Raw genomic sequence first — 285,126 nt, 5'->3', positions numbered from 1 at the left:
AATTTCCTTTTTCGTGTGTCATACTTCAAATATGTAGTCTTTGGTTTAATGATTATAATGGTTAAGTTTTTAAGAAATGGATGAAATGATAAATCTAGGATTTGCTTTGAAATATTTGAGGTGGGGTTGGGGTAGGCACTGGATGGGATTTAGGTGAAATAAGTTATTTTGAAGTTAATAATTTGTTGAAGCTGAATGAGGGTTCAGTTTTTCAGAATTCTAGAAGTGAAACAAAAATCCTTGTATATTTTGCCTGGATTAGTGTAACAGCCTTTTACGTGGTCACTTGTGCTCTTCCCTTCCCCATGTTTTCACCAGCAGCCAGAGAATGCTTTTTTTAAACCCTGAACTCCCTCTTAACTTTTTTGACTACACTAACTGAACTGACCTTTCTGTTCACCAGTATTGCTGCCCCCATGCCTTCAAGTTGTCCTTCCCTTTGGAAGTTGTCTTTGGACTGACCAGTGACCTTCAAGTTTTAGTAAAGCTCACCTTGAACCACCCTATTGTGCTCACTTCTCACCCACCTTACCCTGTTTCACTTATTACTGTTCACAGCATTTATGATGCAATATTTATAGTTTACTTTGTCATGTAATAATTGTATGTTTTCTTGCTGCTAGAATTTAACTTTCATAGGGGGTGAGCTTACTGGTAACTGTTTGGCACATAGCTGTTTGCCAAGTGAATGGTACCCAAATTGCTGGGGTGGTTCAGCTAGGTGGTTCAAGGCAGTAATAGCACTGGGGACTGTAAAGGAGATGTTTTGGAAGGTTTTAACAGGATTTCAAAACTGACTGTGAGGAAAAAATTTTCAAGTTGCAATATTACAGATGGATAGAGATGTTAATATTGAGGGTGTGGGTATATAGACAGTAGTAGCAGCTCTGGGAGTACATGTGATTTCTCCAACAGTGAAGTAGGTTGATATACTGGGTGAGACCTTCACAGGAGATAACTGTTGGAGGTTGGTTGTGGCTAAGGAGTGATTTCCATTTAGTAACTTTGGTGTGGTAAATGAAAATCTAGTTCTCCCCAAGGGAGTCTTCCATGTCGTCTTTGTCTACTATGGATAAGCACTTGCGTGTTATCCCAACTTTGAGGTATAGGAGTACATGTTTTATAATGAGAATATACTCAGAAATAAGTTAATCTGGTTGGCACACAGTTTGGGAGGATGGGGAGAGGCAGTGTTGGTGCAGTACCCAGTTAACCCCAAACCCATTCACATTCCACAGTTCTTACAATTGACAAGATTGTTAACAGTTTATTTGATAATCACACTGAAAATTAAAGTCAATATACTGACCTCACCTTCCAGAAGCTCTTTAAATACCATAGTTATGTTGTGATATTTCCATATACATAAGCAAAGACTTGTTAGTGAGACTATATTGAATACACAAATGTAACAAGTTAGATTTTAAGATGATTTTTTCCCAACAAGTCTCAGAAAACTGGATTCTGAAGATCTTACCCTGTCAAAAGCCATTAACCGTTTCTAATTTGACCCTTTATTATTTTTAAACGAGTTTAAGGTAAACCTGAATAGTAAGTATAATTGATAATGAGCCAGATTAAGTACCTAAGGATTCTTAAATGGTGTTGAAGTAATTCCCAAGTGGCAGAAAGGGAGAACTATAAGCATTGGTTTGGAGCTTGAATAGTTGAGAGAGTTCATGGCAAGGCAACAAGTATGAAAAAGAATATCAAGTTTTTAAGCTCCAAATGTAAAGACATTTTAAAAATTAGTTAATGGACTTGTAAACCATGAATACAGGATAACAAAGCACAAAGAAGAGACCAAAAAAACAAAACCTAAATTTAGTTCCAAATCTTTGTTATTTCTGCGGCTGAGTATGTATTTCTTTTTCAAAACCTCGGATGTTACAGGTTGAAAAGTTGATAGTGTTTCTTAACTGGTACTTCCTATAAGAATATTCACTGGAGCTCTGGGGTCAGAATGAATCTGTGTGGCACAACGGGGAAAAACTAAGCCAAGTGATTGATTCATTAAATGCCTCTTTCCACATGGTTAATATATTACAAAACAATTGGCCAGTTATTGTAATTGTGTATCGCCTCAGGCCCACTTAGTTCTCAGGAAAATATCAAAAATTCCTTGCATAATGTAAAACAGTAAAGGTTGGAAGAGGGGGTGCATTGGGGGCAAAGAGAATAGACAAAACAATAACCAAAATTTATTCGAATTAGGCCAGCTGGATACCAAATTGGTTTCTCACTCCTTTTGCATTTACTTGAACTGACCAGTTGTGTCACCTGTTTACAGTATTTTTGAAACTTACTGTTACTATCAATTAGAATCTCAGGTATGTAATTTGGCTTCTGTTAGAGGTTGATCTGTAAAACAATCATACTTTCCTTAATTTAGGTTATTTTCCTACCAGGCCTTTTTGAACTGAAGAGCTTTCCTTTAACTTTTAAGAAAGTCTAAATTCTTGGAGAGGGCAGCTAGTGACTAGCTGCTGTGGTTGTTTAAATGTTGACTAACCTAAAGAAAGAAACTGGGCATACGTACATTTACATGCAATATTTGTTCCAACAATTAGAATACACTGAACAAATCTTAAGCATAGAGTTCAAGAAAGTTAAAACTCCAAGTTCAGATTTAGGAATTTACTAAATGCCAGCTGCAAGGTAAAGTTTTAACTTACTCAGACTAATAATTCTTAGTTACATCCAAAGATCACAGTTGCTAGGTCCAGATGTAGCTGCATTCTACACCTGGAGAGGCCCGTGTATGCCTGTAGTGTCAGAACGGTGAAGCGTCTCAGGAGAGAGTCTTGGAATAATGTGGTCCTTGATGACTTGATAATAAGTAAAACTACGTATTTTTTAAAAGAATATTTAGGATTCCTAAGTATGCTAGATACAGTTTTGTTACCTCTCAAAAATCAAATGAGGAAGAATGATGTCAGTTTGTCTATTATAGAGTTGCTGTACTGTGAGGTTGAGTGACCCCTGTCTTCATAGGCATTTGAGTCTTGGCTGTCCTTAATCTTAGGACTCTGATGTTTCCATGAGATGAGTTAATGGAGTTACTTTTTTTTTTAAATGATTTTACTGGTTTTAGAGAGGAATGGAGAGGGATAGAAAGAAACATCAATGAGAGGGAAACATCGATTGGCTGCCTCCTGCATGCCCCCTACTGGGGCTTGAGCCTGCAACCTGGGCATGTGCCCTGACCAGGAATGGAACAGGTAAACTCTGTTCATGGGTTGATGCTCAACCACTGAGCCACACCAGCTGGGCAACATGTTATTTTTAAAAAATCATTTAATAAAAGAGACCTCACAAAATTAGATGATAATTTTTATTTCTGTTGAGAAAAACTAAGGGGTAGATGTGCTTAAGAGTCTGCTTTAACTGGCTACAGACGAGCACTACCCTATTACGTTTTTTCTTTCTATCTAAGAACCACCCTGCCGTAAAGGGGAAAAGCACCTTGTTAGAAGTGACAGAATATATCATTTGACTGTCATCCAGTGTTGAGTTTTAAATTTCTGCTATGGAGTCTAACAAAGTTGTACTTTTTGAAAATAATTTTTTATGATAAGCAACATCAGATAATCCTCATAGCTTATTGTCCAGGCCAGTCATTTTCAACTGGTGTGCCACCGGAGTTTTTAAAACATGCAATACCTGACTAGTTAGGCACTGACCTCCTTTCCCTTAGGTTTTTTTGACAACAGCCAGCACAACAATAGCTGTCTGGTGTGAATAAATCAAAATTATACCAATTTTTTTTTTATCAGATCAGCAAAAATAAATTTTTTGGTGTGCTGCAGAATATTAGTAATTTATGTGTGGCATGAGATGAAAAAGGTTGAAAATTGCTGGTCTAGGCAAGGCCTTTATCTTCAGATCCAAGAACTGAATTCACTGACATTGACATACCTCAGGGAAAATTCATTTGAAACACAGTGGAGACATGGGTGGTTGTCTTGGCTACCACCAGTGTCACATTTTCCCCTTTTTTACAATATAGGTGTATCTTCTGTAAGTTACCAGTACATGGAACTGGAGTGAATTTTTATCATGCAGACAGAAGTAGGATCAGTTTAGCTAAGAACTCTCCTGTGGCCTTTCTTTAATGGTATGTTTTGTAAGTTCTTTGCTCTCCAAAATTTTCTTCTCTTTCGCTTATGAATAAAGGTGATTGCTACAAGTAGGACCAGGGTGGAAAGGAAGCAGCAACCAAAGAATATCAGCGGTTTCTTCTGCACTAGAAATAAACAGATGGTGCACTCTGTGTTTCGTTGAGTCTGACTACATCTAGGATTGCTGTTCTCAGACGGGAAGCCACTGTTGCTGATCAGTTGGTTATAAAACTGAATTGAGGATTTAGCTTTGAAGTCGGATGTGAAGAATCCAAATCTGGGTTTAGATTTTTCTTCAGTCAGTTTGAATGCATAGTAGCCTTTGATTTTGACTTTATCAACCAGGTATGCTGAAAAATATCAGAAATGAATGTTAATCACAAATGGACCATAAGATACTTCTGAATAAGAATTCAGTTTTCATTGAAACAAGGTAAACTCATGCCCATTAAAAAAGGTGATTTGGAGCCCTGGCCAGTGACTCAGTGGTTAGAGCACTGGCCTGCGCACTGAAGGGCTGCAAGTGCGATCCCTGGTCCCTGTCGGGGCACATGGGGGAGGCCACCAATTGATGTCTCTCTCTCATCAATGTTTCTCCTCCCCCAACCCTTTCCTTCCACTCTAAAAAAAAAAAAATCAATGGAAGAAATATCCTTGGGTGAGGATTAAAAAAAAATGATTCCCCCCCATTAAATGGCTTTTTGACACAAAGAAGGTGACTATATAATAATAAAAGTTTAAAAAGAAATTTGAAGTAAAACTTTAGTCTGTAAATGATACAAACACACGTGGGTGGGGAGCAAATTTGAGAGTTGAAGCCATGAAGAACTTACTGTAACTTGTTCATGGGATCACAAGCCGAAAAATCTTGCTTGTTTAGCATGATTCCGAACCTCAGATGTGCCCTTGGTGCTGCACTTGAACAACTACACTTGGTTTTCCCTAATTACTCACTCTCACTCTTCCTCTCAATCCTCACCCGAGGATGTGTTTTTAGAGAGGTGGGAGAAACATTGATCCATTGCCCCCACTGGGAATCCAACCTGAAACTGTTCGTGTACAGGATGACACTCCAGTCAACTGAACCACCTGGCCAGGGCTCTCTCTGCCGTTCTTTTTTTAAATTAAAAAATATGTATTGGTTACAGAGGAAGGGAGAGAGTGTTACTGATCAGCTGCCACCTGCATGCCCCCCCCCCTCGGGGATCTAGCCTGCAACCTGGGCATGTGCCCTGACCAGGAACTCAACTTTGATCTCCTGGATCATAGGTCAGTGCTCAACCTCTGAGCCATGCTGGCCGGGCTCCTCTAACATTCTTGAAGTAATGATTCACTGAAAAACTAAAGCACTCGGGGGAACTTCTATAGTCACATCTACCCACCTACTAGGATCTGCACTCATATATCCTGCTCCTCTCCTGTTACTGTGGTTGCCCTGTCCGTGCTCCTGGAAGAGGCTGACTATTCCACTTACTAAGTTTAGTTTCTCTTGCCTACTCAAGGACATTGCTCTATCTGTTCTTGCCTCCTCATGTGTTTTCCCTCACTACTGGGTCATTCCATATAAACATGCTGGTTATCTTTTATAGTAGTGGCTTTTATAGTAGTGGCTCCTCTTCAGTCATTTTTACTGATTTCTCATCTCTGACCTCTGAATACTGAAGTGTTCTGGGGCTCAGGCACCCCCTTCTCTATTCATTGAGCCTGTTTTTAAAAATGCCATCCGTTTGCTCTTGACACCCAAATTTGTATCTCAGCCCCAGTCCTCTCCTCTGAACCCGAGACCCTTGTACCTATTAGCCTATTTAGACATCTCTAAATGGATGTCTAATAGACATCTCAAACAACCTGTGCAACACCAAACCACTAATCTCCAAAAACCTGTGCAACACCAAACCACTCTCCTCCAACCTGGTATATGGCCACTTCACTCCTTTAGTTACTCAAACCAAAACCTTGGGAATCACTTTTCAGTCTTTTTCTCTCATCCCACATCTGATCCTGTTGACTCTACCTTCAAAATATATCCAGACTCTAGCCTCACCACCTCCACTCTTATTTTTGAGGTTCACATTGTTCATTGGCTAGTGTCTTGGGGATTTGACAGTAACACTAATATCCTCATGTATGCCCCAGGAAAATAAGGCACCTTTTTCCTTAAAAAAAAAAAATATCAAAATACCCAGCATTATAAATGAAGTTATCATATTCTCTTACTCTGGGTCTCCCGACTTTCTGCTTGCAAGTGCAGTAACAGTGCTAGTGTTGCTTGAGGTGAGGGGGTGAGCGCCTGCTTCCACAGTTTGCACCAAATTAGGTCTAAAATTGGGAATGGGGGTGGAGGCACATTCCTTCCTGAGCCAAGACCTAAGGCCTCAGGCCTGGGTGCCCGTACAAGGAACACGAAGAAAAAGTTGGATACAAGATTGTATTATAGTATGAACTCAATTGTAAGTATTAAAAATGTCTAGCAAGCACAAGTCAAGGTGCTTGTTTTGGGGAATGGGATTTCAGGTGATTCTTTTTAAAAACTATTTTTCTATACTTGCCGAATTTTCCATAATGAGCTGACACTGTCACTAAGGAGCCTACTCCCCTCCTTGTGTTCACGTTAGCTGGGAATGTCACACGGCACACTCCGAAATGGCCCCAAGCCTCACCTTTCACGGCCTCCTGAATGTATTTCTCTAAGTAGTACTTTCGGAGTTCATCCTTTTCCAGAGAGGGGTCGTCGATGCCGTTGGCCGTGATGTAAACATCCAGGTCCCCATAGTTCCTCCGGATCCAGCGGAGCACCTTCCGCTGTCCCCAGGGCAGGACCGCCAGGCGGGTGGGGGAGCTCAGGCAGGTGATGTCCTGGAGGAACTGCACGTCCCTGTCCGCCTCGTAGTGGCTGCCGTCCTGGTGCGCTGGCATCACGAAGCGCGTGGTGAAGTGGTTCAGGGCGTGGAAGTCGGCGGCGCCCTTCACCAGCCGCCTCTCCTCCCCCGTGAACTGCGGCAGCGCGGAGCGCGAGAGCCCCTGCCTGTTCTTGAGGGCCAGGTGCTCCCTCATGGCCAGCGGGTAGTCGCCGGTCTTGAGGGGCTCTGCGAACCAGGCGATCTCAAACTGGAGGAAGCGCTCGGCCGCCTGCCAGTGCGAGGCCGCGTAGGGGTTGGCAGCCTCGGCCCAGTCCGCGTGCAGCGCCAGCGACACTGCCCCGCGCTGCGCGCGCCTGTACCGCCGGTCGTAGCGGCGCCAGGCCAGGGCGTGCGCGATCAGCAGGGTGTGCGCGGCCCTGTAGGTGTCGTTACTAGAGCGGTTGTAGATGTCACTCAGTCGGTTGGGCTCGTTGATGGTGATCCAGAGCTTCACCAGGTCCCCCAGCTCCTGGAAGCACAGTCCTGCATAATCCTGGAAGGCCTGGGCCGTGGATGCGTTCAGCCACCCTCCGCTCTGCTGCAGCGGCTTGGGCAGGCCCAGGTGGGCGTGGGTCGGGTAGTACAAGGTCACCATTGAGGAGATGTTGAGCTTCAGGCCCTCGCTGACCACACACCTGTAGTACCTCAGAGCTTGTTGGTTAACTGTGGACAGGTCGCCAGTGGGAAGGACTGAGGGCCAGTCCAGAGCAAACCGGTAGTGGGTGACTTTCATCTTGGCCAACATCTCAAGCTGTCTTTTGATGCTGACAAAATCTGTGCATTGACCTGGCCGTGTTTTCAGCTTCACTCCTTCCACTTGGTGCAACAGTCTGTTGCCTGTCACATTCCACACATACAGGTGAGGATCAGTGAACTGTGGGGAGGAAGCCACCAGTTCTGGCTGTGTAAAACAAGCACATTCAGGTAAAGCACACCTGGGTGGACAGGCTGCTAGCATACATCATCTGAGAGGGAGAAGGGCCTAATCTTATTTTACCTCTTACTGACAACAGAGAAAATGCACGATGCATATGTCTTTTATAATGACCTGTGTGTTCTAACTGTTCTGGTGATGTCATGGAAAAGGCCTGATGGATGATCCTTCCTTCCAGCCCTTGAAATTTCCCAAGGAGACCAGAAAGGAATCATGAAAGATGGACCCTTCAAACACTGCCATAAATTGAAAGCCAAGTTAAGATTCCAGTTCTAGAGGACTTCACTGAGATCAGCACTTGGGGTTAGAGGAGGCTAGTTGATCCCAGCCACAGTTCTTAAAAGAAGCCTGCAGGATGGGGTAGAGAATGACCCCTTGCATTTCCTGGATGCAGATCTCTAACACCCCCTCCTATTTGAAAATTCCAAGTGATATCATCACACATGCATCATTATCTCCCCCACCCATGTGCCTATGAGAACATAGCATTTATTCATCCAACAAGAGAATACTGAACACCCTCTTTATGCAAGGTACTTGGGATTATGAGCAGAAAGGACAGTAAAATACCCCCCAGAAACTCCCAAGTTTACTCTGATCTGGCAGTGTCTTATTCCCTGCGCCTCTACCAAGGAGACAGCCCTGAACTCCCTTTGAAACTCAGGCTCAGCACCTCTGTATAGTGACAGAGCAATCTCACTCACCTCACAGGTGTGCTGTGAGGAGTCAGTGACTCTGGGAAAGTGCTCTGTCAACTCTAAAGCACTGTACAAACAAAGTAGACATGATTTGGGTTTAGTTTTCCCTGGTTGCAATAATTGCCCGCTAGGCCTTTTAGTCTAAATTAAAACAGAAAAGGGCTTAAGACAAAACATTTCCAAATTCAAGATTAACAAGAAAAAGTAAAAGTGTTGTTTTTAATTACTTGTTTTAAAGTAGTTTTCTCCCCATGGCTGAATTTAATGTACCTGGAAAAAATGATAATTAACCTTTGGTAAATATTTTCCCTCTAATTGTTTTCTCATGTGTCATTTTTCATAGTCTAATTACAAAACCATATCACTGCTCACTTGCCATCTGTCAACCAGTTATTTAGAACATTAAACTGAGAGAACATTGATCAGGTGAGCATGAAGTTAAATCTGTATATAATTATTTGAGTAAAATCCTCCTAGCCTAGATGGCCAGTTTCAGTGTTTTGAAACGTCAGAGCATCATGGTAATGATAGGGTGTTTTACAAAGGGCAATCTTGCATAAGGTAAGGCAATATTAACTGAAAATGCCTTACTTTTAAAAACCTCCAGAAAGCATTAGTCTTAGCAAGTGGTGTGAATAACCTGCTAAGAGATCTAGTTTAAAATGATGCACCCTGATCTCAACCCTAACTTCAGAGCTTGGTTCTAAAATTCTATTCCCCACTGAAAGGATCCTGAGCTCCTTGGAGAAATATGGCTTTTTCCAGGCCTGGGGCAGGAAAAGAATGAGGTGATGCTGGTACATCTTGTGCCAGAAAAATAAGGATGTGCTTAAAAACAGAAAGGGAATGTCAAAAAGACACAGGAGCAGCTTGAAGGAGTCCCATTGGCCAAATATGAGATAATTTGAGTATCAAAAGGTCTAATGAAACAATGACAAGAATGTGTTAAAACACACTGGATTTTTAAAGACCACCTAATAAATGTAGAAGGAATAACCTAATTAGAAATTGACTATTTTGCGTGGCCGGGCATGGCTTAGCAGTTGAGCATCGACCTAGGATCCAGGCGATCAGGGTTCGATTCCCGGTCAGGGCACATGCCCGGGTTGTGGGCTTGATCCCTGGTCGGGGGAGTGCAGGAGGCAGCTGATCAATGACTCTGTCATCATTGATGTTTCTATCTCTCTATCCTTCTCCTTTCCTCTCTCTGAAATCAATAAAGATATATTTAAAAAAAGAAATTCACTATTTTGACCCTGGCCAGGTAGCTCAGTTGGTTAGAGCATAATCCTGATACACCAAGGTTGCAGGTTCAACCCCTGGTCAGGGCACATACAAGAATCAACCAATGAATACGTGAATAAGTGAACAAGTTAATGTGTCTCTCTGGCTCTCTCTCTTTCTCTCAAGTCAATAAAGAAAAAACAAAAACAAGAAGTTTACCGTTTTGCAATTTATAAAGTAATAATTCAGGCAAGATTCCTGAATCAATATTAAGACCACTGGGTGAAATGCTGCTGGGTAACAGGATATTTATACGGTCTCAATATGTCACCATTGGATTACTTTTTAATTACATATGGGAAAGGTACCTTTCAATGAAGAGATCTGGAAAATGCCACCTTAACCAAGCAAGCTTGTGACTACTACTTCAACTATCATCTTTAGTAATGAAACAAACTGACATCATGTACCTTCTGGTGTGATGTATTAGGAAATACACCTCATCTATGTACTATTACTTCCAGAAATGATTAACTGAATCTAATAAAAAAAAATCAGAAATCCATGAGATTATTCTTTAAGTAACTGGCCTGGACTCTTCAAAAAAGTAAATACTGTGAGATTGGAAGGATTGCTCTGAATTAAAGGAAGCTAAAGATACATGGAAGTCAATGTGTTATTTTTGTTCGTGATCAAGTTTTTAAAATCTATAAAGGACATTTTTGGAACATTTAGGAAAGTTTGAAAATGGATTGTATGTTTGATGATTTTGAATCAATACTAAATTTCCTGGGTTTGACAGTATTATAATGAGATAGGAGAATGTCCTTGTTCTTAGGATACACATGCTGAAATATTTTGGGGTGAAGTATCTGCCAGTTTTCAACAGTTCATGAGAGAGACAGAGACAGAGAGAGACAGAGATAAAGTAAATGTAGCCACATATTAATTGGTTAGTCTTGATGAGGGGAATATGGGTGTTTATTATAATAGTTTGAAATTTCTCAAAACAAAATGTTGGAAGAGGAAAGAATGCTAAGAGGCTGGTAGGGGAGGGAAGGTGTAAGACAGGGATGTGTGTGGGTAGGCATAGTAATATTTTTATTTTTTTAAATTTGCATTTTGGAATATAAAGCTCTTTTTAATTTAGTTGATACACAATATTATGTTAGTTTCAGGTGTACAGCACAGTGATTTGACATTTTATATACCTTAAGAAGTGATCACCACTGGAAGTCTAGTAACTGCATATCACTATACAAAGTTGCTGTGACATTGTTGACTGTATTCACTATGCTGTACATTGTAGCCATGTGACTTATTTATTACTAAATTCGTACCTCTTAATCTCCTTTACCTTTTTGTCCATTCCTCCATTCCCCAACCCTCTGACAACTATTAGTTTGTATGCTGTATGAGTTTGTTTCATTTTGTTTGTTCATTTGTTTAGTTGTTTAGATTGCACAAATAAGTGAAATGATACAGTATTTGTCTTTCTCTGCCTTACTTCATTTAGCATAATACCCTCTAGGTACATACATGTTGTCATGGATGAAATGGTAATATTTTTATTTTATTTTATTATTATTATTTTTTAAAATATATCTTTATTGATTTCAGAGAGAGGAAAGGAGAGGGAGAGAGAGATAGAACCATCAATGATGAGAGAGTCACCAATCGGCTGCCTCCTGCACGCCCCCAACCGGGGATCGAGCCCGCAACCCGGGCATGTGCCCTGACCAGGAATCGAACCCTGATCGCCTGGATCCCAGGTCGACTCTCAACCGCTGAGCCACGCCCTGCCGGGCAAAATGGTAATATATATATATATATATATATATTTTACTTTTAAAATTTATCTTTATTGTTGAGAGTATTACAGGTATACCATTTTCCCCCGCAACTGACCCCCTCCACTGAGCTCCCACCCCCTCCCCAGGCCTTCACCCTGTTATTGACTGTGTCCATGGGTTATGCATATATGCATATAACTTCTTGGGTTAATCTCTTCCCCTCCTCCACCCCCCGTTTCCTCTTTCCTCTGAAATATGATCATCTGTTGCCTGTGTCAATGTCTTGGATCTATTTAATCCATCAGTGTCTTTTGTTCATTAGCTTCTTCTTAAAAAAGACCCTTCAACATTTCCTGTAGTGCTGGTCTGGTGGTGATGAACTCCTTTAGCTTTTTCTTATCTGTGAAGCTCTTTATCTGACTTTCAGTTCTAAATGATAGCTTTGCTGGGTAGAGCAATCCTGGTTGTAGTTCCTTGTTTTTCATCACTTTGAATATTTCTTGCCCCTCCCTTCTGGCCTGCAAAGTTTCTGTTGAGGAATCAGCTGACAGCCGTATGGGTGCTCCCTTGTAGGTAACTAACTGCTTTTCTCTTGCTGCTTTTAAGATTCTCTCTTTGTCTTTAACCTTTGGCATTTTAATGATGATGTGTCTTGCTGTGGGCCTCTTTGGGTTCCTCTTGTTTGGGACCCTCTGTGCTTCCTGGACTTGAGAGTCGATTTCTTTCCCCAGGTAGGGGAAGTAATTATTTTTTCAAATAGGTTTTCAATTCCTTGGTCTCTTTCCTCTCCTTCTGGCACCCCAATAATACGAATGTTGGGCCTCTTGAAGTTGTCCCAGAGGCTCCCTAGACTATCTTCATATTTCTGGATTCTTTTTTCTTTTTGCTCTTCTGGTTGGATGTTTTTTGTTTCCTCATGTTCCAAATTGCTGATTTGATTCTCAGCGTCCTCTACTTTACTGTTGATTCCCTGTAAATTATTCTTCATTTCAGTTCCTGTAGCCTTCATTTCAAATTGGTACTTTATTATGTCATCGATTTTCTCAGTTATTTCCCTAACCATCTGCTTAAACATCCTTATAACAAAATCCTGAACTCTCTATCTATTAGCTTTCTTGGATCTATTTCATTTAGTTCCTCTTCTAGAGTTTTCTTCTGTTCTTTCCTTTGTGACATGTTTCTTTGCCTCCCCATTTTGGCTGCTTCCAGGTGTTTGTTTCTATGTATTAGGTAAAGCTGTTATATCTCCTGGAATATGTAGAGTGGCTTTGTGGAGTAGGTGTCTTGTAGGGTCCAGTGGCTCAGCCTCCCCAGTCACCTGAGCTGGGCCTTCTAGGTGCTCCCCTGTGTGGGCTGTGTGCACTGTCCTGTTATAGTTGAGCCTTGGTTGCTGTTGGCGTCCCTGGGAGGAACTGACCCGCAGACCAGTCGGCCTTGAGGACCAGCTGCAACTACAGCCAAAGAGCTGCTGTGCTGGAGACACCCCTATGGAGCAGGATTTACTTCAGTGGAGCTTTGGTGTTCACCAAGTGTGCCCCTTGAGTGTGTCACTCGTGGATGTGGTAGGGTTGTAATCCAGCGTGGTCGAGTCTGATCACCAGGTGCACTGTCTCGGGCCTCCCGGGAGGTGCAAAGTCAGCCTCCGCCAGTGCCTTGCCCAGGGCCACCCAGCATGAGCTACACAGCAAACCGTAGTTGGCTGCTATTTGTGCTGGGCTTGGAGGTGCCCAGGAGAGGCCTAGCTATGAGCCAGTGCAGCTGCCGCTAGTGCCAGGCCTGGGGTCACTTATCAAGCTGTATGGGGCCCGCTGCTGCTTGTTTGAGAGATTTTAGTAAAGTCCTAAGGGTAAGTCTCAAGGGGCCACTTATACAGAAAAGCCTCTGGAAATGGCCTGGATGAGCTGCAGGTGGGGAGGGGCGGGGCCAAAGGTGCGAGTCAGGTGCTGGCGATTCAAATATGGTGCCTCCCTGCCAGCTGTGTGCGGGGAGGACTCGCCACAGGAGCCATGTCCTCCGCCAGCCCTTCTGCCTGGGAGGAAGCCGCCCTCCACCTCTCGCCCGGATCTCAGGCAGGTTAGTTCCCCCCCGAGTGTCCCGGGTCCTTTCAGGCTGCTGCCCGGCGCTGGGCCCAGAGGGAGCGTCCGAGTGAGTCCCTGCCGGGCCCTTTGAGAGGAGCTGCTGGGGCTCCCGCAGCCTCTGAGACCCTCAGGGACAGTCCCCGCTGGTTTCACAGCTGAAGGTGTGGGGACGTCTCTTCCCGGCCCTGGAGCCCTGGGCTGGGGCCTGCTGTGGGGCTGGGACCCCTCCCTCCTCCGGGAAAACTCCGCCGCGGAGATTCCCTTCCGGGTTTCAACTGCAGCACCGGGTGTGAGGCAGTGGCCGTGTCTCTGCGATTTAGCCCCGACCCGCCCGTGTCTCCGCCCCTCCTCCGGTCTCGGTGCTGCTTCAGGTCCCTGGCTGTGGGGCTTCTGTGCAGCCAGATCTCAGGAGGCTCTGAGTGACGGTGGTTCTGTATTTTAGTTGTAATTTTGATGTGGTTGCGGGAGGTGGCGGGTGCAGCTGTGACCTACGCCACCATCTTGTTTTTCCTCCGAAATGGTAATATTTTTAAAGTGTTACTTTCATTTTGTCAGTCTTCCTATATAGATACCTAATTTTCGCCTACACATCGTGCATCCTCTGGCTGAAATTTCTAAAAGCATTCTAATTTCCCCCCCGCAAACTATTAATTTTCACTCTTAGTCCAAATTCAAGGGAAGCTCACTTCTTGCTGGGCTGGAGATGTGAGCATGAAACCTAGACCTAGTTGATTACAGAATTACTTCTCCCTGACCCAAGTGATTAGCTCTTGGTTCTAGGACTAGGAACAGGGTCTTTGGAATGGGGCAGGCATTCACATCACCAGTGTGGAAGCGATGGAGGCCTTCCGACGAAGGAGGAAATTGCAGGTTGGGTCATGTATGGGCAGGAACTGCTGTCTCTCTTGGATCTCTCTTTGCTGGGTGTGGAAATTTTTTTTTTTTTAATATATCTTTATTGACGTCAGAGAGAGGAAAGGAGAGGGAGAGAGAGAGAGAGATAGAAACATCAGTGATGAGAGAGGCATTGATCGGCTGCCTCCTGCACACCCCTCACGGGATCGAGCCCGCAACCCGGGCATGTGCCCTGACCGGGAATCGAACCCAGATCGCCTGGATCCTAGGTCGATGTTCAACCGCCGAGCCACGCCCGGCTGGGCGGGTGTGGAATTTTGAAAAATATGAACCCACTTGAAGTGGTAGGGAAAAGACGGCTGCCTGCCTGTGCCATGTGTGAGATAGGAACTGGGTAAGTAGGCGACCCCATAGGGGATGTGAGCCGAAGGTGAGTCACTGTTTGTATGACCCTCTGTATCCTTCCCCCTCACGTCACCTCTGAACCTGTACTAAAGTCTTGTTTAAATATCGACGGGTTTGAGATTCATAACCATGAACTTTGCCCACTCACGGTTTGAGCCCTTTCATCTGGTCGCATCCCTTGTACACTTGGTTGCCTTTCCATGTGCTTCTAGCGCACAGGCAATGGTGTGGCGCTGTGAGGTCTTACAGTGGTCAGGAGACAGATCTGGGTCACTGGACGAGGCACGCAACCTCCCTAACCTTCAGCTTCCTTGCTTATAAAATGAGGCTTTTAAGATTAGGTAAAGAGAATGTGCATACACCCAGGTAGATACTTGGCACATAATAAGGGCTTAAAAATAGTTATTATTATTTTGGAAAGAGCACTGTGCATCTGGGGGCTTGAGGGTAGCCTGTTACTGTTCTGCTGCTATTTGTGTTACCTTGGGAAGGTCACTTAGGTATTAATTATTAATTGATGTATCTCTCTTTCCTCACCCATAAAATAAAGGATTTGGAATAGGGGGTCCCTAAGGCCTCACCTGGCTCTAAAAGTCAACCTTGTTCGTTCACTCTTCATTGAGCCCAGTGCTGCTCTAGTAAGGCATACAGCAGGCAGCAAAGCCTCAGACATCTCCACCCTCATGCGGAGAAAGTTTGCTTTCTAGTGGGGAAGACAGGTGATAAATAAGAATGTGTGAAGTGATTGCCAGGGGCCAGGAGGTGGGGGAAGTGGGAGGGTATTGGTAAAAGGGTACAAACTTCCAGTTACAAGATTAACAAGTTCTGGGGATCTAATGTACAGCATGGTGACTATAGCTCATAATACTGTATATGCTTGAAAATTGCTAAGAGAGTAGATCGTAAGTGTTCTTATCATGAAAAGAAATAAGAATTGTGTGATGATATGGAGGTGGTAGCTCCTGCTATGGTGGTAATCATTTTGTGATGTATAAATGTATCAAATAAACAAAAACTGCATGTTTTACACTTACACAATGTTGTTATGTCAGTTACATCTCAATAATTACAACCTGGAGAAGAAAATGTGTGAAGTAAATAGTATGTTAGTAATGAGTGCTATGTGGAAAAGTCAGGACCGTGGGATGAGGCGATGGTGATGAGGCTGTTATTTTTTGGAGTGGGGGGAAGCCTTTTTAAGAAATGATGTTTGAGTAAATGTTTGAAGAAGGTAAAGAAGGAGGCACCCCCGGATATAGAGACCTCATAAGGAAATTTACCCAAGTCTATCAATAGCAGGAATCACTAAATAAAGGGCCACTAGTAATTTGCTTTTGGGAAAACAAAAACCAGTAAGAAAATTTTCCCCTGTAATTTGGACACTGCTAACAAGTGCCTCTCACAAAAATAACTAAGTTATCTCTAGACCGTGTGCTTCCTGATGGCAGCTCTTCGCTCCAGTGCCAAGCTCTCCATCCCGAGTCCTGGCTCGGGGCAGGTCTCAGTAAGCATCACCCCCCTTCCCCTTCCTTCCTCTTCCCCCAGGGTCCCGTCGCAGCCTCCCAGTGATCATGCTGTTTGATACTGTCTGACAGCCATCTCTTAGCTGTCACTGAGTAAATGAAGTAAAATATTGTATACTATTTGCCCCACCTTATAGTTAATTTGTAAGTAGTCACTTACCTTAAGGACAGACTCAGTGACACCCCAGGAGAAGTCACAGGGGAACTGACCCCGCACATCTGGTGTGGACTCTTTTAAAGTGAAACCATTTTCTTGTATGATATCTTTATAGTAATGTGCTGAAGACTTGGGCTTTCTTTCTTTTTGTTTACTATTAAAATCCACATAAAATAATCCTCGGCGAGTGGTGTAACCATCCTGCCATTCAAAGCCATCCAGGAGGGACCAGGCAGTGTAACCAAACACTTGTATTTCATCAAACCTTATTGCTGCACAGAGAGAGAGAAAAAAAAAAAAGCAGAGATGTTTTGAGGCCTAAACAGACCGGCTCATGTTTCCAACTTCACTAACGTGCCAAGGGGACAGTATGTTGTGAAACCAACCTTCTGCCTAATTTGTAGGCCCATTACATCATATAGAGAATTCATGTTTATCCTTGAAAAGTGGCAGTTATTTTCACCCAGAGTGGTCCTCTCCCAACAAGTGAACGACACAGTCAAAGGATCAAACTGAACATATTCCCCAGACTTAGTGTGCAGATCTGTATCACAGGGCTTGGTAATTCCCAGAACTCTTAGGGACAAATGTCTGCTCATGACCATGAGTTTCGCATTTCAAGCTTTGGTTGGTTCCCGCTTGTGCACAAACTGTCTTCTGTGAAACTATCCTTCAGGGACTGAAAAATCAGCCTTGAGAATGAACATGAGTGGATGTACATATAAGGAGGAGAAGGTCATAGAGTGATGTAAAAACAGGAGCTTACTGGGCCAAGGGGCAGGGGCGGGAGGGTACTGTTGGGCAAGTTTCTTGACTTTAGTTTCCTCATTTGTAAACAGAAAAGACTGGAAAAGACCTCTCAGGGCCTTTCTTACTTTAAAACTCTGATTCAATAACTTTTAAGAATTAGGGAAAAATGAAATCTGAAAATCAACAGCAACTATAAAAGCAACAAAGACCCAAAATCAACCAGGAACTTTTTTTTTTTTTACTAACAGCTTTCATAAATGCCTCACTTCTGCATTTTTTGTTTTTTTTTTTTTTTTTTTTTTGGTCATGGACACCCTTTTCCTATAAGTTAGAAAATCCTGGCCAAGAGATTTCTGGTGGTGTAGGGTGCTGAGGAGAGGCCGAATGATAACGCCTGGGAAATGACACCCCTTCTGCCCAGGGTGTGGCATTTGGCACAGGCCCTCTCCTCTAGAGGCCCCCATATGCATATGCCTGTGGCTGGGAATTGCTGTTCCATGCTGCTCCTGCCTGCAGGTTGGGCCAGGTCTTGCTCTCCCTGAGGACCCTCCCTGAACACTCTCCCGCAGAATCTGGGATTTTTATCCAGGCTTGTGGCTTTTAAAGAGAGCTACAGAGTTTTAGAAGGATCTACTGAGAATTCCTTTATATTTGCATGAAATGGAGCCCAACTATGTAGGGCAGAGCCATCATGATTTGAGCTTGTGTTCTCCATTATTTCAACCAGCCACCTGTAGATGTCACTACTTGAGTAATGGAAAAGGAATGAGGGGATAAGAAAGGGTCAGAGAAATACCCAGGATCAATAGAAATGACTCAGCTTTGACACTGATAGCTCATTCTTTGTCTTCAGAGTTTTCATCATTTAGACACGTAATAGAGTGAAAGGAGCACAGTTCCAAGAAAGCTGTCAGCATCTTAGACTAAAACTCTACTGTTAAACTTTGGATACATCTTCCTCAGCACTGTTTCCTTTTTGAAAGAATGAAACAGCATCTTGTTGCCAATTAAGGATGTATCTCCAGTCTAAAATTATTTTGCTCTCAAGCTTTCACTAAAAAAGGACATGAAAGTAACATTAAAAAATTCTGTCAAGCCCAGCAGGTGTGGCTCAGTGGCTGAGCATTGACCCAGGTCATGGTTTGATTCCAGGTCAGGGCACATGCTCATGTTTCAGGCTCTATCCCCAGTGTGGGGCATGCAGGAGGCAGCCGATCGACGGTGTTTCTCCCATCGGTGTTTCTATCTATTATTCTCCCTTTCTCTCTCTCTAAAAATCAATTTAAAAAAAATTCTGTCAACATTGGACAATAAAAGAAGCCCAGAAGCAACAACAATAATCATATATTCAAAGGCAAATTTAAATATATAGCATAAATATTAAAAAATTTTTTTTAATTGAGCGCAACCAACCTTGAAGAACCTGGTTGAGGAAGTTCTTCATCATGTAGATGGCTGTGGTATCTTCTGTTTTCACATGACTGTCCGTGAACCAGCCATTCTCGGTAATCAAGATTCGGGGGTGGCCATATTCCAGCTTGATCCAGTTCAGTACTCCTCTTAAATTGAGTGACACATTTTGTCCCATTTTAGCCATGGTGTTCTGGGGCTTGAAATTGTTGGGCCCAAAGGAGAAGGCAAAGAAGTCAGCTGTGCCCCTCACTTCATTCTTCTCTGCTTCCGAGAAAAGGGGTAGAATGGAGAGCCACTGCTTCCTCATCAGTTCTGGATAGTCACCATCCCCGTGGATAGGATTGGCAAACCACCCGAGCACAGAAACCATGGACTGTTGGCACTTGAGTATATCCATCGTGTTTTCTGGTCTGTTTGGTTCAATCCAATGGGATCCCAATGTGATCGATAGCCAACCCTTCTGATGTGGGCGGAAATTTATGTTGTAGTTATGCCAGACTTTCGAATGAGCCTAAGAAGAAGAAAATATTATTACCCCGTATTGTACTTACAAGGGTTCTGACTTGGCTGGTAGAAAGTCTTTTTGTGGATAGATGAATGAAGCATAGAGTGATGCAGGGGAGAGCTGCCAGGGAATCCTGATGACCTCAAAGTCAGCTCTCTGTCCATTTCCCCTTGCTTCCAACCTAAAGCCTCTCCTATAGGATTGCCGAGAGGCAGGCAGAGAGCCCTAGTCCAAACTCCATCTTACTTCTCCTTGATCCCCTTCCCGGGCCCTCTTGGGGATGGGTGCAGGGGAAATACTGTGTGGATTACAGGATTTCTTCTTTAGATAAAAAGACGCTGAGCAGTGATCTCTCATTGTTCCACAGAATCTCCTTTTGAACCTAACGTAGAAGTTCAGGATAATGCAGGATCTAGATTCTGTAAATGAATAATAATAGAGCCCACCTTCTAGGCTTGTTGTGAGGACTGAATGAATTAATGTATGTATGTACAGGGCCTCAGAACAGTGCCTGGAATAGAGTAACCTCTATAGAAGCCTTAGCTTTTATTATTATTATTATTATTATTATTATTATTATTATTATTATTATTATTAAAGTGTGGCAGGCACTGCATAAAGCAGAAAACCAGTGGCAAGTGTGGTCACTTGAGGTCAGCACAGTTGAGCTTGAAATTCAGGTATTTAATGTGTGGCCTTAGATAAGTCACTTAACTATCTGAAATCTGTTAGTATCCTCATCTGTAAAATGAAGTTAGAAATAATAGTTGTTGTTAGATGTAGAGCTAATATATGTATTAAATACATAGCATAGAATAGAGCATCTAGGAGCTACTGCCTAAAGATAGATGATATTGTATTGCCTTGGCTGGGTAGCTCACTTGGCTAGAGTGTCTTCCCAATATGCCAAGGTTTTAAGTTCACGCCCCGGGCACATACAAGAATCAACCAATGAATGCATACGTGAAACAACAAATCGATGCTTCTCTCTCTCTCTAAAAAAGATGGATGTTGTTATTAGTCCTCCTGCAGTTTACGCTTCTGGTTGAGCTCTTATAACAGAGCCTCATGATCGGTTTCCAGTCTATTTAATAGGTACAAGTGATTACTCAATGCCTGCCTTGCCTGCCCTGAGAGGCTGAAATAAATGCAACAGGAATTTGCCCTTAGGAGCCAATCATCTTATTGGGAAAATAAGACTGAACTGTGTGAAAGAGAAACATAAAGTAAGACATTAAATGAAAAAATATTTAAAGCAAAAAGGCATGACTCTGTAAAAAGCCATGAGCTCTACCAGAAGGAGATGCGAACATTCAAGACTCCAATTAAGGACTCCTGGCCAGTCATAAAACCATCCTTTATCTGAGTCCATGTCTCTTTCCCTCAGCATTGGACTTGCTTTCCTCTTCCCAGGTCTCCCAATTTCTACTCGATTTGGCTGTTTCTAAAACAAGTGTGCACACCCTTCCCTTTAACCCACAGAGTCTGCTTTCAGTTTTGTTCCTTAGCTTTTCTTTTGCTCATTAGAGACGTTTTATGTTGGGTTGAATTGTCTGAAAGGGCCTTCTGTAGGTCAAGAACAATCAGACATGCACAATGGTTCAAACCTAATAGGCCCCGTGGACACCAAATGTGTTGCATAAATCCTGCTGGGGTGAGGAAAGGTAGGCAATATGTCAGGGTGAGGATTCCGAAGCTGGTGTCTCCTTGCTTTATGCAAGAAGAGCTAATTGAAATCATTCCTGGGAAGATTTCCTTAAGTAGATGTCTCGAGGTATTACCTCTGTCTACCTGATCTTACTTGGTTTTCACTGGAAGATCCTGGAACCATTTAGCACCCAAAAGTCCCCAAGGATCTTTAAGAATGCTCTCCTGTCAGAGAAATGATCAGGCTGTAGCCTCCTCCCCTGCCTCCAACCTGAGATTCCAGCTTCCGGAAAGAAACACAGGGGAGTTGGGGATAGACTCCACCATAAGTGATCTCATCTGCTCTTTCTGGATTTTTCTGGGCCTGGAATCACAATGTAAAGTCTTGAAAACTGCATTTTTTTTTTTTTTTCTGATTTGAAACAAAAGCAGTCATGCATTGCTAGAATTATTTGGTTTCTTCTAATCAGTCACTTCATCCCTTGGCTCAGTGATCAGTATGTCTCTTTAGGGCTGACGTGCACCTCTGATGTGTAAACTATAAAGCTCTGAACATGTGTAAGATCCTGAGCCAGAAACTAGATGCCTTGCAAATATGATGCCATTAGACACTGAAGGGAAAGTGAGATGGAATTGGTATAAATTTATTAAACCAATCCTAATAGCAATGGACCAGTCCTAATAGGAAAAAGAAAGGGGGTGGGAGGAGGAGTTTCTTTAAAATAGATGTTCTATTGCATATTTTAGTGATTATATGAAAGATGACCTAAGCTGTGATAAAATCTTGGTTGCATCAGCATTTTAATGAGAAATAGAACCGCTTAGAAGACAACAGATATGTGCCTTTGCAATACCTTTTCAAACAAGTTTTCTGGATATATATATATCTATATACATGTGTTGTCATGCCCCAAGGTGACCTTCGTGTTCCACAGTGTCTCTTTCACCTTTGCTGCTATTTGCATAGGCTATCAAGGTATCTAGGGTTATCTTTGCTCTGGACTGAAGACAGCCTCTCCATTCTTGTGTAGAGAATGTGGGGGAGGTTCTTTGTACAGCGCTTATAGTTATAACTTGATCCTGTTTGCCGAGTAACAAGGTAAAAAGTATTGCTTAGAGATAATGTTTGACATAAATCTTGATGGAACAGAGATATCTCCATGTGTCCCCTGGTCTGATGCTCATAAAGGAGGTCTGTTGGGAAAACTAAAATGGGGCTGGGAGGGGAGTGCAACCTGGACCCTGCAACCTTGCACAACAGTCTTTCTGCGATTTTCCAAGGTTACCCTCTATCGGTACAAGGCCATCTACCTTTGGAATGATTGATTTAAGGGAGCTTCAACCTTTGTTCTTTAAATTCAGTAGCTTAAAGGGGAAGTCAGCAGCTTTTTCTTTTTGAGCCAGCTATCAGGGCCTCATGTCATTGAGAGGCAGCTGCCAGTCTATCGTGGCGGTTCTCTTGGATGCCCCTGGAAATGCAGACTCAGATCAGTTCTGTGGAAGATAGGCAGCACATAAGCCAGCTGGTACAACTCTAGAAGCAAAGATGAAGAAGGGGCTCGAGGTCGGGAGACATGGCAGGACACTGGTGGAAGGGAGTGCTGTGGAGGGCATGGGCTGAAGACGGATGAGCAAACCTAGCACATTATACATGTCCTGTATTTAAGGAACCTCCAGTCATTTGTCAAAAGTTAAATTTCCAAATCTGTGCCCAATTCTAGTCACATTTTGGCTGAAATATCTTCATGTGAGCTATAAACTTGTTTATTGTGAATGCTATTTAACAAAGTATTAAGTAAAAACTATTAAAGAAAACTTACTTTAAACTCCACATTTATATTTCAAATTATTTTAATGAATCATTGATTGTTCTCAGTTTGTATAGTTTCAGGTTTTCCCCATAGGAATCATGAAAAAACTAAGCTCTAATATATTTGTTACTTAAAAAAAAAAGATCCTTTAGGTAATTTCAAAGAGAGCTTATGGTACCAAAACCAGGAGCTCTTAACACTATGATCTAAGATTGAAGTTCTCCATAGGATGTAATAGACACTCAATAGTGCTCTGTTTTCCTGAGAAGATATAAGATTTTTTTTTAAAAAAGGTCCTATTATTGTTATATAATTCTGATTTCCATTATAACATCACTAAATCAAATTAATGCCTGAGCCAGAATCTAAACCTGGCAACGCAAGGGGAAAAAGGTCTAGAATAAAGTTCCTAACTAATTAAACGAAGCATCTGTGGCTTCACCAGATATAAGAAGGGAGTTTAGAAGAAATCAATATTAGTAAATTGGAGCGTTCCTGAAATTCAGGTTCCTTGCCCAGAGATATAACATTTGCTTGCCAATTTTTCAGAGGGCAGATAACATTTTCAACTTTCTGTTATTGCTAAATTAACAATAGTAATCCTGTTAGCAATTTTTTCATGCAAAAGGACCATATCGCAGGGTATAATTGAAGCTAAAATAGTCTGGGCTGGGAACTTGAAGACTTTCCTCAGGATTTAGGAATGAAGAGTTAAAGATAGTCAATAAAAAGCCATTCTGGAAATCACAAATGATACAATTCTTACAATAACAAAAATAAGGCCCCAGGTTGGGGCATGTGAGAAAAGCAGATTCACCACAAACCTAGGGAACTGAAGCTTCAGGCCCCCAACTTGCTCACATCCTCGTAAAAAGTTCTATGTGGGTTGGGAGTCAGATTGCGATTGGAAGCATCGTTAGGTAAGTATTTCTGATAAGTTCCCTAAAGAGACCTCAGCAAAAAAGGAATCTGAATCTCTGAGACTACAGTAATTTGTTGTAAGATTTTTCTCATTATAAACACTTTTGTACCAGCTTTTGTGTTTATAATTTACACACACACACACACACACACACACACACACACACACACACACACACATTTAACCAAGGGCCTCCAGATTGTGTAAGTCTCAGGCCCATAGCTGGCTGTGAACTTCTTGAGTGTATGTATTTTGTCCACACTTGTGTATACAGATGCCCCCAAAACATTTTCAGGAAGCACTACTAGATCATCCAGGAACCACTTTGATTACTTCTGTGATACACTCATTATTGGTTAGTAGGTGAAATGGTTCTGATCAATTCTCAGCATCCCTCCTGCCTTTCAGCAACACAATCATTGTTAATGTTCCATAGTTTCAATTATACCTTTTTCTTTTAACAAAGACTATTTTCTAATGTTGAGTTTTCTCAGTAAGCCTTTTTATATATAATTAAATGACTTATTTTATACTATAATGTAAAGTTTCCCTCATTCATAGGTTCATCATATTTAGTACTGTTTCCATTGCTTAATAATATTTTCTGATCTCCAGTTGGGCCTAATTTTCCATGTATGAGAGTGTTCATATCAAATCAAGCTGTTTAAACATGATCACAATGTTATTCTCTGAGCATTTATAATTACATTTATTTAAACTCTTGTTAATCATTCACTGAAGTATAACTTTTTCTACTTAATGATTAGAAAAAGTAAATATTGCTCTCTTGAAGGTTTTAGATACCAATTGTCATCTACAAATAGTTTCTTTTTACATGATTCTTATATCTAACAGTGGTATACTGGTAATAGAAACTGTCTTTGGTGATTCTTATCTGTAAGCGGTTTTCATCTTTTATTCAAATTTGATCAGAAACGTCTATGAGAATGCTAGTTTTAACTTGTTTGATCATTACTTTCTATATTTTGTTAAAGATGTCTTAGGTCCCAATGGAGATGAGTTGGGATTATCATATAGATACTATGCATTAGCTAATTAAATGAATACTTGTGTTAACATGTACTTAAAGTTTATATAGTATTGCCAAGGGCACACATATGTGATTTAACATCACTTTAATGGAACACTAAAGTTTTGAGCAAATAAAAATTAAAATCATGGGGACAAATGAAAAGCTTCATGGTTAATGTATGAATCAGGGATAAATTGTTCATAGATTTTTTTGGACAAATAAAACATGTAGATAGATTGTTTTGGCCTTTAAATAGGCAAAATGTAGTCAAATATCTGTTGAGTCAGTATCAACACAAGTGGCTGCCATGGGTTTAAAGCTATAAATTATTCTCTTTGAAGGTAGGTAGCTGATTCATGTCATTAAACCTTGCTAGCTTGGATTTAGATGGATAAGATTTGAGTTTTGGCTCTGACTCTTACTATGGAGTAAAAAAAATCACTTATACAAAAAACAAACAAAAAGCTCTACTTATAAAGCTGTGCAACCTCAGGCAAATTTATTTGGGCTTCAGTTTCATCAACTGTAAAATGGCTGTAAGAAAATTTACCTGGTAGGGTTGATGTGAGAATTAAATGAGATAATATATGAAAAATACCTAGGACAGTTTCTGATACTACAGTAGGTATGCAATAGAGTATTCTTACTGTAAAAATAATTATGAGGAATAGTATTATAGGATGTCAAAAGTTACCTGTAATAATTGTTTCATCCCTCCACTTTTAAGAATTAAGACCAATCTCTGTCCTTTCTTCTTCCCATTTCTGTGTTCTTTTTGGGGGAGTGGGATGGAAGAGAGTGTGGAAGGTAGCAAATAAAACTTTTTTTTTTTTTTAACCTTTTTTTTGTCCTTCATTGACAGAAAAGCTTGGGCTAGATTTTTAGCTACAAGATTTAGCAAAAATTAATTTTTGTATGTTATTGTCTTGGGAGTTTAAAAAATTTTTTAAATTTAAAGTTTTAAAACTTTAACCTGGGAGTTTTAAAAAATTTCTTTATTTTATGGGCGAGGAGGAAAGTCGTTTGGAGTGATCTTTGAAGATTTTGCTTCTATTTAACCAAGACAAGCTAAAAAAAGGATTCTTCTAGTGTTCCCTTTCCATTTCAAAATATTATACTTAGTCTTCAAGACATTGGTGGGGGATGGGCAGGAGAGGTTTAACCATGACATTTAATCTATTTAAATGTGCCTATGAAACATGCTGTCTTCTTGTTCAAGAAAGCAGTTGCAGCAGCACTGGCAAAGAAGGCTTAGCTATTAATCATGTGAATGGTGGCCTTTTCACAGCTCTTTTGGCAGTTTTCACACTAAATTTTGGTTAAGAATTTTGATGGAGCCTTCAAGAAATGTATTATATGGAGGGGATTGTTTTATTTTAAAATATAAAATATTCTTTTTACGGTCTATTTTATTTTTACTTTTAATTGTGGAAATTGTTACAATACACAATAACTGAAAGAATAATCTAGTAAACCCTCATGAACACATCACTCAGCTTTGAGAGTTTTCAACATTCTGCAACTTGTTTCAAGATGGGCTTTTAATGTAAAATTTTTCATAGACACAGGCATACCTAATTGATTTGTATGATCTGAAAAGACTGTATGTTTATGCCAGAGTATGTGTTGAAGTGCGTGTGCATCTGAGATCAACTTCTAGTCAATTGTAATTTTAAATCCCTTCCGGGATAAGGTGGATCTTCTTTAATTAGAAAATAATCAGTTGAATTATTTATTGACTGTCTAACCCATACTCAGCCTTATGCGAGCTTCTCTGAGGGAATGATGCCAAGAAATGCTAAGACAAAGTTTCCCAAAGAGGTGGAAAAATAGAGAGAAATAAATATCCCAGGCTGAGGAACACGTTGGTGAGGCCTTGACCTAGATTAGTGTTTCCCAACATTTCTTGTTCTGAAAGCCTCCTTCACTGCCTCTTAAACAATCTTTTAAACCCCTAAGGAATTTAAAACATTATTTCATCACTTGTGTGTAGTATACACAAAAGTGTTGACATATATTTACTTATATAGCCTATTTTATTATTAAAAATTATAGTTTATTTTAAATATTCAGAAAATAAATTATGAATATTTAAAATACTTATAATATACAAACATAAATATTGGCATTTCCCCATCTAATAAAACAGTTACATTATGTAAATTATTTTAATTACATAAGAAAAATTATTTTATGACACATTTTAAAATGACACCCTGTGTTTGGTTTTAGGACAAAATGTATACTAAAATGCAGAGTAAAAGTTACCCATTCTGTGATGTTTTTCAGGTCTGGTACACCTACCCCTTTTTGTATGGGAGATGACATTAGGTGTAACAAAAATGAACATTTTTTATTTTAAATGTTACATATTTATTTTAAGGGTATTAGAAAGTACTGGTCTCTCGTGAATTGTAGGATATATAGTTTCCTTTCAAAACAAACATTTTAATTAAAATGTTTTAATAAATAATTGTACATGTGGTACTTGGATATGCAAGGAAACAAAAAAGCCAACTGTGGGGTGATGCACAGAAAACAAAACTTTGTGCAATACAATGTTATGGCATCAAAAATGGATAAAAATTGTTTCTGCAACATTCTGCTTGAATTCTTAAGTTTTGCTTTTTACAAAAGTACAAGCTTTCAAAAAGTAAGTTTAGTGTTTTGCTCATAAATAACTATGTATGTAAGAAATGGTTTGGGCCAGCTCTTTCAAGTATTTCACAAATAACACAAAGCCAATAGGATCAATCTTTATTTCTAGTATGTGAAAAGTCAAACTAGATATAATCATCAACATAATTTTCTCATTTAGTATTTCTTAAAACATTGTTTCTTCTCTCAAAACATCCTGATAATCCTATAAATTAATTTTGAGTTTGTGTGCAACTTACAGATCTGGCAAAATCCTCCTTGAGGCAATTTTGTAAATTATCATTTTTTATGTCCCTCATATTGGTTATATTTCAATGTCTTTGCTCTTTATGCTTCATGCCTTTAACCACTTAGTCAATGTTTTTCAAGGGAGGGAAGGGAGAGGAATTTTGCCCTTCCCCCCAGGGGACATTTGGCAATGTCTGGAGACATTTCAATTGTCACAACTCTGGGGACAGGGGAACTACTGGAATCTGGTGGGTAGAGGCTGCTAAATATCCTACAATGCACAAGACATCCCACCACAGCAAAGAATTACTTGGTTCAAAATGTCAATAGTGCTGAAGTTGAGACATCCTGGTACTATATAAACAGTATATGTCTATGAGAGATAATAATTTAGATGAAATGATCAAGACTGTCATGGAAGCTGGCAGTATTTAGTGGAGTAATTAAATGAATGAGCTACCATCTCATGAGCAAACTCTTCTTCCCCAACCTCTATGCATGCTTTTACTCAGAGGCTCTCAAATATTCCATTTTTAGTGGGAAAGAAATCTACAAATTTAAATTATGCATATTTATTGATTTAAAAATAAAAACAGATACAATTACTGCCTTTCCTAATATGAAACCTTGGGGCTTTACTGATCTGAGGAATGACAGAATAAACCAAACGGTTTGAGATTTTAAAAACTGAACTTGGGAGAGAGAAATCTTTCCTCTACAAAGAAGAATAATGCCAACCTATAAGAGGAAATGGACATGAAAGACTGAGATAAAGGGCTTTGAGAGTGTCCTGGTTATTGGACCCATTCATTTCTGTGATTTGGTTACCAAGCCAGGAAATTGCTTATTTTTCCTTCAACCAACTTGAATTAGGCATCTGTCACTTGCAACCAAAAGAGTCCAAACTGATACACCACTGGATTAATATAGGCAATTTCAGGAATTAGCAATAATGAAATGAAATATGAATTTTAAACTTGAGATAGGGTCTTTGATTACAGGTTTAAGATAGAAATCCTAAACCATTCATTCAACAAACATTTATACCTAGCATGCATCTAATAGTCTGTGCAAGGTACTGGAAGTAAAAAGACAGATAAAAAATAGCCTCTCCTTTCAAAGAATTCTCATTCTAGTTGGTGAGATAGAAAAGTGCCATATGGTAGGAGTGCTATGCACCTCTTATTATGTGAACCTTCAGGAGGGGCACTAACCCTGAAGGATCAAGAATAGCCTAGAAGTGGTGACTGCCTACGTTGAGTCTTGAAGGACCTTGTATCAGCACAGCAGGGAGTAAGTGGCATGTCAGCTGGATAGAGCGCTGGTGAAGGCTGAGTGGAGGGGAATAGTAAGGTAAAATCCAGACTCTGCTAGTAGTGCATTATAGCAGAATGTGGGGTGCAAGGGTTTGGCATTAGTGATGGGGGTGGGAGAGTGACCAGTAAGGAGCCTGGCATGGAGGCCAGTTTGTGTCTTGAAGATCTTGATGAAAAATTGGGACTTTATCCCCAAAGCCTTGGGGAATCACTGATGGATTTTATGCAGGGGAGTGACATGATGCGTGTTGGAAGTATCACTCTGTAAAATGGAGATAATGATAGATACCTGGCAATGTTGTTGCAAAAATTATAATCATTAAAGCTATGATAGCTATGCTTAAAGGTGGTCAAGCCAATCAATGCATGCTCTTTCTGTTCTGAATATTGTTAAGAACTCAGAGTGAAGCATCCATTAGTTGGTTTGATTATGACAAGTTTTTATCTGAGGCTTAGACTCGCTTTAAGGTAATCACCACATCTGAAATAAAGTGGAATCTAAATTCCAGGTCAGTCTCAGGACTGGTCAGACAATTTGGGTTTCCTTCAAACCAGAATATTTTAGACTGAGATGGAGTTTTCAAGATCATCTTGGAACTTGAAAGACCCCATAGCCACTATGCAAGCTTTTCAGTAGCTGAGGATTAGGACTAAAGTGGTCTATAACCATCCATGAATTTAGCTTTATATTAGGCTTTAAAAAACTCAATCAGTGTTCTTGGACTAAAAACTAATCCTAAAGAATGCTTTTTCAGGGTCACAAGGTAGCGTAATAAGGAAGAAACACTCGTTGCAACATAAAATATCTAATTAATCTTTTCTCTGTTAAAGGAAGAGCAGAAAGGGAACAAGTGGGAAAAACAAGTTCACCTCAGGCTACCAAACCATTGCCAGATTTCCCTCTGGTGCTATAAGTCACTGGTGCTAAAAGTATATCTCACTTTAAAAAAAATTAAATTTATTGTGGTGACACTGGTCGAAAGGACCATATAGGTTTCAAGTGTACATCTCTATGGCACATGATCTGCACATTGCATTATGTGCCCACCACCCAAGGAACCCCTTACACTCCTTATTTAGGTTAGTGATTTAGAAATTTAAAGAGAGAGAAGAAATTACTTAGAAAACAAAATAATTGAAAAATGTCTTTCAGTTTAAAACAATAAAATTTATCAGAGTGCTAATTTTGTGTTAAAGGCAGAACTTATCTCAAATTAGAGGAAAATGAAAAAGTATCTGAAAATATAGCATTTGCTATGCTAAGTTTGGAAGCAATACCTATTTGTTAATTACAACTTTTTCTTGTGTATTTTTAACAGATAGCCAGTTTTTAAGGCTTAAATTAACCACTTAAACATATTTTTCATGAAAATTGTAATTGTTAACATTTTCCCAGGTAACTGAAAACTTTTCAACAATTTAGAATTTTTAAAATAAAAGTTAAGTAAATGTACATGTACATGTATTTGTATAGAAAACTTTAAACAGATTATATCAGAAATGAGCAGCAGTTTTCTCGAGGTTGGGATTGTCAGGTGGAGAGGGAGAGAGGAATTTAACTTTTTCACTTTATATCTTTTGGTACAATCTGATGTTTCTCAATTTACATGAGCATGTATTGTTTTAATAATTAAAAGAATTAGATAAAAGAAATATTTTTCTGACTTTTGTATGCATAATCTTCATAGTTGACAGCTGTAAATTTTCTACCTTTAAGGTCTTTTTCCCAAATCACAGAATACCCACATATTCATCTGTCTATATACAACTCTATTTAAAGATATGTAAATGACCTTGAATTTATAATGCAATCTGTTTACTGCAAGAGCAGATATGACTAAATCATAGTACAATGCACATGTATAATAATCCAGAAAGTTCACAGGGAAAAGAAGGGTTAGCAGATATTTTTGTATGTGCAAATTTGGACATGGGAGTAACTTTATATTCCTATACATTTTTTTTCTATTTCAATATACTTAACATTTGCTTATTAAAAATCAGATTACTTCTCCTACCACATGATGAAACCCCACTAACAGAATTTTTTCATTTTCAAAATGTAACAGTTATCCAGAGTAATTTCTTTTTTCCCAAGTAGAGTAGTTGACTCAAGAAGTTAAAGCTGATTCTAGATATTGTGTCAATGTGAGGCAAAATCTCTTGAAAATTTCCCAAAGATTGGTCCTTTAAAAACATTCTTAATATATAAAGACATTTAGTGTTTAATTATGCTGTCATTTATAAACCCCATGTTCACAACAGCTGCATTTTACTCTGTAACCTTGAGGTTATGTAATCTCATTAAGCTTCAGTTTTCTCATCTTTAAAATGGGGATAATAATTAGACCTAGTTTGAAGTTATTATGAGGATTAAATGCTTATAATGCATGTAATATCACAGATTGTCAGAAACAACAGCAGTTTTCTTGAGGTTGGGATTGTCAGGTGGAGAGGGAGAGAGGAATTTAACTCTTTCACTTTATATCTTTTGGTACAATCTGATGTTTGTACCACATGATATAAAATGTGATAATGCATGTAAAATGCTTAGTCTGTGGCACATAGTAAACATTCAATGACTATTAACTTATTTTGCTTACAGTGTCATTATTATTTAAGATTTTAACATTTCCCAGGATAAACTCTAGCTTTTGAACTATACTGCTTTAAAACACAAGGTAGAGCATATTCTTCCCAGTTTTGATATTACTAGCTTAATTTTAACTCCTAGAACAACTAATCATTTTTGCTATGTAACACAAATAAAAGCAACTGTGAATTACATTTATTTCAATTCCTGCATTTAATATGTATCTGTTAGCTAACATTTATTTAGCTTACTATAACTAAGTATCACTAAGAATAGCAGTAGTAACAACAAATACACATTTGAAATGGTCATACCTTAACCTAATTCTGAAATGGTTGCATGTTGTCAGAAAAGGATTGCCAACAACTAAATTTGTAAAGTGCTGTTTTCCCACAGAATGAAAGGAAAGTCACATTCTCATGCTCTAATGTATAAGTGTAGATTTCAAAATAGTTAATTTTAAAAAGTGCACTTTTAAGGAAAATGATTATATTACTACATTAATAATAGCTGAGAAAAATAAAATATACACTACTTTAAATATGAAATTTGAGGATAGAACTTGTGGGTTAGACTAAAATTAGTTGAGCTGATTTCAGTAAAGAGAATTCTTTAAACAGAAGATACATTTCTTAGGTTTCTTTTTAACTCCTGCTCCTTATATTCTGAAGCTATACTATGAAGCCAGCTGTACAGTACCTTGATCAGGTTGTGTCCCACAGCGTAGACAGCTGTTAAATTTCCTTTCTCTCCAGGGGCATGCAGACCTGTCCCATACCCGTGCCAAGCAACTAGATATGGGTTGTGAATTGTAATCCAATATTTGACACGGTCCCCAAACGTCTGGAAACAGTATGTGGCATAGTCATTGAAGATGTCTATTATAACTTCATTTTTCCACCCCCCGTATTTTTCTTGTAGTGCTAAAGGCAAGTCCCAATGGTATAAAGTAACTATAGGTTCAATGTTTCTAAGTACTAGAGCGTCCAGAAGATTATTATAGTACTGGAGACCTTTTGCGTTGGCAACTGCTGCTATTCCATCGGGGAAGAGCCTTGGCCAGGAAATTGAAAACTGATAAAAGGAAACTCCTATAAAATCCAGAGCCGATAAGTCTTTTTCCAGAAAAATGTAACTGTCACTGGAACTATTCATGCTGTTGATATTTTTGAGGTGTGTATGGGTGAAGTCATCCCATATAGAGGCACCTCTTCCATCTGTCTTCCAATTCCCTTCCACTTGAAATGCTCCAGTCCCAACGCCCCAGAAAAAGTTTTTAGGAAAAGTGTCATAGAGAAACAGCTGACTCTCATTTACCGGGCTAAAATTAGGATTTTTAGACCATATAGCTCTTCCGTCTCCGGAGAATCCAGTAACAGCTCGTAGGAGAATCAATGTTGACAGGATGACAGATCTTTGCAGTCCCCCGTTGGACATTGTTTTCCTATAGCGTATGTTTCTTTCATCAGTACTGAAGAAAATCCATTCATTCCCTGGAGATCCCGCCGCACAGCCTGGCTTCATTTGCCACTAACTGCTCGACTGTCTTATCAACGCTTCAGTAAAAGCTTGTGATTGTAAAGCTCTGTCAATGATTAGCTTGAAGTGTGAGACTTAGGATGGGTCATGGAAAGCAATGTAATTTGAGGGAGGTGGCTCTATTACAGCCACCAACACATTTCATCTTCTTATTATAGGAAAAATTAGATGAAAATGCATCAGTGGCAGTGCTTCCAGTGTGTAACTCATATATAAGCAGTGAATAAAAATGCCTTATTTTCTCTGTACCTTTTCATATTGACCCAAATCTTTTCTGAATGTTTTAAACATTATTGCCTACAGTGTATGCCTTTTTAATTTTTATAATAGTTGGTCATTTTATTATTTTGCATTTCAGGAAAAACAATCTTATGTGCAAATAAATAGCATTCCTAAATGCCAATAATAAGGAGTTAGAAAAAATAAGATATTACACTTCCACAAAAATTACAATACACCTAAGAATAATCTTATTAAATGTTACCTAATTTAAAGAAAATTATAAAAATGTATTGATAAACTTGAAAGAAGACAAAGAAATATATAGCAATTTTGGGGTGGAAACACTGAATACTTTCCAATTTAATTTATAAATTTAATGCACTTTTAACTCAAATTCTCTAATCCCAAATTTTAGTTAAACAAAATTATTGTGGAAGTTCACTTGAAGAATAAACAGACAATAATTACAAAAAATCTGAAAAAAAAAAATAGTGAAAGCATAGGCTGCCTTCAGATATGAAAGCATAAAAAAGCACAATTTAAACAGCGTGATTCTGGAATAAGAGTAAATAGAAATATTGTACAGAATCTGTAGCCTCCAAATAACCTTGAAAAAATTTAATGTTTTAAATACTTGAAATATCACATATTAATGAGAGAAAGAGTGGTTAATAGTTTGGCTTCTAGAGTTAGAGTGCCTAAGTTTAAATATAGCTGTGTGACTAGAAAAAAGTTATTTAACTTTTCTGCACCTCAGTTTCTCTTATGTAAGAAAAGGTGTAATGATAGTATCTATTGCATGGAATATTGTGAGGATTAAATACATGTAAAGCACTTAAAACAGAGATTGACCCATACTAAATACTCAATAAATGTTACTATTATAATTTTTATGTGAAAACAGGGGATCGAACCTTCAGCCTAGGTATGTGCCCTGACAAGGAATCAAACTCGCCACCTTTTGGTGTACAGGACGACACTCCAACCAACTGAGCCACACCAGCCAGGGCACAAACACCTTTTAATAAAGAGTGCACATCTTAACCACTCACATCCCTGTGCCTTGGTACGTGTGCTCTCTGCACAGGATGTGTTCCCCCACTTCACTAGCTCATGCCTACCTGTTTTTCAAAACTTCAGTACTTCCTCTGGAAAGCCATTCTGACTCCCGGTTTGATTTTATTTATTTATTTTAATTTTTAAGAGGTGTTTACAGTTTATTAATCCTCTCATGAAAAATCTGCACAATTACTGCAGATAAGGTCACTGCAGAATCTTTTCTCTTCTGTTGTCCAATCTCCAGCTCACTTTTTGCACCATCAACATTGGCCTTAGCAGCCCCCCTGCTTTCTTCGTTCTGCTCTTGTGACCCTTTCACTGTTTTCTTGAGGTCTGTTTCTTCTCGTACAGGCCATGTCTTGCAAGTCTATGTGTGGGTTCATTTGTGTGTGTGTGTGTGTGTGTGTGTGTGTGTGTGTGTGTGTGTAATCCAAGGAATCGTAAAGCATGCTAAAGCCAGTTGTCTTGCCAACACCAAAATGGGTTCTGAATCCAAATACAGAGATGATATCTGGTGTGGTCTTGTACATTTTGGCTAGTTTTTTCCAAATTTCTGTCTAAGGTCCTGTTGCTTTCTCGATTGAAGGATGTCAATGACCATTTGTTTCTGTTGAAGTAGTAGATTGATCAGAAACTTCCTGGACCAGACAGTCACTGTGTTGTTCATGATGGTGGTTGATCCACAGGCAGTGAGGGAGGAAAAAAGCCAGTTTGATTTGATTTAGCTGGATCTCCTCTGTGTTCCCATGGCAGCCCATGCTTTCTCTACTATGACGGTCATCACACAATGAATCATTAAATCACTCAGTAAATTTATCTGTATCCTCTGTTCCACTGTTCTCTCTTTCTTTAAAAAACAGGGACCATGACTGGTTAACTATTGAATATAGGGGGTGTAGTAGTCACTAAAATATGTGTTAAATGAATGAATGTACCTGTAGTATACTATGTATACCCCTATCACTGCATTTGTCACCTAATCCTAGAATTGTTTGTCTCCTCCACTAGACTGTAAGACTATATCTTATCTAATTTTTTTAATCATTGCTTATCATAGTAAATGCTTAATCATTGTCTTTGGAATGAATGGAGTTAATACAACTAACTCACTATAAAATAACATTTTTCCAGGTTTATTGAGATATAATTGACATATAACATTGTATTAATTTACGTACAACCTAATGATTTGATATATGTATATACTGCAAAATTATTACTAAAAATAAAACTTTAAATGTAATAATTTACATTCTCACAAATTTATCTAATTAAAAAATATATAGCCACAGAAATGTTAAGATGGTAAATTATGTTATGTGTATTATTAAAAAATATAGCCACAGAAAACTGGAAGAAAATAAAAGTAAATATTAAATTATATAAATATATAGTTTACATAATCATATATAAATAATTTAACTATGATTAAAATATATGAAAAATAAAAATTTGAGAGGTAATGAGCAAACTTGGAAAATGTTTGAGCAAATCTAGAAGGCAAATGGCCAACTTTTTAGTATATATATAATTCATGGATACCAACAAGAAAAACACTGTAAATCTTTAAGAGATAAATGGTCAAATAACATGAATCAAAAATGTATAAAAGAGGAAATACAACTGTATAGTAAAGAAAAAATTTTTATTCACCAGTAATTAAAAACACATATAAATATAACTGTAAAATTATAAAAACTAAAATAAATGATGAAAACCAATGTGGATGATACTGTAAGACATTCTTTTTTTTTTTTGAGTGGACATTCTTGATTGGAATATAAATTTGTACAATTCTTGATATGTAAACTCAATGCAATAAAAACTCCAGCCAGTTATTTTGTGAATATTGACAAGTCAATCCTAAGCTTTATATGGAAAGAGAAAAGACCCAGAATAGCCAGCAAAATACTGAAGGGCTGACAATCCAAGAACTGATGCTACCTGCCCGGCCTGTGTGGTTCAGTGGTTGAGCATCGACCTATGATCTAAAAGATTGAGATTCGAGTCCCAGTCAGGGCACATGCCTGGGTTGCAGGCTCAATTCCTAGTAGGGGGCGTGCAGGAGGCAGCCGAGCAATGACTCTCATCATTGACTTTTCTCTTTCTCTCTCCCTCTCCCTTCCTCTCTCTGAAATCAATAAAGATATATATATATATATATATATATATAAAAGAACTGATGCTACCTGACTTTAAGACTTACTCTAAAGCTATGGCAATCAAAATTGTGTGGCATTGGTGAAAGAACAATGGAATAGAATAGAAAGCCCAGAAATACACCCACACAATTATAGTCACTTACCTTTGACAAAGGAGCAAAGGCAATTCAGTTGAGAAATTACAGACTTTTCAACAAATGGTGCTGGAACAATTGGACAGCCACATACAATACAGTGGACTTAGGCCTTACACACCTCACAAAAATTAACTCAAAGTGGGTCATAGACCTAAATATCCAAGGAAAATCTATACAACTTCTAGAAGTTAACATAGAAGAAAATCTAGAAGACTTTGGGTTTGAAGATGACTTTGTACATATAACCAAAGCACACAACCCACTTAAAAAGTGAAAAGTTGGTTGTGGCCAGGTAGTTCATTTGGTTGGAGTGTTGTCCTGTACACCAAAAGGTTGCGGGTTTGATTCCCAGTCAGGGCACATACATAGGTTGCCGGCTCAATCCCTGGTGGGGAGCATATGGGAGGAAACCAATCAATGTTTCTCACATTGATGCTTCTGTGTCTGTCTGTCTGTCTGTCTGTCTGTCTGCCTGTCTCTCTCTTTCCCCCCTCCCTTTTCCCCTTCCTCCCTCTCTGAAGTCAATTTTTTAAAATGCCTATTAATTAAAAAAAGGTTATTGACAAACACTACTTAGTTTTTATTTACTAGTGACCAGTAATTTATCATTAAGCTTTTTCAGTTTTCACATAAAAGAACAAAAGAAATAGATAATTGTCAAGTTCATCAGAACATTTGTAGATAAAAATAACATAAATTTATGCCCACTATGTTGGCTATTATGAAAAACCAAACAGAACCAAACAAAACCCCAACACCAGGAAATAACAAGTATGTGGATAAATTGGAACCTTTGTGCATTGCTGGTGGGAATGTAAAATGATGCAGCTACTGTGGATGACAGTATGGTGGGCCCTTTTATGAGTAAAATGTTTAATCTTTAATAATTGTTTAGAAAAGATGAAGCCCTATCCTGATTCACTTAATCACGATAAATATATCATAAATTCATAATCTAGCTTTATAAATATTTGAGAATTTTAAAAGTCTCACTATTAAATCATTGTTATAAAGGTTTCTTCATATATGTTTTTTCTCATTCATTCTTTCAAAAAGAATGTTTCAATGTGGTAAAAGTATATAACATAAAAAGTTACCATTTAACCATTTTTAGATGTACAGTTTGGTAGCATCAAGCATTTTCAGATTGTTCTGCAACCATCATCAACATCCGTCTTTAGTACTTTTTCATCTTGTCAAACTGAAACTCTGTACCCAATAAACAATAACTCCCCATATTTCTCTCCTCCAGCCCCTGGAATCCACCATTCTACTTTATGTCTCTATAAATTTGACTTCTCTAAGTACATCATATGAGTAGAATCATTCCATATTTTTCCTTTTTTGTCTGGTGTGTTTCACTAAGCTTTATGTCTTCTAGGTTCATCCATGTTGTAGCATGTGTCAGAATACAATTCCTTTTTAAGGCTGAGTAATATTCCATTGTTTCTATGTAACACATTTTGTTTCTCCACTCACCTGTTGATGAACATTTGGGTTGTTTCTACCTTTTGACTGTCGTAAATAGTGCTACTGTGAACGTGGGTGTAAATATTTGTTGGAGTCCCTGCTTTCAATTCTTTGGATTATATACCCAGAAGTGGAATTGCTGGGTCATATGGTAATTCTATGTTTAATTTTTTGAGGAACTGCCATACTATTTTCCAGTCTCAATTCTTCCTGTGCAACAGAATCACCTTTTGAGGTTTAAAAAGTACAAATGCTCAGTCTTCACCCCTGGAGACTGTAATTCAGTAGACCGGAGTAGACCGACACCTGACTTCCGTATTTTCTTAGAATTCATATTTTTAAAAATACTAGTAATAAATTAGTAAGAGGTGGTGTTAAAAGAGAGAAGATAAAAGAATATGGAGCAGAAAGTTAAAGTACCCCCCACTGTTAACCTTTGGAGTGTATCTTTACACATACAAACATACACATTTTTGTAGTTTTGAAAACACAAATGTGATCACACACCATACACTGTACTCTGCAACATGCTTTATTCTCTTAATAATTTATTTTGTAGATCTTTCCATGTCAGTATACATAAGTCTAGCTCAATATTTTTCAACAGATGCATAATATTCTCTGTGTTGTCTTTCATGACCTTGACTCTGCTGATGAATTCTGGTCAGTTATTTTGTAGAATGTCTCTCAGTTTTGGTTTGTCTAATGTTGTCTCATGATCAAATTTAGACTATGGTGGAAGGAAGGAAAAGAGGTGGAATTCAACTACAGTAGTGAGTTTCAACATGTAGTAATGTTAAGGGCTATAAACCACACTCTTAAACCGAAACATTTTCTAAAAAATATCTAGGGAATTCAAGGTATTAGTAATAATGCTGTACTTACTTCACCGATTACAGTATCTTCCATCATCCCAGAGCTAATGATAATATTTCTATAAAGGCACTAAATTGGGTATAATAGTTTAAAATGTAGAGTCTAAAGCACTTGACCTTGTCTTAAAGCAAGATTAGGTTTCTCTATAGCAGGTAGCAGTTTAAATGCATATGTTAAAAAGTATTTTTATATCCTTTTTGTGGCAATAAATCAGGCTTTATCTAATAAGATTCTTGCTGTGTATTTTATGGAAGATGTGAATTTACTGGAGTTCAAGATTTTTTTTACTTCCATTATAAACTACTCTGTATAAGCAGTGATTATATCCAATTTTATTTGAACTGTATATTGAGAAATATGATCTGTGAAATTACCATGGAAGTTCAAAAGTTTTTTATTGCCAACATTGTTAAAATATAAATGAGGATTCTGGGCATACCTTATCATAGAATCTCAGATTCTCAAGGGTCTTAAAGATCTGTTATATCCACGTATGTGGTCATTTTTACTATAACATGGTTCTCAAATAATAACTGAGGGCAGTTTCCTTTTTTCACCATGCCTCACATAATTTCTATGAAAACAAGAACAAAAATTATGGAATTACTTTGATTTGTGGGACTTGGAGAATAAAAGATTATCCTAATCATATCATAAAACCTATCACAAAATGCTGTTGGTATCCCTGTTGCTCTGTTTATACATGCCTTTAAAAATTGCCAATGAATACTTTAGGAGATTAATTTACAATTTGAAATACATTATATATAATTAAATGTGTATGTCAACAGTAAAGTTATATGTTTTTTGATAAATTTACTATTTTAAATGTAAATGTTTCTTCTAACCTAAGTGAAGATACTGATTTACTTGGGAGGAACTTTCTATTATTTGTAGGATATAAAAATCTTCAGGCAAGTTTATATAAATTTAGATTACTCAAGCCTAATCATATTAAGAAGGTTAGCTGGATATCATCCAAGAATTAAGACAGATGACATAGCTAGTGCCTAATATCCTAAATTAGAATATGTGCACTTTAATGGTAACAGATTATGACTTAATGATTATGTTCATAAATGGATTACAAGGTCAACATCACCAGTCTGGGTCTGCAGTCATTGCAAACACAGAAGAGGACAAGCTGCCTAACGGACTGTTTTCTATAAGGAAAATGTTCCAATAAACTCTGACAAAGCAGGACATGCTAATATTTATCCAGAGGGCAGAAAGTCACATTTGTTGTTGCACAGTGAAAATTCGATTGATTTCTATTGACTTATAAAAGTCTATGTGAAAGACAATGCAACAACTGTGCTCCTGAGGAGTTCAAAGTGACTCCAAGTGAAGAGGTATCCCTATCACACAGATAAGTTAGATAACTTAGATAACCAAGGCAGAGGCATTAACCCCAGGAATTTGTATTGACCTTTCCAGTTGTTTTGCACTTACACACAGTAGTTCAGATAGGTTATAAAGGATGACCAAATACAAATCATGCGCTTTTTAAATACACGGCTTCTAGTCAATTCGGGAGGGCAATGATGAAACTCTCTGTATATGTTATTGCCAGAGAGCCAATTATTATAAGCATAATCCCAACTATTCACAAATTTAGAAACATACTAATAGAGATGTTAATGTCTATATTTTAACTTTGGGAGTAAAGTATTCTTCATGGAATGGAAACAATTCTTCCACCAGTGATCTATCCCTAAGAGGGGGAGGGAAAGAGATCCCCAACTTTTACAAAATTGGCTTTGTTGACAAAATTTTCCCTGAAGCCCTTTCTTTAAAGGAGTAAGACAAGGCCAGTGAGCATCAGGTAGTCCAGGTAGTCAGAACCAGTAAATAATATAGCCCTTAAAAATTGTCTTCTCTGTGTTAGGTTTCAAATTATTATTAAAGGGAAACACAAAATACATTTTAGCATTTCAATAGTGTCCTTAATTCTGGAAATGGCAGTGCTGTATTATCTGTTACCAACTACACCCTACATATGAATTATTAGTTTTATGTATTCACCCACTGTTTTGATACATACAGGGTAGGCAAAAGTAGGTTTACAGTTGTTTGTATGGAGAAAAGATGCAGGTTATGATTATTACAATAGTTTACTAACTCAAAAGAATGTCATTCACAACTGTAAACCTAGTTTTGCCCACCCCTGTATTTATAGTAAGAAGGACTGAACTAATTACTAAGGAGAGCATGAGGAAAACTTTAAAAAAAAAATAAAAAAATCTTTATTTATTTCAGAGAGAGGAAAGGAGGGGGAGAGAGAGAGACAGAAACATCAATGATGAAAAAGTCATTGATCGAGCCCGCAACCCGGGCATGTGCCCTGACCGGGAATCGAACCCTGATCGCCTGGATCCCAGGTCGACGCTCAACCACTGAGCCACGCCCGGCCGGGCTGAGGAAAACTTTTGATCAAAATACTTTTAATAAAAAATGCAAGGAATCTTTGTTAGCTAATGTTTTATGAAAAACTATCTATAAATCTGCAGCCCTGCCCTGGCCTGTGTGGTTCAGTTGGTTGGAGCATTGTCTCATATACCAAAGGGTTTCGGGTTTGATTCCCAGTCAGGGCACATACCCAGGTTTTGGGTTCAATCCCCGGTCAGGAGATTGAACACTGGAGGCAACGGATTGATGTTTCTCTCTTACATCGATGAATCTCTCTCCCCCTCTCCCTCCCTCCTTCTCTAAAATCAATAAAAGTATTTAAAAAATAAAATAAAACATGAAAGTAGTCATGACTATTCCATTTTACTCTCATCAAAGAAGGGCTATATAGAAATGGAAGGCTGGTCTTTTGCCTGGAACAAATTCAAACTAGACACTATTATGGAATAGTGACAAGTAAGGGTTAAAATCCAGATGCAGTTATTATGTAGAAACAAACTTAATACGGGACTCAGCCATGAGTTCTATGCACCAGTCATATAGCTGGCTTTCTTGCTATTCTCTGAATATATTTAATTCATCCCAAATGAGGGTCTTTACACTTGCTGTCCCCTTCCCAACATCCATGTCACGGTTACTGTCCCCTTCTTATTTACTGTCCCCTTGTTCACTTATTTACAATATTCCCATATTCTTCTCCCCAGTTTTTCTCTAACTCACTATGCTGCTTTATTTCCTTTACAGCACTTACCTTATCTGAAAGCATAGAATTTATTTTTGTTTACTTATTTGTTTTTCTTTTTTCCTCAAAAATACAAACTGCAAGGAACCTGGGACTGCCTGCCTTGTTTACTGTGGGTTCCCAGCATGCACACAGAAAAAGGGCCAACACAGCAGATGCTTAATAAATATTTGTTGAATGGTGCATCAGTAAAAATCACCACAGTACAGAACATAAGCATCGGTATTCTGTTCAGGCTTATTGTTTGAGTCCTTTAAAACATTTCTCTTCTGGTTGTCTATTCACACCAACTACACCCAAACTCAGTACGTTAAAAGAACAATCATTTTATTATGCTCACACTACTGTGGGTCAGAGTATTTAGGTAGACACTGATGAGGTGAGTTTTCTGTTCTACCTGTTGGCTGGAGCCCCTTAGTGGGATTCCGCCAGTGCCTGGTAAGGTGGGTCTGCGATGGCTTCACTTTGAATTCTGGCACCTCGTGGAGATGGCAAAACCTGGGCTCAACCGGCCCCTTCTCTTGCTTTATGTGGCAGCTCAGGGCTCTAAGACAGCAAGGCGGGAGTTGCTGGTCTTCTTAAAGCATGTGTCTGGAGATGGCATAGTATTGTGTCCACCATTTCTTTGGTAAAATCAGTCACAGGCCAGTCCAGGTTCAGCCGAGAAGGGTCAAAGCATATGCAGCTATTTTTAATATCTCTGAGACACAGTAATTCCAAGCCCAGGTTCCTAAAGAAAACAATCCAATAAATTAAATTCAGCATATTTCTGGAAGTTACAGGCTTCTGATTTAAGTCTCACCTAAATTCAAGGAAGGCTTCAAAATGTTAATAAAGAAATACAAAAGTTAAAAGCGATATAATGTAAAAGATATGTAAACTTTTAATACTATGCTCTATACCTGAAATTAATACAAAATAATATTGAATGTAAACTGTAATTAAAAATGGAATAAAAGACTTTTAATATGCATCTTATTTTACTTACTTAAACACAATAAACATTGTTAATTGGTTTAGGTCCTCTGAACTTATAGGCAAAGATTCATTCATATATAGATTCCAGGTAAGGGAACCAGCAAATGCAAAGTGGATAAATATTATTATTGAGATTATGGTAGTGATGAAGGCATATGAAATTATAGTTTTTATGTAATGTGGATAAGTCTTGCTTTTGTAAATATTATATGTAATTGCTATGATTGGCAGAATTAGTATATAGTGACATTACTATTGAGGAGAATAGGTTTATTACTTTTATTTGGAGGAGTCCCACCAGTATTTTAGTTGCTAACACAAATAGATAATTCCTATCCTTTAAAAGTTTGAAAAACCATACTCCTATACATGAAGGCATGAATTGTCAGTTTTTGCATACTTTTTTGGTAAATAACAATTTTTACTTTCTGTTATTAGACTCTCAATCTAATGATTTTACTAAGTTATATTTATAGTATACAGTTCCAAAATAATTTTGGGTTTGCTTAGTGGAGTAGGAGGGGCAGAAAATATATTGGTATGAAGGTATTCTATTATGTAATTGATGGCTTAATGGTTTAACATGGTTGTTGCAATGTGTGTGCTTTCCTCCCTGTGTTATAATTAGCATGTAGAGGGAATACAGGGCAGTGAAAACAATGTTAGCTCCGTCAGGGGGAGAACTGTTTGTAGGCCATGAGCTAAAATTATACTTCAGAAATGAATTTGTTAACAATTTGAATTTTTGTCTTTTCTGTGTCTTGGTAAAGATGGCTTTGACTTCATCCTAGCTGGAATTTGCTAAGCTTCTTGAATGCTAATATTCACGTCTTTCTTCAAATCTGGGGGTTTTTCCAGCCATGATCTTCAAATATTGTCTGCTAACCCGTGTGGCCTGGGCAGGGTGTAGTCCCTCCCTTGGGGAAGGTGTTGTGAGGAGCTTTCATTGTGCCTCTGCTTCCTGGCTCCCCTTTTATTTCAAGAGTGGGAAGTGCAACTTCCTCTCAGCCACATTTACTTAATTGGTATGAGGCTGTTTCCATATATGGATTAATATTATATGTGGATTCATATGCGGATTCATGTATGGATTTATATAGACAGAGATTTATGTGATGTGTCTGCTATGCACATTTTTCTGGGGAGTAGGTTCATGGTTTTTATTAATCTCTCAAAAGATCTAATGACTCCTCTCCTCCCCAATCAAGTATTTCTAAGCAAAATTATGAAGAAGCTAAGTTCATTTTTGTAATTAAATCCCTTGATAATACTTAGCCTTGTATAATTAATAATGATAATAATAGTGGACTTAAAAAATTATTATCTGCTTATGTGCCAGGAAGAGTTCCAAGTAGTCCTATTATCCATATTGCACAGATAAGGAAACTGAGGCACAGTAAGTGCCCTAGTGGGGCTGGGAACCCTAAGCATATTGGCTTCAAAGGGACCCATGCAATGAGGCCCTGTTCGTGGGTAATAGTTTACTCCTTTGTAAACTGGGGATAATAGTAGCCACTGACATTGTGGGGATTAAATGAGCCCGACTAGGATAGTCCATAGTTGTAAACCAAACACAGCTTACAGTGGGTGCTTAATAAATACCAGCTCTCCACGCTTAGCCATTGTTGTATTCCAGAGACTTTGCTCCCTGGCATTGTAGAGATACTGGTGCGATACAAAGTGCAAACCCTAACAGGGTGGGAGGGTTAGGATTTAAAAGTCTAGGACTGAAGCTGGAGATACTGCTCTTCCCACTAAGCTCCTTGGGGTCTCATGTTTTCTCTTAAACTCGTATGCAAAGGTCGCGTTCTGTTCCACAATCCGGTTGCTTACCTATCAGTATAAAACTTGTTTACTCCAAAAGCTTTTGGGATCATTGTTTTTCTATGAAGATGCACTTTGCTAATGACTGGACTTCACCCCCCCGCCCCCCGCCCGTGCTCTTTGGGGGACTTGGCAGCGCAGGTTCGGGAACGCGGAGGCTTCGACTCCTAGTCTGCTTAGTTTGGAGTAAAGCCGGACTCCTCAGCCTGCTTATTTTTCACTTAAAAATGGAGTGCTGGGTGATCTCACTGGTCTGTTTTGCTCTGGAAGTATACAACCTAAAGATTATCCTTTAGCCTGGTGGTTTTCAAACTACGGGGCTCCACTTACTAGGTGGAAAAAACAATCGGTGGGTCAAACATTAAAAAAAAATTAACATCCGAGTAAACACGGCTTGGTGAAGAGATATTTCAGTATAATATGTGAAATGTTCCTCTAAAACACTGCTTCCTGTGGGTAGCGCGCCCCCGAGACGTGACACCGGGCGGCGCCAGTTCGCCCGCCCGCCCGCGGACACCAGCCCCGGAACGTCTCCTTGGCGCCCCCGCCAGAGCCCGTGGGCGCGACTCCGAGCGCCCGCCGTCCCGTCGCTCCTCGCGAGGGCTGCGGCCCGGGGAGATCCGCGCCGCCCCGCAGGCCACGTCGCACTTCCCGCCTCGCGCCCCCCCCCCCGCCTCGCGGAAGCGCGCGCCTCCTGACGTCATCGCCAGGCGCCGCCGCCGCCGCCGCCGCCTTCCCCTTCCCGGGAGAAGTTGTTGGCGCGAATGGGTGCCGAGCCTCGATAACGGATTCCCCAGCCCGCCGGCCTGCCCGCCGCGCTTTAGTGCTTGGGCTGCGATGGTGAGCCCCAGGGGGAGACCGTGCGGCTCCGGGGCTCGGGAGAGGCTGCGGGCTGGGCGTGGACGGGCGCTCGTGGCGTGGAGGGGTGGGGGAGGACGGGGTGCGTGGCTCCGGACGGGAGTGAGGCACAAACGGGGCATTGGTCGCACGGCTTTCCTTGGCAGCCAGCACGCTGGATTTTTGGTGCCGTGCGGCAGTTTCACTGTTTTTCACTCTTAGGGGGGAAGGGAGGAAGGAAGAGAGTCTTGAAGGAGATTTTGGGGCGCAGCGGGAAAGTTCTTTTCCTGCTCAGCATTGCCCGGGACCTCGGTGTAGGTCCTACCAAAGCGTTGGAGTCCTGTTCAAACTTTAGGTCACAGGAGAAAAGAATGTAACAAACTTACCTTTCTTATGAATAAGTTACCTCAGGCCTTTAACTTTTGTAGTTAACAACTTCTAGAGCTCCTCACGTAGGCGTATTGAGCCCGAGGGTGTGAGGGGGGAGATGTTTTGTTTTATACGTTCACAGAAGTCGTAGGGTTAACACGGTTTACCCTGGGCAAGAGTGGATGGGGATGACACAGGGAGTAAAACAGGTGTAGTACATTTGACAGCTGTCATCGCTTATCACCTGATGCTAAAATCTTAAAACAACAACGCAGAAATCTCTGTGCATCATTGTGCATAAAGCACTTATATTGAGTGAAATAATTACGCAGCCGTCGAAACAGACATTTACGCTGGTAGGGTAATAGACACAGGTCTGCGTTTGAAATATTTTAATTTAAAGGTCAGTTCGTGATGTTGCATTGCGCCAGAATCTATAATTAGACATAATTTTTTCCAATCATTCAGTTTGTCACAATGCCAGCATTCAAGGAGGGAAATTTTTATGCCAAATTGGGAAACCTTGCAGCTCTTTTGTGTTTCTTCTCAAAACAGGATAAAATGATTATAGCTACCTTGTAGTAACTCTTCTTCAGGTCAGTATGTGACCTGTTTGTTTTGTTACCTTTTCTAATTTAAACCTCACAGCAATTTACTTTTACAGATGGAAAAGGAGGCTTTCAGAGTTTCAACAGTTTGTCATACAACTAATAAATTGTTTAATTAGAATTAGAACCAAGTTTTCTGACCAGTAGTTTATACCACCTCCCTAAAATGATCATAATTACACTTCGAACTTCAGGCACTATGGTGTTATGGAAAGTTGATGAGATTTGGCGTCTTGAAGGTGAGAGTGAGGGGATGTTTTAGTCTTGCTCTGCCGTTCAATAGTTTTGTGGTTTGGGGCTTCGCTTTACACTCTTTAAGCCTCCATTTTCTTACCTGTGAAAGTGGAGGAAATAAAGCTGCCTTAAATAATTGTCTTGAGGATTAAACAAGATAATATATGCAGAGCTTCCATTTTGGTGCCTAACGTGGTAGGCATTATACAAATACATGCTAGTAATCTAATTTCCCAGGAAGGACTCTTTATGGGGCATTGCATAGAGTTTAAGGGGCATCATAGAGGCCTCTGTTGTTGTGAGTTAATGTGAACAACAGCTTGTATAGTCCACTTTCATTTGATCATTTTCACCTGTTCGAGGTACTTTAAATTGTGGTTATTTTTTTTCTTTAGGATTCATTTTCTTGGTGCAGATGAAAAACATAAAGCCCTTCTAACAAAAGGAGTCAAATTGGTCAGTTTTGCTCTTTGTTAATGGAAAACAGTTAATGTTCAATAAAGTAGATAAGAATTTTGGATTATATTGGTATTTAATTTAGTCTTTCTGGTTGCCAGTTTGATTCCTGGTCAGGGCACATGCCCAGGTTTTGGGCTCAATCCCTGGTAGGGGTCATGCAGGAGGCAGCCAATTTATGTCTCCCTCTCACACCAGTGATTCTCTCTGTTCTTTCCTCTCTTTAAAAATTAATTAAAAAATATTTAGTCTTTCTGTCTCTAGTAAGAAAATTAGCAAAATTTTAGATTAATATTCTATTCAACAAGTGTTTATTGAACATTTGTATACAAGTTCTAGTAGGTAGTCCCTAACTTCTGTTTGGATCATAGGTCCCTTTGATATCGTGAATGGTATGCAAATTTTCTGCCCACAGAAATGCATATGGGCACATATATATCATTTTAGGGGATTTACATATTTTCTGAAGCCTTTCCACATACACAAGGTTAACATCTCTTTTCCTGGGAGCTGCATTTTTTTCTCAAGTATTTTTCAGTTAGAAATTATCAATAAGAGAATAAAATACTATATCCACAAAATGGAATACTGTGTAGCCATTAAAAAATGAAAAAACTTCTCCCAGCTGGTGTCACTCTGGTTAAGCGTGGACCCATGAACCAAGAGGTCACCGGTTCTATTCCCAGTCAGGGCACGTGCGGGAGTTGCAGGTGGATCCTCAGTAGGGGGCGTGCAGGAGGCAGCCAGTTAGTGTTGCTAACTGGTGTTTCTATCTCTCTCCCTTCCTCTCTCTCTCTCTAATCAATAAAAAAATTAAAAAAAAGAAAAAAAACACCTTTATGCCTTGATATGAAACAATTGCTAAGCTAATTCAGAGAAAAAAGTAAGGTTCAGGAAGTATGTGAAGTATGCTATCACTTTATACAGTAAAAGAAAAGAAGATATACATATTTGCTTGAAGATAAAATCAGGAAGAATACACAACTAATAGGTAATACTTGTTGCCTGCAAAGATAGGAAGTATGTGTCTGAGAGGCAGGCTGGGAGGGAGACTTTACCTTTTGAATTTTGAATCATGTGAATATAATTTCTATTAAAGGAAATAAACAAATTTGAAAATAAAGAGAATATAGGCATAGCTCGTTCTTTGTGCTTTGCTTTATTGTGCTTCACCAATGTTGTGTTTTTTACAAACTGAAGACAACACCCTCCACCAGCAAAAAGATTATGACTTGCTTTGTTGTGATAATTTATTGTGGTCTGGAACTGAACCCACAATATTTCTGAGGTACAACTGTAAAATAAGCCATGTAAACAATTTGGATTGCTATGAGGGTTTAATTAATTGTTCAAAATGTAAATAAAACTTGAGAGATGCATTTTTAAGAAGTCAGTATATATATAATTCAGCGAGTGGTTTAAGTATTTATTGAAAATATAAAAATAAGGATTAATTAAATACACAAGAGACTTATAGGATAGCCTTTTTGTAGAGCTGTCAGGTAAGTGAAAATACATTGTAATTTGAGCTGTTTCATTGCCTCACTGTAGGGGACACCTTTCACATCTTAGTTTACTATGTGAATGCTTCCCCCTGGAGAAGTGCTGTGATTCTATCATAACGTAGCTTTTTTCATATATACTGGCACTTGGCCTATAAGGCCTCTACCTACCTCTCTGGTCTCACCGCTCTGTCTTTTGAGTGTATTAAGCTGGTTCTGTCTTGGTTTTTGTTCTTGCTGTTTTCTCTCCTTGAAGTATTCTTCCCCCAGATCCTTGTGTATCTCTGCCTTTTTCATTCAAGTCTAAATCATCACTTCCTCAGAACTTTGGTGTCATAGCTAATCCAAGGTCATGAATATTTATGCCTATGTTTTCTCCTAAGAATTTTATAGCTTTAGCTCTTGTATTTAGGATTTTAATTCATTTAGAGTTCACTTTTGTATATGGTATGAAGTAGCGGTCCAGGTTTATTCTTTTGCATATCTGCTTGCACCAGCACCATTTGCATTTTTTCCATTGATTTTTTTTTTTTTAGAGACAGTGGAAGGGGAGGGGGGAGAGAGAGAAACATCAATGTGAGAGACACACATCGATTGGTTGCCGCCCACACATGTCCCAACTGGGGCTGGGGATCAAGCCTGCAACTGAGGTATGTGCCCTTGACCAGGAATTGAACCCAGGACCCTTCAGTCTGTGGGCCCAAAGCCAGCCAGGGCTATATTTTTTTCTTTTTGATGATACTGTATATGGAATTGTTTTTATAATTTCACTTTTGAATTGTTCTTTGCCAGAGTTTAGAAATACAGTTGCCTTTTGTATATTGCTCTTGTATCCTGCAACCTTGCTGAACTCATTTAGTAATTCTCATAGTTTTTTAGGTGGATTTCTTAGGATTTTTTGTATATAAGATTATTTCACCTGCAAATAGAGATAATTTTACTTCCCGTCCAGTCTAAGTGCTTTTTATTTTATTTATTTATTTGTCTAATTGCTTTTGCTAGAACTTCTACAATGTTGGATGGAAGTGGCAGAAGACTAGAGCAGGTCTTTCTTATTACTGATGTGATGGGAAAGCATTCCAACAGCTCTTTGCTTTCAAAGTATAAGGCCTTAACATAATTTTAAATACTGTAAAATTATTTCATATTTTGTTGCTGCTTTGATGCTATCAGTGATATCATTGTATGTTTTAGTCATATAATTTTGCATTTTGGTGGTTTTCAGGATAAAAAGTTTTTACATTTGGATAGATTTTATGAAATGTGTTGTTGATAATAAGTTTCTCCTTGTGGATTTGGTGTACCATGTAAAAATACCAAACATTTATAATTCTTTTTACTCTCAAAATAGAGAAGTAAAGCTGAAATATAATATTTTGGTAACTAATTTGTAGAGCACTGCAGTACTTATTTTGCATAAAGTCCTGTATTCTTCAAAGGTAAATGAAGACAGTGACATAATTTGCTTTCTGTTTTCATTTTTATAGGTAAATATAACTTATTTATTGATTGAGGATATCAGCAGTGGAAAAAATAATTAGACCTGTTTTGTTATATGTCAAAGTAAATATATATCAGCGTTTGTATTTGACCTTCTAAAACTAAAGATGTTATGATAGCTTACCTCTGTGTGAATTTAGGAGTACTTATTGCAAAAATTTTTATCTCTTACTACTGATAGATTTGTAACCATTCAAGTTGGAAATGTCTTGGTATGGATAACAGACTTTTGAAAATTTGTGTTTTTTGAGTACTTTGCAAAGTCTGGTACTTTGTCTTGGCATATGTATATTAAAATCGCATTTGGGCCGCCTGATGGGCATTGCTTTTCTCTGACAGTGTTGTAGAATTGTTAGTTATGCCTTAGGGTAGGAAAATGCAAGATGTCTTTTTGCTTACATTAAGGAGCATCTTAAATTGTTGGCATTCTTAATTTTCTCGTCTGTGAATTGAGGTTAAAAAACTTCATAGGGTTGTTTTGTGAATTAAGTTAATATTTTTAAGGTGCTTAAATCATTGCCTGGCCCAGAGTAAGTCTTATGTAAGAGTTTGCTAAATAAGTAAATAAATGAAGCCCTAAATCAGGGCAGTGGTAATGGAAACAGGGAAGAGGACAGCAGTATTTGGGAAATGGGTTAGGTGGGATGATTAGATGGAGGGTCAGAGCAAGGAGGAAAAACTGCCCATTTTTCTGTTTTGGGTAAATGCATTGAGGTTGGGAATAAAGGGGGAGAAACATGTCTGAGAGGAACATGAGCTTAATTTTGAGTGTTATGAATTGAAGGGACCTTTGGGACATTTGGACAGAGATATATCTAGTAGACACTACATGGATATGGAGCTCAGAGGAGGTCCGAGTACAGACCAGTGTTAAAAATGACTGGTATGGTTAGTGAAAAGACCACCTACTTTGTTTTCTTAGCATACATTTTGGCATATTTTAATAGATAGGCAACCTGTTATTGACAGATTCCTAAACTAGTATATAAGCTCTGCAAAGATAGGGGCCACAAGGAAAGGGAACTCCTGTGTAGTGCCTGGCACTTGGCAAATTTTCAATAAATATTTGAATAAGTACAAATAAACTTTTGTAATTCCAAAAAAAGAGAAATCAACTAGAATGTAAAACTTAATATGAAAACGCCTTCTCTAGCCCTTTCTGCATGACTTTATGCTTGAGCTATTGAACATTTAATGACAGTGAGTAATGTAGCCTAGAGAAATACAGTATTTATTAGCATGTAGGTCTATTTTTGATGTGAGCTGAATTTCAGTGTTCAGCCCTGGCCATTGTCGCTCAGTTGGTCAGAGCATCATCCTGTGCACCGAAGGGTCAAGGGCTTGATTCTTGGTCAGGGTACATACCTAGGTTGCGGTTTAGATCCCCAGTTGGGGCATATATGGGAGGCAACTGAATGATGTTTCTCTCTCCCTCTCCCTTCTTCTCTCTCTCAAAATCAATAAAAAAATATTCTCGGGTGAGGATTAAAAAATAATAAAATAATAATTTTAGTGTTCATTTAAGTAGTTTAAATATGATTTTTTAAGATCAGAAGTCAGTTGTAAAATTTGATTTCTTGATGAATAAAAACTATAATCACAGTACATTTGCCCTGGTGATAATGTCAAAATGTTGAAATAAACCATTAGATAAGGCATAAACAGTTTCAGATGCTTCAGTTGTCCCAAGTAGCTATGAAGAATTTATTTTAAACCTAAATTAAATAACTATTTTCTATTTTCTGTTTAATTTTGCCAACGACTTATATTTTTGGATCAGGTACCTGAAAACTTTCTGTGATACAGTATTTCATTGGGAGAGTAATTTAAGGCTTATATGATATAAATATTATAACTTCAGAATCTTGCACACCTATCTTGACGCAACTAAGAATGAAAATGAGTCTTTCATTATCTTGGGAGCAGCCTCTGAGGTATACTGAATAGATTGTAGAGCGAGTAGGGGAAGCAGTTTCTATTCACTGTGTTCCCTGTAGTCATTCAGCCCCCATTCCTGTTCCCCTGCTGTGCTTTATTTAGTCTGTTCTTTATTTCCTATGCTCTGCATCATTCTCTAAAGGCAGAAAGACCAAAGGCAGAAAATAGAATGAAAGCTCTATGAGAACAGAGATTTTTGCCTATTTTATTTATCCTAAGTACAAAGAATTGTCTTGCCTGTAGAAGATTCTCACTAAATATTTGTTGAATGAATAAATGAATGACTGAATGAAGGGAAATTGATGCAGGCTCTTAAAATTATTTCTAGCTAGAAACTGTTATTTGTTCAAAGGTCTTTCAGACCACACTTCTTTTTTTTACTTGCTGGTATCTTAGAGAAGTTCATGAGGCCTGCTAGACTTTGCTGTATCATTAATATTGATTATATATATATAGACATTTCTGATTTCTTAAAAAAAGTAACTTCTTTGGCTAAAAACAAATTTGAAGAAGAGGAAATATCCTACTAAAAGTGAAAGTATTTTGGTTTTTGTAGCCACAATATAGTAATATGACAAGAGTCTATATTATAAGGATCAGTTATAGAAGGTCAACTTTAACAATTTACCTCAGAAATAATACACAAGAGTTAAATACTCACTTGAAATTTCTTGAAACAAAAAGCGAAGTCGTAGCAAAAAATTAATCCCAATGAAAGATTCTTTTAATATACAATCTTTAAAAGCAAATCTACCGTGAATCTTATTTTACATAATTACGAACCTCTCTGAGCCCAGGTGTGAAGGTCAGTGACCTAGAAGTAACTGCTCATGTGTTCAACGAATATTAATTAAGCGTTTACTTATCTGAGATGTTGGCCCGGTATTTGAGATACAGTGGTAAGGTAGACAAGCCTGCTTTATGGAACTTACAGCAGTATATTTAAATTTAGATTTCTGTGACTGTCAAAAGTATCTTAGATCATTTTAGGACACAGAGCAAGTTCCTTTTTTTTAAAAAATTAAAATTTTTTTTCAATTACAGTTGGCATTCAATATTATATTAGTTTCAGGTATACAGCATAGTGGTTAGGCATTTATATAACTTAAGAAATGGTTCCCCCAATAAGCCTAGTACCCACCTGAAACCATACATAGTTATTACAATATTATTGACTGTATTCCTATTCCCTGTGCTGTACTTTACATCCCTGTGACTGTTTTGTAACTGCCAATTTGTAGTTCTTAATCCCCTCACCTTTTCACCCAGCTCCACAGCCCCCACCCCCCTGCGTTCCAATTGGCAAGCATCAGTTTGTTCTCTGTATCTATGAGTTTTTGTTTTGTTTGTTCATTTTTGTTCTTTAGATTCCACATATAAGTGAAATTATATAGTATTTGTCTCTGTCTGGATTTATTTCATTTAGCATAATCTCCTCTAGATCCATCCATGCTGTTGTAATAAAATTTCATTCTTTTTTTTATGGCTGAGAAATATTCCATTTTATATATGTACCACATCTTCTTTATCCAGTTATCTTATCTATCTATGGACACTTTCCTGGCTTCCATATCTTGGCTATTGTAAATACAGCTGCAGTGAACATAGAGGTACATATATGTTTTTGAATTAGTGTTTTGGATTTCTTTAGGTAAATACCCAGAAGTGGGATTGCTGGGTCATATTGTCTTCCAGGTAGGTATTGGTTTGTTTGAGAAGCCGTCCCTGAGGTGTCAGGTGCTCCTGGTGTTCTTACAGTCTTGTGATTAGCACTTAGGACTGTTTTGTATTTAATTCTTTATATACTAACTTGCCTCCCAGGTAGCTTCATGAGGATTATTTCCTCTTCGTGTCTCAAGTCCCTTGCATAGTGCCTCTCTGTAAGCATGTAGGATCAAACGTATCAGGAATAACCAGAAGGGAAAGGCAGCGTTCCTAATTGTGGGGGAATGATAGATCCCTAGTTACAGGAAAACTGTGAAGGGGCAGTCATGGTCAAGTGGAAAACTATAAAGATTTGAAATAGGAGGACCAGGCTTCATTATGGAGGTTTTTGGTGTGCCACCTCTAATCCCCATAGGAATCCTATGAGGCAAGTGGCAACACGAGGAAACGGGCAGAGAAGTTAAGTAAATTCATCAGTAGTAAGTGGCAAAACTGACAAAATGCCTGTGTGTTTGACTTACAATTCCATTTACTCATCTATAAAATGGAGATGTATCATTATATTTGCTCTTTTTACATCATATGATCATTAAAAGAGGTAAATCTATGTCCAATAGCTGTAAGTAAAATCATGAAAAACTTAGTATTAGCTATCCCTGCTAAAATTTGCTTTCACTTTTATGTGATATTTGCCTACATTTTTTGCATCTTTGAACTGACCTGTTTGTTCAATTAATAAGTAAGATGAAAGAAGTAGGAAGAGTTAATTATTAACTCTCTTTTGATTTCACCAAATAAAAGTATCTTTATATCTTTTACCATTTCTTTTAGAAATGGAATATTGAAACAAAGGGTATGCAAATTTTGATAATATTGCTGGATTGTCCTCTGGAAAGGCTATACCAGTTTTTACGTTATCAGCATTGTAGTGTGTGAGCATCTGTTTTCCCACATTCTTGATGTAGTCGAATTTGTATTTATCTAGCCTTGATGTTTTGCTTAGAAGGCCTTCCTTTTGCTAAGATTACAAAAGTAAATTTAAAAATGTATCCCTTTTTTCTGCTCATATACTCAGCAAGTATATTTTTCTGCTCAGATAAGGCTGGTGTTTAGAGCCATTATTTGGGAATATGATTAGCTACTGGAGTACTAGACCTGTAATACTAGACAGGGAATGTTAGTTGAAAACTAAGGTGAAGTCACATTCTTTAAAGTAAGGCCAAATTGGTGACCTTTTCCTTTTAGATGTTTATTCACTAGATGGCTACTCACATTGGAGATAATACTAAAAAGCTATGAGTAAAATTGCCATCATTCTGATGAAAATGCTTTTCCAAAAACTTAGATTTTTAGTGTATGTTGAGTTAGATCAGGATGTGATTTTTTTTTAAGTCTTTTGCCTCCAGGTATAAGGCACAGGGAGTATGAGAGAGTAGGGTAGACTAAAGTGAAAGGGAAAGAAAGGATATGTGAATGGAATTACTGAGGAAGGAAAGGGAACAATGTGGAGGAGCAGCAATAAAAATCAAAGAGCTTGGCACTTGCTCAACCTTACCAACAATTTCATTTCCTGAGTTGTTTTCTTTCTCTTTGCGGTTTTAAGCATTTGTGGTTCTAAAACATTGAAAAACACCACTGTCTTAACCTGATTATTAACCTTCAGTTTTGGTATTTCCATGGTGCATGAGCACCCTGTGTGTGCCTGTGCTGTAAACAATTACCACTGTTTGAAATGAAGAATCACCTAGTAATTTCAAAAATGAGACTAATGTGAAATTCACATTTACTCCAGAAGCAATAAAGCAAGTAGTTGTCAGCCTCAGTTCTTTGCAACTCAATTCTTTGCAAGTTAAATGGAAGACGGTGGCTTGCTTAATCATCCATCTCTTCTTTAGCACCTGACACAGACGTCCCAGTTTCGTAGCTGAGGTATCCATTCCATAAACAGTATTTTTTAGACTTGGGTTTTATTAGGATGGATTTGTGACTTTTCTATACTGGGAAATTTACATAAGAGGGTTTAAAACCAGGAAGTCTTCAATCTTTTTGGGCAGAGTTTAACATGTCTGTGTATCTTGTTTATCTGTTTTGTTTATTGGCTTAGCCACAAAGCTCTGTGTGTGTGTGTGTGTGTGTGTGTGTGTGTGTATACATAAAACACTTGTTTGGGGTTTTTGACATTTTAAGAGTATGACAATTATTGCCAGACCTAGGAAATAATTGTTAAATTTTTTATACTTCACAAACTACTTTTATAGGCATTTTTCTTACTACAATAAAGAGATAGGTTGGAACAGGTGAAAGGATTTGTAAATCAGAATTATAATCATCAAGGGTAAGAAGAAGGAAGAAGGTACAACTGGTTTTGAACCCAGTTATTTGGAATTCAGATCCTAAGTTCTCATTGTTTTGTGTTCTCTGTACCCTTGAGTGTGAGCAGAGATGATTGTAAATGGAGATGTTTCAGTGATACGAAGAGATAATAGTTCATAAAGGAAAGGAAGGAAAGCTTTTTACTGAGCCAAAATTGTGATAGATGCATAATTAATTCTCATAAAGTAGGTATTATTCTATTTTACTGATGTGAAAACAGACTCGTAAAGTAACTTTCCCAGGGTCACAGAGATAGAAGACAGTAAAGCAGAGATTTGAACTAACACTTTCTGATTCAAAGGTTCTGTTCCCTTTTCTCTATACCATAGTTTCTTTAAAATCTAAAAGGCTAGGGAAGACTATGTATGGAAAAGATAAGAAAACTAAGTGATTGTAATTATAAATTGCATTATACATATTTCAGTATAATTCTACAGTTTAACACTGGTAGGTAGAGTAATTAAAGAGAATGTTGTAATAAACGGCAAGGTTTTTTCTTCAGAATTTGGAAAACTCATATAAAGGAAAATAATGTCAAGGTTCTTAGTTGTTAGTCTTAAATGATCAGGGTTGTAATAGTTACTTTTCTTTCAAACTGGATTCTAAATCCCATGGGTGAGGATTATATTTTTCAACTCTTTGCTTCTCTGCTACCTTTGTCTTCTCTTCTGTGCCTGGGATGACGGGCATGAGTATGATTAATAAATACCTATTGTTTGCTACTTTAGTAATTGTGCTATTGTTAACACAAATTTAACATGCTTATTTTTGGCCAGGTTCTTAGAATTACTATTGCCTTTTTTTTTTTTTTTAAATATACCTTTATTGATTTCAGAGAGAGGAAAGGACAGGGAGAGAGAGAGAGATAGAAACATCAGTGATGAGAGAGTCATTGATCAGCTGCAACCCGAAACCTGGGCATGTGCCCTGACCGGGAATCTAACCCCGATCGCCTGGATCCTAGGTCGATGCTCAACCGCTGAGCCACGCCCAGCTGGGCTAATATTGCTTTTCATTAGGCAAATCATTCTTAATTCAGTTAACTTTATAAGTTCATTTTTGCATATGAAGAGAATGCTGTTACACGTGGAACTACGCCACCATGATGAAATTACTTAGGGTAAACCAGTGTGTGTATAGAGCTGTCTGTTTTTATAATTGAAATTAGAATTTTGTGCAGTTAATGTTTATTTATGAACCTCCTTTTTTGCTTTTAGGATATTCGTAAATTCTTTGGAAAGAAATCTGCAAGTGAAACAGTAAAGAAGAATGAGAAAACAAAATCTGCTGAAGAGACTTTAAAAACAAAGAAAGGAATAAAGGAAATCAAGGTCAGTTTTCCAAATACAATTTAGAATTGTATGAAAGCTTAAATCACCTCAGTTCTTGGACTTGATAGGACTTGAGGGAGCCTTGAGCAAATGTAGGTTTCAGCTCATTTAGCAAAGGAAGAAGAAAAGTAATAAGCCATTACTTATTTCTAATTAATATGGCTTACTGAATTCATAGCTTGGTGCTTTTCTGAAGTAGAGATGGAGCACTTTTCAGTTGTCAAAACTTTGTTTACACCAAAGTTTGCTCATAGAGACATGAGTCCCTATACCCAGAAGAATGGTGTTGGACTTCTGGTGAGGGAAGGTGTTAGAGGAAAGCTTTATTTTTTTGCCTGTCCTCCTTGGGCGAGAGGAGGACAAGGATTGACTTTCCTACAGTTTCCAGTAACCTCATTGTCATCTAAGACTTTACCAGAATGACCTTTAATGTTTATATTTCTACCAACATGTTTATGATGATACATATATTCTCTAAGATGATAGAGGCTTTCTCTAAAGCTCTCACCTTTTATCCCTGAGACCTTGCCAGAATCACTTTTAACGTCCATATTTGTACCAACAGCCCCTTCTCAGCAGTCTAAGCTTTTTCTAGCATTCACCTCAAAACTCCTCCGGCTTCTACCATTACTGAGTTCCAAAGTCACTTCCATATTTTAGGTATTTGTTACAGCAGTATTCTACTTCTCAGTAGCAAATTCTGTATTAGGGTTCTTCAGAGAATCAGAACCAGTAAGGTGTGTGTGTGGGGGGGGTGTATAAAGAGATTTGTTATAAAGAATTTACTCATGTGATTATGCATGCTGATAGGTCCCAAGATCTACAGCTGACAAGTGGAGACTGAATAACTGATAGTGTAGTTCAGGTCTGAGTCCAAAGGCCTGTGAACTAGGATTGCCAATGGTGTTATTCCAATCTTAAGGCTGGCAGACTTGAGACCCAGGAAGAGCCTATGTTTCAGTTCAGTACTGAAGGCAGGAAAAACTGATGTTTCAGCTTGAAGACAGTCGAGAAAGAAGAATTCTTTTATATTTGGGAGAGGGTCAGCCTTTTATTCTCTTCAGACCTTCAGCTGATTGGGTGAGGCTTACCCACATTAGGAAGAGCAATCTGCCTTACTCATTCTATCCAATTAAATGTAAACATCCCAAAATACCCTCATAAAAACACTCAGAATATCTGGGCATCTTGTGGCCCAGTCAAGTTGATACATAAAATTAACCACCATAGGTTATATTTCCTGTTTCTTCATGGTTTTTACCTTGGACAGTGTCAGTGATACAATGTAGGTTTTGGATTCTGTTATAGTCTTCTAAAGAGTGTTAAGTCTTTGGATTTAGCAGGCAGTTAACTTTGCTGAACTCCAACTCCAAATTCTTGTATTCCTCGTGATGGACAGCAGCTGAAATCTTTGTTCAATTCTTTTAACGTTAGCTGGGCACTTGGAGTTGTTCCATGCATACATATTTCAAGCGATAACTCCAGGCTTGGGCTAAGTTTATTGACAGGATTTGGGACTCCCTTTCTGTGGCTCTCTCCCTTCTTGGATACTCTCTTCTCTTACTGTTGAGTTATAGTAATTGCTTCTGATTCTGTCTTCTAGTCCAGTGGTGTATTCGAATTATAATGACATCTCATTTCCTTGCAAGTTAGTTGATTATTTTTATATTTTTGATATTTAATTATAAGGGCTAGAAACAGAATCCTACCTTATAATTGATTATAATCAGTTTTTTCCTGTCTGCTTTCTTGATGCTTTTTGGGAAGATTTGAATATGTTAGAAATGTGATATATAAGTAAAAAATACAAACAATACCTTTTGCCCTGGTTTTATTTAATTTTCCAGTAGGCCTTGGGTTGTGGTAGGCTCATAACTCCTTAGCTTTTATTTCTGTCTCTAGCTGTCATTTTCTGGAAGCACTTGCCTTGTAATATCTGACATCCTTTTATTCTTTGTTATATACAGGTTAGTGTTGAAAGTGGAGCTGAATAGTAATACAGCTTTTTCTATAATTCTTTCCCATCTGATGCAGTTATTGTCTGGCTGATTCTTTAGTCTAATCAGGGCATTATTTAACATTTTGAGCTGGATAATTCTTTTGGTGGATGACTGTCCTGTGCATTATAGGATGTTTAGTAGCATACCTAGTCTACCCATTAGATGCCACTAAACCTAGCCCTCCTCCCCTGCTGCTGCCACTTGTGACAGGGAAAAATGTCTCCTGGGGACAAAATTTCCTCTAGTTGAGAATCACTGAGCCTAAGTCTAATGAGGAAAAACTACTAAGTTACATAGGCTTCTTTGTGTTCTAATTATACTGTGATGTTTATAGGTAAATAGTTCTTGTAAAGATGATGACTTTAAACAGAAGCAACCAAACAGGAAAAAGAGGATCATCTATGATTCAGGTAATACTTCTTTTGAGGAGCTTTAAAGTTTTAAAATTATTTTCTAACCCTTAGAAAAGTTTTTCAAACTGATGTTCCCGAGACACATAGCTGTCTATGATGGTAATAGGTGCTGTGAGAAGGGTCTTTGCTCAAATACAATAAAAAACAATTTTATTATACTGAAGAATTTATCAGAACCTATGTATATTAATGTATTAAAGATTTTTCTCAGAGAGGGATATAGTATATATAGCATGAGTCAAACTTACTTTGACTATATTATTTTAAAAAATATTACCTTCTTGTCCAGCTAAGGTTCTTTGAAACTGAACTTGAAAAATAGTGCCTTAGAACATTGCTTTAGAAACAAGAGATCTGAAATTTAATTTTTGTGCTTTTGAGCTTGTCCTTTTCTGTGCATTTAAAATAGTACAAACACAATTGAAAAGCTCTTCTTTGAATATAGTTTTAAATAGGGAACGGGAATTTTTATGCATGCCTTTTATATCTTTAAATAATGGTAGAACTCAGAAAGTTTTAGGTTTTGCTTTTGTGGAGAAGATCCATCTGGTGTGAAGCCTTAAAAATGAAACTTGAAGCATTTATAGATTGTTAGGATTTTGAAAGTGGTAGCAAAGAATTCTGACTCAATTCTAAAAGTACGTGAGTGTTTATTAGGAGTCTTACTGCTGTATATTGTAAGAATTTCTTTTTTCTAAATCCTCACCTGAGGATATTTTTTATTGATTTTAGAGAGAGAGGAAGGGGAGAGAGAGAAACATTGATGTGAGAGAGAAACATCTATCCGTTGCCTCCTGTACAAGCCCCAACCAGGGATCGAACCTGCAATCTAGGTGTATGCCCTGACCGGGAATTGAACCCGAAACCTTTTTGGTGTACAGGACTATGCTCCAACCAACTGAGCCACCCGGCCAGGGAATAAGAAATTTGAAAGAAGTACATAGTGCCATTTCCCATGACTTTCCATCTTTTTGGAAACTGGAAGTTTAATTGTTTGATACAATTTAGAGTCGTATGCAACAGAATTTCTAAATGCATGGTGAAGAGGAAGGACACTAAAGTTTATGAAATACCTATTTTGTGCCAGGCACTATACTGGGTACTTACATTTTGTCCTGATTTGTATTTAACTGCTCTGGGCAATTAGGTGGTGGTAGACAGAATAATGGCCCCCAAAGAGGTCTGCCCTGTTTCTGAAACCTGTGAATATGTTAGTTTACACGGCAGAGGGAAATTAAAGTTGTAGGTAGTGTTAATGTTGCTAATCAAATGACCTTAAAGTAGAGAGATTGTCTTGGATTATCTGGGTGGGCCCAATGTAGTCATAAAGAAGATGGAAGCAGGAGAGAGTTACAGAGAGGTTGACTGTGGAAGGTCAGAGAAGCAGAGAGATGGCAGCATGAGAAGCACTTTGCCTGATGTTGCTGTTTTTGAAGATGGAGTAAGAGGGCCATGAGCCAAGGAATGCTAGCAGTTACTGGAAACTGGAAAAGGCAAGGAAGTAGATTCTTCCCTAGAGTATTCCGAAAGGAACTCAGTCCTGTTACACCTTGATTTTAGCCCAGTGAGACTCAGATTTCTAATCTATAGAACGTTAAGATGATAAATTTGTGTTGCTTTAAGCCACTAAGTTTGTGATAATTTGTTACAACCCAATAGAAAACTAATAAAAGGCTTAACACTAGGTGGAAGTAACCTGTGAAAATTAAAAGAAGTAGAGATGTGCTTCAAATGGGAGGGCCTTGAGGAATTGGTTAACAGCAATCACTTTAAAAACACACTTTATTGCATTTCTTTCAAAATTTTGTTTTATTTTCCTCTCATGTACAGATTCAGAATCAGAGGAGACAGTGCAGGTAAAAAATGCCAAAAAGCAAGCAGAAAAATTGCCATTGTCTAAACCTGGTAAAATTCTACGGCAGGATCCTATTACATACATTTCAGAAACAGGTAAGGATACTGAATATGTTTAATGTTTTAGAGAGAAGCAGTGTGTGCTATGTTCTTGTGCTTCTCATTGGTGTCTAAATGTATCTCCTTCACTTTGAATTGAATTTCTATTTCTCTTTTCACTTTGTTGAATTATATTTATCAGGAGGAGGCTGTAATTCTTTGGCATTTTCTGTGGGAAATGGAATTTTTTTTTTAATTCTTACCCAAGCACATGCTTCCATTGATTTTAGAGAAAAAGGAAGGGAGAGGGAGAGAGAAACATTGATGTGAGAGTGAAACGTTGATCGATTGCCTCCTACATGTGCCCCTACTGGGGATAGAACCTTCAACCCAGGTATGTGACCTGACTGGAAATTGAAACGTTGACCCTTTGATGCATGGGATGATGCTCCAGCCAACTGAGCCACATCGGCCAGGGCAAAGTAATGAGAGCCTTCAAAAGTTAGCAGTAGTAAAGGACTGATCTGTAAACATTTTGACAGATGAGTTACAGATTAGGTTTTTGAATTACCTGTGGGCTTTATTCAGCTATGCTATCTGTGGTTTCTATTATTTAGGATAATTGAAAAGTTGATGTTATTAGCATGCTTAAGGTTCTTTCTTTTTTAAATAATAGCTTTTCCGAGATATAATTCACATACCATACAATTCACCTAAAGGTTTTTTTGTTTTAATATATTTTTATTGATTTTAGAGGGAGGAAGGGAGAGGGAGAGAGAGAGAATGATGACAGTCATTGATTGGCTGCCCCCTGCACACCCCCTGCTGGAGATCAAGCCAGCAACCTGGACATGTGCCCTGACCAGGAATCAAACCTCCATCTCCTGGATCATAGGTTGATGCTCAACTGCAGAGCCATGCCAGCCGGGCTCACCTGAAGTTTTAATGTTTTGGAATTTGCAAATAAAGATCAAGGTTTTCAGAGATATGAGTAACATTAAAACTTTGCTTAAATGTATGGGCCATTATTTGAGAGAATGAAGGTACACATGGTAAATGAAATGGTCAGTGAGTAGGGAATGAAACTATGTGTTGTAGAAGGAACCTGAGACTGGAAGGTCAGAAGCCCTGCCTGGAGAGTACATCCTTAGTTCCCTGTTAACAGCTGTGTGACCTTGAGCTAAAGCTCAGTGGGTCCATCTCCCTTTCTGTAAAGCAGAAACACTATGATTGCATAGACTTGTTGGGAAAACTTAATGGGGTGATATATGTGAAAGGGCCAGACCCAGTACCTGACACGTATGATAATAGGCAGTTAAAAGGAAAAAAAGATAAAACAAAAGGCATCCACAGATGAGCTTTATAGACAGTTTATTTGATAAAGTTGTTTATGATCAAAGACAAAAAAGTGATGGGAATATATTACTTGTAAAATTTTTGGTAAGCTGAGTTATTTCTTCATTATGGCAGGTGGCAGATTAACTCTTTAACCTTTTTGTTCTATTGCTAAATATATGCTTGGGCACATTGTGCAAATGAACTCTTGCATTAAGAGGTCTCCCCTCTGGCTACCTTGGTGAAGTTTTGAATATGTGGGAGGGATACTAAAAACAGTATGTTGATAGATTTATTAAGTAACTGATGGTGGTGTGATCAAGCTCTCCAGAGACACCATGGTTAGTGAGCAGACAGCCATGGCCTTCAACTGTGGGTCAAGGCTGTCTCTATCGTGTGAGTTTAGGTACACAGAAGGGTCAGACAATTTAAGCTCTGATCACAGATTTTCTTTAACACGGGATTGTTTATTTTAGAATAGGTATTTTTGAATATTGTTTTCTGAAGACATGTCCAGCATTTTATCTGAAATTTTTATAAACGTTAGGCAGTGTTTATGTCATTCTGCTGATGACATGGACATGTGGAAGTGAACGTTGGCCCTTGCTTTAGCTAAAATCTTGGGTTACCTTGTACCCATCTAATATGATATTTGGTTTTACATAGTATTCTGCTTTTTCTTAGAATTGAGAAATAGGAAAGAAGTTAGCTCTTTTCTTGCCTGTTTTATCTTCTCATACTTCTTTGTTCCTTGATACGCTAGGTGGATAAGAGGAAGATAAGCTCTTTTTCTTTCCTCCATAAAAGAGATTGAAACTGTTGAAAAAAAACAAAATAAATCCGGTGACGTAGAAGCATGAAACAGACTGACAAATCTCAGAGGGAAGGTGGGGGTGGGTAGGTGGGAGGGGAGAGATTAATCAAGAATTTATATGCATATATGCATAACCCACGGGCACAGACAATAGTGTGGTGAAGGCCTGGGGCGGTGGTTGGGTGTGGGGTAGAAAGGGTCAGTGGGGGAAAAAAAGGGAACATCTGTAATACTTTCAACAATAAAGATAAGTTAAAGGAAAAAGAAGTCTACAGTATAACTAGAATAAAATCAGAAATATAATGAGTTTCAATAAAAGAGTGCAACTTCTTGAAATTAATACACAAACTTGAAAGTTCTTGATCTTAAATTAAAATAATTCTTTTATTATTATTCACTTTTTGTTAAACTAAAACTATAATTTTTCAATACTGGGTCATGAGTAAATATTTGTATTGCCAGTTTAAGGTTAAACAAAATATTTGTGGTAATAATAGTTTAAAAAATAGAAATTTTAACCTAAGATTGTATTAGTTGGAGGTTGGATCTTATGGAAAAAAGGGTTACTTGATGTGATTCAGCTTTAAAACCTGTTAATTCCCAAACAAATGATTTTTGCTTTATTATTTTATATTTTATGTTTTATACACTAACCTTTATTATTTTGGGTATTTTTTTTTCAGTTTAGCAGGTGTAGTGTTTAGCAGGTGTAGCATGAGCTCTTGAGTCAGACTGCCCAGGTTAAATCTTTCCTGTGTCTTAATTTTCTCATTTGTAAAGTTGATTACTAGTACCCACATCAAAGGCTTTTGTGATATCAAATAAGATAATGCTTAAAAAGCCTTAAAATAGGGTTGGGCACATAGTAAATGCTCAGTAAGTATTAACTGTTATTCTTATGTTTTGATTTTATTATATACTTACATCTGCCCTTAAAGACTATGCTGAAGACATTTTGCTTTTGCTTAAGTACTTTGGGCTCTCTTGATTATATAACAGTGCTTTAGAAATTTAGAAATTGTATTTAACTCACTTATGTCATTTATGTTATATGCGCTGTCCAGTATAGGGTCTGCTAGTTACATGTGGCTATTGAGCACTTGAAATGTGATTAAACCCAGTTGGGAGTGTTTTTAGTGTAAAATACAGATTTCAAAGATGTACAGTAAAAGGTAAATTATCTTATTTTTTTTGGTATTGATTAGATGTTGAAATGATAATAATTTGGATATATTGTGTTCAAGTATATTGTTAAAATTAATTTTACCTTTTTTTACTTTATTGTGAAAATTTATGAGAAAATTTAAAATAACATGGCTTGCATTTATTCCTATTGCACAGTGTTTTTTGTTTTTGTTTTTTTAAAATATATCTTTATTGATTTCAGACAGAGGAAAGGAGAGGGAGAGAGAGAGATAGAAACATCAATGATGAGAGAGTCATTGATCGAGCCCACAACCCGGGCATGCGCCCTGACCGGGAATCGAACCCCGATCGCCTGGATCTCAGGTCGACGCTCAACCGCTGAGCCATGCCCGGCCAGGCTGCACAGTGTTTTATAAACAATGAGAAACATATTTAGGAAATAACCTTAATTTAAAAAATAACCTAGTTCAAGTGCTTTTGTTTATGCCATTATACAGTTCTTTAGACACTATTATTATACAGATTTTTAGGCTTACTGTTTAGCTCCATGACATTTTTCATCACTTTAATTAAATCGACCTTATACTACTTATTGATTTTTAAAGTACCTTAACTATACATTAATCTCCCAAATTACAGGAAAAGGAAAAAACTGCTGATAAATATCTTCATAGCTAACCATTGACTTTAGTAAAATGTTCTTGTAGGTTGGTAAAAACCGAATACTTGTTGTACTGGGTAAATATGTTTACTTTTAGCTGTTTAATGAAGTGAGAGACCTTGAGTTTTGTTTGACAAAGATGACCTTTTACTATCCAGTTTCATCAGGGGCTGGCATTTGGTTGAAAATGGTGGGGGTTTTCTCTGTGTTGAGAATTGTTTATGACTGGTAATCTTAATTGAGCACATAATTCCAGAGGCAGTTAGTGCTCTTGATGTTAAGTGGGAGAAAATTTGAATTGTGTTCCCCATGTAATATCAGTGATCTGTGATTTGGGGAAAATAGTAGCAGAAAATATTATTGGGGATGTGTGTGTAGCTTTCCTTTTGCTAACTTTTAGAGACATATAGTTTTGTGTAGGAATAGATTCTGTGTAGGACAGAGAGTTTTTCTTAGATGTTTTCAGGGAAACCTGGAGTGATTGAGAGAAAAAAATTTCCTTGAAGTGAGAGGGAAATAAGCACTGTGTATTATATTTCTTTGTATGTATTCAAAAATTAATATTGATTTGTGAGCTAAAACTCTGTAGAAAAGAAACTAGTTTAGCATTTTGGAGAATGAGTAAAGTCTTTAGATTAATATTATTTTAAATTACCTAAGTAACAGATTACTAGAGCCAGAAAAGCAGTTTTCCGTCTAAGGTTGCATAAAGCTTCCCTGTGGAAGAACCCAGTAGTTCTTTGGATGTCCCTCATCCATTTCTTTTTCATATCACCTGACTTCATATCTTACACAAATTTGATAAACCTGTCTTTGTGTTTCTTTCTGAATCATTAGTAAAATTGTTTAATATTAAGGTACAAATAAACTTTTTACATAGTTGACAAAATTGACACCATCCATTATTAGTACCCAGTTCAATTTTTTATGAATAGCTGTTCAATTACTATTTATAAGTCTTGGTAACCACTGTTGTTTATCTTGTATCTCTCCATCTTGCTATAAATCAGTGCCTCTCAATCAAGGGTGATTTTGCCTCCCAGGGGACCTTTAACGGTATCTGGAAACATTTTTGGTCATCACAACTGTTGGGTACTGTGGCATCTAGTAGGTGAGATGAATATTAGAACAAGGGATGTCTGGACATCCACCAAATTCTCTTCTGATAGGCTTTGACAGGGTTCCTAACCCCTGCATTATTGACATTTTTTTTCCATGTTCCGTTTTTTTGTTTTTAAATTTATCTTGACTGTTGAAAGCATTACAAATGTCCCCCCTTTTCAAACCCCATTGATCCCCTCCACCCTGTACCCCTCCCCCAGGCCTTCACCCCATTATTGTCGGTGTCCATGGGTTATGCATATGTGCATATTAGTTCTTATGTTAATCTCTGGTCACCCTCCCATCCCTGCCTTCCCACTGAGGTTCCTCAGTCTGTTCCATGCATCTGTGTCTCTGGATCTGTTTTGTTCATCTGTTTATTTTGTTTGTTAGATTCCACATATGAGTTAGATCATGTGACACTTGTCTTTCTCTGACTGGCTTATTTCACTCAGCATAATACTCTCCAGATCCCACCATGCTTTCTCAAAGGGTAAGGGATCCTTCATTTTTACAGCTGCATAGTATTCCGTTGTGTAAATGTCCAAGAAGATGCTTGATATGATTTCAATCTTCTTGAATTTGCAGAGACTTGTTTTGTGTCCTAACATGTGGTCTGTCTTTGAGAATGTCCCATGTGCACTTGATGAGAATGTCTGTTCTACAGCTTTGGAGTGAAATGTTCTGTAAATGTCAATTAAATTCATCTGGTCTAGTGTGGCATTTAGAGTCACTGTTTCTTTGTTGATTTTTTTGTCTGGAAGATTTATCCAGTAAAGTCAGTGGGGTGTTAAAGTCCCCTACTATGACTTTATTGCTATCAATCTCTCCTTTAAAGTCCTCCAGAAGTTGTTTTTTGTTTTTTTTTGTTTTTTAGCCCGTGTGAGTCTTTTGTTCTGAGGTGGGTCTCTTGTAGACAGCATATATTTGGGTCTTGTTTTCTTAAGTATTCAGCTACCCTATGTCTTTTGATTGGGACATTTAATCCATTTATACTTAAGGCTATTATTTATAGGTACTTATCTATTGCCATTTTATTTCTTTATGCCTATGTTTCTCATTCTGTCTATTTCAACTTCTTATTACAGCAGTCTCTTTAACATTTTTTGCAGTGCTGGCTTGGTGGTGATAAATTCCTTTAGCCTTTTTTTGTCTGGAAAGCTATTTCATCATCTATTTTGAATGATAGCCTTGCTGGATAGAATAGTCTTGGTTTCAGATCCTTGCTTTTCATTTCCTTGAATACTTCATGCCATTCCCTTCTGGCCTGTAGAGTTTCTGATGAGAAATTAGCTGACAGCCTTATGGGAGCTCCTTTGTAGGTAACAGCTTACTTTTCTCTTGCTGTCTTTAAGATTCTCTCTTTGTCTTGAAGTTTTGGCATTTTAATTATGATGTGTCTGGGTGTGGGCCTCTTTGGATTCTTCTTGCTTGGGACTCTCTGTGCCCCCTGAACTTGTATGACTTTTTCCTTGACCAGGTTAGGGAAGTTTTCTGCCATTTTTTCCTCAAACAGTTTCTCTAACCCTTGCTTACTTTCTACCTCTTCTGGCACTTCTGTGATGCCAAAATTGTTACGTTTCATGTTGTCCCACAGTTCCCTTAAACCGTCCTCCTGTTTTTTAATTGTTTTTTCTGTTTGGTTCTCCAGTTGAGTGATTTTTTTCTACCCTGTCTTCTAATTTGCTGATCCAATCCTAAGCTTCCCTTAATCTGCTGTTCATTACTTCCAGTGTTTTTTTTTTTTTAATTTCTACTACGTCATTCTTAATTTCCTTCATAGTTTCTTGCATTATTGACATTTTGAGCTACATAATTATTTCTTATGGGGAACTCTCCCGCATCTTGAAATATAGGATATCTGATTCATCACAAAAATAGTGCAGAAATGGTATATTTTGTTTCACTTCCGTCCATTTAATTAACAGATATTTATTGAAGACTTGGCACATGCATAAATCTTTCTTTTCTTCCACAACCAGAATGACAATTTAGGTTTCTTTTGACTCAAGGGGTATTGAAAAGGAACTTTATAGAAAAAGGCTTAGATTCCCTTTTTAGGTTTTGACTTATTGCTAAATAAATTATTTTTAATCTCTGTAACCAGATCTTTCTAGCATGGTCTCTATTAATTTGTTTTTTGTGTGTTCCAGACTGAAGAAAATCAGAATGCTAAACTCTCAGCAGTATGAACTCCAAAATTAGATTGTTTATTCCTTGGCTTGTAAATAGATTTTTTTTATGGACCTGCACAGTATTTTCTCTTTTATTTGTTATCCTTTTAAATAAATAAACATATCTAACTCAGAGTGGCAAAGCAATCTTCTCTCCCAGGCAGTTCCTCTGCTGTATGTTGGATAATGTCAGTTTTACTTGGTGATTGTTACCACATTTGCAGTTATGCTGTATATAAATAAAAATAAATGGTGTGTTTATAAGGAGACAGATAGCCTAGAGGGAGATTCTGACTGTTCAATTGCCCGTGATTTTCAACTAGATGTCAGAAATTGGACTTAGATTTATTTTTCATTGTTTTATTGCACGTTTCTGGGAAGAAGAGAACACATTTTGCCTTTGGCTTCTGACAAGGCAGGAACAAATTTAGGCTCATTAGAAAATAAGAACAAATGTTGAAAAAGAAAGACAACCATAACTTTATTTGGAACATTAATCTCTACACATTGTGTAGGGTTGTAAAATATTTAACATGAGGATGGTCACAGAAACACCTGCTAAATTACTGCCTTTTGCAGGCAGCTAATTGCATTGTTCTAATCCTTGGCTGCTTTTGCCTTCTTTCTCTATAATGTATTGGTGTAGCCTTTTCAATATGAAGGGCTAAAGTAGTTTTAAGACAGCTAGTTCAGAAGTCATACTATAGTAACAGAACTGCTGCTTTTTTCGGGTTTTCTAGTTTTATCAAGGCAAGGTGACAGAATGCTTTCAGATATACCTGTGGTTTTAGAGAGCACTGTATTTCTGTTTCTATATTCACCTTAATGAAATCTTCTATATTTATAAGAAATATCTATGCTTAGGATTATGAATTTACTTTTCTCGTTAGTCCTATCACTGTAAGGAGTATGGGGAATGCACAAATCACGGGACACTAAAGTAAGTGTCACATCAAGCAAATCAGTCTTCTTTTTTTCTCTTCATAACTGTATTTCATTAGAATTGCTCCTACTTTCCAAGGGGCTGGAGGGCTATTTATTTTGTGGTTTGCAGATAAAAGGGGGCCATGTATACAATTTTTGCTTAGTACAATGAAAGCACATGCTTGAAATTTCATGCAGAACACTTTCATAGTTTTTCCTTGAAGATCCACATGTAATTATATTTTCACTCAGAAATCAAGAAAATGTTTGTAAAATTATGTCTGTGTTTAGGTATCATATGTTTTCTGGATCTATAGCTTGAAAACATCATTAAGTTTAACATGTATTCTAAACCAAAAATTTAGAGAGTGGCTCTGTTAACCTCCACTATTGTAAAAAGATCTCTAGTAGAGAAGGCTCATGAAAAGAGACTCCCCTTTTAGGGGTAACATTTATAGTTATAGTGTTAAGACTATCCTAACAGAACAAAGTGATGAGTTTTTAGTTTTTTTGCCAACTTAGTTTTGCTGTTTTCATAAGGTTTTATTTGAGCTTTGAAATTTGGGCTTAATTTTTAATGACTGCATGAATCCATTATATGGCTAGACCACAATTTATGTAGCATTTCCCAGGTTTTGATTATTTCAGTTGCTTACATTTTTCATGTTCTTAATAGTGTGATGAATATATTTGTTTATAAATATTTGTTATCTCCAAGAATTACTATGATTATCTCCAAGAATTACTATGCTAAAGAATTACTATGAACTTAAGGAAAGTGAAAAACGTGGGTCCATGTATTGAATATGAGGTAGAACTAGTTGACTAAAGATATGCATTATAAAGAATGTGGCATGTAGCTCAATGATAACTATTATTGATAGTAATTAGATAAAAAGGTACTGTGCAGTCTCTGATTCTAGTGACAGAGGAAGCAGAGATGCTGATAAAGAAGTAAGCAAAGAAAAGAGGAGGGAGATACCAAAGCCAGGTCTTTACTGTCTCAGAAAGCTAAGGAGTCAGGGAGTTTCTAGAAGGTAGCCATTTTGTTGTAAAATATTAGATGGAAGTGAAAAAGAAAAGTGTAATATACAGATAAAGATTGGAAGAAAAAAATGAAAAATCACTCATAATCCCCTATCTAGAGATAAAAATTAACATTTTACTTTTTCAGATCTTTGAATGTGAATTTAAAAGTATATCTAAATGGATAGATAGATATAAATGTATAACTTAATATCCTTTATGTTACCTGCCTTTGTCACTTAAACATAGAATATCTTTATGTCAGTAAATATGAATATGCATTATAATTTTCTATTGCTGCATAGAATTCCATTACTTGATTGAACAGATTACTAGATATTTGGGTTGTTTGTTTTCCCATTTTATAAACAATATAAACTTACCTCTGCCTCCAGTGCCCCTGTTGTATTTGAGGCTCTCTTTTTTTGTCTAAATTGCTAAGTCCCTTAGTTTTCCCTTCACCTTTTCTTGCCCTATTGTACTCTGTTTTCCATACTTTTGAATGAACCAATGCTGTGATAAGCATTTTGTACCTATATCTTTGTGTACTTGTTTGTTTATTTATTTTTACTAAATCTTAGAAGTGGAATCACTATATCTAGTTGATACGTATGCATATGTAAGGTTTTGGTACATACAAGGTGGGGAAAAAGTAGGTTTACAGTTATTTGTATGGAAAATAATACAGTAATTAATAAGTAATAATAGAAGAATAAACTCTGTTTCGCTTACTCACAACTTATACCTTCTTTTTCTACACCCTGTATTGCAAGATTGTCCTCATAAAGATTTTTACAGATTTACCACTGTCACTGTCACATATGTGTCGGTCCTATATCCCTACACCTTTGCCAACAATCTTTTAAATCTGATGTTCTTAGAAACTCCTGATCTCACTAAATTTCGTGCTAGTCTATTACCTGCAAATATTTACAAGATTGCTGGAGAAAGGGTTATGCTACGGATTGCAAATATCTACACTACTATTGTTTCACTTTCTGAGGCTGTACCACATAGCAGTGATTGATAATGTCTGAATTAGTTCTTAAGGACAGATATAATATTTTAGATTGCAAGGAAGTTCTTGAGTGATTAAGGAAGAACTATAACAGGAAAACACAGTAGTTGACTGGGTCCACTCAGTTCTGGAGTTTTCTGTCATTGCTTATGGCTGGGTGTAGTGGAAGTAGAATGTTAGTGATTTTTGCAGGAATTCTGGATTTTTTTTGAGATTTCCAGCTTTATAAAAAAATTTCCATCTCCTTATCACCCTTCCCTTTGACAACCATCAACCTGCTCTCTATATCTAGGGGTATGAATGATTTTTAATTAAGCTTGAAGGTAGACTGACTATAATTGAAGATGAGTAAAACAATGCTTTAATTAAATCTTTTGGTTGCAGGTTAAGAATGTTTGTTGGAGGCCTTTGGAGGGTGGGGTGGGGTGGGGTGAGGTTTAAGTTTTAGGAAAGTGAACTTGTAGGGAACTGTATGGGCATCTTTAAGAGATGTCTAGTATGCTCTTTTTAAATGGTGAATTCCTTTTCTACATGTAGTAATCAGAAACCTGTAAGACTTTTACTTTTGTAAAAATTACTTTCTAATTTTTATATTTATATTAAAATATAAATATAAAAATTAGAAAATAAGGCTAAATCCTTTTTGATTTTTACATTATCCTAGGTACTTTCATGTTTGAGATGGCTGCTACCTAGAAATAGCACACCAGGTACATAGGCCCTTAGCAGATGCTTGTGGTTGAGTGAGGGAGTACTTGAGAGAAAGTAAGACCCACTCATATGTCGCCTACACACCAACTTATGAAGTGACCTGGTCTTCATGATTACCTTTTAGATTTTTATTTTATTGGATTTGTTATTAGGCCAAAGCAAAAGGTGTTTTCTCTTGTGAATCACTAAACCAAAGAAACAAAGCTAGTCTAAGTGATTCCTTGATATAATTGGAATTGATGTTTTATCAAACAATATTTGGTCATATTCCATTTAAGATGAAGAAGATGACTTTATGTGTAAGAAAGCAGCCTCTAAATCAAAAGAGAATGGAGGATCCACAAATAGTCATCTTGGAGCATCAAACATGAAAAAGAATGAAGAAAACACTAAGACCAAGAATAAGCCTTTATCGCCAATAAAACTTACCCCTACATCAGTGCTTGATTATTTTGGAACAGGAAGTGTCCAAAGATCAGATAAGAAGATGGTGGCAAGCAAAAGAGAAGAGGTAAGTGCTCTACATGCAAGCAAGAATGTTCAGGAATGTTCAAGAGTGTTCATTTGCTGTTAATAAGAGGAGAAATTTGGATGTTATAATAGGTCTACATATTTTATTGATGAAAATAATTTTCCTATGCTTATGGACAAAATGTATTGCCACCATTTAGAGGATGAGAAAGTTAGACTATTTAATTTTTTATAGTTGAAAGTGGGAAAGATCATTTAAATTGTAGGAAAAAATTATAATTCTTAGAACTTAAATACTTAGAATGCAAACTCATTTTACTATTGACCTCAGCTAGACAAAATTGGACAATAAATTTGTTCCCAAATGAGGTTATAAATACATAACTTATAAATATGCTACACTTTTGACATTCTCTACTTTGGCTGATGTTGGATTCACATTTTCTGGAAATTTAGGAAGCAGAAATACAGATAAATTATTATGAAAGTAGTCCCCTGAGTTAAAGCCTACCAAATGGTGTGTGTGTGTTGATTTCATTAGTGCCTCCATAGGACCATGTAATCCTTCTCACATACTGGTTTGACTACTACTCAAACCAAGACATTAGTTTACAAGTAGTTTTTTGTTTTTTTGGGTTTTTTTGGTGGGGGGTTACTTTTCTTGAACATTTCAGTAGAATTAAGCAGGAACCATCTCTGTAGAATGTTTGCTCATTAGGAAATTGGATGTAGTCACTAAGTAGTCATGAACATGACTTTCTGGCTGGTGTGCACTGAGACTATTTCATTACTGAAGCACTTAACTCTCTCTGATGTATTTAATCAGCTACAGTTGAGAAAAAGCACCTCATTTTAAACTTAAATTTTATGCTGATGTTGCTTGATTTTCTTTGAAACACAGCCTTCAAAAAATGCAGATGATTCCAGATTAAATGATGAAGCCATTGCCAAGCAATTGCAGCTTGATGAAGATGCAGAGGTATTGCCATTCTGTTTAGCTGTCATTAACAACTTGATGTTCTGACTTGTTGTTTAGTCCACTCAGTCGAACAGTCAAGGTTATTTTAGGCTAATTTTGGATTCTCACTGTAAGAGTTATGTGTAAAGTAAGTTAAAACCTAATACATAAAAATAAACTGATGAACAGAATAGATTCAATGACATGGAAGCATAGATCAGACTGACGAATGTCAGAGGGATGGAGGAGGGCGGGTGGGTGGAGGGGGAGAGAGTAACCAAAGAATTTGTATGTGTATATATGCACAACCCAAGGACACGGACCATGGTGGGGAGAGGGACTGGGGAGGGGGATAGAACAGGGTGGAATGGGTCATTGGGGAGAAAAAGGGACATCTGTAATATTTTAAACAAAAATAAATTAAAAAAAAACAAAAACACAAATTTATATAAAATAAATGATAAGAGCAGAGGATAATTATTTAGAGATTTATTATTAAATTTCATTGAATGGAAGCCTCCTTTAGTAGAGTTAAATTAATTTAATGTGGTCATATCTCTTTTCACTGTGGGTGATCTTATCCTCTCCTGTGGCTTTAATGAGTATGGATATGCTGATGATCCCTAAATCTGTTTCGAATTCAGAGTGCTCTCTTGAGCTGTAAACTACGTATTCATTCAGTAAGTATTTGTTGAGCACTTACTGAGTGCATGGCACAGTTCCAGGTGTTAACGGATAATGCAATTAAAATTTTTGTCATGCTATGAAGAAAAAGGGAGAGTTTCTTGTTTTTTTTTTTTAGAATAAGCACTTTTTTTTTTTTAAATCTTTATTGATTTCAGAGAGAGGAAAGGAGAGGGAGAAATAGAAACATCAATGATGAGAGAGTCATTGATCAAGCCCACAACCCGGGCATGTGCCCTGACCGGGAATCGAACATTGATTGCCTGGGATCCTAGGTCGATGCTCAACCGCTGAGCCACGCCCGGCCAGGCTAGAATAAGCACCTTTTATCACATGAGCTAAGATAGTAGGAAAGAGCATTTATTTGCCTTTCTGGGCCTTGATTTTCCTCAGCTAGAACTCCTTGCCCTCCAGCACATAACCATCTGCTCGGCCATGTTGGCCTGATCTTGAAGGATGGACACAAGAAGCTTGCCCTGCTGTAACTGCTCCTCTAGAAGATTGCTGATTGTGGCATTATTTTTCCTTTCATCATTTTTATCTGCATTTTCTTTGATTATTTTTGTTTAAAATCTCTTCCTCCTCAGGAGTCACCTTGGCCCTTTTCTTGCAGCCTAGGGACAGTGCATAGTGGGACTCATGCCACTGTTGGTATGGTGTGCTGTCGGTGAGCACGATGCAGTTCTTTACTAGTTCTTGGTGTGGGCCAGTTTGTTGTTGGTGCATTGTAGACAGTGGCAATAATCCTTTGTTTGCATGCACAACACTCAGGGCCCCAGGAGAAGTTGCCCAAGTCCAGCTTCAAAGTTCAGTATTTATTGCTGCCTTCCTGCACATGGTCTGTATATATGTGGTGGGCGGCAATCTTAGTGTTGGGAGCAAGTGTCCCAGCTCATATATGTGTGTGTGTGTGTGTGTGTATTTTAAAATATGTTTTTATTGATTTTTAGAGAGAGAGGAAGGGAGAGGGATAGAGAGAGAAACATCGATGAGAGAGAAACATCGATCGGCTGCTTCTTGCACATCCCCTACTGGGTATTGAGCCCACAACCTGGGCATCTGCCTTGACTGGGAATCAGACTTTGATCTCCTGGTTTATAGGTCGATGCTCAACCATACATTCTTGCAGGGCCACTGGAGGTTTAGAGTTTGAAGGACCTTTTTATGGTGAAGATTTTCATATTCTTTTTAGCAATTAGATGTGTAGTTCAGTTGAGGTAAGGAAATACTAGACAACAGAATATATTGCATTTCTCTGGCTTGTAGTTCTGTGTAGCTTGAGTTAGTTCATTTATTGGCAATAGAAGGCTTGGTTACTGTGTTCTCATCAGACTTACGCCAGTTTCCAAGCCTTTTTCGGATTGGGTGGATTTTGATTTTTTTTTTTCATTTGTTTGACTAATATAGGAATGCCTTTGTTCAATATTAGACCATTTTATCGGGGGGCATAAAACCATTTAGTTTCTAATGAGAAATGTATTCCACTGCTACACCTTCTTTTCTGGAAGAGCTCCATTTTGCTGAAAGTAAGAATGTGTGCTAACATTAGCATGTTAGGAAAACTTCTGATATGAATACTTAAATTTTCAAAAGTCAGAACAGATACATTTGAATTAGTATTTGAAAATAGGAGTTTGATGATATAAGTGATAGTTATATTTGTGTATATGTTTGCAAAGAAAATATATAATTCTCTTGACTTCTTAATTCACTCTTTTTTGTGCCCTCCAGACTATTGTTTTCCTATTAGGATGAGATTCTTTTCAGAGCTTTTTCTAGAGTTCATAGTAAATTGAAATAAGAGGTCTGTCAGTGTTGCATTAGGACCATTAAGAAAAAACTGTAGATCTCAAACTCTTTAAGTGAGAAATATGGCTTTAAAAATATACTCAGTTTATCATACCTGCAAAACTAGATATATTTGTTCTGAAATCTAATATGACTTAGTGAAACAAACCTGTGACACTAAACTATTAATATTAAATGGAAAAATGTCATAGTTACTTTTTGGAAAATGTTTTCCAGTTTCTTCTATGTATCATGAATCAAACATTTAAAAACTTTAATTTACAAAAAGAAAAAAAGCTCACTCTGTTGACACTTTTTACAGCTGGAGAGACAACTGCATGAAGATGAAGAGTTTGCCAGAACGTTAGCCATGCTGGATGAAGAACCTAAGAACAAAAAGGTGGTGTTTTTACAGGGCTGTTCGCACTTCGAGTGTGCAATACAGATCAGTGTTCTCTTTTATGCCTGTGTATTCTAAGCTCTGGAGATACAGCCATGAGCATCTCTTCTAGAAAGAAGCTAAATTGTTTTAATTTATAAAAATTTTTTGGGGGAGCTCATTGAGAAACTTATGCTTCCCAAAGGAAGGTTGATAGAGCCAAAACCAACCAGAACCCTGCTTCACAAAACAACGAATTGCAACTTTTGCTTACAAAGGGGTCTGTCACAAAGGGGTTCTTATGTACTTACCCAGAGAATAATGCTTACAAAGATTCCTGTGGAGCCTAACATTTAGTAACTGTCATATTTACTGTCATTTTGGGAAGCACAATTTTGCCATTTCTAATTAACTTTAAGATCTGTATTAGGATAGTCTCAAATGATGAGTGTAATTTTGGACATCTTTAAAAGCATCAAGATTTTTTTTTTTTAAGTACTTAATCATTAGAAAATTAGACTTATTTATTTTGAATCCCATTCTGTTAATATTGTCAGTATCAATATCTGACATTTAAAAAGATTTTACAGCAGTCAGATATGAGACACTAGTGGGGAGTGAGGACTTCTTCATTTGAAAAGCCTTACTCAGTACATCTAAAGGTGTTCAAATTCTGTTTATTAAAAAAACAAAAACGTGTCACACACTCCAATTTGTGACTTCTTTGTAAAGGGGATTCTGAGGGAGCAGTGGAGAGAGAATGGATATTTTTGTTCTCTTTTGAGAAAGTATTCCGTTATTTTTCTTTTGAGCTTTAGATTGTTTTTAATTTATTCTTTTGGGTTTGTATTTTAGTTTTTAACCTCATAATGCTAACAATTTGAGAATTGAGGTGAAAGAAGCAGAAATAAGGCTTTCATTTCCAGACTCGCAACTTGGGAAGAACTGGGATAATTTTTTATAGACTGTATTTTTTATATCCTTTTCATCTGTTTTCTCACATCTGTAAAATTAAAAGTAATAAAACATGCTTCATTTGCCCCAGAAATTTGGGATGAATGAATGAAAATTTATTTCATTGTCCTGCTGCTTTGGAAAATGGCCCTTAATCTTAAGATTAAAACTTAAAAACTTCTGTCAGTTTTAACAACATATTTTGTGGTAATAGTTTTCCTGTTTTTTGTCATATTTGACGCTCTTAAAATTTTCATAGGCTCTAAAGGACCCAGAAGAGAGAAAAATGTTTTCATCTATTCAAGCCAATTTAAGTAAAGCAGAAAAACATAAATATCCTTATAAAGGTAATACTTGCAGAAAAAACATAAGTTGGAACATTTATCTTTATTGAAGAAAATTTATGGTAACCTTGTAATAACTGCTTTATATTGTTAAGTAGACATTATTTCACAGCAATATTGGAACATGTTCTACTTAGATACTTTGAAAGCTATTTAGGTATTAGCTGGTGCAGAATGCCTGTCTGCCCTATGATCGTTGTGAGAAAGGTTTTATAGCTCTTGACTGCATGTTAATTTCCAAGTGTAGTGCAATACATGGACTTCAATATATGAAGATAAAGAACCAGATGTTTCAAGCTCAGAGTTGACTGACTGTTGTTCAGGTCATCTGAAGCTCCCCTGCTGATTGTTCAAAGATTTTATTTTTTAGTGGTCCTGATATCTAACCTTCTGCTACTATAGGTGGTCTTAATCCTATAAGTAAATCTGTTCATATAGTAACTTTTAGTCTTGAAATGCCAGGATTTGCAGCTTTCAGACTATATTACAGAGTTTTTATGTGACATATTCTAGCCCATAAGTTTTCTTAAGGTAAATTTCAGATCATTGAAGGATATCTGTGGAATAAAGTCCATGTTCTTAGGTGTCGTTTACCATATTATTTTTATTAATGAGTAATTTGTATTTAAAAACAGATCCCTTAATTTGAACTTGTTATACAAAGAAGTAATATTCAAATGTTTAATTTTTAAAAGTTTGCTGTTTAACTAAAATCTTAATGTAAACATTATGAAATCACTGATGACATTATGTGCTACTAAGATTACTCAGTAGAAAAATGAAAAAATAACCTTGTTATTGGGTATCATTTTCCAAAAATAACAGTCATAATCTTTTCTGTTTTCCTAGTAAAAACAGACCAATTTCTGGATGAAAGAAAGAACTTCAGTCCTAGGAAACAAACTAAATGTGGAAGTTCAAAAGAATCTCAGCAACATTCCAAGTCATCAACTCACAAAATAGGAGTAACATCATCTCCTAAAGCTAGTTCTAAGCTGACACTTTTGAAAAAAAAAGAAGAGAGTTCTTCTAAAGAAACAGAGCCTTTGTTCTTGAAAAGAAAAGAAAATGCCATTGAATTGCAAGGAGAGACAAAAAGTCCTAAGAAAACCAAAAGTTCTCCTGCTAAAAAAGAGGTAGAATTTTCTAAAAGAGTATCATGTTGGGGCTATGTGTTGATCTGGGTTTGATTATTTTTAAGTTTTCTAACTTTATAAGTCGTTACAGGACTTTTAAGGTACCATCTTATTTAGATGCTGTTGCAGGTCATAGGTTACTAATAAAGTTAAATTGGCCAGTATTTATTGAGTGTTATTGTGTATAAGATATTGCACTAAAACATATGGCATCTCATGTAATCTTCTTAACAACTCTGTGAGATACTTGTTTTTATTCAACTTTTAAATTGATTTTTAGAGGAAGGGAGAGACATTGATGTGAGAGATATACATCAATTGGTTTCCTCCCGTATGTTCCCCATCTGGGGATTGAACCCACAACCTAGGTATATGCCCTGGGAATCGAACCTCCAACCAACTGAGCTACAGCAGTCAGGGCTTTATTATTCAACTTTTAAAGACGAGTAAATAGGCTGAAAGCATTTAAGTAACTTTTACAGATTATTCAACTGGTAGGTGACAGAGCCAGCTTTGAACTTAGGACTTCTGAGGCCAAAAAAAAGCAGTATAACATGGTGGCTCTGATATGGAGTCTGGAGCCAGTTCAGATTGTAGCACTGCTTCTGAGCAGATGTGTGACCTTGGTCTGGCTACTTGCCCTCTCTCTGCTTTGGTTTCCTCATTCGTAAAATAGGGATAGTAATTAGTTAATATGTAAAACCACTTAGAACAATGCCTGGAATATAAGTGCTATTTAAATTTTTGCTATTATTAAAATAATAATTATTTATATTTGCCCTGAATGTACTCTTTTTTGCTCTTGTATAACGATGTTGAGATACTGAAATCATTTTCAAAGGAAGAAACAGTGAAATGGTGCAAAATGATTTTCAAGAGTTTCTGTGTTTTCATCTCCAATTTGGAACTACCTTAGATTCATAATGAGAAACCACAGTTCCTCAAGCTTTCTAAGCACTTAGAATTAAAAGTAGAATATTGTCTGTTTTAACTGCTCATTGTCATCATTGTTTAATGCAGAACAGTGAAATGGTGATGATTTCAAGATGCTTTTGTTTGTGGTCAGTGCTCATAAATACACTTAAGGGAACAATGAACTTTTGCTATCAGATTTTTCTTTACTGAATGCTTATCTGGTGGGCGAATGTTTTCTTCAGGCATTCTAAACATGTTCAGTTACAGAGGCTTGTCTATTTTTATTAAAGGAGAGGAAATCTTTGAGTGATATTGTTCCTCTTCACTTTATTTTTCAAAGTTGGAAAGAAATGACTCAGAGAATTTTTACCTAAGCAGTTTTGGGAATGTCTGTTTAATAAATTCAGTCCGTCTTGGTCAAATAATTTTGACTTTTAAATTGGGTGTATTTCAGAGTTATTTTATAAGGTGTTTTAATTCACTGTTATCTTTTTCGTAGAATTACTGTTATAAAGAAAAAATTTTCCCATTGTTGGGATGCATTAGGCTCTCCTATGAAGCTTGTTAAAAATATGATTTCCCAGGGCCTGTGGTCTGGGCAGGTGTATTTTAATAAGCTTCTCAGATGATACGTATGCACACCAACAGTTGAGAACGACTGTTAAAACATAGAGTTAGGGTCTATAACCAACCTGTAGTGGCTTATTTAACTTAGAACCAAAGCAGCTTACTTATTTTGTTGATTAAATCAATTATTTGTACTGAAGTAATACTTTGTCTACTCTCGGGTATTTGAGGTGGGTTACAAGTTAAAAATAATGTGTAAAATAGGAAGTAGAAAAAACAACAGCGACCTTTTGTAGTGGTTTTTGAATCAGAATTATCTAGGTTGTTTTTCCTACAGATACACACGCCCTAGCTGTATGCCATATATCTGAATTAGAAACTTGGAGTGGGTCTAGGGATATATAGTTTGAAAAATTTCCCCAGGATTTTCTAAGACATACCCAATGTAAGATCCCCTGAAACAATAGGAGAGATTAAGCCTAGAAGGGAGAGCGGTGGCGTGTAGAATGTGTCTGCTTTTTGGAGTAAAGCTTGCACCTTGTTTGAGCCAACTGTTTCTGTGAAGCTATTAATTCTCAGACTGTAGTGTTTACATCCCCAGGGTAATAGAGTCATTTAGGTGGTTTTAGGGGAGGGCAAAGCCATAGGATAAATGTAGGGTATCTTCTTGTATGATCAAGTTTACGTGGATATATTGTGAAGTAGAAGTTTAAAGTTCCCTTGTTATATCTTTACAATAAAATACTTTTTGATTTTTTGCTTGGGGCTGGCAGCTTGACTGAGGTACCTCATCTGCCCTGAGATATTTGCATTTAGAGAGAGTGGAAAGGTTTGACAAGGACTAGCACAGGGATGTTTATTAGCCAGGCATGTGTAAATTGGGGAGTACTTATGTAGCTAAAAGTGTTAATATCAGGACCAAATACACAAGTGACTTGAAGTTTATTTATTAATATGTATTTTTAATTTTACATTAATTTTGCATGACTTTGTTCAATTTTCTTTCTTTATCCTTAAAGTCTGTAAGTCCTGAAGATTCTGAAAAGAGACGCAGTAATTATCAAGCTTATCGAAGTTACTTAAATCGAGAAGGTCCCAAAGCTCTGGGCTCCAAAGAAATACCAAAGGTAAGAGAGCTGCGAAGGCATGGCGCCCTGTCAGGGCCCCTGGCCGGTAGGTCATTGTATGTATTCACTATGTTTACAGCAGCAGAGAATTGATAATTAAAATTAACAGAAAAACCATAGTCACCATAGTTACTAATTAGAGGTGTTTATTCCCATTATGAGTCACTGCTTGTTACTTAGAAACATTTTCCTTGAACTATAAGTAGCCCCAGTAGGGCTGGGCTTTGAGGCACTCAGCAGTTACAGGACTCTTTGCCTTCATGAGACTTATGGTCTAACTCAGGAAAGAGACCTTAACTAAATTACTATTTACTTATAATTGTGGTATATGTGCCAGTCTTTCCTCTTGTACAAAATGTATGAAAGCCTCTGCATGAGAGAACTTTAGGCAAAGTGGTGTCCTTAGGGGATAGTCAGGTTTCAGTGAAGACCAGGGCAAAGTTGGAGAAGAGGTTGAAGATATTGGGTGGTTTGCTGGTCCTGCAGTCAGAGCCCTGGAGTGGAAGAGTTTGGTAGGGAGGCTGGAAGTGCTGAGATTGGATAGGTAAAAAGATACTCAGGACCACAATGGGTAATAGATAGGTGATTGGGGTGTGGGATAGGGGCTTGCATGTCAAGTTTCATAAGGTTGTTTTGAATTTGTTGAGAAGTATTTAAGTACTTGTGCTCACAAGATAATTTTAATCATAGAATCATAGGGCTTGAAGGGACCTTGAGATATTGTTAGTCAAACCTTTTCTTTCCCGATCGATTCAGATATATTCCCCGCCGCCCCCCTGCAAAAGATTCTTCACCTGGATGGTAAAGGATTGAACTTGTATTGTGCTAGTCTTTTGATTTTGTTTGGCTTCTTTTCAAACTTGTTTTAAGTCTGTGTTCAATTCTTTATTCAAAGAGTAATAAGTAACTTGGGATACATAATTTTCATTTTGCTTGGTTAGATCTTTTTATTGAACCAATGCAAAAATAAATAAAAAATTTCTATAACTATACACAGTTCCAATTAAGATTAAATGTTTCCTTCGTCCAGCTCGCTTTGGCCAGTGTCTTTTATATTATCAAGTGATCTTTCCAACCAAGAGATAATACGATCTTGCCTTAAGTTATGTATAGGGTGTTAGATTTACTATCATAGGATAAACAGCCAGAGAGACGTGCACAAGCTCAAACTTGTTTAGCTTTTCAAAATTGAAGCTTTTCTTTCTTAATAGCAAGGGTTTCTGTAGGTGGATTGCATCTAGTTGTTTACTTAAAGTTATACAACTTCACTAGTAGTTTAAATATTAAACATAATAATGAAAATAGTATGACTGGCTAATGTTAATAAGTTTTGCTAACTGTATTGAATGTATTTCTTCATTGCTGGTTTTATAAGTTTGTTAAATGTTAGCCTACATAAGAATTTCTCAGAATTTAATTTCAAGTTCTGCTTATTTGCTGTAAATTTCCAGCAAATTTTTCCATGCTGAGATTATTTATGATGTCAAATGAGAAAAATCAACTTCTTGCAGTTTTGATGCCAAATATTTCTTTGGAAAGCTACCATGTAATTTCCTCTCTGCTTGAACATTTTGGTTTTTAGGGAGCTGACAATTGCTTGGAAGGCCTTATATTTGTAATCACAGGAGTGCTGGAGTCCATTGAAAGAGATGAAGCCAAGTCTCTAATTGAACGTTATGGAGGAAAAGTAACCGGAAATGTCAGCAAGAAAACAAACTACCTTGTCATGGGTCGTGATAGTGGGCAGTCTAAGAGTGATAAGGTGGGTGCTGTTGTGTTCTCAGCACAGTGAAACAGCTGCTTGTTTTGGCAGGCTCTTGATACGACCATTTGTAGTAATGCCCTTTTCACAGAGTTAAGAGAAGGAAAAAATGGAAAAGTAATTTCTTCCCTCTTTTATTTTTCCTCCGTGAAGCGTTGGCTTTGATCCCAGGATTTTGGTGTTCCAATTGAAGCACAGTTCCTGTTTACTTGACTTTTTTAGTGTAGTATTCTAATTTAAATCTTTTTTTGAAGATAGAAACAAATGCAGTTTTTTTCTTTTCTTTTTAGTCCTAAGTATTCTTATATATGCCACTTCATTTTTTTATTGGAATTCTGGAAGTAGGATTATGTTTATCTCCAAGTAACAGAATACTCTACTAATCTTGGTTAAAACAAATAGCTGCTTATTTCCTTACATAACAAGAATTCCAGAGGTAGGCAGTTGCTGGGCATGGTTCAGTAGCTCAGTAATGTAGTCAGGCTAGTTCCATTTTTTAACTCTTTCGTCCTTATTTTGTTAACTTTAGACATCGTGTGCATGTTACCTTGTGTTATAAGATAGCTATAGCTCTAGGCAGTCAAGTCCACATTCAAGGCAGAAAAGAGGGAGCAAGATGTTGTACTAGCTGTGACTGGCCTTACAAGAGTTTTCTCAGAAACTCCTCTTGTAAATTCTACTTAGATTTTATTGACCAGAGCTGTCACATGGTCATTAAGTACTATAAACAAGGTTGGGAAGATGAGGACTTTTCTGATTGCCTTAGACCAATCATAATTTATCATTTGGAGATGGACACACTGGAGCTCTGTTAGTAAGGAAGAAAGGGGAGGAAAATGTCTGCCAGACGAGCAGATCCTGGGGGAGGGGATTAAAGAGCTGGACTTAGGCCCTAGTGACTTCGCCTTTTTAGGGTAAAGCAATACAGAAAAATGGTCATGTGACACCTCAGGTACCAACTTATTCATAGGGCGGTATCTGCCATTTTCTTTCTTTTTAATGGTACTTTTTCATGAATATGGTTAAAAAAAATAATTCCAGTATGATCTAATTTACAAATGTGGCTTTTCACCTATTAAGAGGCCCTAGAATCTCTCTCTTATTTAATTTTTAAACAGAAAGTAATGGTTAGAATAAAGGTTTTTAATGGTTTGCATTTTTAATCACTAGGCAGCAGCCCTGGGGACAAAAATTATTGATGAAGATGGCCTATTGGATCTGATTCGAACTATGCCAGGCAAGAAGTCCAAATATGAAATAGCAATTGAAGCTGAGGTTTGTATAAAACGAACATGATTTAAGTTGGTTTGTAGCAGCTTTCCTGTTTCATAGACATTTCTTGGGTGACTACAGGCCTGTTGGCTAAAAGATTTAACTTCTACTGCAAATGAACCTACCATATTTCTTTTTGAGAAGGTAGACTCTGCTTCAGGATGTCTTCTTTGATGCATTTTCTTACCTTTTTTAAAGGAATATGAAGAGGGAGAGAGCACAGTGTATTGCACTTACCATATCTACTTACTAAACTTTCCGTATTTTCCATATTCTTATAGTGACTTTGTGCAGAGGTTATTGCTTTAGAGTTCTTTAAAAGATATAGTATTGGTACCAGTACGATACATTTAATTTTTTTTAATCCTCACTTAAGGATATATTTTTTTCTATTGCTTTTCAGAGAGAGTGGAAGGGAGAGAGAGGTAGAAACATTGATGTGAGAGAGACACATCGATTGGTTGCCTCCCGCACGCTCCCCAACCAGGGCCGGGGATCAAGCCTGCAACCAAGGTACATGCCCTTGGCTGGAGTTGAACCCAGGACCCTTCAGTTTGCGGCTGACACTCTAACCACGGAGCCTATCTGGCTAGGGCCGATACATTCATTTTTAATTAAAACTCTTATTAGGACTTTTTCAGTTGCGATAGGAACCCAGCCTGTATTAGCTTTAGCAAAAGAGGGAAAAGTGTTGGCTCACATAACTAAACTGTGGGTAGGGTGGGTCTGGTGTAGGGTTCCTGGATCTGGAGACTATAGTGCTTTCAGGGCCCTTTCAGTTTCTGTCTCTGCTTCTAGTGTTAGCCTTGTTCGTTCCCATATATACAGGTCTTTTCCAAGTGCAGGAACAGGGGTACCAGTAGCCTAAGTTTAATGTCCCCAGTTCTGTTACCCAAGTGGCAAGGTGGTCTGCCATTTTTTCCAGTTAGAAAATCTTGGGAAATGATTTGTATTGGCCCTTCACCTAATGTTCCCTAATATTAACTTACATAACCATAGCACAGTTAATCAAAACCAGGAAATTAACATTGGCACTGTACTGCTAACTAAGCTACACATGTTATTCAAACTTCACTTTCCCCTCTGTTGTCTTTTTTCTGTTCCAGGATCCCACAGTTCGTTTAGTAGTTGTGTCTTAGTCTCCTCCTGTCTATGACAGTTCTTTTGTCATTCCTGGAGGAGCCATTCTACAAAAAATTTGGATTTCTTTGATGTTTTCTTATGATTAACTTGAGGTTATACATTTTGAGCAAGAATACTCAGAAGTGATACTGTGTCCTTCACAGTGCATTTTATCAGACATACATGAGGTGTGATATCTATTATTGATGATAATCTTGATTTTGGTTAAGTCAATGACTTCTGGGTTTCTCTACTAGCAAAGTGACTATTTCCCCTTTGTAATTGATAAGTGTATTGGGGAAATACTTTAGGACTATGCTGATACCTTGTTTTTCCTCAAACATTCACCCACTAATTTTAACATCCACTAAAGAGTCACTACATTTTTTCTTTTTTATTATTCACTCCACAAAATTTATTATTTGGATATTATTCACAGACCACACCCTTTTAAAGTACATAAATCAGTGGTTTTAGTATATTCACAAAAGTGTGCAGCTGTCACCACAATCTTAATTCTAGAACATTTTCATCACTTCCTAAAGAAACCCTGTATCCATTTGCAGTCATCCTCATATCCACCCCCTGGCAACCACCATGCTACTTTCTGTGTCTGGATTTGCCTATTCTAGCCATTTCATTTAAAAGAATCATGCAGTATGTGGTCCTTTGTGTCTGGTTTCTTTCACGTAACATCATGTTTTCAAGGTTCACCTACACTGAACCATTACTGCACTCCTTTTCATTGGTGATTAATATTCCATTGTGTGGATATACCACATTTTGTTTATATGTTCATCAGTTGGTGGACATTTGGGTTATTTTTATTTTTCAGGTATAATATAAAATAATATATGTATGTATATAATATAGTAATGCTGTGAACGTTTGTATAGTTATTAACTTTAAAATTTTTTATTCTAATATTAATTTCTGGGGTATGGTATAGTGTGGTTAGACATTTATATAACTTACAAAGCGATTCCCCAAGTAAGTCTTGCACACACCTGACACCAGATATAGTTATTTGGAGGCATTAACTTTTAAAATTTTTATTTTATTTATTTATCCTCACCTGAGGACATGTTTTCATTGATTTCCAGAGAGAGAAGGAGGAGGAGGAGAGAGAGAACCATCCATTGGTTGCCTCCTGTATGTGCCCTGATCAAGGATCGAACCCGAAATCTAGGTATGTGCCCTGATCGGGAATTGAACCTGCAACCTTTTGGTTAATGGGATGATGCTCCAAACAGCTGAGCCACCTGACTAGAGCTTTTTATTTTGTTACCGAATTTATTGAGGTGACATTGGTTAATAAAATTATATACATTTCAGTTATACAATTCTGTAATACATCATCTGTACATTGCATTGTGTGTTCACTACCCCAAGTCGTCTCCTTCCATCACCATTTATCTCCCTTATACTCTCTTCACCTCCCTCACCCTGTTTCCCTCTGGTAATCACTATGCTGTTGTCTGTGTCTTTTTTTTTTCCTTAATTCCTTCACCTTTTTCATTTAGCCCCGCAACCCCCATCCCCTCTGACAGCTTTCAGTCTGTTCTCTATCTATGGTTCTGTTTCTATTTTGTTTGTTATTTTGTTCATTAGATTCCACATATAACTGAGATCATACAGCACTTGTCTTTCTCTGACTTATTTCACTTAGCAAACTGCTTGGAGGCATTAACTTTTAACTGGTTAGGAAACAAACAAAAATCTCTTAAACCTTTATCCTGTTTTTTCAAACTGATACTGGATTATTTAAAAAAAAGTGTTCTCAATTTTAAAAATTGCATTTGGGTGCCTTTCACTGTGTTTGTTGTTAATTTTTATAAAGTTTGGAAGGTGGTGATTTCCACAAACAGCAGGGTCCACTGTGAAAAGCCAAATCCAGCTTAGGTAGCTTATTTGAATACCTCAGATTGTATTCTGGAGTATATTTAGTGGGATAGAAATTCTTTATCTCACCAGGTTTCTTTTTTCCACTTTCCCAATTTTTAAGATGAATAAAGAAAAGTCCAAATTGCAGAGAACACCCCAAAAAAATCACCAAGGAAAAAGAAAAATTAGTCCAACCAGGAAAGAATCAGAATCCAAAAAGTACCAACGGACTCCCAGAAAGGACGGCTCTTTGACGTCAATAAAAAAGGAAACAAGTGTGTTTCAGAGAGGCCTGGACTTCAAGGAGCAGGTGGCCGAGGAGACAAATGGTGACAGCCGGGCTAGGAATTTGGCTGATGACAGCAGTGAAAACAAAGTGGCAAATTTACTCTGGGTAGATAAATATAAGCCAACCTCGCTCAAGACCATAATTGGACAGCAAGGTGACCAGAGCTGTGCCAACAAACTCCTACGCTGGCTCCAAAACTGGCACAAGAGTCCATCTGAAGATAGGAAACACGGTGATTTTACAGCTTCATTCATTTGTGTGTGTGTCTGTCACCATGTAATTGCTCAGTTGCACATATGTGAGGAAGTCTAATAGTTGGTTCATTCACCTCTCAGCAAGCATTTATTGAGAGCCTGCTCTGAGCCCAGGTGCTGTCCTAGACTCCAGAGGTGCTGTTGTGAACAAAACACAGTCCCTCTCAAGGAGCTCACAGTCAGTAGGGGAGACATATATGAACCAGCAATTAAAATGTAATGTGCTAAATACTGTTATAAGGGTAAGTATAGGATGTTAAGGGGAAGGAAGTGTTTGGTCAGGGATGGGGATGTGTGTGCTCCTATTCCTGGAGAAAGGGGTATATATCTAAGCTAAGACTTGGAAACCAAGTAGGAGTTAGCTAGGTGAAGGGGTGAGGGGAGGGTGTTGGGTGGGAAAGAGTACATGTACCAAGATCTGAAGGTATATGAGAGCGAGACTCCTTGGAGTGCTAAGGAGACTTGGGGGAAGGGTGCGAATAGAAACCTGAGGCACAGTTATAGATTAGGCAGCCTAAAAACCCGGTAGTGTGCTTGCTTTTGATAGTCCTGATAGTCCTGAGCTGCTCTAGTTTCTGTGCTTGTTCACCATGTGTTTGTATGTAATATGAACACCCACAATATACATTTAATGTCCAAAATGTTGTTGGAGCTGACGTTTCAGATCACAAATGTTAGTAGTGTATGGAGCTTCAGCTGCAGCCCTGGAGGATATTATGTAAGAAATAAGAAGGCAAAGTTTCGTGAGCATCACAGTAAAGTCATCATCAAAGTGGTGAATGGGTTTTTAACGTGTGTGGTCAGTAGACATTCGCCGAGGATGCCAGTTTATTTTATTTAGAACAGATAATATAATTGTAATGATACATGGTTAAATTTGACTCTCTCTTTCCAAAACCACATAAAATCTACCCTAAAAGGGGGATAAGTGCTTTGTGTGCCTGAAGAAGACTTGAAGGCTTCAGGTGAACTATAGTCCCTTTTTCCATGCCTGCAGTAGATTTAAGTCTCTTGGTCATTGTGTATGTATGTGTGAGCACCCTGTATGTGCCAGGCACCCATGTCCTAAGGGGAGGAAGAACACTGTAGAGCTGTTCAAGGTAGTGGAAGACACAACATCTTCAATTTTTTTTTTTTTTTTTGTGAACACATAAACCGATTATGCTTGTTAACATTTATTGAGACATGCCAGGCTCTGTGCTTGGGCACATTCATCCCTTCAATATCCTGACCAGACACGTTACTATCATTACCCTAATTTTATAAAGGAGGCAACAGGCCAGAGGGGATAAGTCACTTCTGAAGTTCTCCCAGCTGGTGAGTGGTAGAGTTAAGGATAGGTGGAGTTAGGCTTGGAGCCCAGGTAGTTTGCTTCATGACCCGTGCTTTTGTACAAAGGAGATTGTAAAAGTACTGTTTCAAATCAGAGTTTTAAAGTTAATGAGTTTTAGTTTTTTATTTTGGGTGGAGGTGATCTGGGGAGTAGAATTTTACTAAGTGCTATGGAAACTATTGTTTATACTTTGTAGAAAATATCCTGCAAATTTAGAACTAAACTGGAGGACTGCTCTCTATGCTAAGTTCATGCACAATTAATCGTGAATTTCTATTAGTTAACATAGGTAACACTTTGGAACTTCTTTCTTCCTAGTAGCAAAGTTTGGTAAATTTGCTGGCAAGGACGATGGCTCTAGTTTTAAAGCAGCATTGCTCTCAGGCCCTCCAGGTGTTGGCAAAACAACCACGGCCTCTCTGGTTTGTCAGGTGGGTGTTCTCTTGTAGTGCAGTTGGAGAGGTAACGTAGAAGTGGGCATGTGCAGGGGATGTGTGTGCATGTGTGAGTATGTCTTTGGTATATATATATTTTAACCTGTTGTGTATATACTTTCCTAAAATTAAACCTTTAGAATTTGCTTTGGTTTTTGGGATATTTGTCATCATAATTATAGGTGATACAGCATTATTTTATAGGTAATATAAATACCCTTCTAAGAATTTGTGTACTGTTAACATCTTAATGTGAAAAATGAAATGAGTTTAGAGAGGAGGGTGGTAGTGCAGTGTGAACCCAGGTTTGTGGGACCCTGCCTTTGCTCTTGTCTCTCTGGCTGCTATATCTAGACAATGAGAAGACAAGGCAGTAGAGCAAGCCACAGTTTATGTTTATCAGAATGCTATGAAATGGTACATGACATGGTATCAGAATGATAACATGAAGGACTTTAAACTTATTTTAAATTTATGCTGGATTTCCAAACCCTCTCCCATAAGCTGGTGGTTTCATTTGATCTTTGTTGTAGGGACCAGAGCATAAATTTTTAGCAGGTGTAATAACTGTATTTTCTACTCTATAAACATTAAAAATATATATATATTTATATATATAAAATACATATATATTTTTCCCTTTAGTCTCTCCAATAGTGAACATGACTCTTTTCTCCCTTTATTATTGTCATTACTTTTTTTAGGAATTCAATTAAGGCATTTTTTTAATGTCTTATGATCGAGATAATGATCAGTTTTGGGAAATGAGTCACAAAACTTGATTTTTCATGATTTGAGAGGATGATTGTACATAGGGATAATTTGACAAAGAATGATTTAACTTTATCTTGAAGTCAAGAATTACTTTTTTGCATCTTTGTAATAGATTTATTCTATATCTAATGTTGAAATCTTGGAATGGTTTCATTTAATTCTTTTTAAGACTTTAAGAAGCAAACAGTAAGATTGCTTATTTGAATATATTCTCCTAGGTTAGTGATTTGTTAGCTGAGGTTTTTAAACCAAATGTGTGTGTGTGGGGGGGGTATGTATGAACATGATATTTTAAACTCATTATTGTGAGGTATATTATAGTTAACCTCACTGTCTGTTACTATCATACTTTATGTTTTTATCCCTGGTGGGGGGGGAAGTGATTAATAATTTGCCTTGTGATAGTAATGGTTTCCAATATTCTAATTAGGAATTGGGATATAGCTACGTGGAACTGAATGCAAGTGATACTCGGAGTAAGAACAGTTTGAAGGAGATTGTTGCTGAGTCACTGAATAATACCAGCATCAAAGGCTTTTATTCAAGTATGTGGCTTTTTGAACTGTTTTCTTTGGTTATGTAAGAGAAACAAGTTCATTTCAATGTTTGGTAACCACTCCTATGCACTAGGCACCCTGCTAATTCCTGGGACTAATGAGAGAATATGAAAAGCCTCTGTTGTAACTCTTATAGGACAATAGTTACCTTTTTTTGTAGGTCTTAGAAATTTCTAAGAATGTGATAAAAATGCATACATGGACATGTTTATGTATTTTGTATATGGTTTTAGCAGTTTCACAGGTAGGTCCTCTGAAGAGGGCAAGAAAATAAATAATATAGTTTGATGAGTCCTGAGGTGATAGAGACCAGTAAATGAAGAAGTGATTCTATTTGGTTCATTGGGGAAAACTACCGGTAAAAGGGTGACATTCGTTTGAAGGGCCTTGAAGAATGAGAGACACTCTTTTGTGGGCGGAAGGGGGTTATTTCAGACAAGAGTAGTAGGGGAGGAGAAGACTGTGGAGATACTGCTGTGTTCAAGGTTGTAGCTAGGGGTCTGGTATGGCCAGAGCTCACGAGGACAACTGGATGTCCAACTACATACTGAACAGTGCATGTTTAGAACCTGTTGCATAGTCACCCGAAATCTTGGTGCTTTCAACGGTAAAAAGTCATTGTTAAAAAGAAGTTGCTTGGGAAACGTCACTCTTTTACGTGGTTGTTGGGAGTGGAATCTGGCAGTATTTCTCAGTTAAATTACACATGTCCTTTAACCCAGAAATTCTCATTCCTGGGTTCACTGTTAATATTTGTATATTTGCAAAATGACATACACATGGATATTCATTAAGTGTGATTTATAATAGCAAAAGATTGAAAGCATCTTCACTTTTTATTACTAGAGATTAAGTTATGATACATGTGTAAAATGGAACATTATTGAACAGCCTTGAAAAATGTGGTGGTTATCTACAGATAAGGAACAGATCACGAAAATATATTAAATGACCAAGGTGCATATTTTTCTGCACACACATTTTTAACATGAACCAAATACCTCCGAAAGGATATACAAGAGTCCATTCGCACTGTTTCCCTCTGAGAGGGAAACTGGGTGCCCTAGGTGGCCAGGGTGGATGGGAGGATCTCTTCTCATGCATACTCTGGTACTGTTTGAATTTTGTTCCATGTGTTATCAGTTTCAGTTGTGTGATATAATTGTTTATAAAGCAGCAGTGTTTGAACAACTGTTGTTTTGTTTCTGACCCATCCCACTGCTTCTCAATGTGGGTTAGGTGGAGCAGCCCCTTTAGCAAGCATGAAACACGCCCTTATCATGGATGAAGTAGATGGCATGGCAGGCAGTGAGGACAGGGGAGGAATTCAGGTAATGAAAGCATTGTACTTCTGCAATTTTACTCTTGGTTTTTAGTGTTTTTCCCCACAAAATATATAAAGAACTAATTATTATGCTGTGCTATCTATGACAATTAAAGCATGTTGCTGAGGATGTTCTTAAAAAAGTGCATACATTGTGTGGTATTTTGTTTTTTTAAATAATTATTTTTGTGTTGCACATTTGCCTTTTAGGAACTAATTGGCCTGATAAAACATACAAAAATTCCCATTATTTGTATGTGCAATGATAGAAATCATCCCAAGATTCGCTCTTTGGTTCATTATTGTTTTGATCTTCGTTTTCAAAGACCTCGGGTTGAACAGATTAAGGTATGATATTTGAAATGTTTTTTTCCATCACACTATCCTATTTATTTAAAGATCAATTTCAAAAGTACCTCATAAATATTTTAAAAATATCTAATTATATAAGTTTTTAAAAAAATTATTGACAATTCCCCTTTGTCACTTTTAGGGTGCTATGATGTCTATTGCATTTAAAGAGGGTTTGAAGATTCCTCCTCCAGCTATGAATGAAATAATTTTGGGAGCCAATCAAGATATCAGACAGGTAAATTAAATATATATATATTATATGACAATTGATAATTCTTTTGAATTAATGCCTTCAGCCTTTTGAGGAAGAGGAGTGGCAGTTTTGTCCCATCTTGACAGTGTCTTATTTGCGATTCTCTTAGGTTTTACACAACTTGAGTATGTGGTGTGCACAAAGCAAGGCACTAACCTATGACCAGGCCAGGGCTGACTCCCAGAGAGCCAAAAAGGACATCAGACTGGTAAAATGAGTTTCCATTTCTTAGTTAATTCTGGTTGGGCTGTAGTTCCTTGACACACTTATAGAACCTAAGGATGTTTATAAGAGAGACAGGCAACTGCTAAAAGTGTTTCTAATTCAAATGAAACTTTTTTCAAGGACTGTCAGTGTATATTGTAAATTTTGAGAAGGGGAAGTTTTAAATTATACAAGCTTCAGTACTTATAAAGTGGCTTTTTCAAAGTCCTTGCTGTATGAATTTCATTTGTAATTTTAATGGTTTTGGAACTGTTCAGAATCTGTTTTTAATAGTTTATAGTTTATAGAAGTCTTATCAATTAGCTCTGTGTTCTATTTCACCTAGTCACTACTCAGAATTTATTAGAGCACTAATTTAGAAGTGTTTTTCCCCCCTCTTTTTAAAAAAATTAAAACGGCAAAATTGAACAGAAGGTAGAGAGATTTTCCATATACCTTCTGTGCCTCCGTACTCACAACCTCCTCCGCTGTCAACATCCCCCACCAGAGTGGTTCATTTGTTACAGCTGATGAACCAACACTGACACATTATTACCCAAAGCCCATAGTTCACATTTAGGGCTGACTCTTGGTGGTATACATTTTGTTGGTTTTGACAAATGTTTAATGACATGTACCTGGCATTGCACATACTAAAATCTTCTGTGCTCTGCCTGTTCACCCCTCCCCTTCCCCTGACCCCTGGGAATCACCAGTCTTTTTACTGTCTTCATAGTTTCACCCTCTTGGAAATGTGGTATAGTTGGAATCATACTATGTAGCCTTTTCAGATTGGCTTCTTTCACTCAGTAACATGCATTTAAGGTTCCTGAATATCTTTTCATTGCTTGATAGCTCATTTACTTTTAGTTCTAAATAATATTCCATTGTCTGGATGTACCACGGTTTATTCGCCTACTGAAGGGCAACTTCTAAGCTTTGGCAGTTATGAGTAAAACTGCTATCAACATCCATGAGCTGGCTTTTGTGTGATAAAACTTTTTAATTGTTTGGGTAAATACCAAGGAGCACAACTACTTACTGGATAGTATGGTTAAGAGTATGTTTAATTTTGTAATAAACCACCAAACTGTCTTCCAAAGTGAAGCAATGCATGAGACTTGCTGCTGCTCCACATCTTTGCCAGCATTTTGTCTTTTGGATGTTGGCCCGTCTACTAGGTGTGCCCCTCGTTCTTTTTAGGGCCCATTTGATGTTGCCCGGAAGGTGTTTGCAGCTGGAGAAGAGACTTCTCATATGTCGCTTGTGGACAAATCAGATCTCTTTTTTCATGATTATTCAATAGCACCCCTCTTTGTCCAGGAGAACTACATACACGTGAAGCCTGTAGCTGCGGGGTGAGTGTTCAGAGCTAGTGAGGGTTAGGATTGGTGTCCTCCCCAACACCTCGAAGGCCAGATAACAGAGGGAGGGTGTGGAATGTGGACAGTGGTGTCATCCAGACTGGTTTTTATCCTTCAGGGGTGACATAAAAAAGCACTTGATGCTTTTAAGCAGAGCAGCAGATAGCATATGTGATGGCGACCTAGTGGACCGGCAGGTCCGGAGTAAGCAAAACTGGAGTCTTCTGCCCACACAGGTAAGCACAGTGCTTTTCTTAGAGTGCGGGCTCTGCTTTAGTTAAAGAGAACAAAATAGCTTTTAGCTCCTGTAATTATTTGAAATGCCAGATGAACATTATGGCTCTTATGGCAAAAATACCATCTGGTACAGATTAAAACACTCTATGGTCACTGTTGTCTATTTCTTAATCTGGCCTTATTTTTCAGTGGTTCAAAATGACTTTATGTAAGTGGACACACGGAAATAACATTAGATTTTGGTCGTAACTAAGATGTGAGTCAGTAGATTCATTTGCTCTGTTTAACCTTAAGAACCTATTTCCCTTTTGTCACTCTCAGCTCGCCCAGATGGTTACTAGTGGCTTCTCCTTAAGGAAGTGCAGCCAGGGCAGGGCAGCCACCACTTTCTGACACATGAATTCTGATTTTCCTCTTGCTAGAGAAGCAGCTTTGTATTGGGTACTTTATTTTGGTTGATATCGTTTACTCAAAATATTTGAGTTTTGTCAACATTCATAATTATAAGTACTTGTTCTTGTCTGAGTTTTGCATATTTATACAGTATTATTGGTCTAAGTAATAAACAAGGGACTTTAGCAGCCTGCTCTTCTCTTAATCCTACCCACACATTGTTTGAAAACATAAAAACAAAGACTCATTCTGGATACAAAGAATTCTTTCTCTTATGTTTTAAAAGTATTCATTTTTTTAACCTAATGTGCATTTGAGAATTCATCTTAAAGAAATAATTTTAAACACAAAAAAGCTTAATGTACAAAAATATTCCCTAAAACATTAGTTCTGATGGCAAAAATTGGACAGACTCTCCATGTCTAACAACAGGAGAATAATGAATTATGGTAAATTCTCTTGACTGGAAAATTATGCCACTTTTAGAATTATTTGTAAAGTTGAACTGATATGAAAAAATTAGTTAATTATTACAGTGAAGCAGGATACAAAATTTATGTGTAATTCCAGCCTTTAAACAAGTGAAACCCTAGATATAGAAGATATCCAAGGACACCCTGTTTCACTTTCCTCAAGTGTCAGGTTGCTCGATTCCCTAATTGTTAGACTTTCCACGCTTTGATCCACCTGTGCTTTCAGTACCTTATGTTAGAGACAATTATGCTCCTCTTAACAAAGTCTTTTCTGTGACATTGGCATCCATGATGTAACTGGCATGTGAGATCAGTTGGTTGAGGAGGCTGAGTTGGCAAGATGATCTGCCTTGGGGCCATACGTGTTTTGGACCAAGGCGTTTACCACAATCAGTTGTTTTCTCTGGGACAAGTTTCTCATACCCACAGGTCAGAGACAAGGAAAGGGCCTGACTGCCCTGGAATTAGGTATGTGGGACATTGTTGCTTCATTTTCCAGAGACTGCTTGGAAGCCAACTTTGTGCTGAATTTAAATTGTGGCTGCACTTGATTTTTTTCCAGGCCATTTATGCCAGTGTTCTTCCTGGAGAGTTAATGAGGGGGTACATGACCCAGTTTCCCACCTTCCCGAGCTGGTTGGGTAAGCACTCGTCTACAGCCAAACACGACCGTCTTGTGCAGGACCTAGCATTGCACATGAGTCTCAGGTAAGTGGTATTTCTCCATTTCTGGTATTTTATCAGTGTGATGTATTTAGCCTTTATCCAGTGAGGATAGCATTGGTCAAAAGATTTATATTTTAGTTTTGATTTTATTGCTAACTAGATAAATAATCCTGAATAAGTTCTTTTTATTTTGTGAGCCTGAGTTTTATTACCCATAATCATTATAACACTTGTTTTATCACTTAAAAGGATACTTTGGAAGAATAAAGCCAGGTGGTAGATGTGTCATAACTTTGAGATAAATTTTAAAAGTTTATGACTCTGAGATAGTGCTATTATTGTTCTTGTGACCATTCCTAATACTAATGGGCATATAAAGTATCTCTGCTTCAGAATAATGTAATTGGAAAAAGGGAACCATTTAAATAAATGAACTAGTTTGTACCTGTCCTAGTAGTAAACTGACCTAGTTGTTTGGGATAGAGGATACAGTTTAGCTTATAATAGGAAGTGGATACTCAGATGATTGAACCAATGGGCTTGGAGGAGTTTAAGGATGTTCAAAATTCTTGTTATTTGGTACAATTTTGTTAAAGTTTAGAAACTTAGAAAATACGCATGCATATAAATATTAAGTGAACTTACGGATTTATTTTTAACCGTGAAAAACTACTTGAGCAATCTTATTTCTCTTTCTGGTCTGTGGAGGGAATGTTGCGATTTGGTTCACGCTTGACTTTTGGTTAAAGCTGAACTGAGTTCCTTTCTTCTGTTCCTATGAAATTCTACTTCCTGCTCCATTCCCTCTTCCAAGCCAGTGGCATGTGTCTTTTATTACCATCCTCGAGTTAGTATTCTGTTGCTGCTATAACATAAAACCAAAATTTAATGGCTTAAAATATATTTATTCCCATCTTGAGAGGCAAGATTCTCCTGGGTTTTTACTTTTTTTAAAAAGAGAGTGCCAGAGAGAGATTTGAAGATGCTGCACTGCTACTTTGAAGGTGGGAAAAGAGACCATGAGCGAAGGGATGCTGGCAGCCTGTGGAGGCTGGAAAAGGCTCCTTTCCCCTGCTGTCCTCACTGGTCAGGTTGCAGCCTCTCAGCTTTTTTCCTGTTCCCTGCCTACCGCTTATTAATATCATGCACCCCTCTGCCCTAGGGTGTTCCTCTTTGGTGCTCTTACTATGCTTATGGTTTGTGGGCATGGGACTTCATGTATTTCATGGCTGTCCTTTTGGATGTCTGTTTCCTCCTCCGGTTCGACTTTAATAATTGAGAAGCTCACTACAGATGTGCTTGACGATGATTGTATCCTATGTATGATTTCTTAAGAAACACTTGTTTAGCAATTCTATGTGCTAAATGAGTGAGTCTCAGTTTCTACCCCCAGAAATAAACCCTGATTAAGTCATTGAACTTTTGTAGGTCATGTTTCTCTTTATCTTTAAAGATGGAAAAGTGTGATTTTATTACTCAACCTTTTTTGGTTCATAGATGCCTTTGAGAATCTGAAAGCTTTGGCCTTTATTTCCCCCCAAATGCACTAATGTATACATATAATTTCAGAGAAAGTAATAGATTTTTAGGATAAGAACCCTTGATGTAGGTGGTACCTTTAGACTTCCCTAGATTCAATGTTATGTGATCCTACTAGAAGGTAACAATGATGTAACAAATTATGAGAATAATTTTGGAAGAGTGTTCATGATTGTCTGGGTACTGAGGCTTATGGGCTCATAGACTCATACTTGTCTTCAAGTACTAGTATAGTTGATTATAGGAGACAGACTGTAGAGGAAGTGGGCGAATTTAAAATAGGAGCATTGTTAAAAAAAATAGCATTATTTGCACTCTTTGCCTAGTTAATAAAACAATTGTGGGGCAAAGTTCTGGATTTCTGATAGGAGAGCTGTGTGGTTTCTTGAGATTCAGACATTCAGTCACCTGAAGTCAGGAGCCAGACTCAGGTAATTTTTAAAAGGACTTTTCCTTTCTTTTCTGATTTTAATATGGGTTTTGAAATCAACATCTTCGAGGTTGCTTGTTTGAAGTACACATATGTATGTAATTTCCTGGTTGGAAGATGGAGGCAGCTGGGTTGGAAAGATGTAGGGTGGTGACATTGGAAATACTGTTTTGTTCAGCTGTTTTGTCTTTAAGCAACAGCGTTTAAGGAGAAAGGAAAAATAGTTGTTTCGTGATACCGTTCTAGTTCTCAGCCTATTAAGAGACTGTTTCCCTGTCTTTCCCTGGCCAGTGTGGACCACCTTGTGACTCTTCAGGAACATTCTTGGCAGTTTTGTTTTTAGATTTGAGGAAACCCTGCTCTAGAACTAAACATTTCAGAGTAACAGCATTAGGAAATGTGAAGGAAGCATTCATATATAATTTTGTATGTTACAATCCAGAGACCAAAAGGTGTTTCAGACCCTTGTTAGGAAGGGCAGTGGCACTTTAGGTAGGAAACCTCACTGCCTTTTACGGATGTGTTTAATATTTGGGACTGGGAATGAGTAACCTTTGGCTGTAAGAAGTATGAACACATAGAAACACTGTTGTTGCCTGGGCCTTAGGAGTAGGATGGGAGCAGAACCTACATTTGTGTTTTGCATTCTTTGATCCAGGTAAGTAGAAAATTCCCTTTGAGCACATTAGTATCTATACGTGTCCCTGCTGGGGTAGCACTAGGTTTTTCCTACAACAGCTACTAAATAGTAGGCATTCCAATGTGCATTATTAAAAGTGGATTGAACTCCAACTCATTAACTGTTGATGTGCACAGGGAGTTGAATTGGTGGTAGTATGCTATTGACGAGTGTTTCTCTCTTCTTTTGTTTTAAGAACTTACTCCAGCAAAAGGACTATAAATATGGATTATCTATCACATATAAGGGATGCACTTGTACAGCCCTTGACCTCACAAGGGGTAGAAGGAGTGCAGGATGTTGTTGCCCTTATGGATGCATATTATTTGATGAAAGAAGACTTTGAGAATATCATGGAAATTAGCAGCTGGGGAGGCAAGCCTAGTCCCTTCTCCAAGCTGGATCCCAAGGTAAGTTGTGTAACCCACTGGCTCTCCCATCAGTTTGTAGTTGCCAGGTTTGTACTGGGAGTAGTTCAGAGGTGTTTTACATGCTTTAGAAAGGTTTAGTTTTTTCAGTGCTTTTTGCTTCTTATGGCCTATGCTTTGCAAATATACTACTTGAGTACAATATTAAGAAAAGACTTCTGGATTCGATTTTACAATTTGTATGTTTATCTTTGCTTTATGCTGAGTGGAAAAGCAAGATGTGAAAGCTGAGGAACAAATAGAAATGTATTCCTTGTAAGTAAGGGTGGGCAGATGAGCTGGGTGAAGTAACAGAAGTGGTAGGGGTGCATTAGGAAAGAAGCGTTTAACGGCTGGGGATTTTTACACTTAGTCTGCCTAGTTTGTGGATTCAGTGTTCCAGTTGGACAATCTGTTGTGTAATAATGTATTCCCTACTTTCTTTATATAACGAGCATGAAAAAACTAAAGTGACGTAACGTGAATACCTCACTCTTGTGCCTGTTTATTTGGTGCTGTTTTAGAAGACATCCTCTTTGTGGCTGCCTTCTCTAGAATTTCAGCCTGATTCAGTGGTTATGGGTAATTTCTCACAGGAGACATCTCCAGTTAGAATTCATGGACTAATTCTTCAATTATTAGAAGCTTGATGTTAAAAGGCTTTTCAAGTTACATAGCATATTGAACTAACCACTATTAGTAAAGGTATTTTGTGGTAATTAAAGGCCAGCTTTAACTTATACCTTATTGTGAATCTTTTTTGATTGGTTGATTACTAACTTACCACTTGTAGAACTGCAGAGAGCACTGAATAGGTAAAAATGACTTAAAGTGACTTTTTTTTGGTCTGCCTTAAAGTTTCCAAATACTGATTCTTTTTTTTTTAATCTTTTTATTTTATTTTTAAATTTTATTAGTTTAAAATATTAGATGTCCCTTTTTCTCCCCAATGACCCATTCTACCCCATTCCTTCCCCTTCCCCAGTCCCTCTCCCCACCATTGTCCATGTCCTTGGGTTGTGTATATATGCACATAAATTCTTTGGTTACTCTCTCCCCCTCCACCCCTCTGACATTCATCAGTCTCATCTATGCTTCCATGTCATTGAATCTATTCTGTTCACCAGTTTATTAAGTTCTTTAGATTCCACGTATAAGCGAGATCATGTGATGTTTGTCTTTCGCTGCCTGGCTTATTTCACTTAGCATAATATTCTCCAGGTCCATCTATACTGTCCCAAAGGGTACGAGATTCTTCTTCTTCACAGCTGCGTAGTATTCCATGGTGTGAATGTCCCACAGCTTTTTTATCCGCTCATCTACTGAGGGGCACTTGGGCTGTTTCCAGATCTTAGCTATTGTAAACTGTGCTGCTATGAACATCGGGGTACATCTATCCTTTCTGATGAATGTTTCAGGATTCTTAGGATACATTCCTAGGAGTGGGATCACTGGGTCAAACGGCAGCTCCATTTTTAATTTTTTGAGGAATCTCCATACTGTTTTCCATAGTGGCTGCACCAGTCTGCATTCCCACCAGCAGTGTACTAGGGCTCCCCTTTCTCCACACCCTCACCAGCACATGTTGTTTGTTGATTTGTTGATGGCAGCCATTCTGACAGGTGTGAAGTGATCCCTCATTGTGGTTTTAATTTGTATCTCTCTGATGATTAGCGACGTCGAGCATTTTCTCCTGTGTCTCTTGGCCATCTGTATGTCCTCTTTGGAGAAGTGTCTATTTAAGTCCTTTGCCCATTTCTTGATTGGGTTGTTTGTCTTCCTCTTGCTGAGTGCTATGCGTTCTTTGTACACTTTGGAAATTAGCCCCTTATCAGATTCATCCTTGGCAAATATGTTTTCCCAGACCGTGGGGTTCCTTTGCAAATACTGATTCTTTTTGAGTGATGGGCTCTATTAAGAATATCATGAAAGCCCTGGCTGGTGCTGCTCAGTGGTCAGAGCATCAGCCTGCGCAATGAAGGGTCATGGGTTCGATTCCCGGTCAAGGGCATGTAGCTGGGCACGTGTGGGAGGCAGCCAATTGATATGTCTCTCTCATATCGAGGTTTCTCTCTCTTTTCTCCTCCTCTCCCTCCCCTTCTACTCTGAAAATCAGTGGAAAAAATATTCTTGGTGGGGATTAAAAAAAAATCATGAAAAATATGGAACATCTTCATAGAAAAATGCAAACACACACACACATACACAAGCATACTTACATGTATATGCATAAATATTTTGCTAATAATTGCAAGGGGCTTCCAGGGTCTTTCAAAGCCTTTAGGCCTACAGAGTTCAAAAGAATTATTTGGCACTTAGGTTAAAAAAAACCACCTCCATTTCTTTTCTTAGGTGAAGGCAGCCTTTACGAGAGCTTACAACAAGGAAGTCCACCTTACTCCGTACTCACTCCAGGCAGTGAAGACGCCCAGATACAGCACAGGCCCAGTGCTGGATTCTGAGCACAGCGAAGAGTTCCATGAAGACGACCTTCAGTCTGATGAGAAAGAGCAAGATGGTTTGGAAGCCGATGCTATGATCAAGGTAGTATTTTAAGCTACAGAGAGAAGCTCTGATACTCCTTCAAAATAGTTTAGCTTTTTTTGTGTATAATTTGCCTTCAGAAATTATCCAGAGCCTGTTTAGCAAGTAGCAGATAAACTGTGAAAATACTTTTAAGTCTTTTTGTTCATCACGGTTAAGGATGGAGAAGGTATAGATTTTTTTTTTTTTTTTAAATCCCTGAGGGTACTTTTTCCATTGATTTCTAGAGAGAGTGGAAGGGAGGTAGGGGGTGGGGGAGAGACATCCATGTGAGAGAGACACATCGATTGGTTGCCTCCTGCATGCGCCCCTACCAGGGCAGGGATCAAACCTACAACCCAGGTAACGTGCCCTTGACTGGAATTAAATCCATGACTCTGGTCGGAGGGCCAGTGCTCTAACCACTGAGCCAAAGTGTCCAGGGCTTTATTGATTTTTTAGAGAGGGGGGAGGGGGGGGAGAGAGAGACACACACACACACACACAAAAAGAGAAACATCGATGTGAGAGAAATATTGATTGGCTGCCTCCTGTATGTGCCCCAGGGATTGAACCCGCAACCCTTTTGGTGTATGGCATGACATTTCAACCAACTGAGCTATCCGCCCAGAGCTAGATTTCATTTTTATAAACAGCTTCTTATAATAGTAGAAGAGCCAAATAGCAAGAAAATAGGCCATCATATTAATAGTCGTATGCTCTATTAGAAAAAGTATGATTTTTATTTATTTGATCATTGATTTGTGCTTTACCCACAGACACACATTCTCATAGCACAACCAAGAAAAGCATTTTCTTTTTTTTATTGATTTCAGAGAGAGAGAGGGAGAGAAACATTAGTGATGAGAGAGTCATTGATTGGCTGCCTCCTGCACACCCCTGACGGGATGGAGCCCACAACCCGGGCATGTGCTGTGACTGGAAATCAAACTGTAACCCCCTGGTTCATAGTCGATGCTCAACCGCTGAGCCACACCAGCCAGGCAAAAAGCATTTTCAATGAAGCCATTTCTCCCTTCTGTTTTTTGTGTTTTGCTATAGCCATTGAACTGCCTGTAGAAGTTTTTCAGAGCAAAACATCCTTGTTTTTTGCTAGAACAGATTAAAATCACTTTTGGTATCAGCCCACTGTTTGCCATTGGCTGAGGGAAAGGAATGTAGTCTGTATCCTCTGTTATAAGCATAGCATTCTGTCCTCACTTTTGTTTTGTATATTCAGGGGTGGGAATAGTGGCCTTCACCCATGTAGCTCTCCCTGTCTAGCCTTGTGTAGACATGAGATTGTCTCCCTCTCCTCAAACTGAGTGGGTTTAGACTCTAATCTGAAACTGAAAGTGTTTTTACCCTGTTTGTAAATTATATCTTGCTTATTTGGTCTTTCCTAAATATATCTATGTTCTAAATCCAAGAAGTTGCAGCCCTGGTTGGTGTGGCTCAGTTGGTCGAGCGTCTTTCCATACACGAAAGGTTGCCAGTTTGAGTCTGGTCAGGGCACATACTCAGGTTTCAGGTTTGATCCCTGGTCAGGGTGCGAATGGGAGGCAGCTGATTGATGTTTCTCTCACATCAATGTCTGTCTCAAAATCAATAAAAACATTAAAAAAAAATAAATCCAAGAAACTGCATACATAGCGAACATATGTCAGTTCCAGAATCTAAATAACTTTTCAGTTTTATGGCTATCTTTTAAAGGCTACAACTAGCCCAGTTGTTTTTTGAAAGTAAGCTCATCAGGGGTAACAGTAAAGATACAGATATTTGCAACATTTCTTCTTTATTAATTAAATTGCAGGTAAAGATTTATTGTAGAGATGAACTTACTTCATTTACTCTCAAACACAGCTATTAACTATTTTGTGCATATTTCACTCCCAACAGAAAAAGACAAAATCTTCAAAGTCTTCAAAATCAGAAAAAGATAAGGAGTCCAGAAAAGGAAAAAGTTCAAGGAAATGAGACTGCTGATAGTCGCGTCTTACTCACCGGGTGACCAGTCTCGCTGGTCTAGAGGATGCCTTGTCTTCTCCAAAGGAACCATAATAGGGTGACCAAGCGATCCCACTGTAAATAAATGGTGGTACAGCTAGAAGGATGTAACTGGTAGGCTGATGTACACCTCTCATAGAGGTTGATAGGACTGCTTGGGTCCTGTGTCCCCTGTCAATCTAATTCGATTGTGCTTCAAAGTGACTATAATCAGAATTAGAAACTACACGTGGGCTTTGGAATTAGGTTTTATTTAACAGTAATATGCCTGAGAACAGTGGTACTAAGACAGCTTTTATAAGCTTAACAGTTTATCCTAATGGCCTTTATAGGACCAATGCCGATTTTTTTTTTTTTAAAGATAGTTACTATTATGTGGTGAAATTTTGTAAATAAATCATAATACAAAACAATCACCACCTAGACCTGGGTATTCTTTGTACATTGTCAACTATCTTGCAAAATATAAATTAGGAATAAAGATGTTCCATATGCTACACGTACAAATTCTTAAGATTGTCATCCTGTACAGTAAAATATTATGTTGGTATATGACTTTCCTTATTAATTTGCAAATGATTGGATGAAAATAAGTTTTAATTTTACTTCTAACCGGTTGTGTGAAACAACTTTGGCAGTTGAAGAGTTAGAACTCTTAATTTCCATACCTCTGCTGTGAACAGAGTTTCCTGATGAGGCCTCTTTGCTATTACTAGAAGGTGTGGGGGCCTGCAGAGGGGTTGCTAGTCATTCTTACACTTCCAGAGTCTCAACCCAAAAAAGCAGTGGGGCCTGTCTTGTGCCGGATTCCACAAACCCTGCTGGAACTTTCCATTGTAACTAGTAGTTGAGTGGCCCTGAGGTATGTGGAACTAGCCTGGAATTTAGGGGTCTAAGCTGTTTTTTAATATTGTCAGTAAATGGTATGTGCTGAAAGGAATGTAATATCAAGATACTGATTCCTTCCTCTAGGGAATTGAGAGTCTTGTTTGGAAGGTGAGACATATATTGAAAGTGTATTTACCGTGTGGAAAATGTCTTTCATGTAGATTGTTCATTATAGGAACAAAATGTTGCCTCCAGCCTTTCCTATTGAGCCTTGCCCCCCCCCCCCCCCAAATCCTGGCTCGAATCTTCTGCTTCAGTGAAGATTTCCTTGATTGATGACTGCCTCACCTACCCAGTGGGAGTGAGCATGAGTTTCTTAGGCATTTGTTCTGCTGCTTTTGAATATGCAAGTCCTGTGTGCCTACTTGCTCTGTGCTCCCCAGGAAAGGGACTATGACATCCTTGCAGTCAGAACAATGAATAGGGTCCTTTACTTGTTCATTATGATTTTAATTATAAATGCTCTGCACACGATTGGCATAACTTGTGGATAAGTAACCTTTCTTTTAGAATTAAGAGGTTGTAAATATGCTCTTTAAAATGTGAGGATGACAAGGTGGGTCTGGCCTGTTTGGTTCCTTGTTGAAGCCCTCATGACTGGGAGGTGTGTGGCTGAGGTTACTGCTCGGTAGGAGGTGGCAGTTCCAAAGCAGTTTGGATGTGAATCTAAGGGGTCTGTATTGGGATTGTATCTTTATTGGAGCCACTAGGTGCCACATAATGTTTTCAGCATAAAGCTGTGCACTTGCGTTTTGGGGGATGCAGTGGATGTTGGCCATTTTGTAATCTACAGTGAACTGTATCCTCCGTCATGTTAAATTTTGGCAGTTCACGAACAAGGAGTGCATTGTATGTATGTACTAGGAGGAGTATCTTCCTAAGTAAGTGCTGGGACAGTTATGTACACAGATGAATGTGTAAAGCCTATAACGTACTTTCCCTCACAGATCCCAAGTGCCGATGGCTCTTATTCCTATATCCTTATAACATCCCTACAGTGATAACAGGAAAACCGGACTATGGGTGGGTTTATTGATAATGACTTGTGTTGTATCACTTAGAGGGCCAAGGCCTCTGGCCTATTCTCTAGCTGCCTTTGGGCAGGAAGAAGAGATCATAAAGCTGGAGGCATCTTGCATGTGGATACTTGGATGCTATGAGACAGTATCAGCACTTGGATTGTCCCCTAGGCTTGCAGGTACCTGTGCCGTTCTAAGGATGCTGGTAGTCATATTGTAAAGTCATATTGTCTGATACATTCAAACTTAGGCCATATTACTCATTTGTTAGCTGCTTAGACTTTGGTTACACTGGCCTTGGAGGGCAAGGAAGCATGAGGGAAAAAGTGTGTTGCATGCGGTGTGTGTGATGGGGAAGGAACGCTCTAACCATCTTGGGGAAGATTCTGAATAATGTCTGTCTTCAGGGGAAATCAAATGATTTAATTTTGTGACAGGAATTCCATAGTATATAGTGTAATGACTCAGGATTGTATACAGTTATAAAGCTTATAGTTTCATTCTTTTAAATATTTGATTTTAGCAATTTTGGGTGTTTTTAAGGACTGATTCCACTGAATAGTCTTGATTTGTGTAAACTTCTTATTTCAAACTTTACAGTACTAATATCTGTACTGTGCAATGTGCTTCAAAGCTGCCTTCCTTCCTGTCTCCAAATCCAGAGAAACAGACAAGTATCCAGAGAAACATACAAATACCTAGTTAACAATTTTATTTTAAAGGACATACTTCAAAATATAAAAGTTATCAAAAGAGTGAATATTTACAGTTATGTCAGAGGTTACTATTAACAGTGCAGAGCATATAATATGTAAGACTTTGAAGAGGAAATATACAAAGTGTAATAAACAGCAGTGTTACACATTAGCGTTGTCACTCTACAGAAGTGGAAAGGGGCGACCTGGAAACGACACCTTTGTTTTTTTCTTCTGTGTCCAGGAAGGACCATGTCTGATTCACCAGGGGTACAAACACAGCCTCCTATGGAAAAGTGCTATCTTCTCAGGAACATATCTAGAAAACACAAAAAACCCCCAAAACACCCCACATGCCTTTAGAAGGGTCTCAAGTAACAGGTTGCTTTTAGTGATAAAGCCAAGTACAGTGAAGAGACTTTGCTCCTTTATGGAATGTGGAGCAGGATAATTATATTCCCCAGCTGGATGTCTTCAGTCTGACCAGCATTGTGTTTCAGTCTTGGCCTTACAACTGACGAAAGCTGTGTGGGCAAAGCTGAAGGCTTCCTTGTCTAAAAGGAGTCCATGAATAGACAATAGCTTCAACCGATACTCACTGTATAATAAATATTCACAGTGACTTCTGCAGAAAGTTGTGCATAATTGTGCACTGAGCATATCTGCAAGCAGCTCTTATACCACGGTCTACAACTCAACTTTCATGAAGTGCAGCCTCCAGAGTCTATGTAGGATTATTAAAAACACAAGCAAGGTTCTACTTTTGGAAGTGGCAGAGTTACAAATTAATCCTCCTACAGGTAATATATTTTGTCCTTAGTTTATAAGTAACTGGAGGCACCAAGAGTATGTAGGTGTCCTGAGGCCAAATCCATTCTCCATGGAATCGCTAAACTTAAAACAGTGACGTCATAGTCTTATGAGCTCGAGAGTCAGAGAGCAGTTTGGGGTGGCAGAACTACTGAATGTGAAGGAGTCTGCCCCCAAATCTGCATGTAAACTTCACAGGCTTGGAAGAGACTCTTATGTGGAACTTGAATAAGCACAGTTCCACGTTGTAGGGAGCACCATTTATCAGAAACTGAGGGCTGCCTCTGGGAGCTTAGGCCTCAAGTCCTCTGACCATAAAGAATAGAATTCTACCAACAAATGGGTTGGATGAAGACAGAGTCTCAGGTGAGAGTGCAGCTCCAACGAACTGCAGCCTTGTAAGACCCTGAACAGAAGACTCAGCTAAACCATGCTTCCACTTTTGACCCACAAAAATTATATAGATTGTGGTTCCAGATGGCAGCTAGAAGGCTTCTGAACTACTTTCTTCCACAGACACAGCAAACCCACAGCGATATATGGAACAATTCCCTCTGAGAGAAATCCAGGATCTAGCCAAGTGACACCTACACATCAGGTGAATGAGAAAAGCCCACATTGAAATGGGCAGGAGAGGCTGAGACAGAATCTGGCCTTAAACCCTACACCTGGCAAATAGTCCCACAATTCCCAGCTTCGCCTCGAGGAATGAAGGGTTTGGACCCCACAGCTGAAACCCTGAGTTTTAAGACTTCCACCTAAGAGAGAGGACGACATCCACGAGACCTACAACGAAGAAATAGTCCTACATGGGACTGCATGAACCCACTGTGGCTACAACCCTAGGGCCACCACAGAGGCAGCAGACTGAAATGCAGCCTATTTGCTTATCTTAAAAGTGCAGCCTAAGAAGCAGGCTTGTAATTTAACATACATCTAGGGCCAACTGCAATACTCCCGAGACTGGAGGCTGGCAGGTCCTATCTTCATAATCTCCCTCTGCCCTGAGCACGGTCTCCGGTATCTCCCAGAAAGGAGCTTGTGTACAAATTTGGTGCCCTGGTTTTTGCTGCTGCTTTCCAGGGGACACCCTTTAACTGCAGGGCTTACTTTCACAGGGCCCCCTGGACTGTTAGAGAAAGTGTTCTTGACCTGCCATCCCCCTAGGGTTCCACACAGGCAGCAGACAGAAATGCCTAATCTTTCCAGAAGGAGGCCTATGTGCTTATAATAGCTGTGGCCTGAGGACCCAGCTTTCACTCAGCCTGAATCTAGGTGCTGAGTCTTGGCATACCCTCAACTACTGGGAGCCACAAGAACAAAGAAAGCTACTTGGATAATCACAAAGGTCTGAGAGAACCGGGAGCTAGGGCTGAATAAGGTTCACTGCCTACACCAGAGCACTCTGAGACTGGGAAAGGTGGCTTTTTTATCTAATGCACAGACAGCAATACAGAGTGAAGGAAAATTAAAAATACAGGGATATGTTAAGTGGTTTACCTGGAAAAAAGTTCAAATTAATGGTAATAAGATGCTAACCAAGGTCAAGAGAACAGTACATGAGCAAAGTGAGAACTTCAACAAAGAGACAGAAAATATAAGAAAGTACCAAACAAATCAGAGCTAAATAATACAATAACTGAACTGAAAAATACAATAGAGGGGTTCAATAGCAGATTTGAAGATGCAGGAGAAATGATTAGAAAACTAAGGGCAGTGGAACTCATCCAATCAGAGCAGCAAAAGAATGATTATAGCTTAAAGGGCTTTGGGGATAACACCAAACAGACGAATATTTGCATTATAGAGGTCCTAAAGGAGAATGAAGAGAAAGGGGCTGAAAACTTGCCTAACCTGGGGAAGGGAACAGACAATCCAGATCCAGGAAGAGGCCTACACCAAGACAAACTGCCAAATGTTAAAGACAAGGAAAGAGTCTTAAAAGCAGCAAAAAACCCAACTTGTTAAATATAAGAGATTACACACAAGACTTACTAGCTGACTTTTCAGCAGAAACTTTGCAGGCCAGAAGAGTAGCATGATATATTCAAAGTGCCAAAAGAAAAAGAAAACTGTCAACAAAGAATACCTGGAAAAGCTGTCCTTTGGAATTGAAGGGGAAGAGAGTCTTCCATACAAGGAAAAGCTAAAGGAGTTCACCACCACTAGACCAGCCTTACAAGAAATGTTAAGAGGACTTCTTTAAGTTGAAACGAAAGGGCACTAATTAATAACAGGAAAACATGAGTAAATCTCAGTGGTAAAGGTAAATACATAAATTCATAATAACCTGTTGTAATGGTGGTGGGTTAATCACATAAACCTATGAAGGTTAAAAGATGAAAGTAGTAAAAATAACTATAACTGCAATAATTTATTAAAAGATACACCACAAGATGAAAAGATACAAATTGTAAAAGAGAAATAACTCATGTACACGGACAACACTGTGGTGATTGCAGGGGGTGGGGGTGGAGGTGGGAGAGGGTGTAGGGAAGATAAATGATGGGGGAAAAAAGAAAAGATGCAAATTGTGACAACCAAAAAAACAATGTGTGTGGGTGGAGAGTGTAAAAATGTAGAGCTTTAGAATGCATTTGAACTTAAGTTCTTACTAACTTAAAATAGACTTATACGATGTTTCATGTAAGCCTTATGGTATCTACAAAGCAAAAACCTACAGTAGATGACACAAAAGAGAAAGAGAAAGGTATTTAAGGCTGCCACTACAGAAAATCAGATCACAAAAGGAGAGAGCAAGAGAAGAAAGGTACAAAGGAATTACAAAACAGCCAGAAAACAATTAGCAAAAATACCTTGAGACAAATGAAAATGGAACTACAATATACCAAAACTTAGGGTACGCAGCAAAAGCAGTTCTAAAGGGAGAAAAGCCTACATTTAGAAACAAGATCTCCAACAACCCAACTTTACCCCTCAAGGAACTAGAAAAAAGCTAAGTCCAAAGGTAGTGGAAGGAAATAATGATCAGAGCAGAAATAAATGAGAGAGACTAAAAAAAAAAATCAATGAAACCAAGAGCTGCTTTTTTTCAAAACAAAATAGACAAACCTTTGGCCAGACTCACCAAGAAAAAGAGGGCTCAAAATGAGAAGTGAAAAAAGAGATATTACAACTGATACCACAGAAATGCAAAAGACCATGAGATTACTGTGAACTATTACAACAAACTGGACAACCTGGAAGAAATGAATTCTTAGAAACATACAACCTACCAAGCCTGAATCATGAAGAAATAAAAAATCTGAATAGATCAGTTAGTAGTAAAGAGATTGAATGAGTAATCAAAACCTCCCGACAAACAAAGTCCAGGACCAGATGGCTTCACTGGTGAATTTTACCAAATATTTAGTGATACAACATGGTCCAGCTGGAATCCACGATGCTGCTTAGCCAAACAATCTTTGTCATTGTGGACACTGTAGAGCCTGCACTTTAGTATTAAGAAAAGTAATCAAAGGTTTTGTTGTATTGCTCAAATCTGACAAATGACATGAGTCACAAAAAGGAGCCAATGCAAATACAAACTGTAAAGCTGTGCACTGTGGACTTGGGTGTCCTGGGAAGGCGAGTGGATGTCTGGCACTTACCTGCATGATCCACTCACTGCTCCACCTCTGTTCGCAGGTACTGGATGCAGTCTGAGAATTTCTTCAGCTGAGCAACATTTAACCTTTCTGAACACATAGGACATGTGCTTTCAGTGTTTAACATGCTGTTTGGGGACGGAAAGGCAGAATAAATATATTTCTTTTCCTTTGGGTTTTCCTTCTAATGTGAAAAACAACTATTCCTATCTACATCTCTTAGTACATGTTCATCATGTAATTTAAGAATTAGGAATATTAAAAAAAATTTAGGAATATTCAGTCTCAGGCAAGATCCCCTTTAAGGATAATGTTTCAAAAGTTCTTCTAAGAAGACAATTTGCATCTTTAGGAACACGAAGAAATGCGATTTCAGATCCAGAGTGACTGGATGACAGGCCTATTCTGGATAAACCCGTGACCTAGTGAAACGAGTCACACTTACATCTTAAGTTCTGAGTACAGCGCAGGGAAGTTGCAATGTGGACACACTGTCCAATCGTCTTTCAGCATATGTCGACCCTGGAAACAATACATTTAAGAGTAACATTCACCTTTAATTTTGAAATTCCCACTGTAATTCAATTATAATAATTGGATTGCAGTTAAAAGCTAGCCCTCTAAATTAGGAAATTATTAATAGTACACATAGGTGGTAATTGACTAGAAAGAGATAGCATCCAAAGGACTAAAGCCAGACTTTGTCAGATTCATGTAAAAAAGAATAGTCTTCAATTCTGAGAAGTCATTATCTAAATTGCAAGGCAAAGCAAATTGCAGCAGGTTACATAGCCAGTAAGTGGCAGAAAAAGGAGTTAAGCTCAGGACCTCTGATCCCCTAGCGCTGCTACACTGCCCCACAGTGCCTTCTAGATATTCACTTAAACTATTAACTTTCAGCTTCATTGACCATAAAATTATATGCTAAAAGTTGCAAGAAATTTGAGGGGTTGAAATTTCAGAAGTGAAAAAAATCCTGACACACATCACATATTCAAATGGGTTATAAAATAGATATACAAAGAAAGGGAAATTATTAGAAAGCAGCTTACTGTTGCAATGCAGTATGGGATATTGTTTTTACACCCAGGACAGAGGAGTTCCCATTCCGGGAGGAGAAATTTACAGAATGGACACGGGGTTGTGGCCTCTTCTGTCTCGGATGTATCGGGTCTCCTGTGAGGAAGAGTCACATGTCATTTAAAAACATTTCATTTTCCATGTAACATGGATAGCAGAGAAAAGGCGTATTTGGAAAACTAGAAACGTGAAACACACCTACTTCATAAACTCTGAGACTAGAGAAGCTCGCCATTGGCCCACTCTCCAGCCCAGGGAGGAGGAGAGGAATTGGGAGTGGTTGGGCTATAGCATTACATGGGCCATGTGGGGGAGTTGGAGATCAGGGAACATTAAATGGCAGCGAGCATGGGTGGGTCTTGCTGTCCTCTCTTCCTGTGTCACGGGGGTGGTGAGCTTGCTGTCTCCTCTGTCTCTCCCTTCTGTCCAATGGAACTGTGACAATGGCAATGTTCTACTTCTGTGGTGTCCAACATGGTTGCCAAGCTGTGAGCCACATGACACATCTGAGCTCTTGAAATATGGGTAGTGTGAGGAACTAAATTTTAAATTAAATTTGAATTTAAATAGTGACATGTGACTACCAGGCACCGTATTAGACCTCCTAGCTACAGAGCCCTCTTGTGTGAGGGAGGAATAATGAGCATCTCCTCCAAGCTAGCGCCTAGGACAGAGGGTGCCAGGCTGTTGGGGTAGATGTGCTCTAGCGTGATCTCCCACCTTGCTCCGTGCCGGCAGGTATGTTGGATCAGTCTGATTTGGTCTGAAGACACTTAGTGCTTATTAGCCTTTTAAAGGGGAGGGTTCGTGTAGCCCTGTGCAGCTTAGAGTTCTCTGCCATGAGGGTCAGCCCCAAGCCCAACAACAAAGTGGGGTTACTTCCATTTGCCGTTTCTGGTGCAGCCGTCTCCCTTGGCTGAGGTACACTTGGGTCCCTGGTCATAAGGGATCTAACAGGAACCCCAAATGTCATCACTACTTTCAACAAGTGGTAGTATGGAATCACTGTACGATTGCAATTAATTTTTCCTTCTTTAAACGTTAGTGCTTTTTCCTAGTTTTCCTTTGGGAAACCAGGCCACTCACTGCTTTGTGAAGTGAGGACATGCCTTCTGTGCCTTGGGACCTACACAGGGTGTGGAAATGAACTCTCTCTGGCAATAGACTGTGTAATGATCAAGTTTCTTACACCGAGAAATACTCACTGTTTGTCCCTCTGTGGCAGACACTGTTTGCTGTCTCCGTAACAGCCAGTCTTCATTGCCAGCCAGACTTCGTTTTCACTCAGCAGTACGCTTTGCAACTAGAGGCAGCCCAGTGGCAGTGCTGGCCAGTGAGATGTAAATGGTTCCTGGGGGGTGGGTCCTTTCTAAAAGGCAAAGCCTTTCCATCTTGTAATTTCCCTTTTTTCCTGCCTTGAGTGGGAATGTGATGTTCAGTTGTGGCGGACAGCCAGACTATGCAACCACAAGGATGTGTTCTGTGCTCCGGATGGCAGAGCTGGGAGACAGCGCTCTGTCAGTGGCATCGGACCCAACGGCACCAGCCCTGGACTACACCACCTTGTCTGTGAGTCAAATAAATCCTGACTTATTCAAGCCATGTTGGGTTTTCTGCTGCTGGTAGCTGCACACAGTCCTAACTGCCACCCCATCCACTTTCTACTGAGCCTGCACATGAGCAGCTACATCCTGAAAAATGTTTGTGACGTGATTAGACAGCGGAAACAGCTGTTACTGCGTACCTGACCATGGCCTCAATCTTCTTCTTGTACTTGGCATCTATTTTGTTGCGGTATTCAGGTCTCATCAACATAGCTGCGAAGCTGAAAGCCGAGTTCTTTAGGCCTGCTCGGTGACACTCAATGACAGTAGATGTCAGGATGGGCACAATATCTGCAATACAAACGGGAGAAGAAAGCACAGTGCCTCTACTGGCCTGCCTCCGTCCCTGCGGGAGGAAGACAGGGTCACCTCTCTAAATTTGCTTTTCTGTTTAATGAGGAGCATTTAAGGCTCATCAGAATGTCTTTCCCCTGACTTTGCCATGTTTTGCCTTGTAATGCCAGGGCCTGCACTCCCCTGCGTATCTTTCCACACCTCTGACATACACTTTTGCATTTGACAGGACTGCTGATAGATGTAAGAGAGGTCAATCATTTTATATACTAACCTCTCTGCATGTATTTGTTTCTTCAGGATAGACACCCATGTGCTGAATTACTGGCTCAAAGAACATGACCTTTTAAAAAATACTCTTAGCACTAATTGCCAAACTGCTTTCTAGAAAGGCCATACCAGTATCCATCCTGCCAGCAGTTGCAAGTGCCTGTCCTACTGCACCCTTTGCCAGCGTGCTACACAACTATGTTTAAGTCTTTTTCATGAAACAAAAAAGGATACATTTAGAGAACAGGTGTTGGTGAATTATGACCTGTGGGCCAAATGTGGCCCTCTATTTTTGTATTGCCCATGAGCTAAGAATGGCTTTCCCATTTTTAAGTGGTTGAAAAAAAATATTTTGTGAAAATCAAAACATTTTGTGTAAAACATTTTATGAAAAATATGAGGTTCAAATTTCAGTGTCCCCCCAAAATAAAGTTCTGTTGGAACACATACTCATTTGTTTACATATGTTTGAAGCCAAAACAGCAGAGTTGGATAGTTGTGACACATCATATGACCCACAAAGCCCCAAACATTTGACATCTGACCCTATACAGAAAGTTAGGTGACCCTTGTCATAGAATGTGGCAGGATCTCTTTGCTGAAGAGCATTGTAATGACACGTTTTTAGAATGGGCCTTTCCTCAGAGGTGAAGGCCTACAGACTCATTTGACTGACAGTGATTTGGGGCACGTGTTACTTCACTTCTGTTGCCCCGGCTTGCTTATCTGCAAAATGGGGAAAATAAAACAGCACCCTTGTGTGCAGTCTTGAGATTGCTGTTCTGGGAAAGACCTGCTTGAAAAGCTGGTCCCTGGCTGGCCTCTGGGAACTTGGATTTTGGAGGAGTTCCTGCCGTTTCCATAACTGGTAAGCATGGCTCACTGTGCCTGAGTTCGTAGTGCAAACGGTGTATTTATGCTCAACACCCACATTCTGGGAGTCTGGGAATTTGGTACGTGCTAAGCAGGGTCACCTGTGTGACCAGCCCCAGTACAGCCCCGGGGACTGCGTCATGAGCACTGCTGGTAGACACCTGTCACACAGCTCACTCCCGGAGGAGTTAAGTGGCCTGTGGGACTCCACCTGGAGGGGCTCCTGGAAGCTGGCACCTGTTCGCCAACTGCAGCCATGCACCTTTTCCCTTTGCCAGTTTCCTTTGTATCTTTCACTGTGATAAATCTCAGCCTTTGGCACTACTGTATGCTGAGCTGTGTGAGTCTTAGTGAATTATCAACCTGTTACATTGCTTCGTGGGGTGGTCGTGAGGATTAATGGGTTACTATGTGTAGAGAGCAGTGGCTGGCAGGTAGTGAGTAGAGGTTGTACAGCTCTACACTAATGCAGGAATGTGGAAAACGGGTTCTTCTCAGTACTTACGTGATGGAAATTTGCTAATGTTGTTGGCGACCCGAATAAGCAAACGTGCCCCTTTCATATGATCTCCATTTTTAACATGAATCTGAAATAAATGACATAATTGTACTCCTCTTAGAGATGTTGATTAGCCCTAATCCCTGCTTTATTCCTCCAAATAAACAGCTGCTTGATTGTGACCCTGAATAGGGCCATGAGATCCTTGCAGACTTGGCTGATGCCACTGGGACTTCTGCTCTTTCCAGCAGTGGCTGCCGGCACCACGGTCTCACCAGCCTCACCCCTACTTTACACTTTGTGCTAGGCCACTTGACATGAGTTCAAACCCGATTGTCTCTTATGGCCAGTATTCAGGGACTGATAATACCAGCTTTCTCATGTTGTTGTGAAGCCTGGAAGCTATGTTAGTGATGCAGAAAGAGAGAGGATGAGCTGTCAAAGGAGGAGGGCACTGCCCGTTGTAAGGCAAAAGGCAACGATGGCCGGAGGGGCCCGAGACTAAGGTAAGTACAAGCAGGGTCTGTGATGCAAGGTACACGGGTACACTTAGGATGAGATGAAGCTGGAGAATTGACAGGGCCAGGCCCTGACGTCACTGCAGTCATCGGATGAGAGGTTACCCACAAAGATGGCAGTGGGGATGGAGATGGAGAGCAGTGGACAGACTGGAAGGCAGAACTGATGATGTTTGGTCAGTTGTGCAGGGTGAGTATAGAGTGACTCGGGCATCAGTATGAGCGAACGGTGTATAATTTACTGAGCATTGCAATGTCATTATAAACATTCACTGGATCTAAAGCAGGGAAGGGAACCCTGGCTGCCCTCCCCCCGCTAACTCTGTGGGCCTCCGACTGACGAGTTCAGCTGTCCACACCCAAAGGTCCCAGGCTGTCCTTCAGCCAAACTCCCTGACCCCACTCTGGGAGGAAGCATCTGCCAAAGCTGAGTCTCGATTTTCCCTGAAATGTGGACGACTCTTCAGTCCCTTGGGTCAAAGGTGCCAGTGACATTTTTGCATCAATTTGTTCTTTCTTAATAGGGTCTGTTAGTTTCGCTTTTAATACCACAAGCAGTTAAAAATCCTAGCTAACCGTGAAAGTGTTTGGTGCTTGCATAGAGATTAAAGCAGAGGGAAAAATCACAAGGGTGCCCTTTACTGGGAAGGTGACTGGCCTGATGGAAGTGACAGGCCAGCTCTTGGGGCCAGAGGAAAAGAAAAAGACTTGAGAACCATCCCCATGGTTGTGGTAGAGCCCTGGTCTTGGAGGGTTCCTATAGGAATCCCTGTTTTTGTGCTTCTTATCTTCTACTAACTTGTTTCTACCCTTCCCCCTCGACCTCTAAAGACTCCCATTTCGCTGGATTCTGTGCCCCTAGGATATTGGCACCACCACGCCTATCTGGAGCTGACAAAGACCTCCCTCCCCTTTCTACTCTTTTCTGTATGACAGACGGGTCCTCCTATTGCTCTGAAGGGAAATGTACTCCTGGGGGTTGCCAGTTGGAATTCAGATTTTCCCCTTATAATCGGTGTTATAGATCTTTGATGTCTAATATTAGCCACATGTGGCTATTTCAATTTAAATACTAAAATTATATAAAGTAAAAAAATTTATCAGTTACACTAGCTGTGGTCCAAGTGCTCCGTAGCAAGGCTAGTGGCCGCAACACTGGGCAGCACGGAGCCGGAACACTTCAGCACTGCAGGAAGGTCTACTGATGGTGCTCTAAGAGATGATAATTAGGATCCAAATCATTTGTTATATGACTACTCTATGCTGGGGCCCTTCAAAGTTAAATAAGCTCATATGTACTGGCCTGAAAACCAATTTAGCATTAATATGGGAAGATGTACTTTGACATAAGTGAAAATTTGGAAAAATAGGTAAGTTGGAGTCTGTATAGCATGATGACTATAGGTAATAATGTAAAGCATACTTGAAAGTTGCCAAGAAAGTAAATCCTAAAAGTTAACTTTGTATGGTGATGGATGGTAACTAGACCTACTGTGGTGATCATTTCACAATGTGTGCAAATAATGAATCATTATGGCGTACACCCGAAACAATATAATGTTACGTCAATTATACCTTAATAAATTTTTTTTTTACAAAAAAATTGGTGGAATTGTATAAAATCCATTAGCTTAGAATTAATAAACTAGCAAGCTCTGGTTAAACAAAAAATGTTTTCAGTAAATCTTTTTTTTTTTTTTTTTTTTGACCACATAACATATTTATATGCTTCAAAATCAAAATGACATAAGAAGATATACACAGAGAAACCTGCTCTCCCTCTTATCCCCTCCACCTTGATTGGGGTTTGTTGGCCCACCTCCTCTGCACCTTGCCTTGCTTCCTTTAGGAAACTACTTTTGTTAGTTTTGTTTGTTTTTAAATTTATTTCTAATTTCATTCTTATTTTTTGCATTTTTGTACACAAAAGGCAGGATACTGTATAATTATTCTGTATCTTGCCTTTTTCACTTAAAATATAGAGATTGAGGAAATTAATCCAATGAAGAGGTGCCCAGAGGAAATCCCTGTAGGTGATAAATGCACCTGGCAGGTTATATCCCAAGTCACTCAAAGAGCCTCACCTTGACTAGTATATAACTGTGCAGAATCATGAGGTTGGTGGCCATCTCTGAGGGGATTTTGATTTTCTGGGATTTAAGTTCTGCGTACATACTGAAGAGAACATCATGTGCATTCCGATAGTTTCCTTGAAAAAAAAGGTGGTAAAATGACATTATTGCAAAGGATGAATTCTGAGGACTTCCTATGGGCCTTCATTTTACAAATGGCTTAATTGTGTTGTTAGCGATATCCCAATAATTTCTTATATAAAGTAACTTAGTAGTTTTTCCTATTGTAACTGATGATACTAACATCCAGCCAGTCCCTCAGGAAGAAAATGGTGGCGTCATCACAGATGTCTCACTTTTCCTCAGGGCACCCACCTGGCCCCAAAGTCCAGTGGGGCATCAAGTTCTGAGTGTACCTTCTAAGTCTCCCAAATTCAGCCTTTCTTCTTGGGCCCCTGGCAATGCTTCCTGTCATCTCTCTGAGTGCCATCTGCCTCCATTCCGATGTCAGCGTTCTTGTAAAAGTCTCAAGCCTCACCCCATGCCCCAAAACCTCAAGGTCACACCCCTACATAAAGCCCTCCCCCAGGCCTTAGGGATCAAATGCAAATTCCTCAGCAGGGGACTGAAGCCCTTCAGGACTGGCCTCTGCCTGCCTTTCTGACCTTGTCTCTGCCCTCCCCTCCCGTGCAGTCCCGGTCAATGCTGCAGTGCCCCTCACTCCTTCAGCATGTGTGTTTGCACGTGGTTACTCTCCCCACACACCCCTTTCCCCTCATCTCCTGCCATCTCGGTCTTTCAAAATTCAGCTGAAGTTTTTGTTGCTTTCTTTCATCTCCATCCTCAAACTTTCCCCACCCCCAACCTTTCAAGGTTTCTTTCTATTCTGGCACCATCGCTCTGTGTAACAACTTTCTGTCCTATGAAATCATGAATCCTTGAGGGTGGGACTGTGGTACATTTCTTTGAATCCGGAGCTCCTAGCAATGTGTCTGACAGAAGTAGGTGTTAAACATAAGCTGATTTATCACTTATTTAATTCCAGACTTTCCAACACTGTGTCCACATTTATGAACTCTAAAAGAAGCAGCTCACAAACATTAGTAAAGATTATCAGACTAATTCTCTGACTTATTTTGATAAGTATTTACAGAGCATATAAGTGGGAGATTCTATCAATAGTCCCTGCGTATTATAGAGAACCTGGTCAACGAGAATACCGCATCTTACATCTTCTAACATCTTTTATGTTGTTAAGGTCAAATACATGGGGTGGAAAGACAGTGTTGGGCGAGTGCAGGGGGCTGCTGTGGGCTGGAAGTTTAGAGAAGTTGTCCAGGGACAGCAACTGTGAGGCCTCAAAGGAGCAGAGGAACAGCACGTGACAAGAGAAAGCCAAGTGGAGTTATTCAATATCCCGTGAGGGTGAATTATTTTACTTCTCTGACAACTAAAAATGGTGTCACCCCCCCCTAGTCTTCTTGTTCAAAGCAAGCCTTGATTAGAATGGGGCTCCTCATCCCTGGGTGGAGGACGGTTTGGGGAACTACTTGTTTGGGGAGAAAAACATGAATGTTTGGGACCTACCTGCAGACTGCTCTTCCCTGGCGATGATAATGGCAGTGTGGGCAGCTTCTCGGTATTGTTTCAGGGCCATATACAAGCGGAACAGGTACTTGGCATCCTGACATACAAACCATTAGAGAAACATTACTTTCATCATCAGCTAAGGGGAGAAACACCTAAAATCCTGCATTTCAGTTACAATCACATTCACTTCCCAGCAACTGAGGGTTGATACTGTTTTAAAAACCTAATGAATAAAGAATTAGTTGATCAAATATTTATTTAGAGTTTAATATGTGCCAGGTAATATTCTAGGTACTTGAGAGAGAGTAGCTCATTTAAACCTACATACCCTGCCTGGGAGGAAGGCACAGTTAGGATTTCATTGATGAAAAAGTGAAACACAACAGGACCTCTCCGGAGCTAGGATTCAGCCACAGTGATCTGGCTTCAGTCTGTGTGCCTAACCTGCTCCATTGAACTCTCTCTCACATGCCGAAAATGAAATGTATTCCTATATAATGTACCAATTTAGCAAAACTGCAAAAAAATTTACACCTATATCAATTTCTCTGGCCTATAAAATTTTCTTTGGCCTTTGAGCATTTTCTATTCCTGTTCTCCTTAACTATAGACAATTTCACATACTTGGTGTTCTCCTGATTATTGTAATAAGTGGTTGTAAGGTGAGGAAGTTTAGAACAGTTTAAGGGCCTGTGCCCTTTGGCAAGTTAACTTGGCTTCCCTGGGTCTCAGGGTCTTTGTCTGTTAGAAACAGATAATGGATTTGGAGATTAGGACTGTTACAATCCTCTCCACGTATGACATTCTAGTGCCTTCTCTCCAAATCTGTGACTTGAGTTCTTTCACAAGCTGATACCCTTGGACACCAAAGTGAAAGGAAGAAAAGGTCGGGGCATTCTCAGAGACACATGAATCTGTCCTCATCAGGACTGAGAGAAGCCCGATTTCTGCACAAACTCCAAGACAGTCACACATTTTGAAAATAGGTTCTTTTTTTTTTTAAAATATATCTTTATTGATTTCAGAGAGAGGAAAGGAGAGGGAGAGAGAAATAGAAACATCAATGAGGAGAGAGTCATTGATCAAGCCCGCAACCGGGCATGTGCCCTGACCGGGAATTGAACCCCGATCGCCTGGATCCCAGGTCGATGCTTAACCGCTGAGCCACGCCCGGCCAGGCGAAAATAGGTTCTTAATGGTTTATTTCTACTTTATATTTCTAGTGAGTTACTTTTATGCTAAATATGATTTTTATTTCTATAATTTTAAAAATATGAATAAAGCACACTAATTTTGAGTTAGTGCTAACTCATAGTTCTAATAATCATTTTTCATAGGTCTAGAATAAATAAAACTCTATAACATTTGAGAAAAATAGTGGGTGGTAAGGGTTGTGATCTAGAGGGCTGTGGTTGTTTCATAGGTAGCAATGCTAATTTCAAAGACAGAATGTACACAGTATCCTCCCTCCAAAGTGCAAGGTCTGTCTAGATGACCTGAGACTTCATCCAGAGAGAAAATTTTGTAAGTCTATGATGCAAAAGCCGTAACAGCTAAAAACAAGGCAGATGAAGTAAAATCGAGCTAAGATACTTAAGATCAAGTGAAGAAAGCACTCTCAGTACCTTGGGCATGCCATCGCTCTCCCCCATAAGGTGATCTATCAGTTGGCTCGTTAGTAGTTCATCTTTGGCCTGACCAACCTGTTTAGGAAGAGAAAGAAACAGTGAATTCATAAACCCAAAATCTGAAACCTAAAAGGAGGTGGGGGGAAAGGACAAATCTAAAAAAATGGGTTTTAAAAATATGTAAAAAGTCCTATTGTCAAGTGCCTGAAACAGAAGCTTAGAGTCTTTCTTCATTCATTTGTAGAGTTGCCAGTAATAAAAATCTATCCTTAAAAACTACAGCTTTTTAAAGTTGTTATATCAAAACACTACTTTTTTTACACAAAGAGAGAATATGCTTCTTGGATATTTCAATAAAAACTTTCTTAAACTGACTATGAACATCTAGAGAATAGCATCTGTGATTTACTTTAAAATAACATAGGGAAAGAGTTTGGGGGTAGGAATAAATAAGACCAGGCATGTGTTGATAGCTGTTGAAATTAGATAATGGGTCTATGAGATGAAAGTTTGTTATACTGTTTGGTCTACTTTTATATATGTTTGGAAATTTCTTCAAAAAGTTTAAAAACTTGAAAGTTTCATTATAGAGCTTACTTACAGTTTCAATGGCCATTTCTATTGCTGCATTATCTTCCGAGCCTGGACATTTTAGGAAGTGTTTAAGTGCCTGAAATGAGAATTGTACAGCAATTAAAAATCTTTGGACTACTCATGGACACAGACAATAGACAGGTGAAGACCTGGGGTGGGGTGGGAGATGGGTGGATGGAGGTAAATGGGAGAAAATGGGGGACATCTGTAATACTCTCAACAATAAATTTAAAAAAATCTTTGGACTGCTTTCACATTGAGGAAAACAAAGCTTTCATGTACACAAATTACAGTTTGTGAAAGTATCTTCAGCTCAACTAGGGGCTTGTACAGTGCTGGATCTTAAATACTTAACAGATGAGTTTAGATTAAAAAATGGAAGGATCCAGTGAACCCTCTGAAGAATCTAGTTCTGGTTTCTGATGAAATGACAATAAAAATGTCCCGTCTTTCAGTAGGAAGATTTATTTTCATTCATTTACTCATTCAACACACATTTACAGACAACCTGCTACCATGTATATGAGACTGTGCTAGACCCTATGGAGAAGACCAGGAGGGATATGATATGGTATCTTTTTGTACTATGTACAATCTAATGGGGCGATCTGTGTATGTGATGATAATATAAGGAACCATTTAGACCATAATTGTCTAATTCCTGAGCATCATACCACCACATCTATGAAGAAATTTAAGGTTATAATAGCTTAAAATTCTGTGGTAAGTGGGAAGAGGGCAGAGAAATATCTCATTAGAAAACAAGGATGGGAAAAGGTGAGTGGGAATGTAGGATTCTTTAATGGAAATAGCTGGATGCCAGACTGAGAAGCTCAGGCTGGTTGGTCAAAATGTGGAAGGAGTTTGTATTTAGTATCTAAGAGGGAGAAATGGCAAATTGATGGCCTGCAGGCAAATTCACACATGGAAATGTTTCTCTGACCAGCAAGGTATTCTACAAATATCTGCCCATATTTTAAAACTGGGAGACTCAGACTTCTGTTTTTTGTTAAAAATCATATGATCAGGGCCCAAACTCCTGACTGGCAACAATCTTGTGGAGGTGAGCAGCAGCTGTTCCTTCAGACAAAATAGGCGTCACCCAGTAGTCCCTGTCCTGTCACACATGAGCACAGCTTTACCCCACAGCTTCCCTTATTTGTGTCCCTTCCTTGAATACTATAACCCTACTTTAGGGGCTCTTTAGCACTGAAAGTACCATTGGGGAACAACATGAAGGATAAGTGATAGGGGGAGAAACTAAAAACAGGGAAAATAGGAGGAAACTACTGCAATAATCTAAAGGGAGGTGACCTGGGTTTGGATTAAGTTGATGGTAGCAAGAATGAAAAGAAGACGTGAGAGACGTTATGAAGGAAGAATGGGATCTGCTGTGACAGATTCTAGAGCTGAATCTGAGCTTTCAAATCTGGGTGTCTGCAGGAACATAATATATTTTAAATTATTTCCTGTAATCATTCCTGTGGAGTCCAATGTATGTTTTCTTGGCAAATACTAACTCGTGAATATTGGCCACACAGCAAGAAGAATTTTCCAGCTTGAAAATGCCTTTTTTCTCCTTCAAAATATAAGGCAATGCTTTGATAGTCTTCATTAGTAGTGTTTTCAGAACCTACAACAGAAGTTCACTGAGTAAAACATCGGAGCAACACTTGTTTACTTTTATTGTTAACTAAACAAAACACATTCATTATGATTATCCCACATACCAAACGTGTTCCATTTTTTCACTAAACAGGAATCAGGAGAGGAAATGATGGGGCTCTGTGAGAACCTGGGTTACAGTCTGACATTGCCCCAAGCAACTTATCATTCCTTAAGAGTCTCAATCTCATTTCCTGAAACAGGAGCAATGACCATAATCTCAACCATGATTTGCCTAGAGCTTCAGAACAATCAGAAGCAAAGTATACCATCATGCAAACGTAACCTGTCTCCCTTTCTCAGCAATGCTTGGTTTAAACAAGAGTCTGTGTGCATTTGTCAGCTAAGTAAGGAAGATGATATTCAAGATGCTATTTAAAGAAAATTACCATTATTCTTTTTGTTTGAGGCTTAAATATATTAAGCACAGAGGAAGAGAGCTGCTGGAGTTTTAATTCATTGTTTACATTTACCTATAGGAGTTGGAGACCCAGCAGGATGCTTGTGCCTCCAGCACAAGGCACATCTGGAGCTTATAAGACAAGGGGATAAAGAAAGGTGGAGAAAAGTGTGTATGTTGAAGGGGATAAAGAAAGGTGGAGAAAAGTGTGTATGTTGCTTTGGGGAGTAGGAGGCGTGTGTGTGTGTGTGTGTGTGTGTGTCACATGAGATACAGCATAAGTGACATCCTTATGAAATTAGAAAAACTTAAGTAATTTAGTGCAATGGTGATTTTTAATGTTAGAACAGAAATGTCACCTGCCAAGTTAAGCAATAATTCTAATGTTGCTTTTACCTGTATTTTCTTCTTTTCAATAACTCTTATTTTCTCCAATTATCTGAACGACTTCCTAAGATATCAGAAGATGCTTTTACCTATTTCTTCCTTGAAGATTTAAACATTTTCTCATGAATCCTATCATCAATTTGTATGGTCATTTTGTAAATTTTAAAAAACAAAGTAATACAAAAGGACAAATATTTTATGATTCCACTTACATGAGGTGCACGAACAGTCTAATTTTATAGATTAGAGAAAGTAGAACAGTGGTTACCAGGGGCTCGTGGGAGAAGGGAGTGGGGAGTTACTGTTTAATGGATACAGAGTTTTAGTTTAGGAGGAGAAAGTTCTGGAGATGGACAGTGGCAATGGTTGCACAACAATGTGAATGTACTTAATGCAATACTTAAAAATGGTTAAAATGGTAAATTTATGTTACGTACATTTTTACCACCAAAAAAAAAAACACCCAACAAAAAAAGCCCAAAGCCAAACAACATAATGTTATATATGGTCCATAAAATGAAATGTGAAAATTATTTCAGTAGTTTCTAAGAATAATTGCAAACATTGGAAGAAAAACCTATAAGCAGGTCTTCTCAGAATATAAAATTCTCTTTTGAACTTTCAAAATCTTTAGAAACTACATCTTTTGTATATCACTCTTCATCAAAGTAATCATATTTTTTAAATTTATAACTCAATTTTTAAAACTTATGAAACCATTTACTTTTTCAAAACTCATTCTACATTTATATTGCCTTCATTTGGGAACCTTGCTTTACCACTGGCTGATCCATAGCAGGATTTGGGAAATCTGGCTTCTCTCCTTTTAGAAGTTACCCCCAAATCCTTAAGTTTTAAAAATGGTCTTATAACTCCATATCACTTTTTAAGGTGATAGCAGGGATCTGGAAGTCTAAGAAGTAACATAGATATTTGTGTGTATCTATGTAAAAATGGTGGATGTGCATGTGCATGTGCTTGTGGGTACACCAACCTGATATTAGATTATAAGAATCAAAGTGTATCCATGCTAAAAATCTTTATGAGAAATTAGGGTAAACTATGATATTTACCAATAATGTCTGCATATATTTCCATTTTGTTGTGTTGCTGAGCCAGTGTGAAAGCTTCATTATTACACTTGGACATAACAAGAAACTGGATGGCAGACCCGTAGTCACCTAATTGTAGGAAAAACCTAAAACAAAGGACTAAATTAGCTTGACTCATGTCAAATAAGTTTGTCATTTACAAAATAAAATATATTTCAACCACGAGAAGCCATTTAACAGTAAAAATGGACGAGGTGAGCTGTAGTTCTATTCTATATGCTTATATTTGAAACATATCCTCTCATACACTGACCACAACAAACAGACTTTGAATTTAAACTTAGACCTAAAAAAATAGAAAAGAATAAATATTCTATCTGAATTTGTTTGCTAAAGGGAAGCAGGGGCTTTCTTTTAAGGCTAGTTTTTGGAAATCCAAAAATATTCATGCCTTATGTTACCTGGCTACCATTTTGGCTCCATCCAGAGACTGGGTCTCTCTGACGATACTGACAGCCTTTTCAGGATTGTTGAGGTGATCCAGATAGATTCGGATGACACTGTTCCATTGTTTCGCATTCTCATAAGCCACCACAGCTTCTTTGTATCTATAAGAAATACTTAGTTCAGACAAACTTTCCTCACACTGTCACATTTAGGGAAAAGCTGTCAATAAATGTTTGGGACATTTTTCTCTTTTACTGAAGTTGAAATATTACAATATTAATATAGGCTTATTTTAGAAAAAAATAATTTTTCAGTTACAAAGCTTATCAGCGACATAGAAAAATCTCTGTGTTGACCTCTAGATGGCGCTCAACTTCTCTTCAGTACATTAGCTCTCCAGCTCTCTCATTTTAAGACATTTGTTTAGTGTATATCTCTATTTCCTAAGGTTACTTTTCTAAAGGCAGAGTGTACTAACCTTTAAATGTCTCAATATATATTGCCGCATAACTTTCTAAAGGCTTTAGAAGTTCACACTCCCATTAGTCAGGTATAAAAAGTGCATTTGGATAGTATGGTTATTGATTTAATATATAATCTTTCCCAATATGATAGGTTAAAATGATACACTGTTGCTTTAACTTAATTACTATTAATAAGGTAGAGATTTTTCATATTTTCATGAAATTCAATTTCATAATTATATTTCCTCCTCTGCGTCTCCTTATCTTTTTTCTCCTAGCATCTTTCAGTTTCTTGTATTAAGCTGCAGGAGAAATTTGTGTACTTAGGATATTAACTTTCAATTGCTATATTTTAATACTGTTTTGAAGCTTAAAAGTGCAACCACAGGTGTGGACTTCATGTTTCTTCACTTTCCCCCTCTGCATCAGTAAGTTATCCTCCTTAAAAAAATGACTATTACTAACTTCATTTTCATGCCATATTATATCAAAATTTCAACTTCTAGTATTTAACACTCAAATAAAAAGAGATAATACTCTGTATCTGAATACATGAAGAATCAATTGAGGAACATAAAATATGAGAAAAATTTAACAGTCTAGCACTTCAGGCCAGGCTGTTTCTCTGCTTTGCCTTTCTTAGAGGGTTGCAAATATCAATGTTAATTTATAAAACGTTACCTTAAATTCATGTAAATTTGAGAAATTGTACAAACCTTCCATCTGCTTCTTTCGCTTTGGCATATTGCAAGTAAATCTTTGGGGAAGAAACATGAGGCAGAAGCTCACCGACTTTTGTCCTAGAAAGGTTTAGGAGAAAAGTATCATCACTATATTCATTCTAAAAGTAGTTTCTTACAATCAAATGCTAGTTTTCGGATTCAAAAAAGTTATCATTATCTTTTAAAAATCTTGACTCCTATAGGTAAAAGATTTAATTGCTTTTTCTCTCGACCACCTCTTTCTTTCATAGGCCATCCTGGTGGGAAAACGGCATTGGGGCAATAGGGCTTTTCTTTTTTATAGTAACTTATCTGATCAGAGATTTCCCCATACCTAATCAATAGAATGTTCTGTTCTTTGAAAAATGAATTGTTAATATGAACTCATATAGAAACAAAGAAAAAGAAGATGGAGGGAAGACCCAGGTAGGATGAACAGGATGTATAGGTAGGAGCAGCAGCAAGGAAACAGGTGGGGAGGCCACTGGGACACATTCCTTTCCATATCTGCTCAGAACAAATTTCAGCAAATTCTTACCAGTTCTTACAGCGTATGTAAACAGATGCTGCTTTGTCATAGTAGAGACCTTTCTCATATAGTTGGGCTGCTTCTGAAAATTGCTGAAAGGATATGAGATTATTAAAATACTAAATTTATTATCTATAAGACCACATGAATATTTAAGCATAGAAAAGCATACCTTCATATTCTCTAAAATGGCCCCACAGTCTCTTTTAAGGACCCTGCTGGGATGCTTGAGGGCTTGGTTAACCCCTCGACGTATATCTCCCATTCTTATGGACATCTGGGCGACTCCAGCCAAACACAATTCATCATGTTCCTGTAAGTATAAGGCAGATAACAAACTAATCAGACCCTAACTTAAAATGCTGTATTTTAGTCAAACAATTAATTTAAATCTAAAATGAGACCCACAGTTATGGTTAACTTTAATTAATTCTTTCAGGCAACTCTCAAGATTTTGAAAAACAACATTGACTTTATTTGTTATTATTTTTTAATCCTCACCTGAGGGTATTTTTTCCATTGCTTTTTAGAGAGTGAAGGAAGAGAGCGTGAAAGCGAGAGCAAGAAGAGCGAGAGAGTGAGAGAGAGAAAGAGAGGGAGAAATAAATAGTGATGTGAGAGAGACACATCAATTGGTTGCCTCCTGCACATACCTCGACCAGGGCCGGGGATCAAGCCTGCAACCTTGGTGGGAATTGAACCCCGGATCTTTCAGTCTGAGGGCCGATGCTCTAACCACTGAATAAGCCGGCTTTTTTTAAAAAAAATCATTTGTTGCAAAGTTATTTTTTTTCTTTAGAAGTCTAGATCTTTTGTGCTTAAGACCAAATTTTTAGTACCCTTTATCCTAATACCCTTGCATATCTTTGTATGTCTTTTTGCTATAAAATTTTACGTAAGAAGAAATATACTAGTTACACAGTATAAATGCTATGAATAAAATTAAGAAAAAAACCATTTATCAAATTGAAGATTTCTCTACTAGGCACGATTAAACATAAAAACTTTATTTAAAATAGTTTAATTCATTACAGATAATTAAAGAACTTTTCAAATAACTAATGTGAACTAGTAAAATGTAATGTCAGATTACATTTAATGTCAAGTAGAGTGTGTGGTAGCGTTCTGTGATGATGGAAATGTTCTATGTCTGCCCTGTAACAGCCACAAGTGGCTACTGAGCACTTATAAATGGCTAGTGTGACAGAGAAACCGAATTTTAAATTTTAATTCTATTTTTTCAAATATATTTGTATTGATTTGAGAGAGGGAGAGGGAGAGAAAGAGAGAAACATCGATGCAAGAGAGAAATATTGACTGGTTGCCTCCCACATGCACCCCGACCAAGGATGAACCAGCTACCTAAGTATATACCCTGACTGGGAATTGAACCCATGACCTTTTGGTGCACAGACGACACACAACCTACTGGGCCACACCAGCCAGGGCAAATTTTATTTAATTTTAAATAACTTAAATAGCCACATGTGGCTAGTGGTGACTGTATTTGATAACACAAATAAAGGCTGAACTAAAACAGATGTAGCCAAACAAAGAAAATGTCAAAAAGCCAAGAGACAGCCCAGCCAGGTTGGTTGGAGCATCATCCTGTGAACCTAAGGGTCAAGGGTTCTATTTCTGGTTAGGGCACATACCCAGGTTTTGGGTTCGATCGCCAGTTGGGGTGCGTACGGGAAGCAACTGATCTATGTTTCTCTCTCACATTGATGTTTCTCTCTCTTCCCTCCTCTCTCTCTAAAAAAAGCCAAGAGACAAATGAGCAAAGGATATGATCAGACAATTCATAAAAAATACAATTAGCCAATAAATAAAAAATGCTCAACTTCACTAATAAACACATATAAAATGAAACACCAGATAACAACTGATAGCATTCAGTGTTGTTGAGAATGTGGGGGAAATCAACACTTTCATACATGACTGATAGCTATATGAATTATTACCCTTTCTTTTAGAGAGCAATTTCTCAGTATAAAAATGAAAAGCACACATTTTATGACCTAGAAATCTCACCTGTAAGAATATATCCTTCAGAAATACTATCTTAGGTAGCTAAAGATACATGTACTAGGAAGAATATTCATTATAGTGTTTTTGATAGAAACAAAAACAACTATAATTCAATAAGGGCACAGATGAAAAAAATCATGGTACATCTTACCCACAGTTTTACTTTCTGTTGTCAACTGTGGTCTGAAAATGTAAAATGGAAAATTCCAGAAATAAACATAAGTTTTAAACTGTGGGCTACTTTGAGTAGCATGATGAAATCTCATGCTGTCCGCCTAGGACATGAATCATCCCTTTATCCAACGTATCCACACTATGTGCTCCCTGCCTGTTAGTCACTCAGTAGCTGTCTTGGATATCAGATCCACTGTCATGGTACTGAAGTGCTTATGTTCAAGTAACCTTTATTTTAGTTAACAATGTCCCCAAAGTGCAAGAGTAGTTATGCTGGCAGTTTGTATGTGCCAGAGAGGTGGTGTAGGTACTTCCTTTAAGTGCAAAGGTTAGTAAAGTACAATAAGATATTTGGAGAAAGCAAGAGACCACATTCACATAACCTTTATTACAGTATACTGTTATGATTGTTCTATTTTATTATTAGTTATTGTTGTTAATCTCTTACTATGCCTAAGTTATAAACTTTATCATAGTATATATAGGGTTTGGTACAACCCATGGTTTTAGGCTTCCACTGGGGGTCTTGGAACGTATCCCCTGCAGATAACGGGGGACTACTGTACTTCCAAACAATGGAATTAAAGAAGCTCTAAAATTAAAACAAAGTCATATACACTGACTTGGAAAGACCATGAAGAAAGCAAAATGCTGCTTTTCACAGAATGAATTCTCAGTTGATCTTTGCTAAATGAATGGAAATGATTTAATTTTTAGTAAAAATACATATTTGTATGCTCAGAAGAGAGTCTGCTTGGAAATATATAAAATCATTAATAGTGGTTACCATTAAGGGGAGTGGATGGAGGAGAGAGTATTGGAATCTCACTTTTCATGTTCACATACTTTGGTGATTTTTAAAAAATTGACTATAATAAAATTGTATTAATTTTGTAATAAAAATGCTAGATATAAAACAGAAAATTAAAAAATTTTCAAGCTTTACAAGACATTACCTAACTTAAAAACAGCCATTTTTATTGCAAAATTTAGCTTTTTGAGCTAAAATTCTGGGGTGGGAGAATGGACTGGAGTGGTGGGTAAAGTGCCTGCTTGCCAGGTTCATCATAAGAGACACAGCATGAGAGATGGAATGGCAGAACTTATATGGCCTGAGAATTCACTTTTAAAATGGTTATTGAAACTTTTCAAGACTAAAAGGAAAAGCCTTATGAAAATCAGCCTGTAAGTGAGAAGGGATACAAATCTTACTCCCAACCTTAATAAGGAGCTCATGTTTAGGATGCAGTGGAAAACATCTTTTTCAAACGGATAAAAATACTGTCATCTTCAGTTTTCAAGAGTAAAACTATTGTCATCTTCAGTTTACAAGAGTTTAAAATAATATAACTATATCCTTGCAAAACTGTTAATAAACTGAAAAAAGCTTACCTACTAAATATTGAATAAATACAAAGCAAATAAGATCATGATATTTTTAAATGAAATTAATAACAAGCCCAAAGATAATCATGCATTTCTTATCTTTATTCAGGGTTACCTTATTATCACCTGTTATTCCTTTCTCATAATGAGCCAAAGCATTTACATAATCACCCCTGAAAGGAAAATCAGAGTGAATTTTAATACATATTTAAATATCTTATTTACATGTATGAGATTTAGAAGATAATCTTTGTCACTGAGTTGCTTAAACTCACAATAGATGTGATGCACAACATATACACTAGCATTCTTCAAGTGCAGTGCATTGCATTTTTAAAATAATTGTTAAACTGGATTATGCTACACTGTAAGGCACTAACTTTGTAGTACGCTAGGCATCTTTGGGAGCTATGTAAAACTTTATGGGCTGCTTTTGGTTAATTATCTCCTTTGGGGCACTAATTGGCAATCATGTGACCACAAAAACCAATGTTCTTTTTTCCCAAGCACCCAATATTTTTAAGTAGAATATGTATTGAGGAAATCTGGGTAGAATTAGAACAAAGCACTGGGATTACAGTATTGAGGACACTGGTTCTTTCTGATAAAAAGTATTATACAAAATATAAATAATATACCCTAATCCCATGACTGATGCTAATAAGGACGTGCAGATCCAGAAGACATATAAATCACCTCCATTCATTTTTATTATTTGGGACAGAATGGATAGTGATTTGTCCAAGATCCATTTGGAGATCCATCTTCTTCTGAGAAAACATCTCCTCCAGAATAAATAATCAGCTCTAACAGTGGCATTATTTGAGATCCACCTGAGTTCCACCTCATCAGCTCAGGCAGGTTACAACCTCTCTAAGCCTCACTCAGTTTCCTCATTTGTTGGTGTACAATTTTTTTTTTTTTTGAAGATGAGCAGTTCTGCTGATTGAGAACTTCATTTTGGACACAAAGCCAGAAATGTTACTAAACGGAAATTTCTAATATTTGGACCCAATTATGTCACAGCACAGCTAGGGATGTCTGCCGACAATAAGAATGACAGTTCCTCCTTCAGGAACCTGAGGCTTTCCCTGGGCAAGCCCAATTAGGAGATGCTCAATGAAGAATTTGGAACTCTTGCTTTACTTTTAAGTTATTTTAGCTCATTCACTTTATTTTGGAACTCTCATATGGATCTAACTCATTAGTCTAATCCTAGAGAGCTAAACCCCTCCCACAGTTGACAGACTGGCCCTACTTTGACCTAATCAAGGTCTTGGATGCATAATGAAACAGATTGTTGGACCTGAGCACAGATCTAGGGTGTCACAATCAGTAGCTGGAGGCTACTCGGATATTTGACGATAATGAGATATACCTAGTTTGCTATTATTGTCATAAAGGAAACACTCTTGATCGTTGGGGAATAGGTGTATGTTTAGATTGGAGTCCAGGGGTCAGCATACAAATAGCAGTGAAGGTTTTGGGAATTGGTAGCTTCATGGTGAAATGTTGAGCAGAAAGGGTTAAAATATATCAATAACAAAGTACAGGCTTTCAGTTGACCTCAGCTCATCTGACTATAATGAGATAATGTGAGAGTTTGCTACAAAAGCTTCAATTCCCCTGAAGGAAGAGAAAATCAAAGTCTTCGGGATGGTGTGAGGGCTTACTGGGGTGTTTGTGCTCTGATAGGACATGGTGAGTCATCCCCAAATGTAGTGACCCCTTTCTCTTCAGCATAGAAACTTTGTACTCTAAGACTCAGTCACCCTCAGGATAGAGATGGAGGGCCAGGGCCCTGGGGCCTGTCCCTGTGTTATGCACTAAAATTCCAACTTTAATAAATGGATTTACTTTGTAAGGGGCAGGAAGGAATATGACCAATTTAAATCAAGGTTGATTAAAAAGAAATATGGTGTCCAAAGAGTTTTTTATTTGCAAAATTTAAAATAAGGTATCCTGGTTAGAAATGAAAGAGTACTTTTTGATAAGAATAATTTCTACAACTATAGCCTGTGTGTCAATATTCTCAATGAATCCAAAGTCTATATGAAAATAAAATGAAATTATATAAAAATGTTTTTGTTTAAATCAAGTATTAGAACCATATATTCTTTGTTCAAAGAAAAATATTTTCCCACATTTACTATTTTTGAAATTGGAATGTATCTTATAAAAAAAGTCAAAAGAAATTGTTGAGTTGTGATGTAGTTATCATTGCATGTATGTGAAAACTTATATTTGCAAATAAATGATTCATTAATTGTCTTTGCAGGTATTTGCATTAGTAGCATTAACCATGGTTGAATGTGAATTAAAAGTAAATCTTGAACGCTTCTAAAATTACACTTTTATGCAGCACTGAAATAAAAATGTATAGTCTGTCAACTAAGACTACTGATAATTAAGACTATCTAGCAACTAAGTGCACTGGAAAATCCTAAATCTCTCGGAAAAGATGATGGCATTTCCAAAGGAAGGAAATATTTGTGAAGCCTATTCATGCATCATGAATGGTCATTACTCCGGCACTGAATATTAGCCTGTGAAAGCTTCTGGCTTCATTTTCAACATCAACCACTGGATTTTTATCCATATGCAATTCAATTTAAGAGAGAAAAACTACAAATTTAGGCAAAAAGAAGTGGTAGACCAAAACCTGGTATTTTTTACTCTGCCCTGAAATTACACTATAAATCCTCAAAGTGTACAAAGAGGTCAAGATCATGAGAATGGGTTATGAAAAGCAATATGTCACCCTGATGGCCAAATGTGATTCAAAACAATATTTAGACTCTTAAATCCAAACTTATCTAACACCCAAACTTGATGCTAAAAATGAAAGTAGATATAAATGAATGGATAAGACATTAGTCAGAAAAAACATTTTTTGTTCGTATAATTAACTCCCCTTTAAAAAGCAATTATTAATTAAATCAATGGAGGGCCTTATAACACATAAGTTTAGAAGTGAAGATATTCAGTAATTATTTCAGTAATCAGTAATTCAGCAATTAGATTTCAATTGAAACATATAAAGACGAGGACTTACGTGAATTCAAGCTGAACAGCATATTCTTTGGATATAAGTGGTATTTGGTCTGGGGCTAAACGCTTAGCCAGTTGTAGAGCACTGTCCCAGTGCTGTAAATCCCTTCTCATCTATTAGGAAGGGAAAGAAATAAGCAAATTATTATGCACCATATAGTGCTAGTTTTAATAAAAGTGATTACAAAACTTTGTTTAAAAGATGAAACTTGATCTCTGCAAAGGTAATCCATTACTACAGCATACTTTCTCAGTGGGGATGACAGAGCCTCCAAGGGGGTAAAAATTCATTTTGGGGGAGCAAAGACACCTTAGCTATTATTATAATGGTTTGTAGCCCTCCAAAACTCAATCCTACCCAACAAAATCTTATTTTTCAGTATTTTTCTCAACAGGAAAAATTAATTTGAACTAAAATTAAAATTAATTGAATCAACCAATTGAGTTACTCGTTTTCCTTCTTGGGGGGAAATAATTAAAAAGCTAAGAAATACTTCACCTAGGAAATTGAGGTTATTTTCTGAGAAAATCTGAGCTGTATCACAACATGAGTAACAGCAAACAAATACAACGTGAATGTGTCTTTCTTCCTGGCTCCTGAGGCCTTCTACTGGCGTCTGGTACCCAATCCCAAACATAAACTAACTGAGAAGCTTCTCGAGTCCCTCCCTTGCTTTATTCGCATTTTGTAAGGGATTAATAATAGCTAACATTTTTCAAGTGCTATTTTCTGGCAGGTACCGTGCTAGGGCAGTAACTTATTTGCTTTTTACAACTAGGCCTTTTGCAATGAACCATTCTTGAGCCCTCTTTAGAGACCCAGAAACTGAGGAAAAGGGGCTCCCGTTTTGCACACACTATGACATTGTCGGTATGTGGCAGAGCTGGGAGTAGGGCTTTGCCTCTAACTTCTTTACCTAGCCAAGCTGTCAGCCTTCAAAGTGAGGTTAAGCCAATGAAGGGGTGCAATTCCCCCTCTCCACTGCGAAGCCATCACCTCAAACGCTTTACAAATCTTGTAGCCCATGACAAGTGTCCATAGCTAAATGCAGAAGAGCTAAGGTGATGTCTATGCCCTCACTCCTAGCAGCCATATTCCCACTTCAGCGTGTACCAATTCAAGTTCTGAAAATTTCTCAGGGTGTCCCCAATGATCTCAAATAATACTGTAAAATTATCTAAATATTTTCTTAAAACAAAATTTAGTTCACTTAAAATTTAAAAATGAAAATTTGCTGTAGAATAATCTGAAAAAGGTAAGTTGTGAAATCAGTAGCAAATATGTTTCCAAAACACCTCCTCTATGCAGCTGTGGAAATGCTAGTCTGAGGTGAACAACATTAATGACAGTAGTAACCACTCTGTCTTTCCTATAGATCACTTCCAAAAGATCTAATCTCATTTTAAAATCTTCGAAATAACCCTGTGGGCTAGATACTGTTATCCCTACTTTAAAGAAATAACTTATCCAAGGTTACACAGAGCTGAGCTTTGAACCCAGACATGCCTGACTCTAAAGTCCACGTTCTTAATCGTTGTGGCCACTTCTCTCTTTTCCTTGCATTAAACTCAGTTGTTCACTCTGTTCTAGTCCTTCCACTACAATGCTCACCTCTGGGAAACTAGTGATGGTACACTAGTCCTTGGCTCACTTTTTTTTTTTTTTTAATATATCTTTATTGATTTCAGAGAAAGGAAAGGAGAGAGAGATAGAAACATCAATGATGAGTCATTGATCGGCTGCCTCCTGCAAGCCCCCTACTGGGGATGGAGTCCACAACCCTGGCATATGCCCTGACTGGGAATCCAACCACAATCTTCTGGATCATAGGTCTGCTGAGACACGCCGGCTGGGCCTTAGCCCACTTTTCAACACACAGGAGAATTCCATACAATAAATAAAAGATAAATGCGTCTCAGTTTTCCCATTTGGACAATAGAGGAAATAACAGTACTAGTCCACAGGATTGCCGTGAGGGTTAAATGAGTAACAATATGTTAAGTGCTTAGGAAAGTACCTGGCACATGTGAGCACTCAATAAATGACGGTTGTTTTTATTTGGATGTGTCTTTGGAAGTTATAAAATCTGTTCTCTTTGGACACATTTAGACTTGAAATTATTTGGTAATGTTACAGTATCATGGCTTTTATGGCTCCACACAATGCAGAATGAAAATATTTTTGAAGTTAATGAGTACTCGGGGGTTCTTAAAGCTGAAGTCTAAATTTTAGGAGGGGCAAGGCATGTGGTGTCTGGTGCCTAGAAATTTTAACTCTGTGCAAGGTGAGGTCCTCCTATACACGTCCTTCCCCACCTCATCTGCTGCCATACCTCCAGGGCAGCAGCCGGACAGCTGGATGCAAGGTACAGGTCCTGGGCCAGGTTGAAGTCATTAGTAAACATGGCAAGATGTCCTGCTAAAAGATTGTTGTCCTCTATTCCCTAAAAATAAAAGCAGTTTTAATGAGAATACAAGTTTTGTGTTTTTGTTTTGTTTTTATTGATTTGAGAGAGAGGAAGGGGGGGAGAAGGAGAAAGGGAGAGGAAAAAAAGACCCCATACACATCGATTTGCTGTTCCACTTATTTCTGCATTCATTGGTTGATTCCTGTATGTGCCCTGACTGGGGATGGAACCTGCAACCTTGGCGTATTGGGATGACACTAACCCATTGAGCTACCCAATTAGGAACACAAGTATTTAATTTTTTAAAAAAGACTTTGCTTAGTAAGAAGTGGTAATGTTCTAGCAATTAACTTGTTTATGAGTTAGGTAGGCTTAACTACAGAAATTTAAAAGGTATGTATAAATAGCATTTAAATCCTAACCTGATAATTCTCATAAGGCACAACTTACCTGTATTTGTTCTAAGGACATCACCATGCCAACATTTCCAATTGTCCGATAAATGCGGATTGCGAACTCCACTTCCATGTGATGTAGACAAACTCTGGCCAACTCATTCCAGGCAGCATGATCATTCAGAATCCTGCATATTTCCCAAGCATCAGAAAACCTAGAATTTGAATATATAAGCTTAGTCAGGGGGCTCTATATGCCCCCTAAATAGGCAATTTTCAGGTTATACATAACTTAATGCCATGCCCTAATAAAGTCTGTAAGACATTTCTTAGTCTGTAATTATTTACAAGTTATGAAAACTTACATAAACTTTTCTTCCTTTTTTGTACAGATGACCTTTCTTGAATTTCTTTCATTAATCTAAATCTACTCTGGGTAACCACCTTCCCCTATTAACAACTAATTCTATGCATTTTTGGTTTACTTCATACACAGGTGAAAATTAGTTTTGTTCTCACATAAGTCTAATAAAATTAGTGCTCTATTCCTATAAATTTGGAAGTTTAAAACAGAGCTAGCAAACTATGGCTCACAGGCCAAATCCAGTCAGCTACCTGTTTTTGAAAATAAAGTGTGAGTGGAACCCAGCTACTCACAGTCCATTTGTTATGGATTGTCTCAGCTGCTCTCACGTTTCAACAGCCCACTTGAGTAGTGACAGAGACCCTATGGCCCTTAATGCATGAAATACATACCATCTGGCCCATAACAGAAAAAGTTTAAAACGACCATAAATGCCAATTACACTTTTTGTGGAACCTTTACATTAATGAATATATTACCCCTATCCATCTATTCACCCCTGCATTTTCCCGTTGAATACACATTTACTGAGCACCTATTATAAACCAGGAACTGTGCCTGGAACCAAGATACAAAGATCAAACACAGTCATTGTCCTTCAGGTGTCATAATTGGGGAAAATGGAAGACACAGATAAGTAAACAGATGACTGCAACATGGTATAATAGAAGTAATCGAGTATTTACAATATGTAGGTCTTTGAGCTATGCACTTTGTAAGAATTCTCTCAATGGATTACCCTGACTACCTTATCTACTATATATTAGTATTATTTCTCCTTTATAGATGAGGAAAGTGAGGGTTTGAGGCCTTAAAAGACTAACCCAAGTCACACAATGGTAAATGGTAAAGTTCTCTAAACCACTATGTATATTGTATTCTGGCTCTGAGGCAACACACCAGGAAGACAGCCAGTGGTTGGGGCGCTTCAGGGAAGGCTTCCTGGAGTAGGGGAGGGCCCCACTGAATAGTGAAGGATGAGGAGTTTCTACATACAGAGAGAAGGGAAGGGCATCCAGGAAGAGAGAGCAGCATGTGCCAAGGCAAAGAATCACGAAAAATACTGAATTCAAGCAGCCAGTGGAAGAGAGGAAGTAGAAGAGTGGGGACAGCTGAGGCTCGTATTAAATCATCAAGTGCCTAGTATGTCATGCTGAAGTCCCCAAAGAGTAGAGGTTTCTTCCTAAAGGCAGTGGAAGTCACTGGAAGACTTTCAGCAGGGGAATAAGAGGGCCAGACTCACATTTTTCAAAATGTGTGGAGAACAGATGAGATTGTTATGAGGCTATCAGCAAGGAGAGCCGTCAGGAAGTAGTTACATTACAGTATATTATTCCAAGTGAGGGACTGAGTGAAGATTGGGAAATACAGGAGAAAAGGATCTGGGGGGAGTGTAGGCACCTGTGTTAGGACATGTGCATGTATGATTAGAACGGGGGAGCAAGAGGACTGGGGAAGACTCTGTTGTTTCAAACAGTGCACGTATGAGGAGCTCATGGAATCCCAATTACATGTGACTAGTAGGCAGTACTAAATACAGATTTAAGTTGAAGATGCACATTTTAGAGCCAGCCTCGTGTAGATGCTATTGAAGCCATGTAAGTAGAGGAGATTCATGCAAGAAAAATAATTAGGTGAGAAGAGAAGGAGGAAGCTCATGGAACCCTCCTTCAGGAACAGCAACATTTAAGAGATGGAACATTTAGAATCACAAAGGAATTCACAGTGGCCCTAAGGCATAAGAGGAAAAAGCAGGAAGAGGAAATCTCAAGCAAGGCAAAATCAAACCTCACTGTGATGAAATTAAGATATTGTTGAAATAACTGCGCTTATTAGAATTTCACAATAACTGTGCTATTTGGGTGATTAGAAACCTTTTTGTTTTGAAGGGCTTTTCTTGGAATAAAGCACTGATGTTACACTATGACTTTCTTTAGAACTCATACACATTCTCATATCCATGATCTTATCTGAGCCTCACAATAATAATCCTGTGAAGTCAAGGAGGTAAATACTATGATCTCATTTTAACAGGAATTGATCTTTAAAATCACAAAAGCAAACAAGCTCCATGAGCAGTGTTTAAAACCCTACCTTTTTAGCATTAAGGTCTGTGTCAGCATTTGCCTCAGTTCGTTAGGCCCCACATCTTTTAAACTGTTGAGAAAGCTGTGAGTGCCAAGGTAGATATTGTTTATTTTTCCACTCTGTGTCTGGCAGGTCAGCTCTCCATTATGTAACAGCAAAGGTTTATGAGAGAAGGGAACTTTGGTGCCACCAGCCAAAATGACCTTGGATCCTACATTATAAAACAGACATCTGAATGCTCAGCACAAACATCAGAAAGGAATGTTTTAATTTCATTGCAGTGGAAATTGACATCAACAAATGTACAAAAAGTGATTAAGTACCTTGTATAGTGTCCTTGTGAAAGACATAAGTGTACACCTTATCATCATCATAAGCAATAAATACACCTTTATCCAATGGCCAGTTTTCCCAAAGAACACCTTTAATGGTTGGTGAAAAATCTGGAATCTCATACGTAGCATCATTAACCTACAAAATAGGATTTAAAGATTTGCCCCAAGTCTATACATAAATCATCATTTGCTGTGGTGGGAGCCTGTTTGTAGCCTTAGCAGAATAGCTTACCAATCCGTATTCAATCCAGCAACCCTCCAACTCTTTCTATACTAGGTCTGGCTTGAAAAAAACCATAGTTATATGGAAAATCAAGGGTTTTATCTAAAATTTGATGAATTTGCAAGCAAAATTACAAGCCTGGACACAAAGCTTCAGTTAAGAAAAAAAAGCTGAAGCTGCTCAAAAACTTCTCAACAATGCACTCTAGCAAACATAAAATGTACCTGCTACAGTAATATAAGCTATTAAAAAATTAATTCACCTAATCCTGTGAACTCAGTCAGGTAAGCTAATGCATACACTGGATGTGGAGCTGAGAAATACCTGCTTCCTCCCTCATCTACCCTCCTCTAAAAATAAGAATGAAATATAAAATTCTTGCAAGTAGTAACTAATAACTACTATCCAGTACAGTGGCCACTACTTCAATCCACATGTGGCTACTGAGCATTGAAATGTGTCTCATCTGAATTAAGATGTGTGCAAGTGTGAATTACACATGGGATCTCAAGTAGTATAAAAAAAAAGTGTGAAGCATCTCATCGATAATTTATATTGATTATACACTGAAGTGATATTATCAATATTAAATTAAATGTTACTGAAATTAATTTCACCTGTTTCTTTTTACCATTTAAAAAAAATGGTTAGTAGAAAATTAAAAATATAGTTGAAATTATATTTCCATTGGATAGTGCTGCTTACCAGATATTGTACAATTTACTTATGTATGTAACCACATTTAATTCTAACCTCATAGTCTACAAGACAGATACTATTGTTATGCCAATTTACTGATGAAGAAACTGAGGCACAGAGAAATTTGCACTAAGTCACACAGCTAATAAGTGGAAGAGCCAGGATTTGAGCCTAGGCAGCGTGGCTCCAGTCTATGCTTCTAACCACTATGTTACACTGACTTCCAGTTTGTAAGTATGAGCACATCAGTGCCAATGAACTGGTGGCAGAATTTTTTTTAAAAGGTAACCATTTGTTCAGTGATTATTATGTGGCAGACACTGGACTAAAAGCTTTACGTGCATCATCCATTTAATTTTTATACAACAACCTACAAAATAGGTACCAGAACATGAATTCATGTTGTAGATGGGGAAACTCAGACTCCAATCAAAGGGAAAGCTTTGGAGGGAGCAGCTCTGGGCTCACACCAATGATGCCATTTGCTGGCTGTGTGACTTTAGACAAGTTACTTATCTTTCCTATGCCTTATTTTCTTCACCTGTAAAATGACAATAATATGAGTATTTCTCTCTAGGGCTGCAATAAGGGTAGAAAGAGATCCCTGAAATATGTAAAGAGTGCTCAGCACAGAAATATTGGTTGCCATTATTACTAATCTTAAATTCAGGTCTGTCTGTCTTTAAAGTCCATGCACTTAACTACTACACTTGACTGCCTCTCTAAAGGGCAACATGTTTATAGACTTTCTAGAAGATCACAAGTCATCCTTCATGGGCATATAGAAAGTGTGTGGGGGGAGGGTATACAGGTTGTTTTATTAAGACATGTGTAAGAAAGTCATCTCTCCCAATTCTAATGTACAACCTGAGTCACTTCCTTACTATCCACACAGTGAGGAAAAATAGGTTGAATAAATATAAATATGAAGGAAAATTGCAAGTAAGTTTAAGAACTTTAAAGAATTGTTGTAGTCTAAATAGTTATATATTTGCATATATGTACACCATAGGAGCAATGTTTCTCTCAAATCATTTGAAGTTGAGTGGAAAATTAAGCTGCAATAAGAGCACATGATGACAGGGTGGGTGTTAAAATCAAATGAAGTGCACAGCACTCTAGTCCAGAGCCCAAGGGCCTCAGTGACGCCTCCTGCTGTGTTGGAGACCAGGAAGGCTCTGCATCACAAGCCTCCTACTCCTTCCCTTCCAAGCTGGCCTTACTCATAGAAAACACTGGGTATTATTTAAAAGGGAACTTACTCCGGTGGGAACAACACTCCCCTCTGGTATCCTGCCCAACCACTTAAAATTCTAAGCTACCAAAGAAATCTTAATTTGAATAAAAGCAAATACCCATCCACATGTTGGGTGAGGGAGAGCCTATGCTCTCATGGAGTTGTTCTTTGTGTGGATTTTGTTTTATAAGGTTGTTTTTTCTTAATACCTGAGTTGTAGGTTAGAGCTGGAAAAGGGAGTGGGACAGCAACAAGAGAGATAATTCTGGACTTGAGGGGTTTAAGGGTGGTAAAGAGGGCAGGGCTTTAACTAACACCCGCTAACTAGCTGGCCTGTGCCTGATAACATGTTTAGAAAAATTAACTTCACTGATACCTCAGTCCAACTCTATGAGGGAGGTCATACTAGCCTCTTTAACAGAAATGATCAAGGAAAGGAGAACTGTAGAAAGAGAAAGATGGATCAACTTGTTTAGGTAGGTCTTCCTTTTTGCCCTTTCCCTAGCAGTCAGACCCCAGTTCTAACTCCTGCCAGACACCTGATTACCTCTGACCCTTTGTGTGTCCTAAGTAGTAGTTTCCACCTTCACAAACTCACATGGGAAAGGTGGCTATACTTCCTTATACCTGTTACAGAAAGGAAATCTGTACAAGACTAAATTTCCTTATCGCATAGAGGGAACTCAAAGTTATCTTTATCTTTACATTTATGTCATTTTTCCTCATTGGTCTTGTGATTGGGAGAGGAATGGGTTGAGTAAGAACTAGCACATTAGAAAATTTGCATAAATAATCCAGCCACTCCTGTGGTACCTCTTATATCTGTCAAATAAAAAAATGAAGGGAAGAGAAAGGAAGAAAGAGAGGAAGAGAGAGAAAAGTGTACAGAGAGGGGAAAGCTGTCTTCAGTGGAATGTGTCTTCTCGAAGGTGAAGCAGACAACTGGGGACAGTTACTAAGGATGAGCCAAGAGCAGCTGTGGACTATGAAACTGTGACCAAGAACATACTAAATCATTAACTGGATATCAAAAATAAATAAAGATTCTAAGTATAGTAAATAATGTAAAAACACATTTCCTTTTTTCTAAATCTATTTTCAAAAAAGTTAAGGATGTGTAAAAATATGAGTAACTGAAAATGGGCCTGTTTTTAATCATCTAATACAAAAATAGGCTTTCTTTGTATCCAGGACCTTTAAGGGAAGAGGAAAATCAACTGAGGTAGAGGGGAAGGTCAGGGTGTAGTCCCAGCCCTCGGAAGCTTACTGCATGTCAGGACAGAAAAGTCATGTACGTGATGATATACTATAATACTGTACAGTAAATAGGGTTAAAAGTGGTACAGAATATAAGAACTGTTTTTTCTCTAAAAAATCTCTCTGGGGCTGATATTATAAAAAATTGCAGAATGGAAAAAGTTTTCTTTTTTTTAAAAAATATATCTTTATTGATTTCAGAGAGAGGAAAGGAGAGGGAGAGAGAGAGCTAGAAACATCAATAATGAGAGAGTCATTGATCGGCTGCAGCCCGAAACCCAGGCATGTGCCTTGACCAGGAATTGAACCCTGATCGCCTGGATCCTAGGTCGACGCTTAACCGCTGAGCCACACCCGGCCGGGCTGAAAAAGTTTTCTTGATGTAAATAGTCTTGAAATGGATCACAAACATGATATCACAAACATGATGACAAAGTACTATAATCCTTGGTTCTGTTTATGAGAAAATGATCTTATATATAAAATATATTTTAAAAACACTTTTCTTCATGTGTTGCATGACTTTAAAAAAACAAGCATTCAAAACTTTTCTAGACTTACTGGACAGTAGACAAATCCGTCACTTTTCTCATCAATGAAAACTAATCTTGTTCCATTTGGGTCAGGAAAAATCTTTTTCACACTGACAGGATGTCGATAATCATTAACAAATTGCCAGTCTTCAATGTAGAAATACTGAATGATGCCAGTCTAAAAAAAAAAAAATCCAGTGAAGAAAATACTGACTTTCAGCATTTATGTTAAACATATTTCCTAATGTGAAGAGAAAAAATAGATTTTTGATGAGGGAAGAGTCTAAGAATAACATTTACAATATTTGCAAGGTACAGGCAGGAGAAAATAAAGTGAGTTGTCTTTTTCATTCTCTTAACAGTGTCTTTCAAAGAGAAGATTTTTTTTTTTATTTTGACAAAGTCTAATTTATCAACTTATTCTTTTATAGATTGTGCTTTTGGTATCATGTCTAAGAAATCTTTGCCTAACCCAAGGTCACAAAGTTTTTCTCCTATGTTTTCTTCTAGAAATTTTAAAGTTTTATGTTTTACACTTAGGTCTGTAACCCACTTTATAGAATATATAAAGAACTCTCAAAACGCAGTAATAAGAAAATAAACAAGCCAATTAAGGGAAAAAAAAAATCCAAACGGATACTTCAAGCATGCAACAGACTGTTGTATCTCACAGGGAAGGGGGAAGAGGGTAGGGAGTGGGAAGAGATAAACCAAAGAAGTTATATGCATATATGCATAACCCATGGACACAGACAATAATGGTGTGAAGGCCCGGGGAGGGGGTGGGAGCAAGGTAAAGGGGGTCAATGGGGGTTAAATATGGCACACTTGTAATACTTTCAACAATAAATATAAATTTAAAAAAAGAGAGAAATAGATAGCAAAATAAGCATATGAAAATATGCCTCTATGTCATTATTAGTCCATTAGTGAAATGCAAATTAAAATCACAAAGAGGTATCAATGCACATTCACTAGAGTGGCTAAAATTAAGAGTGACCATATCAAGTGTTTGTGAGGATGTAGAGGAACTGGAATGCTTATATGCTGTTGATGGGAATGTAAATGGTACAACCAAGTTAGAGAACTGTGCGTCAATTTCTCAAAAGGTTAAACATACACATGCCATATGATGTAGCCATTCCACTTCTAGGTATTTTTATTTAAGAGAAAATAAAGCATATGTCCATACAAAAGCTTGAACACAAGTAATTACAGCAGTTTTATTTATAAATACCCCAAACTGGAAACAACATCAATATCCATCCATAAGTTCATGGATAAGCGAATTATAATATATCCTGACCATGGACTACTACTCAACAAGAAAAAGGATTGAGCTATTGGCACACAGAACAACATGGATGAATCTCAAAATAATTATACTAAAGCCAGACAAAAAGAAGTACTTACTATATGATTCCATTTACATAAAGCTCTAGAAAATACAAACTAATTTATAGTGATACAGAGCACTCAGTGGGGAGGGATGGGAAGGAGGAATCATAAAGGGGCATGAGAAAACTTATAAAGGTGAGAAATATGTCCATTATTTTGATTGAGTTGATGATGTTTCACGGATATATACATATGTCAAAAGTTCACTTTAACTTGTGTAGTTTATTGTATATCAATTATACTTCAATAAAGCTGCTAAAAAGCCCTGATATTTTCAGAATCACTTAAGAATGAGATATATCACAAGAAACAAAATTTGTTTCTTGATGGATATTAACTAGACTTACTGTGATTATTTTGTAATAAATACGAATATCAAATCATTATGCTGTGTACCTGAAACTAATATAATGTTATTATGTCAATTATACTTTAATTAAAAAAAAAAAGAAGAATGAGACAGATAAATACTGCTCTATTGACAGGCTACTGAATTTGAGTTCTTCAAAATGTCATGTGGCATAGTGGAAAGAGCAGATTTTCCATCAGGGAATCTTGCTTAAGTTCCATCTCTGCCACAAACTTACTGACCTCCTCAATCCTCAGTGTCCTCATCTCTAAAACTTTCCTGCTTATTTTATAGTGTTAATAAGATAAGTGAGATGAGGCTTTATAATGTTAGGTGTCATGCAAACGTATTGTATTTAATATTATTTAGCACATCACTCACTACTTTACCTGGTACGTGAGACCTACCCTACTGGTGTAAATTAGCACAAAGACTGATTATTTTAGGTCAAACTTCAACTTATAAAGTCTCTCTTATGGCAATAAGCATGTTTTAAAACATGCTCTTTTTAAAAAATGATTTAATCTGAGAAAATGGAATGTTTGAAACAGGAATAACTGTTCTCATGTGGAAAACAACACTTTTCTACCAACTTAATTTAGAGACTAAACAAAATAACAGGTATTATATGCTTTGAAAAACCTTTGATAACTTTTTACAAATATTAGATGCTATTACTGTAACTGTGCTTTATGTCACTGTGGCTAACATAATATTTAGAGGTATAGGGTACTGGCGGTTCAAAGGGCCAAAAGACTGAAGTGGGATTCTGAATATCCTATTAATTTAATATTTATTAAATGCCTACTAAATGTAGGCACTGAAGATCTAAAGTTGAATGAGGTGTCTTATATTCATCATCAAATTAAGTCCTTAAAGCATCTAGATACGGAAAATGAGACTTGGAGGGGTTAAGTGGCAACAAGCAAGTAAAAGAACTGATATTTAAACCCAGATTTTCTAGACTCCAAAGTCTGCCCTTTTAACTATGTTCTCAAAATTGCTTATAATCACAAATGCACTCAGTACTGGCAAATCATGCCACCTACATGCTTTACATATATTTATGTTTAGATTATAGCAGTTATATATTTTTATAATGTATACAGGGTGTCCCAAAAATATGTATATACACTTTAACAGCTGATAGCTCACTTTTGAAAATGAAATGTATTTTACTAAACACTGCCTTTATAATTATTCAAAGGCGTGTATACATTTTTTGGGATACCCTATATTTATATACATATATAAGAAACATATTATATTAGAGTAAAAATTAGAAACTGCCCTATGTTCTATATTAAAGAAGACAATACGTACATCTGTGCCATAGATGAGGAAATCACCGGTTAAGGCGTGACATAAAATACGGCACTTATCATCCACTGCTGGGAAAAGTCGTGTCTCACGTTCTTCTTGAGCATCCAAGAGTTCACTTTCTATCTAAAACAAAGAATAATAGTGGCTCATAGATTTATTTGAATAAACCTGGTCTGCAATGTCTAGGACATAGGGGAGGCTCTTTTTCTTAAGTTCAATTCAACATTCAGACTCAGCACACTACCAAAGACCAGCTGACTGAGAAAATTATCAGACAGGAACCAGGGCTTGTGAGCAGGGCAGCATTAGACATCCCTCTTTAGCAGGAACAGTCTTCACGTGCTCTGAAGTTGTCCAGTGGCTAATCTCTTTGGCTTCCCAGAAGCAAAGCGCCAGGAAATAGACGTGAAAGATGCCTTGTTAAGAAGGCCCGTATTCCAGGGCCATTGTCTCTTGACCAGCTCAACAGGCATATTTCCAAGGATCCTCACAAGCGACGTGCCTAAATATATGAGTCACCGCATTCCAGAAGGCCTAGCTTTAAGGCATTCCCATCAGTTTCTACAGTTCATTTATAGTTTCTAGATATAGTTACCAACAGTGTCATTTTTACCATAAGCAATGTTGTAAGTGGCACAGTTGATAAATTGCCAGGTTTCTTGGGAACAGAGTTAGAAAGTTAATTGAACATCTCATGCACAAGGATAAAGATTTTTGTTAATCCTTTATCCACACCTGGCTTTCTAGCTAGTCTGCACATGGTTGCTTTTTGACCAAAGTTCTTAAGACATTAGGTTGTTCGTGGTCATCATTAAGTTAAATGAGCAGGCTTCCAGGACATCAAAATTATACTTACCAAATGTAACTGGACTTTGCCTTCAAAAAGTGCAGCAGCATAGTCTGAATGAAGGCAAACACTGGCTACTGTCCCCAGATATTCCACATCTTTCAATTTTTTAACACCTGTAGCAATTAAAACAAATAACACATTAGTATATGAAAAAAATTATATAAAGATTTGCAAATAATTTTAACCTTTGCAAGGATATTCTGAACCTAAAATTTTTATTTTAGCCATGCTAAAGAAAATTAGTTGCCATATAAATTTGCCTTCTGGAATTCTATAATGGTTCCCATGAAACAAAGTAATAGGAAATAAAATCACATGCAAAACAACCAGATAGTAAACCTTAGTGACAATAAGCTTAATGGTGTACTCTATCTGAGAGTAATTCTCAGGCTTGCTCTGTTGCCCAGGGAAGGGACAGCGTGGGGAGGCGGAAGGAGGGGAAGAAAAAAGCAAGGCTCCTTTCAGATGCTAATGGTCATTATCCAAACAATAAAATCACAGAGGAAACCAGCTTTTATTCAATACCTACCAGACCAAGGAGTACCTAAGAAAGTCATGTGTAAAGGTAGATCACACTTTTTATTTAATTTTCCACATGACCCCTAACAAGAAGAGGAATCCATTTTCCAAACAGTAACCCAAGGCTCAGAGGGGTAAAGAATTTTGGCTACAGTCATCTAGCTAAGAGGCAGAAGGGGAATTTAAATCCAGGGCCTAATTCTAAAGGTCATACTCTGCCCCCTGAACCATGCTGTTTTCACTATAAAGGTAAGGTATAAAATCTTTCCAAAAATTATGCAAAGTGTTTAGAGAACTCACAAAACCTTTTAAACTAAGAAAGAGATGTCTGAAGGAAAAAGAGTGAAAGACTTGGTTTTTAAAGAAACTTTTGGTGTGTAATTGTACCCCACATGCCAGGCCCTCTGCTCTTCTCCACAAGTTAGATCCTCTGCTTTTTCCTTAACAAAGCTGTATTAACCTACCCGTTCCCCTGTAGTCATAGGTTGCTTTAGGTTTAGACCGTGGGACTCAGGGAGACTGCCATGGTTCCTGGGTCAATAACTTTTGACCTACTGGTCAAACTACAGTTTCAGGAAAACTATAGATAACATCTCAATTCAATGTATATGATTCTTCATAGAAAGGAATGGTCAAAGGACAATAATTTACAAGCTTACTTTGCAAAAAACAATGGAGACTCAAGACCACCCTGATGTGATCTACTGATAAGTGCCTTAGAATCTACTCCTTTGAGACCTTGTCAAGAGACGAAGACCTAAGAAATTTACCCTAACTCCCCCTCCCACTCCTCTTCTCCAGCTTAAAAATCCTTAACCTAGTCCAGCAGGTAAGATACAGTTGAGGCATCGATGTCTCCCATTTTCTTGGTTGGTGTCTTCTTGATCAATAAACCTTTCCTTACACCATACTGACACTTGGACTTTTGGCCTTACAAAGTGTAGGGCACATGACCCACAGTTTGATAACAAATGCTTCTCAAATAAGATCAGAAATTATAAGCTAGATAAGAAAACAACTGAATTTAGACTTGCCATTCTCTCCAAGGACATAAAACCAAGCTCGATTATTCATTCCCACAGCCAGATGATCAAGTCCTACTGCTACAAAGTTGGGTTCCACATCAACAGAAACTGTCATTGGTAGCTCCTATAATATAGAAAAGTAACTAGTAAATCAACTGCTAAAACTTCTTTGATTTTATTAATAAATAAAATAAAATAACACCATTTTCATACTCCTTCAACAGGGTTGGCTACAGTGACTTCAAGGAGGGAGGTGAGATATGCAATCCTTGTGCAGCATGCATCCCCAAGTATGGGAAGCTTGGTCAGGAAAACATGTAGTGAGCCCCTTTGGGTAGACAATGCCAGCAACTGGCCATCATCTGTCCAGGACAAGGTACTCAACCCTGAAATAATTGACAAAACAAAGGATTATTCTAAAACAAATACACTGTTGCAGGCAAATAAGCAAACATTTTCACTTATGCTACCAGAGGCGTAGAAATATCCAAATGTTTTCTTTAAAAGTTTAAAGAGTCTTTATTTAGACTAGGAAATTCATAAAGGGTTGACATATGAACATGACCACTAACTCATTCAATACTGGCTTAAAGGGAAAGTATGTAAGAATTTAGATTTTATAATTGGAATTGGGATAAAATTCACTATAAATCTTTGGATCAAACTGGACTTATATCCTTCTAGTCAAGGAGTATGACTCCACATAATTACTAAAATATGGAGGTTATTTTAGGGAACTCTAGTGAAGGGTGCTAATTGTATTCCTCCTACAATAACAAACACACTACTCTAACTGGAATGATAAAATGTCAATCTGATTCAGAAAAATCAATACCTTTAATTTCATCATCCAGACTGATTATAGCATACATATCTTTTAATTCTGCCAAGTCACGGATTTTAATGCTGAAAAATAAAAAAATTTAAACATGAGCTCTAAGTTAAATTGTTTTTGTTCATGAACAATTATAAGCTATACATATTTAATTTCTCATAATTTATTTATAATCAACATTTAGACCACTTCAAGCAGAATGTAGAAATCTTATCACACATAAGAACTTTACCCTCTCCCCTTTATATTGTAGATGTCTTATGTATCTTCTTGCGGTGAACATACTATCAGACAATATTATAATACTGCTTTCAGTAGCCACATATACATTAAAGATCTCAAAATTTAAACATAGCCTATTATATTTACTAGCTATTTACTATTTCTATTGCTCTTCCTTTATTCTTGATGTCCCAAATTTCCTTCTGTCATCTGTTCTCTCCTATCTGAAGAACTTTCTTCAGCAATTCTTTTAGAGCCTACTGGCTAGCAATAAATTCTCTACATTTTTCTTTATTTAAGAATGTTTTTATTTCCCCTTTACTACTGATGGATATTATCACTGGGTACAGAATTTCAGTTGATAGTTCTTTTCTTTCGGCACTTTAAGAATATTGTCATTCTTCCTTTCGGTTTCTGTGGTTTATGATGAGAAATCCACAGTTATTCAAAATGTTTTTCACTGGCTACTTTCACGATTTTTTTGTTTGTCTTGGTTTTTAGCAGTTTATGATGTACCTGGGACTAGATTTCTTTGGATTTATCCTTTGGGGCTTTTGCTGAGGTTGTATAATACATAGGTTTATATCTTTTGCCAAATGTGAGAAGTTTCCAGCCATTATATCTAAGACTTTTATGACCCAAGTGTTAGACCTTCTGGTTTTATTTCACAGGTCCCTGAGGCTCTGTTCATTTTTTCCAATCTGTTTTTCCTTTATGTTGAGATTACATATTTCTATTGGTCTATCCTCGAGCTCACTGACTCTTTACTCTGTAATCTCCATTCTGCTATTAAGTACACTGCATTAATTATATTTTTCAGTTCTGAACTTTCCATTTGGTTCTTTTTTATAGGCTCTATTTCTTTTCTGAAACTGCTTCCATTTGTTTGGAGAATGCTAGCCCTTACCTCTTAAAACATTTTTACAGTAGCCATTATCTTTATCCTCTTGGCCTTGGCTTCCTTTGATTGCCTTTTCACAAGTGAGTTGAAATTTTCCTGATTCTTCATATGTCAAGTAATTTTGGTTATATTCTAGGCATTTTGAATATTATGCTATGAGACTCTGTATCTTGTTTAAATCCCATGGAGAGGGTTAATTTTTTTTTTTAAGTAGGCAATCAACCTAGTTGGGTTAAGGCCACAAGTTTAAACCAGCCTTCTGGGTTATGGTTTCAATGTCAGTTCTATTTTCAAAGCTTTTGCAGCGGTATTTGGATATGTCCCTTGTATGGCCCACTCAGTCGCTAGTATAGGACTTGGACTATGACCTATCCCTTAGTTAAGTTCTCAAAGTCTTTGCTATGTGTTTAGGGTGAGATGCATATACACAGTTCAGGGGTAAATCTGGGAGTTCATAAATATCTTTATAGGGTTATTTGCTAGAGCTCCTCCCTCTCCAGGATCTACCTGGTATTTTTCAGCTTCCTGAGGCTCCCCTTTTTGGTCCTCCAGCTGGAAGCTGGGGCTCTAGTTACCATGTTCTGCCTTGTACTTCCCACAACTGCACCTGTACCTGTGCCCAAGCAGAGGGAGGTCAGAGAGAAAAATAAGGAACAGGGGTTTGCCCCACCTTCTTGGCACTATAGCTCTCCCAATTGGTGAGGAAGGTTACCCTCTGTCAGAGTTTTAGGTGCTTGTGGGTCCTTGCAGCCATTGCTGTTGCTGTCACTACCATAGCAAGATTGCTTGATTACTGGGGCATGAGAGAACAAAGAATAAGAAAGAAACCTGGGGGATTTCTCCACTTCTCTCTGAGTGTTAGCAGTTCTCTTTCCTGTAACTTGAGCCAGAACTACAGAGCTTCTCTTAGAGCTCCTCTGTCTATACTCTGCCTACTTCTGGATTTCGGGCTGCCTTGAATCCTGAGAGTGGGAGACAAATGGGCGACTTATCACTGGCTCAGTCATACTTCAAATTCTGGTATCCTATGTCAATCTGCCTGCTACTATTTAGTTTTCAGAGTCCTTAAATAACTGTTCTATGCGGTCTGTCCAGGTTTTATCACTGTATTCAGTGAGAGAGATGGGGTGGAGCTTACTCCATATTACCCAGAATTCCTATTTTATTTTTAAGATTGATTTTCAAGCATACTCCATTTTAGGTTTTATATGTAATATATACTTAGTATACATTTAGTATTTTAGGTTTTGCTGTGGGTATTAAAGACAGAAGTAAAGGAGTATTAAGAAATTTCTATTGCAAAGATGTTCTAAGAGTGCAAGGAAGTATGGTTGACAGATTCATTTTGGCTACCAAAGTCTTGATGAATCTCTTGAATGTTCCTTATATAAGCTTTTCTGGGAATTTGTGAATATAACTTACCAGTTATCACCACATGTAGCAACTTTGTTAAGGGTCTGTGATACTGCAATACTGGTTAGACTATCTTTATGATCATGAACTTGAAATACCTCTAGACCAACCTCTCGATTATGAGTGGAAATGACCAAAAAAATTCCACGTGAAAAACCAATCATGACGTAGCGATCGCCATACCTATAGCAACAAAGGCAATAATACAATAAAAAGGGAGATTAAATATCATTGGAAATACAGTACATAAGCAAGTACCTTAAAATAAAGGAATTAGAGAATATAATTTACCAAGGGCCTATGTGCCAGATAATATATGTTAGGTAGTTTCACATACTAAATCATAGTCTGTAATTCAGAAAATGTTATATATAGAAGTGAAAATTATATAGGCAAAAATTAAATATAATTAGTAAGGAAAAACATATAGGTATCTTTCTATAATGAGCTTTTTGTACATACCAACTATAGCAGGCAATGTTGCCATAGTTCTGATTAAATTCCAGATCAATGGAGTTATCTGGATCATTCAGATTAAAAAAAAACAAAGTTTTCTTGCCAACCACCACACTTATCTGCCAGAAAAGATCAAGAGATTGTGAAATGAATTACTCAGTACTACATATAAAGACCAATAAGCAAATTCAAACAGCTTAACAAAATTTATGAAAACAAGCCAAATTTAGATGTGTTCAATATTATAATAAGTAAACAATGTAACTAAAAAAAAAGTTTACTAATATATAGTCTAGGAAGAATCCTTGGCTTTATACATATCTAATATACCCTTGGAAGTATACTAAAATAGCTAGGTGGAATAATTTTTTAAAATTCTCTATACCTCTCTTTTAGGATACTGTGCATATAACACTGTAAGTCTCATATAGTTCCACTGAAATTGAATTCATATTCAGGGTATAGAGTCTTCCATCATAAAAGGTCATTCTCATTTTGAGCCACCTGGAATGACATGTCCACACCCATGTGGACAGACTAAATTGGCTTTTTCTATCATCACTCTTTCCATCACCTGTAGGTCATTGGTCAATATGGCTACACCAGTGTCCCTCTGTTACTCACACAAGCGCATACTTAACTGTAATTCTCAGTGAAGGGTGTAATTGTGTTGGGCAGATGAAAGAGTGTATTACTTAATTGGGCTCATTAGGGTGATTAATATATATAAAAAGAGACATGTTTATATATATCCCTGATTCTAAGATGCAATCAATTATAAGTCAGTACCAATTTAATAACAGCTTTTAAAGAAACAGAAACATTACTTCATTTAAATATAGGCATATTGACTGTAAAAACTGTCTGGGATTTCAGAATATTAAAATGTAGCAGGGAAATAAATCTAAGATATTAAAAAAAAAGCAACTACAACTTCCAGAGCTCTGGTCACATCTGATAGTGAAAATAAAAAATCATATAGAAATCATTACGTCTATTTAAAAAGGTACCCCAACTCTTTTTGCTACCACAAGAATGAGAAGAGCAACACCAACTGTAACAGGAAGATGTCTTCATTTGCTGTAAAACAAGGTACCAGCAGCAGAAAAACTTTTAGGCCTGGGAGACAGGGGCTTATTATTAGTTTAATAAGTGACAGACCATAATTGATTTATCAATATAGATTATGGACCACCCTAAAAAAGGAGAGTATATTCTACAAATTAAAATAATTTGGGCATGAATTTCATTTAGAATTCTTACTGTGCTTTCAGCAAAAGAGGCTCGGTCATCGATCTTCATCATGGAAAACTGCATGTTGCCAGGATCTGCTTTCAATAGTGACTGCAGGGATGAAAATATTATCACTATGAATAAACCCAACACTCAAAGTCACTCTGAATAATAATAATAAAACAGGCACTTTGCTTTAATTTCTGTTATATGTTGGATTAATAACCTGAAATGCCCACTGCTACAAACATCTAGAAATCCTGGATGAAACAGCTATCTCATTAAATGTACAGAGAAGCCTGAAAGAAGGTAAAAAAATTTCCAAGGATGATAAGTAAAAATCAAACTGAAAATCAAAGTGTGTGTAGAAACCGATGCTGAAGCTATTCAGAGCAGCTGGCAAAAGGTGACAATAAGGGAGCGTATGTGACTTGGGCTGCGCTTAGGGTCAGAAAAAAGTTGAAAAAGCTCTTTTTCAATCAAAGACTTTACCTCCTATCCTCATTATAATTTGAGATTCAAACTTATACTTGGGTGGTCTAGAAACTCCCTGCAGTGTTTGGCAAAACAAAATCCAAAGCCTCTTCCAATGCTGCAAAAAATTTCCAGAGATAATCCCTGTTGAATATGAGCTCACAATTCAAAATAAGAAAACTCATAAAGAAATAATTGCATCAAGAGCAAGAGTTAGTAGATCTAATAATAACAGAACTATCAGAGAGAGAGAAAGAGAGAGATAATAAAATACTTTAAAAATAACTAAAGACATGAAAGGACTTATAAGAAAAGACTTAAAAAAAATCCAGACAGATTTTTTATAAGAACCACAAAGTACTTTCCAAAAATAAGAAGGACAGAGTCATTAAAATAAAAACTCATTGGGATAGACAGAAGATCAGACGAATATGAAGAAAAAATAAGTGAACTGATTTGAGGTAATTATCCAGGTTACACAGAATGACAAAAAGAAACTATAAAAGAGAAATTAAAAGATTGAGAAGGTCCAACATATGTCTAACAGACACTCAGAAGGACAGAATAGAAAGGGCAAGAGGTAATATTCAAAGAGATAATGACTAAGAATCTTGCAGAGTTGATGAAAGACAGCAATCTTCCGATTCAGGAAGCAAGACAGTCCTCAGCAGGATAAGTAAAAATAAACCCACACAGGTAACACTGGAGTGATTTGCAGAATAGTCTACAGTCAAAGCCATTCAAAGACCATACCACATAAAGCAATGACTTTAATGTATGCTTTGCTTACCACCGGACAACTTAAATAGTATTCTAATACTGGAAACATACTTCTTAGCAATCAGAAATGGGTAATATCCCAGCCGGTGTGACTCAGTGGTTGAGCGTTGACCCATGAACCAGGAGCTCATGGTTTGATTCCCAGTCAGGGCACATGCTCGATCCCCAATAAGGGGGGTGCAGGAAGCAGTTCATCAATGACTCTCTGTCATCGTTGATGTTTCTCTCTCTCTCCCTCTCCCTTCCTCTCTCTGAAATCAATAAAAAAACCACATATTTTTTAAAAAAGAACTCTTCCTTAAAAAAAGAAAAAGAAATGGGAAATAGTTATATGTAAATAACAGCTAAATGGTAGTGGGTGGCTTCCTGGGATATTATATGGAAAAATATTGTAAGACCATGTCTTGATTCAGTGGGGGGGGAAAAAAAGCCAGTGTCTACTGATGATGTCTAACCTGAATAGCAGGATGGAGAGCTCAAGCATTCGTACTATATATCGACTATTCTGTTTAGCAGCAAAAGAGAATAACCAAAATTACAAGGTCTTTTCGCAAATAGTTTTTTAAACTAATGACAGATTAATCTTCTTTAAGAACCACTTGAATCATTCTATGGTTCTGCCCAACATGGTTGAGTTACTTTCTTCAGCCTAACTTTTAAAACTTTCCAGACATGAGAATCAACTTTCTCCTTCAGCCTTATTTTCTGTAAATTTTCAATCAAAGCCCCTATCTTCAGCCAAGCCAATTTTTAACAAGCCACAAGCTATAAGTTTTTCCTCTTATTTTTGTTCTCGCTGTTTTTCTTGGGTTGAAAGACACACGTTGCTAAATGTCTTATGGTATCCACTAAAACAAGGTATAGCAGGATCCATAGTCACATAGGTAGACTAAAGTTGCAGTTTCCCTGGCAGCAGTTAGGTGTGACAGTATGACTAAGTTCCAGTCATCTGATATGAATGGAAATAACAAATGCATCTTCCAGATCAGGTCCTTTACAAATTTCTTGCTCTCCACTTCTCTTTCTTCCTTCCCTTGGCTGAAATGCAGATGTGGTGCTGGTATGCTAGTTTTAACCATGCAGATGAGAGCAAAACACCCTAGACAATGGCAGAGCAATAGATGGGAGGAATTTGGGACTCTGTACAACCTTGTGAATCAGAGATACATAGATAGCCTGCCTACATCCCTTTGTTACATGAGAAAAAGAGGGGGGAAAACAACCCAAACTACCATATTCTTAGAGCCCTTGTAATTTTGGATCACTCTGTCACAACAGTTTAGCCTATATCCTGATTCAGATCACCTTTTCTCTTTTAAATATTCACAAATACCATTTTTATTGATCTCCTCTATCTCACAAATGCTTGTAAGCTATACCAAAAAATTTGGTGATCATATAAGGCCATGTATTTCATCATGATTAGTTTTATCTTCTCAAGAGTAGGAGCCTATAGTCAGGAGCTTCTAAGATGGCCCACAATGATCATTACCTCATGGTTTTTATGCCTTTGTTTAATCCCCATCACTGTCCCCTTGGGTGTGGGGCTGGATCTAGTGATTCAGTCTGTTCTAGAGAACAGACTATGATTTTGAAATCAGGTTATTATGAAGAGATTGTGGAGTAAGCTTTTAATGCCTGCTAGCACTGTCTCTCCAGCAGCTATGTTGTGAGGTACTCTATGGAGACATCCATGTGGCAAGAAAATGAGGCAGATTTCTAGTCAGTAAAGAGTCAGAGAAGAGCTGAGGCCCTGAGCTTAACAATTTGTAAGGAACTGAACTCTGTCAACAACCACATGAGAGAGCCTAGAAACAGATTTTCCTCCAGTCAAGCCTTCAGATGAGATTGCAGCCTTGACCAATTAAAACATGAGAGACCTTGAGGCAGAAGCATCCAGCTTAGCTGCATCTACATTCCTCATCTACAAAAACTGTGCAACAATAAATGTTTATTGCTTTAAACTGCTAAGTTTTGAGGGTAACTTCTTATGCAGCAATAACTAATACAAGGTCATACTTCATATTTCTTCTAAAGTACACAGCACAGTGCCATGTACCTAGAAGTTATTAAAAAAATGTTAGTTAATATTGCTTTAGCAATATTAAATCATAAGTCAAGTAGTTTAAAGTAAAATGTTCCCATTGGTGAGATTATGTAGCTAGTGGTAATACAAATTCCCTTAAGGAGGAGCTATTGAAGATCTAATCAACTAGGAAATTTGAACAGTAGTAAAATTTAATCCTGAAATTAAATTTAACTAGGATTAGTTTGAAAGCAACTTAACATATCCGTTAAAGGTATGGGCTGCAGAATTAGGCAGACATGGCTCTGAGTCTAGCCATAAACATTTATATTATAAATATACATTTATAAAAATTATTTCACAAATATACTGTCTGACTAATCAAAAAGCTGACAACCCATGCTAATACTAAACAATGGGAATATACAAAGGAGGATATTTGGATAAAGTAATCACGTTAAGGAAAAATGTCCTACTACATAAAAAGAAAAGTTTTTGATGTTTAGAATATGAAGTTATTGTATTCAAATCTCATATAGAGATTTAAAAATTTTATAGATTAGTTCCATAGACAAACATTATTTTAGGTAAAAATGTGAATATATCAGACCAAAGAGATGTTACAGTATTACCTGTCTTATTGTGTCACCTTCCTGATTACTAACTGTGATCATTTTATCTTCGCCACCTAAAGCAAGCAGATTTTCTGAATTCCAAGATCCACATGTGATTCTCTTAGTATGTTTTCCTGAAAAAGAGATGATTTTTGTACAAACACATGATTTCTCAAAAAAATATTAAAATATCTGTAATGTCAATCTGAAAGCTCAGGTAATATACCATGGAAATTAAACAGACAAGGGATTTAAAATCTCATCAAATCAGTTGTGTCTAAGATATCTTATTTAAAACAGCTTATTACCAAGTTGTAAATCAAGATAACAGTATATAAGGGCAATACTGTTCTCCAATTTTTTAATATAGATATGAGCATAGGCCATAAAATAAAAAGATATTCTATTCTTTGACAAATTTACCTCATCACCAAACCTAAACGATAACGCCTTAAGGTAAGTAAATCCCAAAGCACTGAAGTTATCATTACGATATTCAGCTTCGTGGTGTGGTAGACCCTTGGCATTCAACGTTCACCGCTTGGACTTTTCATATATAACCAAAGGACACATAGTGATTTGTGATAATACTGAGGTGCAACTATGAATGCACCTTAGGAAGACTTGTGTTAAGAGTTGAGTCACTTAGCTAGAGAGTGATATTAGATAACCATTAATAGCAGGGCGCTTTTTTATTGAGCTTTCTAGCCAGTGCAAAAATCACATGTTTGACAATGTGGGCATTTATTGAAGGTCCTGGAATAGACAAGTACTCAAGAGCACCAAGGTTAATTAAGTATATAGATTCTGGAGGCAGACAGCCTATATTTGAATAAGTGGCTCACCACTTACTGCAAAAACTTGGGTAAGTTACTTAACCTTTCTCTATTCCTTAGTCATACCATCCACAGATTGAGCCAAGGATCAAATGAGTTAAAGCACTCAGAGGGTGTCAGGTGTGTAAGAAGCGCTATAGAAGTGTTAGCTATTTTAGCTGTTATTAAGAAGAGACCACGTTCCTTTTATTCTTTGTACGCCTTAGAGAACTTAATAAAGAATCTATACAGAAAGTGGATTCTAAATAAATAGTCACTGAGTAGACCCCGAGCAGGAGGGTGCCTGGTGGGTTAGAGGGCCGTGTGGCTGGAGTACAGGGAGGGAGGAGAGAAAAGTAAGAAATGAAGTCAGACAGTCTGCAGAAACCAGGTCACACAGGGTTTGGCTGGTCACTGTGAGGACTTTGGCTTTGACTCTTGGGGAGACAGAGAACCACTGGAGAGTTCTGAGCAGAAGGCTCACTCTGGACCCTTGATTGAGAATATTCTGTAGGGGGCAAGAGATGAAGCAGGGAGACCAATTAAGAGATTGCAGAAATTCAGGCAGATGTTTCAGGCCCACACCATGATGTGGTAAGAACAGGCTTGCTTCTGGTGATATTTGAAGGTAGGTAGTACAAGATTTTGGGGCGGATAAGGTATGGAGGGTATGAAAAGGAGAAGTCAAGGATGAGGCTAAGGTTTGGCTTGAAGATCTAAAAGGAGGAAATATCCTCAATGATGAGAGGAAAAGTTGGGGTCCAAATGGTTTTGGAGATATGAAATGTGAAGTGTTTATTAGACCTCCCATCAAAGATGTTGAGTAAGCAGTTGGATATATGAGTCTAGAGTGTGGAAGAGATAAATAGGGGAGTTGTCAGGATATAGACAGTATTTCAGATCAGGAGATCAGAGCACAAAAGTAAAAGGAACATTCAGAAGGAGACTGAGATACAGGATATTTTGCTGATCATAGCTTAAGGGACTTGGGTAATACATGGGAGCCAGATAGCCAAAGAGATGGGCATAAGGAAGGGAAAAGGGAGTCTGTGAAGAGAGGTGGAAATATGCCAAATACAAACTTCTTTCTATACCCAAGAAAGGAAGAAAATCTCTTCTTCTCCTTCCTATATACCTCAAGACCATTTCGCTTCCAGTGCTCAGAATTCAGGTTAGTCTTAACATCTATAATAATACTTAACACATTATGTGTGCTTCCTTATAGTGTTCCGGGTACTTGACATGTATTAAACTCATTTAATTAACTAACTCAGAGTTAATATACTATGGTAACTGAAGTTTGAACCACGTTATTGGCAGACTGGTAATATTTAATTAAATTGTAGTAAATGAAATTTATGTATATGAGAACTATGCAAAGTGAGAACTGCCTGTATCTAGTCTAGTTCAAGGAAATAAATCAGTACAAGATAAAACAAGGTAACAGATATTTAGTTACGGTAACACGCTGACCGATCATGCTACCATGTAGTAGCTATCTAAAATGGAATGACTTGGTTTTAGGAAAATAAGGTTTTTAAAAGGGAAAAAAGAGCCACAAATCACAACCAACCCTGAAAGAGGCAGCTATATATTTAACCTAAGATATGCAATTAACCTGAACCTTTTCAGGCCCATTTTACAGTTAATAAATAAGACTGAGAGCAGAATCGATATTCATGTTAAATACAAAGTTCACATATAAAATCATATGGATATGACAAATACCTGGTACAAAATAGTCATGCTTTGATAAATTATTTTAACTTCAAGTGTCAAAATAACTAGTAGGACATACCTGCAGATGAAGTGGGGTACAGAAAATGCCTAACTAAAGTCAAATTCACTAATTTATATGGTGGAAGTTGATTTTTATAACCCCAGATTTTTTAGTTCAATTTTCAAATGGGATCAATGGCATTACTGCTTAGCTGCAGCACTAAAAATATTAATATTACAGATATACATTTATGTGAATAAATACTTTAAAATAATTTAAAATGATTGAGTGTCCTTAATTGAAAGGGACTTTCTCAAGTGGTCTGTGGGCACTCTTATCTCCAGAGTTTAATTCCTTCATTAGCAGTAAGATATACTTTTTCTGGTTATTTGGATGTAATTAAGCCCACTAGTTTCACCATTCACCAGCATGATGTTACAATAATTGAAAAGAATCTCTAATGTTTCCTCTTGTATACAGAGGGCAGATGCTAAGTGACCAGAGGTTCAGAGAATCAGAAAGACTGAATCAAGGCCAAATAAGAAACACACACACACAAACACCCTATAGTCATACACCCTGAGGCAAATATAACTCATAGTCCACACCTAGATTAAACTGGTGTTTGGAGAGAATAAGGGGTCAGAATTAGGAATCTGGATATACCCTGTCCAAGTAGTCAGCAAATGTTTTAGTCCATCTACTGATGTGTTGATACACATATGAGCTCTTCCATGTCCAGAGGTACAAACTGGGTGAGAAAGGGACAGATGGAAGCCATGTCATTAATGTACTGGTGTTCAAAGACACAGGCTGACCTTGACCTTAGAGCAGCCTATTTGATGTAGCCTGGGAAATTTTTAGCAGGCAGTGAAGAAGGATCTTCTAGTTTAGCTATATGTGAGGCTTGACCAGGGGAATCTTAATACTACAAAATTTCCCTTGCAATATCAGGAAAACCAGAGGCAGTAAAATTTACATTTATGTAAAGCATCTCAAATATTTAACAGTGTTTCCAACTATAACCTACCAAGGACAGGAATCTTTCGAGATGTCTGACGATTATAAATAAGCAAATTTCCTTTAACAGTTCCAACAGCCAGGAAACTTCCAATTCTTGACCAAAGAAGGAAAGACATTTGATCCCTGTAACATTAAGATATAAATTACTAAACAATTCGCAATCATAACCTCTAAATAGTCCTTTTATAAAGGACTTCATGAATAATTTTAACATCTATTTAGAAGCTAAAGTACAAAATTAGAACTTAATGCTTTAGGGGAAAGACTAAGTACTGAAGACATTTTGGAGACATTACAACATACTCTTACAGTCAGTTAGACTTAAAATACAAATGTATAATGAATACGGACTTCAATTCAGTCATAATGGACCCTCAAATTTCATGAGATGACATGATGAAATACTTACTCATTTGTCTCCTCATGACAGTTGTAATTCTAAATGTGGTAAAAACCTTAAAAGATGACGACACTCTCTGCTTTAAAAAAAAGTAGGGTCCAATAACATGATATATTAAATTGGAAAAATCATTGGGAATTCATGAAAGACATATTTTTTTCCAGCTCTGTTACTATTACTAGTAGCTCAAAAGGAAGTCAAAAGCATGTTTGCCTACCACCAGTTCTTATGTGCATTCTAGGACTCACAGAACATAATTCCCTACAAAGGAAATCAAGACTCCTTGGAGAATAGACCATTCCAGATGTTGAGCAAAGAAATCACAATGGATCTAGAAAAGTGGTTCTGAAAATGCAATCCAAGGACCAGCAGCATCACCTGGGAGTTTTAGAAATGCCAGTTCTCAGATCCCACCCCAGTCCCACTGAATGAAAAACTCTGGGGGTGGAGCCCAGCTATCTGTGTTTTAATAAGCTCTCTAGGTGATTCTGATGCAGCTAAACTCTGAGAACCACTGAGAAATCATGCCACTGCTTTCAAGAATGTTGGGGGCAGTAATAAAAGGGCAAAAGTGTAAGCTTAAAGGGGCTCCCTCTGGCTAGCTTCGGAGAATATGACTATTAAAAATTACATATTTAATTGAAACAAGTTGAGTTTGTGATGATACCTGGAAGTGATGATACTTGTGATATATGAGTTGATGATACTTAGACGACAAAAATTCACTGAAAGTATATGAGAAGTTAGTTGTATTAATAGGTAAATGAATAAAATGTTTAGTTTAAAATTTTTTATAAGTAAAAAAGTACTTGATATTTATAAACATTCTCTTGAATGGAAGCACAGTGTGTGTAAACTCTTTCTGAAAAGGGATGTATATCCAAAGTATAAAAGGATAGAGCCAGGAATGAAGGTTTTTAGACCTAGCAAGACTTTACATTGGGCAGACAATATCACCTGTGGATACATGCCTGTGTATCACTTTGGTGGGTCAAGGGGAACTGTGCTAAGGTTATGTTTGGTCCTGTTCTGCATGGCCACCTTGCTTCTTCTGGGTTGTTATTCCTTGGAAAATAAACTGGGAATGTATAGACTAGTATTATGATATGTGTGTGATCTCTTTCTGCTCACCTGTGGGCGACATGATGCCACGAGGTAGATCTTACTTTTATACCCATTACATACAGATGAAGAAACTGAGGCTTAGAGAGAGGTTACGAAACTTGTCCAAGGTCAAAACTGTAAAGTTTAAGTTGTAAATACTGACAAATTTTTCTTTTCCAATGGGAAAATGTTTTCTATTTTAGTAGAGATCTGTAATTTATCCTGTCTGCCGAGAATTTTCCTACTTGAGAATTGCCCACCCTAACCCTACTCTTCACTTGGTGGAATTACCAATCCCATGGCCCAGCCTAATCCTTTCAGGGACCTTTTGAAGAACTGATTGAACACTGGTGATGTGATGGGAGCATGCTCTTGTCTCTGGCATAACTTGCTGTAAAGAATGATATAAGCCAATAGCTGCCAGTAGCTGTGGAGAGTGTCTGACTTAGAATGAACAAAATACAGAGAAAGTCTTGTGCTCCAGCCAGGTGGCTCAGTTGGCTGAAGCATCGTCCCAAGCACCAAAAAGTTTGTGGATTTGATTCCCGGTCAGGGTACATACCTAGGTTGTGGGTTCGATCCCCAGTACTGGAGGCAACCGTTGATGTTTCTCTCTCTCCCTTCCTCTCTCTCTAGAAACCAATAAAGACATATCCTTGGGTGAGGGATTAAAAAAAAGTCTTGATTGCATCGTCAGAACTCCTAGATCCAGCCATGCATGCAGCCAATCCCACCTCCAGATTTTCCCAAATATGTTTTGTCTCATCTTTGGACTTTTTAGACTGTTTCATCAAAAACAACTTTTTAAGAAGGTATTTATACTTTACAATGTAAGAATTATATTCTAATTAGTGGACAAAATAATAGGACTATATATAACAAAAAAAGAAATGAACTTTTTCTAAGAAAGTAACTCATCAATGCATTTTTATAATGAAAGCAGTAAGCAGTTTTAGCATCAAACCTACAAGTAATCATATTTCTAAGTGAAGATTTAAAATATAAAAAAGTTATTCTTACCTCATGCCACTGTCTAACTGGCTGGTTTTATTTGTGTTAGCGTCCCACAGATAAATGGAACTAGATTTCTCAGCAACCACTGCTAGGATATCTCCGTCTTTATCCCAATCCATAGCAACACAGTTACTTTCAAAAAAGAGAGCAAAATGTCACAATACATATTTAAAGTAGAGGAAAGAAATTTAAATACTTACCTATTTGTGATTTTTGTCTACAACAAGACCATTCAAGCTATTTTAAATAGGTCATAACATTTCTAAAGTGAGAAATACAAGGCACTATTCACTGTTTGGATAATACTTAACATTTTTGTTGTTGAGAGGATGGAAAAATTTTTAATTCTATTTTAAATATCATTTTCATATTCTTATTAAATATAATTATACCTAATAAGTTAGCAGATTTCTAAAGAACCTGGCCTTTGGTAAAACACACTCATCAAGCACCTCTACAAATGAATTCCATCTGGAATCAACAGGTCATTTGATCAAGTTTTGAAAGATTACTTTAAACTTACAGAGAGAAAAGGAAGGTAATGATATATAATGAAGTCATATTTAGGTAAATTGTGTATAAAAGAGTTCAAGGCTGGGTAGATGTAGTATTGCAAACAGTGGAAAGGCTGAATTCTGAAGTAGGGGGTAAGAAATATTATTTTCATTTTATATCTTAATGGAATGAGAAGAGTGATTCAACTGAGATGACAAAATAGTTCTAAATAGGAAATGCTCTGTTTAACATGTTTTTTACTATTCAAAATTATTCCAAAATGTTTATTATAATTTAAAAACTTCCTTGAGGATGAACCTTTCTTCTCTGATGCAATTTTTCATTTTGACACTCTTTGTTCTTGCATAGATTTACACTTAAGATAGCTGGGAATTACTTCAGTTATTCTTCAAACTGTTAAAATATGTTTGGGGCCTAAATTTTCTGTAATAGTTTTAGAAAGTTGGGAAATATGAAAGAGGAAAGCTTTCAAATTGCTATTAAAATCATCTGCCAATTAAAGGCAATATACAATGGCATTTTATTTACCTGGAGATCCTTTGTCAGTCAAACTCAACTACCATGAATACAGCAAAATAATTCAGAAGTAAAAAAATAAGGTCATTGTGTAGCCAAAACAGATGTTGCAGAGCTTATGTAATAAAGACCATAGAATTTATTCAAAAGTTTTTTACTAAGTGTCTCCTTACTTTATTTTAGACATAATTATAACTACCTTGACCTGTTTTCCAGAATACAGAAACCAGGGGCAACAATTAAGAGCAATGGGAAATGCCAAAATGGTGGCTTCAAGTGGGTGGTGGCAGAGCAGGAACTGGAAAAGGCTGTTAGAGATTTGCAAAGGTGATGGCAATCAACTACACAAAGCAGATGTGAATCTTAAAAGCATGGCAGCATAAGACCATTTAGGTGAGAGCATCTGCACATCTTAACAACCAGAGACCATCAGTAAAAATAACTAACACAGGTAGTGATTATAGTGAATCATTAAAAATGCTTAAATTATGCTTAGTGTAATCTAGAATTATTTCCTGAATATAGATAAAATAAAGTCTTTGTCCTTTAAGAAGTATGTGAAAGTAACTATTTTTCAACAATTTATTAGATAGGAGATACTATAGTGATACAGGCTTATCTTGTCTGCCTATACACATCTAAGGCATGTTTATAATTAAATAAGAATTCTTTCATATGAACTCATTTATAATCATGCCTTTAGGCTCCTTGTGAATGTATGGGTGTTTCTAAGCTCTAACTCATATGCTATTTACCTACATATTTCATGAACTACTTATGGTATAAAAAACAAATCCCTTTGCAAATGAAAAAAGCAAAAGAGGAGATACAGGTTATATGTGTTATAAAATTCTATTTGATTATGGTTTTAAGACAGTACAGTTTTATCTTTTAGGCAACAATGCTTGAAAAAGTTTTTGATTTACCTCTTTACTTACCCGGATAAGTTAATTTCACTTTTCTTTTGACCATGGCGATCAAAGATTTTCACAGTATGATCAGCTCTAAAAGCAATTAAAACACAAAAATATGACTTGAATGTTTCGTTTTCTTTCTATCTCTATGCATATAAAAATTTTAGCTGCCATACAGGTACTTTCTATGTTCTCTCATCATTGTTTCATAATTTGTATCTGAAAAGTTATTACTGGGGAAAAGGTTCCATGAACTCTGATGTTAATGGAGATGAAGATATTACTTTTCCCGCCATATAAACGTCTCACAACAACTTCTACTGAATAGATGGGTGGTTATGTAGGCATACAACCATTTGGAGTAGGGGGATGATTTATATAAAATATTCACTGGTTTCTTACCCTGTTACTGCAAGGTAGTTTCCTGATGTTTTTTGCCAGGTAAACTGTATTGATGTGCCAAGCCAATTCTTTTCTAGCAGTGAGAAAACACGCTAAAAAAAAATAAAAATAAAAACATATAATTAAGGGTTAGTCAGAAGAGATGTCAAAATACGATCATGAAAACAGTAGAATTCAGGATGGTGAAGGCTAGTTAAGAGCTTACCCAAAAGAAGTCAACAATATAAAAAACAAAACAACCAATCAACAACAAAATGAAAAAACTCACAATCTGATTGGTAAAGTACGGACCTCAATATATAGGGGAGAGTTTATTATAAATGTCTGCTTTTGAAAGTTTTTAAATATTAATTTTATAAAACTGCATAAGTTTCATGTTTTATAGATGCTTCAGATTAAAATAATTTAAACGAATTTAGCTAATTATCAGTGGCATGGATTTTTTGGGATTAAACTTAACAAAACTGCTATACAAAAAATCTCAACCATGATTAAAATACAAAATGGATATACTTCACTCAAAATTATTTTCTTCCTTTACCCATCAGTTATACTTACTCCATCATTAAGTGTGTTTAATTTGGCTATTGGATGGACAATGTATTAGTCAAAAAATCATTTTCTTTTCACTTAAACAATCTAGAACTGTGGTTATGGAAGCCACAAATCACATGTGGACCTGAAATTTTATTGAAGACTTGAAATGTGGGTAGACCAAATTTAAATGTGCTGTAAATGTAAAATGCATATTGGATTTCAAAGACCATGAAAAAGAGAATGCAAGCTATCTCATTGATAATTTTCATATTGATTACATGTTGAAATGATTAATATTTTGGACCTGCTGGATAAAATATATTATTAAAATAAATGTTATGTTTTTAAAAAATATTTTAATGTGGCTATTAAAAATTTTAAATTATACTGGCTCACATATTTATATGAAACAGTGCTGACCTAGACCATCTAGGAACAGAGCATGAATGAAAAATTTCAGATTTTAATACTAGGTTAAATTACAGATTAAACAATGATGCCCATATCTAGGCATATGAAGTTTACATACTACTACAGGTGGCTTAACAGTCACGGTGACAATTCTTCCAATGCTCAAAATTACTCACCAATCAATAGGTATTTTGTATGTTAAAGAAATGAAATCCACCTGTATTTTGTGGAGCATTAAGACAGCCTTAAAGAAAAAGTATAAAAGCATCTCACTTTTGTAATTTTATGACTACATTGGCCTGGAACCCCTTCATGCAAGTTAGGAATCCTTACTGAATTTCATTAGCTTCACAGTAGACTTCCACGGGATCTTACATATTATTTTGCATATATATACATATACGTATATATAGATGCTCCACAAACAGTGGTGGAAATGGTGCTCACTTCACAACCAGAAAACCAAGATTTAAGTTTTGCTTTTTAAATTTTAAAAGTCTCTTAAATTGCTTCAAGCACAAAATTCTCAATTTTAAACCAGGAATAGTAATAATATCTCCTCACTTCAGATACTTCATGAATTGTGAAGAGCTTTAGAAATGTAACTTGTGATGACTTGTGACTCTGTCAATTCCAATTTCCACAGTAAAAGTCTCGAGGAAGCATAAGGACGTCTAAAATAATTTTTAAATCGAGCTTTCCATTTCTTTGCTGTGGGAAAGGGGAAAGGTGAAGGAGCTGTAAAGCCAGGGACCCGCGGGTGGGGTTCACGCGAAGCCCAAGCCTGGAAACCGTGCGTGCAGAGGACGCTCTTGAGCGTCTAAACCTGCGTGCGGAGATTTCTCCGTGAATACTGGACACTCGCCACCAAGTGATCTATAAACAGGACCACATCACAGGCAATACAATCAGAGATTATGCCTTCGGAGGCTTTTCACTCTGTTTAAGCGCTGGTCAGACGCACAGCTTGCCAGGGCCTTCGCTCCAAGAAAGAGCAGCTCGTGACACCAGAACGAGTCCAGTTCACCGCGACCCTGCAAATGTAGTCACACGACCCGTTCCTTCCGCGCAGCGAAGTTCGGGGTAGCTTCAGAGGCAGTCTGCTCATTTCCGGCCGTGCCGGGGTTCCCTCTTCTCGCACCGCTTCAGCTCCGGTAGCGGCCCCAGAAAGGAGAGGCCTCCCTCTCTGTTTTCTCATCTCTTTTCCTTCCTTTCCCCGCGCTCCTTCAACTGCGCCCCCAGTCTCTCCCTCCCTGGTCGCCTCGTTCCCCCCTCCACGCACTCGGAAGCGGGGGTGTGTGTGTGTGTCGCACCTCTCTATCCTCAAAGCGACGCTCCGCGGGCTGAGGCCTAAGAGCCAGTGGTCCGGTCTTCGCGCCCCCCGGGGTTTCTAAGTTACTTACCTTCATCTCCAGGCTAGAGCGGTCGCGCGACCTAGCAAGTGCGCAGGCGCACCCGGTCTCCTCCAAGGAGGCTGCCGCGTTCTCGTCACCCAGGAGACCGCGAGAGCAGTGGCCAATCGGCGAGCACTAGCTGAAGGGAGGTGCTCCCGGGAGACGCGGATGTGATCACGTGACTCCAGGGTTGCGGGGCCGGGAGTGGTGGAGCGGCTCGAGGCCGTGCGGCGGCCGCGTCTCAGCTTCCTGGCTGGGCACTGATTGGATAAGACCTGGAGACCCGGGGCGAGCTCCGCGGGCCCGGAGTAAATTCCGGCCTCTCGGTGGCTAAAGGGACGCAGAGAAGCGTAATGAAAGCCGGCTGGGAGGGGGCGGGAGTTGCCTCTTGGGGCAAATACTCGTACGCAGTCCTGCGAGGACGGCTTGGCTGAGCCCAGGTGCTATCCATCTCTCTTTTTCCCCTCCAGGTGTCTGGCCTAGAAAGGATAAGATGTGAGAGCTACTTTATTCCAAGGCCTTAAGAGGCCAACTAAATGAGCCAGCTAAACTGGGCGGGCAGAAGGAGCTCTTAAAAACCAGCTCGAGTGGCATAAAATAACGGATTTTAAAAAATGCACGATCACATTAATAGACAGAAAAAAAAGCACTTAACAAAATTCCATACCCTTAAAAATTCAGCACACATTCATGATAAAAAACTAAGAATGGAAAGTAACCTCTTCAAAGTGAAGATCATCTACAAAAAACCATATAGCTAACATCTAAGCTTGGGGGGAAAGTTCCCTGATCCATGAATGTGGTGCATCTTCACATTTCTTTTCTAATTTCTTTAAACAAATTTTGTAATTTCGGCGTACAGATCTTTTCCTTATTTTGTTAAATTTATTCTTATGTATTTTGTTTCATTTTTGATTCTATGATACATGGACTTTAAAAAATTTTTCTTTTGGATTGTTTATTTCTAGTGTAGAGAATGGAATTGATTTTTGTATATTGATCTTATATTCTGCAAACTTGCTCAACTCATTGATTTGTAACAATAGTTTTTAGTGGATTCCTTGGAATTTTCTATATTCAATTTTATGACATCTGCTTGCAAATAGAGCTAGTTTTACTTATTTCTCTCCAATCTGGATGGTCTTTATTTCCTTTTCTTGGCTAGTGTGGACATCCTTTTAGGAATGCTATAACCTATTGATATGTTTTACCCATTGTTATCTTTTTTATTGTATTATAAAATCGTGTGGTTATCTTTTCATTTTTTAAAAATATGTTTTTATTGCTTTCAGAGAAAGGAAGGGGGAGAAACATCAATGATGTGTCATTGACCTGCTGCTTCTAGCACGCCCCCTACTGGGGGTCCAACGGAAACCTGGCCTGTGCCCTGGCCTCCAACCTCACCGTCACCTCCTGATTCATGGGTCCTCACTCAACCCCTGAGCCATGCCGGCTGGACTTTCTTTTCATTTTTAACATTTACTTTTACCTCAAGTGTGATGAAACTTACATAATATGGTCAATTTAATGTGTTTTGAAGAAATTGGCTGAGAAACTTTTCAGACTTGGGAATATAATTTTTCTCAATAACCTAGTAACTAAACAAAGCTGGCAGGTAATGACCATTGCACATTTAACATTTAAATATGAGCATTAAGCACCCCATTTGGCTTTTTCAAATGATTTTTTGTGCATTGCCTCATAATGTGTGTTTATATATTTAAATGTTTTCTATTGTAAAATATTACTCTCTTAAGGACTGCATAGTGTAATAGTGAATTGAACTTTGTCATAAACTCCCAGTTTAAACCCACTTCATGGTATTCACTAGTTCTTTGACCTTGAGCCAATTCTCTCCTCTGAATCTGTGCTCCCAGGTCTAAAATAGGAATACCAATACATACCTAATTTGATTTGCCGGAAATTATTAAAACAAACAAACAAAAAAAGGCTGGGGAGGAAGAAAACAAAATCCCATTATCAGCATGTATAGATTTTTTTGCATATTTCTTTTCGGTTTTGCCCCTATGTATGCCAATTTTACAATGTATTTATAACTATGGCATGTGTGTGTATTTAATACATTTATTTAGGTCAAGTAATAAATATAACACATTTATTAGGCTGCTCAGTCCTGAGCAATAGAAAAGCAACAATGCTAATAAAATGGTTTTTAGTTTTCCCATACCAAATAAGTCCACTCTTCTTCAACTCCCTTCTGCTACTTTTGGGCTGAATCATTTGGATCATTTGTTCTCTAACTTTAGTATCTGATATGGTTAGTGTATATTAAAATTACCTGGAAGGCCTGGTGAAACACAAACTGCCATCCCCATCCCCAGAGTCTCTGATTTAGTAGTTCTGGAGTGGATCTGGAAAACTTGCATTTCTAACACATTCCCAAGCAATGCTGATTGTGCCCATCTATGGATTACACTGGGAGGCCACTGATCTCTAGACAATTGTTTCCTGAATCCCCTTTGCTTTTTGCCATATGTGTTATACTAAAAAAAAGTCTGTATTCTTTATGTTAAGTTGTAAGCGACAAATCTTTTCCTAGATATTCCTTCTGAAATTCACTTTCCAATTTATTACATGTTAATTTGATACATATATATATATATATTTTTTTCCAATCCTCACCTGAGGATATTTTTTCCATTGCTTTTCAGAGTAAGTGGAAAGGAGAGAGAGAGAAACATCAATGTGAGACACATCGGTTGATTGCCTCCTGCACGCGCCTGGACCTGGGCAGGGGATCGAGCCTGCAACCGAGGATGTGCCCTTGACTGGAATCAAACCTGGGACCCTTCAGTCCACGGGCTTATGCTCTAACCACTAAGCCAAACTGGCTAGGGCAATACATTTATATATTTTAATATGATTGCCATTGTAGTGATAGTTATCAGCTTCATTTTTCTTATCTATAATGGAGCTTGAAAATTAATGGAAATATTTTTATTTGTGGTATTCTTCTGGAAAATTTACAGTTTTGAAATGTCTGTATCCTTATCTGAATGTTAAGTCTTTTGTAATATAATATTTGGGAAAGAAGGAAATCCATTTTCCCATTCTAAAATTTAGGAACATGTACAAGCCTGTCCGTCTGACAAAGGATCTGGTGTCCGCTTGTTTGGGACAGATTCATTAAAGAGATAGTCAAGTCATCATACAGCCTGTGAAAGGGGGTAATTCTAGAGTGCATAGAGCTATTTTTTGAAACTGTATTTTAAAAATACATCTTCAAATTGATTGCTTATTTAGGTATAATATCTGTTGTTATGGCGATCTTCAGAAACCTATAATTTATTTGGAAAAGTATTGCTTTAGGAAAAAGCATTTTTGTCAGAATCTGCTATAAAAACCAGTAAGGATTACATGAAGCCTGTCAAATGGATATTGAAAAACAAATAACTTGCTATAAGAAAAATGTTTTTCCAGAGAGAGAGAGGAAGGAGAATTTTCAAGGTGGAGAGAAAGAGGGATAGTGTGGGGTAGGGATGGAAAATAATGACCTTTAATACTAAAAACGGATAAAGAAACTAGGAAATTTAGGTAGAATTCGGGTTTTAAAAATAAATAGATATAAATATAGAGAGCTTATTGCACACTACATTTCCAGTAAATGCCAGTATTTGATCATCTTATATTTTTACCTCCAATTTATCAGACTTCCAGGCTTTAAAATGATGGCCATTTGAGGAAATAAGTAATTCCCTACCAATTTTATATAGAAAGGGAGTCTAATAAGCATAACAATTAATAACTAGGGAACAACAGTGTATTAAAAAATAACATCTGATCAGGGGGGTCCTAAATTGAAGATACTTCCCTTTGGTTTCCTAATATCAGTAGCTAAGTATATTAATATCATTTAAAGGTTATTAATTACTATATCATTAATTTTAAGCCTAAAATAAAATTTGATATTCAACATTAAGGCAATTTTTATCCACTTCTGTGCCAAGCATAATTCTAGGTGCAGATACATGGCTATGAATCAAATAGCCAAGGAAATTAAGAAATTAAAATTCATTCTGGGTCCATTACAATTTAATTATTTCTATTTTCAAGGGGGACATTTTTACATTACTTCCCTTGCATTCACATAGAATAGTTCTCAGTCCTGGCTGCTATTAGAGTTAATTGGGAGTCACCTGGGGTGGCTCAGGCTCAACCCAGATTTATTCAAACAATTTTTAGACATGGAGCCTGGCTCCTTCCTTCCCTTTTCCTTCCTTCCCTCCCTCTCTCCCTTCTTCCCCCGTCCCTCATTCCTTTTCTTTCAAACTGTGGCACACAGCTATCATTGAGAACCATCGATTTATTCTTGAGTACGCCAAATTCAAGGAAGTGGATGGAAAGCCTGTGCCTGTTTTGTTTCTGAAAATATGATAAATGAAACTTGTCAGAGTCAGGAATCGAATGATTCTATTTATATGAAATAATACAGAATAGGTAAACCCAGAGATAGAATGCAGATTTATGGTCACCAGGAGCTGGGGAAGTGGAAATGGGAAGAAACCACTTAATGGCTATGTGTTTTTCTTTTGGGCTGGTGAAAAGGTTTTGGAACTAGAAAAAAAAAAATTAAACTGCTTTTCAGATGCTTTAAAAGAAATGATAAAATTATTCTTTTTTTGATGTGAATCAATGAAATTAGTCCCATCCTACTTCTCTTAGATTTGTTTTCCTCTGGGAAAAGTACTCCGTTCATTTCCCCACGTTACTTGACCCCGTGCATTCTAGCTTTTATTCCCCCTTCTCAATGGTGTGCTGTGGCCCAATGGCACTGGCTCATGAGAGCAGACTGTGTGCATCTCTTTCCAATTTTTTATTCAGTGATGCCATGTTGGTAGCTTGATATTGTTACCTGATGGGAGTATTTACACCATTGAAATAGGCAAATGCTACAAATCAGAGATTTTTCCCCCCCACAGAGAGTCGGTTGTTAAACATTTACCAAGACAAAATTGCTTCTACTTTGTATAAATTGCAAATTGCCAAAATTGGCGGTCAATTTTCAGTACCCCACTTTTATGTATAATTATTGCTGGCTTAGGTCGTGATATGAAGTCGCAGAGTTAGGGACTGTGTCATGATAGAAATATGCCCTAAAAGTAGGGAAAGCACAGAAGCATGGGAAAGTAGAGAAGAAATAGTTTATGTGTGAGAGAAACTTGATGTGTTTTCCCCAGTCCTAAAAATTTACATGACATTACCAGTAATGAGCTGTGCAGCTGGAAGAGGCTTTTCTAAACTATCAACAATAATAATAAAACAAATTATCACCAACCATGCTGGAGGAAAGTGAATTCCCTTTCAACCTTTCTATTCTCTCTACAGAAAGTTATAAAGTTGTTGCCACATGAAGCAGCGATTAATGAGTAGACAACCAAAACTGTAGGAGAAAAGTATTACACATTTATGTTGGGTAGTCAGTTAATAACATGCTTGCATTCTTCAACTTGTACCTTGTACTACTAAACAAATGTTTGCTAGACTAAACTGAACTAATTTCTGGAAGTGTGTTCTTATCCACAATGTTTGATGTGTGGTCTTAATATATTATTTGGGGTGCACTGACCATCGAAGGGACTCTCTTATTTTAGTTATCACACTTCTTCCTCTGAACTCTCTTAACAGTCATAATCTATCTCATTTATTGCTTATCTTTTGGTTCATCTTTTTAAAAGATACTTTTCATTTTTAGACACCACAGATATCTTCTTAAATAACTTATGTTAAAAATGTTCCATTTCTTCTACAAAAAGACTACAGCCTCACTAATTTGGTATAAATTGGGAAAATCTCCTCTAAATTAGTGAAAACCTCTAAATGGTATGCTGTTTTAAAATAAATATCTTACACATGCTAAATAAAGCTAGCAAAGTATTATTTCATAGATACTTGAACAGATAAGAATGAAATGGCTGTTCGAGAAGTGCTTGAGGGTGCTTGAAAAGTTTGCTCTTGGTATAACACTATCTTAGTCTGTCCAGTTACTATAAAAAGATACCACAGACTGGGTGGCTTATAAACAGCAGAAATTCATAGCTCAGTCCTGGGGGCTAAAAATCTAAGATCAGGGTGCCAGCATGGTCCTGTGGGGCCCCTCTTCCAGTTGCAGACTTCTCCGTGTATCCTCACATGCTGGAAGGGACCAGGGATCTCTCTGGAGCCCCTTTTAAAGGATACTAATGTCATTCATGAAAGTTCTACCCTCCTGACTTAAGCACTTTCCAAAGACCCCACCTTCTAATACCATAACTTTTGGGGGGTAGGATTTCAATAAATAAACTTTGTGGGGGGCACAAACAGACTATAGCAAACAAAAGGGCAGAGACACAGAGGAGCGTAAGAGGTTTGCCTAGGTAATAGTTCTCAGTTGTGTCTGCACATTAGGGTCACTAGGTTCTGGCTGGACTGACATACTGAGATATCATATCTGGGGTAGAGTCCAGGCATTTAGGTATTTTTAAAGTTCTTCCAGTAATCCTATTGTGATACTGTGATATACACTCACTGGACTAGGCAGTGCAAGCAATGGGCTGATAACTCCTGTAGCACTCCAGGTTTTTGCTGGGATAAATACCTCATAATGCCATATCTGATGGATATAAACATCAATATGTCAGATAATATTCAACCTACATGATTGAATACTGGAACTGGAAGGGACCTGAGCAATTATCTCGTACAATCTTTGCAGGGACTATTTCTTTAAAAAATATTCACATATAATTGGTATACAATATATTAGTTTCAGGTGTACAATATAGTGACTTGACATTTGTATACCTCACAATGTGATCACCACACGAAGTCCAGTAAGCAATGACTATTTATTATTATGAAGGATTTATGTAACAGAGAGAAGTTATTATAAAATATCCCTGCCACCCAAATATTGAGTAGAATGTTCATGACATTTGAAATCTTTTGTGACATTGCCGGGAGAAGAGAAAATAGACCATTTCGTTATATATTTTTGCTGTAAGTGGTGCATATAGCTACGTAAGGTCAGGAGGGAGGAGCAGGTGGGTGGAGTGCATGGAGGCGTGCCTGCAGATTGCATCCCTGACATTACGACCACCTGGAGCTTCTCCATATTATTCTGGAGTCACTTACAGAAGAGATAACTGTCATCCTTAGTTTGAATACAGCAGTAAATTAGCTTCCTCTGCATGTATGTGACGCTGCTGTCAGCCTCCTCACTTCCTGAACACCTCTGGCTTTCCCACTTCCATGCCCACGCTCACCAACCCTCTACTCATTTTATTACCTGCCCTCCAAACACACACACCCCCGACGTGTGAACAGGGAAACCTCATGAATTCTGTTTGCTCTGTTTCAGAGTCTGCAATACTGTAAACTTGCATTCCAGTAACTCTGAGGTGACTTACCTCAAAGACCAAGTTTATTTCATATTTATATTCCACCGATAATCAGCTAGAGCCTACTGCAGATATAACAGTGAATAAAATGTTAATTGCTTCAGAGGACACAAAAGTAGATCTCAGCATGCACCCCTAAGGAACTAACATTCTTTGCCCACCTTTGTTTTATAATCTATTACCATGTAAGATTTTAATCTCCCTGCCTTGCTCCATGCCTTCTTGATCAGAAAGTTTGAGGTAAATGAATTTTCAATTGGACTCACTCACTCCCCCAGTCCTTCTCTGCAGCTTTGCTCCTGAGTTTCTGATACAGAATCAGACAGGTAAGTAGGTCAGCTTTTGCCAGACTTATTACCTAGCACTTTCTTGCTCTGAAGCTCTTCTTCAGAGCAAGCTATTCTTGTCACTGACATAGAGACAGCTCTTTGAGTGACAGCTTCTCTCTAACCTCCTCGCTCCAGCTACCACTAAGCAAGGTCCTCGTTCCTTCCACAGAATTCACTCCATTTATGTCTCTTTTGAACTGCTCAGTTTATCATGTAGATTTATGAAGATGCATAACTTTAAAGAAATAAAACTGAAGGCAACAAATGGACAAAGAAGCAAACAAAAACTCATAGACACAGACGATGGCGTGGTGATTACCAGAGGGAAGCGGGGCGGGGGACAGTGGAGGGTAAAGGGGGTCAAATACATGGTGATGGAAGATTGGACTTTAGGTGGTGGGCACACAGTGCAATATACAGATGCTGTATCACAGAACTGTACACTTGAAACTTATGTAATTTTATTAACCAATGTCACTCCAATAAGTTTAATTAAAAATAAATTGTTGAATATACAAAAACATTTGATTCTCCTGAATTTCAAGTAGACTGTTTTTACTATCTTAAAAAGTAACAACAGAATTTATCAGTAGGATTCACTCAGAAAAATATAAACAATCTGACTAGTTTTGAAACATAATGTTGTCATGATAACTTTAATACCTTGAGCATGCCATCACTTACAGTAGCGATTTTCAACCTGTGCGCTGCAAGAATGCTTAAAACATGCAACCCCGGACTATTAAGTCAGGGGCACTGGCCTTTTTTCCCTTAATAAAAAGATGACAACAGCCAACACAACAATAGCCATCTGGTGTGAATGAATCAAAATTATACCTATTTTTTTTGTCAGAGCGTCAAAATATATTTTTTGATGTGCCACAAAATTTTAGTAATTAGCTTATGTGTGCCCCGAGATGAAAAAGGTTGAAAATCGCTGACTTACAGCATAACTCAGTGGTCAATGAGCCATTGTCTACCTTCCCAACTTATATTTCTAAGGCACAAACATTATATAAGAAATATTCATTATTTAACATAAAACTATTTTAAAATACCTCAATTAAATATTTATTATCCACAAAGAAATGTCATCAAGTGGAACCAACTTCAGCCTGGGTAAAGATTGAGAGCCCTGAATATAGTTTCCTAAGCTTCCCTGGCTTCGCTTTCTAGATGTACCTCATTAGCTCAAAGGAAATAATTACCCAGGGCTGGGGAAAACAAGGCGGCAGTTAGGGCTAGTCACGATACTAATACCCTATCAATCAACACTACATTTCTTTAAGAGTTCACAAGGTGTCAGAGTTGCTCAGGCCCAGTAGATAAAAAAAAGATATACTTTCTTAGGCCCTACAAGTAAAGGTCTCTGATGGGGGAATTGGTGCAGTCTTATAAAGGTATTTGGTATCCAGAAGGATGGAACGCCAAAAGTAGGCTTTAATTTTTCATGGCACTTACTTTTTAAAATTCTAATTAAAAAATGAAATGGAATAAAAATATTCCATGTGAATTAATAACCTAGGCTTAGTAAAATTACATATCATTTTACTGAATATTTGTTCCTGAGTAAGAGTTGAGATATTGCCAACAATTCCAAACGTTATAGTTTATAAAAAAAATATCTATCTTGACTGTCAACAAACATTTATGGAATGCCTGTTGTGTACCAGGCATTGGGGAAGAGCTCCCAATCAAACTTGCCCCTTAGTTTTTCATTGTTTATCACTCTCTTTTTAGACTAGAATTAAGATCTAAAGACACTTTCTGTCAGAATTTAAAATTCATTTACTTGCAAATTACATTTTAAAAACTTGTTTTTGGGATGGCTATAAATGCAGAATTTTAATCCTAGTGATATCTATCATCTATCTATCTAGTATGTGTGTGTGTGTGTGTGTGTATTGCTTACTATTATTGCATTAAATAACAATTTGTAATTTACCTAATAAGCTTTTTAATGTTGTAAAATACCCATAAAATTTACCATAAGCAAAATTTAGTACCTTCACCGTGTTGTGTAACCATCACCACTAATTAGTTCCAGAATATTTTCATCACCCCAAAAGGGAACTCCTTACTCATTAAGTAGTCATTCCCTACTGCGTCTCTTCCCAGTCATTCAGCACCATTTGTTGAAGAGACTGTTCTTTTTCCATTGAATGGTCTTGGCACCCTTGTTGGAAATCAATTGACCATAGTGTATTTCTGGATTTTCTATTTTATGCTATTGGTCTATATGTTTATCCAGACTTCAGCACCACACTGTTTTGATTGTAGCTTTGTAAGAAATTCTGAAATCAGGAAATGTGACTCTTCCAAGTTATTTTTTTTTTTTCAGGATTGTTTTAGCTCTTTTGGGTCCCTTCAATTCCATATGAATTTTAGGATCAGCCTTTCCAATTTCTACAAGAAAAGGCCATTAGATTTTTGATACAGATTTCACTGCATCTGTAGACTAATTTGGGGAGTATTGCTGTCATAACATCTCAAACATTGGATGCCTTTCCATTTATTTAGGTCTTCAATTTCTTTCGGCAATGTTTTGTACTCTTCAGTGTACAAGCCTTGCACCTTCTTGGTTGAATTTATTCCCAAGTATTTTGTTCTTTTTGATGCTAGATGCTATTCTCCTCTTTATTCTATTAATTTTTTTTAATAACAAAGAACTTTATTTTCATGTTACTGTCCTAGTTTCTTCTAGCTGTTGCCCCCCCTTCATTCTATTAATGTGGTATATTACACTGATTGATTTTTGTATGTTGAACTATCCCTGTACTCCTGAAATAAATTTTGTTTGTCATGGTATATAATCTGTCTTTATCTGGTTTTGGTATCATGGTTATGCTAGCCTTATAGAATGAACTAGGAAGTGTTATCTCCTCTTTTTATTTTTGGAAGAGTTTAAGAATTGGTTTCAATTCTTTAGATATTTGATAGAATTCACCAGTGAACCCATCTGGTTCTGTACTTTCTTTGTTGGGAGATTTTTGATTATTGATCCAATCTCTTTACTTGTTATAGATCTGCTAAGATTTTTTTCTTCTTGAGTCAGTTTTGGTAATTTGCTTGTTTCTAGGAATTTGTCTGTTTCATGGAGAGTATCTAATTTATTGGCAATAAAACTTATTTTTGATGAATACATTTGTTTATGGTTCAATCATCCAAAATACAATGTAATGTATCTAATATTTATGAAACTTGAGCCCGGCCGTGGCTCAGTGGTTGAGCATCAACCTAGGATCCAGATCGCGGTATGATTTCTGGTCAGGGTGCATGCCCGGGTTGCATGCCCGATCCCCAGTCGGGGCGTGTAGGAGGCAGCTGATCAATGACTCTCTCATCATTGATGTTTCTATCTCTCTCTCTTCCTCTCCCTTCCTCTTTCTGAAATCAATAAAGATATATTAAAAAAAAAAAGAACAGTTACTTTTAAAAAAAAGCACACACAAAAACCTTGAAATGTCATGCTTTCTTACACTTACTTTTCTAAAGCAAAATGTATATAAAATTCCATAAGCTATTTCAGCAAAATTTCCCCCCAATACTAAGGAATTCCCCCCAAATTTTTCTGATAGAAGTGTGACTGGTATAAACTTTACTTCTAAAAAGCATAAACTTCATTTGTCTTTTGACTAAAATAAATGCTTCCCCACATAAAATGAAACCTGTTTTTTTCTACCTAGAAGCAGGAGTGATAAGAGTGTGGGGCTCCTGAGGCAGACTGCCTGCATTAGAAACCCTGTGCTGCCACTTACTTGCTACCTTGGGGTTAACCTCTCTGAGTCTGTTTCCTCCTCTATAAAAAGAATAATAGAACCCACCTCGTAAGGTTGCTGTGAAAATTCGGTGCATGAATGCGAGCAAAAACTTGCTTCCTACTTCATAATAAGCCTTCAATACTTATTAGCACCTATTATTTTTCATAAGGTGGTCATTAATTGGGGTTAAAATAAAGAGCAACTAGATATTTCAATGGAGAGACTTAGTCAAGTCGAGGCAGCAATGTTGGATGATGGACACGTGGAGGAGCCATAGTTCCCTCTAGATTTATGAGACCCTAGACTAGAAGGAGGAGTGTTTGGCAAATGTTCTGTCACTAGAAGAGAAATGGTTCTCTTTACTAGTATCCAGGAGAGCAGGTCCTATTGATTTCAAAACTGCATCAGCAAGGCCCTCCAGTGGGATAGAAAACAAAGGGACTGTTCTACGGAACCGCGTAAAAGAAAGGAAGGTCCTCAGGAAGGGAAATCAGCTCCTTTACTTGAAGGAGCCTGGCTCCAGTGTGGGCACAGGGAACCAGAGTGGGTGATGAGTGTTCAAAGGAATGATCACAAGTGCGGGTTCAAGCACTTCCTTTCAAATCACAGGTTTAAGTCTCCACAAGAAGGGATAATGTACAGGTATGTCTCTGCTTTTGAAAATTTTGTCTTGTTTCTTATACCTTTTCCTCTTCTCTCTCTTCCCCTAAATACATAAATATACTCCACAGTTGATCCCTCCTTGTCAGGAAAATAATTGAGCTCTTATCCATAATATAACGAATACATTAAATATTAATGTACTTGTCACTATCACTATTATTTTCTTAGCAGCCACACAAGTAAAATAACTACAGGATTTGTTTGGGGGAACAGAAGTACTCAGTTTCTTGACTTCCAAGGCAGAAACAATATAGGTTCATGAACACTCAAAATTAGCTTAAAAAAAAAAAAAAAGCTTGTTTTAATTTATAAAGAAAACAACTACAATAATTAGGCTATGCTGATATAAAATGCAAAAACACATTAACCATAACATTGTATTTTAAAATATGGGCATTTAGATTACACTCATTTTATATTAAGATATAAATGGATGACTTATATACCTTAAAGAATTTATCATAAAATGTTACCGCTCAGTGCATTTTGGCAATAAACAATTCACTGAGAGTATTAACATTCACATATGTAATTAGAGTTTACAAGTGTACAAAACTTTGGGTAATAAACACTTTAAACTTATTTTTCAAACATTCAATAATCCCATTTCTCCCAAACTGATTACAAAGAAGGGGTCAAAACATCTTTTATAAAAGAAAACAAATTCATATAATTAAATACTTGTTAGGTGAAGGAACATTATAGGGATATAACATTTCTCTACATAAATTTGCATATCTTAAGTTTAATGCAAAACACCACATTTCAATTCCAGTTTGAGAATATCGTAACATGTACTTCTTGGTGAATCGAGATGTAATAGGATGAATACTTAAATAGACCCCAACAATCATATCAGGTTTTTATTTGGTCATTATTGTTTTAACTTTTAATGTTTTTCTTTATTTACTGGACTAACCCAATTTTAGAAATAAAATCCACAACCAAAGCACATATAGTACAGCTATTTCTGAAAAAACTAAATAGCATAGTCTTTAGTGTATCATTAAAAGAGTGGTTGCAATTAAACAAACAGGCAAATGAATGAATAAAAATTACTGCAACTCATGTATGATAAAGTTACAAAGGAAAATGTTACAAGTTTTATCTGGTCTACTTGCACAGAAATCTGGATGTTAGTAAAATATGCTTGATTATTAAGAAATGGAATTCCCAGTTAACACTGGGCTGTGTTTAGGAGCATTAGGTTACATGAGGAACATGTGCTCATAATCTACCAGCTGCAGCTCTGACTCACTAAGAAACGAAAGTATGTAACTCTGGTCCATCCCCCCTTTTTGACAAATCTTCACTTTGAGATCAGGCACTTTGTGCCCAGGAATGTGGAATTGCAAATTTACTAAAAATGTGTCCACTGTTAGTAGGATAAATGTACCGAATTCATAAAAGACGAGGAAATCTTCATTTAGAAACCAAAGCACTAAATTATAATTTTACAGTCACAACGCAAGCCCCAGCTCTTCCTAGGCACAGTGGAGCAACCTAAAAAGAAACAAAAAGACATATGTGTTGGGTCTGTAAGTTAAAAATGTTGATAATACCAGACCAGTTGGCAAAACACTGAAATAGTCCATACCTGTTGGCCAAGGGCTGCTGTCCCAGGCCTATCACGGGCCTGGTCCCTTCCCGTAAACCCCCCTCCTGATGTCAAACTTTCATAGACATCCCACATCACATAATTATGTATTATTTACTTCTCTTTAAAGGTGATTTTTTCTTTTATTAATTGAGATATAACTGACACATGACATTGTATTAGTTGCAGGTGTACAAAATAATGATTCAATATTTATATATTGTGAAAAGGTGTTTTTCTTAATCGCTCAGGAATTGTTTTACATGAAGCACGATGTTTTGGGCAAAATGCTGTATAATATGGATGTGAGGAATGCTGATTTGTGAGGAAATGCTGAATACTTAAAGGCAACTATGACTAATATGGAGAAAATATTAAGTATTATCTAGACGGGTAAGAGAAAGATTATCTCAGAGAGTACATAAAATACACTGCATGCCTGGGATCTGCTTACTCCAGAAAAAACAGTAACTTCCCACCGAGTGACTGCCTTCTCTGTGCACGGCCAAAAAGTCGAAACCCCTTCTACTGCTTTTCAGCAGAGTAGATAAATAATGGCTACCCCATTCGACTCCCTAGTGGAAACACGCCTGATGAATAAACTCTTTGATAGTGAGATAGCAGTGTGGGTGGCAAGTGAAGGAATGTAAGCTTTTTATAGATAAGGAACAGCTCTTAAATCTTTCACTTACTGTCTTTTTTTTTTTTTTTTTTAAAAGTACCTTAGACACTAGGCAATTAATAGTGGAAATAAAAGTGTGGAGAGAATAGTTTTCAAAGAAGGACTACTTTGGGTATAGTAACAATCTCTGCATTTGACCTAAGAGAAATAAAACATTAGCATTTGGGAAAGAGTAACTAATATAAAGTACTAAGAAAGTTTGCTTTGTACTAATGAGTGGATTTTAAGAACACAAGCAACTTCAGTTGTGAGAGAATTCTCAGTTATTCTCCATCTGAATCAATTGTTTTGATCAGTTATATCTCCTTGAACAATCTATTTTAAAACCACATCTACTTACAATATTCTAGGAGTGACCTCTAAGTCATTTAAATCAAAGCATCTGTTTGTAATTAGCAGCTTTTCTCAAAACACCCAAGACACTAAGTCTCTACACTCTGAATAGTGTATGTTATCATGACAACCAGTTAGCAAGTTTAGCTTAGAGAATTTATTAAATACAACTCAGGCACTTCCTGCGTTGGGTCAAGGCTGGAAGTGGGGCGGGTGGCTTAAGATTTTGTAATCTCATTTCATTCCCTGTACAAATGTCCTCTCATCCATTTGTTGGAACACTGAGTGAAAACATTTATTTTTCAGATACTATGGTTAGAAGTTCACATTTAGCTGCTGTAAAATAATAGAGGTGGCATGCACATAAAATACTATGTGGTCATAGATTATTAATTTTGATACAGAATGATTGAGCATAAAGTATTAATTATCTATAATACCAAATCTCAAATACTGGCCAATAGATTTCCTTATAACTGGCCTAAGGGCTTAAATCAAGTAAGTCTCAGAGGAAGAGATTCTTCTGTCTCGTTTTGGGTTACCATTAACTACTTTTGTGTGGAAGGCTGATGGGAGGTAATCACATAATTTCTAATGAAATTCTGTACCCTTAACTCAAGACTTCATTTCTCCTGCTCCTAACCCAACTTAACCTGTCTCCATCTCCTGCCATGTGAACTTTTTATTATTGTGTCACTCTTTTGGTTAAAAGTCTCCATTAGCTTCTCATTACCAAACTCTTTAGCTTGACCTTCACAGACCTCCACCCTGACCCCAACCTTCCTCTTCAATAAGAGCTCCTACTCTTCTTGAGAATGGATCCTTACAACCGGCCACACTTCCTCAATAGAGCCGAAATATGTCTACTTTGGTGGCATTTCTTTCATGTTTTCTCACAAAATTTCCCCTTTCTTTCTACCTTTTAGACTTGGATCCATTAAAGCTTAGCTTAAACCCAACTTCTTTTTCACTAAAGCCCCCTCAACAACCATTTCTTCTTTCTCTTTGGTTTTCTATACCCTCACTGCCTACATCAGGGGATGATAAATTTACACGGAGTGATAGATGATTACTAGAATTAGCGGAATGATCACATTGTAAGGTATAAAAATGTCAAATCACTATGTTGTACACCTGAAGCTAATATAACCAATATAAAACTGTACACCAACTATACTTAAGTAATAAAAACAACAACACAGAATAAGTGGAATAACGAAAAATGAAATGATATACCTGGGTCCACTCATTTGTCTGGGGATCATAAGCCTCCACTGTATTAAGATAAGTCTGCCCATCATACCCTCCAACGGCATACAATTTATCTCCAAGTAAACAGACCCCCACCGCATCTCTGCTGATGCTCATGGATGCCACTGCAGTCCACATATCTGTTTTGGGATCATATCTGAAAGAAAGTTTTAGAAATGGAGCTGACATTGCTCTCACAATAGTTTATGTAAAAACGATTTTGTTCTTTAAGCCTATCTTTTGTCTTATCTGCTATATAAAGTACATCTGAACATAACTTAGAGAATAATACCAATATTTTCCTAAAAACTTTTAACTTACAATATCACAGATTCATTTAGCAGATGGAGAACACTTAAACTTTGCAAAAGAGCTAAGGTAAATACTGAAAACTACTTTAAGGCTTTAGATTGCCTGCTGACAATTTGAGGAAATCAGGATGTGAAAATCTACATGAGGTGACACACAGCCCTAATCATTGTAGCTTTCCATTCCTGGACTTTCTAGTTCCTTTCATGAAGTATGTTTACCAGAGCTGCCTAAAGCTGTCTAAGAGCAGACACAGGCCAAGACGACTTATATTGCTTCTAATACCCCTTATATCACTGGGTGCAATACAACAGTGAGCCTGAGGTAATTTATGGGGAAAAGCGTATGAAAACCTGCATATTCCTTCCTGGATGTAACACGCAACAAGCACAGTCTGGATTATTCTCTCCTCAACACAAGAGACATGAAGGTGTAATGTTCCTGCTTTCTCAAGAAAAACACCAACCAACTCTGCTTATTATTTCACAGAAAGCAATCATTGTCACCAACAAACCTCCATTTCACTTTAAATTTTTCTTTTAGTTATTTATAATTTAAGTAACATGCACATATATACATTAACTTCCCATTGCTCTTTAAAAATCCAAAATTCTTAATAAGGCCTCAGTACTCTACATGACCTGCCCCTACCTCCACCCTACTCTTCCCCCTGTGCTGCCACTCTCTCCATCGCTGTTCTCCGGCTCCAGTAGCTGCCTTTCAGTTTCTCAATGAGTCACATTCCTTTGTGCCTTGGGGTGTTCATATAAGCTCCTATTGCCTCTACCTCCCCAATCCACTCAATTGCTCTATTCCTTGAACTAGACTGAACACAACAGATGGAGCTCTAACTACTGTCCAAATCTTCCACTGATGTTAGGCTCTTTACCTGGCCCCACACCTGAGTTTCATGAGGCCAGTTGGAATAGGCCTAATGAGCCTTTTATTTTATTCTTTTATATCAAAATGTGTTAGAAATGCTCTGCTCCTTCTTACTTCTTATTTAGCCTCCAGTCCTTAATTAGTTATCTCTCGCATTCACCCAGCTCCTTTTCTTTTTCATTAGGTAAGGTGTCCAGTACCAAATAGTATACAATAAATGTTTTTCCTATGATTCAATTAATAAATTATATAATCAATTCTAAGGTAAAGTTTAAGCAGGTATTTATAAGATGAGAGAAGAATCTGAGGAGGCTGTTAGGAGACAGACTTGAGAGAAGGCAGAGAAGACAACCCAGTATTTACAAAGCTCCTAAGGAAAATTGCATGTGGTAGATGCTCAATAAAAAATTACTAATTTTTCTGAAAGTGTCAGAGGCTTATGTTTGTTCTTTTTTTATTCCTAGTTTTCCTTCATAAGAAATTACCTCTCAACACAGTCTGAGAGTCTGGAAGTCAGGTTGGATGCAGGAGCATCGTGTCCCCCAATAGCATAAAGCAATCCATTCCAGGTGGTTACTCCTACTCCCCCTCTCCTTTTTGACATTTGTGCACAGAGTGTCCACTTATTAGTATGAGGATCAAAACATTCTACCGACTTGAGACAAGAACTTCCATCACGACCACCAACTGCATAAAGTCTGTAAAGAGAACAAACAGAATGATAAATAAGAAATAGTGCTATGCTTAAGACAAAGAGGTTATTCTTATGGTATTTCTTTGAATTTAAGGTGCCATTGATTATAAGACACTGTCAATTTATGTTCCATTAGAAAAGTGATATGTCACCAATTAAATGACATATATATGGATATATCAGATGTCACTAAATATACACACACACAAAAACTCACATGAAAGCAATGACAACTGTTTCACAGCTCCCATCTGTTTGACATCTGTTCGACGCATCATCCTTGACTGTAAGATGCATTGCATTTTTAGAGATGTTAAAATGTGTCTTAGGATATAGGAAAATATGCTATATAAATATATCATGACTTATTTCTTAAATAACTAAGATAGGACTTCGTTATAAAGGAAAGAAACTAACCTTCTCTGAGCACCTACACAGGCAAGGCACTTTACATGTATTTATTTAATCACCACAATGATGCTATGAGAAGCCATTTGCATCCCTGTTTCACAGCTAATGGAGATAAAGAGACGTGAATGGAGTCACCCACTAAGAAGCAGAACCAGGACACAGTTACACTAATGAGCAGTTAGTTGTATAGTCAACAGTTGTACTTGTAGTAATAAAACAGGAGAATAAAAGGATAGCTTGAAACAATGGCATATAAATTAATATTTATTATACATAAACAGTGGTCCTTCATTAATTTAAATTACTACAGATAGGGTACCATAGTTATCTAAAATAAATGTGGTATGTCAATGAGCTAAGTATTGCCTTGATCAATTTTAATTCATTTTCAATGTATAGTACTAATTTAAAAGTCTTTTACTTTAAATATATGTAAAATATTTTAAATATTTAAACATTTAAATATTTTTTATTAAGCACAAACTTCTCTTGTACTTACTATTTACTTGGGAAGTTCTTCATAGATATTTTTCTATTAGTTTTTTTTTAAAAAAAGTAATAAATTCATGCCCTGGCCAGGTGGCTCAGTAGGTTGGAGCGTCATCCTGTACACCAAAAGGACTCGGGATTGATTCCTGGTCAGGGCACATACCCAGGTTCCATGTTTGATCCCCAGTTGGGGCGTGTATGGGTGGGCAACTGATTGATGTTTCTCTCTAATATCAATGTTTTTTCTCTCTCTCTAAAATCAGTAAAAACATCCTTGGGTGAGGATCAAAAAAAAAAAAGTAATAAATTCAGTTCATTGCTAATACTAAAGATCATGCATTTTTAATTTATAGAAGCCTTAGTTAATATTTAACTATCTTTTTATTCTTAAGAATTTTGAACTGTACCAAATTTTTGCCCATTAAAACTCTGAGTGTTTATATTTGGGTAATACACATATTTTAAAGACAGGTATCATAATTTTAATTCATAATTTAAAGTATACTATGCCACTCGAACTGCTTTTTAAATAAGAACATAACCATATTTTAAATAGCAACATAAAGTTGTTGCAATATCTTGTTATAAGCTTAAGCTATATTATAATATGGAAGTTTAAATTTATTTGAAACTTTAATCTGTTAAAATTTGTTATCTGTTAAGAACTACTTTTTTGTGTTACTATTCTTAATATTAAACTATCCTACTCTTTAACCAATATTTGATAGAATAATTATCTAAATATTAATCATAGGATATTAGAAGACATCAACTAGAAAATATCAATAATTAAAATACATGTACACACACATGCGCACACACACACACTGTAAAACAGGCTTCAAGGCACTGTACTCTCTTCATAATGAATTCATAGCTCTTCACTGTGAAAAGTGCTGTCTTGAGCATGAACTCTGAAGCCAGACTCTATGGGTTTGAATACTGGTTCTGCCATTTATCACTTACCAGTTGTGGTTGTGGACAATTATTTAACCTCCACCTGCCTGAATTTCATTGTCCATAAAATCTAGAAGCCCTGCCTCAGAGGATTATTAATGGCCATATTTAAAGTACTTTGAGCAGTATCTTACATATGGTAAATACGGTATAAGTGTTTGAGGGGAAAAGTTAATTCTGTCTCTGTTTGTATTCTTTTAGAAAATGGTGTTTTTAGGAGATGTTAAATGTACAAACAACATTTATACTACACTAATATTAAGGGCTAAATTTTATTAGTAACACTTCCTGAAGAATAGTTATCCCAAGCAATGGTTTACAAACTGTATTCTAAGAATAGGACTTGAGGGGGTCCCCAAAAATGGTTCATTTGAAATTCAAGTTTTAAAAATTAGTTTTAATTTAAAAAAATATCACCTGGCTTAATTAAATACCATGAAAGATTCAGAACTCATCTTTCTTTCCCATGACAGTACCTATTACAGTAAAAAAAGAAACAGTATGTCAAATTGTGATAGTATTATACTAAATATTTTAAAATGTAAGATTTAGGCTTGTATGACTTTTAAAATTGTGATCAAGAATGCCAATGGTCAGTCCTGGCTGGGTAGCTCAGTTGGTTAGAGCACCATCCTAATTCACCAAAGAAGTAACTCTCCCCCGCCCTCCCTACAAGTCAATTTAAAAGAAAAAGAATGTCAATGGTTAGTAGATACTGTTTGAGATTAAACTTAGAAAAAAAATTTTCTCCTATCTGCAAACTACTTGAACAATTTAACTGAAGTTTCCTGAGATTCCAATTAAATTGCTCTAGCCATTAAAATAACTTACTATTTTCAGCTTCTTATTTGTGAATCAGGATTTTCTTCATATTGGACTACCAAAAGAAAACAATCTGGGTGGCCTTTAAAACAGACTTATTCTTCTACACTAAAATTTATAATAAGTAAATATTATAAACTCAAACTTATAAATTTAAAATAAACTTATAATAAACTTGAACCTCCATTGCCTTAAGTAATAAGGTTTTTGTAAGATTTCATTTGAAAGAGAGATTCCACCGCCAAAAATATTTGTCAGCTTGTGGCTTAAAAGTAGCCAGAGCAATTGAAAGTCTAAGTCAGGGATGGGAACATCTGGATCCTTGGGGCCCTATACGTCCCGAGAAATCATTTGGTCTGGGAAAGAGAAGCAGTTCCAGACATCACATTAGGGGTGAGTTAATTAAATCGCAGGCTAATTTTTAAGTTGATAATTTTGTATGGCCCTCAAATGATGTTATAAATATCTAAATGGCCCTTGGCAGAAAAAGGTTCCCTACCCCTGGCTCATTCTAAATAAAGCTTCTTTCTATCAAACATAATAGAAAGAAAAATGTTAATACTTTGAAAATTTTAAGATACAGAATGAAACTCGTAAGACATTGAAATAGTTCTCCCCTAAAGAAACATCTATCTTTTGCATCAGGAAGCATTGAAAAATAAATTAAAATAACAAAAACAGTAGTTTATCCAGGCTTTTCATTTTATAGATTGAAAAAGTTGAGGCACGGAGAAATTGATTTGTTTTAAATCACAAAGGAGCGGTAGAAAAGATGCATGAGTAATTTTTTTTCAATCAACTGCATACTTTTTTTGAAAACTAAAAACATAATTTCTATTTTTTCCAGATTCGGAATATGTACCTAAAATGGAAACCATCAAAATAGTTAAAACACTGCAACTCTGTTAAAGCAAGCTTAGAAAAACGCTGGCTGATGAATGAACACACGCTCTTCTTGGGGTGATTAAAAAGGCTGCACACTTCAACTTACTGTTGAGATATTTATATTTACAACTCTTATAAAAGAGACTATTGAAAAAATTTGTTTACATCACTCAAAGTATTTCTCTTTTGTGATTTACTTATGCATATTTTTAAGTTGGACATGATATAGCTTAATAAATTTAGTTTATTGTGTTTTAAAGAGAATTTTAAGTATTTTCTTACTTGCCACTTAGTACTGCTACACCTACTGTGCTCCTGGGGGTGGACATAGTGGCAACAAAATTCCACTGGCGAGCCTGAGGGTCCCATCTTTCCACTGTATTCAGATAGCTCCAGCCATCGTGCCCTCCGACTGCATACATGGGACCTTCCAATACAGCCACACCTACAGGGAGACAGGAAAGAAGTAATGACTTAAAAACCACATTTTAATTGAAATGTCGGTACAATGAATCTAAACATGCAAATTTAACTAAGCAAAAATTTATGATATAGACGGGTGGGTGAGTGAGGGTGAGAAACAGCACTATAGCTCTGGTCTTAAAAGTTTTAGAGGCAGTATTTTGAGGTACAACAGTGGGAAGTTATTACAAACTACACAAGATGCACATATTCTCATATTTAAAACATTTTTTCAATAATATGGATTTAAGATATATTTGAAAATGCATTTTTATTCCTTTCCCCCTATTAATTCAGATTCATGAGATTTTATTGTAGTTAGATTTGATACCACAATCTATTTATGAGTCATCACCAGGGAACTGAGCCATACTCATTTGCTCATTTATTTGACAAATATCTACTGAGTTTCTACTAAGTGCCAGGCACTTAACTGAACATAATAGGTAAGGGCTCTGCTCTCATGGACCTAATATTTTAATTGGGAAACAAACAAAATATATTTGGGGTATCGTTAAATGCTAATAAGAAAAATGGAACTGATTAAAGGTAGAGAGAGTCAGGGGGACATCTGAACAAACGTAAAATGACATTTGAACAAACGTAAATGAAGTTAGGAAACCAGGCATGGAGATATCTGGGGGAAGAGAAGGTGAGGTAAAGGGAACAGTATGTACAAAGGCCCCAAGGCATGCTTAGTGTGTCTGTGGTACAGCAAGGAGATTAGTTTGGCTGGTAGGGTGAATGAGGGGGAGAGTGTGGGAGATGAGGGAGAATGTGGAGTCAGATCATGTAGAGTGGCTAGGGCTCTTGTAAGAACTTTGGATTTTATTCTAAATGAGACAGAGAGCCAGGAGAAGGTTTTGAGAAGAGGTGTGACAAGATCATAGTCAGTGAGATATAAATATGAATCACTAGAGGGTTAAAATACAAATTTTGTAATACAAATATATGTTAATTTGTGAAATCATGGCCAGATGAGATATAAATATTCATCATTTATATGTGACTCGAATCAACATATCATTCCACTCATTTGTGCCCTACCAGTATGGCTTTTGTAAACATACACACATATCTCTAACTCCAACTATATATAATATATATCCAATTATATATGTGTGTGTGTGAAATTAATCAAAGGGCTGGAAAAAAAAAATAATGGGTCCATCTAGTCCAACCCCTTAAACCTTAGCTTTGAAAAGGAATTTTAGCAGCAGAACGTTTTCAAATGAAGTCTTGTACAATTTCCACATGTAAAGAGATAAAAGGAGTGTTTCTTAAGTAAAAATTTCTTTTATAAGTTCAAATTTAAAACATTTATTATAAGGTAAATTAATAAGAGCAAGGCTGTTTTAAATGATGCAAAAATTTTAAATTTAGGCCTAAAGTAGACACTTTGAGCTATGTGATCATTCTCCTTTGAACTTGAAGTTCATTGAAGTCTTTTGTGGGGTACCTGGGACTAATGATGGCATTCCATGCACAATCTGATCTGCACAAAGCACAGCTGAATCATGGGCATTCTCATGCCATGTACCATATATATAAGAATTTACCTTAAGCTAGAATTAAGTTTCTTTTCCTCGAGGGAGGGGAAAGTTTGTGGTTGAATCACACTTCTGACCCTGAATTTTGTGATCAACTCAAATTTATGTCTCATTCATGCTGCTTTTAAGATATATCTTCCCATTCTGTGCCTATGTAACAGATGATTTTATGGGCCCAAGGGTAATGTTTATAGTTTTCTTTGTTAAGTTTCATATAGTTAATTCTGAGCTCCCTCTTTGCACCTTAGCCCTAAGCTTCTGGTTTAGTTCCTTACCAAACCTGAAACTTAAGATTACTTTTCATTGAAACCTAACTGCAACTAGTAGAATCGCTTGTCTCTTTGATCTTTTGCTGTACTCCCTACCATACCTAGGTGATATCTTCCTGTGTAGATAATTTTCACTGGCTTTTTGGGTAGCCTCTACTCAGGTGCTTATTAATAAATTGCATATAGTACAAAGCAATGCTATCTAAACTATGCCTTCACTGCTACTCATCCATTTTTTAATTCATCTTTTATGATGACCTATCAAATTCTTTATTGCAACTCTTTTTAAACCTTTTCCAAACTGTGATAAATTAACAATATGGCCTAAAATTCTTCCAATCCTTGAATGCATGCCTGTTTGCAATGTGACTCTGCAGCTCCTCCCACTAAGGGGAGGAATCTATTTCTCTAGTTTTTGAATCTGGGCTTGCCCATGTGCCTTGTTTTGGCCAATGGGATGTTAGCAAACATGATGCAAGCAGAAGCTTGAGAAGTGTTTGTGCACTGCGGCTTGCCTTCTCTTGCTACTTTTGAAATCCTGTGACTGCCACCATGTGAAGAAGCCTGGGCTTGCCCGCTGAATGATCAGGGGCATTGGCGCAGCTGCCTGTGTTGCCCAGGCCAACAACCTGCTTACCACTACACATGTTCAGCCCAGACCAGAACAGCCTAACCCACAGATCCATGAACTAAATAAATGGTTGGGTTAAGCCTCTAAGTTTTGCAGTGGTTTGTTACGCAGCAAAGCTGGGTGATACACATACATTTCAAGCCTTATCTAATTTTATTTCTACCTCCTTCACTCTCATCAAACAATTCTTTCTATTCTTTCCACCTGTTCTTTCTCTTATGAGAAAAGAGAGGTCATCTGATACAGGATCCCTAAATTCTCTTTTATCATCTCAGAGTGAGTCATCAGTTTCTTGAGGGTAAGATAGTGTCTTCCATATTCCTGCATACCTACAGAGCAAAGAGCATGGCACACAGTACATGTTAATCAATGTCTGCTCAGTGAACTGTTGAATGCAAAAATGAAAAGTATCATTACATTCTCTGTGCCACCTTCAAATTTTTCTTGGTTTTACTAATTTCTGCTTAAAAACCATGGGATACAGATAAAACACAATAATGCTAAAGATTTTTAAATAAACATTTCACATAGGGTTCATGCTACCCTAAAATATTCATATTTTTACTTGTACTAGTTGCACATAGACATTTATGTATATGCTTGTTTTCTCTGCTCCTACCTCTCAGACAACAGAGAGCATATGAAGGGATGCTTGGCGACCTCTCCTGACTCAACAGCTGCCACACTGGTCGTCTTCTGCCTGGTACAGAATGTAAAAATGCCGTGGAAGTCCAACCCTAACACATGATATTAGGAACAAATCTGCAGTTATACTCACCAAGGCCATGCCTATGTGTGGACATAGGAGGCATCACACTCCAAGTTTTTGTTTTGGGATTGTAGCATTCTACAGTATTCAAAGTCTTCAGTCCGTCTCTTCCTCCAACCACATACAGTTTGTCATCTAACACTGCAACACCGAACTGTAGCCTCCTCCCATTCATATTTGCTACAGGAGTCCACATATTTGTACGGAGATCGTATTTTTCAATGCTTGTTGCCCCTTAATGGTAATATATAAAAGTTACATAAATAAAAATTTCACCGTGATTATTTTATGTCATTATACATACAAAAGTATAATCTTATAGCACTGACAATACAACTTTTATTATATTCCAATAAGCCCTTGCATGATCTGGCCCCCTGCTTATATCTCTGACCTCATCTGCTTATATTCTCCAGGGCATACACTAGGGCATACGTCAAGGCATACATCTCCTACCATTCCCTAGGAAACACGCCACGTTCTGGTATTAAAAGGTCAAATAAAATATTATTTGTCAAAGAAGGCTGAGGAGCATTAGCTAGAAGTGGGAGGGAAAACAGGGTAGTTTAGTGTCATGGAAGCCAAAGGAAAGAAGTTTATAGCAGGTAGGACTATGAACAGTATCAAAAGCTACTGAGATGGTCAAGTAAGATGAGAACTCAAAAGTATTACTGGATTTAGCTACACGGAAGTCACTGGGGACTTTAAGGAGAATGCCTTTGAGTGGTCATGAATACTTATTGATTTAATAGGTTACAATCTTTTAACTACATTATATATTTTTGATGCTAAAATTATCCTAGATTGGACAGTGGTAACCACTATAAACTGTGTTCCTTTACCTGTCTCCATCATCTGAGCACTTCTCACTTTCTAGTTCTAAAAGATGTTCTAGGTTTATCTTGTACTTTTTCTACCCCAATGCTAGAGCCAGCCATTTTCCCAAAGAACTCTTTGGCTATATTTATTACTAATTAAAATTAATTTTATTGGTTCCCCAAGGAAAAGATTTATTACCTTTTGTTGAATCCATTCCTCCAACGGCAAATAATGTACCAACAGTTGACTTCCTAGGTTTTGTCCGAGGACTTTGTAACATGGGTCGTCTCTCTGGTAATAAATGATACTTCATTGCTTCCATAATTAGTTTCTGACATTCTATATCATCCCGAAAAAGTGCATTATTTTCCATGTCTGCCAGGAACTAGAAAAAAAAAAAGTTAGTATGTATATTGAACAACGAAGAAAATGGTAAGGGTAAAAGAATAAACTATAGTTCACAAATGGAAATGATCTCATTTTTTACAAATCCGAGTCTGGGTACTTATTTTTAAGTAAAATATGTAACATTTACAAGATTTAATTTTAAATTTCATTGAAAATAAAAAAAAACTGTGAGGGATAAGTGGTATGCTCTAAAATCTTAATAGTGCTTATTATCTCTGGAAGGGAAACTGGGGCTTTTTTAATAGTATTTTTTTTTTTTTACTACTTTTATATATTTTCCAGATTTTCTAAAATAAATCATTTTTACTTTCTTAATTATAAATCATTTTAACTGAAGAAAAATAATTATAAGTTGACTAATTAGACTGCATTTATCTTTCCTCTCAAAACAATCTTCAAACAACAAAAGCAAACTTACCAATTTCTTAAGGGGCAAAGAACTCTAACTGGTGATTATTCTAATAGAATTAAAATCCTTTGTGAGTCACTGAATCCTATCTTTTCACTTATGTAATTTTACATAAATGCATACACCCTTTTAAAAAATGAGTTTCTAAACAAAGTATGAGTTGAAGAATATTTTTTATTTTCTTCCAGATTCTGTATGAGCACCATTTATTAAATAATCTCCTTTACTGCCAACTGAATTGGACCACTGATCTTATATGTCTATTCCCATTCTAATATCATATATTTTTAGTGTTATTATAGCATTTCTGATTATCTGATATAAATGCACCCTCACTGTTCATTTTCATAGTTTTCTTGGCTATTTTTGAGTCTTTACTTTCCATATAAACTTGAGAGAAATTTATCTAATTCTCCTTCACCATCTTGATCCTGTTGGAATTCTACTAGGAACTGCATTGAGTTTATTTATTTATTTATTTTAGAAGAATTTACATTTTTATGTTATTATGTTTTTCTGTTCAAGAAGCCTTTCCATTTGTTGTATAGCTTTCTTCATGTAGGTCTTGTGCTTTTCTTTTATTAAATATATTCTTACATATTTTCTTATTTTTATTGCTATTGGAATTTCTGTTTTACACATTTCTTTTACTGGAAGAGAGATAAATCTATTGATTATTGTATACTGTATTATAACCTACATTTTACCACATTCCCATATAAACCTCTAGCTATTAGGCATACAATCATAATCATCATTAAATAGGGATAGTTGACATCTTTTTCTAATGTGTATGCCAATTTTTCCAATTTTATTTTATTATTGCAATTGTTAAGCCCTTCCAAGCAATGTTAAATAATCAGAGTGATATAGAGTATTTTTAAATTTATTTTGTTTCTAACAAAAGTCACTGTAAATAAGTTTGTGGCATTTGGAAACTTTGCACACTAAAGGCTAAAAGGCCAAATTAAGACCTATATCTCAGGACCTATGCTAGAGTATACATTTTGATATTAATTAGTCCATATTTTTTCTATGCACACAAAATACAGTTATACTTGCTCCAAAAACCATTAATGAATATGCAGTGAGTTGGCCCATTTAGTGAGCTTAATGTTTATATTACTTCTGCTATAATTACTTTAGTCCTTTCTAAATAAAAATAAATGTGGAAAAAACCTGTAGAAAGTCTTGAGAGACTTAATAGTTACTACAATTTGAGGTAAAACATATTTCTTAGCATGCTGACAGATTATAAATTATGAACAAATGAGATTAATTATATATATATTTTTCCTCCCGAAGGAGTTAATTATATTTAAGTAGAGAGATAAAAGTAATAGAAGAAAATATGAAGCCATTAATCCAAGTGTCAGATTAATCAAATGGAAGCTACCAAATGTCATCTGAGATATCATCTCTCACTGAGAGAGAACTACAAAATACAGACTTGGGTATACTCTGCATTTTAGGTGAATACTATGTGCCTTTGCTACCATAAAAGAATGGCAAATTATTAAAATGGAAGCATTTAGAAAATAGAAGAAATATTTTCAATTTGTAAATTTTTATCTTTACTCATCTATTTGTTCAGTGTATGACTATTTCTCTAAAACTGTTCCCCCTCCAAAACAGAATGTGAATGATTTACAAATTCTCTATGCTTTAAAAGATGTTTTGGTATTAAAAACTTAAAAGTTAAAAGAATGCTAAAGGTAAATACAAACTCATTTTATATTTTTGACTTTTAGTAGAAAATCAATAGTGAGAATTGAGAACAGAATTGTGAAGGCCAAGATACTCGTAGTACAGGCTATACATCAAGAACATTAAGAATTTAGGTGTCAAAATCTTTTAACTAATGTATATATGTCCTAGTATTTCTATTTACATGATTTAAAATTTGATCAAATAGAAAAATTTGGAATGCTTTCAAAGGTAAAATAAAATGACCACAAATACTTGTCCTCTGGATTATTCAGAGTTTTTAAAAAGGCATACTAAAATGATTATTTGGCAGAGAATTATAATTATATATATTATTTCCTACATGATTTTAAGGACCTACTGGGAGATAACCCTTCTCTCACCCAGCAATTTTACACATTGCACGTACAAGCAGAACGGTTCAGGGGAAAAGGCACAGAACTTTACTTCGGTTCAAGTCCCACCTCAGTGTCTTATTAGCGCTATAATGTAGCCAAGTAGAAAAGCCAAATGAAACTACGATGAGAAGGAGAGGGCTTTATGCAATCACTCTGTGATTCTGAACATACGGTTTTACTTTTTTGGTTTGTTACTTCATTTGTACAACAGGTGTTAGACTAAATGATCTCCAAAGTGCCTTTCAAATCTAAGATCTTATGACGATGATTATTATCAGCAGTATCCTGGATAATAGAAAATTTGAAGGTCTCTTAGAGTCATGCAAATATAGTACCATAAATACTTGAAACCGCAGGACTGAAGTAAGTTGTAGAGAGGGAAAACTCTGCGTGTAAATATGTTATGACTAATTGCCTTGAATATACCAACTAGATACCTCTCAGTTGTATCTCAGATTACTTCTAAAGTCTAACTACAGTTTTTCAGATTTTATATTCTTTCATCTAGAAAAGGGTAAGAAAAATAAATTCTGCTAGGTATCAGTACAAATATAACTCTCTTCTTTAAACCTGATTTTGAATGAAATGTTTTATGATGTTATTTTTCCTGAATTGTCACAAGTTCATGCATTTCTATGAATCCATACGACATTCTATCTAAACGTCAGCACTGGTTTTTGCCTCTGTGAGGTAGAAAGCAAACAGCAACTTTTGCTCACAATAGCTATAAATACTACAGAATCCTCAAGATAAATACAAATAGGACAAAATTTATGGCATTTTAAACAACAATAACAAATATGACCTTGAGCAATAACAGCTCATTCTTGCTCTACTTTCACGGCCTTTTTCTCTATTCAAGGTCTCAAAATCCTCAGCAAAGTATACAGAGGAAATTTCTGTATATTCCAGTCAAAATCGTAGAAAGGGAAAACTCTGCATGTAGATATGTTATGACTAATTGTCTTGAATAGACCAACTAGATATCTCTCGATTGCAAAACAGTGATAATAGTCATACCATTATTATTATTTTAATTTTTATTGAGTTTATTGGGACGACATTGGTTAACAAACTTTTACAGGTTTCAGTGTAAAATTCTATAACACATCATCCGTACATTGTGCTGTTTGCTCACCACCCCAAGTCAAGTCTCCCGCCACCATTCATCTCCCTCTTACCCTCCTCTACACCCCCCACCCTCTTCCCTCCGGTAGGCACCATACTGTTGTCTGTCTATGAGGTTTTGTTTGTTTTGTTTGCGTAATCTCTTCACCTTTTTCAGCCAGTCCCCAAACCACCCTCCCCTCTGACAGCTGTCAGTCTGTTCTCTGTGTCTATGAGGCTGTTTCTACTTTGTTTGTTTGCTTTGTTCATTATATTCCACATAGTGAGATCATATGGTACTTGTCTTTCTCTGACTGGCTTATTTCACTTAGCATAATACTTTCTAGGTCCATCCATGCTGCCTCGAAAGGTAAGATTTCCTTTGTCTTTATAGCCAAGTAGCTTTCCATGGTGTGAAGGTCCCACAGCTTTTTTACCCACTCATCACTGATGGGCACTTGGGCTGTTTCTGGAAACATAGGGGTGCATATATTCTTTCAAATAGATGTTTCGGGTTTCTTCAGGTATATTCCGAGAAGTGGAATCTCTGAGTCATAAGGCAGCTCCATTTTTAATTTTCTGAGGAACCTCCATACTGCTTTCCATAGTGGCTGCCCCAGTCTGCATTCCCACCAGCAGTGTACTAGGGCTCCCCTTCTCCACACCCTCGCCAGTACTTGTTGCTTGTTGCTTTACTGATGGTAGCCATTCTGACAGGTGTGAGGTGGTATCTCATTATGGTTTTAATTTGCATTTCTCTGATGATTAGTGATGTTGAACATCTTTTCATATGTCTATTGGTCATCTGTATGTCTTCTTTGGAGAAGCGTACATTCAGGTCCTTTACCATTTTTAATTGGATTGTTTGTTTTTTTATGTGTGTTGAGTTGTATAAGTTCTTTATAAATTTTGGATATTAACCACTTATCAGATGTGTCATTGGAGATATGTTCTCCCATTCAGTGGGCTGACTTTTCATTTTGTTGATGGTTTCCTTTGCTGTGCAAAAACTTTTCAGTTTGATGTAGTCCCATTTGTTTATTTTTCCTTTGTTTCCCTTGCCTGAGGAGACATATGAGAAAAAATATTGCTACGAGAAATGTCCGAGTTTTTATATCCTACATTTTCTTTTAGGATCTTCATGGTTTCGAGTCTTACATTTAAGTCTTTAATCCATTTTGAGTTTAGTCTTGTGTATGGTATAAGAAGGTGGCATAATTTCATTTTTTTGCATGTATCTGCCCAATTTTCCCTACACCATTTACTGAAGAGACGATCTTTACTCCATTGTATGTTCTTGCCTCCTTGTCGAATATCAATTGACCACAAAGGCATGGGTTTATTTCTGGGCTCTCTATTCTGCCCCATTGATCAATATGTCTATCTAACATCTGGTGCCATCTGCTGTTAACATCTTGATGTGGCTGCTTTTATAAATCCGTGGTTGTAAGACTTCTATTCCGCTAGTCTTCGGTTGGTTATTCAGGTTGATTGTTCTATATTTTATTATTATAATAATACATATATTTAAAAATATATATTTTTACTGTTTACAGTATTACAGATGTCCCCTATTTTTCTGATTGTTCTATATATTACTTGTAATTCCACTTTGCCTTGGGAGGAGGTGAGTGTAACACCCACTTAGTCCAATGCCATCTTGGATTTCTCTATACCACTATTATTTATAGCACAATTTATTTGACAGAGTACTTTTCCGATCCTCATAATAATCCTGTGAGATGGTCAGCGAGGATGTTATCTTCACTTGACAGATGAAGAAACTGAGGTGTGTGAATATGCCAAGTCACAGAGTTTTAAAATCTCAGAGCTGAAACTATTATCATGTCTCATTAATTTATGTATCACCAGAATCCAGCATTTAGTGAATACTTAATAAATGTGTGGCAAATGAAGTAATCTAAATTTTCTGGTTCCTAGTGTCGTGTTCCTTTTATTAGTAGCTTTACTAATTCTTTGTAGCTGAGTCAAATAAAATTACTAACCCCAAAGCAACAATGTTACTTAATTGATGCAGCCAGACCAGCTGGGTTGAAAACATAAACATTTTTTAGCCCACTATCTTTTCACTTAAACACTTCATAGGAATATATGTAAAATAACCCTGTGGGATAGACTATTAAGAAAAAAACCTACAGACAAATATATATTAATATAATTAACATAAAGCAAATACTCAAATTTTGTTGAAATTATGACATTGTTTTTAAATAATCAAAAATTATTTACCTGTGGTGCAAGAAGAGGTAGCCTAATATAAGCCAAAAGTTTACTGAGATCTTTCCGTCTCTGTTCCAAATCATGACGGACCCAAGTAAGAAGTGCATTCAATATTGTCTCCTCATTAGGAATGTTCATGTCATCACTGGCCAAGAGCTTTGCAATTTCACTGGCTGGTAATAATACAAATTCCTGGTTTCGAATTACTTCCATGAAATGTTCCTAGAGAGAAAATAAATATCATATAAGCAAAACTGGGTTTTTTTTTCTGTCCATAAGTTTATTTAAAAGAAACTAAAAATTTTTGAATTAGATGCCAAAACAGTTTAAACATTAGACTGTCCTTACAATTTATTACTGCTTGTTAGGAAAGAAACACAGTAGAAAAAAACATTTAAACTATAATCATGTTGTTAAACTTTTAATTTCTATATTAAGTACAATTAAAGTGTTGTATCATTTATTACATTTTAAAAATGGACATGGGACTTTTAGGTACTGCTTTGTTCAAGTTAGGGAATAATTTTGGCATGTCTTTCAAAGGAAGATAAAAAAATTAGACACTGAGATGTATAATATGCTAACATTAAAATTAGTTTAGATTTGTGGTTGCTGTAGAATTTGGTCAACACTGAAGTCAAATACTTAGGTAAGCTGGGAAGCTATTACTCTTACCCAGAAATGGCCTCTAGGCTGGTTATCTTCTGGACCACAGAAATCTCCCCAGGCTCTGTTGCAGGAAGAGTATGTGTCCTTAAGGCTATCCTAATGCCAAATAGGCCTTTGAGAGTGTTGTAATGTTATTTTTAAGACCACCCAGGATTTTAGGTCTGTTTTGAAAACTTTAATCTCTTCTAACCTGATTTATGTACAAAGTTCTATTTGTCTCACAGGAAAGAGAGCCAAAGGAAAAGTGTTTACCTAGAATGCACTGGGACTCTAGGACCCTATACTGAAGATGACTCAGTCCTGGCCACATGCTAGAATCAGGCTCCTTTTAGTTTGAAGTGGGAGGTAGAAATGCCCTTAGTCGTGAGAGAGTGACTTTTATTAGACCATTATGCTAAGCAATCTGAAGAGAAGGGAAACTTACTCTCTGGTATAAAAGATTACAAGTCTTAATGCATGGTTTGATTACAAGTTATAATATAAATGCAAATGCTAGATATATTGTTCCTTAATGTTTTCTTTATACTTCCTAATGTGCTATGGCTGTCTCAGCACACAGAGTTTTAGTAAAATAGCTAAGGCTGCTTAAATTAGAGCTATAGATAAGGTCTATCAACAACTATCTCCTATATTAAAATGAGAATTGCATTTTCCATACAGCATGCAGTAACTCTAGTTAGGTACTGATTTAAAATATATCTTGGGTTGACATTTTTTTCCTGTAAAAATTCTTAAGAGGAAAACCACACATGAATAATTAACTAAATTCAATTGCTTCAATTCATCATGATTTGTTAAAGATGCCAAAATGAATCTATTTTAAATGACTGATTATCACTTTTAGAAACATATTTTAATAAAACCTCAATGCTGAAATGGCTTCAAGCAAACTGTTCTATGCCTCTGTATACTGACATTATAAAATGATTTGGTAACATACAGCAAGAGTTATAAAAATGTTGAAGCTCTTAACCCAATTATGTCACTAGTAGTTTAATCTTTAATAAATAATTCACAAGAGAAAAAAACGGATATTTCTCTAATGATACTTATCTGTATTATTATTTATAATAGTAAAAATTGGGAAATAGCCTAAATGTTCAACTATTGGGGTTGTAACTGAATGGGTTATTAAGTAAGCATTAAAAGTTTCAAGGACAAAGATCATATACATACATGGAAATATATTTATTCTAAAATGTTAGATTTCTGAGAAATCAGATATATACTTCTAATTTTTCAAAGGTATAGTGCATGGTACAGTCAACATTTATATAATACTGATGTAACTACTGTCCTACTTTCACATGGTATTAATTGCATTTCATCAATGAGAAAACCCTCTTATATAAATAGTCTTTTGATTGTTTATTTGTTGATATATCTATTTCAGAAAAATACTCATTCCATTATAGTGTAATTTGTTTAGTGAAAACTGAATTTTTAACAACTTATGGAAATACTACTGAACTTAAGGTTAAACACAAAGTGCTCTTCAAAAGAATTTGGTTTTGAAGCACGTATTTTAGCAGAATTCAATGGTTTCATAGGTTTTCTAGTTCACAAAACAAAATTTTAAGTTTTAAAATTAAATGTTTATATTTATTTTATAAATCCATGATGGCATTAAATACTTGTAATGACATAACCAGTCTTATACTTTTTTGCAGAGATTTAATGACTTGCTGTAGGTCAAGTTCAGTGGCAGTCAGAACAAGAGCAAGTTTTCAGATTTTAGGATTACAGGAAGGAACTCCTCATCCTTTCTTACTTGTATTCATTCAGGATCAGTGAACATCCTAAGTACATGCACCATTACTGACTGTGCCAACTGAATTCACTGTGTGGCATTATGCTTACTTCATATTTTGAATACATTTTATGATACAGTTATCATGCTACCAAACACTTGCTAGCATTATGCTCCTTTCCCCTTTGGAATAGTTTTTAAGTAAATGAAATTACTGAGGGATTTATTTAAATTGAAGATTGAATTTTGTTATACACTTTCATTCAGTTCCCATAGCAACAATTCAAATCATACAATCTGCCTCTAAATTACTTATAGTTATTAGAATTCAATTTTATGTCTCTGTTGCAACTGAATAATGTCAAATAATGGCTTGAAAGAAAAAACTACCACAACTACTTGGTTATGAAAAGAGCTTTAAGGACATCAAGCTAATTTGGATTTAATTTATGTCTAAGTCTTTAAAAAGCAGCAATTGTGCCTCTACTGTAAACAACAGGAGTCACCTAAATGTTTTCATGTGAAAAAAACTCCTTCCTAGGAAAGATATATTACTTAAATTATGAACTGATTATAAAGGTTTAAAAAATCCAGCTTTATTTTATTCATATTTAGGTTATTCCAGAAAGTATTTGACCTTGAAATGAGAACTCTGCAAGGTTAAAATGAGAACTCTATGAGGAAGAATAAAGACGAAGGGGGAAACTGCTTTAAAGGGCTTATTTTAAAAGATGTTAACCTAACACCATACTAGGTCTGCACAGTATTGCCCTGTTGCACAATCTTTTATTTTTTCACTTGAAGCACTTTGACCATCATAAACAAGAACATTTCTGAAAAGTAATTACACCACAGGGAGAAAAACGAATCACAAAGGCTGTGCTTTTGTATGAGTACTTTTGGTTCGCTCGCATAAATCCCTACAGTGTTGGAGAGAGTAAATCTATATAATGATGGTGACAGTGATGATGATACCATTTATTGACTCCGTATATTATGTGTCAATCACTGTTTTAAGTGCTAAACTTCTATTAACTCATTTAATCCTCACATTAAGCTTATGAAGTAGGTAGAACTAATCTTCCTAATAGTTGTAAATATCTATTCTTATAATTTTTCCAGGTCTCTGTTTTTCTAGTGAAAGATTCCTAAAGTACTTGTCAATCCTTGAAGACAAAACAACTAAACAGAAGGATGGGGGATGGAGGAGAGGGTGAGAAAAACATCTCCTAAAGGTTGATGAAATTAGTAATATGAGCAACTGTATTTGTGTATGTAAATGCTTACATTCTTTCTTCCCTTAGAAGCTGTATTGCCTTAAATGAAGCACTTAAAGCAAGAGTCTTCATTCAATCATTACCCAGGAGTAAAGACCCAAGTGTGGACAGATGGTCATTCCTTAAAAACACACACACCTTCCCTTCTCTCAGTCCCTCTACGAGTAAGACCATGGAGGTTGGTCCAAACAATATGCCCTCAACATGCCCTTAGTTTCTTGCTGTCCTAAATCAATCTGTACTCATTATCCTCCAGGCTTCTGCATCAGAGCCCCCTCTGTGATTTAATTTTGAGCATATAATTTGCTATAATTAATAACATCTTTCTATATAGCTAAAAACACTTACCTATAATGAGGTTTATCCATGATAAAAAGCCTCTCCTTCAGCCTCCTATATTTTGTACTAGGACAACACCAATACACTACAATCACTATCATCAACTCAGTGAATATGTGGACAATTGTGAAATTCATCCACGTACTACAAAGTAAAATGTTTGCTGGAAAGCCTGCTTTAAAAACAACAAATGTGAAAATCTTAAATGGAATAGTCCTAGGCCACTGTTCTGCTTCTTAGTGACTGTGAAAACCTAAGGCTTCACTCACATATCCAGGAGAAATATTACTTGGTGTTTTTCCTCATAACTCAATGAAAATACAACAGATTAGACAGTGAATCTGAGCCTCAAGCCATGTGGCAGAGCCATAGGACAACAGCAACATGTAGACAAACCTGCAACAATCAAGAATAAGGCAAAGAGCATATGCTTTCCTACTTTTCAAAAAATACATACCATAGTATAATTGTGAGCCACTTTATGCAAATCTGTACAACCTTGGGCATCAGCAAAAGAACGGATTCCAAGACAGTTGGATGGGTGAAGCTGTTTCATTAAAAACTTACAGCAGGCTTCCACAACCTGTGAAAGCTGAAGAAGGCAAGCTGTAGATAACAGGCACTCAATATTATCTTCTTTTAATTCAAGGCGGCCTTAATGATAAAAAGAAATTCCATTAACTATGGAATTACATTAACCTCAGTTTATAAACTAATTGGTATTAACAATAATAATTCTAAATAAGAACTCATTATATGCATTTCAGACCTAGATGATTTAAGACATTCCAAAAAGAAAAAAAAGTACTAACTATAAAAAAATTAGCTCTTTGTGACTTCTGTTAAAATAAAAAACCCCAATAACTATTTTTTAGGCTTTTAAAATGATGATTTAATTAGTAACATATCTGTTATATATAATGCAAATTTTAAATGCAACAATTTAAACACACAGAATTGATCTAATTATTATAGTAACACTTAAAAATATCATTCAAAAGCTTAATTATGATAACCATTTTAAAGGTTCTACTATGTAGACTTTAAGTTAAACTGGTATCACTAAGGGTGGTGATTATAATAGCAGAATTAACTGTTACCCGTGGTAGGCCCTTTTAAAAGCAGAAATTGGAAATTAATAATACAACATAAATGTAAGAGGTTTTAAATTTATATTACCTGTATATGCATACTGAATCAGGGACCATAGTGAATTTGGTTCTACACCTTCCATTTTTATTTCTTCTTGTCTTGCTTCCCTGACATCATTAGTAAACATGGCAGCAAAATAATCTGAGACAGAGGAGAGCACCAATCTGAGAACATAGTAGAGGGAAAAAAATCAATGACCACATTAAAGTTGATGTTCACTAATAAATGCTACTTTTACACAGTTCTGTATTTGTAAAATAATTTATACTGTGAACCTAGACAAAAATTTTTCCCCAAGAAAGTACACTGCGTGCTGAGAATCACATAAAATAAACTCTAAGTGCTATGAAAATAAATAAATAAATGCTACTTTTCTTTTCTCTCTCTCCTTCCTCTGCCCCTCTTCTAACTTTGTTACCCATAGAAAGTGCATGGTGCAGGGAAATGCATTTTGTTTGACAAATTGCTTTATGCTCTAGTTCCTTCCTTTGAATAATAAATTATCATTACTGAAAATTTTCTGCTGAGGTAATGATTTACTCTTTCACTACTCAAATACTGATTTATAACATCTAGAGAAAACAAACAGCTACAAGCCCACAGCATTAAATTGACTATATATTAAAAAAGGGAAGAAATAAAGGTTGTTTTCTGTTTATCACTTTGAAAATAATCTAAGTTTTAAAATTTAATCATACAAGTAGTGAATATATGGGAGACATTTGGTTTTAGCAAGTTATTTTTAACTTTTATGATTTTTTAACTATTATGGTATATTATATTTGGTTATAAAGTTATAATATTAAAAAAAATATGTTGATTTCAGAGAGAGGAAGGGAGAAGGAGAAAGAGAGAGATATAGATAGAAACATCAATGATGAGAGAGTCATTGATTGGCTGCCTCCTGCACAGCCCCTACTGGTCGAGCCTGCAACTGGTGCGTGTGTCCTGACTGGGAATCGAACCTCGATCTCCTGGATCATAGGTCGATGCTCAACCGCTGAGCCATGCTGGCCGGGCTAAAGTTATAATATTTTTGTTATAACACTACAAAACTATAATATTTTGTTATAATATAATACATTATTCTGTATTAGCTATGTCTCTGTCCAGATTTTTTGATAGTCACATATAAGCAAAATAGGTTATAAATATATGTATTTTTAAAACATGCATTTTTCAATTGATAGTATGTTTTGAAGATATTTCCATGTCAGCACACTTATATAGATTTACTTTATTCATTTTTTAAAAGAAAAAGAGATTATGATACAAATAGTTGAAATTCCCTGTGTTCCTCTCTAATTCCATTCTCCTCCCTCCCCAAGAGTGCACTGATGAGTCCTGAGGTTTGCCAAATTGCTCTCCAAAATGCTGTGCCAACTTAGACCCCTACCAGAATTGTGTAAGAGTTAATTTAATATTTCCCCAGAATACAGTCAGATGTTACAGTCAGATGTTAAAATTTTTGGCCACCTGCAGGGTATTAAATGGTATCTCGCTGTTTAATTCACCTGATTGCTAGTGAGGTTGAAGATCTTTTCAAATGTTTATTGGCCATTAGGTTTTCTTCTTCTGAGAATTGCCTATTCATTTATCCCCTAACAAATGCTAATGAAAACCTAGTAAGTAATGGGCACTATTCTAGATACTTCAGGTATTACCTGTGCAAAAAATAGACAATAGATCCCTTCTCCCAGTGAGTCTTACATTCTAGAGAGAATGGAGACAAACAATAAACAGCAGAAATAAACTCTATAGTACATTTAAAAGTGATAAGTGCCGTGGGGGAAAAAAGAGTCGCGTAAAGGCAAAGAGTCGGATAAAGGCAAATCGTGAGTGGGAGGCAGGTTTAAATAGATGGTCTCATTGCAAGAAGACAATTAGGCAAAGAATTGAAGGAGGTGCAGGAATTAGTCATATAGGGATCTGGGAATAGTGTTCAGGCAGAAGAGCAGCCAATGCAAAAATCCAAAGGCTAGCAGCATGCATGGCACATACAAGGAACAACGGCTCACGGTGAGCAGGAAGGAGAGCAGTAGTAGGACAGAACATTACAGAGGCAATGACAGGCTGGATCACATAGCCACTGTGAGCACACTCAATGACATGAGGAGTCTCTGAAACGTTGATCAGAGGATCAACCGAATCTGAGTTGTATTTTAAAGGACCACTCGGGTAGCTGTGTAAAAAACAGAATGTAAGGGAAAGGAATCAAAGGAAGGAGACTGGTTAGGAGTTTCTTGCATTGATAAGCTAAGTGACATGGCAATGGCTTCTATAAGCATGACAGGTAATAAGAATGTTTAAATAACCACAGGTAATGAGTTCTGTTTTAGAAATATAGAATTTGAGATGCCTTTATGAAACACAGGTTGAAATATCTTTCCAGTAAACTGATGCTCATAACATGGACTTTTTGTCACAGTATGTAGTAGCATCCCATGCTGATTAAGTCACTGAAAACTGTAAGTCCAAGGCAATTCTTCCTGGTTTTACTTCCATTTTGGAGGGTTTAACAAAACCTTTGGGACAGAGTATTAATTAACTTTGAGAGGAATAAAAAAGCCTTTGGGATCATAATGGTGATTAACACTTAACAATGGAATATGGAATTATCAGGAAAAAATGACTTTTTAAAAATTAAATAGCTCTTTTTCTTATTTCAAGAAATAATACTTCATTTGTGTTAAAACCTTTTGTTCCCTAGTACCACTGCTTTTCCTATTTCTTGGAGGTCAGTAAATGGAAGTTGGGATAGCTGTGGTTATTTAAAAATTCTTCACAGTTTTTGCCATTCTATTCCACCAGCTTTTTTGCTTCTAAATACCCACAGCTCTAATTTCCATTGAGTTTATTTAAAGTTATTTAATACATAGAGTTAGGTGGGGTGAAAACTGCTTATAGTAACTGAAATCTATGCCAAACAATAATGACTGACCTGAGGCTACCGTGTTTTATTTCTGTGCTTCTACAGAGGGAAAGTGATCCTTTTGGGGTCATTTAATGTGTAATAATTTCATAAGCATTGTTTTATTTACAGAAATTCCATGAAATATACCCCTGCCCCAGAACATTCTATCCTAATAGTCAACTGGAATTAATTACCTCAACATATGTAACTAAATTATCAAGGAAATATTTCACACATACAGAAATTTAGAAAACAATTACCTATGAGCTGGAATTCTGCGATCACCAGCAACTAGAATTACATCGCATAACTGTTTATGTCTCAAATAGTTTTCCATCTTTTTAAATGTTTGCTCAGCATGATTAAGGGCCTGGAAAAATTCATCTGATGAACATGGCTCCATAGTATGGCAGGATGACAATGTCTGACTACTATTGGAAGTCCTGAAAAGAAAGAGAACACACATTTTAAAATATCACTATTACATTAAAAAGACCTTTTCCAGCAAGTCCCTTTAAAGCCTTCAAATGTAACAGAAGTGATCGATGCTACCAGTAAATATTAATGTATAATCATTATTTTTGTCTTTTAAAATCAATGATGGCTCAAATCATATGTGTGTCTTAAAAACACTGTGAGTGAATGTTACATCTGTTAGTTAATAGCTACATTTATTTTCTGTAGTGCGTGTTTTTGTGGTTTCTTCTCTCGTCAACACAACATCTCTGCTGAAACAGCCAAGCTATATTTATATTAATAGCCATATCTCCTAACATTATATTTAAGGGGGTAAGAGATCATTTTTTGAAGTCAGGAAGGCAAATATAAATCCATGTCATCCTTCACTTAAAAATGGGTTATGTTCTATAGCTCATTTATAAGATATTTAAAATATGAAAAATATAATAATAAAAAACCATGCTATAAATAATTCATTTGATTCTCTGGTCATTCTTCAAAAGCCCAAATAAACTATAATTTAAATTACAGGTTAAGGACTTTGATGGCCTAACTGAAGAATTATTTAAAATTTCCAAATTATAATTTGAAGAGTATGATTTCTGTTTTCAATATGATTTATTGATGGCAAAAAATTAAAAACATTAGGATTACTGAAATCATAAGTTCATTACCCTCCCCTCGCCTTCCAAGATCTTTTCTTCAAGATCACTTGAATTAAGTAATCAACATCTGTTGGCTATGCAATTAAGTATAACACTAACAACTGTGCCATAACTTAGTTCTCATTTCTCATCAGATTCACTTTTAAGGATGTTATGATTCTGACAAATGCTTTGTTGAATCGAGCCTCACTATATCGTAAGAGAATTTTCTTAATATAAATATCTAATAACCTTATAAAAAAATCATTGGCTCTTTTAAAGTAAAGGGAACTGAAGCCAAGGAGATTAAGTGCCTTGCCAGGAGTCATAGTTTGTTCAAGGCAGAAATAGGGCTGTCATAGATACTGCTACGTGTTCACAAGACAGCATTTTCTTTTCCTCCTGGGAATACTATAGCTAGACATTTCCCAGTCTTTCTCAAAGATAGGTGTGGTCTCATCATGGAATGAACTGTGTCACCTCCAGGCTAATGTGGCTAAGAGCATTCTTTCTTTTCCTATCCCTGAGTTGAATGAAGAGGACTGAGGATTCAGATAAAGGAAGAGGTAAAATGCACACATGGAAGGTGCCTCAAATAAGAACACTCGCAAAGACTGCACTCACGGAACTCTCACATTGGATTGAGATTTATCAGTTTCGGAAGCTAGCAGTTCCTTGACGCATACAAATTTCTACCTAAATCCTCCCAGCCCAGTGCCTTTTCAGTGCCAAACAAATATGGGCCCTAAAAATGTTCTTGGAGGATAACTGTCAATAATAATAATGGAAGCAAATTATATATTATCTAGAAAGGATGTACTGTATAATAGGAATATTACTGGTGTAATGACCTAGAAAATCTAGTATAATACACTCAACTTCACATTTAAGATTATTAACATAAAAAAATGTATTGAGTAATGTATAACTATATGTTGGTTATATAAATAAATAAGAATTAGAAACTATTTAAAAATCATCAGAAAACGTAAGCAAAAACAAATAATGGTGGCTTTGATGAATAACAATTTTAAACATTAAAACATTTGCCCGGCCAGGCATGGCTCAGCAGTTGAGCATTGACCTAGGATCCAGAAGATCGGGGTTCGATTCCTGGTCAGGGCACATGTCCAGGTTGTGGGCTGCAGATGATCAATGACTCTCTCATCACTGATGTTTCTATCTCTCTCTCTCCCCCTCCCTTCCTCTCTCTGAATTCAATAAAGATATGTTTTTTTTAAAAAAAAAACAAAAAAAACAAAAAACATTAAAACATTTTTCAATAACATTAAGTTTTAGTTTTATACTGTCAAAATACTGACAAATGATTATAAGAGTATTAATAATCTAAAGATGAGAGAAAATTAGAACATCTAATTTTCATAAGCTACAAATTCTTTCAAGGACAAGATAAAGTGAAATAAATAAATCAAGTACTTCTTTCCTAGGATTCCTACATATTGTATTACATTTCTTATTCTTTATTTTATTATTATTATTTTTTTTAATATATCTTTATTGATTTCAGAGAGAGGAAAGGAGAGGGAGAGAGCGAGACAGAAACATCAATGATGAGAGAGTCACTGATCGAGCCCGCAACCCGGGCATGTGCCCTGACCGGAAATTGAACCCTGATCGCCTGGATCCTAGGTCGATGCTCAAACACTGAGCCATGCCCGGCTGGGCACATTTCTTATACTTTAGATTAAATTCCCAGTAATGACTAGAAAATGAATTTGTTGAATATTTTAAAAAATGTTTATTTTAATTGCATTTTTTAGAGAGAGAGAGAGAGAGAGAGAGAGAGAAACATCAATGTGAGAGATAAACATTGATTGACTGCCTCCTACTCGCCCCCTACTGGGGATAGAGCCTGCAACCTGGGCATGTGCACTGACCTGGAATTGAACTGGCAACCTTTTGGTGCATGGGATGACGCTCAACCACTGAATCACACCAGACAGGGCTGTTTATTTCTTAAGTGAAATGCTACCATCAAACACTAATGCTAATCAATGTTAAATTTGGGAAGAGCAACAGAATTTTATAATACTATCATCACTAAATTTTTACAGGCCAGCTTGTTTCATCAAGAACATTCAGGGTGTCCCAGCCAGTGTGGCTCAGTGGTTGAGTGTTGACCTATGCAGGAGGTCGCTGGTTTGATTCCCCATCAGGGCACATGCCCAGGTTCCCAGCTCAGTCCCCAGCAGGGGCTGTGCAGGAGGCAGCCAATGTTTCCATATGATTTCAATGATAAGTGGAATTAATGAACAAACTGAACTAACAAGCAAAATAGAGACAGACTCAGATAGAGAGCAGGCTGACAGCTCTTATGCTGGGGTGGGGGCCTGGGGGAGGAGGCAGGGGGTGTGGAGGGATTGAGCAACAAAGGAAAAAAAAGAGAAAGAACTCATGGACCTGGACATCAGTGTGGTGATTGTGGGAGGGAGGGGGGTGGGTGAAAGTGGAAGAAGGTATAGGGGGGATAAATGATGATGGAAAAAATTCTCTGCATATACATTTTAACAATGTAAACTTTTATTAAAAAATAATTTACTGCATATCCATACAACTATAGGACCCTAGGCATTCAAATAGTTATATACAGAATTTTTACATCTAGAAGGAACACATGCAATCATTTAACTGAACTCCCTTATTTTGCAGATGAGAAAATTTGAGCCCCCTAGTGGCCAAAATGATCGAGGTATAGCTGGTTACAAAGTCAGAATCAGGAGGCATTCAGAGTATTGGCCAACTACTCACAAAGGAATGGAAACACTTGCTTAACTTTACCCACAGGCATCAGTGAGCACAAGGGTACAAAGGGAAAATGATGGTACACTATCAATGAGGATAATTTAACAGAAAAGAAAAAGATATTAGGACTAAGGATCTTAGACAAAAGTCGACTGCTACATGACTGCTCCTTAACTAGGTATAAGAGAGCAAGAATCTTTTAGGTTTCCATGGGACAGAGGTCAAACTGCTTTTAATATTCTAGCTCTGTGCAATTTACAGTGCTACTTCCTTAATATTTCTTTCCCTTATGTGATTTGGTATGGAGGGTTGAACTGGATAGAAACGATGTAGTTATTAAGAGCATTTTAGGAAGCTTCTAGAACTGTGTTAATATAGTAGCCACTAGCCCCATGGGGATACTTTAATTTAACTAAAATTAACTAAAATTAAAAATTCAGTTCCTTTAGTTGGACTAGTCATATTTCAAATGCTCAATAGACCCATGGGGCTAGTGGCTGCCAAACTGGATGGTGCAGATATAGAACATTTCTATCAAGGCAGGAAGTTCTATTGCATAGTGCTGGTTTAATTCCTCATTGCTATGTGTGACTGTGCACAAGTTATTTAACTTCTATAAGCCTTACCCTTTTCAACAGCAAATCAGGAATAAGTAATACATAACGCTTTCTTTCAAAGGATTCTTCATGGGAGGATTGTTAAATGAAATAATGAATGCATAGCCCTAGCACAAAATAAGTACACAATCAAACTAAGCTATTGTTAGTAGAATCTTGCTTTTCAGTGGTCAATGAGAAGGCCTGTAATCTCAGTCTTTTGTCTTTATATACTGTTTGGTTGGTTGTCTTTTAAAAAAAATGATCCCAACATGATGTATCAAGTTTAATAACTAAATTTCATACTTCCTACTTTAAATGGCCTTAGTAAATCCAGTGGACATCAAACTGGGGTAGACCACTTATGGAATGTTTAAAACATATTTCTCTGTGATTTCTACAAATAGCAGGTGAGATGTGAAATATTTTTTAGAGTTTAAATGAGTGAGGAGAAGAGGAGTTGGGATTGTCCCTTTAAGGAAAGGACAAGGCAGTTACATAAACAGAAATGACAAGAGGCATGGAAAAATAATATTGTCACCTTTTCTCTTCTCAAAACAAATATTTTTTATTTTGGAATTTAAAGGTTTTTTATTTTCTTGGTCCTGTGGCCAGAATATATGTGGTAAAGAGAATGAAATGTTGTTCATAAGAATTAAATTTTCTTAAATAATAACCAGTGTGAAGGGGAAGGGCCAGTGGACACTCTCATACAATGCTGGTGAAAATTAAAATAGTAGTAATGTTCCTGAAATGACTTTGAGAATACAAATGAAAAACCCTAAAAATGTGCATTCCCTTGAGACTTATCCAAAGGAAATAATCATTTGTATGTACAGAGATCTAGCTACAAGGCTGGTTTACCACAGGTTGTTTCTGACAGGGAAACCATGTAAATAAATTAAAAAAAAAAAGAATATTGGTTAAACAAGCAAAAATTATATCTGTGCATGGGAGGGTGATTCAGCCATTTAAAAAGATTTGAGAATATCTAATGACATGGAAAGCTATTTTAGTGGACATTGTTTTTGCCTATCCAGGATTCCTTCTATGGTAACAGACCCATCTCTACCTTTTGGGAAACCACACATATCCCACCTCAGTCTACCTGGCTTGGGGCAGAATTGAATCTTCCCCCAGCAGAGGTGAGCAAGGCACTAAGACCTGGCCAATAGGAGTATCCTATCTCCTGGCAATGATGATTGGTTTGGGTGGACACATGATCCAAACAAGGCCAATAAGAATTAAATTCAAGATGTTTGTTGGTATTCTTTAAAAAGTCACTCTCTTTCCATCGAGTTTGCTAAGCTGATAATAAGAAAACTTGAAGCTGCTAGTGGCTTTTTTGATACGTGAAAAAATGCCATCACAAAGGCAAACAGAACCTAGTGAGGGAGATAAACAGATTTCTGGAGTTGTTTGAGTATCTGGATCCAGCCATGTCTAAAGCTAGACTCTATTCTTGGACTTTTTATTTACTTATGCGAAGCAAAAATTTATAGCTTTTGCTTAAGTCAGTTTGAGTTGGATTTCTGTCTTTTGCAACCAGAGTCCTAATTTTAATATTTATATTAGGACAAAAAAAGCAGGTTGCAAAACTGTATGTACAATAAGATTCAAATTTTTATTCTTTTTTAAAAATATATCTTTATTGATTTCAGAGAGAGGAGGGGAGAGAGAGAGAGAGATAAAAACATCAATGATGAGAGAGTCATTGATCGGCTGCAGCCCGCAATCGGGCATGTGCCCTGACTGGGAATCGAACCCTGATTGCCTGGATCCTAGGTCGACGCTCAACCGCTGAGCCACGCGTGGCTGGGCCAAATTTTTATTCTAAAAACATACTTTTTATTATGTATGTATAGAAAATATACTGGAAGTACACTTCCCCAAATTGTTAATGGTTATTTTGGGGTGGCAGGATAATTAGTGATTTGTAGTTTTTCATTTTTGCCTATCTCTATTTCCAATGTCTTTATGATAAAAATATAATGTAATATGGGGGGGGAACTAATTGAAAAATTAGACCCAAAGAATTCTGAAGAGTTCTGTTCAGCTATCTTCACCTCTTGCACTCTGTTGATTTTAACCCCTGACCTTTTCACTTGTACCACAGTAATGAGTTTTAGCTGGATACATCTACACACTCAGGTAGAGACTACATTTCTGAGCTTCTTTTACAAAGAGCTGTGGCCATGTGACTAGGAATGTGAGCAGAACTGATATATCCAACTTGTGTTATTTCATTAATGTCCTCCTTTTCCTTCTTTGGTCTTTCCCACAGGCTTGAATGCAGAGAGGGAGCTGAGTAAGCTTTGACTATAAAGAAAGGAAAACACCTTACAGGATGGAGAAACAGTATGGAAGGAATCTGGGTCTCTGAGTGAACCTGTGAAACAGACCTATCTGCCCATCTGATAGGTGACAGAGAAATAAACTTCCATCTTATTTGAGCTGCTATATTTTTTAATCTTTTTGTCATATCATTTTAGCCTAATCTCTACTACATTCTCTACAGTTAAATGACCAACTTATATGGCTATATGCATACAAGTGTATATGTGGTGTGTGTATGTGTGATTGCTTTCATGACTAATACATCTAATTCTAAAAATGTAAAATGTCACTATCCAGTTATAATTGTATAAAAATAAAATATAAGCAATAAGTGGCATAAAGATAGGTTCTTCTGCCTTAAGTATTTGGAGTTATAAAGACCAGCTGTGCAACTGTAGTGCCTGTCTTTTTTCCTGAGCTGCTGCTTCAGCTTTCCCAGTGGTTCTAGGAATAATATGATTCTAATGAATTCTTATTCTGTTTAAATCAATCAATTTCAGTTGCTTAAAACTAAGAATGGTGATTGACATAGCATACAAATAGGTGTTAGGGGGTTCATGAACTCCTTGAACTGTGTACAAAATATTTAACACACACACACATGCACATATACAACGCATGCATACACAGACACACACACACACACACACACAGTGTTTTCTAGGGAGAGGTTCCATAGCTTATGTCAAGGGAATCCATAATATTAATTGGGTATATATGTATGAGGGAAGACAATGCCATACATCTGTCCTAGATACAAGTACATTATAGTTCAACTTCTTTGCCATCTCTGAAAACAAAATATTTTTCATGTGGAAGTGTAGAAAATTTTAATTTCAAACTGAACCAGAATAGACTGGTTTAAACAAGGAGATGTAGAGACAACATAAATAGGGTCAAGTAAGACAAAGGAGATGGCTCTAGAGAAAAGCTGGTATTATGAAGAGGGGGACCTAAATGCCTTCAGGCTGAGTCAAAGAATAGCAAATCACCTGATCAAGAAATAGAGTTCAAGGATATCTGTAGTTGAAGCACAGAGTAGCAAGCAACCAATAAGAAGGGTCTGCAGACAGTGGATAAAGAGCTGTGGCTGTGTCAAGACAATATACCTGTAAGCAGCCAGGTTTGCCATTTTCAAGAACCAGGCTAAGAAAATTAACTGAGGACAGAAGGTGATACCGGTTAAAATCAATCATTAACTATTATGTTAATCCAAGTTGAGCAAGGTGATTAAATGAATGGTCACAGAGAACTCCCTGCTGGAATGCAAGCATGAAATCTACTATTAATTGTTTGGGTTCAAAATTTCCAAGTGATCAAGGTTAATACCAACAGTGGTAAGTCAGGTTGGTAGTATGCATCCTAGAAATGGTGTGATGGAAATGGTGCTTTACTTCTGCGGTCTTCCTCCCCAAAACTCACAACCCCAGTCTAATTATGAGAAAAACATCAGACAAATCCCAATTAGGTAAGACATTCTACTAAACATCTGACCGGTACTCTCAAAACTGCCAAAGTCATCAAAAACAAGGAAAGTCTGAGAAACTGCAACAGCCCAGAGAAGACTAAGGGGACATGATGACTAAGTGTAACATGGCATCCTGGATAGGATCTGCAACAGAGAAAGGACATTAGGCAGAAATTAAGGGACCTGAATAAAGTATGGACTTTAGTTAGCAATAAGGTATCAATATATTAATTCAATAATAGTAACAGATGCACCATACTAATAATAGGGGAAACCGGGTATGCGGTATATGTGAACTCACTATATACTATCGTCACAATTTTCCTATAAATCTAAAACTGTTCTAAACATATAAAATTTATTTTCTTAAGTGCAGTTTTATTTTACTTACTAACCTTGAGCAAGTTACTTAGCCTTTGTGTGCTGCATTGGCCTCATCTGTAAAATTAGAATACAAGGTGGGGCAAAAGGAAGTTTACAGTTGTGAGTATGCAAAACAGTTTATTCTTGTATTATTATTTATTAATTATTGTATTATTTTCCATAAAAACAACTGTAAAACCTCCTTTTACAGTAGCATAACAGTAGCAATCTAACTCAGAAGTCTGTTGTGAAGACCAAGTGAGCTAACATACTAAAGTGCTTACTTATAACAGTGCCTCACAGTAAGCACCCAGTCAGTATTAACTGTATTATTGTATATTATTATTTTTGAATGTTTGTAAAGTACAGTAACATTTTATGCCTATTGACTAAAAAGTAGTCTGACATTAAAGTCTAACTTTATAAACAGAATTTGAAATGAATTTCCCCCAATTAAAAATGTCAAAAATTACAGAATTTCAAAACTGGCAAATCAAGTGAAGTACATGTAAACTGTGTTTGTATTATGGTCACATAGTGGGCCACATGTAAACCTTGCTGACCCTGCAAAGAATTCATCAGGAATTATAAATTCTTAGCAACCTACAGTTTACATAAAAGGTGTCAACTCTGTTATATAGGGTCTAAAATTCCTCATGGTGTAAAAAACCTGAAGTTTGTATTTTAATACCAACATAATGATTTAGGTGACTCTCATGGAGAAAAGGTGGCTAGGCTACAGACCCAAGATCAAAGTTAAAAGAAGAGAAACTTTTAAATCCCTTAAGCAGGAACTACCACAAGTCTAACGCTCAGGCAAATACTTCTCCTAGCTAGAACACAACTGATCAAACATACTAACAACGTATGCTGCCTCCTAAATCCTTATGAGTCTGTGTATGTACCACTCAGTGGTCTTCCCTTTTTCTAATAACTGAAAATTTCAGTCTAAGTTTTGAGGTCTTAATAATAAATATTACTGCCTAAATAAGAAATTCTCCATATGTCATATGTATTTCCCATTGTGTCTTTAATATTTTAAGATATCAATCTATAGTATACTCAAATAAAATGTTTGCTATATATTTCTTATTATTTGCAAATATTATATAAGAAAAAGAATCATTCCCAAGTGACATACAAAGATTTGATGAATATCAGTGTAGCTTCTTTTGACATTAATAGTGATAGTTTTTGATTTGTTTATAGTAGAAGGGCAACCACCTAGAGAGACTGCTCACTTAATCAAAAAGCTGGGGGCAAATGAATGTATCTACCCTTTTGACAAAAATCAAAGACTCAGAGCCAGAGGACTAAAGGAAGATGTGAGAAGTAGATATATTTAATCTAGAAAAATGGAGACGTGTACACACAAATGACATTTCTAAAATCTAGATTGTTTTTTCCTTTTTTTTTGCAATAAGACGTCAAGATAGAAATTTTAAAGTATTGGAATATTAAATTACTCTGACACATTTCCCGTTTCATATCTAAAAATCAAAGATATTTAAGTACATTTTATTTTTGAAATAATATTTTAGAAATAGTTTGGTAACTGCAGATGTGAACTATTTACTACCATTTTATTATTTATCAATCTTCTTGACTAAAATTTTTTAACAACTACATTTATTTCAGATTTTTTAAAACATCACTTTCTTATATTTACATTTCCTATAAATAAAAATATCAATTTTATATTCTTAGAAGTATGCACATAGCAATCTCAGTTAAAAAAAAAGACAACCTTTTTCTTTCACAATAAGTATACTAACAAGATAATATTTCAATATGGGTACTAAAGAATAGGTTAATTTAACTTCAGTAATCATTAGGTACGTAAAACTACCTTTGTTGTAAGGAAGTAGATTTTAGTAACCAATGTATGTATAACCTTTCCAAGACTATATAAGTATATAAATTTTATACAAACATATGTAACATCTCTCCAAGTAGTAGATTCAGGTTAAGATTTTTATAATTTATGCTGGTAACTGAATGGTTTGTTTTGTCTAATTTTGTTAAAATATTCTTGATACATTGTATTGATTTTTAAATGGAAAGATAATTATTCTTTGGTTTCCCACAAAAATGGTAAATCAAAACAATGAAAACACATTAACTCAATTGATCTCCATATTAAAATTATTAGTTTCCTCTATTCTCAGATAATGCCAAGTCATGAACTAATTTAAATTTTAAAAAATTAAATACACTAGTTACCTATGTAAAGATATTCCCTTCTCTACATTCCATAAATGATTATAGCTGATTAGTCCATATTTAAAATTATTCTAATACCCCAGTTCACAATTCAATGTTCTGAAGGTTAGAAGAGAAGGCAGTCAACATCCCTAACTAAGGTATATTTGAATGTATGAACTCATTTTGTCTCCATCTCCTACATTAATAACCAACATAAAAATTACAAGTGTTATCAAAATCTGCAAAGAAATTTTAAAAGATAAAGAATCCATAATCAAACTAGATAAATAACAAGCTATATGTGCCTTTAAATATTTGGAAATATTTGCGTGTAGATGAATCAGAAAGGCGACTTTCATGTTCTAATTTGTTACATAATATGCTACAGTAGTTTATACTCATGAGTAAGAAAATCCAGTTCAAGATCAAGCCAGGTTCCAAGGATGAATATGGATAAATCAATATGAAATTACCAATTTTTTATTTTCTCTCCTCAAACTCATTTCCCCTTCTTCTTGCCCCCCTTGGACCAGCTGACCAAATCTAGCCCCTCTACATTCCCTTAAACTCTCCTGAAGGAATGTCCCTCATTTCCCTAAGAAGCACAATTTTCGGTGAAGTGAAGGTAACAGGAATTAGTGGCTGTCATCTTAGAAAGAGACATGTTACTGGATTCTTTGTATTAGTCTGGAGAGCTGCAACACAGACAAGACAAAGAGAAATAACCATAAAAACATACTACTGACAACTACATCGTGTACAAAAATTACTGGCAACTACAGTGTTATCTCCTTGTAAAACCTTTCATTTTCATTAAGATCCAAAATGACTCTATAATGTGTTGTAAACTAAAATGTTATAAAAATTTATATGATAGAAATGTCTTCAATAGTTTTGCTATGATTAAGGAAGGTAAAAGAATGAAGGCAACTGCAAGGCAATGATGAATAAAACTGCTATTATACAGTCTTTTCAAGGCAGAGCCAGATCTATTTATGGAACACAAGGTATTCCAAAAAGAATGCTATTTGCTGTCTTTATAATTTTACAGAATTAAAATTAATATTAGAATGTTTAAAAAATCCCAACAAAAGTACCACATATGCATACCAAGATATTATATATGTGTATGTATTAGGTATATACACATATATTCATAGATTTTAAATAATAATAACTTATTTTTAAACATTCCAGAGAATATGCCCCCACACCCCATGTCTAACAGTAAGGAAACAGTCAACCTGCATGAACTGGAATCAGACTCATTTTCCTCTTCACTAGTGCCATCGTCCGCTTCTGGTCTATCCAGCCAGTGTGCACCGCCACAATCTTCTGCTGTAAACTCAAATGCAGGGACTTCAGAGGTGGATGCCATTGGCCAAGAAGGTGAACTCTGAAAATCCAGTTGGCTGGACCTTCGGTAACCAATTGAAGCCAAAGGCAATTGTAGGCTACATGGATCTAAAAACTTTCTCCCACCGTTTGCTCCAGTCTGTCCTCGATTCCAAAATTCGCCCTGCTGGCTGTCAACTGTAGAATTAGGAGATGATGCTTGATGGCCAAACCACCTCCATCTGATTTTCAAAATCTGCTTCACATCAAACTCTTTACGAGAACCAGACATCCTCAGAGAAACCAAGTGATCGTCTAGGCAACGGGCAAAAAGCACTGCACACAGATTTGTGCATCCAACCAAGACAAGAGAAGTATATGCCCTGCTGTACACAATAAAGAGATTGAAAGGAAAATAAATCACATTCACATATATATCTACACTTACTTTTATACCACTATATCAGATTATAAAGAACAAAGGATAATGAATAAAGATGAAACACGGTGGAACATTCCGTTCAATCAGAGCAAACTCTCGTCCACCTATCCTGAAGCAGCTAGACCACTTTCCCCTGCTCTCCTTTCCCATACTGACCATTAGCTCTCACAAACACTGACAGCATTCATTAAAGCCCTTTCAAATGCAGAACACTACCCCCCTTCCTTAAACCACAAATGACGGAGACAGAAAGCACTATCCCTGGCAGTATCAGTCTCTGCTGCTTAGTATATTAACTCTTTTATTGCTGAAACAAGAAATTTATTCCAGAGCATTTTCCTTTGTACTTAGAAATCACTGTAAAATGAAAGTGTTTCTATTTTTATACTAAGTTCCTAAGTGAGGTATCACAATAGTTTTTTAACAAGCAATTTTTTAATTAGATGAGTTACAGTGATTTTTTTCAAGCTGTGCTCTTTGGAGGAGGATGAGGAGGGAGGAAGGGAACAAAGGTGAGGCCCCAGTTTGTCGCTTTCCACCTCTATTTTCTCCTTCAGTAAAGGCGTGCAAAGGAGTTTGATGTGAAGCAGATTTTGAAAATCAGATGGAGGTGGTTTGGCCATCAAGCATCATCTACAGTAAGATCGTGGGTAGGATTTCATTTGAGCAAAGAAAAAGGAGAAGAAAAAGTTTGAAAACTACAAAGGATCAAAATATGGCAGCACTTAATTCTTCTTCAACTAAATAACATGAAACCAATATTGCTCTAAAAACAGGATTGGGCTATAATTTTGTATAATACCAAATTTCTATGACACTACTTAGAAAAAGGAAAGTGTGGCTCAAGAAAGCTACCATGGACTGAGATAGGGCTTATTTTGGGGGTGTACAGGCATCCTAATGGTACCCTCTATTGTTAGCAAAACAAAATGATGGTCTAAACATGGTTAAAGTTAAGGCAAATTGATAAAGCAAATAAAAATCAGTAAAATACAATTAAATTTTAAAATATCGAATGGTTACTGTGAGCAAGATACTCTTCTAGGCATTGGGGGGGGGCATGTATATGCATCTTGATTCCTACTCTCAAAAATAATTATAACCAGTTATTGAAACAAAAATATTTGATAACTTAAATATAAAAAACATTTTTCAGGGTACTCAATATCTAATACTATATCAAATATTCCACTCAAATGGCAATGCCTTTTATCAACTGACTGAGGAAAAAAAAGCTGTTTTGGAGTCTTAAAATATATTGCAAGGCATATATCTATATATCTTAACCTCACATAGTTCTTTAGGAGAATCAAAATTACTCATAGAAAGAAGAATGAGAGGCATGAAAAACCATATACAATTTTGTCTAAATACTGTAGGACAAACCATAAACACTATAAGAAAGACAGGAGCCATCAGGATGGTGTGGGATGGTATGGGCCAGTTTTATTAGAGAGAAGGCTTCTACGAGCAGGAAGTTGAATAGGCAGAATGATGATATATTTTATAAAGGAAGAAAGACATTTAAAAAACAGCATGAAGTGAGCATATTGACAAAGAAAGGGAGAAATATTAGTTTAATCACATACCTAATTAATTGTAAGGGGAGTAAGAGATAAAGTTGGATGAATATGATGAGATAAAATGCCTTGAGCACAAAGCAAAGGTGTAAAGACAAGCAGGCAATATCATGTGGGCTGCTGAACAGAGCAGTGTTTTAGGAAATTAATTTGGCAGTAGTATGCAAGATGCACTAAAGAGTGAAATGACACTTCCCTCTCCTCTCACCTCTGTCAGACTCCTTATCAACACCTTCTCACTCTGCTCTACTATCCCACTTTATTTCCAACATAGACACACCGCTTCATCTGTCAAGGTGGAGTCTATGTTATGTTGCTCTCTCTTTTATATACTGTTTGTATCCCAATTTCTGTAGTTTTAAAATCCTACTCATCCTTCCAGGTTTGGCATAGGCACTACCGCTCTTAGAAAGACTTCAATTACTCTAACCTTGTGGTTCTCAACAAGGATAGCACCAACACCAACACCCCCCCACCCCTACCCCGCGTCCCAAAAGGGGTGCTGGAAATTGGGCTGAAATTTTAGTTGTTGGGATGACCAAAGAGTGCTACAGGCATTGAGTGGGCAGGGGCCAGAGATGGTACACACCTGGCAATGCATGGTACAGATCCACACAATGAAGAATTGCCACTGCAGTAGTTCATAATGGTTTTGCCATTGATGTCTTCATTCAAAATAAGTATTTACCAAGTATTTATATGTATAAGACACCACAAGAAATAGAAAAATGAAAAACAAACAGATCTTTTTTAAAGAGGTTTTAAACTTACACTCTGGCAGAGAAAAGGACAATAAATCAACATTACAAATGAAGACTATATTCTGATAATACAATTTTATATAAATGCTATTTTTAATTGGATTCAATCTATCAATATGAGAGCATTTACCAGAGATTCTACTTACAATGTGCTAGCTCTAATAGCTAGAAGTGATTTTAATTGTTCTGTTGTTTGGTTGACTGTTGAACTGAACTCGAGTGGAACGTCACTGAGATCCAGACATTTCTCAACATAATACAAAGAAATCAAAAACTTAAGGAGATGTGACTGTTAAAATATTAAACCATGCCCCCACTCCCAGGAGGGCCCAAAGACCCTTTCCACCATGATATTAAGATATATATTAAATATGACCTCTTTAATGTAGTAGCTGTCCTGAATAGTCCAGATAGATAGATATTTTTTATTGATTTCAGAGAGAGGAAGGGAGAGGGAGAGAGAGAGAAACATCAATGATGAGTCATTGATCTGCTGCCTCCTGCACGTCCCCTGCTGGGGATCGAACCTGAAACCTGGGCATGTGCCCTGACTGGGAATCACATAGTGATCTCCTGGAACCTAGGTTGAGGCTCAACCACTGAGCCACACCGGTCCGGCTGTTTTTTGACTGAGACCTTTGTTTTGCCAGTCTTCTTCTACTCATTCTCCCTGGTAATCGATGTTGACAGGCTGGTGTAAAACCTTTCACATCTTTCTTCATGTTTATAAAATCATATATAAACTTACATACATGCATATAGTTTTATTATTGTTTTATAAAAGAGACATGGTATTGTATATATCTCTTTGGCATTTTGCTTTTCTCAATTATATATATGTATATGTATATATATGTGATCTTTTTAACAGTTGCATAATATTTCATAAATGTAAAATGCAATTTATTAAATTATCTTCTTACTAATGGGCATTTGAATTGATTTCAGGTTTTTGTTTTATGTTATTAAAATAATGTTGAAATTAAAAAAACCTGTGAGGTTCTACGTCTATGGAATTTATCCCCAGGAATGGAAGTGCTGGGTTGAAGGTATGTGTATTTTATATTTAAATGCATAGCTTACTTCCCTAAAATTCACATTTCCAAAACTAAAGTGAGTATACCCTTTTACTCTATTTTCTTAGGCCCGATAGTCAACAATGAGTATTATTATAATTATTTTAACTCCAGATGACTACTGGGCTTGAGAATATTTTCATAGGCTTTATTAGCCAGTTTGACTTCTAGTTTTCTGAACTATGTATTTATACTCTTTGACTATTTATCTCTTGGCCTGTTTTTTTTTTCTTCCTTATGACTACCTAGAAGCTCTTTCTACATTACAGATATTAATTCTGTCTTGTTTTGCAAATAATTTAAATTCATTTGTAACAAGCTAAGAGATTTAGCTTTGTTAGTTACATAGTAGATTAAAAATCAGCAGTCAAAAACTCTGATATACAATGAAAACTGAAGTACAGTTTCATGGTAAAAGCCACTAATATAGAGATTCAATTTCTTTGTGTACCCTAAAAGCACTGTGATATATACTTACATGAAATCAAGATGAAAAAAGTAAGTGGACTAAATTTTAGCCTTTAAACTAAATAGTGTCTCCTTGGTATATGAGCATATAGCATCCTAAATTACTTCTCAGATAACTCAATAATCTCATTGAAATTACTTAATGTCTGCCTTCTCTCCTAGACTAGAACTCCATGAAGGTTACAGAAAGGACTATGGCTTTCAAGGCACTTAGAATACAAGAACTGACATTCAATTTAAAAGTTACAATACAGCATGGTAAAGATACACAGGTGTGTGAACAGGAAGCTAAAATAGCTACAGGGGTCAAAGATATATTTCTAGTCAAGTTGGAACTCTGAGTATAGTAAAAGCCCCCTTGTCAGATGAAACCTATTGATGATTCATTAAAAGAAAAAGTCACGCCCTGGCTGGTGTTGCACAGTGGTTAGAGCGTTGGCCCTTGCACCAAAGGGTCCCAGGTTCAGTTTCAAGGGTACATGAGTTTTCGGTTTGCTCCTGGCCCCCTGGTAGGGGTGTGTGAGACAGGCAACCTGTTGATGTGTCTCATCAATGATCCTCTCCCTCTCTCTCTTCCCACCCCCCACTCTCTCTGAAAAGCAATGGAAAAAACACCCCCTGGTGAGGATTAACAAAAAAAGAACAAAAAAGAAAAAGTACAGGTATCCCCCAGTTTTTGAAAGTTCACTTCATGACACTTTTGCTTTTATGAAAGACCTACATTAGAACATATTTTCACTAACTGAAAGAGATCCCAAGAGGATTTTCACTTTTACAAAGAAAGGTGAAAAATAGCATTCAGCATTTGTTGGCTGCAAGCTGTTATAGAGGCTGCGGCACCCCCGGCAGCGAGAGTGGCACTGCCAAGCCCTTTCCCTAGGAACCACACTTAGCATCTCAGCATCAAGCCGCCAGGGCTTTGAACTGTGTCTATGAGCATCTGTGCTTCATCTTGGTTTATTTGTGCATTCCTGCTTTCACTGTATGTTGGTGTTATTTTAGGTTTTTTTGTATTCTTTGGTAAAATTGGGTAAGTTATTTTTTGTATCTGGGAACACCAACAATTTTTTCCATACAAATGAGTGGTAATTGCTTCTTTGCCTTATACCAGTGATTTTCAACCTTTTTCATCTCAGGGCACACATAAACTAATTATTAAAATTCTGTGGCACATCAAAAAATGTATTTTTTCCTGATCTGGCAAAAAATAGGTATAATTTTGATTCATTTACACCAGACAGCTATTGTTGTGTTGGCTGTTGTCATTATTTTTATTTTTTATTTGACAATCTAAGGGAAAAGAGGTCAGTGCCCCTGACTAAATAGTCAGGTATTGCATGTTTTAAAAATTCTTGCAGCACACTGGTTGAATATCCCTGCCTTACGCCATTTCAGCTTAGAAAGGTTTCATAGGATATACTCTATTTTTGGATAGTGGGAGAAACCTGTAATTGTAAAATTTATACTTACATATAATTAAATATTTTAATTTAAACACATACGTACAAATTAATTTACTATTTTTTTTTCATATAGGGTTAATGCTGTTTATTTGATATGGGTCTCCTACTGAGTTTGGGTCTTTTCTTGTATAAGCCATGCCCACAATGATCCATCATCTATGATTTCCACTTACGGTTTCTATAAATGAAGAAAGAACTTAAAAGCACTTCTGAAAGAACATGAATACAGAATCCATTAGACCAGTAGTCTGTCCACCATGAGATAAAAAGCTTATGCCAGATGTAAAGTAATGCACTGCTTACTTCAGGAGAATGTCTTAGCATGAACAAAACAGCTGAACTAAACAGTGTGCTTAGGAATGTAGTTAATTTACAATCTGGTGTGAGCTCCTTATTTCCTTGAGAACCAGTAATACTCTAACCACCAGTTAGCTGATCCACAGACAATTGACAGGCACTGCTTCGGACTTTGATAATTCCCCACCCTCATTTCTTACAGTTATCCAATTTGATGGCAAATTTGTTAATAACTCACTTATATTGAGATGTCCCAAAGCATTCAACTTAATTTTCAATTCAACTTAATTTTCAAAGAAAGAATTCTTCTTTCTTTAAACTAATTTACATGTTTACTAATGTTTTATAATTATTATAACAAGTGTAACTGTTAAAAACAGGTTTCTGAATAAACACAGCTAACTTCTGGTAAGTACCTGCCAGTCTACTACAGAGCAACCTACTAAGCCATGAGTGTTCAGCTGGCCCCTGGGACCAGTAAGTACATTTTACAGAGGAAAGAGAAGCATTAGGTTAGAGCTCTGAGTCTATTCAGCAGTAGTTGGTGGAGAGTGCTTCTGCTATTATATTCTCACATTTATTACTTATTAATGGTAGCCTAAGTGATACAACATAAAGAGCCCAATAGCTAAATCACCCATCAGCTCACTGTATAATTTGGGCAAATCACTTTATTTTCTTGATCTTTAGTTTACTCTTCAGTAAAATGGTATTAAGTAAGTAGCACGCACAAGTACTAGCAAAGATCTGGATTCATAACAGCAGCTGTTTCCTAAGTGCTTAAATGTGCAAGATAATATGCGAAATACTTTACATTGAGGCATTCAGTTGTCACAAAAACTCTGGCAAACAGGGTCATTCCCCTTACAGATAAGGACACTGAAGCGAAGTGAGGTTACATATATCTAGTGACTAGCAAGGTTCATTTTGAACCAGAACTGACTCTACATACCATATGCTTTCAAGTACACCACACTGCTTCTTGCTTTCAAAGTATTCTTATCTGCAACTCAGAACCACCTTGTAAGGAGACAGAGTAGTATTTACCCCCACTGTTCAATGAGGAAGCACATTCAGAGGATAGTTGATTTGTACCAGGTTAGATATCTAGGACAGAGTAGTACAGCAACCTTAAATTCTTTACCAATAAGATCTGACCAAACTTAAAGCGAATAAGGCACTAAAAAAACCCCACAACACAGAGTAATTAAAGAACACATCACTCCTAATAAAACAAATACTGTTAAGTTCATCATAATTAAATGTCAAAATGGCAATTGTTCACCAAGTACAAATGTCTCATAGATTTTCCCCCACTTGGCTCTCTCCCAATTTCCGTCACTATTTCTTTTGGGCAAAGTGCTGAGCCACATTAACATTAAAATAACTTTTTCATCCCTCAACTCCCTATTGGTACTAATATCTGGTTGCAGAGCAAGCAACATTTTAAAAATCAGCTAGCACATGCCCGGGTTTCAGGCTCCATTTCCAGTAGGGGCCCTGCAGGAGGCAGCCGATCAATGACGACTCTCTAATCATTGATGTTTCTCTCTCTCTCTCTCCTTCTCCCTTCCTCTCTCTGAAATCAATAAAGATATATATTTTAAAATCAGCTAAATTAATAATATATGGCCTTTTTAGCCCCAAACTCATCTATAAGACTTATCACAGTTAATACTATGAAGACCACAGCATGATTATAACAAAACATTTACTTTTTAAAAGAGCCCTTTGACTCGATGACAGGTGAAAAAGAAAGATTTCCTTGCCATCCACGCCTTAGGTTTTGTGAATTTAAGTACACATTTGCTGTGGCACAAGGATGAGAACTGTTACGCTGTAAAGATGATGGCACACCACTGTTAATTTTCTCTTTGGCACTTGCTGAGGCTGTCTTATCTGCCATAAAAAGTAATAGTGTGGATAACCGTAATTTTGTCTTTTACTGACCTGAACCAAATCCAGCAAGTGTTTGTCTTCTGTGCAGCTTTATGGTGATGAGGGGGAAAAAGTAATCAATCAGTACTCTCTAGACACAAATATAATCAAGCAAAATTGCCTGCATTCTCTGCAACCATAATAAGCCAGTCACAGGTCAACTTGATTCTGCTGCAGGACCAATCATATTTTATAAATTGTATATTTATATTAGAACAGTGTAAGTCGGGTAAGGAAAGGGCAGTAAAGGGCAGTGTAATCAATAGGAGAAAAATGTGTAGCACTCTGTTTCTCAGCTGCTCGTAATTAGAAATAGTTAATCACTACAAATGTTAATTAAACCAGTTAACCATTAAAGAAACTCCCTGGCATGCCCTAAAACTAGACCTAAAAACAAACCAAAAATATCCACTGACTGTTCTATCCCTTAACTCCAGCAAAAAGCAAAATGAGACATGCTAGTGAGTCAAATGAGTATCAGTGGAGGGCAGAATTTCTTAGTGATAATCCATGGTTCTTAGGAGGCAGTTCAGAGTAGTCCTCCCAAACTCCCAAACTCCCAATTTCTGGGGGAGGGGGGCAAGAAATTTAGGACAAGCTGATTCAAGCCTCTACAAAGGACCATGTTGAATCTACCCAGCAATTCTAAACTCCTGTAGAGCACAGATTTGAGTAGCCCTTCTTTATGCTTATAGAAGAAATATCTCCCCAAAGGCAGGCAAATATTAAGTAGAAATGAGCCAACCAGTCTCAAGTCTAAATCCCCTCTCATCCACTCTCCACACTACAGTCAAAACAACCTTCCAAAGTGCAATTCTTACTTAAAACTTATATATTTTTTGTTCTTAATCACCTACAAGATAAAAAGCCAAGAACTTTAGTATGAAAGTCAGTGTTTTGAACAATCTCATAGTCCTTGTCTACCTTTCCAGCCTTTCCTTCCTCTCAACCCCTCTTCCTATTTCACATTTTTCTGCCATAAAGAGTTAACACACTATATCAAAGGAGGCAAAATGTTTATTATTGAATACTTTCCAAATGAAAAGGGCTACGGAAAATACTACGGATAATACAAGTAGAGCTAAAATCTTTCCCTTTTCCGCATTTAACCTTCAGTTAACTCTCTTAGCTCTGATGGAAGTAGGTATGCCACCTATGTTACTAGGCAACACTGCTTATAGTAAAAATGATTAATAAATTTGCATCTGGACTCAGAGGAACTATAAACTACAGTATAAATACCTGCTTGGGAACCATAGCTTTGACTTCTCTGAGTGTGATGGCTCTTGTAAGTGGTATATCTCTTTCAGGGACCCTGGAAGCTAAGTCTATGGAGTTGTGTAAGAGATATTGTCTTCTGCGGGACATGCGGTTTTTAAAGTCAGTGTAGCTCCTGCGCCTACCTGATGTGAGCTTTGTCTCCTTGCACTTGAGCTTTCACTTCAAAGGATGTCTCCCAAATATCGACATGAACTGCATACATGTATTGTTGTAAGGAGCACAACCACTGATGAGGAACATGGGATGCTGCCCTGCTGGCAAGCTGTGGTCCCTGTCTGATATCCTTTTTAGTAAACGGCAAACGGTAGCTTTGTGAGTCTGAATGTTTAGTTGAGCCTAAGAAGACTCATTCATCTGCACAGCAACAAGAGTATAAGGACATTTTGGAATGACAGTCCAGATATTCTAAAGTTCGAACCCAAACTCCCTTTTTTGTCTGCTCTTTTAGTCTAACATATATCCCTGACAAATCCACCTAACCCCATACACACCTCTTACCTTTCTGTTATTGTTTTTTTCTGGGGATCTCCTCTGCCTTGTAATATCTATTAATTACCCTTCGTCCATCTCCTCAGCCAACTGCCGAGGTGAGCTATGGATATGTTTCAACAAGGAAGAAAGGAGATATAGCATAGGTAAGGGATGCAAGGAAACTTTGCTAGAGAAACTAAGAACACACAATTTGCAGAAAAAGAATGGAAATTTATTGAAAGAAAAATAGGTTAAGTTGCTGGAGAGATATGGCAATAGAATGCTACAAAGTGTAAAATGTCGAGATAGAGTGTCTAGACGAATTAGGATGGTAGAAAAGAGCAGAGCAAGGCAGTTTATTAAGCGCTCCCTTCCTCCTCATTATTGGCCATGGGGAGAAGCCAGGGAGCCCTGTATCAGCATCAAAAGCAGGTGACTTGTAAGAGTTAGAGAATTCAGTAATCTCTATGCACCTAGGAAATAGAGAAGCGATGGATGGATGGAAGGATCACAATGCACGTGGTGCCTGCCAGGTTCAGTGAGTGGATATTGTTGCTACAAGTCATCTCCAGTTCCACCTTCTTATCCTGATTATCCTAATTAGCCTGTCTCATTAGAATATGTAAGCTGATGTTAACTGTGTAGGAGAACTTTCAACTGGCATCATAGGTTTCTTCAATCTCAAACTATTAGAACTGCCTCTCTCTCTATTACACACACAGTTGCCAATTATCCTAACTTGTGATACTTTAGGGTCAACTCCATTATTTCCAAACTGTGACAGTGATTGACTTAAAGACTAACCAAGGCGTGGCACTTAGAAAAAAATATAGTTATTCTGTAATTACTAGAGATTGTAGTTAGCTTCCTTTAAATCTGTGAACTCTTGGGTTAAAATACCCATTTAACAGCAAAAGACTCCAGTCAACACATTAAAAGAGGAATGAAGTATATGCAGAGAGAGAAAGAGAGAGAGAGACACTGGCAAGAAATCATATAGACCTGGAGAGGAAAAACAGCCCCAGGTCCTACCTTTCTGTTATTGATGACAGCTGCCTCTGAGATTCAGCTGCACTTCCTGCCCTTGGACTCTGTGACATAAAGCTATATCCCTCTTCTAACAAAACACTTTTTTGTTTTTGCTTCAGCTAGTTTAACTAATATTCTGTAACTTGTTACCAAATAATTCCTTAGACCAAAAATGGGCAAGGTGTCACATTGTATATATACATAATCATGTTTAATCATATTGAAAGATTCTGTTAATGTTGTTTTAAAGGGAACGGAAAAGAGAGAACTTAATTATAGCAATTGTCTATTGGGGTTGTAAACTTCCCGTTCATCTTTTTATCCTCATAGAACCTAACACAATACCTTATACACATCACATTGAACACATGTTTACTGAATAAACATAATTCAGAAAGGATAAAATCCACTTGGTCAAAACAGTACATCTAATTGTGAAGTTTTCAAAAGATTTCATTTCCAATTCATAAAAGATGTTTTTTATAATTCTCATTAGCATAATTCTGTGATTAAACACACATACATGCACAAAGAAATGCTGTTTTTGAAATAGAATATTGAAAAACATAACTTGGATTTGATTTAGTCAGCTTTTGTGTTAACTCACTGGACTGTGAAGCCTGCTTTAGAATAGTAGTGGTCATCAAGACTGCCCACAGACTACTCCAGTTCTCCTGGGCACATGAGAGAACTGCATTTGCCCACCTCCTTGAAATCAAGTGTAGTATTTTGACTTGTTTGGCCAATGAAATGGCAGTGAAAATTACATGTGTCACTTCCAGGTAGAAGCCTTTAAGAATCGATGTGCAATTCATGACATCTTTTCCCCTGCCTTAATAACTGTGGAAGCAGTGTTGAGATGGAGCCTCTGACAACCTGGGACTCTGACAACAGAGCTGTCCTGCTGACCCTAACTGGACACGTACTGTGACTGAGAAATAAACCTTTGTTGTTTTAAACCATTAAGATGTGACAGTCCTTTGTTGCCACAGCATAATTTACCCTACCTGATATACTCCACAAAGCCTTTTCTCATAAATGAAGACAATGAATAGCCCTGATCCTCATTTATCTTCAGAATGGTAACATTTTGTATAGTACTGCATCATTTATAGAATGCTTTTTTATAGAAGTGGCCCTCATTACCCAAACTCTCAAAATCCAAACATAGGAATTAAATGGATTCATGTAAATTTTTGGACTAATCCCTCATTCTCTCAACTCTCACTATATGCTAGCTGAAACTCAGGAACCAAGTACATTGCACTCCAAACTCTTGCCATCTGCACTCAGGAAAAAATTTACACAGTAAATGATTGTTGATTCATTATTTATTATCACCCTTAAAGTTGTTGTTTTTATATCTTATTTTTTTTAATTGAATTTATTGGAGTGACATTGGTTAATAAAGTTATACAGGTTCAGGTGTACAATTCTATAATACATCGTCTGTATATTGTATTGTGTGCTCTCCAGCTAAAGTCAAGTCTTTCACCACCATGTATCCCCCCTTTACCACCTCCTACCTCCCCCCACCCCCTTTTCCTCTGTTTGTGAGTTTTTTTTTCCTTAGTTCCTTCACCTTTTTCACCCAGCTCCCAACCCCCTCACCTATAACAGATGTCAGTCTGTTCTCTGTGTACATGAGTCTATTTTTATTTTGTTAGTTTATTTTGTTCATTAAATTCTACATATAAGTGAAATCATATGGTATTTGCCCTTCTCTGACTGGCTTATTTCACTCAGCATAATACTCTCCAGGTTCATCCATGCTGTCGCAAATGGTAAGATTTCCTTCCTTTTTATGGCAAAGTAGTTTTCCATTGTGTAAACGTACCACAGCCTTTTCATCCACTCATCATTGATGGGCATTTGGGCTCTTTCCAAATCTTGGCTCTTTCACATAATGCTGCAATGAACATAGGGGTACATATATTCCTTCACATTAGTGTTTTAGCTTCTTTGGATACTTCCCAGAAGTGGATTTGCTGGGTCATAAGGCAGGTCCATTTTTAAATTTTTTTAGGAAACTCCAGACTGCTTTCCACAGTGGCTGTACCAATCTGCATTCCTACCAACAGTGCATTCAAGTTTCCTCTTCTCCACATTCTTACCAACACTAGTTATTTGTTGATTTATTGATGATAGCCATTCTCACAGTGTGAGGTGATCTCTCATTGTGGTTTTAATTAGCATTTCTCAGATGATTATGTGATGTTGAACTTTTTTTCATGTCTATTGGCCATGTGTATGTCCCCTTTGGAGAAGTGTTTATTCAGATCCTTTGCCCATTTTTTAAATTGGATTGTTTGGTTTTTTTGGTGCTGAGTTGTATAAATTATTTATAAATTTTGGATATTAACCCTTTATGAGATGTATGAATGGAGAATATGTTCTCCCATACAGTGGGTTGATTTTTCATTTTGCTCTACTGTGCAAAAACTTTTTAGTTTGATGTAGTCCCATTTGTTTATTTTTTCTTTGTTTCCCTTGCCTGAAGAGACATGACAGAAAAAATACTGCTTCGAGAAATGTCTGAGATTTTACAGCCTATGTTTTCTTCTAGGATTTTTATGGTTTCGAGTCTAACATTTAAGTCTTTAATCTAGTTTGAGTTTAGTCTTGTATATGGTGTAAGAAGGTGGTCTAGTTTCATTTTTTTGCATGTGATCTGTCCAATTTTCCCAGCACCGTTTATTAAAGAGACTATCTTTACCCCACTGTATGTTCTTGCCTCCTTTGTCAAATATTAATTGACCATAAAGGCATGGACTTATTTCTGGGCTCTCTATTCTGTTCGACTGATTTATATCTCTGTTTTATGCCAGTACCATACTATTTTGATTACTATGGCCTTGAATAAGTTTGGTATCAGGTAGTGTGATTCCTTCAAATTTGTTCTTCTTTCTCAAGATTGCTGTGGCTATTTCGGATCTTCTGTGGTTCCATATAAATTTTTGGACTATTTGCTCTAGTTCTGTGAACTATACCATTGGTATCTTGATAGGAATTGCATAAAATCTATAGAGTGCTTTGAGTAGTATGGACATTTTAATGATGTTAATTCTTCCTATCCATGAACATGGTATATGCTTCCATTTATCTGTGTCTTCTTTAATTTCTTCAGTGTCATAACTTTCTGAGTACAGGTCTTTTACATCCTTAGTTAAATTTATTCCTAGGTATTTTTTTATGCAATTGTAAATGGGATTGTGTTCTTAGTTTCTCTTTCTGATAGTTCATTACTGGTGTATAAAAATGCAACTCATTTCTGGATATTTATTTTGTTTCCTGCTTCTTTACTGAATTCATTAATCAGTTCTAATAGTTTTTTGGGCTCTCTATATACAGTATCTCATCATCTGCAAATAATGACAGTTTTACTTCCTCCTTTCCAATTTGGATGCTTTTTATTTCTTTTCTGATTGTTGTGGCTAGGACGTCCAGTACTATGCCGAATAAGTGTGGTGAAAGCGAATATCCCTATCTTGTTCCCAATCTTAAGGGAAACACTTTTAGTTTTTGCCCATTGCTTATGATGTTGGCTGTGGGGTTGTCATATATGGCCTTTATTATGTTCAGGTATGTTCCTCTATTCCCACTTTGTTGACAGATTTTATCATAAATAGGTGCTGGATTTTATCAAATGCTTTTTCTGCATCCATGTATATGAATGATCATGTGGTTTTTATCCTTCAATTTATGTGGTGCATAATGTTTATTGATTTGCAGATATTGTACCAACCTTGCATCCCAGAAATACATCTCACTTGATCATGGTGTATGATTTTTTAATGTATTGCTGGATCTGGTTTGCTAATATTTTGTTGAGGATTTTAGCATTATGTTAATGCTAAACATCAGGGATTGGCCTATAATTTTATTTCTTTGTAGTGTCTTTATCATGTTTTGAAATTAGGAAAATACTGGCCTTGTAAAATAGGTTTGGGAGTCTTCCCTCCACTTGAATGTTTTGGAATAGTTTAAGGAGGATAGGTATTAGTTCTTTGAGCATTTGGTAAAATTCTCCTGGTAAGCTATCCAGCCCAGGACTTTTGTTTGCTGGAAGTTATTTATTTATTGATATTACTGCTTCAATTTTTAGTTGTAATCGGGCCATTCAGATTTTCTGATTCTTCCTGATTCAGTTTTGGAAGACAGTATGTTTCTAGGAATTTATCCATTTTGTTCAGATTGTCCAATTTATTGACATATAGTTGTTTGTAACATTTTTTTTACAATCCTTTTGTATTTCTGTGGAGTCAGTTGTTACTTCTGCTTTTTCATTTCTGATTTATTTGAGTCTCCTCTCTTTTTTTCTTGATGAGTCTGGTTAAAGGTTTGTCAGTGTTGTTTATCCAAAGAACCAGTGCTTGGTTTCACTGATCTTTTGGGGTTTTTTAGATTCTATTTCATTTATTTCTGCTCTGATCTTCATTATTTCCTTTCCTCTACTCAATGTGGGCTTTGTTTGTTGTTCTTTTTCTAGTTCCATTAAGTATAAAGTTAAATCGTTTATTTGAGATTTTTCTTATTTCTTGAGGTAGGTCTGCAATGCTATGAATTACCCTCTTAGGACTGTTTTCGCTGTGTCCCATAAATTTGGGACTATTGTGTTCTCATTTTCATTTGATTCTAGGTAGCTTTTGATCTTTTCCTTGATCTCATTGTTAACCCATTCATCATTAAGTAACATGTTATTTAGCTTCCACATCATTCTGTGTTTTCTAGTTTATTTCTTGAGTTTGAGTTCTGTTCGTTTGTTTTTTTCTTTCTTTTTCTTCATCTTCTTAAAGACACTTTAACATTTCTTGTAATACTGGGTACGTTGTAATGAGCTCCTTTGGCTTTTTCTTGTCTGGAAGCTCTTTATTTCTCCTTCAATTTTAAATGACAGCCTTGCTGGGAAAAGTAGTCTTGGTTGTAGGTCCTTGTTTTTCATCACTTTGAATATTTCATGCCAATCCCTTCTGGCCTGAAAGATTTCTGTCAGTCTGACAGTCTTATGGGAGCTCCCTTGTAGGTAACTGCTTTTCTCTTGCTTTTAAGATTCTCTTTGTCCTTTACCATTGCATTTTAATTATGATGTGTCTCAGTGTGGGCCTCTTTGGATTCATCTTGTTTTGAACTCTCTGCACTTCCTGCACTTGTGTTGCTTTCCTTAACCAGGTCAGGGAAGTTCTCAGTCATTATTTCTTCAAATAGGTTCTCAACCCCTTGCTCTCTCTCCTTCTTCTGGCACCCCTATGATACAGGTATTGTTACGCTTCATGTTGTCCAAAGAGCCCTTGAACTATCCTCATTTTTAAAAATTCTTTTTTCATTTTGCTGCTGATTGTTTTCTTCTACCTTGTCTTCCAAATTGCTGATTTGATCCCCTTCTTCATTCAACCTATTGTTTATTCCTTCTAGTGTATTCTTTATGCCAGATATTGTATTCTTCATTGCTGACTGGTTCTTTTCTATGGTTTCTATGTCTTTTTTTTGTTACTCCTCACCCAAGGATATTTTTTCCATTGAGAGTGAAAGGGAGGCAGGGAGGGAGGGAGAGAAAGAGAGAGAGAAACATGGATGTGAGAGAGACACATCGATTGGTTGCCTCCCACACGCACCCTGACTGGGGCGAGGGATCGAACCTACAACTCAGGTACATGCCCTTGACCAGAAATTGAATCCATAATCCTTCAGTGCACAGGCCAACCACTGAGCCACACGGGCCAGTGCTCTATGTCCTTTTTGATGCTTGCTATCTCTTTGTTCAAGTTCACACTAAGTTCCTTGAGCAATCTTGTAACCATTTTTTTTGAACTCTATATCTGGTAAATTGCTTGCCTCCATTTCATTTAGCTCTTTTCCTGGAGATTTCTCCTGTTCTCTCTTTTGGGGCATGTTTGTTTTCCCATTTTGTCTACCTCTTTGTGTTTGGTTCTATGTATTAGGGTAGAGCTGCTATGACTCCCAGTCTTGGTAGGGTGGCCTTATATAGTAGGTCCTGGGGACCCAGTGGTGCAGTCTCCTTGATCACCTGATCTGGGTGCTCCAGGACTGTCCCTTGTGTGATTATATGGGCCCTCCTGTTATAATGAAGTCCTGATTGCTACTGGCCCATTCGTGTGTGGGGTCATCCCACAAGCTGGCTGACAATGATTGACACCAGACCACAGTGAATGAGCTTCTGTGTAGGTTCTGACCACACAAAGTGGAATTTGCCTCAGCAGTGTCTAGTGCCTGTCAAGATGTCCCTTTGGATATGCTGCTTGTGTAGCTAACTGGATCCTGTTCTGATGCTGTCTTAAGCTGGGCAGAGTGTGCTGGTTCTGGGGCCTCTTGGGAGGGACTCTGGTGTAGGCCAATGTCAGGTGCTGCCTGTGCAACTTGTTTAGAGCTACAAAGCAATCCACAGTTTTGGGCTTCCTCTAATGGGCCTGGCTGTGTGTGGGAAGGATCAAGCTGCACACCAAGGCTGGTTTTTACCACCACTGGATCCCTGGGGCAGGTCAACAAAAGTCCCAAGGAACCCAGAGATCCTCCTCCGCCTGCCTCTGCCTGCCAGCTGCCTGTTGGGCTCAGTCAATGAAAGAGCCTCTGGCAATACTCGAGTTGCATGAGGTATGTTCTCAGTGAATCACCAGGTAAGGATGAATGGTGTTCACCAGGTCTATGCAGGTTCAAACTCGGTGGCAGTGCCTGGTCTGAGGCCACTCAGCAAATATCCCAGAGTATACCAAGTCTAGCTGTCACCCGCTGGGTGTCTATAGACCTTTGTTATAAGACCGGGTCTCAGGGAGTCGTCAGGGCGAGGCCAGCAGAGTTTATCAGACCAAGATTTGGCAATATGAAGGGAGGCTCTGCACTACTTGGGTGTGTGAGGGAAAAATTTCTCTTATCCTAGAGCCACAGAATGCAGTCTGTCCAAGATTCTGCCAGGAGCCCGATCTCAATATGGTGGGCTGGTAGGGCTTGGGAGTAGGTGGAAATTATGCCCCATCCCAGAGCCACACAATTCAGTGTCCCCTGGATTCTGCACAGACCTTGTCAGGGCAGAGCCACTAGGAGTTGGGAGGATGGGCCTACTGGGAGCCCGGTGAGTGGGGCTAGCAGATCTTCCATGGGGGTGGGGGGACCACTCAGGTTCAGGGGAAAGGTGGGAATGGCCCCCACTTCAAAGTCATTCAACTCAGGCACTGACACCCCCCCGAGTCTGCCCAGCCCAGGCAGCTTACTCCTCAGCATGGTGCAGGCTCTGCAGGGTGTGGTGACAGGGAGTCTAGAGGGTGGGGCTAGTGCTTCCCTCCAGGCTGATTTTGTATGGAGGGACATGCTTCACACAGAAAAGATGGCATCTATGATGCAGGAGAGTGACTCAGCACAGGGGTGCCAGCAGCTAACCCAGCAGGTCTTCCCCAGAACCACAAACCCCAGTCTCTCTTTGCACAACTAGTCTGCTCTACCCTTCCTCCACTGGAGCCTAGAGTGCATGGCTGTGAATAAGATTTGTGCTTTGGTCTTTTAAGAGGACACCTATGCCTCTAGCAGACTCAGGTCTCTCCCTGGCAGACAGAATCCCTGCTGATTTTCACAGCCAGATGTTATGTGGGTGCCTCTTCCTGGCTCTGGTGCTCTTGGCTGGGGAGCCTGGTGTTGGGGGTTTGAAACCCAATGCTTCTCAGGGGGAACCTTTGCAGCTGAGATATCCTTCCGGAATCTTAGCCACCGCTCTTGGAAGCAGGCCCAGTGTTTTTCACGTTTCTGCCCTTCCTACCAGTCTTGGTTTGGCTTCTTCTGTAAATACTTGGTTATAAGACTATTCTTCAGCTAGTCTTCAGTTGGCTATTCAGGTTGACTGCTCTATATTTTAGTTGTAATTAGGGTTTGGTCCTGGGAGGTGAGTGTAACATCAACCTACTCCGCTGCTATCTTAGATCCCGAGCCTTAAAGCTATTTTTCTACTGTCCAACACCTATTCCATTCTCAATAGCTATTGAATGAACTGGGTGCTGTCATCATTCTAATCTTACAAATAAGAAACTCAGAGCAGTTCATAAACTTGCTAGAAACAACCTAGCACATTAGTGGCAGTAGTCCAGGTTTTCTGGCTCCAAATTCCTTTCCACTCTGTACCATGCTTTCTAATGTCTCTTACCACTAAGGAATTCTAGGATTTGATAGTAAATTAATGGTATCAATAATGTTTGTGATGAAAGGACACGTTAACCACATATTTACATCTGAGAATAAGTCATTCTTCAAGGAATTTTGTTTGCGTAAACCCAGTCTAATTCAAGACCTGAGTATCCTTGAAGCACTGAACAGGAAAAAGTCCTAGAGGTCATTTTGTCCAACAGGCAATTTGCAGAACAATGAAGAGCTATGAAAGAATTCAGGGGAAAAGTAGCCTTTACTTTTAATATACAGTATATTAAAATTCTGACTTTTAGGTTGTCTTCACTTTGGTATTTACCAAATTGGATAACCTCAAACTCTTTGCTTTCCAATTCCTCATTGTAGGAAATTCTCATGAAGAGTTGCCTGAAAGACAGACAATCTACCCATTTCTACAGGTTCAGTGGTTCTCAATTTGGAAAAGGTTACAAAATACATCCCCCTTTAAAAGAGTAAATTTGAACATTAGCCAAGAAAGAGTAAGAAAGTACTGAAATTAGTCTAACCCAGCTATCTCAAATGTATTTGAACTCAGAATCTTACTATAAGTAATAAACTATTGATTTCTCATTTTTTAGGACACAGTTTGGGAAATCCTGTTCTAGGTAATATTAAATGTCTTGAATGGATCAAAAAATTAAGGCTTCAGAGAACTTATCTTTAGAGTTTTATTATTGCCCTTTATTGAAGATCACTGTTGTCCAAAATTCATTATTTCCTGTATGGATATTTTAAAGATGTCAACTGTATCAAACAATATTATAGTATGCACTTTCCTCCAGGACTTTGTTGTTGTTTTTTTCTTGCTCTGCCTCAATCTTCTCATTTAGTTTTATTTCATCCTATGGTACTCTATGGACACTAAGTTGCTTCAAATAATTTCTGGAACTATCTATTGTATAAAAAAAAATTAAGACCTATCTTCTTACAATTTCATGTTTTTTACCTACCTGCTCCATTACCCCAAAATAGTGTATTCACCTTTGTGTAAAGGTATTCACATAGTTATGGCAAGCCAACAGAAGGAACATACACAGTCATAATATAGTTAAATTCACAAATGCTTAAAACCAGAAAAAAGTCATTATTGTTTTTTCAGTGGTTTAATAACCAAACAGACTTGTTGTTTTCCAAATGGAAGGAGAATGAAATTTGTTGGACACTAGAAACTGCAAGGCATTTTACTAATATACAACAGTTTCATTTTTTAAAGTGCATTTGCGTACGCATAATCTCTGGAAGATACCCGAGAAAGTGGTAATATTGCTGGGTTGGGGGGGCATGGGTGTGCGGGGAGAGACACTTTGTATATATTATCCCTTTTGAATTTTGCGAATGTATCAACCATTCAAATATATTTTTCAAAATCAAACGAATAATAGTAAAGATGGCAGTAATGCTTTACTCTTTGATACAGCAAACTTTCTTCCTTAGCTTTTGATCCCGAAGCATGCACTGAAATGCTTAAAAGAAAAAAAAAGTTTCAACCAGGCACACGGGTTTGTATAGAAATAAAGTCCCTATCTGACTCCTCACACTCAGGGGTGAGGCAATGACTTAAAATCAAAACTTAGCTTATGATAGTCTGCGAGTAACAATGGGAAAAACATCCGAAATGGTTCCCAGTTTGTTTTACTACAACCGTACGGGGAGAGCAACGATCCTGGACAGCGTCCCCCCGCAGCAGGCCCGCCACCGACGCCGCGTCCAGAACTTTGCACAACTCGAGCGCGGCGCAGACGCCCCCGAAGCGCGGCGGGGCGGGGGGACCCGGGTTCGAGCCCCGGGGGCGTTCCGGGAGGTCCCCGCCGGGCCCGCCTCCTGGGGCAGACGCGTCCCGGAGCCGCCTCCCGGAGGGCCCAGCGGGACTCGGGCAGCCGGGGACGGGGCAGGCGCTCGCGCGGGGGCGGGGAGCGGGCCGGTGGCGCGGCCGCTCGGCCGTGGCCCCCTCGCCGTCACCGGGCAGGGAGCCGCACTTACCTCGTCGGGCTCCGGAGGCGGCCGGGGGTCGCGGCGGGGCGGGGCGGCCGGGCGCGAGGAGGGGGGCCGGCGAGGGGCGGGGGCCGGCGGCTGGAGGACTGGGATGCTCGGCCCCTCAGGCGCCCCCAACCCTTTCCTGGCAGCCTCACCCCAGGCGCCGGCCGGCCCGGGCCGGGCCACTCCCCCTCCGTCAAGCTGCGCTAGGCCCGGGTGACAAACTCTTCGAGAAAACCGAAGGCGGCGGGAGGGCGAGTGGGTGGGAGTCGGGGACCCGCTCGCGCGTCAGTCCGGGCGAGGCGCCAGCGGCTGCCCGCCCCTTCCCCCTCCCAGGCCCCGCCCCCGCCAGGCCCCGCCCAGGCCCCGCCCCAGGCCCCGCCTCAGGCCCCGCCCCCTTCCTCGCCGGGCAGCGAGCCCCTGGAGACTGCCGCCGCCTCCGGTTTGGCGGTTTCTCTTTCCCCCAGCGCGGCGCGGGCAGATGGCGGGGGCCTGGGGAAGGAAAGGGAGCTGGAGGAGCGCGGGCTGAGGTTTGGGGAGCTTGCGGGGGGGTGAGGGGGACGTCAGTCTGGGCGGAGCTTTGGGGCAGGGGGCGGGATGGGGCGAACCTGACAAGGATTCCGGTTGTTCCCCGCCCCTTGAAACTGGGAATGGGGCATTCCTGGATGTGGAAGTTTAAGAAGAGGTCCCTCTGCAGGGCTGGAAGGCGATCAGACAACGGGCCTGTGGGTTTTGATTCCTTGGTGAGCGGGACTATATTGTCCCAGAGCTTTGGGGAAACTCACCAAGAGTCGCCTCTCTTTTCCAGCCCCTGCAACCCTTCTCCTGGCAACAATTATTGTGCTCCAGGTATGGATTTGTGTCACAGCAATTATGATCCTCAACACTGTCCATAATTGTCGTTTTCCAATGGCGGGATAATAAGAAATCTACAAAAATAGATAACTTATTCATTCCTCTAGCCAACATACAGTAAACTCCTGCTATACAGTGTATTTGTTGCTGTGAACAGCAGTAACTAATTTACTCAGCGCCTGTATGCTAAGCACAGATCTAAAGCACTTTACGTGTGTTAACTCATAATCAGACTTGAGCAAAACAGCTAAGGTACTTTCCCCCATGGAGCTCATTATGGATAAAGGGGGACAGGGGTTCCTTAGCTTGTCTCAGACTGATGTGTAAATGAAATGTCCACCTGCTCTTGGTTCTCCAAGTAATGCATATGTTCATTGTTTGCAGATTCAGTGTTTGCTACTCTGAGCTAGCTGTATGCTGTCCCCAAGGGTTGAATCCCCACCACCTGCCGATGACATTTGCTCAGGACATTTCCAGCACGTCTTCAAATGAAAATCCATTGCAAGTCAGTGGTCCAGAAGACTGATGGATCAAGTCACTATCAGAATAACAGCCAAATTGTGGCTGTATCCTAGGGTGGCTGGGAGTTCTATTTAGGGATCTATTTTGTACACTCCCCCTTGGGGAAGTGGTTAGTAAAAGCAACCTAATGTAAAACAATGAAGCATTGAAACAGACTGCTAGTTCAAAGGAAAGCGGAAGGGCTGATTTAAAACTATCACAGTCGAGAAGGAGATACATCATAAAACCTACCACTGAGGGCTCCACAGAAGCACAGGGTACATTTTTTTTAAAAATCAGAGCCACATGGAAGAGACTCCACCACCCCCTCCTTTGCAATCACCCACATGAATAGATAAAAATTATTTAGTAGTATTGTCTTTAAGTACAGAAGGCAGTTATCCTAAATCCATTGCCTAAATTTTTAGAATTTGATACTATTTTTAAGTCATTTGACTTTTCATTGCCAACATTGGTGTATGTACATTAACAGCAAAGGGCATTCTCCCCCCCTCATTTGTTGTTCAGTTTTGGAATTTTAATTGTTGTTTTCTTTTGGGTTTATAGTGAGAAAGACTAGACAAGCATTGAAATCAAATCAGATTACAATTGCAGTAAAGAATGAATCCTAATTTAAGAAATATGATTTCCCATATACCCTTTCCTTTTTTTGACATTAAATATATTGTTTGTACTGTTCTAAAATCTATTCTCTTTGATTTCCTAACGGATATTTTCAGTTTATTTGCTCCACCACCCCAATAAAAGCAAATCAAATAAAACATCCCTCGTGATCTGGTCCCGTGCTTCTGGCCTCAGCTCCTACCCACTGGACTCTTTCCTCTTTGCCAACACACTAATAAGCACTTACCAGTTAAGCTTTTGCATGCCCCTCTGTTTGGAAGACTCTTAGCTATTCACACAACTGTTTCCCTTTTCCTTCATGTCACCTTTCCTGACTCTCCTACGTAAACCTGCAACCCCTACCCCTGCCATTTCTCAGCACTTTGCACCACCTGACATATATCTATTTATCTTTCTAGTCCCAGTGGACTATAAGCTCCATGAGAGCAGAAACTTGTCTGTTTAGTTCACTGTTACATTTCCAGTGTCTATTACTATGTTTGCTATTTATAGATACTCAACAAACACTTTTTGAATGAATGAATGACTTCACATAGAAAAGATAGCTTGTATTTCTTTGTGTAATGGCCCATGGGCTTTTATACAATTTATCTTATAACTAAGTCATATGATTTAGACATATGAATAAGGTTTAATATACAGCCCATTTTTTAAAATTAGAATTTGAAATGGCTGTTTTTAATCTTTCGTTCTGGCAATATATTGAAGAAGCATTCACAGCTTAGAATTTATGCTGAGATTTTACAAGTTGGCCCATAAATGGTTCCATAGAATGGGAGAGTAATGATGGATCAATAAATGCTGTCAAAGTCTTAATATTTTTTTCCTGAGATGAAACAATATAGCAGTAATCAGAAGTGGAATAAATGAACTTAAAATTTGATTACTGATAACTCGATAGGTGGTTCTAAGACATCGTTCTCTGTGAGTGCTCAAATAATTTTAGTTGATAATCATGATGGTGAGCTTAACAAGGTTTTCATCTGGTTGACATGTAGTACTGACAGGTAGCAAACAGAACTTGATCCTTAGGTGTAGATGCCCTTAATAAAGAGATGGTTTGGCTTTTCATTTTCTGCTCTGATTATGAGTCATGCAGGTGGGGAAGATTAAAGGCTTAAATATAATTATGTATAATATCTATGGTCAAAATCTGGATCCCAGAAATGGGACCTCTTTTAGAGGATTCAGGATTACTTTTAACAGTACTGCTCCTATCCATGTTTTGACATAAAACAGCCTCCTATTAAAATACAGAGCTTTAAAAGGTGTGAGCAATTTCCAGATGGGAAAGACAGGTGGCCAAGTAAATCTAATCCAAAATTTTTCCCCTTGAAGTTCACCTCAGATTCTCACTCTGGTTCCCAGGGAAACTTGTTCCCCCTTTTAACTTGGTTTAAAAAAAAAAAGAAAAAAGGGTTTCTTGACTTCCTTTACTACAGCCAAGCCAACCTAGAATTTTCAAAATGAACTTTACTAAAATCTAAAGGAGATTAAAAAATGAAATAATTATGGAAACTATAAGGAATAGCCATAACTCCATTCATTTGTTCAGCTATTCTTCTACAGTCTTCATCCTTCCAGGAAAAAAATAACTTCCATCCCCACAGGGCAGGTATAAATTTGCAGGCAATCTGCCTAGATTCCTTCTCTCTTGGCTTCTTTTCTTGTTCCACACAGTGGGGTTGCTTGTCTCTTGTTCATGGGGGAGCCATCGAGCTGGTCCCAATCACAACCACGGCTAAACATCTCATTCGTATTCTTGTTCAAGTCTTAGTTCTGGTCAGAGCTGATATGGCATAGTCCCAGTCCAATCTCAGGACTTGGGGACTGACACGATGCCCCTTCTTCAGATGGGACTCTCTTTACACATGGAGGAAAGGTCGTTACAAGCCCACTGCCAGGTCACTCCTTTTATTCCCCAGAGCATCTCTGTAAGAACTACTGTACAATATGAAAAGACTCACAATTATGTCTAAAATAAATTCTGTTCACAATAACAGATGACCTAGATCTTAGGAATTGGAACCTTTTCTCAGGTCTTTAGGGAAGCCCCTCTCAGGGGACAGGTGCCTGGCAGTGCTTGGGAGCAGGCACAGCAGAGTCAGGCACTGTCGGCCTGAGAGGATCTTGCTGGAGGACACCCCAGTTCTAAAAGGGGAGCCCCAGGGATGAGTGCAGCCTTGTGGAGATAGATGGCCCACCAACAGCAGCCACACAGTGACTGTCAAAGCACAGAGCCATGGTCACGATTCAGTAGAGACGGCAAATTTGGCACCTGTCTGAGTCAGGAGGGGCTCTTAGGAGACCTCACTGGCAGTGCTAACCGGGAAACAGATAGACTGAGGGACAAGAAGAGACTTGCCTAAAGCCACCGGGTAAGTCAGCAGCAGAATCAGGATGGGCCCAGCAGGTCTGTCTACCCACAATCCAGGGCATGCCACCAGGTCACACATGGCCTTGTCACACTCAATCCCCAGCAGAGACCTGATGGCTCACCCCACACATAGTCTGCTTGGTCTCACAAGTGGGAACACTGTGGCCTCTGGCAGGCAGCAAAGCAGTTCCCGAACTGCTGGGCTGTGGGTTGGAGGGCCCTGGGCCTCCTGGGCAGAGCCCCACAGTGCTGCCTGCAACCTGTAACCATTCAGTGGGGCCCTGTGATGTTTGGGCTCTCATTCTGTGGTTAATGATCACCAGTCTGTGGGGGCTGACCCCAGCTTGTAGGGGACTGTCACTGTGCATGCCAAAGTTGTATAACTGAGATAAGATGAATGAATGACAAATAAAACTCTTTACAAACAAACAAACAAACAAAATTGCTCTACATGGTGCTGAGACATGGGGAAGGAATGTGCATTCTCACCTGCTCCTATTTCCATCCACCCATTCATAAGCAGGGCTCCTGTAATCAAGCCACACTCTCTGGAAAAAAAGGTTTTTGTAAAACAAATTTTAACACTCCCTGGCGGTCTCCCTAACCATTCTAAAATACAAACCTAATTCTGTTTGTCCCCCAGGACCCTGCTTAATACATTTTAGTGACTCCCTGTTGCCTTCCAGGTAAAGTTCAATCATCTTAACATGGTTGTAAGATTCCTTATAATCTAATCCCTCTCTACCTCTCTAGGCCTGTGCCCATTCTGGACAACTTGTGGTGTCTAGAATGTATAATTTCTCTCATAGTTATACCTTTAAATAAGTTTCCTCCATCTGGAGTGCCCTGCCTTTCCAATTTCTGCTGTATAAATTCCTCAAGACTCAACTCAAGGGTCACTTCCTCTGGCAATCTTTATCCTGAACTTTCCAGGGTGACCGTGTTCCGTTTCTGGGTTCCCATAATATCCCATGTACCCCTGTGTTGCAGCAGGTAGCTGATGGGCTATGAACATTAGCTAACTTATCTATCTCCCTGACTAGCTGACAGTTCTATGATGTCAGGCACCCATGAACATTTGTTGGATGAATGAATGAATGAGTGAATGAATGAATGAAAAAACACCCGTCAACTATGAAGCCTTGAGAAATAACTATTACAATATGGCCATTTCCCCCGCATGAGCATTATAACATTTACAAACAGGACCTTTCTTCTAATGTATTGTGTTATGCTACCAGTTTCATGAAACTTGAGAAGATCCTTAATTTAGGACCATAAACTTAAAAGACAAGGGATGAACACAAAGTACTTGTATATATTTCCATGCATTAAAAAGAAATTCTTCCAACATCTCAACATACTTGTTTTGCTTTTTAAGAGTAAAATTTCAAGACTACTTATTGATGTTGATTTCTTATGAGTTAAGAAATGTTCCAGGATGTAGCTTCATATTTGACATCTTACTTCCCGTCTGACAGACAGGAACCACTCAATCCGGCTTTCATTTTAATGTTCTCAGAGAATGTTTATTACCATCTACAAGGTTAAGCATTCAGATTTGTCACTGTGCTGGTGATGTGCTTATAGAATATGCATTCAGCAACACTGGCCAAGTATTACGAAGAAGCCCACGGCATAGAAAACACGATACTCCTTGTTATGGGGAGAAAACGAACAAAGGTGAGTCAGACAGATATGTAAACTGAAAAGTTCTTATCCATCACGATGTTTCCTCTCCCTCCTCCGTGTCGTTCATCTTTTTAAAAGCACACACCCGTCCGTGTTCACACTTGCATTCTATATTCAGTGACTGTCCTTAGCACAGAATAGTTGAGGAGGGATTCTGGCTGAGTAGCGAGCAGCTGACCTGAGAGAGAAAAACAGCGGGTGAACCGAAGGTGCCACGCACCATACACATTCGGAGACAGTCACAGAGCCAGTGGCCCGAGCAATACCACGAGGAAGGAAAACAAGCATTTCATTCTCTTTCCATCCCCGAGAAAATCAAGAAACACGATTACTTACAGATTACATGTATAAAGAGACCCAAGAAAAGCCCAGCTGAAGCAATCTTCGTGCTGTTAGCGCATAACCACCTTTGACTCTTTAGGAAATTGAAAAAATCAATTGCCTCGAGTCTGAAAGTATTAGGTCCAATGGTTTCGGTCTCAGATAAAAAGAACAGGCTGTAGCAAGAGAGTTCTTCTGAATCTAAGTAATACTATTTCTTGATTTTCTTGGGGAAGGAGGGGGGGAGAATGGGATGCATTCATAATTTCCCACTGAAATGCCCTCTTGTTACCTCCAGTTCTTTTCGTATGAGAGCGGACTATTGCACGGAATCCTTTCAGACTTCGAGCAGTCGGTTTTCCTGGATTTCCTAGAGTCAGGTTGTTATATTTTAGTATCAGGAAGAGTGTTTTGATTGTGCTTTTCTGTGGCTTTATACATGGAAGTAACACGATAATACATTTCAGCGTCAAATTAATTGTCAGGAATTTTGCTCCCAGAGGCTGAAATACTACAGTGGTCCTAAGAATCCATTCCAGGGTGGTTCACCTTTCTGGCCCCCACCCCCACCCCTTCCCCCAGCCTCTGAGCGTGCTGGCTGGGCAGACAAGCCTGCCTTGTATTCCTTTTAAGGAAACTGGCCCCAGTGGGTTCTTTCCTGCGTAGCTGCCGTCTCAGTGCAGTGGCTTTGTTAGTGAAAACAGACTCTGCGCTTCTTGCCCCAGGTGACTGGGGTGGGGACAGCGTAGGCAGAGCGGCCGCGTGTAGGCTTGGGAGGGGAAGGCCTGTGTGCGAAGGCCTCAGGTGAGCTAACGCTGCCCGGCAAGCATTCTGAACACAGTGGTGGCGGATCAAACCAGATGCTCCCCGAGGGGTAATGAACGTAGAGAAGGCGGCTCAGTGAGCTGAGCAGCCTGGGGTCTGAGCAATGCTGACCACCTTTTCTGGTTCACTGACCTGGCTGCTAAAGCTGTGACCTCCTGCGCACCTCATGCCCTGGGTTTCTTTGCAACAACCTCGCCACAGCCACTGCCGGCAAGCGGGGGCAACACTGTAGTCTCCTGCTGACCTGACCTGATGCTCCCTCTGGAATTCTCTTCAATTAAGTTAGTTCAAACTCGGGTCCACACTCCCAGCCTCAGAAACAACATCCCAGCCCCTTTCTCAATAATGTTTGTTTCTAAAACAGCAAAAAGGCCTGTGTGTGTGGGGAGAGAGAGAGAGAGAGAGAGACTGGGAGGGAGAGAGAGAGACTGAGAGGAAGAGAGAAGTTTATTGAGTTATAATTTACCTATAGTAAAATTTGTTCTTTTTAATGTACAGTTCTAGGGTTTTAATGCTCACAGTTGTATAAACACTACCATCATCAGGACATAGGACATTTTCATCACCCTAAAAATTCCCTCGTGCCCCTTTGTGGTCAACCCCTCCCTCTACCTCTACCTCCAGCCTCTGGAAGCCACCGATGTGTTTTCAGCCCCTGTAGTTTTGCCTTTTTTCTCTGGTCTTATAAATGGGATCGTACAAGGCCTTCTTCAACATCCTTTTTAAACTACAACATGCACCCTGCCTAACTCTCTGTTAGCACATCATTCTTTGCCTTATTTTTTTCAGAACACTTAACATTATCTGAAAATAAGCTATTGTCATTTTTTGCTAATTGTCTGTCACTGGAACGCTCACACCTGCTGCAATGTGAGTGCAGGGACTTTGCTGCATTTGCTACTCCATCTCTGGGGTTCAGACTGCTATCTGTCATTGTGCAGGTGTTCAGCAAATATTTGCTGAATGAGCCACAAAATGAATGAGGACTTTGGAACTTCCCCAAACCCTCTCCATACTCAGGCAGACCTCGTTAATAAGAGATTATCCCTCTACAAAATGTGTAATCCAAGCTTCGCCGTGTTGCCAAAGTAGATGGTTTATCTGCAAGTAAAGCTATTAGAGGTAATTAGGCTGATCAAGATTATAAATTGTCTTTTAAAGTCACTTTCTGGATGATTAGATGACCTAGATAGAATTGGTCTGAAGCCTGTGAAATGGAAATAATGACAGTGACTATGTCCTAAGGTTGTTCTGAGGATTAAATGACGTGAAGTGTTTAGCACAGCGCTGCTCAACTGGGAGCTATTTTGCCCCCGAAGGGACATTGGGCAGCGTCTGGAGACATTTTATTGTTGTTGTCAAAACTAGGGGAGGGTTGTTACTGGCATCTGCTGCTAAAGACTCTACAATGCACAAGGCAGCCCCTACACACAAAGAATTACCTAGCCCAAAATGTCAGTAGTGCCACCTGTGAGAAACCTTGAGTCAGAGCAGTGTCTGGCACATAGTAAGGCTACATTTGTGTTTGCTACTATTATTTTTAGGTCCCGGCCAGGTGGCTCAGTTAGTTGGAGCTTTGTCCGGTACACCAAAAGGTTATGGGTTTGATTCCTGGTCAGGGCATATACCTAGGTTGTGGGTTCAATCCCTGGCTGGGGTGCATTCGGGGAGGCAGCCCATCGATGTTTCTCTCTCACGTCTATGTCTCTCTCTGTCTCTTTTTCCGTTCCTCTCCCTCTAAAACACAATAAAAACATATACCCAGGTGAGGTTGAAATAACAACAAAAAAACATGAGAACCTGCGAAGACTGTTTAACATATATGGCAAAGGATACACATCCCCAAAAGAGAAAAAGGGCCTATAAAGCAGGAACGAGTCTATGAGTAAAAGACATGAACAGGCCATTCACCATAGGAGAAATTCAAATTTCCAGTAAATATGAAAAATGTTCAGATTTACTCGCAATGAAAGAAATGCAAATTAAAAAACAATTTTTTTTTCCTGTCAAATTGCCACAGGTTAAAAGAATAAAGTGGCTAGTGTTGAAGTTTGGTGAAATAGGGGCGCTCTCACACAGCTGGTATATGGGCACAGCTTTTCTGGGAGACAGTTGTCTACACGAATCAACTACTTCAAAAATCTTCATGCCGTTTGTCTCAGTAATTCTCCTCTATAATCAGATTCACACAAAGATGTATGTATGTGAATATTCACGTTATGGTGCTATATAAAATTTTTTAAATGGTGTAATTGGAGTATGGTTAAATGAACTACGATGTATCTATGGACCATTAAAAATCAAATGAAGTCTTTAGAAATAACTTAATCTGCAGAGTTGTCATGGTCGATTGATGCAGAGGAGATGGTACAGAAATATGAAAGAAAGGAGAGTGCAGATGCAAGGAGCGACATCAAAGGAAGAGTGCCAAGAAGCCACTTCCCCAGCTCTGGGAGCTGCCTTGGCTTCCCACAATTCCTCAGAGCAAATAGCCACATTAAATTCTAACAAAGTCACACACTTAAAGGTTTAGAGCTCGCTACATCTCTGTCTTTAATACATAAATCAAAGCCTCAAATGACGTTGTTGAAGAAAATTTCTTACACACCACTAGATGCTTGTCTACTCCAGGTTGATTTGTCTCTAACCCATTCTGTTGCTTCAGTTCTATCTTCAAAATAAGATTACAAGTTAAATAAAATCAAGAGTTAGCACAACCTATACTGGTCTGTTTCTAAGGCACTATGATTACCTACAAAATAACTTCAGCTTAATAATTAAATTTTAGTGACTGCTGGTGTTTAAAATGCCAATATTTAATGATGTACTTTATATAGTCATCTCAGTTATAAAACATTTTAGTGGATGAATTATGATAGTCAGAAAAAGTGAGATATTTTGACCCTTTAATTTTAATCCTTGACATTGAATCTTGGAGGATTTGATCCAGGGGATATTTGGAATTGGTCATTGGCTATTTGTTCTGCTAACACTTTAAGCAGTTAGTAACTGTAGTCAGAATGATCAAAAGTATTTATAAAAATTGGATTTAAATATAACAGAACAATGTGGATAATAAAAGATTCCTGAAATACCTGAGATCATAGCATAATTTTCTAATCATTTGCTAAGTCAGAGATAATACACTGGTGTCCAGGAAGTAGATACTGATTCTCTATAACCTCAGAGCAGTGAGGCAGTGGCCCCGGACTTAGGGACCCTGGACAGGTCTCCTGACATCCACCATCTATCTGTACAGCACCAAAGAAGCCAGATGCAGGGCACCTGGGTCAGCCCATCACTAGCAGAGGGACCCATGGGGCTGCTAGGGAAGTTTGTCTTCCAGGTGCTCAAGAATAGGGTAAGCAGTCTGAGGTCATATTGGACGGTAGGGGATGGGGAAAGGGGAAGCAGGTCTGCAAGAAATACTATCACAAAAGAACTCAAATCAATAAAATTTGATATAGACAAAAGAATTAGACAAAAGTAGACCAAAGCATTGTTGTTCATAGAAAAGAATAGATACAACAAAACTAATTTCAGTGAAATAAAAATTAAGGTGGAAAATACAGGATGGGGCAAAAGCAAGTTTATAGTTGTTTGAGAAACAGTTTATTCTTGTATTATTATTTATTAATTATTGTGTTATTTTCCGTATAAACAACTGTAAACCTACTTTTGCCCCACCCTGTACTGAAGTGGTTTAACTGCCTTTTATAGAAAAGTGATCAAGAAATTAAATTGACTTCATGGTGTTATATAAAGTAAACACTTTCTTCAACAATTTTATCTCCATTGGTAAAATTGTGATTGGAATGTTTGTATTCACAAATAAGAGAATGTCTGAGCGAATCAAAACAGGGTCAAAATGGGGAGTAGAAGGTCCACTGACCACCTAGTGACACCTGTAAGATGGGGAAGAATGACGGGACAGGGTCCCCCACCCCTCCCCGCCAGCATCTCTACTGAAGGTGCTGCTGGCCCTGTAGTCCAATACGCCTCAGTCCAGTAGGCTGTGTGGGCAACGACTCTCACCAATTCTTCTCTTCCTTTGAATGATTCTTAACACTGTTCATAAAATAAGTAGTATTTGAAACCCTACTCCCACTTGATTGCTGTTAGGCTTAGGCTCTAAGATCTCTTAACCCTTGACTCTTGTCTATCAATCCCCACCCCCAATCAGAAGAAAAGACAGTTCATTCATACTCATAATGTATTCACAGCGTGACCGCTGTTCCCTGTCTCCTGCCCCCACTTGCCCATTGCTCCATAAAGCCCAGGGCTGGGTGGGTAAGGCCAAGAAAGGGGGTACATGGAGATGGACGGGTAGTGAGGGTTCAGGAGTGCGCAGGGAGAAGCTGTTAGGCATTAAGAAACAAACAAGCGAGAAAACAAGAGAAATGGAATAAAAATATTCGTTCGCACATATTCTTTATTCGCTATGAATTTTTCCTTCCCTGCGTATATTCTAAACAAAGTACTTTGTTTCACTAAGTTTATCAGAATGAAAAATCTGTTTTTGAAATAGGAACTGAAAATGTGGATTCTGTAACAATAAACCCAGTGTTTACAGGAAGAATGATAATGAATGAGCCCCTTCTACTGCTTTTATACCGTGTGGTAAAGTAGAACTACAACCTTCCGTGTCCTTAGTTTATCTTTACCTTTTGTCCCGTTTACTGTCCTCTACATATACTGTTTTCTGAACACCAGAATCCAGCACCGTGCCTGCTTCGCCCTTAAAAGAGGCCAACAATCATTTAATAAGTAAATGAATGAATGCTGACTGCTGTCCATATAACCTGGACATGACTGACTTTCAGCATTTTATTTTCAGTGAGTATATTGTGGGTTCATATTTATCACACAGGTTGGTGAACAAGAGGAAATAGTCTGAAAATGCTTATTTGAAGGTAGTTTTCTTAATGTCAAGTGACTGAAAATGAAGATGTCTCAGTTCAAGGCCTCTCTTTTTTCTTTTTTTTAAAGTCTTACCCGAAAGGAAGTCTGAGGTCAGTTGCATAAACTTGAAGTACCACAGAGATGAACCTTACAGCAGGAAGAAGCCTGTAGTCAGTGCACCGGATGGGGACACGTGTCATGTGAATAGAAATGACAAAAGCAGCCCTCCTTAAACTACTTTTAGCCATAGTGATCACATTTATTTTAATTCTGCCGGACTATTTCAAGGCATCAAAAGGTGAGTATGTAATTATAATTTAGCTTCTCTTTTTCCAGTTTAAAAAATTACGACAGCTAGTGGTTACAGGAAATGTCTTCACTTCGGATACGTAATGTATGGGCTGAAGCTTTATGTCTGAAAAGCCAGTAAAAGGAGAACAACCTCGGTTTTCTGTTACATAGCAGGCAGTCACCTTAGTCATAGTACTTAATTATTGTAGCATACAAGAATGAGATAAAGAAATAAAAAGATAATTTAAAATTTGTGGCCTGGATTTCAAACATCAAGTTTACAGTGATCTCATCGTATGATTTTGCCTTTTAAAATGTTTTCATTCAAAAACAGTTTTAAGCATGCTTTGACGTTCTGAAATTATTATATATCGAAAATAATATTTATTATGTTAAATTGCTTGAATTCCCTCCAGTACAGCTATTTCACACAATACTTTACTATTGCTTTTTGAAAAATGAGAGTATTTAGATATTTCAAAATATAATTAGAGGAAGCTGGGTGTCAATTTAAGCAGGTATATGTGTGTGAATATTCTCAATGAGGGAAAAATGGAGCAAAATGAATTCTGTGGATATTTTAGAGAATTGTGAAGATTGTGGATACTGAGGGTAGGAAAATAAATAGATGGAAATTTAAACTATTCATGTCAATAAAAGATTTGAAAATGTATTATTGTGATTGTTTGCATAATTGTGCTCTTAGCATTTAATGAGAAGAAAAAGTGAAAAGAAAATGATGTATTATATCATTAAAAGTTAGATAAATTTGATTAAAATAAGGAAAAATCTTATATTTGATGACTGACTGGAATAATTATTGTTGCATATACATAATGCTAAGTAGACAGATAAAAATATTTTTGGTAAATAAACACCATGATTGTGTAACTTCGTGAATGATTGAATTTTTAAAATTTCTCTTAGTTTTCCGGCTTTATATTGCTTAGGTTAAGCAACCATAGATACATATATACTTTTTCCTTCTTTTTTTTCAATTTTTAACAACAGTTTACATTCAATATTATTTTGTATTAGTTTCAGATGTACAGCATAGTGGTTAGACAGTTATATACTTTACAAAGTGTTCCCCCTGATATTTCCAGTACCCACCTGGCACCATACATAATTATTACAAAGCATATATTTTTAATTCTTGATTTCACTGAATGAAAATATAAAGAGAATAGTTAGAACTGGACTAGAGATAACCTATTTCAATTTGTAAGCTATTGTGGGCTGAGAGTAAACTCATTTAATAGTTATCTAAGGTAGGTCATATAGATACATCTAGCATCTCCAAAAAATCAGGTTGGATCTAATGAAAACCAGGTAATCAGCCTAAAGGAGATTTAATAAACAATTTGCTAATTATTGGTAAGTGCTTATGGGAACTGGTAACTGCCAGCATTAATAATAATTTTTGTTCTAGTTACCTAACTGACTATACATATTGGCTCCCAATACTACCTTTACTGCCTCCATTTAAAATTAAAATATCCACTTCTCTTTTCCTGCTTCAAGAACAGCATAGATATTTCCTTGGAGTGATGAACTTATTTGAGAATTTTGTTTCAAAGGAACCCTCTTTGGGGCCAACAACCAAAATGTTTGAAAACCACCATCTTATCCTGATGTAATTTTCTGGTGGGAGGAATTTCCCACAGAGCCACCGTAAACAAAAAGTTGATTATTAGGCAAAATATTTTACACATATAGCAGTATAAAAAAATGTATTACAAGTTCAATAGTGTAATAATAATGCGTTATATCTTATAATGGTTTATGGATCACCGGAAATAGTTAATATCAACTCATTTTACACATAAGGGCACATAATTGTTTTGCTTTTTTAAAAAGTAATTTTTAAATCACAATAATACCTAATGCCTTATGAAATGAGTTGACTTGTTAGCCGATATAGTTCATAAAATAAAATATCTGGTAAAATTATTTAGATAATAAGCTAAGAGTGTCCATTAGTGCTATAATTAACCTTGAGATTTTCCTTTATAGTCTCACCACCCTCCCTATCTGTTACTTGTGTCTTTTTTTATTTTATTTGCTCTTATGTTCTGTTCACTTTAGGATAAATATCATAAGATAAAGCTAAGAAAAAAAAAAGATAAAGCTAAGATAAATATTATAAATGATTTTTACTTATAAATTATTCACTGATACCCTGTCTTTGACAAATCAAATGAATTAAAAAAGAATCTTAATGAGAAATGATGTATTCAGGAGGTTTAATAGATTTGATTTGAAAATAACAAACCCTCTGCAGGCCTATGTTAAAAATAGAGAACTGTATTTGATCATTTGTCATCAAGGATGTCTCTTCTTCTCTGAATAATTATTACTCGGAATTTCAATTATCATAATTACACAATATAAGCTATTTATTCTGACTTTACCAATGAAGAGGAACTTTAATGGTGTCTGGGAGTTTTAATGTTTGCATTGGGTTTGCACTGGCAGAAGAGCTTCTTCTAATACTTGCAGCTTATTTGAAAAGCAGCTTATTTGAAAAGCAGCTTATGCTAAGATACTATAGGTAATATAATGATTTGATACACTTATATTGCATGGAGATATAAAAAGGAATGGATGTATTTTGGTTCAGGGCTTCTTGCAGTTAAGGGAGCTGGGTTTCCCCCAAACAATAGACGTCATCCACCTACTTTTGTTGGACTTAATGTTTGAGAGAGAGAGAAAGAGAGAGAGACCTGGTTAACTCATAAATCTCAGTGATCTTTTATTTTTTTATTCTTTCACTTATGAATACTGTCTATCTGTACTAAAAACCCAGGGCTACAAAAACAAAAGTCAGGTGTTTCTTCAAAGAATTTTCAGTCGGGAAGACTGACTGGTAAATAATTAAATACAATACTGTAATTACTAGATGGCAATGTATAAAAGTGCAATGGGGACACCGTGAAAGTTGCCTCCAGGCCTGTCTGGAGATGTTCCTTCCATTTTTGTTGCAATGGGAAATAACTCCCAGAGTTCAAATGATCACCCAGTATTTCTCCTTCCCTGCTTGCAGAATCACTTTCTAAGAGAAGCAATTACTATTGATTTTCAGATAAAATGTACTCATATAAATATCTCAGAAATTCTTGAAACCAGAGACAGCCATGAGTTACGCAAGTGTATTCCTGATGATTTGTGGTGATGTGGGACAGAGATAGCACAGATGAAAACACTTCAAACCTAATTTTATCTCCCTGTTTTGACTTCCTCACTTACTTTTTAAGAGCCAAACTGACATAAACTATGTTTACTAGCCTTCATTTCCCCTTCCGTTTCACACTTTCTGATGGAAATGGTAATAAAATGAGCAGTGAAATTGAAGAAAACAAAAGATAAAGGAATTTTACTGAAGTAGCTGAGCATATGTACTACACATTACTTATGTCTGTAGTATAAAAAAATGTTATTAAGGGTAAAAGCAATGAATTTGCCTGAAAGTGTTATCCCAGTTCTCAAAAATGGGCACTTTATTTTCTTCTTATTGCCTAGCTCATTAGGAATTTAAGCAGTAATCCCCAATAAGGTTTGGGATATAGTTTTATGATTATTTAAATTTTAAAAAAATTTAACAAATACTTATACACGTACCAGGTAGTATACCTAGTACTTTTACATAAAATAACTCATTTCAACTCATTAAATATTTAAGCTCATTCATAATGAAGCATCTTTCTCAAGAGACTATTCTGAAAATCTTCAGAAAGAAGGAATATAACTTGATGGATAATTTTACTTTGTTGTGAGATTTTACTTCTTCCTGAACTTTATGAATCTTTATAGCTTTAAAATGGCTAATAATGGACACAATATTTTTACATATATATTTTATACAATATGTGCTGCAAAAAAGTACTGCTGAATATAATGCTTTTTCACTGCTTTGGCAGAATTGGCCCCATTCTCTCATCTGTTAGGTTACAATACCAACAATCCTTGCTTAGGACTGTTTCTAACTGCTTGCCTCATTGTATTGGGGGATAAATGCTCTCTCTGGATATCTTTTATTTTTTAATAGAAAAATATGACTTTCTCTAAAACATTAATATGGTAATATATCTTCCCCTTGTACTGCTCTATTTCTTTTCTCCATAGACTTATCACCTATATAATTTACTTATTTATTGTATATTTTTGTTGTCGGATTTCTCTAAATAGAATGCAAGCTCCATGAAAATGATATTTCTGTCTGTTTTGTTCATATTTCAAGCACTTAGGACAGTATCTATTGACTGAGTGAATTTTCTGAGTCATATTGTAAAGCAAATAAAAAGGAGACATTCTTTTTTTTCTTAAATTTATCTTTATTGTTGAGAGTATTACAGGTGTCCCATTCCCCCCCCCCCCATTGACCCCCTCCACTTCGCTCCCACCCCCTCCCCAGGCCTTCACCCCATTATTAACTGTGTCCATGGGTTATGCATATATGCATATAACTTCTTTGGTTAATCTCTTCCCACCCTCCACCACACTTCCCTCTTTCCTCTGAAGTATGATAGTCTGTTGCATGCATCAATGTCTCTGGATCTATTTAGTTCATCAGATCCTTTTGTTCATTAGCTTCTTCTTAAAGAAGACCCTTCAAAATTTCCTGTAATGCTGGTCTGGTGGTGATGAACTCCTTTAGCCTTTTCTTATCTGTGAAGCTCTTTATCTGACCTTTTATTCTAAATGATAGCTTTGCTGGGTAGAGCAATCTTTGTTGTAGTTCCATGTTTTTTGCCACTTTGAATATTTCTTGCCACTCCCTTCTGGCCTGCAAGGTTTCTGTTGAGAAATCAGCTGACAGTCATATGGGTGCTCCCTTGTAGGTAACTAACTGCTTTTCTCTTGCTGCTTTTAAGATTCTCTCTTTGTCGTTAACCTTTGGCATTTTAATGATGATGTGTCTTGCTGTGGGCCTCTTTGGGTTCCTCTTGTTTGGGACCCTCTGTGCTTCTTGGACTTCTAAGTTGATTCCTTTCCCCAGGTAGAGGAAGTTTTCTGTAATTATTTTTTCAAATAGGTTTTCAATTTCTTGGTCTCTTTCTCCCAACTTCTGGCACCCCAATAATACAAATGTTGGGCCTCTTGAAGTTGTCCCAGAGGCTCCTTATACTATTTTCATATTTCTGGATTCTTTTTTCTTTTTGCTCTTTTGGTTGGGTGTTTTTTGTTTCCTCATGTTCCAAATTGCTGATTTGATTCTCAGCGTCCTCTACTGTACTGTGGATTCCATGTAAATTATTCTTCATATCAGTTCCTGTAGCCTTCATTTCAAATTGGTACTTTATTATGTTATCGATTTTCTCAGTTATTTCCCTAATAGTCCGCTTAAACATCCTTATAAACAAAATTCTGAACTCTGTATCTGTTAGCTGGCTTGGATCTATTTCATTTAGTTCCTCTTCTAGAGATTTCTTCTGTTCTTTCCTTTGTGACATGTTTCTTTGCCTCCACATTTTGGCTGCTTCCAGGTGTTTGTTTCTGTGTATTAGGTAGAGCTGCTCTGTCTCCTGGAATTTATAGAGTGGCTTTGTGTAGTAGGTGTCCTATAGGGTCCAGTGGCTCAGCCTCCCCAGTCTCCTGAGCTGGGCCTTCTAGGTGCTCCCCTGTGTGGGCTGTGTGCACTGTCCTGTTGTGGTTGAGCCTTGGTTGCTGTTGGCGTCACTGGGAGGAATTGACCCCCAGGCCAATTGGCTGTGAGGACCAGCTGCAACTACAGCTGAAGAGCTGCTGTGCTGGAGACACCCCTATGGAGCAGGCTTTACTTCAATGGAGCTTTGGTTCACCAAGTGCGCCCCTTGAGTGTGTCACTTGTGGATGTGGTAGGGTTGTAATCCAGCGTGGTCGAGTCTGACCACCAGGTGCACTCTCTCTGGGGCCTCCTGGGAGGTGCAAAGTCAGCCTGTGCCAGTGCCTTGCCCAGGGCCCTCCAGCATGAGCTACACAACAAACCGTAGTTGGCTGCTCCTTGTGCTGGGCTTGGAGGAGCCCAGGAGAGGCCAAGCTATGAGCCAATGCAGCTGCTGCTAGTGACAGGCCTGGAGCCACTTATCAAGCCGTATGGGGCCCGCTGCTGCTTGTTTGAGAGATTTTAGGAAAGTCCTAAGCATAGGGCTGGAGAGGCCACTTGCATAGAAAAGCCCCTGGAAATGGCCTCGATGAGCTGCAGGTGGGGAGGGGCGGGGCCTCCGGGAATCACGGGGCGGGGCCAAAGGTGAGAGTCAGGTGCCCGAGATTCAAATATGGCGCCTCCCTGCCAGCTGTGTGCGGGGAGGACTCGCCAAAGGAGCCATGGCCTCCGCCAGCCCTTCTGCCTGGGAGGAAGCCGCCCCTCCAGCTCTCGCCCGGATCTCAGGCAGGTTAGTTCCTCCCCGAGTGTCCTGGGTCCTTTCAGGCTGCTGCCCGGTGCTGGGCCCAGAGGGAGCGTCCGAGTGAGTCCGTGCGCGGGCCCTTTAGAGGAGCTGCTGGGGCTCCCGCAGCCTCTGAGACCCTCAGGGACAGTCCCCGCTGGTTTCACAGCCCAGAGTTGTGGGGACGTCTCTTCCCGGCCCTGGAGCCCTTGGCTGGGGCCTGCTTTGGGGCTGGGACGCTTTGCTCCTTCGGGAAACCTCTACCACTGAGATGTCCTCCGGGGTTTAAACCGCAGCACCGGTTGTGGGCCCAGGGCAAGTCTCCGATTCAGCCCCGACCAGCCCGTGTCTCTGCCCCTTCTACCTGTCTCAATGCTTCTTCAGTTCCCTGGTTGTAGGGCTTCTGTGCAGCCAGATTTCAGGAGGCTCTGAGTGATGGTGGTTCTGTATTTTAGTTGTAATTCTGATGTGATTGTGGGAGGCGGCGGGTGCAGCGGTTACCTACCCGACACCTTGTTTCCTCTCTCTGGAAACATTCTTGAAGGAAGCATTTCTCATCTGATCCTCACAACCATCCTTTGATTTAGGCAGGCCAGGCATTACTATCCTCCCCTTACATTTTAAAAACACAAATGTCATTATAAACCTAAAGCTTTTAGGTTGTGCATCCTGTGAAATTTAATTCACAGAACTTTAAACTTAAAAGATATGTGTCAAAGCAACAAACGATCAAACAAGACAAACAAAAACTGATAGACACACAACAGTATGGTGGTTACCAGAGGGAAGGGGAGTGGGGGTAGTAAAGGGCAAAGGGGGTCAAATACATGGTGATGGAAGGAGATTTGACTTTGGGTGGTGAACACACAATGCAATATACAGATGATGTATCATAGAATCGTACCCTTGAAACTTATGTAATTTTATTAACCAATGTCACCCCAATAATTTAATAAAAATTATATGTGCCTCTTTACCCTGAGTCATTTTTCTACCTTATTTATTTATTTATTTTTTGCATGGGGAACTTCACAAGGTGTTTACGTCCCTTGTTCTGACAAGTAAGCCCAGCAGTCTCTTTCTTCTGTCCCAAACCTGCCTTTCACATACTGCTACCATAAGTTAAAAGTAACTCAGAATTTTGCCCCTTTCCCCCAGGAAATATTTCAAATTGTCTCCCTCAAATGTTCAATGAATAAATCCATATAGCTGTATCATGCAGGCACATCATGATCTTTTTTAGCCCTTTCCCACTCAATATTACTAAAAAAGCATTAGCAATAGACCCAAAATGGAAATATAATTGAGTTTTTGCTACTGATATTGATACTCTTTTGAGTCTATACCAGTTGTTACAAAGGCAGACCTGTGACCAAAGGAAATGATATGTTAACCAATGTTTCTATAAATTAGGCAGCAAAACCATACACTCAACTAATATTTTTAAATTGCTGAATTATGCTACAGAATACCCAATAATGATGCAAGATCTTTAGAAACAGTTGGCTGTGTTTTGTTTTGCTCTGCTTTTTAAAGGCATAATTTACATACAATAAAATGGAAAAGACCTTAAGTGCTCAGTGTCATGAATTTTGACAATGGTATGCACCTATGTAACTACCACACCATTTAAGTTACGGATTTTATCACTCCGAGAAAGAGTCCTTCTTCCCTTTCCTGTCAAATCTCCTCCTACCCCCAAGGCAACTTTCTGACCTGTGTCATCATAGTACTGTATAGTTTCGTGCCTTCTTATGCTTCATGTAAATGGAACCATCACAGTATCTATTTCTGGTCTGGCTTCTTTAGCTTAGCATAATGTTTTGAGATTCATCCATGTTATTGAGTATACCAGTAGTTCCTTTGCTAAGTAGTCCATTGTATAAATACACTAAATTTGTCCATTCATCCATTGAGTTGTTTCCAGTTTTGGGCGTTTCTAAATATGCTGCTATGAACATTCTTGTACAAGTCTTTGTGTGAACATATGTTTTCATTTATATCAGGTAACTAGTAGTAGAATAGCTGAGTATACTTAATTTTATAAGAAACTGCCAAATGCTTCTCCAAAATGGTTGCACTAGCTACATTTCTAGTGGAAAATATTTCTTATTTTCCCTAGTTAACATTTAATATTCTGAAGCAATAACTCAGAATAGATATTGTCTGAAATAATCATTCCTCTTCTAAAGTTCCCTGACAATCAGTTAACAGAAGAATAGCCTAGGTATTGGGGAAATAGGACTTGACATAGAGTAGTTTCTGTAGCTCTTATTGTCTGTCAAACAGTCAAGGTTCTATTATAAATTCCCACGTATTTTTGAAGGTCAACAGAAAGTTGAGATTTCTGTTCTTATAGCTACACCTTGAAAAACATTCCTAGTACAAACATATAAAATGTGAGATAAAACATATTTAAATGTTAAAAAATACATAGTTGAACCGATAAGAATATTTCTTAAAGGAGGAAAATGACTAAAAATTCAAAACCCAGACTGGAAGAAATAGCAAACAAACTGGCCAGTGCAAGAGTGTCTACCAATTCCTGGTGGCCTGGAGTCTCAGTGTCACTGGGCCATAGTGGGGGACAGAAGCCAAAGCATATCACAGGGTCTTTAAAAGGTGACTAAAAGGAAAAAGCTACCATGAAAATTCATTTAGAGGTATTTGTGTGAACACGTCTTTATTTCTCTTCTGAAAATTCCTAGGAGTGGAATTGTTGGGTGATACAGTAATTATATGTTTAACTTAAAGAAAATGGAGATCTGTTTTCCAAAGTGGTTGTATTGTACATTCCCACTGCGTGTGAGAGTTATAGCTCATAGCAGCATTATTCAAAACAGCAAAAATTAGAAATGACCCACATGTTGCTGTCTGAGAGTGAATCAATTGTGGAATATTTATTCAAATGATACCACAAACAATCAACTACAGCAACATAACAAAAATATATTAAGCAAAAAAACTCCCCAAAACCAAACACACACTCACAGAAACAAACCAACCAAGTCATAGATGAATACATACAGCATATTCCCCATATATGTTTACATTTCTAAAGTATTCTAAGTAAAGCAATGCTATTTAGGAACATATACATTTTGGAAAGACTCTAAGATAAAGCAAAAGGGTGATAAACAAAATTCATGATAGTGGGTAACCTCTGGGAAAGAAGGAGTGTGGAGGGACTGGAAGGCTAGGGTGCCTCAAAGGTGTTATAATATCCTGTTTCTTAATCTGTTATATACATGGTTTTAATTTTTATTATTCTTTAAGTGGCACAATACATTCGTATATGCTTATATGTGACTTGTTATAAAATTTAAAAATGAAAATATAGTTCATGTTTCTTTGCTTTTCTTTAAAAAGAAAAAATAACGGACTTGGGCATTTGTCCTATACTGTAATGTATTTTCCTAATTCTATTTAGTATTCTATGTGCTTACTCTGAGAGACTGCAGTCTTAGTAGTGGAGTAATTCTGGAATGCATTTCTATCTCTGGGAGTGAGAATTTAGATGTCTAATTCCCAGCAATATTAATGGCAGTAGTTAAATTCATAGATCCTTGTTTATGGTGATGAGATTATAGCCCATCTGATAACAAAAATGACTGAGTAGAATTCATTTATTTCTTAAAATTATACCAGGGAAGGATATGTCCTCTACTTATTTTCCAATTGAATAATTTAAAACTAAGGTTTAAAAACCATCATAAAATTACATCATAGCTAAATGTAAAGTATATATCTATCATCAAATCTAAAAAGCCCAGTTGGTCACTTATTGGATAAGACTGCAATATTGACAGTAAAAATTTATCTATCTCCCTTCTAGGTCATAGCATAAGAATATAAAATTAAAAAGTTGAAAATTTCATAAGATGAAAAATTCCAGTAAGGAAAATGGAAAGATGGCAAGAAATAAGTTTTTCATGTATTTTAGTAATATAAAAAAAGCTAGTGTTCCATGAGATGTGCATTTCTATCTCCTTCTTGGGACATTGTTATTGAAGAAAATGTTTCAAAAATTAGTTACTATTTGATTACAACTTTGTTTATAGATATATTATAAAATTGTGTATTTGAGTAAATCACCCCCCCCCCCCCGAAAAAACACCTTTATAGCAACTCAGGTATGAAATGTGTTTATAGCTGGAAATCACATGTGAATTATTTCAGAAGCAATTTCAAATGCAGAGAGTAATGAGCCTTTAACTTATTATATTATTAAAAAAATAATCAGTAATGAAACACTTATGGAATTAGTATTAAAGTAGAAATCCTACAAGCAAAAAATATTTTTTTTAATACCAATCAATAGCTTGATTTTCTTTTAAGTTAGAACCAAGACATATGACTAAAAGTGGTCATTCTAAAAAATGGAGTAATTTTTTATTGTGCACCACATTATTTAGAAAATTTAAAAAATATATTTTGCCCTATATGATTATATGAGAAATGGTATTAAAAAAGACATATAAAGGTGGAATTGAGCATGTTCCTTATTTTCTTATACTAGCAAATGAGTGTCAGGCTGGGAATATCTGAAAGAGAAGTTACTTATTTAGTTGATCTCTACTGCTAAATAGGGATTCCCGATTTTGATAGTGAGCTTTAATTACTTGTGCAAATTAAATTACAGACAATTTTATCCTAAATGAAGGATGATTTTTTAAAATTTTTACTTTGGAATATGGGTTTGCATTTAAAATAATATACATTTGTACAAATTTCAAAAGTGTTTTCATATGTACTTTATGCCCCTTGATGCTATTATAACCCCATTAGGTTAGCAGAATCTAGAGTTATTATCTCTAATTTGCTGATGAGAAAATGAGACTCATAGAGACTAAAGTGTTCAAGTATCTTGGCTAATGACAGATACAGTACTAGAGTCTTTGTCTTTTGTTTTGAACTTGGCGTTTTTTCAGTTTATACCACCATTTCCATATCTGATGTTTGTCTTCAGACAAAAATACAAATTATGTCACCCTGATAAGTTTCATCTTTGGAGGTTCAGTTAGGTTGAATAATGGCCACCCAAACATATTAGGTGCTAATCCCTAGAACCTGGAAATGTAAATGCTACCTGATAAGAAAAAGGGTCTCACAGATGTGATTAAGTTAAAGATCTTGAGATGAGGAGATTATCCTGCATTATCTGAGTGAGCCCTAAATCCAGTCACAAGTGTCCTTTCAAGAGAGGCACTGGGAGATTTGACCAGACAGAAGGGTAGAAGACAGAGACACAGAGAAGGCAATGTGAGCACACAGGCTGAGTTTGGTGTGATACACCCATGAGTCAAGGAATGCCAGGAGCCACCAAAGCTGGAAGAGAGGCAAGGAACAGATTTTTCCCTAGGACCTTCAGAGGGAGGGTGGTCTTGCAGAAACACCTAGATTTTAGACCAGTAAAACCAGTGTTGAACTTCTGGCCCTCAGAAGTGTAAGAGAATGAATTACTTGTTTTAAGCCACCAAGGTTGTAGGGCTTGTTACACAGCCCTCGGAAACTAATAGAGATACTGTTCATGTTTTCCATTCCTTCTTCAATGCCATGCAATTGACTTGAACCTCCAGCATAGGGCAGGTGAATTCAGAGGGACCTAAGGTTTGTCCGTTAAAGCTTTCCCAGAAGAGAGGATGGTTAAAATGCTAGGGTTTCCAAGCACTTCTCTACAAGGACTGTTCACTGAAAATTAATAAAGAATGTTGATAAATTTTAGAAAGAAGTATTTAAATGAAGTACTTATTATTAATTCATGTAAAAACAAAGTCTTGTCGAAGATAAGCTGAAATGTACTGAATCCATCTAAGAAAAACTGATAGCTTTTATTGTGTATTTATTTGAATGCCCAAAATGCAAATTCCCAGTAAAGAAAGTTTTTTTCTTCTTTTTTCTTTATAGGAAACATGTTGCAGCTATCATGTCTGGAAATGTGTTTACAACCTAATCTCACCTATTCACTCTCTTCCTCAAATTTTTCTTTTGTGACTTTCCTGCAACCAGTAAGGGAAACTCAGACTATGATGGGAATTTCTCTAAATCACTCCAACTTTCAAAACTTCACCAGGATGTGCCAAGACATCACAAGTGAATTTAAAATGTGCTCCTCGTGTTTGGTTTGTGAATCCAAAGGAAACATGGATTTTATTTTTCAGGAACAAACATCAAAAGGTAAATGCAAAGAGAAAGTGAGAATAAAGTTTATCACAGATAAATGACTGTATTCTGTTTAAAAAGGTATTAATAGTTAGTTAAGATGAGGTCAATAGGGTGGGCCCCAACCCAATTTGAATGGTGTCCTTATAAAAAGGGGAAATGTGGACACAGACCAGCACACAGGGAGAGTGCCGTGTGAAGAGAAAAGCAGAGAGGGTGATGTGTCTACAAGCCAAGGAATGCCAAGAGTGCTAGCAAACCACAGAAGCCTGGAGAGAGGCCTGGCACAGATCTTACCTGTATGGCCCTCAGAAAGCAGCAACTTGGCCAACACCTTAATCTAGGAAGTCTATCCTCTGGAACTATGAGACAATAAATTCCTGTTGCTTACGCCACCAGTTTATGGTGCTTCACGACAGCAGCCCTAACAAATTAGTGCAGTGTAGGATGAGAAATTCTGTTGTGACAATTCTGAAAAATAAAATCTGTTCCACAAGTTGTCAGAGAAATATCTGTGCTTACTTTGAGATGCTTTGATTCAGTTTCAACCTTACTGTCCCTTGGTTTCCACAATCTTAAAAAATGTAAGCCCTTTAGTCATTTTTGGTGCAAGTGACTTCTTGTTTCCACCTTTTTATACAGGAAGGAAGAGATTTAGTTTTGAGTTGTATTGTTTTCTTACAATGTATTATTATTTTGCAAATAACATTTTCTTAATAATCTCTTTCCAGTTCTTATCATGAGAGGATCCATGGAAGTGAAGGCAAATGATTTTCATTCACCCTGTCAACATGTTAACTTCATGGTAGCTCCTACAGTTGACTACTTGGAGGACTATGACATTACCTGTAATCTAAAAACAGACACTACAAGTTCAACAATCATGAAGGAACATCCAACCAAGGAAAAGTCTATAAACCATACTTGTGGAATTATGAACTACCTGAATAATTGTATACACATTTCTTTGTACCTAGAAATGGATGCAAAAAGTAAGTTTTAAAGGAAATTAGAGGGAAAAGAGAAATTATGTAAGGGCTATGACATTAACTTTGCTGAAAATCAAATAGTTGAAGGAGAATTTTATTGATGAAATAATATGGCTGGGAAAATGTTAGCCCTTTTATCTGTTTGTTTGTTTGTTTTTTCAAAATGTGCTTTTTATGGGACCCAACCGTACCTGGAGGCAGAAGAAGCATTTATGAGTTGTGATTTGAGGGTCACTAGAAAAGCACTCTGCCCTAGAAAAAATTCTGGACATGCCTACTAGCTGTGCTTAAAGTAATATTACCACACTTGGGTATGAAAGGGTGAGATTTATTTTTAAATGTAAATATTCATGTACATCGTGATATGTTATTAATATCTTACTTTGAATTGTTTTAACATGTCCTTTCTTAGAGCTGAGAACCAGGCCTGCATGAAATGGAATCTTTGATGTAAAGCTGAGAAGATAGGCAGTGTGCAGATTCAGCACTTTGGGTCTTTGGATGAGCCCAAAAAGACAAAACTCACATGTATCTTAGTTCTCTTTAAGGCTGATTAGCTTCCTAGTCACCCTCTTCTGAATCACCAAAACTGACCCTTTTACTAGGCATTATGCCCTCACTTAGCCACAAAACCTACTCTTGAAGAGTGTTTTATGATCTAACCATTTAATGAGTGCCTGCTGTATGCCACTTGGTATTCCAGGCGCTGGGGACACAAAGATAAATGAATGTAAAGCAATCATGCACTTGCTTGACAGGTGGGACAGGTGTTATTGTAGAGGAATTTGCTGTGCTTTTGGATGTTCTAGATGTACAGGAGCCTTTTAGATGACTTTAGAATGTTTTTTTTAAAACTTTAATTATTTTTTAAAAAAATATGTTTTTATTGATTTCAGAGAGAGGAAGGGAGAGGGAGAGAGAGATAGAAACATCAACGATGAGAGTCATTGATCAGCTGCCTCCTGCACAACCCCTGCTGGGGATCGAGCCAGCAACCGGGGACATGACCTGACCAGGAATCAAACCCTGACCTCCTGGTTCATAGGTTTACACTCAACCACTGAGCCATGCTGATTGGGTAAACTTTAATTATTTTTGACGCAACTATTTAAAAAATCATATTTATTTTAAAGAAAGCACAAATATATATGTATGCATTTTTTTTAAAGTAAAATGTATGACTTCAGAGAAGTTTCTCCTCTGAGTTAGTTTGCCCAGGGCCCCTCAGCCTCTACACTTAGGAGGTATTTCAAGGTGTGTGTATGTATGGGGGGCGTGGGAGAGGATATAAGAAAGTCACTTCTCTTTTGGTTCAGGAGTGAGGTTGGAAGGTAGGTTTTGGAAAGGCTGCATAGGGAAGGTGACTATGATAACATCTGAAAGATAAAGAGGTTTGGATTATAGGTACTAAAACATTTATTTCAATGTACATTTATGTATCCATTTAATTACTTTTTATATTTTCTAAAACATAAAGGAAAAATAAGCATTTTTATTATTATGGTATTAAGAGGATTTATACTTGTGTTAATGTAAAAATCCATAAATTCTAGTCAGAGCGAAATGATAGTTAATTTTTGGGATCCATAATTCAGAAAGATTACAGGGGTGCATAAGTAGGTAGTCTTGTATTCTGGAAGAACTATATTCATTTTGTTATGTGTAGAAGATTAAAACATTATTCGTATTTTGCTCTGCTGTGCAAAGATTAATGTGACCTTCTTTAAAAGCCCTAGCCACCAGAAGATGAAACTAAATTTAGTCCAGTTTGGTAAATTTACTCTGAAACAATCATTTAAACTGTCTCTTTAAATTTTTTTTCAGATTCTTGTCTGTTTCTTCTTGGCTCTCTCCCAGATGGCTGCAGGGATGTGGGGCAGGTGCACAGCATGAGGCGTGGGGAGACACGCTCTTCTGTGTTCACACTGATGCTTTGGTAGCTGGGCTGGCTGGCTTGGCCTCCACTGTGCACATTCTGCTCTTGCAATATCAAATTGGTGAATGCATGGTTCTTTGTTTTATCGCTTCATCACTGCCCAGTGACACCTTTGTGGTTGGACCCACGTTGTTGGCTCTTGGTGGCAGTGTAAATCTTCTATTCCAGTTAATTGCATACTTTTATTTTGCTGAGTGAGAAATGCAAGTTTGGCAGTTGACTATCATGGAGTGACATTGGGGAGGCTGAGTGCTGCCATCCTAGCCAATTTTTACCATTTCTCCATTTAGCTTCTTCTTTAAATAAATGTAATGTACATCTTCCCATGGAGGGGGTTCCTGAAGGGATATCCAGATCATGAACACCACAAGGGCAGTCATCCAAGGGTACAAATAAGTTATATATTTTGCTAAGCTGAATAAATACTAGCTGTGTTTTGTGTGCATGAAAGAGTGTCCAGAGGATGATGTGGAAAGTCAGTAGGCAGTTGTGTCTTGAATATGATGAGGTCCCTTTTGTTTATGTCTCTGATTCCTGGGTCGGTTGGCCAGTGTGTCTCTATGGGACCAAAAGAGACCATGCTAAGCTATTACTGGATGGTGACTATCCTCCCCATGTGGCCTCACCGTCATTTGAATGAACAAGTTTTTATCTGTATCTTCACTAAATTTAGGCTGACATAACTGCATGTTTAATTAATGCACACACGTGATCTGATCATCGCCTTGAGGGCCCCTGTGCAAAGGGGGTCTTGTTATTCTTCTGCCCTGACCTCTTTCACCTCCTATGCCTCAGCCCAGCCCTTTCTCTTTGTCTGTCTTTCCCTTTCTTCCTCGCCCTTCTCATACTCAAGCATCTTCCTTGATTTGAGGGTATAATTTTTGGCTGCTTGGCTATGTTGTGGTCTTAACCTGGTGATAGAAATGATAGTAAAACTAACGCCAGCATGACCTGTAAGTGAAATTAACCCTAAGATTTTGGAACTAGATGGATCCATGGAAGCCACCTGATTAAGTTTCCTCATTTAATACCCTCATTTAATACATCAGGAAAGAATTCAGGAGAGCAAGTGACCCTATAAAGTGATGCTATATACTATTTAGCTTTTTAGTTAAGGGCAGAATATGTAGTAGAAACCAGCTGCACCACCACATAGCCTCTTATCTACCGCATTGTTTTATTGTATTTTCATAGTATTTTTTTCTTTGCAGATTTCTCTTGTTCCATGAAGATCACTTGGTATGTTTTAGTAATATTAGTTTTTATATTTTTGCTCATCCTCATTATCCACAAAATACTTGAAGTCCATAGGCGAATGCAGAAGTGGCAGAGTAAGTATTGAGAAATAAATCCATCATTTGGGATAATCCATTTAGTTTCAAGGAACTCCTAATCTTATCTATAGATTCAATTTTTTTTTAGTTCAATTTACCATTTACTGAGCACCCACTCTTTGTAAGTGGCAATTCTAGGAGTATAAGCATAAATAAGACACAATGGCAGCATTCAGGGAGCTTCATGTGTCTTTCTCCTACCCAGAAAAGTGAATAGAGGGGGAGGAAGACTGTGCGAATCTAAAGGAGTTGATGGATTGAAGGTTGAGCAGTTGCCTAGTGGGAGTGAGGGCAGAAGAGAAGTAGAGGAACAGGGAGTGGAGATAAAGAATTTTAGTGTTGGAAATCTTGAGCAGACTGGCTCCAGGTGATGAGTGGGATGGGAGTCAATCTTTAATCAGTAAATTTTTGGCTGGGCTGAGCTAAAATATGGAACTAGGAATCAAGACAGTAGGGATGATATTAAAAATATTTAATGACTAGTACAACGCTCACCTGTCAGGATGGACACTGACTGTTAACTATTGTCATAGCCCTGCTGGTGTGTATCCATCCATATACTGGCTCCACTAGTGTGTGTCCATGAATATACTGGCTGAACAGCAAGCCTGATTGAAAGTAGTTGGTCTCTTAAAGACAAGAAAAAACTGTGTCATTATGAGACTAGGTTTTGGAGGTAGGTGGATATGTTAGAATCCTAGTACTGCCACTTACTAGTTATGTGACTTTGAGCAAGTTGCTTACTGTAGCTGAGTGTTCCTTTTTTCCTCTGTAAAACAAGACTGTAGTCACCAGTACCACACAGGGTTGAAGCAAAGATTGAACTAAAGAGATTACATAAGAAATTTGACACAATGACTAGAGCATGGTAATTCTCAATAAAAGAGAATAGTATTGTGCTGCTTATATTATTTCCCAAGGCTCTTATGTTCTTTACCAGGCAAGGCTGTTAGTCATTTCAGTTGCCAAACAAATAGTTGCCTCTAGGTTTGAATGAAAGTGCCATTAATTCTTTCAACTAAGTATTTGTTGCAAATATTTCTGAGAACAGTTTCATATCAAGTCTTGTTATTGATACCTTAGTATATAAGACTCCTAATGCATTTGTTAATAATAATAATAATATTGTATATTTGTAGAATAACCATTTCCAAAAGATTTTCACTAGATTCTCAAAGTATGAAAACAAGGCATGTGCTATTATTTTTATTTTATAGTTGGAAAAAAACAACAACTCTGAGCCTCAGGGAGGTTAAGTGTGTTGCCCAAAGTTATACAGCTAATGAAAAGTCAGTATTAAGACCCAGGGTGTTTCTAGTTTTGAAAATAATATTAGTTTAAATAAATGTATGTTATTTGTAAAGAGTACTTAGTTTTGAGTTTTTTAATCATTTTTTCCCCATATAATAATGTATTGAGAAGGAGAGAAACTAAAAAGAAAATGTGACATTAAGTTCTTATGAACATCTACCCACATGACAGGCTTAATAGCTTTCAAAGGTTTGCTTTATAAATCCAAGTATACACAGTAATAAAAAAGGTCACATCATTTATGACATTAAATATTATTAAATATACATTAAATATTCTGTATATGATATCTATGTACATATAATAATATAAATAAGATAACATTCTCTATATAAGAGCTGGGATTTTCATTAGGGGAGATGGCATAATGGCATTTATGACAGTGGAGAAGCCACTGGTTTTAGATAGAACCTGTATTTGTTTTGTTTTTCTAAAATATATCTTTATTGATTTCAGAGAGGGGAAAGAATGGGGAGAGAGAGAGATAGAAACATCAATGATGAGAGAGAGTCATTGATCGGCTGCCTAGCCCGCAACCCGGGCATGTGCCCTGACTGGGAATCAAACCCTGATCGCCCGGATCCCAGGTCGATGCTCATCCGCTGAGCCACGCCCAGCGGGGCTAGAACCTGTATTTGTTAATAAAAAGTAACTTAAGGAAAACTTCTCAATGTCTTGCAATTCCAGGCCCTGTGTGAATGGCCCATTTTCCTTGGAAATCCTTTGACTCAACAGGGGAATCCATCTTTAAGAATGTGCCTGTTCACCATCTAAATATTTAATTTCTTTTCTTGGAATAGGTCATAAATACAAACCTTCATCTGATCTCTTAAGGAGGAGTCATTCTGAGAAACTTCGATCATTGAATACGCAGGTAATTTCAGGTGAGCTCTGTGAATGCAAACAGAACACTGCTCAGGAATTGCCAAAGCTCCACCATTTCAACGTAAACCCAAGATCGTGAGATCTGAACTCATTTGAATTAGCCTTGTCTCTGGAAGAAAGGAACCATGGGCAAATGATATGTAGTTTAATATGTCTTATTATCAGGGGACAGTTACAATCAAAACCACCTCCTTCAGTAATGGAAAGTTTGCTCAGTTGGCAAGAAGAAATTTATGTGGGTAGGCAGAGGAGAAAAAGCAATCTGGAATAAGTCTCAGATTTATTTTTAAATGAGACAAGATACCATTATTCCTCAGAATTGCAAGAAGTAATTGCAGAGCCGGCATGGTTTTTGCTGGAACCTTTACTTAGCAAAGGGCGTCATTGTGTAAAGAGAGCTTCTAATAGCCTCAATTAAAAAGTCCCCTGTCCTCTCCCAAGAAATAGAAATGGAATGAGGGAATCCTAATTAGAGCAGCAAGGGGGCTGTTAGCACAGATGCTGTGGTTCCATCTCCTTCAAACTGTGAAGCCTTCTGAATTCAAGCTGTCAAATCATATTAAAAAGAAAGAGGGGAATGTGACAGGGGCAAAGGCCTCTACATCATCAGGGAGAAGGAATATCCTTGAGCCATTGAAAATCACAGAATTATGAGTGATATTACTACAGCTCCTCATGCACAGTCAGTGAGCAGGCTTTGTGAGAAGTTACATAAGGAAACTTCATATCTGGTGTGTAAACCGAACTGAAAGGAAATTGAACAAATCCTGAGCCCCCCACTGCAACTGCATCTGCAGCCACGTGGAGATTTGTATGGCATTTCGTTGGGGACTATGCTCCTGAGGCTTTTCTTAGCTATTTAAATTAGCAGGTATTGAGCCCCTCAGCTTGAGGAAAAATTGGATTGGGTGCACCTAAAGAGCTCACTTAAAAAAAAAAAAAAGATTTTCTGTTCTCAGCATTAGCAGTCAAATTATTAACCTATGTCTAATAATAAGCATTAGCTAAATCGTCAGTGGATACTAGATAAAGGTGGGGGAAGTGGGTGGAAAATTTGGGTGGTCAATGATCATTTTGTTTGGTTAATGAAATAAAAATTGCAGGGTTGTTTCCAAAGGCAAAATTAATTTTTAAAGGGAGAAAATGGCAGTTCCCTCGGTGTCCCCTCTTATCCATGACACACATCTGACTTCCGTGCCCCAGGGATGTTTTAACCTGGCTCTGTAGGGCTTTTTGGGTTGCCTCAGGGAATCCCAGTCCTTTCTCTTTTCAAGTCATAATTTTGAGCACGGCAGTCTTGTCTGAGAAAAAGTCAATAGTTCCCCCATCAACATAAATAACCGGGGGAATCACAAATTTAAAGTTCTAGCTAACCACAGGCCTGACCTCACACACTGTATTTATGAGCCTGTGATTTTCATTCACCAGAGAAACCTGCCTCAGCCATCCTTTCCCTTTAACCACCCTCACTAAAAATCCTCTGGCTTTATTACCAGGTATATAATATTAATGCTTAGAGCAGGCCAAGGGATGGTGGCCTTTTTAAAACGAAGAGTCCTTTTGAGGCTTAGCTCCTTAAAGGGGAGAAGAAGCAGATCCTTTCCTGTCTATTTATATTCCTTTAACCTAAGTGCAATTTTTCCTGCTCCCATTATAAGTTGCTCTTTCTGAGAGAGAAATGGAAAGGGAATAATGTCTCCCTCGAGTGCTGTTTTTAAGGCCTCTCTTTGTAATGATGGATTATAGGCAGCAGTGAGAATGGAAGGAAAAAAATGTGCCCGCGTGGCTCTCTGCAGAAGCAGTAACACAAGTTTCAAAAAATGTAGTTCAAAGAGAACAGTGACTGCAGTCACATTCGGCGGAGCCGCATGCTGTTGACTCTGGCCGCACATTCTGGAATGTCTCTCCAGTTGTTCATGTGCTACAAATTCGGTATAGTCACACACGGACACACAGATCTACAAATAGGCTTCCACCCTCAAAGAGACAAGAGCGAAATGAGCAGAGATTCCCAAGACCCTGACACCGCACGGTGCCTGGCACGTAGTGGGGGCACAGCAGACACTGATGGGATAAATGAGTCTCGCTGCAGAAGAAGATGCTGAATAGACTCAAATCCCAAGCTTTCACCTGTCCCTAACATTTTCTTCCTTGTTCTGAGAAGCGCGGTGGCACAGGGTGCCTGTCTTGGCACGAATCTGTTTTACACTTTAGTCATTCGACTATTACGTTCACCCGGGTGATGATTCCTGTCTTAGTCACCTTGGATCCTTGTCCCTGGCACGTAGCTCACGGACAATAAAAGCTTATTAAATCACACAGGCCCTCGGGGGAAATGTGTATAGAGTAAAAAGAGCAGATGAACAAGAAATGAATCTTGGGTCTGGGAAAAGTGAAACAAACAAAGAGCCAGAGAGTGATCAGAGGGAACATAATTCTACTTCATTAAAGAACACGTAACACACTTTATAGAATTGCTAAGGGTATCAAAGAATAATGAAAACCATTGACCATCTTGAAGAAGAGATTTTGAGGATTATGCAAAAGCGACTTGGAAATGTATCCTAGAAACAATCCTTAATGAGTTGACCACGTTTGGAGACCGAGGCCAGGGGCAGAAGCAGTAGACTAGGAGCCTGGAATATAAAGGGGAATGAAGAGAGGTCAGGTGGTCAAAATTACACCCAGACTCACGCCACAGGAATGCTTTGGTGAGAATGCCCCCGCTGGTGTCACCACCACTGGATGCTCCCCCTGAGCTGCCAAAACTGCCCTAGAGCACCTGGTAGTTTTGCATCTCTGCCAGGATTGCCAGTCCCAAGGGCGAGGAGCTGATTGGCTGAGTGCAGGCCAGGAAGCCGAGAGTGGGAATGTCTGCCCTTCTGGCTTTCTGCACACTTGCGAGTCCCCCTGAGATATCCTGCTGGACAGCCGATAAACAAACATCCACACCAATTTTCTGAGATTAGAGCTCTACTTATTCCTGCTGCATGGGTCAGTTAGGGGGGTCATTTAGTCTCTCCATCAAAATGCTGAAATTTTTAAAACTTGAAATTCTTCACCTTCAAACATTCAACCCAAATCTATTGAATACTAACTGCCCACCAGGCATTATGTTAAGTGTTGACACAGAGTGGCAGGTGCTACAGCACAGTTACTGCCTTCATAGAGCTGATGCCACAGTTAGGGAGATTCTGGTTGCCTTGTAAAAAAGGAAACCTATTAAACTATAAAAACTCATTAAGAAACTTTCAGATGCACATTTCTTTCACACACATCACTTTATTTTATTTTGTAAGAACCTCACATTTTTCCTGATGAGAAAATCGAAGCTATGAGAGTTTAAGTAACTGAGCCACAGCCAAGTCCTAGCAGAGTCAGGGCTCAAACTCAGTTTTGTACAATGGATGCACTTTCTAGCACCCCAATGGCAATGGCGAACTGGGGAGCTTACTTCTATGGATTCAAGCCACAGATCAAAGCTTTTCATGCTCTTTAACATTTAACACTGGAAACTGAGATAAGACATTTCCTCTATAAAGCTTGTGTGAGACATGTGAGTCATTCATGAAGGAACATTTCAGCAGTAGTCATTTCTTTGCTTTTTTTTAACCTTCACCTGAGGACATTTTTTCCATTGATTTTTAGAGAGAGGGGAAGGGAAGGAGGGGAAAAGAGAGGAAGAGAGAGAGAGAGAGAGAGAGTGAGAGAGGGAGGGAGAGAGAGAAATATTGATGTGAGAGAGACACATTGATTGGTTGCCTCCTGCAAACACCCGGACTGGGGCTGGGGATTGAACCTGGGACCGCTGGGTGGGTGGGCTGATGCTCTAACCACTGGGCAACACTGGCCAGGGCGGAAATGGTTTTTTGTAGTTAATGTGGGTGAGTTTATAGGGACCATGAAGGAAAGAAAATGGAATTTTATTGTGAAAGAATATTACTTAAATCATAGAGAGATAAATAAAGCAGACACGGAACAATAAAAAAAAGAGAGAGAGAGTATTACTACATGCCAATAATGGATGACCCAGTAATTTATATTACCCCAAAACAAAACTAATGGCACTGTAAAATTATAATTTGTAACATGTTTATGGCCAGTATAATAAAGATTAAGCAGGTTTCCATTTCCTGCAGAAGAGAAGATAAATTACTGGTGCCAGATGTCTAGCAACCAAGCAAGATAACATGAAAATTCAATTTTTACTTGCTTAACTATGATTTTTATGACTCTAAAAATACAGACTTGAGTTCATAAAACAGTAAAGGTTATAGCCATCTGCTTTGTTCCAGAATAGATAAAAATGCAGAGGGTAACTCTATGCAGGAAGAAATTCTTAAGTGTGAAGAATCTATCAGCAGAACAGGGTGATTTATTTTATTCATTCATCGAATGCCTTTATGTGACATTTATGCCAGGTATGAAAGAACTGATAATCAAGCTTATACAGATAAACATTTGCTCCATCTTTGCACAGACTCTCCCTGCCTCAACCACCTTGCCTCCCTTGCCACCCCCTGCAAACCTCCGCTCCTCCCACACTGCCTTTGTCTAGTAAACTCCAACCCTGGCTTAACTGACACCTCCTCAGGGAAATCACCTGGGATCTCCCAGATTAGGTCAACTCCCCTTATTACATACCCTCAGAATACGACAAATCTCTCTTTGTGGCAATTATTACTCTTGCTATATATATATATATATATATATATATATATATATATATATATATGTATTTTTTTCTTTTTTTCCTCGCCCAGGGATATGTTTTTATTAATTTTAGAGAGAGAGGGAAAGAGGGAGAGAGAGAAAGAAACATCAATGTGAGAGAGGAACATTGCTCAGTTGCCTCCAGTACATGCCCTGACTGGGGATGGAACCTGCAACCTAGGTATGTACCCTGAGCAGAAATTGAACCCAAAACCTTTCGGTGTACAGGATGACAATCCAACCAACTGAACCCGGCCAGGGCTATTTGATAGTTTTATTTGATTGATGTCTCTCCCATGAGCCAGTTAGCTCATTGAGGTCAGGGACACTATTTTATAGTATTCATCATATATCCCAGCTCATAGAATCGTGCATATAAGGGCACATAGTAGGCACCCAATAAATATTTACCAAGTAAATACAACTCTACAGTCACTATGTTGAAAGAACAGCTGCCACAAAGACCTTTTAAATACGTTCCTTCCCTAAATTATAACTTTTGTTAATGCCTATCCAAAATAATGAAAGGAAAATGCTTAAACACTTCATCAGTTTCATTCCTTGGATTATTAAGGATATTTGCAGTGTGAATGAACCGGAAACTGAGTCAATGGCTCAGAATATTGGCAGCTGTCTTGTTGAATGACTTTTTTCCCCCTCTTTAGCTGTTAATTATAGATAATTTTGCAGTAATTCATTTTCCTGTCCTCATTTGATTTTCACCTCATTTGATTGGCACCTGTGTGGCCTTCTGGCTCGTGGGCCGCAGCAGCCAGGCAGCCTCTGCCGGCAGGGTCCTGCCCTCACCCCACGGGTGTCTCGTGTAGGTGAATTTACCTGGTCCAGTGCCTTCTTCAGGCCTGTGGGCTCAGACTCCTATAATGGCAGCACGCTGACAAGGCTCCATTGTGTAATCCCGCTCACATCAATAGGTTTATAAAACCAGAAGGCCAATGTATTAATTCACAAAGAGTAATCCCATTGAGAGAAATACAACCCTAAATATTTCTGACAGCAAACACGTGCGTTCTCTCTCCTTCTATAGAAACATAGGAGAAGCCAGATCATAGCCAAGGCTTGTTTGGTAGGTCTTAGAGTGGATTCCTTTGCCAACACAGCTTGAGGGCCTCCTTCCCTGGTTTAGGGGTGGCCTCGTTGACTCACGTAACACAGCCCTTTCGACATCGAACAGGCCCGGGCCTGGGGATCATTTCTGAAGATGGCTTTGTATGTTTCTGTTCTTTTTATGGGTTGATTGGATAGATTAACTCTTGGAGGGCAATCTTATTTTCCTTTTCCCCAGATTCCAAGGTGGCACCCCAGTTGACTGCTTGTACTGTTTCTACCCATATCATTTTATTAAGAAAAATGAGGAACAAAGCAGTTAAATGACAGTTTTTCAGTCACTCAACACATCTTCTGGGGAATATAACTGTGCATAAAATACAGTCTTTGTACACAAGGAGGCAGACAAATAAGCAATTACAGCAAAACTGGATAAATTCACTATTGAGGACGTAGAGGTCAGAGGGTCTTATATTATATGGACACCTAAACTTGCTTGCTGCTCCTTGCTTTGTTTTTAGCTGTTTTGGCTTTCCAATGCAATAACCAAGTCAAACATGGTTGAACAAGTAGTTTTTGAGATAAGAGTATAAAAAATTGATGGGGCAAATTCTCTTAGCAGCCAAGAGAGCCTGGTAAGATGAAGAAGTTTTAGATATGCTTTCGCTGGGGGAGATGTACCTCGTCTTTGGCATGAAAACCATCAGGGACAAAGTGAAGAGCACAACTTGCAAGTTTCTGTTACTCAAAAATTACCTGGCGATCAAAAATTACCTTGGAAGGATGAAGTGAGATTAGTACCAGATGTCATAAATATAAAAAAATAACTTTTGAAAAGTGATAGAAGTCTTTAAAAAAAATGATTCGAGGGCAACCTGGACATTGTCATGGGCGGTGTGGTGGGGCTTTATTTGAGAATATAAGTTTTATTCGAGAACATGGAGTTTTATTTTTAATCAAAGTTTCTACTGCTGGAAATCCATTTTGTTCACTGGATTCAGCCAGGTCAAAACTCCAACTGGGGTTCTTTTCAAATTTTTAGGCTCTTCTGAGGTTCCTGAAAAAAGTCAAAGAAATGTTTGGCTCAGAGATTTGACAAATTCATGAAAAGACTTCTGTGAAGTTTTAAACTATGTCTGACTGCTTCAGCTAGTGCTGGTGAATTAATATTATTTGAAAGAAACTCTATTTCCCAGTGTAGAACAAAAAAAAAGTCCACCTGTTTAACTATTCTGAAAAAGTTATTAAAATGACACCTATATTACTTTTTGCCCTTTTATCAAATTTCAGAAGTTTTGCTATTAGCGTATAAGTTACATGACCCTGAGTACTAGAAGAGACAGAAGATAATGCCCCACTAGAGAGTTACTTTGGACTAGTCATCATTTGACAGATAACAGCTTTCTGCAGTAAAATATGGTTATGCCATGTTATAAAATATCATCAAACCAAATGAATAGGCAAATGCTGAGCAGTTTGGCTTTCCAACAAAAAGACCTGTTAATTTTCTTCAGTAATCATTTGGTTTCATGAATAGATTCTTTTGATATTTTAACCTGATTGTCTAAACAGTTATTTGCATGTTAAGTTCATTCTGAAGCTTTAAGGTACGTCAGAAGCATCTTGGACACCTGTAAACAGGCTACCCAACTTAAAACGTACAAGCCCTTTGAGTCAGCAGTTCCCTTTCTAGGAATGTGTCCTGGAGATGCACTTACATGGGAAAGAAATGACACATGTGCATTGTTTATTGCTAGTGTGTTCACAATGTCAAAAGATTAGACACAATTTAATTAGGAGGCTGTTTAGAGACATGATGATAGATTGAGTCTATGGAATGCAAGAAGTTGTAAAAAGGAATGAGAAGGGCTTATGTGGACAGATCTCTAAGATATATCCTTAAGTATATGTGTGTATAGTATGCTACCAAATTGTGTGAAGAATGACAAAAATAACATACATATGTATAAGAGTATAAATCTATCATCTATCTATCCATCCATCTATCATCTATCAATATACAAAAAAGAATAACCTTGGTTGCCAGTGGCAGAGGAAGGGAGGTATGTGATGCAGTGGGAAGTGATTGTCTGGGATATGGGGTAAGAGGGAGACTTTTCACTGAACATCCCTTCATAGTTTAAAATTTTTTAATTATGTGAATGCATTCTTTATTTAGAAAATTAAATTCAAAAATTAAGTTTTTCTTATTGAAAAGTTTTTTCTAGTTAAAAGAGTAAAATTCTTTTGGGTTCGATAGTATTTTTCCTTTGGTAAATATATCTTACCAGCGTTAATCATCTTCCTGGACCAGAAGCATGGTGTTCTTGATTACACTCAAATCCTCCTTTTTGATTTCTCTTCTTAAGAAGTAACTTCCAGCTTCTCTTCATATTGTAGGTCACCTCATTTCCATCCGTGTTCAGGGTTTTGTATATAAAGCAGAGACATCTGGGAAGCAAAAGCTGCATGTATTACGTAGGACTAAAATATAAAAACTAGCAAAGCAAGGCCCCAGGCCCCAGTGGAACAAAAGAGATACCATTAAGCCATGGACATGATGTTTCATCTTCTAACTCGAAGTCAGCTGGAGATAATATTAGAAGAATTTGATGAGTCACATAGTCATAGTAAAGAAAGACAGACTAGAATTCACCTAATTTGTAACTTTGTTTCTTTGTAAAATTATCTCTGACATAAAGGACATTATTAATATTCTTCTTTTGGATGCCTTTCAACAATATGCGATAGAAGGACATATTTGCAGTCAGTCTCCAAACTAAAATTCTGTTTTTGCTATTTGACATTGTACTTAAAATTTTTTTTTCTCTACTTTGTTCCTTCTTAACTATGCTTCAGGGCTTGTCCCCAGGGAGTGGGAGCAGAGGAGTAATGAAAGGAAAGAAATAGAGTTGAGACTAGTGGGTTAAAGGTGTCAGAGCTGTAGGCAGGACATTCAGTAAATGGTGGAAACTGCCCAAATCCTTTCTAGATGGAGGCTCTCCTATTACATTACAAAATACTGTGTCTGTGTTTGCATTGCTATTGACTAAATATAGACTAAAACAGCTCTCCTTCTTAAATAGTAGAGACCACGCAAAGGCTGCCCTCAACTCAGGCCAAGGAAGGGCTTTCTCCAATACCAGAGCTAGAAGTTCTTTCCACGATGCATGAGCACGAGCAGTATACACGGTGAGTCATGATTCGGCTTTACTGACGATTTGACTTTATTCATGATAAATGTGAAGAGATCCAAGGAGGTAAATGATACTTTAAACTACGTTTCTATCTGACAGTAGGAGAAAGTGATGAACTTGCAAAGTCAGCTAATATGAATTTGATTACATGAAGTAAAACGACTTGTTTCTCCAAGGTGTAGGAAGGACCAGTAAACTAATCTCTTAGTCTGTTAACAACGTGTGCCCCTGAACTGCTTGGCACTGTTTCCTGGGGTTGAGTAATAATTCCAGCAGGGCAATTTTATTTCAGTCAGAGCATGAGAAAAGAGAGAATGTAAATTTTTAAAGAAGAACTACCCACTGACTCTCAGTTACTGAAACTAAAAACTTCTCTAAATTTGACATGAGATCATCTAGATTAATGCACATTGACTCCCATGTATTTTAATTCAAAACTGTGGGCAGAAGTAGCTGTTATGTTAAAGGCACAATTGGTAGCCACTATAGCGGCAGAAGCTCGAGAAAATTGTAGGTTTTCTGAGTCCTAGGCTGAGAAGTTTATTACCACTAACTACACTGTCTTCTTGGATATAATGGAGGCTCCATTGCATAACATAGGATTGGAAAGAGCCCTTAATCAGTGACTTTAGGAAGATTTTTGGTGTTCTTATAAGACACTGTTTTGATAAATGGTTTTTAAATCGTGTTCCACTAATTCTTTTCAGGTAATACTTAAAACTTTTGTGTGATTAATATTGGTCCTTTTTTTCCTTCTTAATCTTCAGAATATCCTTCTGAAGTCCTCTGGCAATCTGGACCAAACCCTTTTGAAGAATACTCATAATTTTATTTTGGGAATGAGTTAACTGGTAAATATATGATTCCAGTTGAGGATGCACAATAGGAAATAGCAGGAATGCTGCCTGGTTGATGAAAACTAGCTCGGGAGCACTCATTGGACCCATGAGATCAAATATATGAGGGTTTTGTTTTTTTCAGGAAGCCATTATGAGTCATGGAAACAAGCCGATGAAACCCATGAAAATAGCAAGAGAATGCTTACTCTCCTTGTTTATCCATCATTATATAGCTTACAATGGCCCCGAGATTTTTGATTTTGAGGAATCAAAAACAAGGTCAAGAATGAAAATTTTTTCTCCCCTTGGCTCATGTTGCAGATTCTGATTTGATGGGTTTTCCTGCGCAGATGGACTGTTTCTCTTTGGCAAGTCGCTTCAGAGGGCCAGGGTTGTTTGTTTATACATATGTTTGCATTTATAAATCTGGCCTCCTTTTGGCACTGAAGATGTTTAGAAAAATTCAAAGATACTAAAGTAAAATGAATTTAAGTGAAATACTAAGTGAAGCTTCAATATTTAAACCTAATAGCA

General features: G+C 37.6%; 5 protein-coding genes across 13 annotated transcripts; 2 read left to right on the top strand and 3 right to left on the bottom strand.

The window, feature by feature from the left end:
• Positions 1-3,996: 3,996 nt before the first annotated feature.
• KLB (klotho beta) lies at positions 3,997-33,088 on the bottom strand (the record flags this gene model as incomplete). Its single annotated transcript, XM_081118827.1, has 5 exons — positions 3,997-4,471; positions 6,782-7,922; positions 16,692-16,960; positions 18,852-19,362; positions 32,264-33,088. The coding sequence occupies 5 exons, from the start codon at positions 33,086-33,088 to the stop codon at positions 4,083-4,085; spliced, it is 3,135 nt and encodes a 1,044-aa protein (XP_080974953.1). The 3' UTR covers positions 3,997-4,082.
• A 12,579-nt stretch (positions 33,089-45,667) lies between these two features.
• RFC1 (replication factor C subunit 1) lies at positions 45,668-105,382 on the top strand. Of its 4 annotated transcripts, none has more exons than XM_081118797.1 (25): positions 45,668-45,822; positions 57,682-57,795; positions 60,130-60,205; positions 62,039-62,158; positions 73,290-73,522; positions 74,384-74,461; positions 77,235-77,312; positions 78,505-78,592; positions 79,439-79,725; positions 82,227-82,334; positions 83,917-84,096; positions 85,267-85,371; positions 88,496-88,895; positions 90,572-90,681; positions 91,889-92,003; positions 93,255-93,346; positions 93,550-93,687; positions 93,833-93,928; positions 94,056-94,154; positions 95,354-95,508; positions 95,633-95,750; positions 97,180-97,325; positions 100,128-100,341; positions 102,691-102,882; positions 104,761-105,382. In XM_081118797.1, exons 1-25 carry the CDS (start codon positions 45,820-45,822, stop codon positions 104,836-104,838), a joined length of 3,423 nt encoding a protein of 1,140 aa, XP_080974923.1. In that variant the 5' UTR covers positions 45,668-45,819; the 3' UTR covers positions 104,839-105,382. The 4 variants fall into 4 exon arrangements, with proteins under 4 accessions (XP_080974923.1, XP_080974922.1, XP_080974925.1 ...); XM_081118796.1 differs by having other exon boundaries at positions 90,569-90,681; XM_081118799.1 differs by having other exon boundaries at positions 45,674-45,822; positions 79,448-79,725.
• Positions 105,383-107,456: 2,074 nt separating this feature from the next.
• WDR19 (WD repeat domain 19) lies at positions 107,457-170,025 on the bottom strand. 3 transcript variants are annotated; one of them, XM_081118774.1, is made up of 37 exons: positions 169,112-169,258; positions 167,600-167,691; positions 167,222-167,287; positions 165,258-165,383; positions 162,741-162,856; positions 159,194-159,309; positions 155,312-155,392; positions 154,055-154,167; positions 153,602-153,775; positions 151,057-151,127; positions 150,435-150,607; positions 150,231-150,345; positions 148,684-148,790; positions 147,828-147,950; positions 144,786-144,935; positions 140,797-140,944; positions 140,480-140,684; positions 138,077-138,236; positions 137,552-137,662; positions 135,223-135,332; positions 132,283-132,340; positions 128,749-128,889; positions 128,586-128,668; positions 128,042-128,125; positions 126,876-127,022; positions 126,436-126,560; positions 124,431-124,543; positions 122,918-122,986; positions 122,314-122,391; positions 120,686-120,782; positions 119,111-119,235; positions 116,515-116,596; positions 114,713-114,863; positions 112,941-113,064; positions 112,334-112,410; positions 111,892-112,016; positions 107,457-107,789 (listed from the first exon to the last, which is right to left on the bottom strand). In XM_081118774.1, the coding sequence occupies exons 4-36, from the start codon at positions 165,368-165,370 to the stop codon at positions 111,905-111,907; spliced, it is 3,852 nt and encodes a 1,283-aa protein (XP_080974900.1). In that variant the 5' UTR covers positions 165,371-165,383; positions 167,222-167,287; positions 167,600-167,691; positions 169,112-169,258; the 3' UTR covers positions 107,457-107,789; positions 111,892-111,904. The 3 variants fall into 3 exon arrangements, with proteins under 3 accessions (XP_080974900.1, XP_080974899.1, XP_080974898.1); XM_081118773.1 differs by lacking the exon at positions 169,112-169,258 and adding an exon at positions 169,951-170,025 and having other exon boundaries at positions 107,466-107,789; XM_081118772.1 differs by lacking the exon at positions 169,112-169,258 and adding an exon at positions 169,861-169,964 and having other exon boundaries at positions 107,466-107,789.
• Positions 170,026-176,774: 6,749 nt separating this feature from the next.
• Positions 176,775-243,704, bottom strand: KLHL5 (kelch like family member 5). Of its 4 annotated transcripts, XM_081130871.1 has the most exons (12): positions 243,394-243,575; positions 222,354-222,830; positions 210,535-210,717; positions 207,388-207,524; positions 206,666-206,862; positions 202,183-202,395; positions 196,102-196,288; positions 195,094-195,318; positions 191,686-191,848; positions 187,631-187,843; positions 185,940-186,111; positions 176,775-183,594 (listed from the first exon to the last, which is right to left on the bottom strand). In XM_081130871.1, the coding sequence occupies exons 2-12, from the start codon at positions 222,734-222,736 to the stop codon at positions 183,538-183,540; spliced, it is 2,130 nt and encodes a 709-aa protein (XP_080986997.1). In that variant the 5' UTR covers positions 222,737-222,830; positions 243,394-243,575; the 3' UTR covers positions 176,775-183,537. The 4 variants fall into 4 exon arrangements, 3 of the variants coding, with proteins under 3 accessions (XP_080986997.1, XP_080986998.1, XP_080986999.1); XM_081130872.1 differs by lacking the exon at positions 222,354-222,830 and having other exon boundaries at positions 243,394-243,704; XR_013998332.1 differs by lacking the exons at positions 176,775-183,594; positions 185,940-186,111; positions 243,394-243,575 and adding an exon at positions 188,057-188,123 and having other exon boundaries at positions 187,754-187,843; positions 222,354-223,039.
• An 11,936-nt stretch (positions 243,705-255,640) lies between these two features.
• TMEM156 (transmembrane protein 156) lies at positions 255,641-284,900 on the top strand. The gene is made up of 7 exons (XM_081133761.1): positions 255,641-255,803; positions 268,069-268,338; positions 269,055-269,315; positions 272,460-272,579; positions 274,694-274,777; positions 283,643-283,748; positions 284,521-284,900. The coding sequence occupies exons 1-7, from the start codon at positions 255,716-255,718 to the stop codon at positions 284,531-284,533; spliced, it is 942 nt and encodes a 313-aa protein (XP_080989887.1). The 5' UTR covers positions 255,641-255,715; the 3' UTR covers positions 284,534-284,900.
• Positions 284,901-285,126: the final 226 nt, after the last annotated feature.

The sequence above is a fragment of the Miniopterus schreibersii genome (assembly GCF_964146895.1).
Source record: "Miniopterus schreibersii genome assembly, chromosome: 1".
Classification (NCBI taxonomy): Eukaryota; Metazoa; Chordata; class Mammalia; order Chiroptera; family Miniopteridae; genus Miniopterus; species Miniopterus schreibersii.
Note: the sequence above shows the minus strand (reverse complement) of the source record. Positions and strands in the feature narration are given on the sequence as shown.

What these genes read in the sequence shown, in the direction of transcription:
- RFC1 (XM_081118796.1), top strand. An exon ending in GTGAAGCCTGTAGCTGCGGG is followed by an intron (nt 95,509 to 95,632) that starts GTGAGTGTTCAG and finishes TTTATCCTTCAG; the next exon opens with GGGTGACATAAAAAAGCACT. An exon ending in GCATTGCACATGAGTCTCAG is followed by an intron (nt 97,326 to 100,127) that starts GTAAGTGGTATT and finishes TTTTGTTTTAAG; the next exon opens with AACTTACTCCAGCAAAAGGA.
- WDR19 (XM_081118772.1), bottom strand. Translation starts at nt 169,956, where the DNA reads ATGAAGGTAAGTAACTTAGAAACCCCGGGGGGCGCGAAGACCGGACCA. An exon ending in TCACAAGGACACTATACAAG is followed by an intron (nt 140,685 to 140,796) that starts GTACTTAATCAC and finishes TTTATAATGTAG; the next exon opens with GATCCAAGGTCATTTTGGCT. An exon ending in GCGAAAGAAGCAGATGGAAG is followed by an intron (nt 127,023 to 128,041) that starts GTTTGTACAATT and finishes TATTTCTTATAG; the next exon opens with ATACAAAGAAGCTGTGGTGG.
- KLHL5 (XM_081130871.1), bottom strand. Translation starts at nt 222,736, where the DNA reads ATGTCTGGTTCTCGTAAAGAGTTTGATGTGAAGCAGATTTTGAAAATC. An exon ending in TGGCTCACAATTATACTATG is followed by an intron (nt 202,396 to 206,665) that starts GTATGTATTTTT and finishes TTTTCTCTCTAG; the next exon opens with GAACATTTCATGGAAGTAAT. An exon ending in AGGAATGGATTCAACAAAAG is followed by an intron (nt 195,319 to 196,101) that starts GTAATAAATCTT and finishes ATTACCATTAAG; the next exon opens with GGGCAACAAGCATTGAAAAA.
- TMEM156 (XM_081133761.1), top strand. Translation starts at nt 255,716, where the DNA reads ATGACAAAAGCAGCCCTCCTTAAACTACTTTTAGCCATAGTGATCACA. An exon ending in CCTAGAAATGGATGCAAAAA is followed by an intron (nt 269,316 to 272,459) that starts GTAAGTTTTAAA and finishes TTTTCTTTGCAG; the next exon opens with ATTTCTCTTGTTCCATGAAG. An exon ending in GCGAATGCAGAAGTGGCAGA is followed by an intron (nt 272,580 to 274,693) that starts GTAAGTATTGAG and finishes TTCTTGGAATAG; the next exon opens with GTCATAAATACAAACCTTCA.